General features: G+C 50.5%; 7 protein-coding genes and 1 long non-coding RNA gene across 10 annotated transcripts; 4 read left to right on the top strand and 4 right to left on the bottom strand.

The window, feature by feature from the left end:
- The first annotated feature begins 3,630 nt into the window (after positions 1–3,630).
- Positions 3,631–12,014, top strand: SZRD1 (SUZ RNA binding domain containing 1). Its single transcript, XM_069946449.1, has 4 exons — positions 3,631–3,738; positions 7,651–7,700; positions 8,915–9,166; positions 9,911–12,014. Exons 1-4 carry the CDS (start codon positions 3,688–3,690, stop codon positions 10,011–10,013), a joined length of 456 nt encoding a protein of 151 aa, XP_069802550.1. The 5' UTR covers positions 3,631–3,687; the 3' UTR covers positions 10,014–12,014.
- Positions 12,015–26,536: 14,522 nt separating this feature from the next.
- On the top strand, positions 26,537–31,921 carry NECAP2 (NECAP endocytosis associated 2). Its single transcript, XM_069948227.1, has 8 exons — positions 26,537–26,680; positions 26,756–26,856; positions 28,046–28,150; positions 28,226–28,307; positions 28,517–28,625; positions 30,246–30,384; positions 30,476–30,563; positions 30,649–31,921. Exons 1-8 carry the CDS (start codon positions 26,589–26,591, stop codon positions 30,689–30,691), a joined length of 759 nt encoding a protein of 252 aa, XP_069804328.1. The 5' UTR covers positions 26,537–26,588; the 3' UTR covers positions 30,692–31,921.
- A 10,217-nt stretch (positions 31,922–42,138) lies between these two features.
- CROCC (ciliary rootlet coiled-coil, rootletin) lies at positions 42,139–94,248 on the top strand. 2 transcript variants are annotated; one of them, XM_069947385.1, is made up of 37 exons: positions 42,139–42,444; positions 48,251–48,377; positions 50,124–50,272; positions 59,003–59,194; positions 59,293–59,376; positions 59,543–59,640; positions 66,300–66,465; positions 66,604–66,710; positions 66,985–67,212; positions 67,326–67,410; positions 67,962–68,066; positions 68,277–68,525; positions 68,862–69,061; positions 70,017–70,199; positions 71,043–71,187; positions 71,380–71,526; positions 72,689–72,919; positions 75,153–75,346; positions 77,208–77,335; positions 78,409–78,578; positions 82,509–82,688; positions 82,772–82,906; positions 82,985–83,128; positions 83,426–83,664; positions 85,781–85,940; positions 86,110–86,277; positions 86,354–86,738; positions 86,820–87,022; positions 87,841–87,961; positions 88,730–88,893; positions 89,809–90,024; positions 91,148–91,372; positions 91,461–91,610; positions 91,689–91,889; positions 92,144–92,275; positions 93,119–93,298; positions 93,384–94,248. In XM_069947385.1, the coding sequence occupies exons 3-37, from the start codon at positions 50,138–50,140 to the stop codon at positions 93,465–93,467; spliced, it is 5,934 nt and encodes a 1,977-aa protein (XP_069803486.1). In that variant the 5' UTR covers positions 42,139–42,444; positions 48,251–48,377; positions 50,124–50,137; the 3' UTR covers positions 93,468–94,248. The 2 variants fall into 2 exon arrangements, with proteins under 2 accessions (XP_069803486.1, XP_069803485.1); XM_069947384.1 differs by lacking the exon at positions 42,139–42,444 and adding an exon at positions 46,486–46,684.
- A 3,932-nt stretch (positions 94,249–98,180) lies between these two features.
- MFAP2 (microfibril associated protein 2) lies at positions 98,181–119,571 on the bottom strand. Its single transcript, XM_069946809.1, has 12 exons — positions 119,563–119,571; positions 119,008–119,117; positions 117,846–117,939; positions 114,893–115,009; positions 105,955–106,012; positions 104,731–104,781; positions 103,345–103,371; positions 102,730–102,885; positions 102,612–102,650; positions 100,812–100,899; positions 100,647–100,720; positions 98,181–98,743 (listed from the first exon to the last, which is right to left on the bottom strand). Exons 1-12 carry the CDS (start codon positions 119,569–119,571, stop codon positions 98,640–98,642), a joined length of 927 nt encoding a protein of 308 aa, XP_069802910.1. The 3' UTR covers positions 98,181–98,639.
- ATP13A2 (ATPase cation transporting 13A2) lies at positions 118,424–159,285 on the bottom strand. Of its 2 annotated transcripts, none has more exons than XM_069949059.1 (29): positions 159,106–159,285; positions 132,258–132,334; positions 131,996–132,163; positions 131,852–131,910; positions 131,599–131,716; positions 130,426–130,505; positions 130,261–130,338; positions 129,792–129,861; positions 129,551–129,685; positions 129,369–129,435; positions 128,892–129,023; positions 128,268–128,435; positions 127,974–128,084; positions 127,833–127,879; positions 127,545–127,733; positions 127,186–127,392; positions 126,705–126,809; positions 126,363–126,516; positions 126,160–126,280; positions 125,588–125,712; positions 125,353–125,513; positions 125,123–125,233; positions 122,683–122,762; positions 121,945–122,097; positions 121,496–121,592; positions 121,165–121,388; positions 120,906–121,057; positions 120,498–120,670; positions 118,424–120,383 (listed from the first exon to the last, which is right to left on the bottom strand). In XM_069949059.1, the coding sequence occupies exons 1-29, from the start codon at positions 159,113–159,115 to the stop codon at positions 120,222–120,224; spliced, it is 3,534 nt and encodes a 1,177-aa protein (XP_069805160.1). In that variant the 5' UTR covers positions 159,116–159,285; the 3' UTR covers positions 118,424–120,221. The 2 variants fall into 2 exon arrangements, with proteins under 2 accessions (XP_069805160.1, XP_069805161.1); XM_069949060.1 differs by lacking the exon at positions 159,106–159,285 and adding an exon at positions 137,863–137,932.
- Positions 159,286–174,200: 14,915 nt separating this feature from the next.
- On the bottom strand, positions 174,201–191,423 carry SDHB (succinate dehydrogenase complex iron sulfur subunit B). Its single transcript, XM_069947135.1, has 8 exons — positions 191,253–191,423; positions 184,937–185,076; positions 176,604–176,689; positions 176,392–176,528; positions 176,152–176,268; positions 175,648–175,749; positions 174,888–175,010; positions 174,201–174,490 (listed from the first exon to the last, which is right to left on the bottom strand). The coding sequence occupies exons 1-8, from the start codon at positions 191,316–191,318 to the stop codon at positions 174,413–174,415; spliced, it is 849 nt and encodes a 282-aa protein (XP_069803236.1). The 5' UTR covers positions 191,319–191,423; the 3' UTR covers positions 174,201–174,412.
- Positions 191,424–191,582: 159 nt separating this feature from the next.
- On the top strand, positions 191,583–196,717 carry LOC138770155 (uncharacterized). Its single transcript, XR_011359413.1, has 3 exons — positions 191,583–191,657; positions 192,857–193,096; positions 196,577–196,717. It is a non-coding gene; the product is annotated as an uncharacterized lncRNA (long non-coding RNA).
- On the bottom strand, positions 193,553–215,916 carry PADI2 (peptidyl arginine deiminase 2). The gene is made up of 16 exons (XM_069949117.1): positions 215,821–215,916; positions 205,825–206,008; positions 205,149–205,218; positions 203,880–203,941; positions 203,208–203,325; positions 203,006–203,131; positions 201,508–201,671; positions 200,822–200,925; positions 200,403–200,514; positions 200,214–200,321; positions 198,864–199,015; positions 198,185–198,329; positions 196,528–196,621; positions 196,362–196,438; positions 194,719–194,844; positions 193,553–194,633 (listed from the first exon to the last, which is right to left on the bottom strand). The coding sequence occupies exons 1-16, from the start codon at positions 215,913–215,915 to the stop codon at positions 194,397–194,399; spliced, it is 1,974 nt and encodes a 657-aa protein (XP_069805218.1). The 5' UTR covers position 215,916; the 3' UTR covers positions 193,553–194,396.
- Positions 215,917–288,358: the final 72,442 nt, after the last annotated feature.

The following is a 288,358-nucleotide window of genomic DNA, read 5'->3' on the forward strand; positions in this document are numbered from 1 at the left end:
ACTACAACGCTCCTTATCACGCAAGGTCACTCAACCTGAACACATAAATAGCTCCATACAAACTACAGGTTACTGATAGTGCCAACACATCTACCTGCTTGTGCATATAACTACTATAATACTGCTCCTACATCCAAGAATATAAATACTATAATACTGCCCCCTATATACAGGAATATAACTACTATAATACTGTCCCCTATATACAGGAATATAACTACTATAATACTGTCTTTTATACAGGAATATAACTACTATAATTCTGCTCCTATATACAAGAATGTAACTACCATAATACTGCTCCTATATACAGGAATATAACTACTATAATACTGTCCCCTATATACAATAATATGACTACTATAATACTGCCCCCTATATACAGGAATATAACTACTATAATACTGCCCCCTATATACAGGAATATAACTACTATAATACTGCTCCTATATACAAGAATATAACTGCTATAATACTGTTCCCTATATACAGGAATATAACTACTATAATACTGCTCCTATATACAGGGATATAACTACTATAATACTGCCCCTATATACAGGAATATAACTACAATAATACTGCTCCTATATACAAGAATGTAACTACTATAATACTGCCTCCTATATACAAGAATATAACTACTATAATACTGCCCCCTATATACAGGAATATAACTACTATAATACTGCTCCTATATACAGGAATATAACTACTATAAGGCTGGGTTCACACTACGTATATTTCAGTCAGTATTGTGGTCCTCATATTGCAACCAAAACCAGGAGTGGATTAAAAACACAGAAAGGATCTGTTCACGCAATGGTGAAACTGAGTTGATGGCCGCCATTTAATGGCGTTATTTTAGAACAACGGCTGTTGTATGGAAATAATGGCAGTTATTTACTGTTATATGGCGGCCATCCACTCAATTTCAACATTGTGTGAACAGAGCCTTTCTGTGTTTTTAATCCACTCCTGGTTTTGGTTGCAATATGAGGACCACAATACTGACTGAAATATACGTAGTGTGAACCCAGCTTTATACTGCCTCCTATATACAGGAATATAACTACTATAATACTGCCCCCTATATACAGGAATATAACTACTATAATACTGCTCCTATATACAGGAATATAACTACTATAATACTGCTCCTATATACAGTGATATAACTACTATAATACTGCCCCCTATATACAAGAATATAACTACTATAATACTGCTCCTATATACAGGAATATAACTACTATAATACTGCTCCTATATACAAGAATATAACTACTATAATACTGCTCCTATATACAGGAATATAACTACTATAATACTGCTCCTATATACAGGAATATAACTACTATAATACCGCCCCCTATATACAGGAATATAACTACTATAATACTGCTCCTATATACAGGAATATAACTACTATAATACTGCTCCTATATACAAGAATATAACTACTATAATACTGCTCCTATATACAAGAATATAACTACTATAATACTGCTCCCTATATACAGGAATATAACTACTATAATACTGCTTCTATATACAGGGATATAACTATTATAATACTGCTTCTATATACAGGAATATAACTACTATAATACTGCTCCTATATACTGGGATAAAACTACTATAATACTGCCCCCTATATACAGGAATATAACTACTATAATACTGCTCCTATATACAGGAATATAACTACTATAATACTGCTCCCTATATACAGGAATATAACTACTATAATACTGCTCCTATATACTGGGATAAAACTACTATAATACTGCTCCTATATACAAGAATATAACTACTATAATACCATACCTCCCAACTGTCCCGGATTCCGCGGGACAGTCCCGTTTTCGGGGTGCTGTCCCACGGTCCCGGAACAGCACCCAGTGTCCCACATAGTAGCCAATGCCCCATATAGCGCCCCACATAGTAGCCAATCCCCCATTAGTGTGGCCCGACCAGAAAAACAATAAACCAGTAACTCACCTGTCCGCCGGTCCCAGCAACTCCTCTCCCGGCAGAGCGCGCACTCCCGTCATCCTCCGGGGCGGGCAGCGGAGTACAGAGTCACTGACTGTGCCGGAAGTGACCTGCAGCCTCCATCAGGAATTACTTCCCGTACAGTCAGTGACTCTGTACACCGCTGCCCGCCCCGGAGGATGACGGGAGTGCGCACTCTGCCGGGAGAGGAGCTGCTGGGACCGGCGGACAGGTGAGTTACTGGTTTATTGTTTTTTTGGTCGGGCCACACTAATGGGGGATTGGCTACTATGTGGGGCGCTATATGGGGGGATTGGCTACTATGTGGGGCACTATATGGGGGGATTGGCTACTATGTGGGCACTATATGGGGGCATTGGCTACTATGTGGGGCACTATATGGGGGGATTGGCTACTATGTGGGCACTATATGGGGGCATTGGCTACTATGTGGGGCACTATATGGGGGCATTGGCTACTATGTGGGGCACTATATGGGGGGATTGGCTACTATGTGGGCACTATATGGGGGCATTGGCTACTATGTGGGGCACTATATGGGGGCATTGGCTACTATGTGGGGCACTATATGGGGGGATTGGCTACTATGTGGGGCACTATATGGGGGGATTGGCTACTATGTGGGCACTATATGGGGGCATTGGCTACTATGTGGGGCACTATATGGGGGCATTGGCTACTATGTGGGGCACTATATGGGGGGATTGGCTACTATGTGGGCACTATATGGGGGCATTGGCTACTATGTGGGGCACTATATGGGGGCATTGGCTACTATGTGGGGCACTATATGGGGGCATTGGCTACTATGTGGGGCACTATATGAGGGGATTGGCTACTATGTGGGGCACTATATGGGGGGATTGGCTACTATATGGGGCACTATATGGGGGCATTGGCTACTATGTGGGGCACTATATGGGGACATTGAATACTATGTGGGGCACTATATGGGGGTATTGAATACTATGTGGGGCACTATATGGGGTATTGCATACTATGTGGGGCGCTATATGGGGGAATATGATACTATGTGGGGGCACTAAAATGGGAAATTGGATACTATGTGGGGCACTATATGGGGGACTGGATACTGTATAGGGCACTATTCAGTCAGCAGCATGTGGCGACTGTAGGGGCGTGGCTATGAAGGGTTGCTATGGGGGCATGGCTATGGAGGGTCACTATCGGGGCGTGGCTATGGAGGGTCGCTATGGGGGCGTGGCTATGGGGACCGCGGCGCACATGTCCCTCTTTGCTCTTTGCAAAAGTTGGGAGGTATGTAATACTGCCCCCTATATACAGGAATATAACTACTATAATACTGCTCCTGTATACAGGAATATAACTACTATATTAGTACACCTTTATATATATATATATATATATATATATATATATATAGGTATATAAATACTAGATTGCATTGCCAGCAGATATGCGGCCTGTTAGGTGATGTAGATATAATTATCAGTGAGATTTGTGGCTATAAATGTCTCCTGGGTGTATAAACATGGCGCCCAGCAGGCCTCATAGAAGGCGTAGTTTCTGGTCACGTGCAGCGTGCTGGGTATACGCTACGTCCGTCAGTGCGTGCCCGTTCTTGTGTGGCGCTTGCGCAGTAGAGCCCGGCGCTTGGCCTGATTTCCGGCGGCGGCTGAGCGGAAGATGGAAGAAGATGAGGTCGCGGAGAGCTGGGAGGATGCGGCCGATAGCGGGGTGAGGAGAGGCCGGGCGCGGCTGTGTGGTGCCGGGCAGGACGGGCGGCCTCCGGCAGGGCGCTGTATGGCCGGGTGACATCGGTGCGGTGTGTGGCGGGAGTTTGCGGGCTGAGGCTCGGTCATGGCCTGTGACCGCAGGGACCCGGGGGCTGTGGTGTTACGTCATACCGGGCCTGGGGGGCACAGCCTCGCTTCTGGGGAGCACTCCTGCACCACGTGGTCTGAGGGAGGAGCTTCTGGTTAAAGCCCCCCCCCCTTCTCCTGTCCCAGGACCCCCCTCACCTCCATGTCAGAGCAACAGGCCTGAGACCTCTGACACAGGAGACCCCCAAACTTCTCATCAGGCACCCCCTCCATGTCTATGGAGCCTCTGCAGGGAAATGTGGTGATGCCCCTGTACAGTATTACAGGAGATGAAGCCTCTCAGTATTGGGGTCTGCAGTGTGGTGATGCCCCCCGTACAGTATTACATGAGATGAAGCCTCTCAGTATTGGGGTCTGCAGGGAAATGTGGTGATGCCCCTGTACAGTATTACAGGAGATGAAGCTTCTCAGTATTGGGGTCTGCAGGGAAATGTGGTGATGCCCCTGTACAGTATTACAGGAGATGAAGCTTCTCAGTATTGGGGTCTGCAGGGAAATGTGGTGATGCCCCCATACAGTATTACATGAGATGAAGCTTCTCAGTATTGGGGTCTGCAGTGTGGAGATGCCCCCCATACAGTATTACATGAGATGAAGCTTCTCAGTATTGGGGTCTGCAGTGTGGAGATGCCCCCATACAGTATTACAGAAGATGAAGCTTCTCAGTATTGGGGTCTGCAGTGTGGTGATGCCCCCTGTACAGTATTACAGGAGATGAAGCCTCTCAGTATTGGGGTCTGCAGTGTGGTGATGCCCCCTGTACAGTATTACAGGAGATGAAGCCTCTCAGTATTGGGGTCTGCAGTGTGGTGATGCCCCCTGTACAGTATTACAGGAGATGAAGCCTCTCAGTATTGGGGTCTGCAGTGTGGGGATGCCCCCTGTACAGTATTACAGGAGATGAAGCCTCTCAGTATTGGGGTCTGCAGTGTGGGGATGCCCCCTGTACAGTATTACAGGAGATGAAGCTTCTCAGTATTGGGGTCTGCAGTGTGGTGATGCCCCCTGTACAGTATTACAGGAGATGAAGCCTCTCAGTATTGGGGTCTGCAGTGTGGTGATGCCCCCTGTACAGTATTACAGGAGATGAAGCTTCTCAGTATTGGGGTCTGCAGTGTGGGGATGCCCCCTGTACAGTATTACAGGAGATGAAGCTTCTCAGTATTGGGGTCTGCAGTGTGGGGATGCCCCCCGTACAGTATTACAGGAGATGAAGCCTCTCAGTATTGGGGTCTGCAGTGTGGGGATGCCCCCTGTACAGTATTACAGGAGATGAAGCTTCTCAGTATTGGGGTCTGCAGTGTGGGGATGCCCCCTGTACAGTATTACATGAGATGAAGCTTCTCAGTATTGGGGTCTGCAGTGTGGTGATTGCCTCCGTATAGTATTACATGAGATGAAGCTTCTCAGTATTGGGGTCTGCAGTGTGGTGATGCCCCCTGTACAGTATTACAGGAGATGAAGCTTCTCAGTATTGGGGTCTGCAGTGTGGTGATGCGCCCCGTACAGTATTACATGAGATGAAGCTTCTCTGCTTTCTGTATTGGGGTCTGCAGTGGAGCTCCGGCCCCTCACACACAGCAGTTGCTTCCTCTTAAAGGGGTTGTCCAGCACTTGGACAAAAACAAAAACATGGCCGCTTTCTTCAAGAAACAGGACCAATCTGGTCTCCAGGTCAGGTGGGGTTTTGCAGTTAAGCTCCATTAACTTCAATGGTACTGAGTTACAGAAACTGCACCCAACCTGGAGTCTCTGGAAGAAGAAAGCGGCCATGTTTATCTAACACTGGATAACCCCTTTGGCTTCTGGTGCACAGCTATAGTGTTGGTCAGGGTGTACGGCTATAGTGGTGGTGGATGGGGCTGTTGGTCGGTGTGCGGCTATAGTGGTGGATGGGGCTGTTGGTCGGTGTACGGCTATAGTGGTGGAAGGGGCTGTTGGTCAGGGTGTGCGGCTATAGTGGTGGATGGGGCTGTTGGTCAGGGTGTGCGGCTATAGTGGTGGATGGGGCTGTTGGTCAGGGTGTGCGGCTATAGCGGTGGATGCGGGTGTTGGTCAGGGTGTGCGGCTATAGAGGTGGATCCGGGTGTTGGTCAGGGTGTGCGGCTATAGTGGTGGATGGGGCTGTTGGTCAGGGTGTACGGCTATAGTGGTGGAAGGGGCTGTTGGTCAGGGTGTGCGGCTATAGCGGTGGATGCGGGTGTTGGTCAGGGTGTGCGGCTATAGTGGTGGATGGGGCTGTTGGTCAGGGTGTGCGGCTATAGCGGTGGATGCGGGTGTTGGTCAGGGTGTGCAGCTATAGCGGTGGATGGGGCTGTTGGTCAGGGTGTACGGCTATAGCGGTGGATGCGGGTGTTGGTCAGGGTGTGCGGCTATAGCGGTGGATGCGGGTGTTGGTCAGGGTGTGCGGCTATAGTGGTGGATGGGGCTGTTGGTCAGGGTGTGCGGCTATAGCGGTGGATACGGGTGTTGGTCAGGGTGTGCGGCTATAGCGGTGGATGCGGGTGTTGGTCAGGGTGTGCGGCTATAGTGGTGGATGGGGCTGTTGGTCGGTGTACGGCTATAGCGGTGGATGTGGCTGTTGGTCAGGGTGTGCGGCTATAGCGGTGGATGCGGGTGTTGGTCAGGGTGTGCGGCTATAGCGGTGGATGGGGCTGTTGGTCAGGGTGTGCGGCTATAGTGGTGGATGCGGGTGTTGGTCAGGGTGTGCGGCTATAGAGGTGGATGCGGGTGTTGGTCAGTGTACGGCTATAGCGGTGGATGGGGCTGTTGGTCAGGGTGTGCGGCTATAGCGGTGGATGCGGGTGTTGGTCAGGGTGTGCGGCTATAGCGGTGGATGCGGGTGTTGGTCAGGGTGTGCGGCTATAGCGGTGGATGCGGGTGTTGGTCAGGGTGTGCGGCTATAGTGGTGGATGCGGGTGTTGGTCAGGGTGTGCGGCTATAGTGGTGGATGGGGCTGTTGGTCAGGGTGTGCGGCTATAGCGGTGGATGCGGGTGTTGGTCAGGGTGTGCGGCCGTTGCTGCTTTTAGTGTACATCTGCCTATAAATAGTGTAATTCCCCGGTAGTCCGGCCTCCGGCCGCGGTTATTAATACCTCTACGTATAGAACACTGTACTTGGCAAATACTGAACTCCTGATCTGCAGCCAAGTTATGTGATCTGACACCCAACTCCTCTGCATACCTCGGCCCCTCTGACAACACTTCAGGGCTTCTTTATATGATGGACTATGCAGATGTGTAATGATGCTACACCTGATCGTGTCTCCCACTGGTGCAGCTTTGTGCCATCATTGCTTTCTGTTATCAGCCATATAAAGGCCCCCATACGCCTTCTACTTTTGTTTGCCATACCCGTTGCTTGCGACTGGATTGGAAGCTTGGTATAGGGTGTGTAGGATTTTCCCCACCGGACCCCTTGATAATCACTGCTAGACCTTTGTTTAGGGAGATATAAGCCACAGCCAGGGCGCTCTCGCTGCATCTTACCACTCCCCCCTCGGCCGAGCATTCCTATGTATGAGGAGGACAGGAGAGTACTGACAGCTGAACAATCATTCAGCAGCTAGTTAGTGAAGGTGTATGGGAGCTTTAGGCTATACAGGGAGAGTGTAGTGTACAATAGAGCATCGGCGAAATGTACAGAATCCTCCGAGCCATCATGCTGCCCTCTGTGGGGATTTATGGCCCTGCTATAAAGCTGCTGTTGTCTCTGGAGCGCCGGCCCCTACTTGTCTGCTCACTGCACTTTATTTTCTTATTGTAGGAAATAGATCGACGGTTAGAGAAGAAGCTGCGGATAACACAGAGGGAAAGGTAGGGTAACATCCTGTATTATACTTCAGAGCTGCGCTTACTATTCTGCTGGTGGGGTCACTGTGTAGGTACATTACTGATCCTGAGTTACAACCTGTATTATAGGGCTGGGCGGTATACCGTGAAAATACCGATACTGTCACTAGCGTCTGTTAACCGACCTCAACTTTGCCAGGACGGTATCTGGGGTATTTACACTATCTTCCTGTCTGAGCCCTGAGCTGCACAGGTGGAAGGACGTCTCATATGTGCTGTGTTTGCAGGGACGCCCAGACAGCACATAGGAGACTGGCACTTTGTGTCTGAACGCCCCTGCCACCCCCAAACCCCTGTCCGGTGTGTCAGAGCGGCCTGGCACAGTAAAACTGCCACCCGCCCGTCCCGGCGCCCCCCCCCCCCCCCGCCCCACCTGCCTCTCCCGGCGGGTCCCTAACCTGCCCGATGTGTCAAAGCGTCACAACAGTCACTGCCGGCACCCATGTCACGGCAGTCACTAAAACAGTCAGCAACCCATGTGAAAAACAGTCATTTTTCTGACCACAACCCTGGTCTTTTCTCAAACCAAAAAAAAACCACGGTTGTGGTCAGAAACATGGCTGTTTTTCACATGGATTGTGAAAAAAATCTACATGTTTTTTCTTTCAATTGGAGTGCTGCTACTTTTTGGACAAACAGAGAGAGGAGATAGATGGATAGTAAGTTGGAGAGGAGATTGAGTTACTGTCCTATTTTTAACTTTATTGAAACAAAATATCCCCAGTTTGGCATGGCCAAGTGGGTGTGGCATGTAAAAAGGGGTGTGGCTTACAAAGGGGTGTGTCATAATTATCGTTACCGCAGCTACATATGCGATAAACCGCGATATTGATTTAGGCCAATATCGCCCAGCCCTACTGTATTATACTCCAGAGCTGCACTCACTATTCTGCTGGTGAGGTCACTGTGTAGGTACATTACTGATCCTGAGTCACATCCTGTATTATACTCCAGAGCAGCACTCACTATTCTGCTGGTGTGGTCACTGTGTACATACATTACTGATCCTGAGTAACATCCTGTATTATACTCCAGAGCAGCACTCACTATTCTGCTGGTGAGGTCACTGTGTACATTCGATATAGAATAAGTAATGTGCCTCTGTCAGCAGAAGAGTGAATGCAGCTCTGGAGTATGTGATGCGACTCGGTAAGTTACAGTTTCTATTTTGTCTTCAGGAAATCAAAGTCTCCACCTAAGACGCCCATAGTTATTCAAGACGACTCCCTCCCGGCGGGGCCCCCCCCTCAAATCAGGATCCTGAAAAGGCCAACAAGTAACGGATTGTCAAGTAACCCCCATGCCAGTAGTCGGCCGACCGTGCCGGTGAAGTCTCTGGCGCAGAGGGAGGCTGAATACGCGGAGGCCAGGAAACGTATCCTCGGCAGCGCTAGTCCGGAGGAGGAACCAGAGAAGCCAATTGTAGACAGGTGAGTCATGCCAAGCAGCTAGGGCTGCAGCAGACTGTGCATTGTGTGCGGAGGACCTGGCGTGTCACACTGCCGCCCACCAGCTGCTGCAAAACTCCTCCCATCATGCCTGGACAGCTACAGCTTTAGGGGTTTTGCAACAGCTAGAGGGCCATGAGTTTGGAGGTTAGGAGGCCTCCTTATGGCTGCCCATGTCGATGTTCCTGAGGGGGGTTAGGAGGCCTCCTTATGGCTGCCCATGTCGATGTTCCTGAGGGGGGTTAGGAGGCCTCCTTATGGCTGCCCATGTCGATGTTCCTGAGGGGGGTTAGGAGGCCTCCTTATGGCTGCCCATGTCGATGTTCCTGAGGGGGGTTAGGAGGCCTCCTTATGGCTGCCTATGTCGATGTTCCTGAGGGGGGTTAGGAGGCCTCCTTATGGCTGCCCATGTCGATGTTCCTTAGGGAGGTTAGGAGGCCTCCTTACGGCTGCCCATGTCGATGTTCCTGAGGGGGGTTAGGAGGCCTCCTTATGGCTGCCCATGTCGATGTTCCTGAGGGGGGTTAGGAGGCCTCCTTATGGCTGCCCATGTCGATGTTCCTGAGGGGTTGTCATGGTGCTTGCTCCTACTCTACCTGCCATGTGTTTAGCCCCTGGGTGTCATGGCCGCTCCACCCTGAGATGGATGACTTCTTATTGGCAGTGTGTGATACATCCCTTCTTATCTTGGTACTGATAGCCCGTTCTTTTTCTGTTGTCTTGCAGACCTGCTCGAATCAACCAGTTGGAGGACGGCAGACCATCTAATAACGTTATCCGGCAGCCGCTGGGTCCTGACGGTTCACAGGGTTTTAAACAGCGCAGATAGATCTACCTGGAGTATAACGCCATGGGCTGCACCGGCCTGTCACACCAATGGACACGAGCAGAGGAAGTCTCCTCATTTACTTGCACTTTGATGACCTTTTGCTCCGCCCACTGTGACCTTAAACCCCGTGCACTGTGACCCCCTTCCGCCACCCCTGTAGCTCCGACCACTGTGATTGGCGCATTGCCACATGCTGCCCCAGGTCTTATCACAAGGGAGAGCATGTGCATGTGTAATGGATGGGTGGGGAGGGAGCAGGCAGAGTTGGGGGCGCTCTGTGCCTGCTACTGCCACTTCTATGGAAGTTACCGCCAGCAATAACGTTATCTGTCAGTCCCGTCTTTAGGGGGCGGCGGGTCTCATGTCCCCCCTTCTCATGAGTTTGAGTGCATGTCTGCCTCCTCTGGCTGCAGAGGACGTTCTCCTGGAGGATCGGTTCCCCTCCTCTTCCTCTCTTCGGGTGTAGTGTGCATGAGCGAGTTTTAATTGTTTCACAAAGAGATTATTTTACCAGAGAAAGTGAGTTTCTAGTATCATAGAGCCCGGCGCAGCAGCCGCCATCGCTGTCTGTTCTGTGAGGACGGTGGAAGGTCAGGGCTCAGGACAGAGGGTAATAATGCCTGTGCTGTCCCTAGGGCAAGGAGAAGAGCAGATGTTTGTGTTGTGGATGGGCCTGCTGCCGCTCCTCTCCATAGTGAGGTGGTATACCAGTCTGTATAATACGGGTGCAGCCATTATGTCAGGTTTTGTGCAGGTGATCATGTATGATGGGGGTGGAGGTGTCTGGGGTTAGGTGGCGCTCTCAACCAGGCAAAGCTTATAGACTCCAGTAAAGTGTGTGTTATCCTGAACATCACATGACTGCGCCGCCTGCTCCTCCAACCCTCTCAGCCTCCATGTTGTCTGGAGGACTCTGAATGTTCTGTGTGGAGGGATGAAATCTTCTTCCGGACGGCGGCACCGAGCGCGCTGCGTTCTCTCGCTGATCTTTCTACGTTTTAGGGGCGTTTGTTCTTTTTTGTAATCATTGGTTTATGTGTAATTTTCCCCTGAACGGCGGAGTGACGCTCCGGGTACCTGCGATGCCAACTTGTCCCGCCGGCTGCTGAGCACGGAAAAGAAGGGGGAGTCCAGAGACTAAGGTGCCTTATATAAGAGGAAGCTACTGACACATTCCCCTTCAACCTCACAAGGATCTTACCTTAAAATGGACCCGTCACCCGCCCCAACGCCAGCCCTGGGTAAACGTGCAGGATGGGACGTCCTCCACAGCCGCCCCACACGGGACGGGTCCATTTTTATTCCTATCGTTTTTTCTAGAAGTCTCCTGATCTGTGAATGTTTTAGTAGCTCTTTTATATAAGTCAGAGATTTGTAATAATGAATTCCGCTTCAGGAACGTTGTCGGCCTTAACCCAATAAACGAGAATGTAAAATGACTTGTCTTGTCATCTGCGTCTACAGTAACTGCTTCAGGTTCCTCACTAACATCAGGTCTTGTCCTCCAGTCACATCCAAAGCTGCATTCTACTGCTCCCCCATGTGGAGCGCCCCAGCTGTGGGGGGAGGTTGGGGGCCCGTGTGGAGTGCCCCCAGCTCTGGGGCGCTGGGCTTACTACATAGAGGTGGAGCAGAAGAATGTAAAGGCAGAATTGTGGCTGCTGCTCTGGATGTGACTGGAGTATGAGATCAGTCAGGATCCAGCAGATTCTCTGATATGTTGTGGCTGCAGGCTATGTACCAGTATCTGATCATTGTAGGGGGTGCTGACGTGATCCTGCCTGTAGTCGCGGTGGTCTGGGCGGCTCCTGCCATAAATATTCTCAGTGTTAGCGTCAGCGTCCGCCCTCCTGCGGGGTGGGGGAGCTGTTAGTCTGATCTCGCCGTTCCCGTGTTTCTGGAGGACAGTGCCGCCCCCTGGGTGGTGGTCATGTTTACAGAAGCCGGCAGATTATTTTCCCTGTTCTTTCTAATAAATGAGTGTTGTATGATTTACAAGAACGCACATCTTCTGGCCTCCATCTGTTGTGTTGGTTTCTTACTGATCGGGGAAGGGCTTTCTGGGAGCCCAGTGCCTAAGCCAGCTTTTTCCAACCTATGGCTCTTATGCTGCTGTATAACTACAACCTCCATCATGTCCTGGCAGATAAAGATTCAGGCAGTCTGGGAGATGTCGTTCTACAACAGCTGGTGAGCCACAGGTTGGGGGGGGGGGGTAGGGCTGTGTGGCTTTTTTTTTTTGTGTCGCCCCCAGTTGCAGTACAGGAACACTTTCTCCCTCAGACAGCTGACACTACCAGTATCTGCCATTTTATTGCACAACATCAGCCCCTTCTCTGACAAGGAGAAAGGTATCGGCGTGTGTGTCCTCCAGCATTCAGCATATTGGGGGGAGGAGGATAGGGGCTGAGCATGTGTGTCCTCTAGCATTCAGCATATTGGGAGGAGGAGGACATGGACTGAGCATGTGTGTCCTTTAGCATATTGGGAGGAGGACAAGGGCTGAGCATGTGTGTCCTCTAGCATTCAGCATATTGGGAGGAGGACATGGACTGAGCATGTGTGTCCTTCAGCATATTGGGAGGAGGACAGAGACTGAGCATGTGTGTCCTTCAGCATATTTTGAGGAGGACGACAAGGGCTGAGCATGTGTCCTCTAGCATTCAGCATATTGGGGGGAGGAGGACGGACTGAGCATGTGTGTCTTCCGGCATTCAGCATATTGGGGGGAGGAGGATAGGGGCTGAGCATGTGTGTCCTCTAGCATTCAGCATATTGGGAGGAGGAGGACATGGACTGAGCATGTGTGTCCTTTAGCATATTGGGAGGAGGACAAGGGCTGAGCATGTGTGTCCTCTAGCATTCAGCATATTGGGAGGAGGACATGGACTGAGCATGTGTGTCCTTCAGCATATTGGGAGGAGGACAGAGACTGAGCATGTGTGTCCTTGAGCATATTTTGAGGAGGACGACAAGGGCTGAGCATGTGTCCTCTAGCATTCAGCATATTGGGGGGAGGAGGACGGACTGAGCATGTGTGTCTTCCGGCATTCAGCATATTGGGAGGAGGAGGACAGGGGCTGAGCATGTGTCCTTTAGCATATTGGGAGGAAGAGGACAAGGGCTAAGCATGTGTGTCCTCTAGCATTTAGCATATTGGGAGGAGGACAGAGACTGAGCATGTGTGTCCTTCAGCATATGTTGAGGACGACGACAAGGGCTGAGCATGTGTCCTCTAGCATTCAGCATATTGGGAGGAGGAGGACAGGGGCTGAGCATGTGTGTCCTCTAGCATTTAGCATATTGGGAGGAGGACGACTGGGGCTGAGCATGTGTGTCCTCTAGCATTTAGCATATTGGGAGGAGGACTGGCTGAGCATGTGTGTCCTCTAGCATTCAGCATATTGGGGGGAGGAGGACAGGGGCTGAGCATGTGTGTCCTTCAGCATATTGGGGGGAGGAGGACAGGGGCTGAGCATGTGTGTCCTTCAGCATATTGGGAGGAGGACGACAGGGACTGAGCATGTGTGTCCTCCAGCATTCAGCATATTGGGAGGAGGAGGACGGGCTGAGCATGTGTGTCCTTCAACATATTGGGAGGAGGTGGTCAGGGACTGAGCATGTGTGTCCTCCAGTACTTTGTTTATGGACCTGCACATTGTTATACACTGCTCATCAGCTTCCACCATACTAATGTAAAAACAGGTCAGAGGGAATCTTCAGCTGCAATTCAGATTCCAAATGCTTGTCCGATCTATAGCTATTAGGTCAAGGAGATAGACATTACCTTACAAATATCCGTCTGTACTTCTCAAGTGCAAAGTGTAAAAGAGAGGTTTCCAGGCCCTGGAAGTGCTGAGGGCTGTAAAGTCTCCTCATTCTCCCTCCCATCCATATAATTGCTTGACTGACAGTCAAACAGGGTATGGCTTCCAGCTGTCAATCAAGTTGGAACTGGGGACGGGAGCAAGGAGACGCTTTGGAGCTTCTCACTCACTTTACATGAATAAAAGCATTTTCCTATGATCTGGAAGCACAGACAGATATGACAGGCATCATGTGTGTCTCCTGACCTAAGTGTCAGCAGCCTGGAGCCTGAGTTATTTCTGGCAGATTCACTTAAAATTAAAGAAAAAAAGGGGGGGGCAGGAGGGATGTCAACTTGGTGCTTTAAATCATAGAATGATGGGAGAGCCCCTTAAAATAACTTGGGTTTCTGCCAAGATCAGTAAAATTGCTGCTGATTGGGGTCCGGAAGCACTTTGGGGGGGGGGGGGGGGGGGGGGGGTTGTGCGGCCATGATAGGTGATAAGGCCAGTGATGACCTATGGCCCACTGGATGATGGATGAATGGACAGTGATGTGTCTGCATTAAACATCTTTCTAGGACTGTTAAGAAATGACTTTTTTAATTGGAGAAGTGACCCTCCAGCTGTTGCAAACTACAACTCCCAGCATGCTCTGACAACCTTAAAGGAAACCTGCCCCCAAGACAATACTATCTATCGGCATCATATAATAGAGCAGGAAGAGCTGAGCAGAATGATTGATATATAACTTTGTGGGAAAAGATTCAGTATAACTTGAGTGCAATCCCTGATCATCCTGTGATAAGGAGTCCAGTGGGCGGAGTCACTCAATGGACTCGACGACTCAGCATTGGAACATCAGAGATTTCAATGAATAAATTACCCTAAATAAGTTGCACTGAATCTTTTCCCACAATGATATATCTATCACTCGTCTCGGCTCCTTCTGCTCTATAACATGATGGTGATCACTTAGGAAGCGTTTTCATGGTGACAGGTTCCCTATAAATTATCTTCACATTCCCAGCATATGTGTGTGAATGGCTGGGCAGGATAATGTGGCTCCTTCTCTCTGATGGCCATCACACAGCTCGGGGGCAGCAGCCTATCACACACTCTGCCCCTGACAAACTCTCCAAGTCCAAGTGAGCTACATGACTTGGTCTCTCCAGGAATTGGATCTGGTTCTTTATAAGAATGAAGGTGGGTAAAGACCCTTGAACCTTTTGTCCACCAGGATTTAGCTCTAGATCCCCGTAACCTAATGGACCTGGTCATCCGTACTAGAGTCCATAGGTTGTATGTTTGCTGCTATTCTCCTGAGTCTGTACGTATGTCACCTATCTGCCATCTCATTGCCTGAACGCATGTAATGTTGGGGCATGGATCTGCATTGCTCAGTGTTCCCCGTCTCCTGTCTTGTGTGTCTATATTTATGTATATCCTGCTGTTTTATCACACTAGTTGGGAAGGGGTGACTGAAAATAATCTAAAATGTCTTAGGGTACTATAACACGGAGCGATAATCGCCTGTAACCGGCCGATTATTGCTCCGTGTAATAAACTCAATCGGCTGATCGTTGATACAGGTTCTGACCTATAATTGTTGGCCACCGACCGCGCATTGCAATGTGTAATAGCGGTGTGCAGCTGACGATATGGATAGGCAACATATACAGTTTAGCAAGGGCTGCAAGGACATCTGTAACAATGTCAATGCAGCCCTTGTTAAACGATTATTGGGCCGTGTAATAGGCCCAGTAAACAAGCGCCGATCTAGCAGATCGTCGCTCGTTTAGTTATCATCAGGCCATGTAATAAGACCCTTAGTGAGACTCCTGGAGGGGAGGTGCCCATATTTATGCCTAGGAGTGTAGAGAATAGATTGCTGTTCCATGTGAGCGGGTCCAGGAGAGGATGAGCTTGGTGTGTAAGAGAGGATACAGGAGAGGATGAGCCCTGTGTGTGTGAGGGGATCCAGGAGAGGATGAGCCTGGTGTGTAAGAGGGGATCCAGGAGAGGATGAGCCCGGTGTGTGAGAGGATCCTGGAGAGGGTGAGCCCGGTGTGTGTGAGGGGATCCAGGAGAGGATGAGCCCGGTGTGTGTGTGAGGGGATCCAGGAGAGGATGAGCCCGGTGTGTGTGAGGGGATCCAGGAGAGGGTGAGCCCGGTGTGTGTGAGAGGGGATCCAGGAGAGGGTGAGCCCGGTGTGTGTGAGAGGGGATCCAGGAGAGGGTGAGCCCGGTGTGTGTGAGAGGGGATCCAGGAGAGGGTGAGCCCGGTGTGTGTGAGAGGGGATCCAGGAGAGGGTGAGCCCGGTGTGTGTGAGAGGGGATCCAGGAGAGGGTGAGCCCGGTGTGTGTGAGAGGGGATCCAGGAGAGGGTGAGCCCGGTGTGTGTGAGAGGGGATCCAGGAGAGGGTGAGCCCGGTGTGTGTGAGAGGGGATCCAGGAGAGGGTGAGCCCGGTGTGTGTGAGAGGGGATCCAGGAGAGGGTGAGCCCGGTGTGTGTGAGAGGGGATCCAGGAGAGGGTGAGCCCGGTGTGTGTGAGAGGGGATCCAGGAGAGGGTGAGCCCGGTGTGTGTGAGAGGGGATCCAGGAGAGGGTGAGCCCGGTGTGTGTGAGAGGGGATCCAGGAGAGGGTGAGCCCGGTGTGTGTGAGAGGGGATCCAGGAGAGGGTGAGCCCGGTGTGTGTGAGAGGGGATCCAGGAGAGGGTGAGCCCGGTGTGTGTGAGAGGGGATCCAGGAGAGGGTGAGCCCGGTGTGTGTGAGAGGGGATCCAGGAGAGGGTGAGCCCGGTGTGTGTGAGAGGGGATCCAGGAGAGGGTGAGCCCGGTGTGTGTGAGAGGGGATCCAGGAGAGGGTGAGCCCGGTGTGTGTGAGAGGGGATCCAGGAGAGGGTGAGCCCGGTGTGTGTGAGAGGGGATCCAGGAGAGGGTGAGCCCGGTGTGTGTGAGAGGGGATCCAGGAGAGGGTGAGCCCGGTGTGTGTGAGAGGGGATCCAGGAGAGGGTGAGCCCGGTGTGTGTGAGAGGGGATCCAGGAGAGGGTGAGCCCGGTGTGTGTGAGAGGGGATCCAGGAGAGGGTGAGCCCGGTGTGTGTGAGAGGGGATCCAGGAGAGGGTGAGCCCGGTGTGTGTGAGAGGGGATCCAGGAGAGGGTGAGCCCGGTGTGTGTGAGAGGGGATCCAGGAGAGGGTGAGCCCGGTGTGTGTGAGAGGGGATCCAGGAGAGGGTGAGCCCGGTGTGTGTGAGAGGGGATCCAGGAGAGGGTGAGCCCGGTGTGTGTGAGGGGATCCAGGAGAGGGTGAGCCCGGTGTGTGTGAGAGGGGATCCAGGAGAGGGTGAGCCCGGTGTGTGTGAGAGGGGATCCAGGAGAGGGTGAGCCCGGTGTGTGTGAGAGGGGATCCAGGAGAGGGTGAGCCCGGTGTGTGTGAGAGGGGATCCAGGAGAGGGTGAGCCCGGTGTGTGTGAGAGGGGATCCAGGAGAGGGTGAGCCCGGTGTGTGTGAGGGGATCCAGGAGAGGGTGAGCCCGGTGTGTGTGTGAGGGGATCCAGGAGAGGGTGAGCCCGGTGTGTGTGAGAGGGGATCCAGGAGAGGGTGAGCCCGGTGTGTGTGAGAGGGGATCCAGGAGAGGGTGAGCCCGGTGTGTGTGAGAGGGGATCCAGGAGAGGGTGAGCCCGGTGTGTGTGAGGGGATCCAGGAGAGGGTGAGCCCGGTGTGCGTGAGGGGATCCAGGAGAGGGTGAGCCCGGTGTGCGTGAGGGGATCCAGGAGAGGGTGAGCCCGGTGTGTGTGTGAGGGGATCCAGGAGAGGGTGAGCCCGGTGTGTGTGTGAGGGGATCCAGGAGAGGATGAGCCCGGTGTGTGTGAGAGGGGATCCAGGAGAGGATGAGCCCGGTGTGTGTGAGAGGGGATCCAGGAGAGGGTGAGCCCGGTGTGTGTGAGGGGATCCAGGAGAGGGTGAGCCCGGTGTGTGTGAGGGGATCCAGGAGAGGATGAGCCCGGTGTGTGTGAGGGGATCCAGGAGAGGATGAGCCCGGTGTGTGTGTGAGGGGATCCAGGAGAGGATGAGCCCGGTGTGTGTGAGGGGATCCAGGAGAGGGTGAGCCTAGACTGTGTGGGGAGAAGACCCCAGGAGACCGGGGCAGCTGAGGGCAGGAGAATCTTGCATAGAGGGGAGTGAGATTCTTTCTCTCTCCTGTCAGACGACAGCCGGGCTCCAGTCACTGATCTCCATTCTTTGGTTATTTCAGGATACATTTATCCACAGGTTACAGAGTTACTGACAGATTTTGGGAGGGTTTGACTGCAGGGACCCCTGTCATTCTGAGTCTTTGTTTTGCACATACAGACCCCGTCTCCATTTATTATTAATGTAGCTGTCAGAGAGAGAGACCATCCTTTTCCCCATGTGATCTAGCACCGGTCCGTTCTCATTCTTTCCGATTTAAAGTTTACCTGTCCTCATAACTTTCAAAATCTTAATCAACAGCAGATATAAATGAAGTTTGTAATTTACATTCATTGTTGTTTTTTTTTTTTTCTTTAGTTATCATGGAAAACATGGCACAGTTTTCTTACTTTTTTTTTTTTTTTTTCTCCTCAAAAAGTCAGAAAACAGAAGGTCCTATGTTTCCCAGGTCATCTGAGCACTTACAGAGAAGCTAGTCATGTTATTGACTGACACATTGAGCCGTCACTCTCTGTACTGGCCGGAATTCCTGTGTTTAGTCTTGTCAGGAGATTGGACCTGGATATAGTAAGTATAGCTGTTATATAGCTGCCTTCAGGAGACTGGACCTGGATATAGTAAGTATAGCTGTTATATAGCTGCCTCCAGGAGACTGGACCTGGATACAGTAAGTACAGCTGTTATATAGCTGCCTCCAGGAGACTGGACCTGGATACAGTAAGTATAGCTGTTATATAGCTGCCCTCAGGAGACTGGACCTGGATACAGTAAGTATAGCTGTTATATAGCTGCCCTCAGGAGACTGGACCTGGATACAGTAAGTATAGCTGTTATATAGCTGCCTCCAGGAGACTGGACCTGGATACAGTAAGTACAGCTGTTATATAGCTGCCTCCAGGAGACTGGACCTGGATACAGTAAGTATAGCTGTTATATAGCTGCCCTCAGGAGACTGGACCTGGATACAGTAAGTATAGCTGCCTTCAGGAGACTGGACCTGGATACAGTAAGTATAGCTGTTATATAGCAGCCTCCAGGAGACTGGACCTGGATACAGTAAGTACAGCTGTTATATAGCTGCCTTCAGGAGACTGGACCTGGATACAGTAAATATAGCTGTTATATAGCTGCCTTCAGGAGACTGGACCTGGATACAGTAAGTATAGCTGTTATATAGCTGCCTTCAGGAGACTGGACCTTGATACAGTAAGTATAGCTGTTATATAGCCGCCTTCAGGAGACTGGACCTGGATACAGGAAGTATAGCTGTTATATAGCAGCCTTCAGGAGACTGGACCTGGATACAGTAAGTATAGCTGTTATATAGCTGCCTTCAGGAGACTGGACCTGGATACAGTAAGTATAGCTGTTATATAGCTGCCTTCAGGAGATTGGACCTGGATACAGTAAGTATAGCTGTTATATAGCTGCCTTCAGGAGACTGGACCCGGATACAGTAAGTATAGCTGCCTTCAGGAGACTGGACCTGGATACAGTAAGTATAGCCGTTATATAGCTGCCTTCAGGAGACTGGACCTGGATACAGTAAGTATAGCTATTATATAGCTGCCTTCAGGAGACTGGACCTGGATACAGTAAGTATAGCTGTTATATAGCTGCCTTCAGGAGACTGGACCTGGATATAGTAAGTATAGTGGTTATATAGCTGCCTTCAGGAGACTGGACCTGGATCCAGTAAGTATAGCTGCCTTCAGGAGACTGGACCTGGATACAATAAGTATAGCTGTTGTATAGCTGCCTCCAGGAGACTGGACCTGGATCCAGTAAGTATAGCTGCCTCCAGGAGACTGGACCTGGATCCAGTAAGTATAGCTGCCTCCAGGAGACTGGACCTGGATCCAGTAAGTATAGCTGCCTCCAGGAGACTGGACCTGGATCCAGTAAGTATAGCAAGTTTTTTTTTTTTAATCGAATTTACAATATTAAAAATCCAATCTATTCTAAAATTCTGGGCAAAGTAATCAAATTAATTTGATTAATCGCACAGCTCTACCCTATAGTAATAGGAGCATTTCATCTTCCCCTTGGAGGGTTCTTTTCTGTCTCGTCCTAATGTTTTTGTGTATGTCTTTACACTTATCTGTATTATAGCAATTTAAAAATGTTTACAATAGAGGTCCTCTACCCCACCCCTCCTCCTTCCCTGCTTTCCTCCCTTCCCTCTTCCCCTGTAAAAATGATTAGCTTTCTAGAAAAACCCTTTAATTTACCAGCATAAACTTCTGCACCAAGATTACTGGAAAGAGCCGAGTACTGTCAAGCACCGACAAATGACATACAGGACTGGGTGGTAGCATTCTGGAAAGGGACCTTATTTTCCATAACCAGCTAAATACACAACCAACCAGGAGCAGCCTGGCATTACCAGGATGGAAGGATCCATTTTAGGGATAGTCCGAACTGAGTTTGGTTCGGGTTGTATGAACCCGAACGCTCGGCATCAGATTACCGCTGCTCCGTGCAGCGGGTGGATACAGCGGGAGGACTGCCTGGAAAACTGGGTTACAGCCTATGGCTGTATCCCAGTTTTCCAGGCGGTCCTCCCGCTGTATCCACCCTCTCCACGGAGAGGGCAGACAGCGGAAGTCATTGCCGAGAGTTCGGGTTCGTACGAACCCGAACCGAACTCGGTTCGTACCATCCCTAATCCATTTACATAGGTACATCAAAAATCTCTCACCCTTTCTGCTTCTACCCAAGAAACCCATATTAGTCAACAGCCTCCCAGCCATTCAATGTGTAATGGTGGCACCGTGCCGCTGCTGAAGTTGATGGGAACTGGGCTTCAGTAACTCAGTGCCTTCATAACACGGTGAAAAGCCTGGGGCAGGTGAATCAAACAGCAGCCCTCCAGGCACTATTGGAGGTAGCCAAGCACTGTACTGATGTATACTAACAGTCTGTGGGACTACTGGAGGTGGCCAAGCACTGTACTGATGTATACCACCAGTCTGTGGGACTACTGGAGGTAGCCAAGCACTGTACTGTTGTATACTACCAGTCTGTGGGACTACTGGAGGTGGCCAAGCACTGTACTGATGTATACTACCAGTCTGTGGGACTACTGGAGGTGGCCAAGCACTGTACTGATGTATACTACCAGTCTGTGGGACTACTGGAGGTGGCCAAGCACTGTACTGATTTATACCACTAGTCTGTGGGACTACTGGAGGTGGCCAAGCACTGTACTGATGTATACTACCAGTCTGTGGGACTACTGGAGGTGGCCAAGCACTGTACTGATGTATACTACCAGTCTGTGGGACTACTGGAGGTGGCCAAGCACTGTACTGTTGTATACTACCAGTCTGTGGGACTACTGGAGGTGGCCAAGCACTGTACTGTTGTATACTACCAGTCTGTGGGACTACTGGAGGTGGCCAAGCACTGTACTGTTGTATACTACCAGTCTGTGGGACTACTGGAGGTGGCCAAGCACTGTACTGTTGTATACTACCAGTCTGTGGGACTACTGGAGGTGGCCAAACACTGTACTGTTGTATACTACCAGTCTGTGGGACTATTAGAGGTATCTAAGGGCTGCATTCTATCCTGTAGACTGTGAATGAATTGGCAGTGTGCATGCTCATCCACTTAAATGGGCAACATTTGCTCGTTTTAACAATTGTTGGCCGGGCCCTGTGATTTTACCACCACCACCAATGTAGTTATCACCTAAATACCACTTTAAATTCACATACTTGTAGCTGAAATGGGAATTAATGGGAACCAATCAGCACGATTGTGCTAATAAGGTACCATGCAGCACAGTATAGATCTAGATTACTGGAAAGCGCCGAGTACTGTCAAGCCCAGACAAATGACATACAGGACTGGGTGGTAGCAGTCTGGAAAGGGCCCTTATTTTCCATAACCAACTAAATACACAACCAACCAGGAGCAGCCTGGCATTACCAGGATGGAAGGATCCATTTAAATAGGTACATCAAAATCTCTCACCCTTTCTGCTTCTACCCAAGAAACCCATATTAGTCAACAGCCTCCCAGCCATTCAATGTGTAATGGTGGCACCGTGCCGCTGCTGAAATTGATGGGAACTGGGCTTCAGTAACTCAGTGCCTTCATAACACGATGAAAAGCCTGGGGCAGGTGAATCAAACAGAAGCCCTCCAGGCACTATTGGAGGTAGCCAAGCACTGTACTGTTGTATACTACCAGTCTGTGGGACTACTGGAGGTGGCCAAGCACTGTACTGATGTATACCACCAGTCTGTGGGACTACTGGAGGTAGCCAAGCACTGTACTGATGTATACTAACAGTCTGTGGGACTACTAGAGGTAGCCAAGCGCTTTTCTGATGTATACTACCAGTCTGTGGGACTACTGGAGGTGGCCAAGCACTGTACTGATGTATACTACCAGTCTGTGGGACTACTAGAGGTGGCCAAGCACTGTACTGATGTATACTACCAGTCTGTGGGACTACTGGAGGTGGCCAAGGACTGTACTGATGTATACTACCAGTCTGTGGGACTACTGGAGGTGGCCAAGCACTGTACTGATGTATACTACCAGTCTGTGGGACTACTAGAGGTGGCCAAGCACTGTACTGATGTATACTACCAGTCTGTGGGACTACTGGAGGTAGCCAAGGACTGTACTGATGTATACTACCAGTCTGTGGGACTACTGGAGGTGGCCAAGCACTGTACTGATGTATACTACCAGTCTGTGGGACTACTAGAGGTGGCCAAGCACTGTACTGATGTATACTACCAGTCTGTGGGACTACTGGAGGTGGCCAAGGACTGTACTGATGTATACTACCAGTCTGTGGGACTACTGGAGGTGGCCAAGCACTGTACTGATGTATACTACCAGTCTGTGGGACTACTAGAGGTGGCCAAGCACTGTACTGATGTATACTACCAGTCTGTGGGACTACTGGAGGTAGCCAAGGACTGTACTGATGTATACTACCAGTCTGTGGGACTACTGGAGGTGGCCAAGCACTGTACTGATGTATACTACCAGTCTGTGGGACTACTGGAGGTAGCCAAGGACTGTACTGATGTATACTACCAGTCTGTGGGACTACTGGAGGTGGCCAAGCACTGTACTGATGTATACTACCAGTACCAGTACTACAAAGCCTGTAACATCTGCACATCTTCCATAGACTGCACTACAAAGCCTGTAACATCTGCACATCTTCCACAGACTGCACTACAAAGCCTGTAACATCTGCACATCTTCCATAGACTGTACTACAAAGCTTATAACATCTGCACATCTTCCATAGACTGGACTACAAAGCTTATAACATCTGCACATCTTCCATAGACTGGACTACAAAGCCTGTAACATCTGCACATCTTCCACAGACTGTACTACAAAGCCTGTAACATCTGCACATCTTCCACAGACTGCACTACAAAGCTTATAACATCTGCACATCTTTTATAGACTGTACTACAAAGCTTATAACATCTGCACATCTTCCATAGACTGGACTACAAAGCCTGTAACATCTGCACATCTTCCATAGACTGGACTACAAAGCTTGGTGTCATCTGTAAAGATAGAAACATTGCTGTTAGCGCCGTCCTCAATATCAATAATAAACAAGTTAAACAGAAGGGGGCCCAGTACTGACCCTTGGGGTACACCTCTTATTACTGGGGACCATCCAGAGTAGGATTTGGAGTGCTTCCTGGAGGGATATTTGGCTAGTTCAGAGACTCTTAAAGGGGTAGTGCGGCGTTTAATATTTATTTACTAAATAACACACATCACAAAGTTATACAACTGTGTAATGTGTGTTATTTATGTGAATGGGCCCCTTCTCCTCCACCCCAGAAGTGTGGTGCGGTATACTTACGTATTCGCTGTCAACCCTAGCCGCCATCTTGGTTCGACAACATCATTTTCGGGAGGCCGGACGGACTGCTCCAGCCGTCCCCCTATGCTCAGCCAATCGTGGCCGAGCAGCTGATGACGTGGCAGAGGGGGGCTGGCCTGAGGGACGGCTGGAGCAGTCCAGCCAGCCTCCTGAAGATGACGTCATCGACCCAAGATGGCAGCCGGGGTCGACCGCCAATACGTAAGTATACCGCACCACACTTCCGGGGTGGGGGGAACACGGATTGTTATGCAATGTTCTGCAAGGATAGGGGTGCTGTGACTGTTATGCCATGTTCTGCAGGTATAGGGGCGCTAACTGTTATGCAATGTTCTGCAGGGATAGGGTCACTGACTGTTATGCAATGTTCTGCAGGGATAGGGTCGCTGACTGTTATGCACTGTTCTGCAGGGATAAAGGCGCTGTTATGCAATGTTCTGCAGGGATAGGGGTGCTGACTGTTATGCAATGTTCTGCAGGGATAGGGGCGCTGACTGTTATGCAATGTTCTGCAGGGATAGGGGCACTGACTGTGATGCAATGTTCTGCAGGGATAGGGTCGCTGACTGTTATGCACTGTTCTGCAGGGATAAAGGCGCTGTTATGCAATGTTCTGCAGGGATAGGGGTGCTGACTGTTATGCAATGTTCTGCAGGGATAGGGGCGCTGACTGTTATGCAATGTTCTGCAGGGATAGGGGCACTGACTGTGATGCAATGTTCTGCTGGGATAGGGGCGCTGTGACTGTTATGCAATGTTCTGCTGGGATAGGGGCGCTGTGACTGTTATGCTATGTTCTGCAGGGATAGGGGCGCTGTGACTGTTATGCTGCAGTGTCCCAGAACAGTATTTATTTGTCACTTTGTCTCTGCACCTTTATTGTAGCCAGTTCTGTTCTGGAAAGCTATGGTCCACTACAAACTGTGTGTATTGTGTCACCCCTCTCAGTATTCAGGTCTGCTATTCTATTAATTTCTTGTATGCATATTCAGTTATCAGTGCCTAATGGTATTATGTCGCCCCCCCCCCCCCCAGTGTTCAAGTATGGTACTTCTCATGTATATTTCACTGTATATGCCTAATGGTGTGATGATGCAATGGCTGGATGTCACATGACTGCCCCTGCTTCCATGGTAACTCCAATGGCCATCGAGCTTTGGCTGGGGAATACCATGTGACTTCCTCTCTGCCTCAGTCTTGTCTCCCACCTTCAGGGGGATAGGTTGTGTGTTGCTGCTGCTCCTGTGTCACAAGGCCGCAGCCCTGCGGTATCTGCTGCAGCATTACCAGAAGTGTTCCTGGCTGTGTTCTATTCTCAAGATTCTCATCTATTCTCCAGATCTGGGTTCCGTTCTTCAGTCATTCCTCTCATCATCTTCTCTAATCATCAGCAGCAAGTATTCATCTCAGTTCCATTCCACCCAGCATCTTATCCTCAGTATCACTACTACTCCCATCATTCAGCACGCTACTCTCACAGCCTATTGCAGCATCACCCATTACTCTGCCTTATCCAAGTCTGCCTTATTCCCGGTTGCATCTGGAGAGACAGTTGCTACTAGTTACCACCGTTACAATAAATACACAACTACCGATGTTTCTGAACCTTGGCATTGGTGTGTTCATTGGTGCCCTGACTAAGGACAACGAGGAATCGCATGCCCAGTATTCCCGCATGGTCAGGAGCCCGGTTTCCAGCTGTGATCCCTCGTGCCAAAACCGTGACAACCCTCTAGCTAGCAGCTGCCCGGTTCCTGCCCGCAACAACATCCTCTCAGCGGAGTGGCCCCTAGGGGCCCGGGCATTGCAATGCAATGTTCTGCAGGGATAGGGGCGCTGACTTATGCAATGTTCTGCAGGGATAGGGGCGCTTATTTATGCAATGTTCTGCAGGGATAGGGGCGCTGACTGTTATGGTGCGTTTACACAGACAGATTTATCTGACAGATTTTTGAAGCCAAAGCTAGGAATGAATTTGAAAAAGGAGAAATCTCAGTCTTTCCTTTATGACCTGTTCCCTGTTTATAGTCTGTTCCTGCTTTTGGCTTCAAAGATCTGTCAGATAAATCTGTCTGTGTAAACGCATCATTATGCAATGTTCTGCAGGGATAGGGGCGCTGACTGTTATGCAATGTTCTGCAGGGATAGGGGCGCTGACTGTTATGCAATGTTCTGCAGGGATAGGGGCGCTGACTGTTATGCAATGTTCTGCAGGGATAGGGAGCCGGCTGAGGAGCCAATTACAAGCGACTGGCTTTGTTATTACGGTAAATTCGCTCCCCGCTAGTTATAAGCTACAGCAGTCTCGGCCCTTCCCTTTCAGTAGATGAGCGGCTGGTCCCCAGGACTGGAGAGGAGCAGGTCCTGAGTCCCACTGTGCGCTCACCTCCCGGGGGTCGTAGCCCACTGCACCGAGACCCCAAAGGGGCAGCTACTCCTCTAGCTGCCCGGCTCCTCTGTGCTGACAGGAAAGCCCGGGAACACAGAGGATTGACCACAGCTCCGCCCACACAAGAGGCTGGTCACGTGATGTTATGGAGGGTAAGCTCTGGCGATGTCACGTGCTTACAGTACCTACAGTGCCCGCAAGGGGCAATCTCCAGCGTCTGGTATGAGGTCTCTATGAAGGGCGCTCTGTGCTCTCCACTCACCATAGAGTGAGAGGCGGAAGTCCGGGGTGTAGTAAGATGGCCGACAGTGATTACGAGTCGGTGCTCTGTGTGAAGCCGGAAGTTCACGTTTACCGGATCCCACCCCGATCTTCCAACCGGGGATACAGGTAAGAGAGGCGGCAGTGATGGCGGGGGAGGCCGGGGGTTCCGGGACTCGGGTAACTGCTTTCTCCTCTCTACAGGGCGGCGGAATGGCAGCTGGACCAACCTGCCTGGAGCGGCCGCCTCCGTATCACGGCCCGGGGGAACATGGCGTATATCAAGCTGGAGGACAGGACCTCAGGTAAGGAGCCGGACGCGGAAGCCGCAGGAAAAACGCACCTGAAGGGGTCTAATAATAATATCCCCCCCCCCCCCCCCCGGAATGATACATTATATGAGCCCTGATACTGGTAGAGATGGTAGATATCCCAATCTCCGGGTCACCGGTGCCTCCTCCCTCCCCCGGTGAATGGCCGTGCACTCCTCCCTATCCCCGGCGACCGGCCGTGCACTCCTCCCTATCCCCGGCGACCGGCCGTGCACTCCTCCCTATCCCCGGCGACCGGCCGTGCACTCCTCCCTATCCCCGGCGACCGGCCGTGCACTCCTCCCTATCCCCGGCGACCGGCCGCGCACTCCTCCCTATCCCCGGCGACCGGCCGTGCACTCCTCCCTATCCCCGGTGAATGGCCGTGCACTCCTCCCTATCCCCGGCGACCGGCCGTGCACTCCTCCCTATCCCCGGCGACCGGCCGTGCACTCCTCCCTATCCCCGGTGAATGGCCGTGCACTCCTCCCTATCCCCGGCGACCGGCCGTGCACTCCTCCCTATCCCCGGTGAATGGCCGTGCACTCCTCCCTATCCCCGGCGACCGGCTGCGCACTCCTCCCTATCCCCGGCGACCGGCCGCGCACTCCTCCCTATCCCCGGCGACCGGCCGCGCACTCCTCCCTATCCCCGGCGACCGGCCGCGCACTCCTCCCTATCCCCGGCGACCGGCCGCGCACTCCTCCCTATCCCCGGCGACCGGCCGCGCACTCCTCCCTATCCCCGGCGACCGGCCGCGCACTCCTCCCTATCCCCGGCGACCGGCCGCGCACTCCTCCCTATCCCCGGCGACCGGCCGTGCACTCCTCCCTATCCCCGGCGACCGGCCGTGCCCTCCTCCCTCCCCCGGTGAATGGCCGTGCCCTCCTCCCTATCCCTGGCGACCGGCCGTGCCCTCCTCCCTATCCCCGGCGACCGGCCGTGCCCTCCTCCCTATCCCCGGCGACCGGCCGTGCCCTCCTCCCTATCCCCGGCGACCGGCCGTGCCCACCTCCCTATCCCCGGCGACCGGCCGTGCCCTCCTCCCTATCCCCGGCGACCGGCCGTGCCCTCCTCCCTATCCCCGGCGACCGGCCGTGCCCTCCTCCCTATCCCCGGCGACCGGCCGTGCACTCCTCCTCCTGCCACCCCCTGTCTCTCACCCCCGCCCTCAATCTTACAGGGGAGCTCTTCGCTCAGGCCCCGGTGGAACAGTTTCCGGGAATCGCTGTGGAGAGCGTTGTTGATTCCAGTCGTTACTTTGTGATCTGCATTGAGGATGGGAATGGTAAGTGTCCGCTGGGGGTGGTTGTTCTGTTACGTGATTCTCTTCCTCCAGAGTGACTTCTCTCTCCCTCATCAGGGCGGCGGGCGTTCATTGGTGTGGGCTTCGCTGACCGTGGGGATGCGTTTGACTTTAATGTGGCTCTACAGGATCACTTCAAGTAAGTGTAGAGAGGAGTGACAGTCCAGCAATGGTATACAGCACCCCTGCAGGGTAATGGGACAGTCCAGCAATGGTATACAGCACCACTGCAGGTTACTGTAATAACATGACCTTCCTCCTGATCTCTGTCTGTGTGTCTGTCTGTCTCTCCTGACCTCTTGCTCTCTCGCTCCTCCTCCTGACCTTTTCTGTCTCTTACATCTCCAGGTGGGTGAAGCAGCAGTCAGAGTTTGCAAAACAAGCTCAGAACCCGGATTCAGGACCGAAGCTGGACTTGGGCTTCAAGGAGGGACAGACGATCAAGATCAACATAGCCGTATGTTTTAAAGAGCCCTGACCTAGCATCTGTGTAATAACCTTAGAAAAGTGGAGTAACTTATCACCCATTCTCATAGACGATGAGTAGTGCGGTACATGCCTGCTCAGGGCCCCCATTATAGGTATTGGTGGGGTTCCCAGCTGTGAGGCCCCCATTATAGCTATTGGTGGGGTTCCCAGCTGTGAGGCCCCCATTATAGCTATTGGTGGGGTTCCCAGCTGTGAGGCCCCCATTATAGGTATTGGTGGGGTTCCCAGCTGTGAGGCCCCCATTATAGGTATTGGTGGGGTTCCCAGCTGTGAGGCCCCCATTATAGCTATTGGTGGGGTTCCCAGCTGTGAGGCCCCCATTATAGCTATTGGTGGGGTTCCCAGCTGTGAGGCCCCCATTATAGGTATTGGTGGGGTCCCCAGCTGTGAGGCCCCCATTATAGGCATTGGTGGGGTTCCCAGCTGTGAGGCCCCCATTATAGGTATTGGTGGGGTTCCCAGCTGTGAGGCCCCCATTATAGGTATTGGTGGGGTCCCCAGCTGTGAGGTCCCCATTATAGCTATTGGTGGGGTTCCCAGCTGTGAGGCCCCCATTATAGGTATTGGTGGGGTTCCCAGCTGTGAGGCCCCCATTATAGGTATTGGTGGGGTTCCCAGCTGTGAGGCCCCCATTATAGGCATTGGTGAGGTCCCCAGCTGTGAGGTCCCCATTATAGGCATTAGTGAGGTCCCCAGCTGTGAGGCCCCCATTATAGGTATTGGTGGGGTCCCCAGCTGTGTGGCCCCCATTATAGGTATTGGTGGGGTCCCCAGCTGTGTGGCCCCCATTATAGGTATTGGTGGGGTCCCCAGCTGTGTGGCCCCCATTATAGGTATTGGTGAGGTCCCCAGCTGTGAGGTCCCCATTATAGGCATTGGTGAGGTCCCCAGCTGTGAGGCCCCCATTATAGGTATTGGTGGGGTCCCCAGCTGTGTGGCCCCCATTATAGGTATTGGTGGGTTCCCCAGCTGTGAGGTCCCCATGGGTAATTAATGACTTTTCTGGAATAATCCCAAGGTGTGCAGCAAACCTGTATATCCAAGTGTATGGTGGGAGCAGGAGCTGGGGGCTATATGGTGGTAATAATGGAAACAGATCACTGATCCCAGGGAGACCAGCCAAAGATAACAGTGCTGGCTGCTGCGTAAAGCGCTCAATGCAGTGATATCCTAGGTCCATTGCTCCCTGGGAAACATGAATATGCAAAATAAGAGCCTGTGGAACCTCATTTAAGAGTCTCGAAACAAGGACTAGCCAGATATTCCTTCCTGAGATCAGCGATCTGTTTTCCTTATGGCATTGCTTCATCCTAGCCAGAATCCTGCTCCACACTGATGAGGGGCGACATCCCAAAACAGCTGTCTGTGGATGGATACCTGGCCTTGGTTCTTCCCTTGTCATTACATTGACTTATAGGCCACTTAATATGGTGGTTTCTTTACAGGAGCCCCCCCTTGGCTGGGTCTTTCCCGGAGGGATATCTGGCTAGTCCTGTGTTATGAGACTCCACAGGCTCTCTAGTATTGGGACACAGTTGGTCATCTCCTTCTTGGTGCCTGCTCTGACGCTTGTCTCTTCTTATTTCAGAATATGAAGAAAAAAGATGGTGCTCCTGCAGCTGCAAAACCACGTCCTCTGAGCTCTGGGCCCAGCCTGCTGCCCCCACCCCCTGGAAGCAGACCGACCCCTCACCAGGGCCCCCCGCAGCCGTCCGCCGCCGCCTCAGGTACTCCCATCATTGTGGTGTCTGCCTTCCTGGCTATCATGTATGTGGGATCATGCTGAGTGTTTGCTCACTCTCGCCTCTCCCGGTACAGGCTTACTCTTGGATATTGGGAGTTTTTCTTCCACCGGAGAACCAGCAGCTTCTACAGACGCCTGGGGAGATTTCACAAAGGCCTCTGGGTGAGTTGGGGTCACAGTCTAGGGGGCGCTGTACTTATTCCCTCTCCCTTATATAACGGGCCGCTCTCTAATCTTCTCCTCACAGCTCAGTGTCGGCTCAGCCGAGCTCCGGGTGGGTGCAGTTCTGATGGGTGATCTCTGACCTCTGAGCACAGGGGTCTTTATCTGATGGATGAGAGCAGCAGTAGAGAATCCTGGATTTTCTGGACAAAACATTTGGGGGCCCCGCAGCTCCTGATGATGCGTCTCTGGACCTTGTGATGACGTCTGATAAAGGGGGGAAGTTTTCTGTTCACTCCTTGAGTTGGGGTCCCCCACAAGTGCTGCGTCTTCTCTGCTCGGATATTGGGGTTTCCTGCTGCTGGGATCAGATCACGTGGACTTTACTGGATGAATGTGTCCACAGCGGGGGGCTTGCCCCTCTCTTATAACTGGGAGCTCCCCTGCCTTCCCGTCTTCTGGATCACCTGATGAACCCTGAAGACTGTTTACGAAGAAATGGCGCAGCTCTGGATACATTACAACGCAAAACACTTTATATTCAGATGAGTCCATCCCAGAGGGGCGGCCGGGCGGCCAGTGAGGAGACAGGGGAGTCCTGACTGGAGGGCGACACCAAGAATTGCTCCTCCTGACATTATACTTCAGCCCCCCCAGATCCTACATCATGGCTCCTCCCTGGTAATGGCGGCCATATTGGTAATCTCTTTATTAGGATCCTGACGGATGGACAGATCTACTCAGTTGCACCCTTTCACCTAAGTGCCTCATGCCCCCCCCCCCTGCCTTTCTGACCATACCTGAATGTAGACCCCTCCCCCCACCATACACTCCATTACACTTGTATATACTATCACTCAGAGATTCTGGTGCAATGAAAATATCCAAAGATTTTAGGTGATCTTCTACGCTGCTTTATATAGCGCTGTGTGCATAGCGGGGGGGAGCATTGCCTCGTAGTGATATTCCCAGACAGGAGGATGAAAGTCTCAGGCTTTTCTGTGCTCCTGTCTGGGAAATTACGTTATCACCTCCAGAGCTGCACTCAGAATTCTGCTGTCATATGGTGTCTTATACTCCCAGCGCTGCCCCCTGCTGGGTGGGATGTAATTGCTGCACACATCTCCCACAAGGCCGTGCAGCAGGTGTGGGGTCCTCCCCTCTGCTGTACGTAACATTCCCATCTTGTACATGGACCATTAACCCCGCAGCTTCCTTTGCTTCTCTACAGTCATCAATGTTCTCGGCTTTTCTAATAATCGGGGATTTTCTGGTTTTACTGTTTTTTTTTTTTTTTTTTTTTTTTTTTTTTTGTCTTTAATATTTGTGAAATTTTATCAAGATTTTATGAAGTGGAATAAAGTTTTATTTCAGTAACTAAAAGAAGCGTTGCCATCCTTCATTCCTGTTCGATTAACCCAGTGGATGCCAAACTGCAGCTCCCATCATGCCCCGGGCGTAATAGTGACACTACAATATAAGAGCCGTGGCTGTCAGTGTATGATGGTGACACTACAATATAAGAGCCGTGGCTGTCCGTGTATGATGGTGACGCTACAATATAAGAGCCGTGGCTGTCCGTGTATGATGGTGACGCTGCAATATAAGAGCCGTGGCTGTCCGTGTATGATGGTGACACTACAATATAAGAGCCGTGGCTGTCCGTGTATGATGGTGACACTGCAATATAAGCCGTGGCTGTCCGTGTATGATGGTGAAGCTATAATATAAGAGCAGTGGCTGTCAGTGTATGATGGTGACACAACAATATAAGAGCCTTGGCTGTCGGTGTATGATGGTGAAGCTACAATATAAGAGCCGTGGCTGTCAGTGTATGATGGTGACACTACAATATAAGAGCCGTGGCTGTCGGTGTATGATGGTGACACTACAATATAAGAGCCGTGGCTGTCCGTGTATGATGGTGAAGCTACAATATAAGAGCCGTGGCTGTCCGTGTATGATGGTGACACTACAATATAAGAGCCGTGGCTGTCCGTGTATGATGGTGACACTACAATATAAGAGCCGTGGCTGTCCGTGTATGATGGTGACGCTGCAATATAAGAGCCGTGGCTGTCCATGTATGATGGTGACACTACAATATAAGAGCCGGGGCTGTCTGTGTATGATGGTGACGCTGCAATATAAGAGCCGTGGCTGTCCGTGTATGATGGTGACGCTGCAATATAAGAGCCGTGGCTGTCCGTGTATGATGGTGAAGCTACAATATAAGAGCCGTGGCTGTCCGTGTATGATGGTGACGCTGCAATATAAGAGCCGTGGCTGTCCGTGTATGATGGTGACGCTGCAATATAAGAGCCGTGGCTGTCCGTGTATGATGGTGACGCTACAATATAAGAGCCGTGGCTGTCCGTGTATGATGGTGACACTGCAATATAAGAGCCGTGGCTGTCCGTGTATGATGGTGAAGCTACAATATAAGAGCTGTGGCTGTCCGTGTATGATGGTGACGCTGCAATATAAGAGCCGTGGCTGTCCGTGTATGATGGTGACATTACAATATAAGAGCCGGGGCTGTCTGTGTATGATGGTGACGCTGCAATATAAGAGCCGTGGCTGTCCGTGTATGATGGTGACACTACAATATAAGAGCTGTGGCTGTCCGTGTATGATGGTGACGCTGCAATATAAGAGCTGTGGCTGTCCGTGTATGATGGTGACGCTGCAATATAAGAGCCGTGGCTGTCCGTGTATGATGGTGACGCTACAATATAAGAGCCGGGGCTGTCCGTGTATGATGGTGACACTACAATATAAGAGCCGTGGCTGTCTGTGTATGATGGTGACGCTGCAATATAAGAGCCGTGGCTGTCCGTGTATGATGGTGAAGCTACAATATAAGAGCCGGGGCTGTCTGTGTATGATGGTGACGCTGCAATATAAGAGCCGTGGCTGTCTGTGTATGATGGTGACGCTGCAATATAAGAGCCGTGGCTGTCCGTGTATGATGGTGAAGCTACAATATAAGAGCTGTGGCTGTCAGTGTATGATGGGAGCTGACCTGCTGTAGTCGTTCAGTTCATGAACCAGGCTGCCCAGGATGAATAGATTTTTCTGCATGTAAGGCAGCACTGCAGAGCTATGAATCATGGGACATATACCAGCGACTAGCATAAAGCGTGGAGTACGCTGACCATCTCCCTAGTTACTCTGGAGCGTCTGGTTTTTCACCATTCTTCACATAAATGCAGGCGTCTTCGTTGTTTGGTGCCCATTGAGATTTCTGTTCTCTGTAACCCTTGTACCGCCGCACTCATACCGGGGTCTTACTGAGAGAGTCCAGCGCTCCTCTTACAGTATGTCAGGCTTTATGGTTGAGGATTTTTGGAAAGCTGAATGCAGCTGGCCGGATCGTCGTCCTTCAGATTCCCCACCCCCGTGCACGCCTGACTTATCTGGATTTGAGAGACTCCTTTAGTGGCAGCCTATCTCTAACACCTGCATCATGGCCGTCTCATGCCATGGACGGCTGGCTGACATGATGGATGGCCATCCTAGTGCACATGTCTATGCATCCTGCTGACCTGTTTTATATGATGTGGCAGACATGGGGGTTTTCAGCCATATTGGTTGCTATTCTATTACAGCAATGATTTCCTACTGCTCCCTTCATTTCCTTTGAATCTTTGGCTTTGTAGAGAGAGGCAGCAGGGTCTCATCCAGCCGCTGGTAGTGGTTTCCGTCCAGGGGAATGTATTGGAGTGGTGGTAGTTCACACTGTGCAGTTTTTATGCAGTTTTTTTTATTCAGAGTGCAGTTTTTAGAGCAGGGATTTCACCCATATTCATAGCTCGGGCAGGGTTCAGACTTTTACTGCATTTTGTCTGTTTCTCCAAAAGTAAAGTAATGAAGCGTCTTTACTGTGATGTAATAACGGCGCCGTTTGTCTGTAGTTTTTAAAAAGTCACAGAAAATAGTGCATGTGAACACAGTCACGGGGGAGGTGTCATATACAGTGGTGCCTTGGATTACGAACATAATTCGTTTCTGGATGGCGCTTGTAATCCAAATCCACTCTTATGCCAAAGAAAAATTTCCCATAAGAAATCATAGAAATGCAGACAATTGGTTCCACACCACAAAAATAATGATTTATTATTCTGAATAACATGTAAAACAGATGAAACAAACATTCAGAAACAGCAGAATCTGTGATATTATAAGTTACTGTAGAGTATTGGAGAGGATGGGAAACACAAGGGAGGACAGAGACTGCAGGGAGCATGAAGGAATGAGCAGGACAGATGTGGGCACATACATGCAGCGCTCTCTGTCTGGGGAGAGAGGGGTTACAGCTATGGAGAGATTACCTCTACAGTCCTGTCCCCTGATGCAAGCCCCAGCCTGAAGTGGATCTGCTATGATTTGGAAGGTGAGGGACACTTCCTGGGTCAGAGTACAGGGCTGTAGACTCCGCTATGCAGACCCTGCCCCTCCCCCACTCCCCCTCCCACCCAGTACAGGGAGCTCTTACACCAAAGCAATGCTCTTACACCAAGTCACAATTTTGAAAAACTGTGAGATCTTAAACCAAAACGCTCTAAAACCAAGGTACCACTGTATATCCTGATTCCACAGAGACCGCAGCAGCAGCATACAGAACACTTCCTCTCACACATTCAAGGCAATCTCCAGTGACATTTTTCTTTCAAATTAACTGGTGTCAGAAAGTTATACAGATTTGTAATTTACCCTTATTAAAAAAATCTCATCTTCCAGTAGTTATCAGCTGCTGTATGTCCTGCAGGAAGTGATGTATTCTTTCCAGTCTGACACAGTGCTCTCTGCTGCCACCTCTGTCCATGTCAGGAACTGTCCAAAGCAGGAGAGGTTTTCTATGGGGCTTTGCTGCTGCTCTGGACAGTTCCTGACATAGAGAGAGGTGGCAGCAGAGAGCACTGTGTCAGACTAGAGAGAATACACCACTTCCTGCAGGACGTACAGCAGCTGAAAAGTACTGGGAGATTTAAGATTATTATGTAGAGGTTATTTACAAATCTATATAACTTTCTGACACCAGTTAATTTGAAATATATATAATTTTTGGGGGGCGGAGTACCCCTTAAACCCCTAGACGACCTAGGACGTATGGGTACACCCTGGCCGCCTGTCACCAGACGACCCGAGGCACACCTGTTTGTCCGAAGTTGTTGATGTGCTATGAAGCGTGCTCCAGAGTGGACCGTGCTTCATAGAAGGTGGGGGCCGGCTACAGTCAGTAGCCGGGCCCTCACCGTAATGACAGGCCACAGCAATCAGGAGCTGCTCCTGTCACTTACCAATCGGGACACTGCGGGGTTTCTGATTGCTGTGTAGGACCACCGGAGGTCTCTTACCTTCCTCCGTGAGGTCCGATAGGCGCTCTGCTTATTCAGTCTGCCAGACTCAATGAGCAGAGCGCCTATAACACTGATCAATGCTATGCCTATGGCATAGCAGTGATCATTGTATGAAATCTATTGATTGCAGGTATAAGTCCCCCAGGGGGACTTAAAATGTGTTAAAAAAAAAAAGTCCATCCCCCAATAAGTTAGTCACCCCCCTATCCCATTATATAAATAAAACATATAAAAAGAGATCATGGCGCAAAAAATGACACCACATACAGCCCCGTAGGACGTTAAAAGCGTCACAATAGGCCCATTTTATTAATAATGCAAAAAAAAAAAAAAAAAGGATTTAATAAAATATATAACATTAGAGAATCTGTGTGACCTGCATGTGGATGTGTTCGGGCTGACCTATAGAATAATGGTATCATGTCGCTTTTACCGTATAGTGCATTACGTAGACACAGGGACCCCCCTAAACGTTACTATATTGCATTCTTTTTTCTAATTTCACCAATTATATCTTCCTAAATAATATATTTGGGGTTCCATCATACATGTTATGGTAAAATAAAGGACGCCATAACAAAGTACAACTATTCCTGTAAAAAAACAACAACCCCCACATGGCCCTGTAGATAGAAAACTAAAAGTGCTAGAGCTCTTAGAAGGGGAGGAGGAAAAAACGAAACACAAAAATTAAAATTGGCGCTGCCCACTGGGTCATTTTGGGCTTGGCGCTCAAAGGGTTAAACACTGTGTTTTTTGTGAGTCAGGCTGTTGATCACATGACCCAGTTACAGTAATATATGCTGCAGCTGTGACTAGATGGCACTGTATGACTAGTGATGCTGAGTGCATGATATGGACAATAAAAAAAAGTTCATTCCGTAACTAAGTGCCCCTCCTTAAAGGACATTTCAAAGTCTTGTATGTAAGCATTTAAAGGGGTGTTTCATTCTTACCTCACCTGGTTCTAGTTGTTAGATATATTTGCAGATACAATTAGTTACCTGGTCTCCTGCTGCTCTTTCCCTCCCATTGTTAACAACTCATTGTCCTGGTTACTTAGTGGTCTGTCTGTTGTGTATATAGAGAGGTAGTGTAAATTACTATAGCTATAGATACACTAGCTAGCAGAGCAGAGTGGTGGTCTGTAACCTAGACAACGTGAGGGAAGGTAAAGGTTTCCACACAATAATGTGAATGGACTCCCTAAAAGTATAACTATATTAGTAGAGATGGGAAGACCCCTTTAAGCGTCTTGTGTTCGGTGTGGCCAGCTGGCACTGGTTTTTTTCATCCTGCCATGCCACCTCTATTGTATTTTTTATTTTTTTTTGTAAGCATCAGACACTTCCTTTAATAAAGTTTGGTCTTATGTTAGATGCTGCACCACCCGCTTCCCGGGGTTCCTCCATTAGTTAGTGAGCCCCTCGGGGTCCCTCCATCTGCTGGTGAGCCCCCTGGGGATCCTCCATTATGCCCCTATTCCACGGGCCGTCTAGTGGAGCAAACGAGCGCTCTCAGCGCTCGTTTGCTCCTCGTTCCCCGCTCGCTGCTGCCGCTATTCAACGCGGCTGCAGCGAGCGGGTGAGTGCGGGAGGGGGCGGCGGGGGGCTGTCCGGGTGATTGCTGATCGTCCGGGCAGCTCATAGGATATAGCAGCGTCTGCTGCTGATGCTCCTATTCAACGGAGCGCCGGCAGCAGATCGTTGCTGTATCAGTCGCTTGTTTTTCAACATGTTGAAAAACAAGCGACTGCAACGATCAGCCAACGATGTCGGCTGATCGTTGCACTCTATTCCACGGGACGATTATGGTCCGTAGCGGCCGATAATTGTTCCGTGGAATAGGGCCTTTAGTTAGTGAGCCCCCCGGGGTCCCTCCATCAGCTGTTGAGCCCCCCGGGGTGTGTCCATTAGCTGGGAAGCCCCCGGGTGTGTTTCCTTCAGCGGGTGAGCCCCCCCCCCGGGTCCCTCCATTAGTTAGTGAGCCCCCCGGGGTCCCTCCATTAGTTAGTGAGCCCCCCGGGGTCCCTCCATTAGTTAGTGAGCCCCCCGGGGTCCCTCCATTAGTTAGTGAGCCCCCTGGGGTCCCTCCATTAGTTAGTGAGCCCCCCCGGGGTCCCTCCATTAGTTAGTGAGCCCCCCGGGGTCCCTCCATTAGTTAGTGAGCCCCCCGGGGTCCCTCCATTAGTTAGTGAGCCCCCCGGGGTCCCTCCATTAGTTAGTGAGCCCCCCGGGGTCCCTCCATCAGCTGTTGAGCCCCCCGGGGTGTGTTTCCTTCAGCGGGTGAGCCCCCCCCCCCCGGGTCCCTCCATCAGCTGTTGAGCCCCCCGGGGTGTGTCCATTAGCTGGGAAGCCCCCGGGTGTGTTTCCTTCAGCGGGTGAGCCCCCCCGGGTCCCTCCATTAGTTAGTGAGCCCCCCGGGGTCCCTCCATCAGCTGTTGAGCCCCCAGGCCCGGGGCTTCCATCCTGCGAGTTGAGCAGTTGTCGCTCAGGTGTAATGGAGACAATGTGGCTGGGACTGGTTCTCTGCAGGAAGCCGAGAGTCCCTTGAATTGATGAGGTTCTCCCCTGACAACCTCCGCCGCCCTGTCAAACACACGCAGGTTGTGTTTACCAGCCACACAGGGCTGTATGATAATAAGCTTAGATGGCCAGATTACTGTTCCCTGGCTGGGCTTCACTACCTGGTAACCAGAACAAAAGCCCTTTAATTCATTGTGTGAGGGGCGGGGAGGAGGGCACCTGCGTCCACAGAAAGTGACCCGACTGACAGAAGCCTCGGAGGAGCCGGATTCCTGCACACAGGTGAGTGGCGGCTTCTGCTTATAGGGGGGCACTTACTTTCCTACATCCCATAGATGCTTTACTACCTCAGCATATTAGTCACTATTATAAAGTATAGGCAGAAAGAAATCAGCGATCGACACCCTGAAAACGGACACATGTCCGTCTATTACCCTGCGGTGTGGATCCAGAGGAAGGAATACAACCCCCAGCAGATAGAAGACAACTCTTCTCATTCCTCTCCCACTTTAATCTAAGGATCCCTGTAATAGTTATTACACTCCAGTAATACGTCCGCACCCCTCCTGATCTTATGGAGTGAGTTCACCATGACATCTTCCTCTGGCAGAGAGCTCCATAGTCTACTTGCTCGTACAGTAAAGAATCTATAAAGAGCGCCATAGTCTACCTGCTCTTACAGTAAAGAATCTAAGGAGAATTATATGGTCTACCTGCTCTTACAGTAAAGAATCTATAGAGAGCTCCATAGTGTCACTGCTCTTACAGTAAAGAATATAGAGTTCCATAGTCTATCTGCTCTTACAGTAAAGAATCTATAGAGAATTCCATGGTCTACCTGCTCCTACAGTAAAGAATCTATACAGAGCTCCATGGTGTCATTGCTCTTGCAGTAAAAAAAAAAAAAATCTAGACTGCTCCATAGTGTCCCTGCTCTTAGAGTAAAGAATCTATAGAGGGCTCCATGGTGTTACTACTCTTATAGTAAATCTACACAGAGCTCCATAGGGTGGTATTACACGGGCCGATGGGGGCCCGATAATACCTGTAAACGAACAGCGATCTGCTAGATCGTCGCTCGTTTACTGGGCCTATTACACGGCTGATAATAGTTTAACAAGGGCTGCAGGGACATTGTTACCGATGTCCTTGTAGCCCTTGTTTAAACTACATACATTACCTATCCAGGCTGCAGGGCTGCTCCTGCGTTCCACTTCTCCACAGGTCCCGCGCGCTCTAGCTTCAGAGTGGCCTGTCAGCTGACAGGCCGCTCAGCCAATCACAGGCCGGGACCGATGCGGCCTGTGATTAGCTGGGCAGCCTGTCAGCTGACAGGCCGCTCTGAAGCTAGAGCGCGCGGGACCTGTGGAGAAGCGGACCGCAGGAGCAGCCCTGGAGCGTGGATAGGTAATGTATATCGTCAGTCGCTGGCCGCGCACCGCTATTACACGTAGCGGTGAGCGGTCGGCGCCCGACGAAAATAGGTCAGAACCTATATCAACGATCAGCCGATGATCGTTGTCATCGGCTGATCGTTTAATTTAATACATGGAGCGATAATCGGCCGAATCGGGCCGATTATCGTTCCGTGTAATAGTACCCATAGTGTCACTGTTCTTACAGTAAAGAATCTACAGGGAGCTCCATAGTCTTGCTGCTCTTACAGTAAAGAATCTACAGAGCTCCATAGTCTTGCTGCTCTTACAGTAAAGAATCTAGAGAGCTCCATAGTCTTGCTGCTCTTACAGTAAAGACTCTACAGAGAGCTCCATAGTCTTGCTGCTCTTACAGTAAAGAATCTACAGAGAGCTCCATAGTCTTGCTGCTCTTACAGTAAAGAATATACAGAGAGCTCCATAGTCTTGCTGCTCTTACAGTAAAGAATCTACCGAGAGCTCCATAGTCATGCTGCTCTTAAAGTAAAGAATCCTCTTCTGTGTTGGAAGTAGAAACCTTCCTCCAGCTAGAGGATACAGTGTAGATAGATCACGGAGGAGATCTCTGATCTGTTATACATAGTTGTCGGGTCGCCCTTGCAGCAATCTGTTTTCTAAGTTAAAACAGTGAATTTAGAAGTTATCTGGGACCTGTAGTCCACCCCTTCCTATTATTTCAGTTGTTGCCTTTGCACTCACTCATCTCTGCTATGCCGGAGACCGCAGTGTGAGGAGGACTGTATAATGGTGTCCATGCACACGGTAATACTCTACCAGGAGATGGGAATGTCAGCTGCCCTGGTAGGTCTTACACCTTACGGTGACTTGGTGTAAAGCTGTGAAACTTTGGGCATGCTGGGGGTTGTAGTTTTGCCACAGGTTAGGACTGCTGGCATGGAGCAGTGTGGTGGTGTCTTGGGTGGGCATGCTGGGAGTTGTAGTTTTTCACAGCTTGGAGGCTGCTAGTATGGAGCAGGGCGGTGGTCTCTCAGACGGTATGCTGGGAGTTGTAGTTTTGCCGCAGGTTGGGGACTGCTGGTATGAAGCAGGGCGGTGGTATGGAGCAGGGCGGTTGTCGCTCAGACGACATGCTGGGAGTTGTAGTTTTGCCGCAGGTTGGGGACAGCTGGTATAGAGCAGAGTGGTGGTATGGAGCAGGGCGGTTGTCTCTCAGATGGGCATGCTGGGAGTTGTAGTTTTTCACAGCTTGGAGGCTGCTAGTATGGAGCAGGGCGGTGGTCTCTCAGACGGCATGCTGGGAGTTGTAGTTTTGCCGCAGGTTGGGGACTGCTGGTATAGAGCAGGGTGGTGGTATGGAGCAGGGCGGTGGTCTCTCGGACCCCATCCCCCAGTCTGTGGCTTCATCGCCTTCTCTCCGCATTGTGGCTTATTTGTTGAATAGAATTGCAGAGATCATCCTCTCTCCATCACTGCTGGGACTTGTGGTTCCTCTATGGCTATGGCAGGTTTTGCTGTGACCCCTGGATGTGTAGCTCCTCCGGGGTGACGTGCGGCAGGACGCTGTGCTGGATTTAAGGATCTTTTCATTCTGTGCCAGAACAAACAGAAAGAACATGATGGGGCGGGGGGTCAGATACAACCGCTCTGAGGACACCACATCCCGCACACTGTCTGACTGTAATGTGGTGCGGGAAGGGTTACTGAGGAGTCCTGGATGGGATTAGGTGCCGCACCCTCTGCAGTGGTCGCTCCTGGGAACATATGGGAGAGAGGGGTATAAGGAGAGTACTTGGCCCAGAGGCTTACACTCTAATGGCTGCTGGGGTCCGGCATATGTTGGAACCCATTCACACCTGCATAGGAACAGAAGAGGTGCGGGAGATGTATCACACAGGGGAGCAACAACCAAACACATTACAGCTAAAGAGGCCTCTCAAAATGATTGCTGCGGGTGACGTCTCGTCTGCGCGGTTGCCGTGGGTGACGTCTCGTCTGCGCGGTTGCCGTGGGTGACGTCTCGTCTGAGCGGTTGCCGTGGGTGACGTCTTGTCTGAGCGGTTGCCGTGGGTGACGTCTCGTCTGCGCGGTTGCCGAGGGTGACGTCTCGTCTGCGCGGTTGCCGTGGGTGACGTCTCGTCTGCGCGGTTGCCGTAGGTGACGTCTCGTCTGCGCGGTTGCCGTGGGTGAGGTTCATCTGCGCGGTTGCCGTGGGTGATGGCTAGTCTGCGCGGTTGCTGAGGGTGACGTCTCGTCTGCGCGGTTGCCGTGGGTGAGGTTCATCTGCGCGGTTGCCGTGGGTGACGGCTCCTCTGTGGAGGGTGCAGTAAATCTCTTGTAGTGTGACAGTAAGCTGTAGCAGGCGGGAACCCTCCTGTAGTCCGGCAGATCCACCGCTGATAGTCCGGGCTCCCCAGGACAGCGCCTGTCAGCCTCCTCCTCCATCCTCAGGCGGCCGCCTCTCCTCCATCGGGGCGGGCTCAGGCCTCATCCAATCCCCGGGCTCTCCTGGAGGCGGCTGCCGGGCAGCATGTGAGGCTGGCGGCGGCCACAGGGCGGGAACCCCGGATAACGGAATGGAGAGAGCGGAGCCGGGGAGGTGAGAGGCCGCGGCCCGGGGAGCTCAACCTCAGTACCACAAACTGTGAGAATCCCCGCACCCCCTAAGCAGCTGTCCCTGCAGGACCCCGCCATGTCTGACCCCCTGACCCCGCCATGTCTGACCCCCTGACCCCGGATGTGATCTCCTGCAGGAGAGGACAGGATGCCCCCCCCAGTGACAGGATGCCCCCCCCCCCCCCCGTGACAGCCCCTGCACCCCAAGAGTCACCTCACAGCCCCCCAAACCTCCCATGGGGGCTGTCCCATCATCCATCAGTAGGGGACCCCCAGAGGGCGCTGTCCCATAATCCAGCAGTAGGGGACCCCCAGAGGGGGCTGTCCCATCATCCAGCAGTAGGGGGCGTCTTATAGGGTGCTGTCCCATCATCCAGCAGTAGGGGACCCCCAGAGGGTGCTGTCCCATCATCCAGCAGTAGGGGACCCCCCAGAGGGTGCTGTCCCATCATCCAGCAGTAGGGGACCCCCATAGGGTGCTGTCCCATCATCCAGCAGTAGGGGACCCCCATAGGGGGCTGTCCCATCATCCAGCAGTAGGGGACCCCCAGAGGGTGCTGTCCCATCATCCAGCAGTAGGGGGCGTCTTATAGGGTGCTGTCCCATCATCCAGCAGTAGGGGACCCCCCAGAGGGTGCTGTCCCATCATCCATCAGTAGGGGACCCCCAGAGGGTGCTGTCCAATCATCCATCAGTAGGGGACCCCTATAGGGTGCTGTCCCATCATCCAGCAGTAGGGGGCGTCTTATAGGGTGCTGTCCCATCATCCAGCAGTAGGGGACCCCCAGGGGGCGCTGTCCCATCATCCAGCAGTAGGGGACCCCCAGAGGGCGCTGTCCCATCATCCAGCAGTAGGGGGACCCCCAGAGGGCGCTGTCCCATCATCCAGCAGTAGGGGACCCCCAGGGGGCGCTGTCCCATCATCCAGCAGTAGGGGACCCCCAGAGGGCGCTGTCCCATCATCCAGCAGTAGGGGACCCCCAGAGGGCGCTGTCCCATCATCCAGCAGTAGGGGGACCCCCAGAGGGCGCTGTCCCATCATCCAGCAGTAGGGGACCCCCAGAGGGTGCTGTCCAATCATCCATCAATAGGGGACCCCCAGAGGGTGCTGTCCCATCATCCAGCAGTAGGGGACCCCCAGAGGGCGCTGTCCCATCATCCATCAGTAGGGGACCCCCAGAGGGCGCTGTCCCATCATCCATCAGTAGGGGACCCCCAGAGGGCGCTGTCCCATCATCCATCAGTAGGGGACCCCCAGAGGGCGCTGTCCCATCATCCAGCAGTAGGGGACCCCCAGAGGGGGCTGTCCGATCATCCATCAGTAGGGGACCCCCAGAGGGTGCTGTCCCATCATCCAGCAGTAGGGGACCACCAGAGGGCGCTGTCCCATCATCCAGCAGTAGGGGACCCCCAGAGGGCGCTGTCCCATCATCCATCAGTAGGGGGCTCCCTATAGGGTGCTGTCCCATCATCCATCAGTAGGGGGCTCCCTATAGGGTGCTGTCCCATCATCCATCAGTAGGGGACCCCCCATAGGAGGCTGTCCCATCATCCATCAGTAGGGGACCCCCATAGGGTGCTGTCCCATCATCCATCAGTAGGGGACCCCCATAGGGTGCTGTCCCATCAGTAGGGGACCCCCCATAGGGTGCTGTCCCATCATCCATCAGTAGGGGACCCCCAGAGGGTAACTCATTTAGCTGCTCTGTAATCGTTTGTACAGATAACGGTCCTGGGGATGATGAGGTTGATGGTCCTGTTGCTCAACACATTTCCCCTGATGAGTGATCACTCTCTCCTGGGGGGGGGGGGCACATTTCCCCTGATGAGCGATCGCTCTCTCCTGGGGGGGCACATTTCCCCTGATGAGTGATCGCTCTCTCCTGGGGGGGCACATTTCCCCTGATGAGTGATCGCTCTCTCCTGGGGGGGCACATTTCCTGGAGGGGGGGGGCGCATTTCCCCTGATGAGCGATCACTATCACCTTGGGGGGCACATTTCCTGGAGGGGGGGGGGGGGCGGGCGCATTTCCCCTGATGAGCGATCACTCCTGGGGGGGCACATTTCCCCTGATGAGTGATCACTCTCTCCTGGGGGGGCACATTTCCCCTGATGAGTGATCACTCTCTCCTGGGGGGGCACATTTCCCCTGATGAATGATCACTCTCTCCTGGGGGGGGCACATTTCCCCTGATGAACGATCACTCTCTCTTGGGGGGCACATTTCCCCTGATGAACGATCACTCTCTCCTGGGGGGGCACATTTCCCCTGATGAGTGATCACTCTCTCCTGGGGGGGCACATTTCCCCTGATGAGCGATCACTCTCTCCTGGGGGGGCACATTTCCCCTGATGAATGATCACTCTCTCCTGGGGGGGCACATTTCCCCTGATGAGTGATCACTCTCTCCTGGGGGGGGGGCACATTTCCCCTGATGAGCAATCGCTCTCTCCTGGGGGGGCACATTTCCCCTGATGAGCGATCACTCTCTCCTGGGGGGGCACATTTCCCCTGATGAGTGATCGCTCTCTCCTGGGGGGGCACATTTCCCCTGATGAGAGATCACTATCACCTTGGGGGGCACATTTCCTGGAGGGGGCGCATTTCCCCTGATGAGCGATCACTATCACCTTGGGGGGCACATTTCCTGGAGGGGGGGGGGGCACATTTCCCCTGATGAGTGATCGCTCTCTCCTGGGGGGGCACATTTCCCCTGATGAGTGATCACTCTCTCCTGGGGGGGCAAAATTCCCCTAAAGAATGATCACTCTCTCCTGGGGGGGCACATTTCCCCTGATGAGTGATCACTCTCTCCTGGGGGGGCACATTTCCTGGACGGGGGGGGGGGGGGTGCATTTCCCCTGATAAACGATCACTATCACCTTGGGGGGCACATTTCCCATGATAAGCGATCACTCTCTCCTGGAGGGGGCGCATTTCCCCTGATGAGCGATCACTATAACCTTGGGGGGCACATTTCCTGGGGGGGGGCGCATTTCCCCTGATGAGCGATCACTCTCTCCTGGGGGGGCACATTTCCTCTGATGAATGATCACTCACTCCTGGGGGGGCACATTTCCCCTGATGAGCGATCACTCTCTCCTGGGGGGGCACATTTCCCCTGATGAGTGATTGCTTTCTCCTGGGGGGGCACATATCCTGGCGGGGGGGCGCATTTCCCCTGATGAGCGATCACTATCACCTTGGGGGGAACATTTCCCATGATAAGCGATCACTCTCTCCTGGAGGGGGCACATTTCCCCTGATGAGTGATCGCTCTCTCTTGGGGGAGAACATTTCCTGGGGGGGGGGGGGGGGGCGCATTTCCCCTGATGAGTGATCGCTCTCTCTTGGGGGGACACATTTCCTGGGGGGGGGGGGGGGGCACATTTCCCCTGATGAGTGATCGCTCTCTCCTGGTGGGACACATTTCCTGGGGGGGGGGGCACATTTCCCCTGATGAGTGATCGCTCTCTCCTGGTGGGACACATTTCCTGGGGGGGGGGGGCACATTTCCCCTGATGAGTGATCGCTCTCTCTTGGGGGGGCACATTTCCTGGGGGGGGGGGGGCACATTTCCTGGAGGGGGCACATTTCCCCTGATGAGTGATCGCTCTCTCTTGGGGGGGCACATTTCCTGGGGGGGGGGGGCACATTTCCCCTGATGAGTGATCGCTCTCTCTTGGGGGGGCACATTTCCTGGGGGGGGGGGCACATTTCCCCTGATGAGTGGTGTCACAGCCTCGTGTACATCTGCCGCCCCTTGTAGATACTGTACATGTGACCCAGGATGTTTGTGGTTTCCATGGCTACAGGCACTTGTTGGTAACAATGTTTCCCGCCTGTATGGCGTAGATCCCATCCGCAGGGTCCTAGCTCCTGCCTGCCATCCCCTGTGGTGTCTCCATTCATTGTGCCCTTTGTCTGTGGGTGGCGGGCTCTAGGGCCTGAGAGTGGCCGTCCTCACAATCACAGCACTTTGCTGTCTGCTCTGGAGGATGAGCCAGTAAGGGCCTAAGGAGATTTAATGTTAATCTGAGAGTCAGGGGGGCAGGGGCTGTGCTGCCCATGGGGTCCCGCTGCCATGTTACTAGGAGTGTGCGGCTGCTGACAGGTTCAGTCTGGTGAGGCTCCTTAAGAGTTGTGGCATCGATGAGTGCAGCTCTGGAGGAGACGGAGACCCCGGACTCCAGTGAGCCGAGGCTGGAGGTTGTGATAGAGGTCGGTGCCCGCAGTGTGTACGCAGCTCCCTGCAGTCTTTATGTCTCTTCTATGCCCTCACCTGAGGTGCCCTGTGCTGTATTTGGGGGGGCAGTGGGCTTTAAGGGGTGGCATTGTGCTGTGTATGGGGTGCCCAGTGCTGTATATGGGGGGCAGTGGGCTTTCAGGGGTGGCATTGTGCTGTATATGGGGTGACCTGTGCTGTATATGGGGGGCAGTGGGCTTTAAGGGGTGGCATTGTGCTGTATATGGGGTGACCTGTGCTGTATATGGGGGACAGTGGGCTTTAAGGGGTGGCACTGTGCTGTATATGGGGGGGGGGGTGCCCAGTGCTGTATATGGGGTGCCCAGTGCTGTATATGGGGTCCCCTGTGCTGTATATGGGGTACCCTGTGCTGTATTTGGGGGCAGTGGGCTTTAAGGGGTGGCATTATGCTGTATATGGGGTGACCTGTGCTGTATATGGGGGACAGTGGGCTTTAAGGGCTGGCACTGTGCTGTATATGGGGGGGTGGCACTGTGCTGTATATGGGGTGTCCAGTGTTGTATATGGGGTCCCCTGTGCTTTATATGGGGGGGGGGGTGCAGTTTGCTGTATATGTGGTGCCCTGTGCTGTATATGGGGTGGCTCTGTGCTGTATATGGGGGTGGGGGGGTGGCACTGTGCTGTATGTGGGGGGTCCAGTGTTGTATATGGGGTGCCCTGTGCTGTATATGGGGTGTCCAGTGTTGTATATGGGGTCCCCTGTGCTGTATATGGGGTGCCCTGTGCTGTATATGGGGTCCCCTGTGCTTTATATGGGGGGGGGGGGGTGTTGCACTTTGCTGTATATGGGGTGCCCTCTGCTGCCTGTATATGGGGGGTGGCACTGTGCTCTATATGGGAGGGTGGCACTGTGCTGTATATGGGGTGCACTGTGCTATCAGGGGTGGCAATGTGCTGTATATGGGCTGCACTGGGGTGCACTGTGCTGTATATAAGGTGCCCTGTTCTGTCAGGGGTGGCAGTGTGCTGTATATGGGGTGCCCTGTGCTGTATATGGGGTGCACTGTGCTGTATATGGGGTGCCCTGTGCTGTCAGGGGTGGCAGTGTGCCTGTATATGGGCTGCACTGTGCCTGTATATGGGGTGCCCTGTGCTGTATATGGGCTGCACTGTGCCTGTATATGGGGTGCCCTGTGCTGTATATGGGTTGCACTGTGCTGTATATGGGCTGCACTGTGCCTGTATATGGGGTGCCCTGTGCTGTATATGGGTTGCACTGTGCTGTATATGGGCTGCCCTGTGCTGTATATGGGTTGCACTGTGCTGTATATGGGGGTGGCACTGTGCTGTCGGGGTGGCACTGTGTCTGTATATGGGGTGCACTGTGCTGTTGGGGGTGGCACTGTGCTGTATATGGGGGTGGCCCTGTGCTGTCGGGGTGGCATTGTGTTGTAGATGGGGGGGCAGCGGGCTGTAGATGGGGGGTCTGTTATATGGCTGCTGGGTGTATTGTGAGACCCCAGTTTGGTGGTATTTGGAGGTCCTCCACCCGTCACTTACCTCCTCCTTCTTCTCTGTAGGCGCTCTCTGCCCAGGTGCTCGGATCCCCAGAAGATAAGACTCTTACTCTTCGTGGTAACTCTGCCCGTCTGCCGGCTTGTATCCGAGAGATTGTTACCAGGAACCTGAGCCCGCCACCCAGCCCTAGTGAGTGCCCTGTGCCCACCATCACTTGACTCTGTACCCCCGAGTTTGCTTTATGCCCCTTTACACCCCCTAACTTGTCTCTGTGTGTCTCCTGTATTTCCGCACTTGTCTCTGTGCCTTCTGTACTCCCTGCACTTCAACACCACCAATTGGCTTTGTACCCCCATCTGATTCCCTTCTATCCCCAACTTTGCTTTGTGTCCCCTGTACCCCTTACTAATTGTCTCTGTGTCCCCCGTACCTCTTCCTAATTGTCTCTGTGTCCCCTGTACCCCTTACTAATTGTCTCTGTGTCCCCCGTACCTCTTCCTAATTGTCTGTGTCCCCCGTCCCTCTTCCTAATTGTCTCTGTGTCCCCCGTACCTGTTCCTAATTGTTTGTGTCCCCCGTACCTCTTCCTAATTGTCTGTGTCCCCCGTACCTCTTCCTAATTGTCTGTGTCCCCCGTCCCTCTTCCTAATTGTCTGTGTCCCCCGTACCTGTTCCTAATTGTCTGTGTCCCCCGTCCCTCTTCCTAATTGTCTCTGTGTCCCCCGTCCCTCTTCCTAATTGTCTGTGTCCCCCGTCCCTCTTCCTAATTGTCTGTGTCCCCCGTCCCTCTTCCTAATTGTCTGTGTCCCCCGTCCCTCTTCCTAATTGTCTGTGTCCCCCGTCCCTCTTCCTAATTGTCTGTGTCCCCCGTCCCTCTTCCTAATTGTCTGTGTCCCTCTTCCTAATTGTCTGTGTCCCCCGTCCCTCTTCCTAATTGTCTGTGTCCCTCTTCCTAATTGTCTGTGTCCCCCGTCCCTCTTCCTAATTGTCTGTGTCCCCCGTACCCCTTCCTAATTGTCTGTGTTCCCCCGTACCTGTTCCTAATTGTTTGTGTCCCCCGTACCTCTTCCTAATTGTCTGTGTCCCCCGTACCCCTTCCTAATTGTCTGTGTTCCCCGTACCTGTTCCTAATTGTCTGTGTCCCCCGTACCTGTTCCTAATTGTCTGTGTCCCCCGTCCCTCTTCCTAATTGTCTGTGTCCCTCTTCCTAATTGTCTGTGTCCCCCGTCCCTCTTCCTAATTGTCTGTGTCCCCCGTACCCCTTCCTAATTGTCTGTGTTCCCCGTACCTGTTCCTAATTGTCTGTGTCCCCCGTACCTGTTCCTAATTGTCTGTGTCCCCCGTCCCTCTTCCTAATTGTCTGTGTCCCTCTTCCTAATTGTCTGTGTCCCCCGTCCCTCTTCCTAATTGTCTGTGTCCCCCGTACCCCTTCCTAATTGTCTGTGTTCCCCGTACCTGTTCCTAATTGTTTGTGTCCCCCGTACCTCTTCCTAATTGTCTGTGTCCCCCGTCCCTCTTCCTAATTGTTTGTGTTCCCCGTACCCCTTCCTAATTGTCTGTGTCCCCCGTCCCTCTTCCTAATTGTTTGTGTCCCCCGTACCTCTTCCTAATTGTCTGTGTCCCCCGTCCCTCTTCCTAATTGTCTGTGTCCCCCTTCCCCCAACCTCTTGGCTCTGTACTGAGCTGAAAACCCAATTCTTTCCTTGTTTTCTTTCTCTGATGTGTCGGAGGATTAGATAAGGTGGAGTGTCCCTTTAGCTGGCGCTCCACCTCTGGGGTAGTTGTGCTAGTTAGTGTCAGTGTCATTTCCTCTTTTGCCTGCAGATGTCGCTGTTGTTAACCGCTTGTATAGTAAGAGCGCCCTCTAGAGGCTGCAGGATGGGACAGCACCGTCACCTCCTCTGTATTCTCTCTCATGGCTCTTCTTCTTCTCAGGCCTGGCTGCAGACATGTCCTCCCTGATTTCTCTACAAGAGGAGAACCGCATCCTGCAACAAGAGCTGTCGCGGGTGGAGGACCTGCTGGCGCAGAGTCGGGCCGAGAGAGATGAGTTGGCCATTAAGTATAACGCTATTAGTGAGAGGGTAAGAAGGAACCTGATCAGTACTAACCAATGGCTGCAGGCTATGGCTGGCCTCTCTGGGGATCAGTTCTGCCCTCTACTGTCAGATTGCAGGGAGTGCAGCACAGATCCTGAGCCGGGGTGCAAGCTCTGCTGGGAGGGCTGAACTACTGACTCTGAGGGCCCTCTACTGTACAGAGGAAAGGTGGCCGCACACACTCCCCCCAGTGCCACTACTCTGAGAGGAGATAAGCCACTGCCAGAGGAGTCCAAAGGGGAAGGGGGGACAGAGGAATCCGGAGGAGGGGAGATAAGTCTGAGGGAGGGGACAGAGGAGTCTGAGGGAGGGGGACAGAGGAGTCTGAGGGAGGGGACAGAGGAATCCGGAGGAGGGGAGATAAGTCTAAGGGAGGGGACAGAGGAGTCTGAGGGAGGGGACAGAGGAGTCTGAGGGAGGGGACAGAGGAGTCTGAGGGAGGGGGACAGAGGAGTCTGAGGGAGGGGACAGAGGAATCCGGAGGAGGGGAGATAAGTCTAAGGGAGGGGACAGAGGAGTCTGAGGGAGGGGACAGAGGAGTCTGAGGGAGGGGACAGAGGAGTCTGAGGGAGGGGACAGAGGAGTCTGAGGGAGGGGAGATTAGTCTGAGAGAGGGGACAGAGGAGTCTGAGGGAGGGGACAGAGGAGTCTGAGGGAGGGGACAGAGGAGTCTGAGGGAGGGGACAGAGGAGTCTGAGGGAGGGGACAGAGGAGTCTGAGGGAGGGGACAGAGGAATCCGGAGGAGGGGAGAGAGGTCTGAGGGAGGGGAGATTAGTCTGAGGGAGGGGACAGAGGAGTCTGAGGGAGGGGGACAGAGGAGTCTGAGGGAGGGGGACAGAGGAGTCTGAGGGAGGGGGACAGAGGAGTCTGAGGGAGGGGACAGAGGAATCCGGAGCAGGGGAGATTAGTCTGAGAGAGGGGACAGAGGAGTCTGAGGGAGGGGACAGAGGAGTCTGGAGAAGGGGACAGAGGAGTCTGCAGTATACGGGCTGTGCACAGACTGTATACTGCAAACAGGACCTCTGAGCTCACAGCGTCATAATGAGGCCAATGTACATCCACAGCCCCTTCACTCAGCAGGTGTCACCCCCACTCACTACTCTCATATTGATGGCCCATCCCATGTGCAAGAAGTCCTAAAAACCTCCATTAAGTGTATGTACAGCTGGTATAACCTGGGTATACACTGTATATAGTGATATGGAGCATGCTGGTATAACCTGGGGATCTCCTGTATAAAATGATATATGTACAGCTGGTATAACCTGAAGATCCCTTGTATATAATTATATATGTACAGCTGGTATAACCTGGGGATCTACTGTGTATAATTATATATGTACAGCTGGTATAACCTGCGTATCTCCTGTATATAATTATATATGTAGAGCTGGTATAACCTAGGTATATACTATATATAATTATATATGTACTGCTGGTATAACTTGGGTATATACTGTATATAATTATATATGTACAGCTGGTATAACCTAGGTATATACTATATATAATTATATATGTACTGCTGGTATAACTGGGGTATATACTGTATATAATTATATATGTACAGCTGGTATAACCTGGGTATATACTGTATATAATTATATATGTACAGCTGGTATAACCTGGGTATACACTGTATATAGTGATATGGAGCATGCTGGTATAACCTGGGGATCTCCTGTATAAAATGATATATGTACAGCTGGTATAACCTGAAGATCCCTTGTATATAATTATATATGTACAGCTGGTATAACCTGGGGATCTACTGTGTATAATTATATATGTACAGCTGGTATAACCTGCGTATCTCCTGTATATAATTATATATGTAGAGCTGGTATAACTTGGGTATATACTGTATATAATTATATATGTACAGCTGGTATAACCTAGGTATATACTATATATAATTATATATGTACTGCTGGTATAACTGGGGTATATACTGTATATAATTATATATGCACAGCTGGTATAACCTGGGGATCCCCTGTATATAATTATATATATACAGCTGGTATAACCTGGGGATCTCCTGTATATAATTATATATGTACAGCTGGTATAACCTGGGTATGCACCGTATATAATTATATATGTACAGCTGGTATAACCTGGGAATGTACTGTATATAATTATATATTTACAGCTGGTATAACCTGTGTATATACTGTATATAATTATATATGTACAGCTGGTATAACCTGGGTATATACTGTATATAATTATATATGCACAGCTGGTATAACCTGGGTATATACTGTATATAATTATATATGTACAGCTGGTATAACCTGGGGATCTCCTGTATATTATTATATATGTACAGCTGGTATAACCTGGGGATCTCCTGTATAAAGTTATATATGTACAGCTGGTATAACCTAGGTATATACTGTATATAATTATATATGTACAGCTGGTATAACCTGGGTATATACTGTATATAATTATATATTTACAGCTGGTATAACCTGGGTATATACTGTATATAATGATATATGTACAGCTGGTATAACCTGGGAATCCTCTGTATATAATTATATATGTACAGCTGGTATAACCTGGGGATATACTCACAGGCAGAAAGACGCCCTATCATGTCTCACTTTACCTCAACCACCTGGTATTATAAGATGTCGGCTGCCGGCACCCAGGATCCATTCTTCTGTACTCTATATTCTTATGATAAATAGCACCATATATCTACTATCTATATTCTATGTATAAGTGGAGTAAGGTTTAGTTATTATTGTCGGCCTTGTTTTATTAGCTATTTATATTCATAAACTTATACTGCTACTGATACTTTTCTTCTATACCAATGTTATATTATGTGAAAACTCAATAAAATGTTTGAACTATAACCTGGGTATATACTGTATATAATTATATATGTACAGCCGGTATAACCTGGTATAACTTGGCTATATACTGTATATATAATTATGTACAGCTGGTATATACTGTATATAAAGATATATGTGCAGCTGATATAACCTGGGTATACACTGTATATAATTATATATGTACAGCTAATATAACCTGGGTATACACTGTATATAATTATATATGTACAGGTGGTATAACCTGGGTATCTCCTGTATATAATTATATATGTACAGCTGGTATAACCTGGGGATCTCCTGTATGTAGTGATAAGTAGCATGCTGGTATAACCTGGGTATCCTCTGTATATAAGTGTTCTCCAGTCCTTGTATAGGCAGTCTTCTGATCTCCTCTGTTCCATTCCTTAGTTGGCGTCTTGTCCGGGCAGGCGGTGGGCACTGATGGGCAGTCGGCAGGCTCTGACTTGCCCGCGGTCGCTTATTTTCTCAGTGGTGCATTCATAAACGTCATTGTGCTGTCCTCTGTTCCCACCGGAGCCCGGACCCCCGCAGTAAATGTCTTATCCATGGTGACGGCCTGTGTGAGGAGCGGGGATGGCACCTCCGTACAGCCAGGCCCCCGCACACCCCCTCTCGTCTCCTCAGTCTCTGCTGGGATCAGTAAATTACTTGGGATCGGTTTCAGATCTGATTCAGTGGATCCTGCTTTCGGATTTGGATACAGACTCTGTGGCGCCCCCTATTATCCTGTGGTTTCTATATTACATAATATATACACCAGTCTAGTTATGATGACATCAGCACTCACCCATTATAGTCCTATAATACATGCCTGAGCCTTCCTTCAGGTGTGTGAGAGGTTCTGCAGCAGCTGCGTGATATGAAGGTCACCGTCTCCTCAATCTGATCACTTACAGCAGGGGGCGCTCTATTCTCAATAACGGGTTTCCAGCTCATGTCCCATCATGCTTGTCAGCTATAGCTTTGGCTGTCCAGGAATGATGGGGATTGTAGTTTTGGAAGAGCTGGACACCCCTGTTATTTAGAATAGTGCGCCCCCTGCTGGAAGTGCTGGTAACCTGTATACTCCTGTCACCTACAGATGTACATGTAGAGTGTAATATAAACCCCAGTGGTGTCCATGTCCGGCCTTCTTGGCTGCAGAGCTTACAGTTGCTGCTCCCGGTGGTAGGGCCTGTGGCCCCTGCATCCTCCCTCATCCCGGCATTGACCACTGAGTTGTTTATCACTTTTGGTGACTGCTGCCGGGGAGACAGGATACGGTGTCTATTCAGTGAGAATAGCCATGGCTGCAGGGTGCGACCAGGAGTACTGTACAAGGGGGAGGTGTCAGCACTGCGACGGACAGATGTGTAAGAGTGCAGACAATGCTCTGTGAGCTACACACGGTAGCAGTGCAGATGGCTCCTCTACAGACTCTGGGTTGGTACCAAAACCTCCACTGTATGAACAGGACAATATCAGGGAAGTATTGTACACAGGACTATTCCAATTCACTGACAGCAAGCAGAGTTCTCAGGCTGAGACCCCGACAGAAGTCTAAAGGATTGGTTTTATTTTTATGCTGGTTGTGTGGACCTCAGGGCTATGCTGGTTGTGTGGACCTCAGGGCTATGCTGGTTGTGTGGACCTCAGGGCTATGCTGGTGGTGTGGACCTGGTACCTCAGGGCTATGCTGGTGGTGTGGACCTCGTACCTCAGGGCTATGCTGGTGGTGTGGACCTCGTACCTTAGGGCTATGTTGGTGGTGTGGACCTGGTACCTCAGGGCTATGCTGGTGGTGTGGACCTCGTACCTTAGGGCTATGCTGGTGATGTGGACCTCGTACCTCAGGGCTATGCTGGCTGTGTGGACCTCGTACCTCAGGGCTATGCTGGTGGTGTGGACCCCAGGGCTATGCTGATTTTATGGACTTTGTACCTCAGGGTTCTGCTGGTGGTGTGGACCTCAGGGCTATGCTGGTTGTTTGTACCTTGTACCTCAGGGATATGCTGGTTGTGTGGACCTCAGGGCTATGCCGGTTGTGTGGACCTTGTGCATTAGGGCTATGCTGGTGGTATGGACCTCACTTAACCTCCTCCCTGTACTCATTATTGTGCACTGAATTATTTCTGCGTCCTCCGCAGCCTCCTGCATTATACCGCCATCCGTCTCGTAGGTAGCAGCGTTCAGTTGTCGGCGGGGAATCACACGTTTTCCTCATTCATAATCTCATTATCCTTGTCTCTCTCCATGCTGAAAGTGAATTGGAGGGAAGGCGGCAAGTGCTGGGGGTATAAGGAGGACGGTGCTGCAGGGGCTCGCTCTGCTCTTTGTTAGAATGGAGGAGGAGGAGGCCGCTGGAGCCTTTGTCAGGAGAAGAGTCGTCCGGGCGAGTATCCTGATGTGTGAGCCGTGTGACTGAGGGGAGATGTGGGAGAGGAGGCGGCCATAGAAAGCGACCGCTCCTTAGTGAGCGAGATCCTGAGAGTGTACCAGGGATGCGACATTAACCACTTCACAGCCGCTCCACACTGTGTATAGTAAGTCTGGGTTCACACTGTGTTTTTGCAATCCATTTTTTTTAATCCATTTTTTGCAAAAAACGGATGCATCTGTGTGCATCCGTTTTGATCCGTTTTTCCATTGACTTCCATTGTAAAAAAAAAACAAAACGGATCCGTTTTTTTTAGGGACACAAAAACGTAGCTGACACTATTTTTGTGTCCGTTAAAAAAAACGGATCCGTTTTGATCCGTTTTTTTTTACAATGGAAGTCAATGGAAAAACAGATCAAAACGGTTGCACACAAATGCATGTTTTTCATCCGTTTTTAAAAAAAAAACGGATGAAAAGAACGGATTGCAAAAACGCAGTGTGAACCTAGCCTGTATACAGTACATGGAGGGGTTATGGAGGGTGCAGACCCTGTGAGGTGACTGCTGGAGGTAGTGCGGGGAGAGGGCGTATGCTGGAGGGAGTGTGGGAAGAGGGGGGTGTATGCTGGAGGGAGTGCGGGGAGAGGGGGGTGTATGCTGGAGAGAGTGCGGGGAGAGGGGGGCGTATGCTGGAGAGAGTGTGAGGAGAGGGGAGTATATACTGGAGAGAGTGCTAAGAGAGGGCATATGCTAGAGGGCTGTATGCTGGAGGGAGTGCGGGGAGAGGGCGTATGCTGGAGGGAGTGCAGGGAGAGGGGGGCGTATGCTGGAGGGAGTGCAGGGAGAGGGGGGCGTATGCTGGAGGGAGTGCGGGGAGAGGGGGGCGTATGCTGGAGGGAGTGCGGGGAGAGGGGGGCGTATGCTGGAGGGAGTGCGGGGAGAGGGGGGTGTATGCTGGAGGGAGTGCGGGGAGAGGGGGGCGTATGCTGGAGGAAGTGCGGGGAGAGGGTGTATGCTGGAGAGAGTTTGGGAAGAGGGCGTATGCTGGAGGGAGTGTGGGGAGAGGGGGGCATATGCTGGAGGGAGTGCGGGGAAAGGGCGTATGCTGGAGTCAGTGCAGGGAGAGGGCGTATGCTGAGGGAGTGCAGGGAGAGGGCGTATGCTGGAGGGAGTGTGGGAAGAGGGGGGTGAATGCTGAAGGGAATGCTAGGAGAAGGCGTATGCTAGAGGGAGTGTGGGGAGAGGGTGTATGCTGGAGGGAGTGCAGGGAGAGGCTGTATGCTGGAGGGAGTGCGGGGAGCGGGTGGCGTATGCTGGAGGGAGTGCGGGGAGAAGGCGTATGCTGGAAGGAGTGCGGAGAGAGGGCGTATGCTGGAGGGAGTGCGGAGAGAGGGCGTATGCTGGAGGGAGTGCGGGGAGAGGGCGTATGCTGGAGGGAGTGCAGGGAGAGGGCGTATGCTGGAGGGAGTGCGGGGAGAGGGCGTTTGCTGGAGGGAGTGCGGGGAGAGGGCGTATGCTGGAGGGAGTGCGGGGAGAGGGCGTATGCTGGAGGGAGTGCGGGGAGAAGGCGTATGCTCGAGGGAGTGCGGGGAGAGGGCGTATGCTGGAGGGAGCGCAGGGAGAGGGCGTATGCTGGAGGGAGTGCGGGGAGAGGGCGCATGCTGGAGGGAGTGCGGGGAGAGGGGGGCGTATGCTGGAGGGAGTGCTGGGAGAGGGCGTATGCTGGAGTGAGTGCTGGGAGAGGGCGTATGCTGGAGGGAGTGCTGGGAGAGGATATACAAGGAAGCTCCGGGGTCTTCTGATATCGGGGGCAGCTACATTATGTTTCTCTGTCTGCTGCAGCTAGAAGATTGCCTTCGTCGCAGGGGTCTGGATCCAGTCACGAACGCAGATGTGTGTACACATTATGGTGTTCTGGCACTTCAATCTCCATGTATATGGTGGGATGTATGTATATAACACGTGGTGAGCGGGTGTATATCACACACGGTGGGGTGTATGTATATGACACATTGTGCGGTGTATGGATATTATACATGGGGGTGCAAGTATATCACACGCGGGGCAGTGTTTGTATATAATACATGGTGCAGTGTATGGATATCACATGTGGTGGGGTGTATGTATATCACACACGGTGGGGTGTATGTATATCACACATGGTCGTGGGTGTATGTATATTACACGTGGTGCAGTGTATGTATATCACACGCGGTGCGGTGTATGTATATCACACGAAATGGCGGTGTATGTATATCACACGTGATGGGGTGTCTGTATATGACACGGGGGGTGTATGTATATTACACATGGTGGGGGTGTATGTATATTACACGTAGTGGGGTGTATGTGTATCACACGTGGGGGGGTCTATGTATGTCACACGTAGGGGGGTGTATGTATATGACACGCGGTGGGGTGTCTGTATATCACACGTGGGTGGTGTATGTATATTACACGTGGTGGGGTGTATGTATATGACACGTGGGGGTGTATGTATATGACACGTGGTGGGGTGTCTGTATATCACACGTGGGGGGTGTATGTATATGACACGCGGTGGGGTGTCTGTATATCACACGTGGGGGGTGTATGTATATGACACGCGGTGGGGTGTCTGTATATCACACGTGGGGGGTGTATGTATATGACACGCGGTGGGGTGTCTGTATATCACACGTGGGGGGTGTATGTATATGACACGCGGTGGGGTGTCTGTATATCACACGTGGGTAGTGTATTTATATTACACGTGATGGGGTGTCTGTATATGACACGGGGGGTGTATGTATAATACACATGGTGGGGGTGTATGTGTATCACACGTGGGGGGGTCTATGTATGTCACACGTAGGGGGGTGTATGTATATGACACGCGGTGGGGTGTCTGTATATCACACGTGGGGGGTGTATGTATATGACACGCGGTGGGGTGTCTGTATATCACTCGTGGGGGGTGTATGTATATTGCATGTGGTGGGGTGTATGTATATCACACGCGGTGTGGTGTATGTATATGACACGTGGGGGGTGTATGTATACCACACATGAGGGGGTGTAATGTGTCATGTGTCCGCTGACTCCGCCTCTGTCTGTCACCGTACCAGCTGGACCAGCCCCTATGCTGGCTGTGGGAGGAGCCTGAAGGAGCGGCAGCCGATGCTGTAGACTGGAGTGAGCAGAGCGAGGTGTGTGGTCCGCAGCACGTGTCATTGGGTCAGGGGGGCAGAGTTACATCCAATAATCCCACCCCTCAGCTGAGATGTATGACAGTCCCTGGATCATGTGATGTATAGGATAATGTATGTTAGATAGCTTGCTGTTCCTGCAGGGGGCGCTCACACAGTAACAGGACAGTCCTGGTCTACAGCTGTGTAATAATAATTGCCGCCATAACTGGCAGCGCTCCGGAGCCTTCTCTGCTGTACATCTGTGTAGTCTCCGGTCTGTGATAACTCAGCGTGTCCTCTCTGTCCGGCAGCTGGAGCAGACCCTGCGGCTGGAGACCGGTGAGCGGGAGAGAGATTCCCTGGAGACGCGAAGCCTGGCGCAGCAGAATGTGGAGCTGCGGCGGCGGCTGGAGGAGGAGCAGGCCGCGTACAAGCGTAAGCTGCAGGCCTATCAGGAGGGACAGCAGCGCCAGGCGCAACTCGTACAGAAGCTGCAGGCCAAGGTGAATGAGCGACTGCACTGAGGGCACTGAAGGCAGCTGGTGGTGAGAACAATCAGTCAGTGATGCTGATCTCTTTTGTCCTCTCATCCCTCTGGCAGGTCCTGCAGTACAAGAAGCGGTGCGGAGAGGTGGAGCAGCAGCTTCTGGAACGTTCCACCGAGCTGGAGCAGGAACGTCTCAGTGTGAGTAATGATGGTGGAGACACGTGCTGTGCTCCAGGATCTCTGCTTGCTGCCGGTGAATGGGAACATTTCTGCCTCTAGTGATGTCTTCACACAGTATACAATGAATCTGTGTGACCCATCTCCGTATGTCGCTGTGTGACACGACTCCTCTCTATCATCACAGAGCCGCCTGGAGATGACCGACTCGCGGCTGCGTCAGGAGGAGGAGAGCAGCAATGAGCTGGAGAACTCTCTGATCCGACTGGAGGAGGAACAACAGAGGTACGAGGAGAGCCGACCACCACCTAGAGTCCTGCCATTATAGAACCGGGGCTGATAACAGAGAGCAGTAGTCTGAGCACATAGAATCCTGTCATACAACTATTATATGGGGGGGGGGCTGATAACAGAGAGCAGTAGTCTGAGCACGTAGAATACCGTCATACAGCTATTATAGGGGGGGGGCTGATAACAGAGAGCAGTAGCCTGAGCACATAGAATACCGTCATACAGCTATTATAGGGGGGGGGAGGTGATAACAGAGAGCAGTAGTCTGAGCACATAGAACCCTGTCATACAGCTATTATAGGGGGGGGGCTGATAACAGAGAGCAGTAGTCTGAGCACATAGAATACCTTCATACAGCTATTATAGGGGGGGGGGGGAGGTGATAACAGAGAGCAGTAGTCTGAGCACATAGAACCCTGTCATACAGCTATTATAGTGGGGGGGCTGATAATAGAGAGCAGTAGCCTGAGCACATAGAATCCTGTCATACAGCTATTATAGGGGGGGGGCTGATAACAGAGAGCAGTAGTCTGAGCACATAGAATCCTGTCATACAGCTATTATATGTGGGGGGGCTGATAACAGAGAGCAGTAGTCTGAGCACATAGAATCCTGTCATACAGCTATTATAGGGGGGGGGGGGGCTGATAACAGAGAGCAGTAGTCTGAGCACATAGAATCCTGTCATACAGCTATTATAGGGGGGGGGGCTGATAACAGAGAGCAGTAGTCTGAGCACATAGAATACTGTCATACAGCTATTATAGGGGGGGCTGATAACAGAGATCAGTAGTCTGGGCACATAGAATCCTGTCATACAGCTATTATAGGGGGGGGGGGCTGATAACAGAGATCAGTAGTCTGAGCACATAGAATCCTGTCATACAGCTATTATAGGGGGGGGGGAGGTGATAACAGAGAGCAGTAGTCTGAGCACATAGAATCCTGTCATACAGCTATTATAGGGGGGGGGGGCTGATAACAGAGAGCAGTAGTCTGAGCACATAGAATCCTGTCATACAGCTATTATAGGGGGGGGGGCTGATAACAGAGAGCAGTAGTCTGAGCACATAGAATACCGTCATACAGCTATTATAGGGGGGGGGGGGAGGTGATAACAGAGAGCAGTAGTCTGAGCACATAGAACCCTGTCATACAGCTATTATAGTGGGGGGGCTGATAATAGAGAGCAGTAGCCTGAGCACATAGAATCCTGTCATACAGCTATTATAGGGGGGGGGGCTGATAACAGAGAGCAGTAGTCTGAGCACATAGAATCCTGTCATACAGCTATTATATGTGGGGGGGCTGATAACAGAGAGCAGTAGTCTGAGCACATAGAATCCTGTCATACAGCTATTATAGGGGGGGGGGGCTGATAACAGAGAGCAGTAGTCTGAGCACATAGAATCCTGTCATACAGCTATTATAGGGGGGGGGGGGCTGATAACAGAGAGCAGTAGTCTGAGCACATAGAATACTGTCATACAGCTATTATAGGGGGGGCTGATAACAGAGATCAGTAGTCTGGGCACATAGAATCCTGTCATACAGCTATTATAGGGGGGGGGAGGTGATAACAGAGAGCAGTAGTCTGAGCACATAGAATCCCTGTCATACAGCTATTATAGGGGGGGGGGCTGATAACAGAGAGCAGTAGTCTGAGCACATAGAATACCGTCATACAGCTATTATAGGGGGGGGGGGGGCTGATAACAGAGAGCAGTAGTCTGAGCACATAGAATCCTGTCATACAGCTATTATAGGGGGGGGGGCTGATAACAGAGAGCAGTAGTCTGAGCACATAGAATCCTGTCATACAGCTATTATAGGGGGGGCTGATAGCAGAGAGCAGTAGTCTGAGCACATAGAATCCTGTCATACAGCTATTATAGGGGGGGGGGAGGTGATAACAGAGAGCAGTAGTCTGAGCACATAGAATACTGTCATACAGCTATTATAGGGGGGGCTGATAACAGAGATCAGTAGTCTGGGCACATAGAATCCTGTCATACAGCTATTATAGGGGGGGGGAGGTGATAACAGAGAGCAGTAGTCTGAGCACATAGAATCCTGTCATACAGCTATTATAGGGGGGGGGGCTGATAACAGAGAGCAGTAGTCTGAGCACATAGAATACCGTCATACAGCTATTATAGGGGGGGGGGGGCTTGATAACAGAGAGCAGTAGTCTGAGCACATAGAATCCTGTCATACAGCTATTATAGGGGGGGGGGCTGATAACAGAGAGCAGTAGTCTGAGCACATAGAATCCTGTCATACAGCTATTATAGGGGGGGCTGATAGCAGAGAGCAGTAGTCTGAGCACATAGAATCCTGTCATACAGCTATTATAGGGGGGGGGGAGGTGATAACAGAGAGCAGTAGTCTGAGCACATAGAATCCTGTCATACAGCTATTATAGGAGGGGGGGGTGATAACAGAGAGCAGTAGTCTGAGCACATAGAATCCTGTCATACAGCTATTATAGGAGGGGGGGGGTGATAACAGAGAGCAGTAGTCTGAGCACATAGAAGACCGTCATACAGCTATTATAGGGGGGGGCTGATAACAGAGAGCAGTAGTCTGAGCACATAGAATCCTGTCATACAGCTATTATAGGGGGGGGGGGGCTGATAACAGAGAGCAGTAGTCTGAGCACATAGAATCCTGTCATACAGCTATTATATGGGGGGGGGGAGGTGATAACATAGAGCAGTAGTCTGAGCACATAGAATCCTGTCATACAGCTATTATATGTGGGGGGGGGGCTGATAACAGAGAGCAGTAGTCTGAGCACATAGAATCCTGTCATACAGCTATTATAGGGGGGGGGCTGATAACAGAGAGCAGTAGTTTGAGCACATAGAATACTGTCATACAGCTATTATAGGGGGGGGCTGATAACAGAGAGCAGTAGTCTGAGCACATAGAATACTGTCATACAGCTATTATAGGGGGGGGGCTGATAACAGAGAGCAGTAGTCTGAGCACATAGAATCCTGTCATACAGCTATTATAGGGGGGGGCTGATAACAGAGAGCAGTAGTCTGAGCACATAGAATCCTGTCATACAGCTATTATAGGGGGGGGGGCTGATAACAGAGAGCAGTAGTCTGAGCACATAGAATCCTGTCATACAGCTATTATAGGGGGGGGGGAGGTGATAACAGAGAGCAGTAGCCTGAGCACATAGAATACCGTCATACAGCTATTATAGGGGGGGGCTGATAACAGAGAGCAGTAGTCTGAGCACATAGAATCCTGTCATACAGCTATTATAGTGGGGGAGGTGATAACAGAGCAGTAGTCTGAGCACATAGAATCCTGTCATACGGCTATTATAGGGGGGGCTGATAACAGAGAGCAGTAGTCTGAGCACATAGAATCCTGTCATACAGCTGATATAGGGGGGGGCTGATAACAGAGAGCAGTAGTCTGAGCACATAAAATCCTGTCATACAGCTATTATAGGGGGGGGGGGGCTGATAACAGAGAGCAGTAGTCTGAGCACATAGAACCCTGTCATACAGCTAGTATAGGGGGGGGGGGAAGGTGATAACAGAGAGCAGTAGTCTGAGCATATAGAATCCTGTCATACAGCTATTATATGGGGGGGGCTGATAACAGAGAGCAGTAGTCTGAGCACATAGAATCCTGTCATACAGCTATTTATATGGGGGGGGCTGATAACAGAGAGCAGTAGTCTGAGCACATAGAATCCTGTCATACAGCTATTATAGGGGGGGGCTGATAACAGAGAGCAGTAGTCTGAGCACATAGAAGACCGTCATACAGCTATTATAGGGGGGGGGCTGATAACAGAGAGCAGTAGTCTGAGCACATAGAATCCTGTCATACAGCTATTATAGGGGGGGGGAGGTGATAACAGAGAGCAGTAGTCTGAGCACATAGAATACTGTCATACAGCTATTATAGGGGGGGGGAGGTGATAACAGAGAGCAGTAGTCTGAGCACATAGAATCCTGTCATACAGCTATTATAGGGGGGGGGGGCTGATAACAGAGAGCAGTAGTCTGAGCACATAGAAGACCGTCATACAGCTATTATAGGGGGGGGGCTGATAACAGAGAGCAGTAGTCTGAGCACATAGAAGACCGTCATACAGCTATTATAGGGGGGGGGCTGATAACAGAGAGCAGTAGTCTGAGCACATAGAATCCTGTCATTACAGCTATTATAGGGGGGGGGGGAGGTGATAACAGAGAGCAGTAGTCTGAGCACATAGAATACTGTCATACAGCTATTATAGGGGGGGGGAGGTGATAACAGAGAGCAGTAGTCTGAGCACATAGAATCCTGTCATACAGCTATTATAGGGGGGGGGGAGGTGATAACAGAGAGCAGTAGTCTGAGCACATAGAATCCTGTCATACAGCTATTATATGTGGGGGGGGGGCTGATAACAGAGAGCAGTAGTCTGAGCACATAGAATCCTGTCATACAGCTATTATAGGGGGGGGGGCTGATAACAGAGAGCAGTAGTCTGAGCACATAGAATACTGTCATACAGCTATTATAGGGGGGGGCTGATAACAGAGAGCAGTAGTCTGAGCACATAGAAGACCGTCATACAGCTATTATAGGGGGGGGGGGGCTGATAACAGAGAGCAGTAGTCTGAGCACATAGAATCCTGTCATACAGCTATTATAGGGGGGGGGGGAGGTGATAACAGAGAGCAGTAGTCTGAGCACATAGAACCCTGTCATACAGCTATTATAGGAGGGGGGGGGTGATAACAGAGAGCAGTAGTCTGAGCACATAGAATCCTGTCATACAGCTATTATATGTGGGGGGGGGGCTGATAACAGAGAGCAGTAGTCTGAGCACATAGAATCCTGTCATACAGCTATTATAGGGGGGGGGGGCTGATAACAGAGAGCAGTAGTCTGAGCACATAGAATCCTGTCATACAGCGATTATAGGGGGGGGGCTGATAACAGAGAGCAGTAGTCTGAGCACATAGAATCCTGTCATACAGCTATTATAGGGGGGGCTGATAACAGAGAGCAGTAGTCTGAGCACATAGAATCCTGTCATACAGCTATTATAGGGGGGGGGGCTGATAACAGAGAGCAGTAGTCTGAGCACATAGAATCCTGTCATACAGCTATTATAGGGGGGGGGAGGTGATAACAGAGAGCAGTAGTCTGAGCACATAGAATCCTTTCATACAGCTATTATATGGGGGGGGGCTGATAACAGAGAGCAGTAGTCTGAGCACATAGAATCCTGTCATACAGCTATTATAGGGGGGGGGGCTGATAACAGAGAGCAGTAGTCTGAGCACATAGAATCCTGTCATACAGCTATTATAGGGGGGGGGGGCTGATAACAGAGAGCAGTAGCCTGAGCACATAAAATCCTGTCATACAGCTATTATAGGGGGGGGGCTGATAACAGAGAGCAGTAGTCTGAGCACATAGAATCCTGTCATACAGCTATTATAGGGGGGGGGGCTGATAACAGAGAGCAGTAGCCTGAGCACATAAAATCCTGTCATACAGCTATTATATGGGGGGGGGGCTGATAACAGAGAGCAGTAGTCTGAGCACATAGAATCCTGTCATACAGCTATTATAGGGGGGGGGGGGGGCTGATAACAGAGAGCAGTAGTCTGAGCACATAGAATCCTGTCATACAGCTATTATAGGGGGGGGGGAGGTGATAACAGAGAGCAGTAGTCTGAGCACATAGAACCCTGTCATACAGCTATTATAGGGGGGGGGCTGATAACAGAGAGCAGTAGTCTGAGCACATAGAATCCTGTCATACAGCTATTATAGGGGGGGGGGCTGATAACAGAGAGCAGTAGTCTGAGCACATAGAATCCTGTCATACAGCTATTATAGGGGGGGGGGCTGATAACAGAGAGCAGTAGTCTGAGCACATAGAATCCTGTCATACAGCTATTATAGGGGGGGGGGGAAGGTGATAACAGAGAGCAGTAGTCTGAGCACATAGAATCCTGTCATACAGCTATTATAGGGGGGGGGGAGGTGATAACAGAGAGCAGTAGTCTGAGCACATAGAATCCTGTCATACAGCTATTATAGGGGGGGGGGGGTGATAACAGAGAGCAGTAGTCTGAGCACATAGAATCCTGTCATACAGCTATTATAGGGGGGGGGGCTGATAACAGAGAGCAGTAGTCTGAGCACATAGAATCCTGTCATACAGCTATTATAGGAGGGGGGGGGGTGATAACAGAGAGCAGTAGTCTGAGCACATAGAATCCTGTCATACAGCTATTATAGGGGGGGGGCTGATAACAGAGAGCAGTAGTCTGAGCACATAGAATCCCGTCATACAGCTATTATAGGAGGGGGGGAGGTGATAACAGAGAGCAGTAGTCTGAGCACATAGAATCCTGTCATACAGCTATTATAGGGGGGGGGGGCTGATAACAGAGAGCAGTAGTCTGAGCACATAGAATCCTGTCATACAGCTATTATAGGGGGGGGGCTGATAACAGAGAGCAGTAGTCTGAGCACATAGAATCCTGTCATACAGCTATTATGGGGGGGGGGGCTGATAGCAGAGAGCAGTAGTCTGAGCACATAGACGGCAGCTGTGACCCCATAGATCAGGATATTTCCATTAGTTTGGCTCTTTCCCTCCTCGATGACAGAAGCGCCAGCCTGACCCAGGTGAATGTCATGCTGAGGGAGCAGCTGGATCAGGCCAACGCAGCCAACCAGGCGCTGAGCGAGGATCTGCGCAAGCTGACGGCCGACTGGACCAGGGCCCGGGATGAGCTGGAACAGAGAGAGAGCGAGTGGAGGCGCGAGGAGGAGGTGAGGCTGGCCCACCCCCTGATTGTACAGGAGACCCCACCCAGAACCATCCAGGGCCCAGAGGTGAACGCCCCACACTGTCCAGCGGCCATTGGATTGAATCCTCTCTTCCATTTTTCTGTTTGTCGCCCCCTGCAGTCCTTTAACGCATACTTCAGCAATGAGCACAGTCGCCTGTTGTCACTGTGGAGACAGGTGGTCGGCTTCAGGAGACACTTCAGTGAGATGAAGACCATGACGGAGAGGTGGGTGTCCGGTGGGCGGATCACCAGTGTTAAGGTCCCTGTACACTTTATACTTTTGTCGGTGCAAGGTACATGGTGCTGTACCTACCGACTACACACAGATAGAGGACAGGCGTGATAAAAAAAAAAAAATTAGTTTCTGACTGTCCCCTTTGTTCTGGGAGAAATAAGCTGCAGCCAGAGCTCTCTGGCCAGGGCTTAACCCTCCATCCCTTGGCCATCAGTCATTAAAGGTGTATGGGTGTCCTCTCATGTGACCGCCTTCTCTCTGCAGGGACCTGTCAGTGATGCAGAAGGAGCTGTCCCAGTCCTGCCGCTGTCTGCACGCCTCCTGTCTGAATGTGAGCAGCTCCCTCCGCCTGGCCGAGAACAGCGGTGTGGTGGCCGTGGAGAGACAAGCGCTGCAGATCGCCCAACTGGATGAGCAGCTAAAGGACAAGGTGCGGGAAATGATCCAGCTACAAGCGGCTTATGATGCTGAGAAAGCAGAGCTGAGCGCAAGGTAAGTGACCTCACCGCAGTCCTGAGCATGGGGTCACAGACGCCCCCTCTGTGCCAGCCTGGGCGCCAGCTGCCATGGTATCTCTGTCTGATGGCATCCTATTCATCTTACAGAACAGCAGAGCTGAGTAAGTCAATAGAGCGGCTGCAGAGTGAGAACATGGACAAGGAGCTGCAGATCAGACAACTACAGGAACAGGTAAGGGGGCCACACAGGGAATTGGGGGGGCCACACAGGGAATGGGGGAGCCACACAGGGAATCGGGGAGTCACACAGGGAATCGGGGGAGGGAATCGGGGAGCCACACAGGGAATCGGGGAGTCACACAGGGAATCGGGGAGTCACACAGGGAATCGGGGGAGGGAATCGGGGAGCCACACAGGGAATCGGGGAGCCACACAGGGAATCGGGGGAGGGAATCGAGGAGCCACACAGGGAATCGGGAGCCATCAGTGAGAGGAATAGGATCCACTACTGACCATGACTATGGGTCATATACTTCAGTCACATAACAATCTGCTGGTTTCCTCTTAGTGTCCATGATCCCACATCTCACAGCTGCCCCCTACTGGTTCACTATATAGCACATGCGGTACTGCAGTGCATTGTTGGATATGTCGCCTCCATAGTAGTGTACGGAGCTCCCTTGCTCCATTTTGGAGGTGGAGAGGTTCGATACTCATCAGTGAGTGGTTGCATCGGGCAGGGGGTGGTCGCAGGATGTCACTGTGTCTCTTTGCTTCTTGCAGGAGAAGAGTCGGATGGAGGAGCGGGTGACACTTGTAGGAGAAGAGATGGAAGCTTTGAAGTCGGAGAGAGAGATTCTGCAGGAGACCCTGCGAGAGCTGACACAGGTGTGAGATGTGGCCAGGGGTCTGTAATGATAGGGCGAGACTGGGGGTCTGTAATGATGGGGCCGGTGGTCTGTAGTGACGGGGCCGGGCCGGGGGTCTGTAATAATAGGGCAAAGCTGGGGGTCTTTAATGATGGGGCCGGTGGTCTGTACTGAGCAGTGTGACTGTGCGTTTGGACCCTTTAATACATATCACTACTGTCTCCTCTAGGCCGTCCTCAGTGATGCAGACAGTGGTCTTCAGCTCTCCACCAGTGATAAGACGTTTGAGCTTGCAGACAGTGAGGGTCCGGGGCTCAGCCTGAGGGGTCTCTCTAGCAGCCTGCGAACATCCTCTCCCATCCGCCGTCCCTCTCCACACCGCAGCTCCTCCCCGAGACGTAGCCTGTCTCCAGCCTTCCGCGACTCTGCGCTCTCCGCTGTGCACTCTGCTCTACAGAGAAGACAGCTACAGGTTCAGGTACGTTGTTGTGTACCTGTGGTGCTGCATTTGTTTCGTGTACCTGAGGTGCTGCAGTAGTGGCGTGTACCTGCGGTGCTGCAGTTGTAGCGTGTACCTGAGGTGCTGCAGTAGTGGCGTGTACCTGCGGTGCTGCAGTTGTAGCGTGTACTTGCGGTGCTGCAGTTGTGGCGTGTACCTGCGGTGCTGCAGTTGTGGCGTGTACCTGCGGTGCTGCAGCTGTGACGTGTATATGCTGCGCCGCAGTTGTCCTGTGTGCATGCGGTGCTGCAGTTGTGACGTGTACATGCGGTGCTGCAATTTTGCTGTAACACTGAGTGATTGGATTATTTGCAGGAGCTGCGGGGGAGGCTGGAGGCCGGACAAGAGACTGTGGGCACGCTGCGCAAACAGCTCAGTGACAGCGAGAATGACCGCAGGGTCCTGGAGCAGAAAATAAATCAACTGCAGCAAGATCTGGACACATCCTCTATGACCAAAGATGATGCGGATCTGACAATCTCCAGACTACGCGGCAGCCTAGAACAGCTTAACAGGTGAGACGGCCGCGGAGATCAACCCACAACCCACTATGTGTCTGCCATAGATGATCCCTGTGCTGCTTTCCTATATATCTGTAATAGATGGTCCCTGCGCTGCTCTCCTATATGTCTGTAATAGATGGTCCCTGTGCTGCTCTCCTATATGTCTGTAATAGATGGTCCCTGCGCTGCTCTCCTATATGTCTGTAATAGATGATCCCTGTGCTGCTCTCCTATATGTCTGTAATAGATGGTCCCTGTGCTGCTCTCCTATATGTCTGTAATAGATGGTCCCTGCGCTGCTCTCCTATATGTCTGTAATAGATGGTCCCTGTGCTGCTCTCCTATATGTCTGTAATAGATGGTCCCTGTGCTGCTCTCCTATATGTCTGTAATAGATGATCCCTGTGCTGCTCTCCTATATGTCTGTAATAGATGGTCCCTGTGCTGCTCTCCTATATGTCTGTAATAGATGGTCCCTGTGCTGCTCTCCTATATGTCTGTAATAGATGGTCCCTGTGCTGCTCTCCTATATGTCTGTAATAGATGGTCCCTGTGCTGCTCTCCTATATATCTGTAATAGATGATCCCTGTGCTGCTCTCCTATATGTCTGTAATAGATGGTCCCTGTGCTGCTCTCCTATATGTCTGTAATAGATGGTCCCTGCGCTGCTCTCCTATATGTCTGTAATAGATGATCCCTGTGCTGCTCTCCTATATGTCTGTAATAGATGGTCCCTGTGCTGCTCTCCTATATGTCTGTAATAGATGGTCCCTGCGCTGCTCTCCTATATGTCTGATGTCTCTGTGTTCTGCAGTGATACACAATGCTCTATATATGTCATAGATGGTCCCTGTGCTGCTCTCCTCTTCATGTCTCTCTGTGTTCTGCAGTGATACACAATGCTCTATATATGTCATAGATGGTCCCTGTGCTGCTCTCCTCTTCATGTCTCTCTGTGTTCTGCAGTGAACGGGCCTCCCTGGAGCGCAACATCCAGAGTCTGCAGGATCAGCTGGAGACGCAACGTCAAGAGGCTGAAAAACTGCAGCTGGCGAACAGCGACCTACAGCGTCAGAGAGACATCCTACAGGAGGAAAAGGAGGACTTGTGTCAGGACCGTGACCGAGCCCAGCGAGAGGTGGACAGGGGGTGAGTGGGGGATGGACAGGAAGGGAGTACCTACCGGCTCCAGGGTGTCTGCAAACAATCCACCCTCACTTTCTTTCTTTTTTTTTCCCCACAATATTTTATTGTACTTTTTCAGAATAATATACAATAAAGTGTGAATAAAAGATGCAATTACAATGCATAGCATCCAGAAGGATTGATGAAGACAGTAATGATAATGAATAAAATGATGGCAAAACTTCACATTTGTAAAGAAGCATTACAGTTGTAAAACAAGTAAAATATGACATTTCAAGAAAAAAAATGAAGGGAAGGAATAAAAAAAAAAGTGGATCCACTAATAAACAGTTTAGCCTAGTAAATATGGTAATGATGTTATTAAGTTAAACTAGACTGACCAAGCAGCAGTATAGAAAGGTAGGCGAGATGAGTGGCGTTTTTTTTGTTTTTTTTTATGTTTAGCATGAAATCTTCAGTGGACAAAATGAATTAGGAGAAATATATATTTTAATCCCACTGTCGTCTATAGTTATAATTATGATAATTTATCATGACATCTTCAGTGACATGACTTATCATGACATCGTCATCATATATATATATCCCTATATATCATCAGATCTGCTTAAATGAATATTAGTGAGTGGCATCACATATACTGGAGCGATACTTTGAGCACAGCGTATGGGTGCAATAGGCCTAGACACCATAAATAAATCCCCCAGACTGTTTGCAGACCGGGGCCACACACAGCAGAGCCCCTGGAGCATCTTAGTGTCCCGTAGCTGGAGGTGGCTGCAGACAGATAGGGGTGAGAGGGTGGTGGGAGCGTGAGCACTGACAACAAGTAATCCTGATCTTCAGGCACAAGAGCCAGGAGCAGCTGGAGGTGAAGCTGTCCGCCCTCAGGAAGGAGCTGGTGCTGGTGAAGGAGTCCCTGCATCAGTCCATGCTGGAGAAGGAGGTGTCAGACGCAGAGAAGACAGACATCTCCCAGGCGCTGTCCAAGGTAAGATCCAGCAGCATGTAATGCCTAATCTCGGGACGGATCCATAGAGAGGTCACCGACTGATCTCCATGTATCAGTACTATTTCCATCCTGAGACTTTGGATACGTAGATAAGAGACATCACTCACTGCTTCAGTATTGTAGGTTCTGAAAAGTATGTGACCCCCCACTCTTTCCCCCATAACCTTCCAGGCTGAAATCAACCGGGCAGAGCTGGAGCTGGCCCTGAACAGACAGAGGACGGAGGAGGCTTCTCTACGAGACGCTTTATCTAAGATGAGCGCACTGAACGAGAGTCTGGCCCAGGACAAGACGGAGCTCAACAAAGTCATTGCTCAGGTACGTGGCCGCAGTGGCCTTCATGGTGCTATATAGTGAGGTGATGGGATGCAGAGACCTTAAAACTGCTGAACCTACAATAATGCATCACACCAGGAGAGCCATGCAGGGGTCTGACAGTGTGGGGGGGCACCCAGCATCATAAAGCATCACACCAGCAGTGCCATTTAAGGGTCTGACAATGTGGGGGGCACCCAGCATCATAAAGCATTACACCAGGAGAGCCATGCAGGGGTTGACAGTGTGGGGGGGCACCCAGCATCATAAAGCATCACACCAGTAGTGCCATGTAAGGGTCTGACAATGTGGGGGGCACCCAGCATCATAAAGCATCACACCAGGAGAGCCATGCAGGGGTCCGACAGTGTGGGGGGCACCCAGCATCATAAAGCATCACACCAGGAGAGCCATGCAGGGGTCAGACCGTGTATGGGGCACCCAGCATCATCATAAAGCATCACACCAGGAGAGCCATGCAGGGGTCCAACAGTGTGGGGGGTACCCAGCATCATCATAAAGCATCACACCAGGAGAGCCATGCAGGGGTCCAACAGTGTGGGGGGTACCCAGCATCATCATAGAGCATCACACCAGGAGAGCCATGCAGGGGTCTGACAGTGTGGGGGGGCACCCGGCATCATCATAAAGCATCACACCAGGAGAGCCATGCAGGGGTCTGACAGTGTGGGGGGGGGGTACCCAGCATCATCATAGAGCATCACACCAGGAGAGCCATGCAGGGGTCCAACAGTGTGGGGGGTACCCAGCATCATCATAGAGCATCACACCAGGAGAGCCATGCAGGGGTCTGACAGTGTGGGGGGGGGGGGCACCCGGCATCATCATAAAGCATCACACCAGGGGAGCCATGCAGGGGTCCAACAGTGTGGGGGGTACCCAGCATCATCATAGAGCATCACACCAGGAGAGCCATGCAGGGGTCTGACAGTGTGGGGGGGGGGGGGGGGGGGGGGGCACCCGGCATCATCATAAAGCATCACACCAGGGGAGCCATGCAGGGATCTGAGGGGTTGGAGGGAAGAGCTGAAGTGCTGAGACTTGTGGGGATTTGGAGGCCATTCTTACAGGGATGTGGTAAAGCCACAGAGGGGTCAGGAAGCTGCAAGTGATGGACGTCTATTTACTGTATTCATTTTCTCAGCTGGAGCAGGAGCGGTCCTCCCTACAGGGACAGAAACATGAGGTGGAGCAGGAGAAGGCCTCCATCAGGGATGAGCTGGTCCGCCTGGAGCAGGAGAAGCTGGAGCTGGACACCGAGCGCTTTGGGCTGGATAATTCCCTGCAAGCCATGGAGCAGAGCCGGGAGAAACTACTGCTGGAGCTCCAGTCCCTGCACAAGGAGAAGGCCCATCTACAGGAACAGCTGGGGCAGGTGAGAGCAGGACATTGTGGGTAATCTGCATACAGATAGATAGAGGCTGTGTAGGGAGGATTGTGGGTAGGCTGTGTACAGAGAGATAGGGACCAGGAGGATTGTAGGTAGGCTGAGTACAGAGAGAGACCAGGAGGATTGTGGGTAGGCTAAGTACAGAGAGATAGGGACCAGGATGATTGTGGGTAGGCTAAGTACAGAGAGATAGGGACCAGGAGGATTGTGGGTAGGCTACATACAGAGAGATAGGGACTAGGAGGATTGTGGGTAGGCTACATACAGAGAGATAGAGGCCAGGGGGATTGTGGGTAGGCTGAGTACAGAGAGATAGAGACCAGGAGGATTGTGGGTAGGCTGAGTACAGAGAGATAGAGACCAGGAGGATTGTGGGTAGGCTGCATACAGAGAGATAGAGGCCAGGGGGATTGTGGGTAGGCTGCATACAGAGAGATAGAGGCCAGGGGGATTGTGGGTAGGCTGAGTACAGCGAGATAGAGACCAGGAGGATTGTGGGTAGGCTGCGTACAGAGAGATAGGGACCAGGAGGATTGTGGGTAGGCTGCGTACAGAGAGATGGAGACCAGAGGAGGATTGTGGGTAGGCTGCATACAGAGAGATAGGGACCAGGAGGATTGTGGGTAGGCTGCGTACAGAGAGATGGAGACCAGAGGAGGATTGTGGGTAGGCTGCATACAGAGAGATAGAGGCAAGGAGGATTGTGGGTAGGCTGCATACAGAGAGATAGAGACCAGGAGGATTGTGGGTAGGCTAAGTACAGAGAGATAGAGACCAGGAGGATTGTGGGTAGGCTGCATACAGAGAGATAGGGACCAGGAGGATTGTGGGTAGGCTGAGTACAGAGAGATAGAGACCAGGAGGATTGTGGGTAGGCTGCATACAGAGAGATAGAGGCAAGGAGGATTGTGGGTAGGCTGCATACAGAGAGATAGAGGCAAGGAGGATTGTGGGTAGGCTGCATACAGAGAGATAGAGGCAAGGAGGATTGTGGGTAGGCTGAGTACAGAGAGATAGAGACCAGGAGGATTGTGGGTAGGCTGCGTACAGAGAGATGGGGAACAGGAGGATTGTGGGTAGGCTGAGTACAGAGAGATAGAGACCAGGAGGATTGTGGGTAGGCTGCATACAGAGATATAGCGACCAGGAGGATTGTGGGTAGGCTGAGTACAGAGAGATAGAGACCAGAGGGATTGTGGGTAGGCTGAGTACAGAGAGAGACCAGGAGGATTGTGGGTAGGCTGTGTACAGAGAGATGGGGAACAGGAGGATTGTGGGTAGGCTGTGTACAGAGAGATGGGGAACAGGAGGATTGTGGGTAGGCTGCATACAGAGATATAGCGACCAGGAGGATTGTGGGTAGGCTGCATACAGAGAGATAGAGACCAGGAGGATTGTGGGTAGGCTGCATACAGAGAGATAGAGGCAAGGAGGATTGTGGGTAGGCTGAGTACAGAGAGATAGAGACCAGGAGGATTGTGGGTAGGCTGCGTACAGAGAGATGGGGACCAGGAGGATTGTGGGTAGGCTGAGTACAGAGAGATAGAGACCAGGAGGATTGTGGGTAGGCTGCATACAGAGATATAGCGACCAGGAGGATTGTGGGTAGGCTGAGTACAGAGAGATAGAGACCAGGAGGATTGTGGGTAGGCTGTGTATAGAGAGATAGGGACCAGGAGGATTGTGGGTAGGCTGAGTACAGAGAGATAGAGACCAGGAGGATTGTGGGTAGGCTGTGTACAGAGAGATAGCAACCAGGAGGATTGTGGGTAGGCTGCGTACAGAGAGATAGGGACCAGGAGGATTGTGGGTAGGCTGCGTACAGAGAGATGGGGACCAGGAGGATTGTGGGTAGGCTGCGTACAGAGAGATAGGGACCAGGAGGATTGTGGGTAGGCTGCGTACAGAGAGATAGCGACCAGGAGGATTGTGGGTAGGCTGAGTACAGAGAGATGGGGACCAGGAGGATTGTGGGTAGGCTGCGTACAGAGAGATAGCGACCAGGAGGATTGTGGGTAGGCTGAGTACAGAGAGATGGGGACCAGGAGGATTGTGGGTAGGCTGTGTACAGAGAGATAGCGACCAGGAGGATTGTGGGTAGGCTGAGTAGATAAGATTGGATGGCAGGTGTTTGCTGAGATGGATTGTGGGTAGGTGGAGGGCAGGTCCAGCTTGGTACAATGTAGAGATGACATGGAGGCGGCTTCTTTTCCGCTAGGTGACCCGTCAGAGGAACGCCCTGAGCGAGGACCTGGTGCAGAGCCGCAAGGAGGTGGAGCAACAGAGCGAGAGTCTGCTCCGCGCCTCCAGAGAGAAGGAAACCCTAATGAAAGACAAGGGAAGCCTGGTGGTCCAGCTGACGGCCTGTGAGAGAGAGAACCGGGCGCAGTCTGAGGAGATAGCCGCACTCAGGTATACAAGACCCGTAGTGTCACACTGTGTCATAGTGCCATAGTGTCACACTGTATCATAGTGCCATAGTGTCACACAGTATCATAGTACCATAGTGTCACACAGTATCATAGTGCCATAGTGTCACACAGTATCATAGTGCCATAGTGTCACACAGTATCATAGTGTCACACAGTATCATAGTGTCACACAGTATCATAGTGCCATAGTGTCACACAGTATCATAGTGTCACACAGTATCATAGTGTCACACAGTATCATAGTGTCATAGTGTCACACAGTATCATAGTGCCATAGTGTCACACAGTATCATAGTGCCATAGTGTCACACAGTATCATAGTGCCATAGTGTCACACAGTATCATAGTGCCATAGTGTCACACAGTATCATAGTGTCACACAGTATCATAGTGTCACACAGTATCATAGTGCCATAGTGTCACACAGTATCATAGTGTCACACAGTATCATAGTGTCACACAGTATCATAGTGTCACACAGTATCATAGTGCCATAGTGTCACACAGTATCATAGTGCCATAGTGTCACACAGTATCATAGTGCCATAGTGTCACACAGTATCATAGTGTCACACAGTATCATAGTGCCATAGTGTCACACAGTATCATAGTGCCATAGTGTCACACAGTATCATAGTGCCATAGTGTCACACAGTATCATAGTGCCATAGTGTCACACAGTATCATAGTGCCATAGTGTCACACAGTATCATAGTGCCATAGTGTCACACAGTATCATAGTGTCACACAGTATCATAGTGTCACACAGTATCATAGTGCCATAGTGTCACACAGTATCATAGTGCCATAGTGTCACACAGTATCATAGTGCCATAGTGTCACACAGTATCATAGTGTCACACAGTATCATAGTGCCATAGTGTCACACAGTATCATAGTGCCATAGTATCACACAGTATCATAGTGCCATAGTGTCACACAGTATCATAGTGCCATAGTGTCACACAGTATCATAGTGCCATAGTGGCCCATAGTGTCATAGTGGCCCATAGTGTTGCACAGTATCATAGTGGCCCATAGTGTTGCACAGTATCATAGTGGCCCATAGTGTTGCACAGTATCATAGTGGCCCATAGTGTCATAGTGGCCCATAGTGTTGCACAGTATCATAGTGGCCCATAGTGTTGCACAGTATCATAGTGGCCCATAGTGTCATAGTGGCCCATAGTGTTGCACAGTATCATAGTGTCAGTGTGTCATAGTGGCCCATAGTGTCGTACAGTAGCATAGTGGCCCATAATGTCATAGTGGTCCATAGTGTTGCACAGTATCATAGTGGGCCATAGTGTCATAGTATCCCATAGTGTTGCACAGTATAGTGGCCCATAGTGTTGCACAGTATCATAGTGGGCCATAGTGTCATAGTATCCCATAGTGTTGCACAGTATAGTGGCCCATAGTGTTGCACAGTATCATAGTGGCCCATAGTGTCATAGTGGACCATAGTGTCATAGTATCCCATAGTGTTGCACAGTATCATAGTGGCCCATAGTGTTGCACAGTATCATAGTGGCCCATAGTGTCATAGTGGACCATAGTGTTGCACAGTATCCCCCATGATGCTAATGTGCAGTGATCCGGACCGTGTACCCAACCCCCGGTGCCATCACTGCTGTCTCATAGCTCATGCTGCCTGTAATAATATATCAGCCTATAGAGGGCAGCATTACTGGGATCCAGCTGGCTGCATGTATCTAAGCAGCAAACTAAACACACAGGTAGCAACACAAGCCACTCCGAGACCGACTCCAAAAAACCCAGAAGCTTCATGGGAGAGGCCGGCGGCAATGTGGGGCCCCAATCCCTGTCTGTCTCTACAGGTCAGAGAAAGAGGCGCTGGAGACGGCCCTGTATGAGATCCAGCAACAGCTCGCCCACACCACAAACCGCAAGGAGCAGCTGGAGGGAGAAGCCCAGAACCTACGGCTGGCCAAGGAGGCATTACAAGGTAGAGACCTGGAGTATATAGGGAGCAGTATACAGCACAGGAGACATTACATGGTAGAGACCTGGAGTATATAGGGAGCAGTATACAGCACTGGAGCAGGCATTACATGGTAGAGACCTAGAGTATATAGGGAGCAGTATACAGCACAGGAGGAGGCATTACATGGTAGAGACCTGGAGTATATAGGGAGCAGTATACAGCACTGGAGCAGACATTACAAGGTAGAGACCTGGAGTATATAGGGAGCAGTATACAGCACAGGAGCAGGCATTACATGTATAGACCTGGAGCTGGAGTATATAGGGAGCAGTATACAGCACAGGAGCAGACATTACATTGTAGAGATCTAGAGTATATAGGGAGCAGTATACAGCACAGGAGACATTACATGGTAGAGACCTGGAGTATATAGGGAGCAGTATACAGCACAGGAGCAGACATTACAAGGTAGAGACCTGGAGTATATAGGGAGCAGTATACAGCACAGGAGCAGGCATTACATGGTAGAGACCTAGAGTATATAGGGAGCAGTATACAGCACAGGAGGAGGCATTACATGGTAGAGACCTAGAGTATATAGGGAGCAGTATACAGCACAGGAGGAGGCATTACATGGTAGAGACCTAGAGTATATAGGGAGCAGTATACAGCACAGGAAACATTACATGGTAGAGATCTGGAGTATATAGGGAGCAGTATACAGCACAGGAGCAGACATTACAAGGTAGAGACCTGGAGTATATAGGGAGCAGTATACAGCACAGGAAACATTACATGGTAGAGACCTGGAGTATATAGGGAGCAGTGTACAGCACAGGAGCAGGCATTACATGTATAGACCTGGAGCTGGAGTATATAGGGAGCAGTATACAGCACAGGAGCAGACATTACATGTATAGACCTGGAGCTGGAGTATATAGAGAGCAGTATACAGTAGAGGAGGAGGTATGGTCCTGTATAGGAGGTGTTACCACTATATATACTATAATGCTGTGCAGTAACCCCTTCCTGGCTGGGAGGTTAGCAGGAGACCCCTATCTCGGGTGCTGATACCCTCTTGTCTGGTCTTGTAGCGGAGGTCGGTTCTGTGCGGAGGCAGATGGAGGCCGAGCTCATGAAACTAGAGCGGGATAAGGAGGCTGCCAACCAACAACTCATCCATGTAGAGAAGGAAGCGCAGATCACCCTGAAGAGCGAGCAGAAAGCGCATGAAGAAGATGTGGAGCGGCTGCTGCAGGAGAAGGTGGGTAACCGGACCCCCAACCCGGGACTCCAGACCCCCACTACCTGGCGTCTCTACTCCTGGGCTACTACAGGCCCCAGCAGGCTGTCTATTGTCCCTATATATCAGAGTGATGTGTATGATGGATAGGTGTGAGGGATGTGTATGATGGATAGGGGTGAGTGATGTGTATGATGGATAGGGGTGAGTGATGTGTATGATGGATAGGTGTGAGGGATGTGTATGATAGGTGTGAGGGATGTGTATGATGGATAGGTGTGAGGGATGTGTATGATGGATCGGTGTGAGGGATGTGTATGATGGATAGGGGTGAGTGATGTGTATGATGGATAGGTGTGAGGGATGTGTATGATGGATAGGGGTGAGTGATGTGTATGATGGATAGGTGTGAGGGATGTGTATGATGGATCGGTGTGAGTGATGTGTATGATGGATAGGTGTGAGGGATGTGTATGATGGATAGGTGTGAGGGATGTGTATGATAGGTGTGAGGGATGTGTATGATGGATAGGTGTGAGGGATGTGTATGATGGATAGGTGTGAGGGATGTGTATGATGGATAGGTGTGAGGGATGTGTATGATAGGTGTAAGGGATGTGTATGATGGATAGGTGTGAGGGATGTGTATGATGGATAGGTGTGAGTGATGTGTATGATGGATAGGTGTGAGTGATGTGTATGATGGATCGGTGTGAGTGATATGTATGATGGATAGGTGTGAGTGATATGTATGATGGATCGGTGTGAGTGATGTGTATGATGGATAGGTGTGAGGGATGTGTATGATAGGTGTGAGGGATGTGTATGATGGATAGGTGTGAGTGATGTGTATGATAGGTGTGAGGGATGTGTATGATGGATAGGTGTGAGGGATGTGTATGATGGATAGGTGTGAGTGATGTGTATGATGGATAGGTGTGAGGGATGTGTATGATGGATAGGGGTGAGTGATGTGTATGATGGATAGGTGTGAGTGATGTGTATGATGGATAGGTGTGAGTGATGTGTATGATGGATAGGTGTGAGGGATGTGTATGATGGATAGGTGTGAGGGATGTGTATGATGGATAGGTGTGAGTGATGTGTATGATGGATAGGTGTGGGGGATGTGTATGATGGATAGGTGTGAGTGATGTGTATGATGGATAGGTGTGAGGGATGTGTATGATGGATAGATGTGAGGGATGTGTATGATGGATAGATGTGAGGGATGTGTATGATAGGTGTGAGGGATGTGTATGATGGATAGGTGTGAGGGATGTGTATGATGGATAGGTGTGAGGGATGTGTATGATGGATAGGTGTGAGTGATGTGTATGATGGATAGGTGTGAGGGATGTGTATGATGGATAGGTGTGAGGGATGTGTATGATAGGTGTGAGGGATGTGTATGATGGATAGGTGTGAGTGATGTGTATGATAGGTGTGAGGGATGTGTATGATGGATAGGTGTGAGGGATGTGTATGATGGATAGGTGTGAGTGATGTGTATGATGGATAGGTGTGAGGGATGTGTATGATGGATAGGGGTGAGTGATGTGTATGATGGATAGGTGTGAGTGATGTGTATGATGGATAGGTGTGAGTGATGTGTATGATGGATAGGTGTGAGGGATGTGTATGATGGATAGGTGTGAGGGATGTGTATGATGGATAGGTGTGAGTGATGTGTATGATGGATAGGTGTGGGGGATGTGTATGATGGATAGGTGTGAGTGATGTGTATGATGGATAGGTGTGAGTGATGTGTATGATGGATAGGTGTGAGTGATGTGTATGATGGATCGGTGTGAGTGATATGTATGATGGATAGGTGTGAGTGATATGTATGATGGATCGGTGTGAGTGATGTGTATGATGGATAGGTGTGAGGGATGTGTATGATAGGTGTGAGGGATGTGTATGATGGATAGGTGTGAGTGATGTGTATGATAGGTGTGAGGGATGTGTATGATGGATAGGTGTGAGGGATGTGTATGATGGATAGGTGTGAGTGATGTGTATGATGGATAGGTGTGAGGGATGTGTATGATGGATAGGGGTGAGTGATGTGTATGATGGATAGGTGTGAGTGATGTGTATGATAGGTGTGAGGGATGTGTATGATGGATAGGTGTGAGGGGTGTGTATGATGGATAGGTGTGAAGGATGTGTATGATGGATCGGTGTGAGTGATGTGTATGATGGATAGGTGTGAGGGATGTGTATGATAGGTGTGAGGGATGTGTATGATGGATAGGTGTGAGTGATGTGTATGATAGGTGTGAGGAATGTGTATGATGGATAGGTGTGAGGGATGTGTATGATGGATAGGTGTGAGTGATGTGTATGATGGATAGGTGTGAGGGATGTGTATGATGGATAGGGGTGAGTGATGTGTATGATGGATAGGTGTGAGTGATGTGTATGATAGGTGTGAGGGATGTGTATGATGGATAGGTGTGAGGGATGTGTATGATGGATAGGTGTGAGGGATGTGTATGATGGATAGGTGTGAGTGATGTGTATGATGGATAGGTGTGAGTGATGTGTATGATGGATAGGGGTGAGTGATGTGTATGATGGATAGGTGTGAGTGATGTGTATGATAGGTGTGAGGGATGTGTATGATGGATAGGTGTGAGGGATGTGTATGATGGATAGGTGTGAGTGATGTGTATGATGGATAGGTGTGAGTGATGTGTATGATGGATAGGTGTGAGTGATGTGTATGATAGGTGTGAGGGATGTGTATGATGGATAGGTGTGAGTGATGTGTATGATGGATAGGTGTGGGGGATGTGTATGATGGATAGGTGTGAGTGATGTGTATGATGGATAGGTGTGAGGGATGTGTATGATGGATAGGTGTGAGGGATGTGTATGATGGATAGGTGTGAGGGATGTGTATGATGGATAGGTGTGAGTGATGTGTATGATGGATAGGTGTGAGGGATGTGTATGATGGATAGGTGTGAGGGATGTGTATGATGGATAGGTGTGAGTGATGTGTATGATGGATAGGTGTGAGGGATGTGTATGATGGATAGGTGTGAGGGATGTGTATGATGGATAGGTGTGAGGGATGTGTATGATGGATAGGTGTGAGGGATGTGTATGATGGATAGGTGTGAGGGATGTGTATGATAGGTGTGAGGGATGTGTATGATAGGTGTGAGGGATGTGTATGATGGATAGGTGTGAGGGATGTGTATGATGGATCGGTGTGAGTGATGTGTATGATGGATAGGTGTGAGGGGTGTGTATGATGGATAGGTGTGAGGGATGTGTATGATAGGTGTGAGGGGTGTGTATGATGGATAGGTGTGAGGGGTGTGTATGATGGATAGGTGTGAAGGATGTGTATGATGGATCGGTGTGAGTGATGTGTATGATGGATAGGTGTGAGGGGTGTGTATGATGGATAGGTGTGAGGGATGTGTATGATAGGTGTGAGGGGTGTGTATGATGGATAGGTGTGAGGGATGTGTATGATGGATAGGTGTGAGGGATGTGTATGATGGATAGGTGTGAGGGATGTGTATGATAGGTGTGAGGGATGTGTATGATGGATAGGTGTGAGGGATGTGTATGATGGATCGGTGTGAGTGATGTGTATGATGGATAGGTGTGAGGGGTGTGTATGATGGATAGGTGTGAGGGATGTGTATGATAGGTGTGAGGGGTGTGTATGATGGATAGGTGTGAGGGGTGTGTATGATGGATAGGTGTGAAGGATGTGTATGATGGATAGATGTGAGTGATATGTATGATAGGTGTGAGTGATGTGTATGATGGATAGGTGTGAGGGATGTGTATGATGGATAGGTGTGAGTGATATGTATGATAGGTGTGAGGGATGTGTATGATGGATAGGTGTGAGGGATGTGTATGATGGATAGGTGTGAGTGATATGTATGATAGGTGTGAGTAATGTTTTCCGTGTTGCAGGAGGCCGTCCGCCTGGAGCTGCAGTCAGAGAAGGAGGAGCTTCTCCGTCAGCTGACACAGGAGCGGGAGGAGCTTCTGGCGCGGTATGAGATGGAGCGGGAGGAGCTGAGTGAGGAGATCACCGCCCTGCAGCAGGAGAGGGACGACAGCTTGTTACAGGCGGAGAGCGAGAAGCAGCAGGTGACCCCCGCACCCAGTGATGGCGGAGCCCCCGGTGTGAGGTGATGTCATCATCCTGAGCGTCTCTTCTCCTTATGTCGCAGGCCTTATCCCTGAAGGAATCCGAGAAGGCCTGTCTGAGCGAGAAGCTGAGCAACGCACACAGTACACTGACCGCCATCACTCTGGAGATGGAGCGACACAAGCGGGAGAGCCAGACCAGGCAGGAGCAGGACCGGGTGAGTGTGTCCCCCCATAACCCAGAGAACTGAGGGGCCGCCCATGACATCAGCGCTGACCCCCGTGTTATTCCCCAGAATACCATCCTCTCCCTGAACCTTGACCTCAAGACTCTCCGGGTGCAGTACGAGGAATCGCTGGCGTCTCATGATCGAGAGCTCAAGAGTCTCCAAGAGCAGATCCGGGATGTGGGGAAGCAGCGGGAGTCAGCGCTCCGGGAGGTGAGGGATCTCCGCCATCTTACTGACCCCCCCAGCAGGTCACACGGATGAGGAAAAGACCTTGCTGAGGGTTTGTTCCAGTGTATCAGAGTAGACAGGCCTCTATATGTGAGTCATCCAGGGACATGGCAGCTGCACCTTCTGTCTTGTTTAGTAGGTTTTCAGCCTGACTGGAATTAAAAGGGTTTTTCAGGATTAGAAAAAGCACAGCTACTAGTGGAAACAGCGCCACCCCTGTGAGCGCCACTCCCTTTAATGTGGCGAGTCCTGACTAGCGCCATCTCTGGTCACTCATAGGTAGAGGAGCTGAAGACTCATCTGTGTGTAGTGGAGGACGCCAGGGACGCGGTGCGGCGGGAGCTGATTGAAGCGCATCGGCGTGTGCGGGAGAGTCAGGAGGCAGCGGAGGTTCATAAGAAGGAAGCCCTGGACCTGCGGCGAATGCTGAGCGATGAGTCCAAAGAGAAGGAAGCCGTGCAGAAATCCAACGAGGAGCTAAGGGGAGCGGTGCGGCGGGCCGAGAGCGAGCGGATCAGGTACCGAACCATCCCGCACCATGTCATGTGACTGCCGAGATGCCAACTGTACCGAGGATGTCCCCACACAACACTGCAGCCCAGCCACACTTTACTCCACTATATATCCCATACACTATGGGGGAGATTTATCAAACATGGTGTAAAGTGAAACTGGCTCAGTTGCCCCTAGCAACCAATCAGATTCCACCTTTCATTTTCCAAAGAGTCTGTGAGGAATGAAAGGTGCATTCTGATTGGTTACTAGGGACAACTGGGCCAATTCTACTTTACACCAGTTTGATCTCCCTCTTTATATACCGTCATACACTATATATAATGTCATACACTATACATCACGTCATACACTATATATAATGTCATACACTATACATCACGTCATACACTATATATAATGTCATACACTATATATCACATCATGCATTATATATACCGTCATACACTAAATATCAGATCATGCATCATATATACCATCATGCACTATATATAACATCATACAGTATATATCACATCATACACTATACTATACATCACATCATACACTATACACTACACTCCAGGCTCCTCACCTGCCCTTATCCCGGGCTCACCTGCCCTTATCCCAGGGCTCCTCGCCCGCCCTTATCCCGGGCCCCTCGCCCGCCCTTATCCCGGGCTCCTCGCCCGCCCTTATCCCGGGCTCCTCGCCCGCCCTTATCCCGGGCCCCTCGCCCGCCCTTATCCCGGGCTCCTCACCCGCCCTTATCCCGGGCTCCTCGTCCGCCCTTATCCCAGGCTCCTAACTTGCACTTATCCCAGGCTCCTCGTCCGCCCCTTATCCCGGGCTCTTCGTCCGCCCTTATCCCAGGGCTCCTCGTCCGCCCTTATCCCGGGCTCCTCGTCCGCCCTTATCCTGGGCTCCTCGCCCGCCCTTATCCCAGGCTCCTAACTTGCCCTTATCCCAGGGCTCCTCGCCCGCCCTTATCCCGGGCTCCTTGTCCGCCCTTATCCCAGGCTCCTCGCCCGCCCTTATTCCGGGCTCCTCGTCCGCCCTTATCCCGGGCTCCTGGCCTGCCCTTATTCCAGGGCTCCTCGTCCGCCCTTATCCCAGGCTCCTAACTTGCACTTATCCCAGGCTCCTCGTCCGCCCTTATCCCGGGCTCCTCGTCCGCCCTTATCCCGGGCTCCTCGTCCGCCCTTATCCCAGGCTCCTAACTTGCCCTTATCCCAGGGCTCCTCGCCCGCCCTTATCCCGGGCTCCTCGTCCGCCCTTATCCCAGGCTCCTAACTTGCACTTATCCCAGGCTCCTCGTCCGCCCTTATCCCAGGCTCCTAACTTGCCCTTATCCCAGGGCTCCTCGCCCGCCCTTATCCCAGGCTCCTAACTTGCACTTATCCCGGGCTCTTCGTCCGCCCTTATCCCAGGGCTCCTCGTCCGCCCTTATCCCGGGCTCCTCGTCCGCCCTTATCCTGGGCTCCTCGCCCGCCCTTATCCCAGGCTCCTAACTTGCCCTTATCCCAGGGCTCCTCGCCCGCCCTTATCCCGGGCTCCTTGTCCGCCCTTATCCCAGGCTCCTCGCCCGCCCTTATTCCGGGCTCCTCGTCCGCCCTTATCCCGGGCTCCTGGCCTGCCCTTATTCCAGGGCTCCTCGTCCGCCCTTATCCCAGGCTCCTAACTTGCCCTTATCCCAGGGCTCCTCGCCCGCCCTTATCCCGGGCTCCTTGTCCGCCCTTATCCCAGGCTCCTCGCCCGCCCTTATTCCGGGCTCCTCGTCCGCCCTTATCCCGGGCTCCTGGCCTGCCCTTATTCCGGGCTCCTCGTCCGCCCTTATCCCGGGCTCCTGGCCTGCCCTTATTCCAGGGCTCCTCGTCCGCCCTTATCCCAGGCTCCTAACTTGCACTTATCCCAGGCTCCTCGTCCGCCCTTATCCCGGGCTCCTCGTCCGCCCTTATTCCAGGGCTCCTCGTCCGCCCTTATCCCAGGCTCCTCGTCCGCCCTTATCCCGGGCTCCTCGTCCGCCCTTATCCCGGGCTCCTCGTCCGCCCTTATCCCAGGCTCCTAACTTGCCCTTATCCCAGGGCTCCTCGCCCGCCGTTATCCCAGGGCTCCTCACCTGCTCTTACTCTTCGTCTGCAGCTTGAAGCGCGGTAATGAAGAGAAGGAGCAGCGGCTCTCGGTCTTGGAGGAGTCTCGAGCAGCTTCAGAGAAGGAGGCAGTGGATCTGCGCAGCAATCTGAGGGAGGTGGAGCGGTCACGTCTGGAGGCGCGGAGGGAACTGCAGGATCTCCGCAGACAGGTAAGCGGGACTGGGCTGTGTGCTTGGTGGAGATGGGTGAGGGGCAGTGTAGTGACCCCCACAAGCTTTCTTATAGTACATAGCAGGAGAGGTACTACATATCCCAGCATTCAGTACCAGGATCTCATGGTCAGCACCCGATCTCACATCTTGGATCCTTTTTTTCCAGCTGAAGATCCTGGATGATGAGGGAGTGAAGCGCAGCCGGGATCTGGCTGAGGTGCAGGCGCGTCTGTCTCTGTGTGAACAGCGGGAAGAAGAGGCCCGAAAAGATGGCTTCTCCTTGAAACAGAAGCTCCTGGAGACTGAGAGTGGCCGGGAAGCTGCCAGGAAAGAGGTTAGTGCGCCCCTGTGGTGTGCGATGATGCGATGACGGGCGGCCATAGTGGTACTGACGTCTCCTTCCCCCACAGCTCAGTGCCCTCCAGAGGAAGCTCTCTGAGATGGAGACCGACTTCAGCCTCCGGGAGAAGGAGCTTCAGGGCAACCTGGAGGAGGCGCGAGGCAATGAGAAGAAGCTTCTGGATAACACCCGCAACCTGGAGATCAAACTGCTGGCGTCTCAGGAGGAGGCAACCCAGCTGAGCCTGAAACTGAGCGCCAGCGAGGGCCGCGTGCACGGACTGGAGGCCGAACTGTCCCGGCTGGAGGCGCTGAAGAGGGAGCTGGAGTTCAAGCTAAGCAGCGTCCACTCCGCCCTGAGAAGAACACTGGGGATTGGCCGCGCCGGACGTACACCAAGTCCAGCAGTACGAGGGCGCAGTGGCTCCCCCAAGAGGACGTTCTCGCCTCTGAAGGGTAAGTCTTAGTATACATATAACTCTGAGACGTGATCTCACAGCGAGGTTCCCCGCACATCACAGTCTCTTCTTCTCTTAGGCTTCGACAACACTTACACCACCACCACTGATGGACGTGGCAGCCCCATCCCCCGCACAGGAAGTCCAGAGCGCAGCAAGACCCCAGAAAGGGCGACGTCTCCCACACGCGGGGAGCAGCTGACTGCAGACATTGACCCAGAGGTGATTCGAGCCGCCCTGCGAGATTTCCTCCAGGAGCTGCGAGACACTCAGCGAGAAAGGGTGAGTGGTGGAGGGGGGTGGTCTCCAGATGATTGACATGTAAGGGGCTCTAAGGACGGGCACATGTGACCAGCCGACCACTAACCAGATGATTGACATGTGAGCAGCCGGGCCACTAACCAGATGATTGACATGTGACCAGCCGGGCCACTAACCAGATGATTGACGTGTGAGGGGCTCTGAGGACAGACACGGGACCAGCCGGGCCACTAACCAGATGATTGACGTGTGAGGGGCTCTGAGGACAGACACGGGACCAGCCGGGCCACTAACCAGATGATTGACGTGTGAGGGGCTCTGAGGACAGACACAGGACCAGCCGGGCCACTAACCAGATGATTGACGTGTGAGGGGCTCTGAGGACAGACACAGGACCAGCCGGGCCACTAACCAGATGATTGACATGTGACCAGCCGGGCCACTAACCAGATGATTGACATGTGACCAGCCGGGCCACTAACCAGATGATTGACATGTGAGCAGCCGAGCCACTAACAGATGATTGACATGTGACCAGCCGGGCCACTAACCAGATGATTGACATGTGACCAGCCGGGCCACTAACCAGATGATTGACGTGTGAGGGGCTCTGAGGACAGACACGGGACTAGCCGGGCCACTAACCAGATGATTGACAAGTGACCAGCTGGGCCACTAACCAGATGATTAACATGTGATGGACTTTGAGGACGGGCACATGTGACCAGCCGGGGCCAATAACCAGATGATTGACATGTGATGGGTGTGGTCAGTTCTGCTCTTCCTCATCTGATTGGTGTTTGGGGTTATAAGATGTTCTGTTCTCCCCTTTGTCATAGGACGATCTCCGCACACAGGTGGGGGCCGCGTCCCGCCATCTGGTGGAGATGGAGGCCGAGAAGGACGGTGCAACCACCCGGGTCCAGCAGCTGCAGAAATTGCTGGCAGAGACCGAGGAGGGTGAGAAGACTCAGGAATCGAGTTTTGGGGGGCAGTGCTGTAATATAAAGTGGGAACTATAGGGGGGGTGCAGGGGGTTGGTTGTGGTGGGGGGTAGGGGCGGCAGCGCTGTAATGTATAGGGTTATTACCTATAGGGGGGCTGTAGGGGGCAGGTTGAGGGGGGCAGGGCTGTAATGTATAGTGTTACCTATAGGGGGTTTGCAGGGGGTGAGGGGAGGGGGCAGGGCTGTAATGTATAGTGTTACCTATAGGGGGTTTGCAGGGGGTGAGGGGAGGGGGCAGGGCTGTAATGTATAGTGTTACCTATAGGGGGTTTGGTGGGGGTGAGGGGAGGGGGCAGGGCTGTAATGTATAGTGTTACCTATTAGGGGGTTTGGTGGGGGTGAGGGGAGGGGGCAGGGCTGTAATGTATAGTGTTACCTATAGGGGGTTTGCTGGGGGTGAGGGGAGGGGGCAGGGCTGTAATGTATAGTGTTCCCTATAGGGGGTTTGCTGGGGGTGAGGGGAGGGGGCAGGGCTGTAATGTATAGTGTTACCTATAGGGGGTTTGCTGGGGGTGAGGGGAGGGGGCAGGGCTGTAATGTATAGTGTTACCTATAGGGGGTTTGGTGAGGGGAGGGGGCAGGGCTGTAATGTATAGTGTTACCTTTAGGGGGTTTGCAGGGGTGAGGGGGGCAGCGCTGTAATGTATAATGTTGCTTCTAGAGGGCCTGTAGGGGGCGATGTTACCCCTATCCTTCTGACATGTCTCTCTTTACCCATATAGTGAAGCGCAGCGCAGACGGGAAGCTAAGCTCAGTGCAGACCGCACTCATCCTGCAGGAGGAAACACTGCGACGTTATGACAGGGAGCGCAAGATGGCGCTAGAGAAAGCTGCGAGCCTGGAGCGGAGCCTGCAGGCAGCGGAGAGTGAGCACAGGGCGGCTCAGGTATGGTATATAAGAGATGATATGTGTATGATATCAGTGCGCGTCTTCCATGACTGCTCACACCATGTGATCATCCTGCAGCCAGCACTAGTACAGCTCAATAGATCTGTGTTCACTGAGCGCTCCCTAATGGCTGCTGCAGCATGTGCCATGTGGAGGGAAGCGGGGTGTGCACTGAGCGCCCCCTAATATTGGCTGCAGCATGTGCCATGTGGAGGGAAGCGGGGTGTGCACTGAGCGCCCCCTAATGGCGGCTGCAGCATGTGCCATGTGGAGGGAAGCGGGGTGTGCACTGAGCGCCCCCTAATGGCGGCTGCAGCATGTGCCATGTGGAGGGAAGCGGGTGTGCACTGAGCGCCCCCTAATGGCGGCTGCAGCATGTGCTGGTAAGCGGGGTGTGCACTGAGCGCCCCCTAATGGAGGCTGCGGCATGTGCTGGTAAGCTGGGTGTGCACTGAGCGCCCCCTAATGGCGGCTGCAGAATGTGTTGGTAAGCACGGTGTGCACTGAGCGCCCCCTAATGGCAGCTGCAGCATGTGGAGGGAAGCGCGGTGTGCACTGAGCGCCCCCGAATGGAGGCTGCGGCATGTGCTGGTAAGCTGGGTGTGCACTGAGCGCCCCCTAATGGCGGCTGCAGCATGTGCTGGTAAGCGGGGTGTGCACTGAGCGCCCCCTAATGGCGGCTGCAGCATGCGCCATGTGGAGGGAAGCGCGGTGTGCACTGAGCGTCCCCTAATGGCTGCTGCAGCATGTGCTGGTAAGCGGGGTGTGCATGTCGCATTATATTCTAAAATATTACAGACGGGCCCCCTCCTCCTCCTTTCTTCATAGACAGAACAGGCATTGTGGGTGTCATGGCTGACAGCGGGCTTCGGGTGCAGATTTGTTTACTGCGTCTTTTCATTTTTGCATCAGGAGAAAGTCAATAAGATGAAAGCGAATGAAGCGAAACTAGACAGCGACAAACGGCGACTGAAGGAAGTGCTGGACGCTGCTGAGAACCGTAACACCAAACTGGAGCTGTCCCGGAGAGGACTGGAGGGAGAACTGCAGAGGGGGCGACTGGTGCTGGCCGACCGAGAGGCTGAGATGCAGGACCTGCAGCAGAGGGTAGAAGGCCTGCAGAGACAGGTGAGCAGCGCAGGTGTAGCAGAGCTGAGCGGATCACCACTAAGCTTGTGTGTCCTGCAAATAAAACCTATAGAACCATAAGGGAGGGTCCTGACACATTGTCCGTGAGTCAGTTCATGCATGGAAGATGTGCAGCGGAACAGAATCAAGCAGCTCTTTATGATGATCAGTGTAAATCTTTGCTTTACAGGAGTGACACAGGGACGGCCGTACACAGGGGAATCTATTAACAGGGGCGGCCGTACACAGAGGCGTCTATGCCAGTACAGCAGCACCAAGATTTCAACTGATTTGGAGCTATCAGTATCATAATAAATCATCAGCTCTGCATTCTGTTCCGCAGCACACCTTCCATGCATGGACCATAATCACAGAACATGTGCCCCCTAAGGCTACAATGTCAGCAGAATACCTACCAAATAGTGAGCGCAGCTCTGGAGTATAATACAGGATGTAACTCAGGATCAGTAATGTATGTACACAGTGACCCCACCAGCAGAATAGTGAGTGCAGCTCTGGAGTATAATACAGGATGTAACTCAGGATCAGTAATGTAATGTATGTACACAGTGACCCCACCAGCAGAATAGTGACTGCAGCCCTGGAGTATAATACAGGATGTAACTCAGGATAAGTAATGTATGCACACAGTGACCCCACCAGCAGAATAGTGAGTGCAGCTCTGGAGTATAATACAGGATGTAACTCAGGATCAGTAATGTAATGTATGTACACAGTGACCCCACCAGCAGAATAGTGAGTGCAGCTCTGGAGTATAATACAGGATGTAACTCAGGATCAGTAATGTAATGTATGTACACAGTGACCCCACCAGCAGAATAGTGAGTGCAGCTCTGGAGTATAATACAGGATGTAACTCAGGATCAGTAATGTAATGTATGTACACAGTGACCCCACCAGCAGAATAGTGAGTACAGCTCTGGAGTATAATACAGGATGTAACTCAGGATCAGTAATGTAATGTATGTACACAGTGACCTCACCAGCAGAATAGTGAGTGCAGCTCTGGGGTATAATACAGGATGTAACTCAGGATCAGTAAATTGTTTCTAATTGTGCATATGGAGTACATGTTCCATTGACAATCCTGTTCCGCGCTCAGTTGTCGGACAGTGAGATGAAGGTGGCGTCACTGCAGTTATGTGTAGACCGTCTTAACACAACGCTGGGGAAGGTCCAGGACAGCGAGAACTCATTGAAGGAGAAAGTTCAGAGCTTGTCCAGCGCTTTGTCCGAGAGTAACTCCAGCAGCTGCTCCTCCCAGGAGAAGATGGGACAACTGCAGAAGCTGCTGACCTCCAGCGAGCATGAGAGACGCATCCTGCAGGTCAGTGCTGGTGTCCCCTGCAGAGCATTGCTCCTCTGAGCACCATGTAAGTTACCTGAGACTGTGCTAATGTTTGTTCCTTCACCAGGAGCGCCTGGAGGCGGCGCGGCTTGCTGTGGCGGAAGGAAAGAAGCAGAGTGCGGGGTTAATCGAGCAGATCCAGGAGCTGCGGGATGAAGTGGCGGAGGGAGAGCTGCACCGCGTGGAGCTGGAGGGTCAGACCCAACAACTGCAGGAGGTCCATAACCAGTGATGCTAAGATCTCCCAGAATTATATTATCACATTGTATATGAACCCCCTTCTCTACTCTCACAGCTTCTGCGTCAGCGTCAGGAATGTGAGGGGGTCTCCCTCCGTAACCTCCACAAGCTGCAGGAGGAGAGAGACGTCCTCCAGGAACGGCTGGCCGGCATGCAGCGTGCTGTGGCTCAGCTAGAGGGGGAGAAGCGGGAGATGGAGCGGTCGTCCCTGCGCCTCGAGAAGGATAAGAACGCCCTGAAGAAAACACTGGACAAGGTGAGGGCAGTAACAGGGAGTCACCTGTACCCCGACATTACACAGACTGCTCCCAGAGAGATCATCATCCACATCAATCGCTACATCCTACCTGTGGGCACTGATGTGGATTTGTCTGTCTCAGTAGTGCAGCCTTTGGCTTTGTTGGGTCGGCCTCCATTAAGTAGTTGTCCTCTCTCTCTAGAGGACATGGTGTAGTTGAGATGTAGTAGTGTCACACTAAATAGGCTTTGGCCTCACTGCTCTTCCTACAGGTGGAGCGGGAGAAGCTGAGGACAACGGAGGACACTCTGCGGCTGTCTGCTGAGCGGGGTCGCCTGGATCGATCACTGACTACAGTGGAGCAGGAGCTGGCGGAGGCCCAGAGGCAGGTGCAGGCGCTGGAGGTAGGAGACACTCTCTACTGACTAGAGCGTTCTGAGGCCGAGTCCCAGTGCAGGCTGTTTGGGCTCAGTCTTCCTATTGGTTGGTTCATGTCATTCTTTCTCCCCTCCCCCGCTGTCCCGTGAAGGCGCAGTTATACAGGGTTAGGCGCATGATCACATTGATTCTGGTGAGTGAGGCCTAGAAGTCAGGAACTATGGAGCTAAGGCGATCCCTGCCCCCATATCCCCATCGTCATCATCCACCTCTCATCTCCTGTCCTGACTCATGGATGGGTCTTCTGCGCTTATTCCCGGCTTCCTGCATGTGCCCTCCTCCTCCACCATCACATCCCCTGCTCTCCATAACACTGAGTAAGGCCCTGTTCACACTTCAGTATTCCATCAGGATTTTTCCTTCATTGATCAGGAGTGGATAGAAGATCTATGCTTAAAAATAGTGAATGAGGTCAATTGTGTAAACCTCACTGCCCCATGATCCTGTTGTGTGCACCCATCACACCCAGAGCAGCAGTCATAATTCTGCTGACCATTCCCACAGTGCATTAGATTCTGCAGGGTCTGGTGTAAAAGCTACGTCTCCCAGAATGCAACACAGCAGGACCTGCCCTGTATAGATGCAAGAGCAGCATCTGTCAGACCTTGCTGTTTGACATCTGAGAGCAGAACTATGATTGCGGCTCTGGCTGTGACTGGAGTGACGGTAAGTGACTGACAGGGTTACTCAGGGTTATGTGGATCCTTTACCTGCTGCTTCTCCATCCACATAGAGCAGATCCGTCCATCGATTGCAGGCAGTAGCCTCCAGTATAAGATCCAATCCCATCCCCCGCTCTTTCCTCTCAGGCTCAGATCGCAGACATGGAGCAGACACATTCACAGAGTTTGATGGAGACGGCTGCACGACACCGTCAGGAGCTGCAGCAGGAGATCGAGAGACTGCGGAGCGCACAGACCCAGGCGGAGCGCACACTGGATGCCAGGGAGAGAGCGCACCGCCAGAGGATCAGGGGCCTGGAGGAGCAGGTAAGGCCTAAAATACTCAGGGGGACTACATCTCCCAGCAGACACAGTCAGTCATCCCCACCATCTGCTCTCTCTCCATCCACAGATCTCCACCCTGAAGGAACAACTGCAGCAGGAGCTGCGCCGGTGCCAGTCTCACTACTCTGCCCCACTGCTCTCAGGGAAGTAAGCTGGTGCCCTCCGCTGCGCACACTTCTGGTGCTGTAACTCTTGACCAAGACCCCTTGACCCTTTTTTTCTACTTCTGATCAGAGCACTGACAGCGAGGACCCGGAGGATGAGAGTTCTCCTTCCTCACCGCACTCTGAATGTATTTTATATAACTGTGAATTAGTCTGTAGGGGGCAGCGACACGACGGACACAGGAGCGAGGACCGGTCAATTCACCGCATCGGACACATCGGACGTCTCCCCATGAAACGCAGGGACAGATTTGTTTCAGAGAAAAACAATATCTATTTTATAAAAAGCACAAAAATGAGACAAAAGAACAAAACGTTTCCTGTTTTCTATAAACTAAATGTGAACTCCGCCCAAGACGTCATCATCCCCCGCCGCGGGCCGAGGCCTCCAACGTCTGCTGTATCAGTCGCCACATTACCGATCCGCTGTCCCCTCCACCGTCCGGTGACATCATTCCGTCCAGTCATCGTCACACTACAGACGCCCCGTGTTTCAGGGTTTGGTGCCTTCACACTTTTATATTAATATTTTACTGACCTCAGGGAACAAGACGTCAAGCGAACAGGAAACGCGGAGGAGTCACCGACTGCAGCCAATCAGATTCCAGCACAACTGATAGCAGTGATCTGATTGGCTGCTGTGGTGAACGCCTCCTCTTCCTGTCTCTCGTGATATCAGCGCTGAGGACGACGTCACCTATCTGTGGGGTTTATACACTTCGTGCCACTGTGATTATTACTGTGATTTTACAGAAAATAATAAAAGATTATAATGAAAAAATAATCTGATTTCTGTATGTTATAAAGTAGGGAGTCACAGCCCCGTCTCCTGTGTGACATCACTGATATGATGACATGAGACCCACACTCATTATACTAGAGGAACAGCTATTCCTCTATTACTGCTGACACCAGCCTGTATATCACGTGTATAGAGAGGTAGTCACAGCCACGCCCCCTGTATATCCCGTGTATAGAGAGGTAGTCACAACCCCGCCCCCTGTATATCCCGTGTATAGAGGTAGTCACAGCCCTGCCCCATGTATATCCCGTGTATAGAGAGGTAGTCACAGCCCCGCCCCCTGTATATCCCGTGTAGAGAGGTAGTCACAGCCCCGCCCCCTGTATATCCCGTGTATAGAGAGGTAGTCACAGCCCCGCCCCCTGTATATCTCCCATGTATCGAGAGGTAGTCATAGCCCCGCCCCCTGTATATCCCGTGTATAGAGGTAGTCACAACCCCGCCCCCTGTATATCCCGTGTATAGAGGTAGTCACAGCCCTGCCCCATGTATATCCCGTGTATAGAGAGGTAGTCACAGCCCCGCCCCCTGTATATCCCGTGTATAGAGGTAGTCACAGCCCCGCCCCCTGTATATCCCGTGTATAGAGGTAGTCACAGCCCCGCCCCCTGTATATCTCCCATGTATCGAGAGGTAGTCATAGCCCCGCCCCCTGTATATCTCCCATGTATAGAGGTAGTCACAGCCCTGCCCCATGTATATCCCGTGTATAGAGGTAGTCACAGCCCTGCCCCATGTATATCCCGTGTATAGAGAGGTAGTCACAGCCCCGCCCCCTGTATATCATGTGTATAGAGGTAGTCACAGCCCCACCCACTGTATATCCCGTGTATAGAGAGGTAGTCACAGCCCTGCCCCATGTATAGAGAGGTAGTCACAGCCCCGCCCCCTGTATATCCCGTGTATAGAGGTAGTCACAGCGCCCCTGGATGACATCACTGATATAATTCTGAACTTTAGGATATATGGGGGAGATTTATGACGCTGTCTTGAAGTGAGTCTGTTTTGCCCATAGCAACCAATCACAGCTCATCTTTCACTTCTCACATTGAGCTGTGATTGGTTGCTATGGGCAACAGGGAGAATCTTACTTTAAGGGTGGGTTCACACTACGGAATTCTCGCAGACAATGTCCGCGGAATTCCGCCAGCACGGGCACACGCTTTTCCGCCGGCCCCATAGACACCATTCTATGGGCCGACGTATTCCGCTATCCGCTAAAAGAAGTGACATGACACTTCTTTCAGCGTATAGCGGAATACGCCGGCCCATAGAATGGTGTCTATGGGGCCGGCGGAAAGGCGCCCAGATGTGCGGGCGGACAGCTGACGGAATTCCACGGACATTGTCCGCGAGAATTTCGTAGTGTGAACCCGCCCTAAGACAGTAATTACAGCGGCCTCTTCCTGTCCTGTGAGCGGTTTTCTATCTGGTATAATACACACATTGGTGGGGAGAGACCTCCCTTATGCCACCCTTCCCCCGCTCCCATTCAGATTCATGCCCCCCAGTCGCCCCCCCATTCAGATTCGTCCCCTCCCAGCCCCCATCTCCTCCCCCCTTTCAGATTAGTCTTCTCCCTTTCAGATTTGTCCCCCCCAGTCTTCTCCCATTCAGATTCGTCACCCCCCCCAGTCTCCCCCCATTCAGATTCATCCCCCCTTTCAGATTAGTCTTCTCCCATTCAGATTTGTCCCCTCCCAGCTCCCATCTCCCCCCCCATTCAGATTTGTCCCCCCAGTCTTCTCCCATTCAGATTCGTCCCCTCCCAGCCCCCATCTCCCCCCCATTCAGATTCGTCCCAAGTCTTCTCCCATTTAGATTTGTCCCCCCCCTCCCAGTCTTCTCCCATTCAGATTCGTCCCCTCCCAGCCCCCATCTCCCCCCCATTCAGATTCGTCCCCCCCTATGCTTCTCCCATTCAGATTCTTCTCTCCCAGTCTTCTCCCATTCAGATTCGTCCCCCCCCCAGTCTTCTCCCATTCAGATTCGTCCCCCCCTATGCTTCTCCCATTCAGATTCTTCTCTCCCAGTCTTCTCCCATTCAGATTCGTCCCCCCCCAGTCTTCTCCCATTCAGATTCGTCCCCTCCCAGCCCCCATCCCCCCCCCCCATTCAGATTCGTCCCCTCCAGTCTTCTCCCATTCAGATTCTTCTCTCCCAGTCTTCTCCCATTCAGATTGGTCCCCCCCCATCTTCTCCCATTCAGATTCGTCCCCTCCCAGCCCCCATTTCCCCCCCATTCAGATTCGTCCCCCAGTCTTCTCCCATTCAGATTCGTCCCCTCCCAGCCCCCATCTCCCCCCATTCAGATTTGTCCCCCCCAGTCTTTTCCCATTTAGATTCGTTCCCCCCCAGTCTTCTCCCATTCAGATTCGTCCCCTCCCAGCCCCCATCTTCCCCCATTCAGATTTGTCCCCTCCCAGCCCCCATCTCCCCCCTTTCAGATTCGTCCCCCCCCATCTTCCCCCTTTCAGATTTGTCTTCCCCCTTTCAGATTCAGCCCCCCATCTCCCCCTTTCAGATTCGTCCAGCCCCCCATCTCCCCCCTTTCAGATTCGTCCCCCCCCAGCCCCCCATCTTTCCCCTTTCAGATTTGTCCCCCCGTCTTCTCCCATTCAGATTAGTCAGCCCACCATCTCCCCCCTTTAAGATTTGTCCCCCCCAGCCCCCCATCTCCCCCCTTTCAGATTTGTCCCCCGTCTTCTCCCATTCAGATTTGTCCCCTCCCAGCCCCCATCTCCCCCCCCCCATTCAGATTTGTCCCCTCCCAGGCCCATCTCCCCCCCATTCAGATTTGTCCCCTCCCAGCCCCCATCCCCCCCCCATTCAGATTTGTCCCCTCCCAGGCCCATCTCCCCCCCCCGCCCATTCAGATTTTTCCCCTCCCAGCCCCCATCTCCCCCCTTTCAGATTCGTCCCCCCGTCTTCTCCCATTCAGATTAGTCAGCCCACCATCTCCCCCCTTTAAGATTTGTCCCCCCCAACTCCCCCCTTTCAGATTTGTCCCCCGTCTTCTCCCATTCAGATTTGTCCCCTCCCAGCCCCCATCTCCCCCCCATTCAGATTTGTCCCCTCCCAGGCCTATCTTCCCCCCCCCCCCCATTCAGATTTGTCCCCTCCCAGCCCCCATCTCCCCCCCATTCAGATTTGTCCCCCGTCTTCTCCCATTCAGACTCATCCAGCCCCCCATCTCCCTCCTTTCAGATTTGTCTCCCCCCTTTCAGATTCATCCCCCCCAGACCCCCATCTCCCCCTTTCAGATTCGTCCAGCCCCCCATCTCAGATTCAGCCCCCCATCTCCCCCTTTCAGATTCTTCCCCCGTCTTCTCCCATTCAGATTCGTCAGCCCCCCATCTCCCCCCTTTCAGATTTGTCCCCCCCTCTTCTCCCATTCAGATTCGTCCCCCACATCTCCCCCCTTTCAGATTCATCCCCCACATTTCCCCCTTTCAGATTCGTCAGCCCCCCATCTCCCCCCTTTCAGATTTGTCCCCCCCTCTTCTCCCATTCAGATTCGTCCCCCACATCTCCCCCCTTTCAGATTCATCCCCCACATTTTCCCCTTTCAGATTGGTCCCCCTTTCATATCCTTCCCCCTGTCTTCTCCCATTCATTCGTCCAGCACCCCGTCTCCCCCTTTAAGATTTGTCCCCCCCCAATCTTCTCCCATTCAGATTCGTCCCTCCCCCCAATCTTCTCCCATTCAGATTCGTCCCCCCCAATCTTCTCCCATTCAGATTCGTCCCCCCCCAGCCCCCCATCTTCCCCCTTTAAGATTCGTCCCCCCCAATCTTCTCCCATTCAGATTCGTCCCCCCCCAGCCCCCCATCTTCCCCCTTTAAGATTCGTCCCCCCCAATCTTCTCCCATTCAGATTCGTTCCCATAGTCATTGGGTAAAATTCTGCACTTTATTTCTCTTTTATACAAAACACATTACAAAAAGTTTGGTCCCCACATCCCATTGTGTAAAGCGGATCAGGATCAGAGGCTCCAGCAGGGAGGAGTGAGGGGGGAGGGGAGATCGTACAGTACTCAATGACAGGCTGATCCGCTGCCGCTCCTGGTGACTGGCCACTAGGTAACCGGAGCCGCAGACCCCTCCACTGCCAGAGAAACCAGTCCCGAGCAGAGTCGGTGGGAATATGGTGGAGCAGTGCAGTGCGCTGGGCAGAATATCATATGGCGAGAGCCCACAGTGCCCCGGCCAGGGCACATACAATATAATACAGTAAAATATAGGGGGATATAATACTAGCACCTCCCACCCCATCCAGTAATCACACTGACTGCGGCTGAGGGCTCGGGGCGCCCCCTGGTGGCGGGCTGCTTCTTCACTTGGGGGTGAATCCTCTTCTAACAGCCTCCACAGCTCCTGGTGCACTGAGCTCCCACCGAGTGACACAGCCCGCTGGACGCCACCACCCCACAGCGGGGGAACTTGTCCCTACACAGGTCAGCTGAGGGGAGAAGAGAGAGAGGTGAGTGATCCAAGATGGCCGACACTTGGACATAGTGCAACAACAGCACCACATATAATGTGTGTATGAAGTGACTGTCTATACAATGGACAGATGATGGATTATTAATGGGGTAAGAGGGTCAGAAGACCCAAAATGGTCAGCAGGGAGGGAGAAGCCGAGTGTGAATGGTCGCCTGACACCTTTCACCTGTTGTTTCCCAGGATTTCAGGCATTGTGGCCGCACCAGTCACCTATGTCTGTATGTGCCACAGATGTCACCTGTGGGGTTCCCCTTTAGTGTATGACCACACACTGCAACATATCCACATCAATATATCATGTGAGTTGTGATACGGAGTCAGCGCTGTGGATTTGGGGGCAGATTGAATATTCTAGAAACATAAAAGCAATGTATTTCAGTTCTGCAGTCACAGACTCTGATCTGCGGCACCTGCAGTAAGGTCACTGGGGAAAATCTGCAGTGACCGGCCGGGAGTGGGTGACATCCACAATAAATCTGTAGTGACCAGCTGGGTGTGGGTGACATCTACAATAAATCTGCGGTAACCGGCCGGGTGTGGGTGACATCTACAATAAATCTGTAGTAACCGGCCGGGAGTGGGTGACATCCACAATAAATCTGCAGTGACCGGCCGGGAGTGGGTGACATCCACAATAAATCTGTAGTAACCGGCCGGATGTGGGTGACATCTACAACAAATCTGCAGTGACCGGCAGGTTGGGGGACATCTACAATAAATTTGCACTGACCGGCCGGGTGTGGGTGACATCTACAATAAATGTGCAGTGACCGGCCGGGAGTGGGGGACATCTACAATAAATCTGCAGTGACCGGCCGGGAGTGGGGGACATCTACAATAAATCTGCAGTGACCGGCCGGGTGTGGGTGACATCTACAATAAATGTGCAGTGACCGGCCGGGTGTGGGTGACATCTACAATAAATGTGCAGTGACCGGCCGGATGTGGGTGACATCTACAATAAATGTGCAGTGACCGGCCGGGTGTGGATGACATCTACAATAAATGTGCAGTGACCGGCCGGGTGTGGGTGACATCTACAATAAATCTGCAGTGACCGGCCGGGTGTGGGTGACATCTACAATAAATGTGCAGTGACCGGCTGGGTGTGGGTGACATTACAATAAATGTGCAGTGACCGGCCGGATGTGGGTGACATTACAATAAATGTGCAGTGACCGGCCGGATGTGGGTGACATCTACAATAAATCTGCAGTGACCGGCCGGGTGTGGGTGACATTACAATAAATGTGCAGTGACCGGCCGGATGTGGGTGACATCTACAATAAATGTGCAGTGACCGGCTGGATGTGGGTGACATCTACAATAAATGTGCAGTGACCGGCCGGGTGTGGGTGACATCTACAATAAATGTGCAGTGACCGGCTGGATGTGGGTGACATCTACAATAAATGTGCAGTGACCGGCCGGGTGTGGGTGACATTACAATAAATGTGCAGTGACCGGCCGGGTGTGGGTGACATCTACAATAAATCTGTAGTGACGGGTGGGTTGAGTGACATCCACAATAAATCTGCAGTGACCGGCCGGGTGTGGGTAACATCCACAATAAATCTGTAGTGACCGGCTGGGTGTGGGTGACATCTACAATAAATCTGCAGTGACCGTCCGGGTGTGGGTGACATCTACAATAAATCTGCAGTGACCGTCCGGGTGTGGGTGACATCTACAATAAATCTGGAGTGACCGGCGGGATGTGGGTGACATTCACATTGCCGCTGCTGTGAATCCACCATGTGGCGGCACCCAGCTTGTTGGTGTAACTGTATATGTGGAGGGGCACATGGTGGATGGTGGGGGGTGCCCATTAACCCTCCTATCACTGCTGTCACTCTCACCTCTCAGGAGCTCCTCGTGGGCGCACACGGTGCGGACACAGATCTCTTTGTTAATCACGTACATGCGCCGGAGGCTGAAAACACAAGAGACAAGAGGACAAAGAGTCACTGACCGCCACCAAGCGATGCCATGAGCCCGCCCGCCGACACCCTGGCCTCACCTACCTGTGTATACAGATCCCATTGATGCACTGCTTACAGGGTTTGTGGACAGAGTAGAGCCGGGTGCAGGGATACTGCTCTTCACGACAATCTAAAGGAACACAAATCTACTCAGCACGGAGCGCAGCAAAGCTTTATATTCATCACCTCCAAAAGATCTGTATGATCATCATTATCCTTCTATAACAACGCTCTGCAGACCTTTGAGCGGTCACTGTCGTTTCACACACTTCCCTCCATATGATCGCCCGTGTGATCTGTCACATGTATGTACATCACTTCCTTTCCACAGAAAATTGCTCTAAAGTCTTGGCCACTAAGTGTCTTGCCCCGTCCACCACCTGTACCTGGGAAATCTGTCTCTAGTAACAGCTAGATCAGGACAGAAGACAGTACATGCTAAGCCCCTCCCCCTCCATTTCCTATGTGCAGAAGAGAGGGGGCCTGGGTTGGGTGCCTGTCTGCCTGCCAAAGACGATCCACACTGTTCCTCAAAGGTAAATCAAGGCTTGCCTCACCTCTGTGACTACTTATAAAGCTCAGGACAACTGCCACTGGTGTAAATGAAAGTGTACAGACTACTGTACATCCACAGTGCTGCAGCATCATCGCCCCTCCCTTTAGCTTCTCAACAGCTGAGGCGCATGTTACTGGTGAGGCGCATGTTACTGGTGGGGCGCATGTTACTGGTGAGGCACAGGGTCCCTGTCTGTACTGGCATCAGCACACAGCAGGGGCTCCAGGCAAGGAGTACACTGATATTGGCAGCCCTGCATTATCACTGTAGGCTCTGTACTGACAGTATGTAAAGGACCTGCGATTATTGCATAATCATGGTCACATGACCGTGATTTCCCAGGTCCTTAACCTAGGGGTCAGTGTGACTGAAGATGAAGCACAGGGGAGATGCTTAAGAAGAGAAAAGACTCCCTTCTGGGTAATGTATTACCAGGGAGACAATCCTGTCCCGGGGCTGTGAATAGGGAAGTGGTGGGGAAGGAAGGAGGATGTGGTAAGGAGGGGAAACTTAAAATTGCAAGATAGGTAAGAGAGGAATGGGGATGGGAACATGACCCTTACGCTGTGGTGCTGGTTTCCGACAGGCTGAGCAGTACGTGTTTCTGCAGTGCTATGTTAATTTAATACAGGTGGAGCAGTATGTATTGCTGTGGTATTGGATTACTACAGGTGGACCATTATGGCTGCAGTGTGGTGTTGGTTAGTTTACTATAGGATTATTGCTTCACTGCAGTGTTGGTTATCTACAGGTGAAGCAGTATGTATTCTACACTGCAGGTGGAACAGTATGTATTGCTGTGGTGTTGGGTTACTACAGGTGGAGAAGCATTATGGCTGCACTGTAGGTTGAGCAGTATATATTTCTGCACTGCAGGTGGAGCAGTATGTATTGCTGTGGTGTTGGGCTACTACAGGTGGAGCAGCTTTATGGCTGCACTGTAGGTTGAGCAGTATATATTTCTGCACTGCAGGTGGAGCAGTATGTATTGCTGTGGTGTTGGGTTACTATGCAATGTGGTTCTGTTTATCGCTGGTAGAGAGTTGATTACTTTGTCACTGTGGTGCTGATTTGGGATATTATGTGCACTACATGGCAGTATTTGATGCTGCACAGTACTATGTGTTTGTTGGAGAGGCCCCAGCATGAACATGGAGTGTCTGCTTAGGCCCTGGCAGTAGAAGTAGAGAAGCCCTGGTGTAAATCCCCAATGCCAGCCTAATAAATCTAGCAGCTGCCTTAAATACTGGGCAGACTATAGATGGAGCGATCCACGTGACACTTACCCAGGGGTCCGGGTTCTGTCGGTTCAGTCTGATAAGTATCTGAAAGTAAAGACAAACAGCTCAGCGTCTGCAGAGTCCCCAGCCATATGCCACCCGGAAGGTTCCATGGACGTCTTACCGAAGGTGGGCACCGGGATGATCTCCTGCTGGGTTTGCTGCTGCTGCTGAGGGACAAACTCAAACTGGTCCAGAATCTGCTGATCATCCGGTTGGGTCAGGACATGGAATCCGGTCTGGACGTGCTGATTCGGCTGCTGCTGCCCCACCGACTGATCTGCGGGAAATCCAGAAGATCTCAGAGTAAGGAGGGGAGAACATGGAGGTCTGATCTCTGGATCCATCAGGAACCTGCAGCCTATTACAGTACAGGAGCTGCTCCCAGTCTGAAGGCTGTATTCAGCCCACTATCACACGCGGCGGCAGCGAGCAGGTGAGTCCGGGGGAGGGGGCCGCGGGGGAGGTGCGGGGGTGATCGCTAGATCTTACAGGTAGCCCACCATAGTAGATAGCAGCGGTCCGCTGCCTCCTATTCCACGGGGTGACGGCAGCAGATCGCTGCTATACCAATCAATATGGTGAAAGACAAACGACTGCAACGATGAGCCGATCATTGCCTTCTATTACACGGGCCGAATATGGCCGATCATGGTTCCGTGTAATAGGGCCCTAACATCTCCCATCTGCACATTCTATACACACAGTATACAGGATCAGCTGATCAGGTGACACTTACCATCATAGTCGTAGTAATAAGGAGCCTCTGGAAAAGACAAACAGAGAAGAGATATATGAGAAGCAGCAAAGGATTCAGCCGGCGCTCGCTGACCAGTCACCCAATGGGAGGTCGCCATCTCTGCTGAGGGTTCGTTACAATGTTTCATATTACAGATCCCTATAGATTATCATATACTATTACAGATCCCTATAGATTATAGTATATTATTACAGATCCCTATAGATTATAGCAGACCCCTAGAGATCATATTACAGATCCCTATAGACTATAGTATATTATTACAGATCCCTATAGATTATCATACATTATTACAGATCCCTATAGATTATAGTATATTATTACAGATCCCTAGAGATTATCATATTACAGATCCCTAGAGATTATAGTATATTATTACAGATCCCTAGAGATCATATTACAGATCCCTATAGATTATAGTATATTATTACAGATCCCTATAGATTATAGTATATTATTACAGATCCCTATAGATTATAGTATATTATTACAGATCCCTAGAGATCATATTACAGATCCCTATAGATTATAGTATATTATTACAGATCCCTATAGATTATAGTATATTATTACAGATCCCTAGAGATCATATTACAGATCCCTATAGATTATAGTATATTATTACAGATCCCTATAGATTATCATATTACAGATCCCTATAGATTATAGTATATTATTACAGATCCCTATAGATTATCATATATTACAGATCCCTATAGATTACTGTATAACAGATCCCTATAGATTATCATATATTATTATTATTACAGATCCCTAGAGATTATCATATTACAGATCCCTTTAGATTATAGTATATTATTATAGATTTCTATGGATTATCATATACTATTACAGATCCCTATAGATTATCATATTACAGATCCCTATAGATTACTGTATTACAGATCCCTATAGATTATCATATATTTTGACATATTCTATAGATTATCGGTCACAGCAGATTCCTATAGATTATTGTATATTAGGACAGATCCCTATAGATTATCCTATATGATAACAGATCGTTATAGATCACTTTATAGATCATTACAGATCACTATAGGTCTCTATGATGCTGTCCGAGGACTAGATGGCGGTTCTCAGTCATGTGAATGGGGTCGTCTTGTGGGGCACAACTATGGCTGATGGAGTCATGTGACACGGTGCTTCCTGTACTTGTCACCGAAGAGATATTTGAGTTGCTGTGAAGGACGTCACACGCGGTCCCTATATGTGACTATATGGGGGGCACAGCCCTGTTGGGGTCCCTGTGACGAATCTCCTGACATGAATTCACAGGAGGATACAGTGGATTACAGGGAATTCTGGGAGAGAAGACAGAGATGCCGCCATGTTCACTCTCACCTGTGGGGCCGTCGTACTGGGGGATGACATCAAATTGCTGCGCCAAAACTCCTGCAAATGCAATGAACAGCAGCTTAGTGTGTATCTATGGGCCACATGGATAAGGTAAAGGGGCCACTGGATCTACAGGCCCCCCACCACAGTAACAATCAGAGGGCAGAGCCCCCCAAACTTCTCTACACAATCATGTACTCATCTCTATGATCAGAGAGAGAACGGTGTGGTCATACAGTTACAGCTGCACAGTCCTCTCTATCCCCTCCGTGCACTCATCTCTATGTACAGAGAACTGTGTGGTCATACAGATACAGCTGCACAGTCCTCTCTATCCCCTCCCTGCACTCATCTCTATGGTCAGAGAGAGAACTGTGTGGTCATACAGTTACAGCTGCACAGTCCTCTCTATCACCTTCCTACATTCCTCTCTATGATTAGAGAGAGAACTGTGGGGTCATACAGTTACAGCTGCACAGTCCTCTCTATCCCCTCCCTGCACTCATCTCTTTATACAGAGAACTGTGGGGTCGTACAGTTACAGCTACACAGTCCTCTCTATCCTCTCCCTGCACTCATCTCTTTATACAGAGAACTGTGTGGTCATACAGTTACAGCTGCACAGTCCTCTCTATCCCCTCCCTGCACTTATCTCTATGATCACAGAGAGAACTGTGTGGTCATACAGTTACAGCTGCACAGTCCTCTCTATCACCTTCCTACATTCCTCTCTATGATCAGAGAGAGAACGGTGTGGTCATACAGTTACAGCTGCACAGTCCTCTCTATCCCCTCCATGCACTCATCTCTATGTACAGAGAACTGTGTGGTCATACAGTTACAGCTGCACAGTCCTCTCTATCCCCTCCCTGCACTCATCTCTATGTACAGAGAACTGTGTGGTCATACAGTTACAGCTGCACAGTCCTCTCTATCCCCTCCATGCACTCATCTCTATGTACAGAGAACTGTGTGGTCATACAGCTGCACAGTCCTCTATATCCTATCCCCGCACTCATCTCTATGACTCTATGATCATAGAGAGCACATATGGTCATAGTTACAGCTGCACAGTCCTCTCTATCCCCTCCATGCACTCATCTCTATGATCACAGAGAGCACATATGGTCATAGTTACAGCTGCACAGTCCTCTCTATCCCCTCCATGCACTCATCTCTATGATCACAGAGAGCACATATGGTCATACAGTGAGAGAGGGCAGCACTTACCCTGTACACAGAGGATGAGGAGACACGTGGCGCGCATGGCTGCGGGAAGTTTTCTTGTCTGCAATAAAGAACCACAGTCTGGATTAACAAGGACTCTCAGAGGGAGCCGGAGGCCCTGGATCCGCACTCACCACATACAGCCACCATGTCAGCACCAGACCCACCCTCAGTGTCAGGTTGGGATTTCCACGGATTCCTGCTACACCAGGAGGGATCAGGGTACAGCCCTGCCAAGCCTATCCCCTCCACTATAGAACTACAACTCCCAGCATGACCATGAGGGGGCGCTCACACTGACTGGCAGATAATTGGGGTGGGGGGCTATAGCCGGAGTCCGTCACACTGTACCCGCCCCCCTCCCCATCATTACTCCACAGCCGCCATCAGATTCTTATTCCTCCAGTCTGATCAAAGCTTCAGGAAATCTTCACCGACAAGATTTCTAGAGAGAAGCCGGGCACCGTGCCCGAGGGCAGAGGGGTCGGTCACAGCCGATCAGTGCGCACGGCTGCACCTGCCACCCCCACCGCCAAAGACTGGAAGGACGCAACGCAATCATCGTTAGGAAGCTAGATGACGTGCGAAGAATCGGAGACCAACGCAGCACCCCATCACTCCGATTAGGAACCAGTGATGGCAGGTGTGTGCCTGGGCCGTATACCCGTGTGGTACATCTCTAGTATATACATACAGCAGGTGTGTGCCAGGGCCGTATACCTGTGCAGTACATCTCCAGTATATACATACAGCAGGTGTGTGCCTGGGCCGTATACCCGTGTGGTACATCTCTAGTATATACATACAGCAGGTGTGTGTCCGGGCCATATACCTGTATGGTACATCTCCAGTATATACATACAGCAGGTGTGTGCCCGGGCCGTATACCCGTGTGGTACATCTCCAGTATATACATACAGCAGGTGTGTGCCCGGGCCGTATACCTGTGCAGTACATCTCCAGTATATACAGACAGCAGGTGTGTGCCTGGGCCGTATACCCGTGTGGTACATCTCCAGTATATACATACAGCAGGTGTGTGCCCGGGCCGTATACCTGTGCAGTACATCTCCAGTATATACATACAGCAGGTGTGTGCCAGGGCCGTATACCTGTGCAGTACATCTCCAGTATATACAGACAGCAGGTGTGTGCCTGGGCCGTATACCCATGTGGTACATCTCCAGTATATACATACAGCAGGTGACTGCCCGGGGGGTATACCCGTGTGGTACATCTCCAGTATATACATACAGCAGGTGACTGCCCGGGCCGTATACCTGTGCAGTACATCTCCAGTATATACATACAGCAGGTGTGTGCCCGGGCCGTATACCTGTGCAGTACATCTCCAGTATATACATACAGCAGGTGTGTGCCAGGGCCGTATACCCATGTGGTACATCTCCAGTATATACATACAGCAGGTGTGTGCCTAGGCCGTATACCCATGTGGTACATCTCCAGTATATACATACAGCAGGTGACTGCCCGGGCCGTATACCTGTGCAGTACATAGCCAGTATATACATACAGCTGCAGATGACTGCCCGGGCCATATACCTGTACAGCACATCTCTAGTATATACATACAGCAGGTGACTGCCCGGGCCGTATACCTGTGCAGTACATCTCCAGTATATACATACAGCAGGTGTGTGCCAGGGCCGTATACCTGTGCAGTACATCTCCAGTATATACATACAGCAGGTGTGTGCCCGGGCCGTATACCTGTGCAGTACATCTCCAGTATATACATACAGCAGGTGTGTGCCAGGGCCGTATACCCTTGTGGTACATCTCCAGTATATACATACAGCAGGTGTGTGCCATGGCCGTATACCCTTGTGGTTTATCTCCAGTATATACATACAGCAGGTGTGTGCCCGGGCCATATACATGTGCAGTACATCTCCAGTATATACATACAGCAGGTGTGTGCCCGGGCCGTATACCTGTGCAGTACATCTCCAGTATATACATACAGCAGGTGTGTGCCAGGGCCGTATACCCTTGTGGTACATCTCCAGTATATACATACAGCAGGTGTGTGCCCGGGCCATATACCTGTATGGTACATCTCCAGTATATACATACAGCAGGTGTGTGCCCAGGCTGTATACCTGTGTGGTACATCTCAAGTATATACAGACAGCAGGTGTGTGCCAGGGCCGTATACCCTTGTGGTACATTTCCAGTATATACATACAGCAGGTGTGTGCCCGGGCCGTATACCTGTGCAGTACATCTCCAGTATATACATACAGCAGGTGTGTGCCAGGGCCGTATACCCTTGTGGTACATCTCCAGTATATACATACAGCAGGTGTGTGCCCGGGCCGTATACCTGTGCAGTACATCTCCAGTATATACATACAGCAGGTGTGTGCCCGGGCCGTATACCTGTGCAGTACATCTCCAGTATATACATACAGCAGGTGTGTGCCAGGGCCGTATACCCTTGTGGTACATCTCCAGTATATACATACAGCAGGTGTGTGCCCGGGCCGTATACCTGTGCAGTACATCTCCAGTATATACATACAGCAGGTGTGTGCCCGGGCCATATACCTGTATGGTACATCTCCAGTATATACATACAGCAGGTGTGTGCCCAGGCTGTATACCTGTGCGGTACCTAGCCAGTATATACATACAGCAGGTGTGTGCCAGGGCCGTATACCCTTGTGGTACATCTCCAGTATATACATACAGCAGGTGTGTGCCCGGGCCGTATAACTGTATGGTACATCTCCAGTATATACATACAGCAGGTGTCTGCCCAGGCTGTATACCTGTGCGGTACCTAGCCAGTATATACATACAGAAGGTGTGTGCCCGGGCTGTATACCTGTGTAATGCACTATAGGGGAAGGTAATATTTGCCCGCAGAGGAGCTGACAATCTAACCTCCGCCACAGCAGACATAACATTGTCCTGTGTCAGGAATGTTATTATCCTGGAGAGAAGCCAAATCCTGCCGCTGCCCCCGCAACAAAGCGAGTCCAGACAAGACCCCCGAGCCCATCACATCCAGTCATTGGTGAGACATGAGGCATCCAGAGCTACAGACCGACCACAGCTGAGACATGAGGCATCCAAAGCTACAGACCAACCACAGGACCACAGCCGAGATATGAGGCATCCGGAGCTACAGACCAACCACAGGACCACAGCCGAGATATGAGGCATCTGGAGCTACAGACCGACCACAGGACCACAGCCGAGATATGAGGTATCCAGAGCTACAGACCAACCACAGGACCACAGCCAAGATATGAGGCATCCGGAGCTACAGACCAACCACAGGACCACAGCCAAGATATGAGGCATCCGGAGCTACAGACCAACCACAGGACCACAGCCGAGACATGAGGCATCCGGAGCTATAGACCAACCACAGGACCACAGCAGACATGAAGAATTTGGAGCTACAGACCAACCACAGCCTTGACATGAGGCATCTAGGGCTACAGAGCGACCACAGGACCACAGCCGAGACATGAGGCATCTAGGGCTACAGAGCGACCACAGGAGACATGAGGCATCTGGAGCTACAGACCGACCACAGGAGACATGAGGCATCCGGAGATACAAACCAACCACAGGACCACAGCCGAGATATGAGGCATCCGGAGATACAAACCAACCTCAGGAGACATGAGGCATCTGGAGCTACAGACCAACCACAGCTGAAACATGAGGCATACAGAGCTACAGACCAACCACAGGAGACATGAGGCATCCAGAGCTATAGACCAACCACAGCCGAGACATGAGGCATACAGAGCTACAGACCAACCACAGCTGAAACATGAGGCATCCGGAGCTACCGACTACAGGACCACAGCCGAGACATGAGGCATCCGGAGCTACAGACCGCCCACAGGAGACATGAGGCATCCTGAGCTATAGACCAACCACAGCCGAGACATGAGGCATACAGAGCTACAGACCAACCACAGCTGAAACATGAGGCATCCGGAGCTACCGACTACAGGACCACAGCCGAGACATGAGGCATCCGGAGCTACAGACTGACCACAGCCTAAACATGAAGCATTCAAAGCTACAGACTGACCACAGGACCACAGCCGACATGAGGCATCCGGAGCTACAGACCAACCACAGGAGACATGAGGCATCCGGAGCTACAGACCGACCACAGGACCACAGCAGACATGAGGCATCCGGAGCTACAGACCAACCACAGCAAAGACATGAGGCATCCGGAGCTACAGACCAACCACAGCAAAGACATGAGGCATCCGGAGCTACAGACCAACCACAGGACCACAGCAGACATGAGGCATCCGGAGCTACAGACCAACCACAGGACCACAGCAGACATGAGGCATCCGGAGCTACAGACCAACCACAGGACCACAGCAGACATGAGGCATCCGGAGCTACAGACCGACCACAGGAGAAATGAAGCATCCGGAGCTATAGACCAACCACTGCCGAGATATGAGACATCCAGAGCGACCACAGGACCACAGCCGAGACATGAGGCATCTGGAGCTACAGACTGACCACAGCAGACATGATGCATCCGGAGCTACAGACCAACCACAGCAGACATGAGGCATCCGGAGCTACAGACCGACCACAGCAAAGACATGAGGCATCCGGACCTACAGACCGACCACAGCAGACATGAGGCATCCGGAGCTACAGACCGACCACAGGAGACATTAGGCATCCGGAGCTACAGACCGACCACAGGAGACATGAGGCATCCGGAGCTACAGACCGACCACAGAAGACATGAAGCATCCGGAGCTATAGACCAACCACTGCCGAGATATAAAGACATCCAGAGCGACCACAGGACCACAGCCGAGACATGAGGCATCTGGAGCTACAGACTGACCACAGCCAAGACATGAGGCATCCGGAGCTATAGACCAACCACAGGACCACAGCAGACATGAGGCATCTGGAGCTATAGACCAACCACTGCCGAGACTTGAGGCATCTAGGGCTACAGAGCGACCACAGGACCACAGCAGACATGAGGCATCTAGGGCTACAGAGCGACCACAGGACCACAGCAGACATGAGGCATCCGTAGCTACAGAGCGACCACAGGACCACAGCAGACATGAGGCATCCGTAGCTACAGAGCGACCACAGGACCACAGCAGACATGAGGCATCTGTAGCTACAGAGCGACCACAGGACCACAGCAGACATGAGGCATCCGGAGCTACAGAGCGACCACAGGACCACAGCAGACATGAGGCATCCGGAGCTACAGACCAACCACAGGACCACAGCAAAGACATGAGGCATCCGGAGCTACAGACCAACCACAGGACCACAGCAGACATGAGGCATCTAGGGCTACAGACCAACCACAGGACCACAGCAGACATGAGGCATCCGGAGCTACAGAGCGACCACAGGACCACAGCAGACATGAGGCATCCGGAGCTACAGATCAACCACAGGACCACATCAGACATGAGGCATCTAGGGCTACAGACCAACCACAGGACCACAGCAGACATGAGGCATCCGGAGCTATGGACCAACCACAGGACCACAGCAGACATGAGGCATCTAGGGCTACAGAGCGACCACAGGACCACAGCAGACATGAGGCATCCGGAGCTACAGATCAACCACTGCCGAGACTTGAGGCATCTGGAGCAGGTAACCGGTCTGAACACCGCAGTCACATGTTGGGCCCTGGTTGGCTCTGAGCTCTCCCTGACATTATGGATGTCTCGTACGGTTCCCCCCAGGAGGTGAGGGGCCGTGCTGGCACATTGTCACTCGCAGGTAGACGCTCCACTCATCACATTTTCCACTTTTTGCTGCCAGGCCCGGAGGTCTCAGGTTTATTTCCCTGGCTGCGAGGTCTACATGCCAAGCACTGCCAACAAACAAGAGACGCCACCTGCCCCCCGGAAAAGATGGCGGCTCTCACCACAAAGGGACCTTATTTATTTTATTATTTTTTTACAATTCTGTATTTTCCAACAATTGTCTAACATATAATAAAGGTGATTTTAACCCAAAGTCCTTCCTCCATATCCGCAAGGCAGGAATCCGGCTGCAAAGAGTGATGGAAGGAAAGAAATCCTGCTATGGTGCCGCACAATAACCATGAGGACAGCGACGCAATCTGAGCTAATGGCCACAGAGTGACCAAAGAGGCCGGCCAGCCCCCGACCACTCACACACACAGCCCCTCCTGGGACCCAGACATGTGGCTCTACAGCTGCTTATATACGGCTACCACCAAATGCCCGGACACAGCGGGAGCCTCAGCTTGGGAACACTACCAAACCTTCCTAGAGATGATGGGAGTTGGAGAGCCACATGCCGGGGAATGATGGGAGTTGTAGTTTTGTAGGTTGGAGAGTCACATGTCAGGGAATGATGGGAGTTGTAGTTCTGCAGGTTAGAGAGCCACATGCCAGGGAATGATGGGAGTTGTAGTTCAGCAGAACAAAGAGCCGCATGCTGGGCAATGATGGGAGATCCACATGTTGGAGAATGATGGGAGTTGGAGTTTTGTTGTTTGAAAAGCTACATGTCAGTGAATGATGGAAGTTGTAGTTGTGTAGTTCGAACAGCCACATGTTGGGGACTGATGGAAGTTGTAGTTGTGTAGGATGGGGAGCCACAAGTTAGTGAATGATAGGAGTTGTGGTTGTGTAGGTTAGAGAGCCACATGTCGGTGAATGATGGAAGTTGTAGTTGTGTAGGTTAGAGAGCCACATGCCAGGGGATGATGGGAGTTGTAGTTCTGTACGATGAAGAGCCACATGACAGTGACTGATAGGAGTTGTAGTTCTATAGGTTAAAGAGACACATGCCGGGCAATGATGGGAGTTGTGGTTGTTTAAGTTAAGTCACATGCAAGGGAATAATGGGAGTTGTAGCTGTTTAGGTTGGAGAGCAACATGTTGGAGAATGATGGGAGCTGTAGTTGTGTAGGATGGAGAGCCACACAGCAGTGAATGATGGGAGCTGTAGCTGTGTTGGAGAGCCACATGCTGGGGAATAATGGGAGTTGTAGTTGTGTAGGTTAGAGAGCCACATGCTGGGGAATGATGGGAGTTGTAGTTTTGTGGGTTGGAGCGCTGGCTGTTATGAGTCTCTGGCTGTTGATAAACTACAACTCCCATCATGACCTTAGCTGGAAACACTTCTAAGGGGTCAAGGGGTATCATGTGATCCCTGCTGGTTCCCCACCATTGTTATCGCTGCCTCTAGCCTCCGGCCATTGTATTTGAGTAGTTGTACATGAGGTGGCAAGTGAAACAACATGTGAGCAAACAAAATGATTCTCAGCAGACCCCCGGAGACCCCGCATGTGACCCCAGTGACAGGTGTCCAGGCGCAGGCAGGAAGGAGCTGGGTGTTTATAGGGCTTGCTGGAAATAATTGTCAGCTCTTGGGTTAACACTTTCACACTCACTCTATACAGAGGTGTCAGGACCCCTGTTGAAAATACACCAAATGGGCTGGTGAGACCCCCATAGTGCCAGGACTGGTCAGCTGCTGATGAGACCCCCATAGTGCCAGGACTGGTCAGCTGATGAAGAGACCCCCATAGTGCCAGGACTGGTCAGCTGCTGATGAGACCCCCATAGTGCCAGGACTGGTCAGCTGCTGATGAGACCCCCATAGTGCCAGGACTGGTCAGCTGCTGGTGAGACCCCCATAGTGCCAGGACTGGTCAGCTGCTGATGAGACCCCCATAGTGCCAGGACTGGTCAGCTGCTGGTGAGATCCCCATAGTGCCAGGACTGGTCAGCTGCTGATGAGACCCCCATAGTGTAAGGACTGGTCAGCTGCTGATGAGACCCCCATAGTGTAAGGACTGGTCAGCTGCTGATGAGACCCCCATAGTGTAAGGACTGGTCAGCTGATGAAGAGACCCCCATAGTGCCAGGACTGGTCAGCTGCTGATGAGACCCCCATAGTGTTAGGACTGGTCAGCTGCTGGTGAGACCCCCATAGTGCCAGGACTGGTCAGCTGCTGATGAGACCCCCATAGTGCCAGGACTGGTCAGCTGCTGATGAGACCCCCATAGTGCCAGGACTGGTCAGCTGCTGATGAGACCCCCATAGTGTAAGGACTGGTCAGCTTCTGGTGAGACCCCCATAGTACCAGGTGAGGTCCAGCTGTGGAAGTGATCGGCCCCCCAGCCCCGTCTCCCCTCTGGATACAGGACGCCTTTGTTCCCTGCATTTTGTGGTTCATACAGGATGGAAACATCTGGGATTCATCAGCAAAACCCCCCTCTAGCCCACCCCATCCAAAATGCAGCCAGCCCTCCCCTCTCACCCCCCAGGGGCCACTCCCAGCCCCCACCCCCTAAATCCCTTTATACATTTCCAGCTGTGAACAAGGGGACAAAGGCAAAAACTCAGACAAAGTTTAGAAATTGGCTGCAAACCAGGAAGACAAATTACATGGGCCGTCGGGTCCTGGGAGGGGGGGGGCCGGGGCCCCCATAACAGTATGACCCCCACACAGTATGACCCTGTGCTCCGGGGCCACAGGGGAGCCATGTCATCTAGGGGGGGCTCTATAGGGAAGAAATGGGGGGGGGGGGGGGGTCCCATAAATGTCCCCCCTGTAAATGAACCATTTGCCCCCCAGACATTAACCCTTCATCACCCGCCGCTGTCAGGCAACCACAGACATTATGGGGGAACCCTGCTCCCCAGAGGTACCAGCCTGTCACTCTGTGGGGTTACCCATGATGCACTGGGGGGGATCCCTCAGAATCATCATTCATCTTATCATTGTGAATAATTATGCAGATTAGGAGGAGGGGCCCAAATGTAACAGAAATCTATCAATTATCTATGAATCAATGAAGAGGAAATGAATGAGCCCCCAGCCGGCCAGAGCGGAGGCCACAGCACAGCAGCACATGTGGGGGTCCGGGCCGGGGGCTCAGGGGCTTACCAGGGCTGCAGCTCCGGCTGTCTCTTCTCTCCTGCACTCTCTTGCTGTCTTCTCTCTATCTGAGGCTCTCACAAGGGGACAAATCCCTAAATCCAACCTCAGCCGCTCCGCAGGGTCCTAAAGAAACAGGTTACAGCTCCAGCAGCAGCTCCTGACTCCCTCTGTGCTGCAGAAGCGGGGTTAACCCTCCAGCTGCCAACAAAACATCGCCCTGTCCTCTATACTGACTGATACATAGTTATATTATCTGCAGAGTATTACACCCCTGCACTCTATACAGATCATCGCCCTGTCCTCTCTACTGACTGATACATAGTTATATTATCTGCAGAGTATTGCACCCCTGCACTCTATACAGAACATTGCTCTGTCCTCTCTACTGACTGATACATAGTTATATTATCTGCAGAGTATTGCACCCCTGCACTCTATACAGAACATTGCTCTGTCCTCTCTACAGATACATAGTTATATTATTTGCAGAGTATTACACCCGACCTCTCTGCAGAACATTGTTCTGTTATCTCTACCTGACGGATACCTAGTGATATATCCTGCAGATTATTACACCAATGATCTCCCTACAGATTCGCAGATCGCTGTCTTCTCTACCCGAGTTATATTGTCTGCAGATTATTACACCCCTGACCTCTCTGCAGTACATCGCTGTCCTCTCTACCTCCTGACAGATAGTTATATTATCTGCAGAGTATTACACCTGACTTTTTTTTACAAATCTGCAGAACATCACTCTGTCCTCGCTGACAGATACATAGTGATATATCCTGCAGATTATTACACCCCTGACCTCTGCAGAACATTGCACCATCTGATGAGCTACACATCTGCTCCCTCATGTTTCACCTCTTCTTCACTTGTAGAGGAGTCTCCCCCATCTTCCGTCCCGTCACCCCATGAACCCTTCATACGTCACTGGTTACAGCAAGAGGGGCCTGGAGTTTATAACATTATAATAAACACCTCAGCCCTGTGTGGGGGGGGGGGGGGGCGCCCCTCGGCTCCAGGACGCTGTGTCCACAATAAGAGTTCTGGATCATCATGTAATTGCTGTTTACAAGATACAAACACATCAGAGGAGCAGATGCTGCGATCCCCGGGGGCCATTACACTGGGGGTCCCAGGATCTGACCCGGACGTCAGCATAAATACAGCAATGTGCAGGATCAGGGAGACCGGCCTCATAGGAGATCAACGACAGGGGCGCAGATCTGCTCATTTTTGCCCTCATTCCCTATCACTGTAACCCCCAACGTCACTGTAACCCCCAACATCACTGTACCCCCGTCACTGTAACCCCCAACATTACTATACCCCCCCATCTGTTATTGTACCTCCAAGTCAATGTACCCCCAACGTCACTGCACCCCCTTCTGTGGGATTGCTAAAGTATGACCATGTCTCTGAGGACACTCTGTAACCTGGTGACATGGGACACACTGTAATATATTTTTTTTATATCTATCCCCTCCCATTCACTGTACCTGCCATGTCACTGTACCTCCTCCCCCTTCACTGTACTTCCTCCCCGTCACTGTACCTGCCATGTCACTGTATCTCCTCCCAGTCACTGTACCTGCCATGTCACTGTACCTCCTCCCCAGTCACTGTACCTGCCATGTCACTGTATCTCCTCCCTGTCACTGTACCTGCCATGTCACTGTACCTCCTCCCCAGTCACTGTACCTGCCATGTCACTGTATCTCCTCCCTGTCACTGTACCTGCCATGTCACTGTACCTCCTCCCAGTCACTGTACCTGCCATGTCACTGTACCTGCCATGTCACTGTATCTCCTCCCAGTCACTGTACCTGCCATGTCACTGTACCTCCTCCCAGTCACTGTACCTGCCATGTCACTGTACCTACCATGTCACTGTACCTGCCATGTCACTGTACCTCCTCCCCGTCACTGTACCTACCATGTCACTGTACCTCCTCCCCCGTCACTATACCTCCTCCCCCGTCACTGTACCTCCTCCCCGTCACTGTACCTACCATGTCACTGTACCTACCATGTCACTGTATCTCCTCCCTGTCACTGTACCTGACATGTCACTGTACCTCCTCCCCGTCACTGTACCTGCCATGTCACTGTATCTCCTCCCCGTCACTGTACCCCCTCCCCGTCACTGAACCCCTTACAGCACTGTTCCCACCATGCCACCTTTACTTTCTGCGAGGTCATAAGGGTGTAGTAAAAGAAGCGCAAACACATAAATGTTGGCAAAAAAAAACAAACAAACAAAAAACAGGTGCCATGGTTTGGTGGACCTCAGTTTGTAAATCTGGGCCAATAAGTACTGCTGCTTAATGTCTCACCTCTAATTACATCATATTATATCAATGATGTCATCCAGGGGGCGGGGTTGTGACTATCTCTTTATGCACGTGATATACAGGGAGTCGGAGCTGTGAATACCTCTCTATACACAGGATATACAGGGGACGGGGCTGTGACTACCTCTCTATAAACGATATACAGGGGGTGGGGCTGTGACTACCTCTTTACACATGATATACAGAGGGCGGAGCTGTGACTACCTCTATATACATGATATACAGGGGGCGGGGCTGTGACTACTCTATACACATGATATACAGGGGGCAGGGCTGTGACTACCTCTCTATACACAAGATATACAGGGGGCGGAGCTGTAACTACCTCTCTATACACATTATATACAGGGGGCGGGGCTGTGACTACCTCTCTATACACAGGATATAAAGGGGACGGGGCTGTGAATACCCCTCTATACACAGGATATACAGGGGGCGGGGCTGTGACTACCTCTATACACATGATATACAGGGGGCGGGGCTGTGACTACCTCCCTATACACGATATACAGGGAGCGGGGCTGTCATATTCCAGCTGTTACTGGCCCCTATGTCTGTGAGCTGAGGAGCTTACACTCAGGGCTGGAATCCATCACTGTGGCCGCTCTACGTGTCTGGACGCGTCTTATGGCTGCAGGATTCCAGAGCGGTGACTTCTGAGACATCTCCGGGATCATGAGGCTGAGATCACTGCGAAGGAGAAGACAGGTGAGAGATGCGGGAGATGTAAGGGGGCACCAGGGGGCGGGGACATCATAATGCAGCCCCTGTATTCAGGACGCAGCCTGCAGTGTAAAGCAGGGAGACCGCTCCCCACACAGCCAGGTTACTAAGTATGACGGATGAGATACAGTGTATCACATAGTTACAGAAATGGATACGTCTGGATGTTACCATGGTAACCTGTTCCGAGAAGAGGCAACCAGAGAAGTCTGACTGTAAGTGACATCACCTGCTCCGGGCTATAACCTCAGATACAAGAATATAAGTGCACCCCCCCACACACACACAGCTGCTGCAGCACGCCGACAGCCTGACCCGCTAAAGACTGGGGAACACCCATGTAAAAGAGGAAAGATGGCGGCGGGAGGGTCTGATCACCAGGACGGCGCCTTCTATCACCTCATCCGAGGAATGACGGAAACCATCATAGACATCCACACAGAGACGGAGCCGGAGGGTAGAAAAGGCGCCTTTATTGGCGGCCGGAGCCGCGCACAATATTCCATCCTCAAAAATAAATTCTCATATAATCTATTAAATAATCGCTATTTGGTTTGTAGGAAAAAGGCCACAAAAGTGATAAAAGTGACAACGTCTACGAGACCACGTCCCATCAATGGGGGAAGGGACAGAATAATCCTTCAGTCATGGAGTCTGGGGGTACAACACGGCACCAGGGAGGCAGTAATGAGAGCAGCATCGGCAGTCACGTGTCCCAGTGTCTCCTCCCATGTAGGAGTGTGGCCACACCCACCAGACCCTGCAGCAATCACAGTCACATGTCCCAGTGTCTCCTCCCATGTAGGAGTGTGGCCACACCCACCGGACCCTGCAGCAATCATCATCACATGTCCCAGTGTCTCCTCCCATGTAGGAGTGTGGCCACACCCACCGGACCCTGCAGCAATCATCATCACATGTCCCAGTGTCTCCTCCCATGTAGGAGTGTAGCCACACCCACCGGACCCTGTAGCAATCACCGTCACATGTCCCAGTGTCTCCTCCCATGTAGGAGTGTGGCCACACCCACCGGACCCTGCAGCAATCACAGACACAGTGAAGCAGATAAAGTAAAATAAACTCTCATCCACAATCTGCAGAAGATCTGCGCTGTGCGTTTCCACCCTACGGCCCAGATTTACTAACTGCAATTGCACAATTAAATAACAGACTAGACAGGCCTCATATGCTTCTGATTCACCCAAAAGCCTGACACACTGTGACGGATCTGCTGCTGCTGCTTGTCCTAAGGAGTAAGCGACTTTAGTAAATCTGGACCCTTGTGTCAGTGATCTGGGTTTTGCTGCGGATCCAAGGAAAACACTGTAGATGGACGTCCGTACTATCTGCTGCAGTTTCCCGTGCGGCCATCTTTCCCTTAACCTTCCTCTGCAGCACATCGGGGGCTATAGGTGACCCCCAACCTTCCCTGAGCCTGTAACATAGCGCCACCTAGTGCTGCACAGCCAGAAGTACAAGTAATACCCAGATAACTCCACAGTAATCGGCACTCTAACATCTGACAGACGGACGCCAGACTTCCTGAACAGATGGTATAGCAGTAACTGATGGTGACGGAGCTGCGCTCACCACATCCATCACGTTAGGATGACGCCGGCCACTGGCTCTCGGCCATCGTCTTATTTTCACAGTTTACACCAACAGAACATTTATAAAAACAAATTAAAACATTAAGAAAGAGAAAATTCATAAAGGAGATGAGTGACCGGGGTGACTAAGGTACATTGTCTTTTTGGCAAGAACAAACCCCCATGTGGTAAAATCCGCACCAGCCAAGGATATATAAGAGGCGGCCACTGTACGGGGGGCACACAGACACTAAACTACCAGGGCTTCAGCTCAGGAGACGCAGAACGGTGGAGCCTCCAGTGTGATGAGCTGCATCGCTGTCCTAGGAGATCATCTGCAGAACGTACATATCCCTGAGGGAGGGGGGGGGGGACACATGTAATCCCCGGAGGTGAGAACCATTCCTGAGAATCAGCAGGCGACAGACCAATATACAGGAGGGGTCTAGAGCACAGGGGCTGGTGAGATGACTGGTCCTGTACTCTTGTATCCACTAGAAGAATGTGTGAGGCGTCCACCTGTCGCTGCGGATCTGGAGTGGGATGTCCGGGCACAGGAGATATGACAAGGCATGGCGGTGTTATTGTCTCACTCCAGGATTGGAGACTCCCAGCAGTCACCCCTGTAACAGGTTCACAGAACGTCCTCCCCGATTCCTGCTACCTGAAGTGCTTGGGGCGGCTGGGGTACAGAGTCTGGTTCACGGGGGGCCAGGACGGCTGCCCCTGAAGCTGCTGCTCCAGCTGCTTGTAAACTTTTTTAGATTCTTTATTTTTCCGTAGTTTCCGCAAGCAGCCCAAGTATCCATGGTCCAGGGCGGTCTGGAAGAAAAAGGGCCCCCTATCAGTGGTGGTGGTGGAGGCCTCCGTACACCCGGCACCCTGTATCACCATCCTCTACCTCACGGCCGCTTACTGCCCCCCAGCATCACTCACCTCCACAATGAAAGCAGCAATGAAGTTCACCGCTACAATTCCAATTAACACAAACTTAAAGTTGAAGTCGCTGATGACTTTGAGGTTGAGGATCGACACCATAAACTTCAGGGGGTAAATAGTGATCCAGAGCATCATGGCGAGCAGCAGGAGGAGAGCGATGAGGAACACAACTGAGGGGGGAAACATCACAGGTCAGAGAGGTATGACTGCCATCACAGCCTAGCCCAGAGGATTGTGGGAACACAATGCCGACCACCAGACTGGTCACCGGGGCAGATCATGTACATAACCTTACTTATACATAGTGAGAAGTAGGATAGTCTGGGTCAGTCGGTGGCTATCCTTCACCTTGTGGATTATACAGGTTACTGGGGGCAGCCCTGGGTTTAGTACAAAGTTACTCACTGTTGGTGTACAGTGGCTTCCGGAAAGGATATCCCTTAGAGACAACTACGCAGAGAATCAGGTACTGAAATCCGGACACACAGAAGATGGCCGTGTTCTCGTAGTTTGGCAGGTTTTGTGGCAATGAGCTGGTGGTGTTCACAGGGACAAACCTGCAGGAAGACAATCCGCATTCTGATAAGCTACCACTAGATGGCAGCATAGGAGCCTGAATATGCCCCCCATGACCAGACTGTGGGAGTAACGCTCCCATACTGACCATGGCTGCGACTCCGTGAGGAAATAAGACAGCAGCTGGACTACAAGAATCAGACAGGTCTGAACAACGAGGCTTCCCAGAACTGGGATACTGATCAACGTGCCCAGCGGCCGTCTTAACCCCAGCTCATTGGCCGGCCCGGTCCTGCCCATCAACACAGCCACAGTGGTGGTGATCACCAGGTCAATCAGGAGGAACTGGAAGTCGCCCAGATTGGTGTCCACCTGTAAGAGAGAGCAGAACATAGGACCCCGGCCCCCATGGACAGACTGTGGCCCCCAACCCACTCCCTCCCCCCTGACACTGAATGTATACCAGCCAGATCACTCACAGTATACAGGAGCAGCACGGTGATGAACTGGGTCAGGCTGTACATGGCCATGTACTTAAACACCTGAAAGGAGGTCTCCAGCGAGCAGCGTCCCTCCCTGCAAGACACAAACAGCATGAGCGCCACCGATAAGACAAGATCATTTGCCCCAGGCCCCTCCCACATAATGAAGCTCCTCCCCTCAGAGCTTCTCTGCTCTTCCACCTTCTCACTGCTACTTGATTATATTACAGTATGGACAGAAGATTATAATCTCTCCTTGACTTCCTGCGGAGCTTCTGCTTACACACAGCAGCCAAGCAGAACAAGCCGAGCTGCAGCGTCAAGCATGGAGGAGAGACTGAGCAGGAGTCGGAGGTCAGACTTCAAGAGACTTAAAGCTGGAGTCACTGATTATGGCTGTGCCCCCTGGAGTAAAGGGAGGGAAACCCCGATACATAGAGACTGACCGGATGACGATGGGGACGCACTCAATGTTGTACAGTCTGGATGTAAATGGAGAAGCGACTGAGGCTTCAGCATCTGACAGAGAGATCCCAACATCTGCAGCTTTCAAGGCCCCGCAGTCATTGGCTCCGTCACCGCACATCCCCACACAGTAGCTGCGGAGAACAAGGTCAGGATCACATAGGGGAAGCCATAGGTGCTCACATCCCCTCCACCCTATAGGGATCAAAGGCAAGAAGGTTCCTATGGTGGAGACCACATCACGTCCCACAGAGTAACAGGTCCCACTAACCGGCCCAGAGAGATGCCAGCACATCATCCATTCACAGACAGGTAGCAGAGACACTCACCCATCTTTATTCCATATTCAGGCAGTACACGTGGAGTAGACAAGCTCACAGGCTCCAGCTGTTTCACAGACGCAGCGAGCTTGTTCTCAGGTGTGACATGCAGAACAGCTGGAGCCTGTTCTCATCCACTCCACGTGTATTGCCTAAATATGGGATAAAGATGGGCGAGTGCCTCTGCTACCTGTCTGTGAATGGATACTGCTGACGACATGGTCTATAGGTGTAGCATTGGCACTGGGTCACGTGAATGTCTGAGAGCGAGTCGGTGCGAGTCATGAGGTTACACCGGTTATAGCTATAGGACAGAAAGTAATCGAGGAAGTGGAAGCAATGGCAGCGGAGGTAGCGGTGTATGTGGGGAGACACCACCATCTAGTTCCAGTCACTCACTGCAGATCCTGGAAATCGCGCACCAGCTCTGTCTTCTGGTCCGGTGACATCCGGGCAAAAACAGCAGCGTGAATGAGAATCTGAGGATCGAGAGATGAAAAAGATGAGACGTGCAATAACAACGCTTATAGCGGTACAGCTACATAACCTGACACACCGTATACTGTACAATAACAACGCTTATAGCGGTACAGCTACATAACCTGACACACCGTATACTGTACAACAACAACGCTTATAGCGGTACAGCTACATAACCTGACACCGTATACTGTACAATAAGAACGCTTATAGCGGTACAGCTACATAACCTGACACCGTATACTGTACAATAACAACGCTTATACCAGTACAGCTACATAACCTGACACACCGTATACTGTACAATAACAACGCTTATACCAGTACAGCTACACAACCTAACACACCATATACTGTACAATAAGAACGCTTATAGCGGTACAGCTACATAACCTTACACACCGTATACTGTACAATAACGCTTATAGCGGTACAGCTACATAACCTGACACACCGTATACTGTACAATAACAACGCTTATAGCGGTACAGCTACATAACCTTACACACCGTATACTGTACAATAACGCTTATAGCGGTACAGCTACATAACCTGACACACCGTATACTGTACAATAACAACACATAGCGGTACAGCTACATACCCTGACACACCGTATACTGTACAATAACAACACATAGCGGTACAGCTACATACCCTGACACACCGTATACTGTACAATAACGCTTATACCAGTACAGCTACACAACCTGACACACCGTATACTGTACAATAACGCTTATAGCGGTACAGCTACATAACCTGACACACCGTATACTGTACAATAACAACGCTTATAACGGTACAGCTACATAACCTGACACACCGTATACTGTACAATAACGCTTATACCAGTACAGCTACATAACCTGACACACCGTATACTGTACAATAACGCTTATACCAGTACAGCTACACAACCTAACACACCGTATACTGTACAATAACAACGCTTATACCAGTACAGCTACATAACCTGACACACCGTATACCCTGCAATAACTACGCCTATAACGGTACAGCTACATAACCTGACACACCGTATACTGTACAATAACGCTTATACCAGTACAGCTACATAACCTGACACACCGTATACTGTACAATAACAACGCTTATAACAATACAGCTACATAACCTGACACACCGTATACTGTACAATAACAACGCTTATAACGGTACAGCTATATAACCTGACACACCGTATACTGTACAATAACAACGCTTATAACGGTACAGCTACATAACCTGACACACCGTATACTGTACAATAACAACGCTTATACCAGTACAGCTACACAACCTAACACACCATATACTGTACAATAACAACGCTTATACACCAGTACAGCTACATAACCTGACACACCGTATACCCTGCAATAACTACGCCTATAACGGTACAGCTACGTAACCTGACACACCGCATATCGTGCAATGCAGCGGGATGCCAGGGGAGCGTCTCTGATCTGACACAGATGTGTCTGGAAGCTGCAGAAGCAACTATCTAAGGTAGACACACCGGACCAGTGCTCCCCAACCTGTCCCTGTCCAGCTACTGAGGGACTACACCTCCAGCATGCCCTGATAACATAAGCAGAGCATGCTGGGAGGTATAGTTCTGCCACAGGGTGGAGATCACTGCTCAGTGTAATGGGGTCAGGGCATGCTGGGAGTTGTAGTTCTGCAACAGCTGGATGGTCACAGGGTGAAGATCACTGCTCTGTGTAATGAGCAATACGGTCAGGACATGCTGGGGGTTCTGCCACAGGTTGATGGTCACAGGTTGGGAATTACTGCTCCGTGTAGTGAGTAATGCAGTCAGGGCATGCTGGGAGATGTAGTTCTGCCAGAGTTAAGGAAGCGATGTCCACCCTGTGACTAACTGTGGAAGAACTACAACTCCCAGCATGCCTTGACCACATCACTCATTACAAAGAGCAGAAATCCCCAACCTGTGACTATCCAGCTGTGGCAGAACTACAACTTGCAGCATGCCCTGACTGCATCACTCATTACACAGAGCAGTGATCTCCACTCTGTGGCCGTCCAGCTGCAGCATAACTACAACTCCCAGCATGCCCTGACGGCATTACTTATTACATAGAGAAGTGATCTCCACCCTGTGTCTATCCATGTAATGAGTAATGCAGTCAGGACATGCTGGGAGTTTTAGTTCTACCACAGCTGGATAGTCACAGGGTGCAAATCACTGCTCTGATTAATGTGGTCAGGGCATGCTGGGAGTTGTAGTTCTACCACAGCTGCATAGTCACAGGTTGGGGACTTCTGTGTTTGGGTAAGGTTTTGCTTTGTATACTGCTCATCAGATATAGAGAAGCACAATCCACCATCTTACCTTGGGCTTGAGATCAGGGAAGTAGTCAGACAGGGCTGCAAAGGATTTTCCATTCATTGCAAAACAATAAGGCCCCCTGTCCAGGAAGACTCCGCCATGCTGGTACAGTCCCTGCATTAAGAAGGAGAAGTTGATGAGGATGACGGCTCCTGTGGCGGCCCGGTGTGAGGGTCCCCTCATCCCCCCTGGGCTCTGCCGCATGTTCAAGCTCTATAAAGAAGACAATTTACCTCTCTGGTCTCTTCCCCTAGCGTCGCCTCTGCCGAGATGAACTTCAGGGTGGCCGAGCTATTATACGTGGGGGGAGACGCATTCACAAAGAAAATCCTCTCGGCGGGCTCCACCAGGTGACAGCTTCTTGCGACATTCACGGCCGTCAGCATGTTATCCCCTACAGAATGGAGACAAGGGTGAGACATCCGCCATGCTGACAGGTCACGAGAGTGAGTGCGGCCAGACACTCACCCGTCACCATGACCGTCCGTATATTGGCTCTCCTCAGCGAGTAAATGACCGGCGCAGTCTCTGGTTTAAGGACGTTCTTCATCACCAGGAACCCAGAGAAAATTAGATCACATTCTGCCGAGTCTCTGCAAGATATGGGAGGGAGAAGATGTCAGCTATGGATCCTGACTATAGAGAAGCCGGCACCGTATGTAGAGGAGCCAGCGGGCACCATCACAGATCGCCTCATCCCATTACAGAGACTTTGGCTGCACAACGGGTTGCGTGACCCCAGATTGCTGCGTTGGCTGATAGAAGAGAAGAGAATGGAACCATTCTGAGGACTACACGTTACCACAACCAGAAACCCATCCTGGGCGGATCTCAGGCAACTTGTGGGCCACAACACAAAACACATTCACATCCACTAGCTGCAACGTAGCAAAAGGCAACAGCGCAACACGTCACACCTAGGCTGCAAAGCCTGAGCCTTCCGATATGTAAATCCGGAGCAGGATGAAGGGATCGATCACACATGGGACTTGCTCACTCTATAGACTGTGACCAATAGATCAGTAACTCCAGACGCTGACCTGGTGATGGACTGCGCCTCCTCAAACGTCCACACTGACTGGAGAGGTTTATGAGCGAACCCCAGCACCCGGTATCCATCCTGCGTGTACTGCCGCAGCATCGCCGTGAAGTCGGGGGGCACTGGTGTAATACAAACAATACAGCGAGGATGAGACACGGCGCCCATGCCAGGAGAGGTGACCACTCGGTCCGGACAGCTCACCTGTGTCTGCTCTGCACAGACTGGCCACCATCTCCGGGGCTCCCTTCATATACAGCTCAGGCTGGTGGTCGGGGAGTTTGGCTATAACGCTCATCCTCTGAAGACCAGAGGAAAAGGGGAACCTCTGCAGGACCCCCACAGGCACCTCATGTTTCTGGGGAAGAGACAAAGGCATTGTCAGCCGCAGGGACAGTAAAACAGGTGACCATAACTGTAATGCACAGGATGGACTCCAGGGGGCGCTTAATGAGAAGAAACCTCACATTTAACCCATCACAGGCCAGATGAGTGTTCCAGCCACTGCACGCTGGGCTATAAAGTAACTATGAAAATTGCATTTACCGGCCCGTGCGGCTGCTCCTCCAGGCTCGGAGGCTTCATCACGGACAGAACTTTAGTCCCAAATACGTCCTCTGTTTGTGAATTAACATTTCCGTCTTCCAGGATCTGAAAGCGATAAATAAGAAAGTCACAAAACGATTTATAAAGTTATCTAAAAAAATACAAACCCACTCAGTGGAGGACCGGCTGCCGAGACCTCCAGCAACTGCTACAATGAGCCAGAGAAGAGTTCAGCTAAACGCTTCTCTCCTCTCGCTCCATAGACTTACTATAGAACCAGTCCTCAGCAGTGAGGAGAGAGAAGTGATCAGCCGAGTGCTTCTCCTGGTTACCTCTACAAATTGTCTCTACAACACAGCAAACATATTTATAAGCGACGATAACGCAGAAGACAGGACATCAGCTATAAATCAGAGGAAACGTTGGCAGCACAATAACAATACTGATAGTCAGGAGGCGGCGGGCACCCCAGGACCCTCACCCAGCCTGTGGACTCCACCATCTTCAGATCCATCTGGTCACCGATGGGATGTCCATTGAGAAGGGTGATGGAGTGGCAGGCGGCCAGTGCATATAACAAGTGTCCATCGGGCAGTGATCGGGCATCATGGACGATGGGCAGGAAGTTGAAGCCCTCCAAGGGAACGACTCCCCACACATCCAGGCCTTCCTCTGTCAGTGTTCCTGTCTGGAAGCACAAGAGGACGGCTCTCATACCAGCAATATAGAGGTAGTAACACAGCATAGACCCAGGTACCAGATGTGGCATCACCCTGGCACAGCAGACTTCTCACCAGGCACCACGTCTATGAAGGTGCCAGTATGAGGGAACCCACCTACCTTATCGAAGCACACCATCTTTATCTTGCCACTGACGTTGATGCGCGGAGGACTGATGCAGAATATTCCTTTCTTCTTCAGCCGGTTCTGGGCATAAATAGTGCCCACCGTCATAGCGGCCGGGAGAGCAGGCGGCACAATGATAGTGATGACATCGAGGGCTCTTATAATGATCTGAGATACGGCATCCTGGTCAGGAGACAAGCGGGGGGGGGGGGGGGGGGGGGGGGAATCAGCGTCACATGTCAGGGGGGTGGGCAGCAGGCAGCGGGTATAGAGAACACCTACCTTATACAGGATGTGCATGACCGTGCTGTAGATGGTCCCGACCACGGCTGTAAGAGAGGAGAAGCCGTTACATCCCCAATAACAGGAAGGAGGACGTGCAGCCGGCACAACCACACAGGAGAACGGCCGCCAAACCCTTACCGAATACAGCCAGGACCAGGATGAACTTCAGAGAGTCCCGGTAGAACTTAAAGAAGATGGGTTTAGGGTGCAGGATGGAGCTGATGAGGTTTCCCTTCGCAGTGCAAAAACCTGAAAGCATGAAGAGCAAGAGTATATCGTAACTCAGGATCAGTAATGTATGTACACAGTGACCTCACCAGCAGAATAGTGAGTGCAGCTCTGGGGTATAATACAGGATGTAACTCAGGATCAGTAATGTAATGTATGTACACAGTGACTGCACTTATCAGGCTCCTTCTGATCATGTGATACCTGTCTTTATGACAACAGCGATGACTTCCTTGTCCAGGTAGCTCTTGGCCTGTATGATTTGGGTTCCACAGAACAGGGTGTGGCGGCGATGGGCGTCTGTGGAATAAACAGTGTCGGCTGCAGAGGGGTCATCAGGTAACGGGGTCTTCATTTCTGGAACACTTTCACCTAAAAGTTACAAGAAACTTTGTATGAATTATAGAGAAGTCATGTGACCAACCCAGGGTCGTAATGCTGTATATAGAGGTGGATTATAATACATGTCTGTATGGGTGATCCCAGGCTCTGCTGTGCAGCCTTCCCTCCCCTGAGTCTGCAGTACACTATAGAGGAAGAGGGGATGGTCTGCAGGTAGTGTATGTGGGGAGGGGGGGCAGAGAGGCTAGCCTGCGGTGGGGAAGGGGGCAGAGAGGTTAGCCTGAGGTGGGGAGGGGGGCAGAGGCTAGCATAATGTGAGGCTAATAAAGTGATTCTATGGCGCTGGGGCTCACACCGGTGAAAGGGCAGGGAGCGTCACCTCCTAACACACGGTTACAGCAGACAGCAGGGACAATGGCGCCTCCGAGTAACCAAGAGCCCGGAGTGCACAAAGTCAACCACTGGCCGTATGTGACATCCACTCACCGGTCAGCATGCTCTCGTTAACCATACACTCCCCCGACAGCAGGGCAGCATCACACGGCAATAATAACCCCTCCGGGGGCAGGAGGATGCAATCCCCAGGAACAAGGTCCGGAGAGTCCAATAGCAGCTCCTCTGAAATAACAGACAGTGGGAGGATGAGGAGTATAAGGAGGATGATGAAGAGGAGGAGGAAGATAGATGTCAGGTCAAGACAGCAATGATGCACCGTGTCACAGGGGGTAGGGGTTTCCTGGCTCGATATAGTATACAGGGGTAGGGGTTTCCTGGCTCTGTATAGTACACAGGGGTAGGGGTTACCTGGCTCTGTATAGTATACAGGGGTAGGGGAGGTTCAGTATATGGTGTAGTATGGGATCATTAGATCTCAGTATTGCGCTCCTCTTCTGTGTCGATCACTGTATCCCACAGCCACATTTGGAGGTGTTAGGTCAGACACTATCAGGGATCTGCCCTCACCTCCGGTTGATCTCCGCACCATCACGCTCACTGACATCTTCACCATATTGCGCAGGGTGACACTTTGCTGTGGAGAAAAACAGAAGCAATGCATTGTGGGAGCATCCACAGTATAGACCCTGCAGGGATAAGATGGCGTCCATCGCTGGGTGATGTCAGGGGACGGCGGTTACACATCTTACCTTCCGGGTCTCATAGAGGGAGAGGGCGATGGAGATGATGGATATGAGGAAGATACAGGTGGCGTAGTAATAATACTGCTCACAGATCCAGAGGACTATGCTGAAGACTTGGAAGATGTAGAAGGGATTCAGGACCTGTCAGGAGAGGCAACAATTGCTGATCAGAAGGACCGGCACCAGTCAGGACACAGAGATACAAGTTCCCTATCCAGGGGAGGCTCCAGCACCTGCAGTGACTCACCTCCTCCACTAGGAGCTGCCTGTACGACTTCACAGGGACATCAATCTCATTAGGACCATAAATCAACTTCCTGCAAGAAAACATGGAGGAAAATACTGAACAACAGGGACAAAGAGGACATACAGCACTTCCCTGTGGGGCCCCAGCCTCCTCTACAGTGTAGCCTCCCTGGGGGGCCCCAGCCTCCTCTACAGTGTAGCCTCCCTGGGGGGCCCCAGCCTCCTCTACAGTGTAGCCTCCCTGGGGGGCCCCAGCCTCCTCTACAGTGTAGCCTCCCTGGGGGGCCCCAGCCTCCTCTACAGTGTAGCCTCCCTGGGGGGCCCCAGCCTCCTCTACAGTGTAGCCTCCCTGGGGGGCCCCAGCCTCCTCTACAGTGTAGCCTCCCTGGGGGGCCCCAGCCTCCTCTACAGTGTAGCCTCCCTGGGGGGCCCCAGCCTCCTCTACAGTGTAGCCTCCGCCTGGGACTCACCGGTTATTGTGGTCCGATTGGCTCAGGCCAGACTTGTAGGCATGAACCTCGCCGCATGTCAATCCTTCATCCAGTGAACTGTGAGCAAAAACATTCCCTATAATCTCACACGTGACCAGCAGAGTTGTCATAGTAGTAGTAATGAAGAGCCTGGCATCACCTTACCTGACTCTCACAAAGTTCATGGACTGCTCCCTCCAGATGTAGCGCATCCCCTCGAAAAGAAAGTAACGCAGGATGTGAGGCTGCCGAAAGAAAACCAAGACCATACATCAGAGACTGTGCCAGCAGATCATATACAGAGATCAGAGACTGTGCCCGTCCTGTATATACAGAGATCAGAGACTGTGCCTGTCCTACATATACAGAGATCAGAGACTGTGCCTGTCCTACATATACAGAGATCACAGACTGTGCCTGTCCTACATATACAGAGATCAGAGACTGTGCCCATCCTGTATATACAGAGATCACAGACTGTGCCCGTCCTGCATATACAGAGATCACAGACTGTGCCCGTCCTGCATATACAGAGATCAGAGACTGTGCCCGTCCTGCATATACAGAGATCACAGACTGTGCCCGTCCTGCATATACAGAGATCAGAGACTGTGCCCGTCCTGCATATACAGAGATCACAGACTGTGCCCGTCCTGCATATACAGAGATCAGAGACTGTGCCTGTCCTACATATACAGAGATCAGAGACTGTGCCTGTCCTACATATACAGAGATCAGAGACTGTGCCCGTCCTGTATATACAGAGATCAGAGACTGTGCCAGCAGATCATATACAGAGATAAGAGACTGTGCCCGTCCTGTATATACAGAGATCAGAGACTGTGCCCGTCCTACATATACAGAGATCACAGACTGTGCCCGTCCTGCATATACAGAGATCACAGACTGTGCCTGTCCTACATATACAGAGATCAGAAACTGTGCCCGTCCTACATATACAGAGATCACAGACTGTGCCCGGTTTGCATATACAGAGATCAGAGACTGTGCCTGTCCTACATATACAGAGATCAGAGACTGTGCCCGTCCTGCATATACAGAGATCAGTGACTGTACCCGTGCTACATATACAGAGATCAGTGACTGTACCCGTGCTACATATACAGAGATCAGAGACTGTGCCCGTTCTACATATACAGAGAGATCAGAGACTGTGCCCGTCCTACATATACAGAGATCAGAGACTGTGCCCGTTCTACATATACAGAGAGATCAGAGACTGTGCCCGTCCTACATACACACAGAGATCAGAGACTGTCAGTACTAAGGATGATGATGATAACGATGATGAGGAGCAGGATGATGATGGTCTTTTACCTCCTCTTTGTGGTGCAGCTGAATCGTATCCTTAAACTCCTCCTCTTCCCCGACAGCCAGAGCCACGCTGCCCGCCGCTGCTGAAGCCCCCAGCCGCCCCATGTTGCTGACCTGCAGGCTGTGAACATGAAGAGCGTTAGAGACGCCATACATCATAGAAACCATAAAGAGGTGCCTCCAAACTTCAGCAGGTAACACCGAGGCATCCTGGGTGCCGCCATCTTGTCAGCCACTTTACATAGGTTGTTGTTACCTGGGATCTACGCCGTGCTCCTCCTGTACATCCACAATGAACATCTGCCCAAAGACATCCTAAAAAGAAGCACAGAGATGGCGGCGTTATCACCCGGGATCCATGTTGAATGGTCACCGGCCGGATCTGGGTGCAGACATTTACCTTAATAACCAGCGTGTCGGCTTCAGCCAGGGAGCAGCGGCGGTGGGTGACCAGGACGAAGAGCCGAGGCTTCCAATGGAAGATGATGAGGGGAATCCCCAGGGTGAGGACACACAGGAGGTAACAGAGAACCGTGCGCCATTTTACTCTGCGGTATCCCCAAAACTCCTGCAATAAGAGGAGAGATGAGGAGAGCGGCGCACACGTCACATGACATGAGGGTGCCACCGTCCTACAACACCAGCCGTCCTATCATACTCACCATACACGGCTTAGGCCTCAAGACTGGAAGCGTCCCGTAGTTGTTGTTTTGCTGCTTCTCCAGCAGCTGAGTATTATCTGCAAATACAGAGGCCAAATTAGGATCACCTGATCTATAGGAACAAATCCGCATATGATCCTAGATCATCTACAGGCAATCACAGGGACCGCAGATCATCTACAGGCAATCACAGGGACCGCAGATCATCTACAGGCAATCACAGGGACCGCAGATCATCTACAGGCAATCACAGGGACCGCAGATCATCTACAGGCAATCACAGGGACCGCAGATCATCTACAGGCAATCACAGGGACCGCAGATCATCTACAGGCAATCACAGGGACCGCAGATCATCTACAGGCAATCACAGGGATCGCAGATCATCTACAGGCAATCACAGGGATTGCAGTGCCACCGTCCTACAACACCCGCCGTCCTATCATACTCACCATACACGGCTTAGGCCGTTTCAGGGTCGCCCCCTTACGCATGAGTAAGGGGGCAACCCCGAAATGTTGCATCACGGCAGTAAGGAACGCCCACTCCGTTCTATGCACACCTGAAAGAGCCCAGAGCTACCATTGCAAACCAGCATGCGAATATATCAGAAAATAAAGTAAGAAAATGAACGACTAAACGTGAGTCTAATCCATTTTTTTTTGGATAAAATAAGAAGTTGAAAAGTTGTATCTGTTATGAAGTACGGTGCTCCGGTACATAATATATATATATATATATATATATATATATATATATATATATATATATATATATATATAATATATATACACATACACGTTGAGATACAGGCTTGTGGCAGCCTAAATGACCAAGAGCACACCGGTATCATATATAAGCCAATGAGAGAGACACGCTTGGGACATTGAACGTAGTTCACACAGACACTTTTTCTTTTGTTACATCTACAGGCAATCACCAGGATCCCAGATCATCTACAGGCAATCACAGGAATCCCAGATCATCTACAGGCAATCACCGGGATCCCAAATCATCTACAGGCAATCACAGGGACCGCAGATCATCTACAGGCAATCACAGGGATCCCAGATCATCTACAGGCAATCACAGGGACCGCAGATCATCTACAGGCAATCACAGGGATCCCAGATCATCTACAGGCAATCACCAGGATCCCAGATCATCTACAGGCAATCACAGGGATCCCAGATCATCTACAGGCAATCACCAGGATCCCAGATCATCTACAGGCAATCACAGGAATCCCAGATCATCTACAGGCAATCACCGGGATCCCAAATCATCTACAGGCAATCACAGGGACCGCAGATCATCTACAGGCAATCACAGGGACCGAAGATCATCTACAGGCAATCACAGGGACCGCAGATCATCTACAGGCAATCACAGGGATTGCAGATCGCAGATTGCAGTGCCACCGTCCTACAACACCCGCCGTCCTATCATACTCACCATACACGGCTTAGGCCGTTTCAGGGTCGCCCCCTTACGCATGAGTAAGGGGGCGACCCCGAAATGTTGCATCACGGCAGTAAGGAACGCCCACTCCGTTCTATGCACACCTGAAAGAGCCCAGAGCTACCATTGCAAACCAGCATGCGAATATATTAGAAAATAAAGTAAGAAAATGAACGACTAAACGTGAGTCTAATCCATTTTTTCTTGGATAAAATAAGAAGTTGAAAAGTTGTATCTGTTATGAAGTACGGTGCTCCGGTACATATATATATATTATATATATATATATATATATATATATATATATATATATATATATATATATATATATATATATATATATATATATATATATACACACACACACATACACGTTGAGATACAGGCTTGTGGCAGCCTAAATGACCAAGAGCACACCGGTATCATATATAAGCCAATAAGAGAGACACGCTTGGGACATTGAACGTAGTTCACACAGACACTTTTGCTTTTGTTACATCTACAGGCAATCACCAGGATCCCAGATCATCTACAGGCAATCACAGGAATCCCAGATCATCTACAGGCAATCACAGGGACCGCAGATCATCTACAGGCAATCACCGGGATCCCAGATCATCTACAGGCAATCACAGGGACCGCAGATCATCTACAGGCAATCACATGGATCCCAGATCATCTACAGGTAATCACAGGGATCCCAGATCATCTACAGGCAATCACCGGGATCCCAGATCATCTACAGGCAATCACAGGGACCGCAGATCATCTACAGGCAATCACAGGGACCGCAGATCATCTACAGGCAATCACAGGGACCGCAGATCATCTACAGGCAATCACAGGGACCGCAGATCATCTACAGGCAATCACAGGGACCGCAGATCATCTACAGGCAATCACAGGGACCGCAGATCATCTACAGGTAATCACAGGGACCGCAGATCATCTACTGGCAATCACCGGGATCCCAGATCATCTACAGGTAATCACAGGGATCCCAGATCATCTACAGGCAATCACAGGGATCACAGATCACCGCCTCCCGGGGTAAAGTCCAGGCAGAACACATAGTGAGCGAGATACAGGAGCATCCGATATATAGGGGACCGTCAGACGCCATGGAGCATGGGATGCTGGGAGTTGTAGTCAGGTGATGGTATGTACAGATCAGGTGACTCCTGCCATCAGCCACATCAAATATTTATCCCGTCTCCTAATCTACAAGTCCCAGCACCCCCTGCCTGCCATCAATCACCCAGCGGGGATTTACACCGCCATCTCAATACCTTACAGCACAGGGACGAGATGCACCAACACCGCCATCTCATTACCTTACAGCACCCCGCACAGGGACGAAACGTGGCAACACCGCCATCTCATTACCTAACAGCACAGGGAAGAAACGTGGCAACACCGCCATCTCATTACCTAACAGCACAGGGAAGAAACGTGGCAACACCGCCATCTCATTACCTAACAGCATCCTGCACAGGGACGAAACGTGGCAACACCGCCATCTCATTACCTAACAGCATCCCGCACAGGGACGAAACACGACAAAAACGCCATCTTATTACTTTACAGCACCCGACACAGGGACGAAGCGCGGCAACACGGCTGCAGTGTACAGGATACCAGCAACGTCCCTAAAAGACCAGGAAACCTTTACTTATCACCAACGTCATCAAAGAGACAAACATGGATATCAGCAGGGACTAATATACACCCACGTGTCCCAGGAGAGCGAGCGCAGCTCTGGAGTATAATATAGGACCAGGTATGTACACAGTGACCCCACCAGCAGAATAGTGAGTGCAGCTCTGGAGTATAATACAGGATGTAACTCAGGATCAGTAATGTAATGTACTGTACACAGTGACCCCACCAGCAGAATAGTGAGTGCAGCTCTGGGGTATAATACAGGATGTAACTCAGGATCAGTAATGTAATGTATGTACACAGTGACCCCACCAGCAGGATAGTGAGTGCAGCTCTGGGGTATAATACAGGATGTAACTCAGGATCAGTAATGTAATGTATGTACACAGTGACCCCACCAGCAGGATAGTGAGTGCAGCTCTGGGGTATAACACAGGATGTAACTCAGGATCAGTAATGTATGTACACAGTGACCCCACCAGCAGAATAGTGAGTGCAGCTCTGGGGTATAACACAGGATGTAACTCAGGATCAGTAGAGAACCAAGAGTTGATCCATCACAACTAGGATTACAGGGATTTCCTGGACACCATCTCCAGGTTACACGATGACTTGCAGTAACGTACGCCCACTGGTCCCTATACTGACCCTCTGGTCAGATCACGGCCATTGTTACGGTATTAGATCCAGGGAGCACACTGTTGTTTCCCTCCTCATGGATTACTGACCCCTCAGGCGGGGTGGGGGGAGCTGACAACAGAAGATTGCTGTCAGGCAGGATTGGTTGCACACCCCAGGGGTCGCTGTCACTATATGGCAGGTGTCAGTACATCAGAGCTGGGCCGGAGACCTCCAGATGACTGATGGGGTACAGGACAATGATGCTTGGAGCGTCCCAGGGTTTCCCACCATGGCTGCCATGCTAGGACGTGCCCCAGATCACAGTCCTCTCAGTAACATAAACCAACCCAATACACCTCGGTCATAAAGCACATTCCTGCCGGAGGCCATTGTGACGCTGCAAAGCCCGCATGCCAAGCAGCAGCCACTGCCAGCACAGGACATGGACAGGATCCACTGTGACTGCCCCACAAACTACACAGACCTATAGACGGGCTGGGCTCAGCAGCATCTATACCTTATTGTGGACTGCAGCACATATCTGTACCCCAGCAACAAACCACAGTCCTCGTATGCGGGTCACAAATGGAGTACCCACCTACTGACCCCACTACAGACCCACCTACCGACCCCACTACAGACCACCAAATACAGACCCACCTACCGACCCCCAAATACAGACCCACAAATCGACCCCAATAAAGACCCCCAAATACAGACCCACCTTCCAACCCCCAAATACAGACCCACCTTCCGACCCCACTACAGACCCCCAAATACAGACCCACCTTTCGACCCCACTAGAGACCCACCTTCCGACCCCACTACAGACCCACCTTCTGACCCCACTACAGACCCCACAATACAGACCCACCAACCAACCCCACTACAGACCCCCAATTACAGACCCACCTACCGACCCCACTACAGACCCACCTTCCGAACCCACTACAGACCCCCAAATACAGACCCACCTGCCGACCCCACTACAGACCACCAAATACAGACCCACCAATCGACCCCACTATAGACCTACCTACCGACCCCACTACAGAGCCCCGAATACAGACCTACCTACCGACCCCACTACAGAACCCCAAATACAGAGCCACCAACCCCACTACAGACCACCAAATACAGACCCACCTTCCGACCCCACTACAGACCCCCAATTACAGACCCACCTACCGACCCCACTACAGACCCACCTTCCGAACCCACTACAGACCCCCAAATACAGACCCACCTGCCGACCCCACTACAGACCACCAAATACAGACCCACCAATCGACCCCACTATAGACCTACCTACCGACCCCACTACAGAGCCCCGAATACAGACCTACCTACCGACCCCACTACAGAACCCCAAATACAGAGCCACCAACCCCACTACAGACCACCAAATACAGACCCACCTTCCGACCCCACTACAGACCCCACAATACAGACCCACCAACCAACCCCACTACAGACCCCCAAATACAGACCCACCTGCCGACCCCACTACAGACCACCAAATACAGACCCACCAATCGACCCCACTACAGACCACCAAATACAGACCCACCAATCGACCCCACTACAGAGCCCCGAATACAGACCTACCTACCGACCCCACTACAGAACCCCAAATACAGACCCCACAATACAGACCCACCTACCAACCCCCAAATACAGAGCCACCAACCCCACTACAGACCACCAAATACAGAGCCACCTACCAACCCCACTACAGACCCCCAAATACAGACCCACCTACCAACATCACTACAATCCCACCTACAAGGTCCTGGGCCGTATATGTTACATCAGCCCCCGGTGACATTATACGCATTGCGGCTGCCCATTCACCACCCACCTGAGCGTCAGCTGCCGATCACCCAGGTCGAGGGGAATAAGACGACTCCACCTGCGCTGTCCAGGTTCTGAGTAACAGGTGTGACAACAGTGACAACCTGTATGTACAAGGAATGTGCCCGACCACACCTACCACACAAACAGCCACATGGCAGCCGGGGAAAGCCGATCGACCGCCTCCAGAACTGGTTTTTCCATCTGAACTGAGAAGTAAAGCCAGATACAAGAGCGATCGAAGGAGGAAGTAACCTAACGACTATGTCATATTTCTATATACTGTATACACAAGTGGTTACCCCTATAATACAGGCTCCTATAGAATGTAACCACTACTGCTCCTATATACAGGAATATAACTACTATAATACTGCTCCCTATATACAAGAATATAACTACTATAATGCTTCAGGAAGATACAGGTGCCGGCACTGTCTGAATACTGCTCAATCAGTAGCTGTGCGCTGGAGTCGGATTAAGGGCTAATAAACTGCACTGGTAAGTAGCCGCGGTGCTCGAACAGAGACAAGGGCAGTACGGTGTATAAAATAGAAAATAAGTCCAAGCACTCACCGGATGAAGGGATCTCTTTGTGCGTTTATTCAAGACATCACAGGGAGGGAGCGGTGGCAAGGGTGCGGGAGCGTGTAGCAGACAACTGTTTCGCGCCTCAGCGCTTTGTCAAGTCTAGAGATCCCTTCATCCGGTGAGTGCTTGGACTTATTTTCTATTTTATACACCATAACTACTATAATACTGCTCCTATATACAATAATATAACTACTATAATACTGCTCCTATATACAGGAATATAACTACTATAATACTGCTCCCTATATACAAGACTAAATACTGCTCCTATATACAGGAATATAACTACTATAATACTGCTCCTATATACAGGAATATACTACTATAATACTGCTCCTATATACAGGGATATAACTACTATAATACTGCCCCCTATATACAATAATATAACTACTATAATACTGCTCCTATATACAGGAATATAACTACTATAACACACGAACTGGAGAGAATGGAACGGCTGCACATCCCATCTATGGCTGATACTAATGCCGCTAGGCCTATATTAAAAATCAACACCAGAGTGTCTGTATATGAATTGATCAAGCCATATTGCCCCGTGTACCACGTGCAGGTCCTCTGGTCCACACGGGTCCCTACGCTAACTCCACACCGTGACGGTCAGCGACCGCCAACCCCGCAAAGCGTGCACGTACAGGGAAGGGAGGCCATGGAACGGCCCTGCAACCCCAATGTCACAGGACCAGACCCAAAAAGCCCCACCAAAACCCGGCCAGCACCACCGGCGGGGAAGGCTGCCCCCAAACAACACAAGTATGGATATGGTATTACACTTACCATTGCTGCTCTCACAGAATGGGGAAGACATAGGGTCCAGACATGTGAGCACAGGCATATCCTGCTAATTTTGGTCATGTGGGTCTTATAAAGGAGTGCTAGCTGTTCAGAGAGGGAGAACTGTAAAACACAAACTGGAGAGAATGGAACCGCTGCACATCCCATCTATGGCTGATACTAATGCCGCTAGGCCTATATTAAAAATCAACACCAGAGTGTCTGTATATGAATTGAAAAAGCCATATTGCCCCGTGTACCACCGCGCAGGTCCTCTGGTCCACACGGGTCCCTACCCTTTATAAGACCCACATGACCAAAATTAGCAGGATATGTCTGTGCTCACATGTCTGGACCCTATGTCTTCCCCATTCTGTGAGAGCAGTAATGGTAAGTGTAATACCATATCCATACTTGTGTCGTTTGGGGGCAGCCTTCCCCGCCGGTGGTGCTGGCTGGGTTTTGGTGGGGCTTTTTGGGTCTGGTCCTGTGACATTGGGGTTGCAGGGCTGTTCCATGGCCTCCCTTCCCTGTATGTGCACGCTTTGCGGGGTTGGCGGTCGCTGACCGACACGGTGTGGAGGTAGCGTAGGGACCCGTGTGGACCAGAGGACCTGCGCGGTGGTACACGGGGCAATATGGCTTGATCAATTCATATACAGACACTCTGGTGTTGATTTTTAATATAGGCCTAGCGGCATTAGTATCAGCCATAGATGGGATGTGCAGCCGTTCCTTTCTCTCCAGTTTCCGTGTTTTACAGTTCTCCCTCTCTGAACAGCTCGCACTCCTTTATAAGACCCACATGACCAAAATTAGCAGGATATGCCTGTGCTCACATGTCTGGACCTTATGTCTTCCCCATTCTGTGAGAGCAGTAATGGTAAGTGTAATACCATATCCATACTTGTGTCGTTTGGGGGCAGCCTTCCCCGCCGATGGTGCTGGCTGGGTTTTGGTGGGGCTTTTTGGGTCTGGTCCTGTGACATTGGGGTTGCAGGGCCGTTCCATGGCCTCCCTTCCCTGCATGTGCACGCTTTGCGGGGTTGGCGGTCACTGACCGACACGGTGTGGAGTTAGCGTAGGGACCCGTGTGGACCAGAGGACCTGCGCGGTGGTACACGGGGCAATATGGCTTGATCAATTCATATACAGACACTCTGGTGTTGATTTTTAATATAGGCCTAGCGGCATTAGTATCAGCCGTAGATGGGATGTGCAGCCGTTCCTTTTTCTCCAGTTTCCATAACTACTATAATACTGCTCCTACATACAATAATATAACTACTATAATACTGCTCCCTATATACAGGAATATACTACTATAATACTGCCCCTATATACAAGAATATAACTACTATAATACTGCTCCTATATACAGGAATATAACTACTATAATACTGCTCCTATATACAGGAATATAACTACTATAATACTGCTCCCTATATACAGAAATATAACTACTATAATACTGCTCCTATATACAGAAATATAACTACTATAATACTGCTCCCTATATACAGAAATATAACTACTATAATACTGCTCCTATACACAGGAACATAACTACTATAATACTGCTCCTATATACAGGAATATAACTACTATAATACTGCTCCTATATACAGGAATATAACTACTATAAGGCTGGGTTCACACTATGTATATTTGAGGCTGTATTTGTGAGGCTGTATAGCAACCAAAACCAGGAGTGGATTGAAAACACAGAAAGGCTCTGTTCACATAATGTTGTAATTGAGTGGATGGCCGTCATTTAATGGCAAATTTTTGCTGTTATTTTAAAACAACGGCTGTTATATTGAAATAATGGCAGTTATTTACCGTTATATGACGGCCATCCACTCAATTTCAACATTGTGTGAACAGAGCCTTTCTGTGTTTTCAATCCACTCCTGGTTTTGGTTGCTATGAGGACCTGACTTGAGGACCAAATACTGCCTGAAGTATACAGTGTGTGAACCCAGCCTAATACTGTAACAGGAGAAATAACAGCACTCACCGATCAGCGTCTTCAAAACTTTTATTGCATAACACGGATTGCAGGGAGGGGATGGTGTATCAGTGGAGGTGCAGGTGCATCACCTGGGACCTCCCAGGTGATGCGCCTCCACCTCCACTGATCCACCATCCCTTCCCTGCAATCCGTGTTATGTAATAAAAGTTTTGAAGACGCTGATCGGTGAGTGCTGTTATTTCTCCTGTTAAAGTATACTACATCTACCTTTTCGTCTAAGCACCCCATTGTCTTCATCTACATCCAATACACGCCTTTATATTCATCTATTAGGGGACTGTTTTGGCAGCAGTGCGGGCTAGCTATACCTGCTTTACACTATAACTACTATAATGCTGCTCCTATATACAGGGATATAACTACTATAATACTGCCCCCTATATACAGGAATATACTACTATAATACTGCTCCTATATACAGTAATATAACTACTATAATACTGCTCCTATATACAGGAATATAACTACTATAATACGGCTCCTATATACAGGAATATAACTACTATAATACTGCCCCCAATATACAGGAATATAACTACTATAATACTGCCCCCAATATACAGGGATATAACTACTATAATACTGCCCCCTATATACAGGAATATAACTACTATACTACTTCTCCTATATACAGGAATATAACTACTATAATACTGCTCCTATATACAGGAATATAACTACTATAATACTGCCCCTATATACAGGAATATAACTACTATAATACTGCTCCTATATACATGAATATAACTACTATAATACTGCCCCTATATACAGGAATATAACTACTATAATACTGCTCCTATATACAGGGATATAACTACTATAATACTGCCCCCAATATACAGGGATATAACTACTATAATACTGCTCCCTATATACAGGAATATAACTACTATAATACTGCTCCTATATACAGGAATATAACTACTATAATACTGCCCCTATATACAGGGATATAACTACTATAATACTGCCCCCTATATACAGGGATATAACTACTATAATACTGCTCCTATTTACAGGAATATACTACTATAATACTGCTCCCTATATACAGGAATATAACTACTATAATACTGCCCCCTATATACAGGAATATAACTACTATAATACTGCCTCTATATACAGGAATATACTACTATAATACTGCTCCTATATACAGGAATATACTACTATAATACTGCTCCTATATACAAGAATATACTACTATAATACTTCTCCCTATATACAGGAATATAACTACTATAATACTGCTCCTATATACAGGAATATAACTACTATAATACTTCTCCCTATATACAGGAATATAACTACTATAATACTGCTCCTATATACAGGAATATACTACTATAATACTGCTCCTATATACAAGAATATAACTACTATAATACTGCTCCTATATACAGGGATATAACTACTATAATACCGCCCCCTATATACAGGAATATAACTACTATAATACTGCCCCTATATACAGGAATATAACTACTATAATACGAACTGGAGAGAATGGAACAGCTGCACATCCCATCTATGGCTGATACTAATGCCGCTAGGCCTATATTAAAAATCAACACCAGAGTGTCTGTATATGAATTGATCAAGCCATATTGCCCCGTGTACCACCGCGCAGGTCCTCTGGTCCACACGGGTCCCTACGCTAACTCCACACCGTGTCGGTCAGCGACCGCCAACCCCGCAAAGCGTGCACGTGCAGGGAAGGGAGGCCATGGAACGGCCCTGCAACCCCCGTTCCCTGGCTGTGCACGCCCGCGGGGTTGGTGGCCACTGACTGGCACGGTGTGGACTTAGTGTAGGGACCCATGTGTATCAGATACCGGCACGAGGTACATGGGGCAGTATGGCTTGATCAATTCATACACTAAATTCTGATGTCTGTGTTTTTTATTTAGCCTAGGGGCACTAGTATCAGCCATAGGTGTGAGGTGCAGCACTCTGTTTCTTCCCAATAACTACTATAATACTGCTCCTATATACAGGAATATAACTACTATAATACTGCTCCTATATACAGGAATATAACTACTATAATACTGCTCCTATATACAGGAATATAACTACTATAATACTGCTCCTATATACAGGAACATAACTACTATAATACTACTCCTATATACAGGAATATAACTACTATAATACTGCTCCTATATACAGGAATATAACTACTATAATACTGCCCCAATATACAGGGATATAACTACTATAATACTGCTCCTATATACAGGGATATAACTACTATAATACTGCTCCTATATACAGGGATATAACTACTATAATACTGCTCCTATATACAGGGATATAACTACTATAATACTGCTCCTATATACAGGAATATAACTACTATAATACTGCTCCCTATATACAGGAATATAACTACTATAATGCTGCCCCCTATATACAGGAATATAACTACTATAATACTGCTCTTATATACAGGGATATAACTACTATAATACTGCTCCTATATACAGGAATATACTACTATAATACTGCTCTTATATACAGGGATATAACTACTATAATACTGCTCCTATATACAGGAATATAACTACTATAATACTGCCCCCCTATATACAGGAATATAACTACTATAATACTGCTCCCATATACAGGAATATAACTACTATAATACTGCTCCTATATAAAGGAATATACTACTATAATACTGCCCCCTATATACAGGAATATAACTACTATAATGTGGCTCAGGGAAGAAACAGAGTGCTGCACATCACACCTATGGCTGACTTGTGCTGCTTGGGGGCGACCTTCTCCGCCGGCGGTGCTGGCCGGGTTCTGGTGTGGTGTTTTTGGGTCTGGTCCTGTGGCATGGGGGTCGCAGGGCCGTCCCATGGCCCCCGTTCCCTGGCTGTGCACGCCTGCGGGGTTGGTGGCCACTGACTGGCACGGTGTGGACTTAGTGTAGGGACCCATGTGTATCAGATACCGGCACGAGGTACATGGGGCAGTATGGCTTGATCAATTCATACACAAAATTCTGATGTGTTTTTTATTTAGCCTAGGGGCACTAGTATCAGCCATAGGTGTGAGGTGCAGCACTCTGTTTCTTCCCTGAACCGCATAACTACTATAATACTGCTCCTATATACAGGAATATACTACTATAATACTGCTCCTAGGTAGCACAGTATGGTGCGGTGCAGGTGGAGGTGATGTCCTATTGGAGTATATAGTATACATACTCCATGTCGTGCAGTACAACGTGTTTTTTAAGCTGAAGGGTTTAGGGCAGAGAACTGGTTGTCCATGTTTTGCTGATTCCTGTGCAGGGAGGGTGTCAGCCATAGGTGCATTATCTGGGACTATCACTCCCATCAGATCATCTCCAGCAGGAGGACAGTAGTTTTCCAGGCTGTCACCATCCCGCAGCGGTGCTGTCCGGAGCAGTTTCTGTTTCTACGTCTCATGACTGGTTGCGGATTCTCCATCTGGTGGGATAAGATTAGTGTGGGGTGCAGAGGGTTAATGGCTGCTGCTATGTCTATGAATGAGAAGATGATGACCGCTGGGGGTGAGGACTCCGCCTGTTTAAAGGGACAGTGACTCCATTCTACCAGGCGGCATGTGTGCGCTCCTGCAATGTAAACACTCTTCTCTCCTTCACCTGAACATAGGCCACACGTTTCGATAAAACTACAACTCCCAGCATGCCCTGACCACAGGTGTAATGATACCACGAGGTATGTATGGTCATGCCCCGCCCACTGCGCTGTAAATCCGCCATATCACCAGACCCAGAGAGGTCTCTACACTCTGCCATGACACGTGAGCCGCGCTGCTAGGAGGCCGGGAACATCCTGCCTGATAAGGACTGCCACCAGCTGCCAGCGACAGGTGCAAGGCAGCCACAACTACACCTGCAAGTCTGCTCAACACAATCTATTACTCTCTGTTATCAGCCATGTCAGGCTGGGGGGAGGGGGAGGTGACTGTAGGACAGGTATATACAATCTATTACTCTCTGGTATCAGCCATGTCAGGGGGGGGGGGGGGGGGGTTGAAGGTGACTGTAGGACAGGTATATACAATCTATTGCTCTCTGTTATCAGCCATGTCAGGCTGGGGGGAGGTGACTGTAGGACCGGTATATACAATCTATTACTCTCTGTTATCAGCCATGTCAGGCTGGGGGGGGGGGGGGGGACTGTAGGACAGGTATATACAATCTATTACTCTCTGGTATCAGCCATGTCAGGCTGGGGGGAGGTGACTGTAGGACCGGTATATACAATCTATTACTCTCTGTTATCAGCCATGTCAGGCTGGGGGGGGGGGGGGGGGGGGGGGAGACTGTAGGACAGGTATATACAATCTATTACTCTCTGGTATCAGCCATGTCAGGCTGGGGGGGGAGGTGACTGTAGGACAGGTATATACAATCTATTACTCTCTGGTATCAGCCATATGTCAGGCTGTGGGGGGGGGGGGGGAGGTGACTGTAGGACAGGTATATACAATCTATTACTCTCTGGTATCAGCCATGTCAGGGGGGGGGGTTGAAGGTGACTGTAGGACAGGTATATACAATCTATTGCTCTCTGTTATCAGCCATGTCAAGCTGGGGGGAGGTGACTGTAGGACCGGTATATACAATCTATTACTCTCTGTTATCAGCCATGTCAGGCTGGGGGGGGGGGGGGTGGTTGTAGGACAGGTATATACAATCTATTACTCTCTGGTATCAGCCATGTCAGGCTGGGGGGGGGGAAGTGACTGTAGGACAGGTATATACAATCTATTACTCTCTGGTATCAGCCATGTCAGGCTTGGGGGGGGGGGGGAGGTGACTGTAGGACAGGTATATACAATCTATTACTCTCTGGTATCAGCCATGTCAGGCTGGGGGGGGGTGACTGTAGGACAGGTATATACAATCTATTACTCTCTGGTATCAGCCATGTCAGGCTTGGGGGGGGGGGGGGGGGGAGGTGACTGTAGGACAGGTATATACAATCTATTACTCTCTGGTATCAGCCATGTCAGGCTGGGGGGGTGACTGTAGGACAGGTATATACAATCTATTACTCTCTGGTATCAGCCATGTCAGGCTGGGGGGGGGGGGAGGTGACTGTAGGACATGTATATACAATCTATTACTCTCTGGTATCAGCCATGTCAGGCTGGGGGGGGGGGGTGACTGGAATGGTCAGTAATGGTATAAGTGACATGAAGTGAAGGATCCTTCCATCTCCCAGGATCCCTGTATGTCCTCGGGTATCACTGTATGGGGTTACTGACCCTTTAATCTGCCTCTCTACCTGCAGAGAAGCAGTGTGACGCAATGTCGCCTCCCCGGGCAGCCTGGCGGATATCATCACACGGGGGAGCGAGAACTGTGAGAAGAGAAAAAGGATTGGGGGCTGCAGGGGGCGCTCACACACCATTACCAGGCTCCTCCTGAGAGAAAGGCTCCACTATAGCACTGACACCGCACTCGTGCACCAGGAGGCTCAGGATGAACAGAGTTATAGGTAGAGAAGCACTGCAGATGACCCCCACTGGCATCACACAGGACATTTACGACAGATAAGGGTCCGGCACTATCTGCTGCTATGAAAGCTGCCAGTGCCCCCAGCAGAGAACATTCATATAGCACCAACATATACTGCAGCGTCACACAGAGGATGAGACAAATAAGGAAGAAAAAACCTACAGAAAGGGGATGACACAGGAGACACACTGGTCATGTGACCACGCCGCCTCCACCACACTGGTCATGTGACCAGCCAAAGAGCTAAAATCTGTATAAGAGATATAACTGGCCCGAAGGACAATACACTGCACCGCCGATGCACGCGGCTGGGGTGGGGACCCCCAAATCAGACAGTCTACAAACAACCACCCTTGGAGATCCCACAACAATCCCCGTTGGGCCCTATTGAACAAATTAGCCCCAAACAACGGACGGTCCCTGATAACAGCAAATACCCCCACTCCATGGGCCCCCCAGTACCCCAAAACCAAAGACTGAAATCTCCTGCTCTGCCGTGCCCCCAGCTGGTGCAGTCCTGGTCAGGGCTATGGAGTCGGAGCTAGCTTTGGCTGGAGTCGGAGTTGGAAAAAAAATGTAACGACTCCGACTTCAGCTTTAAAAAATGTAGAATTGAATTCTATTCAATTTACATAAGGGTGGTCGGGGAATATATCAGTAATAGGACACTGGCCCTATTACATAAGGGTGGTCGGGGAATATATCAGTAATAGGACACTGGCCCTATTACATAAGGGTGGTCGGGGAATATATCAGTAATAGGACACTGGCCCTATTACATAAGGGTGGTCGGGGAATATATCAGTAATAGGACACTGGCCCTATTACATAAGGGTGGTCGGGGAATATATCAGTAATAGGACACTGGCCCTATTACATAAGGGTGGTCGGGGAATATATCAGTAATAGGACACTGGCCCTATTACATAAGGGTGGTCGGGGAATATATCAGTAATAGGACACTGGCCCTATTACATAAGGGTGGTCGGGGAATATATCAGTAATAGGACACTGGACCTATTACATAAGGGTGGTCGGGGAATATATCAGTAATAGGACACTGGCCCTATTACATAAGGGTGGTCGGGGAATATATCAGTAATAGGACACTGGACCTATTACACAAGGGTGGTCGGGGAATATATCAGTAATAGGACACTGTCCCTATTACACAAGGGTGGTCGGGGAATATATCAGTAATAGGACACTGTCCCTATTACACAAGGGTGGTCGGGGAATATATCAGTAATAGGACACTGGCCCTATTACATAAGGGTGGTCGGGGAATATATCAGTAATAGGACACTGGCCCTATTACATAAGGGTGGTCGGGGAATATATCAGTAATAGGACACTGGCCCTATTACATAAGGGTGGTCGGGGAATATATCAGTAATAGGACACTGGCCCTATTACACAAGGGTGGTCGGGGAATATATGAGTAATAGGACACTGGCCCTATTACACAAGGGTGGTCGGGGAATATATCAGTAATAGGACACTGGCCCTATTACACAAGGGTGGTCGGGGAATATATCAGTAATAGGGCACTGGCCCTATTAGATAAGGGTGGTCGGGGAATATATCAGTAATAGGACACTGGCCCTATTAGATAAGGGTGGTCGGGGAATATATCAGTAATAGGACACTGGCCCTATTACATAAGGGTGGTCGGGGAATATATCAGTAATAGGACACTGGCCCTATTAGATAAGGGTGGTCGGGGAATATATCAGTAATAGGACACTGGCCCCTATTACATAAGGGTGGTCGGGGAATATATCAGTAATAGGACACTAGCCCTATTAGATAAGGGTGGTCGGGGAATATATCAGTAATAGGACACTGGCCCTATTACATAAGGGTGGTCGGGGAATATATCAGTAATAGGGCACTGGCCCTATTAGATAAGGGTGGTCGGGGAATATATCAGTAATAGGACACTGGGCCTATTACATAAGGGTGGTCGGGGAATATATCAGTAATAGGACACTGGCCCTATTACATAAGGGTGGTCGGGGAATATATCAGTAATAGGACACTGGCCCTATTACATAAGGGTGGTCGGGGAATATATCAGTAATAGGACACTGGCCCTATTACATAAGGGTGGTCGGGGAATATATCAGTAATAGGACACTGGACCTATTACATAAGGGTGGTCGGGGAATATATCAGTAATAGGACACTGGCCCTATTACATAAGGGTGGTCGGGGAATATATCAGTAATAGGACACTGGACCTATTACACAAGGGTGGTCGGGGAATATATCAGTAATAGGACACTGGCCCTATTACACAAGGGTGGTCGGGGAATATATCAGTAATAGGACACTGTCCCTATTACACAAGGGTGGTCGGGGAATATATCAGTAATAGGACACTGGCCCTATTACATAAGGGTGGTCGGGGAATATATCAGTAATAGGACACTGGCCCTATTACATAAGGGTGGTCGGGGAATATATCAGTAATAGGACACTGGCCCTATTACATAAGGGTGGTCGGGGAATATATCAGTAATAGGACACTGGCCCTATTACACAAGGGTGGTCGGGGAATATATGAGTAATAGGACACTGGCCCTATTACACAAGGGTGGTCGGGGAATATATCAGTAATAGGACACTGGCCCTATTACACAAGGGTGGTCGGGGAATATATCAGTAATAGGGCACTGGCCCTATTAGATAAGGGTGGTCGGGGAATATATCAGTAATAGGACACTGGCCCTATTAGATAAGGGTGGTCGGGGAATATATCAGTAATAGGACACTAGCCCTATTACATAAGGGTGGTCGGGGAATATATCAGTAATAGGACACTGGCCCTATTAGATAAGGGTGGTCGGGGAATATATCAGTAATAGGACACTGGCCCTATTACATAAGGGTGGTCGGGGAATATATCAGTAATAGGACACTAGCCCTATTAGATAAGGGTGGTCGGGGAATATATCAGTAATAGGACACTGGCCCTATTACATAAGGGTGGTCGGGGAATATATCAGTAATAGGGCACTGGCCCTATTAGATAAGGGTGGTCGGGGAATATATCAGTAATAGGACACTGGGCCTATTACATAAGGGTGGTCGGGGAATATATCAGTAATAGGACACTGGCCCTATTACATAAGGGTGGTCGGGGAATATATCAGTAATAGGACAATGGGCCTATTACATAAGGGTGGTCGGGGAATATATCAGTAATAGGACACTGGGCCTATTACATAAGGGTGGTCGGGGAATATATCAGTAATAGGACACTGGCCCTATTACATAAGGGTGGTCGGGGAATATATCAGTAATAGGACACTGGGCCTATTACATAAGGGTGGTCGGGGAATATATCAGTAATAGGACACTGGGCCTATTACATAGGGGGTCATGGAAAAGTTGTCGGTCACTATTTGGCAGTTTGTTTCTGAGCTGGAAGAGTCCATTGTGTGGGGGGAGATTTGTGCTGGATGACTGTATATGAGCAGCAGTGTAATATGAAGATATTCTGTGTAAGGGCAGTTTTTGAGCGAATGGGAGAGCGCGCGCCTGTCTGCTGCCGCCACTATGTGTGACCCCTCTCTATATCACTATGTGTGACCCCTCTCTATATCACTATGTGTGACCCCTCTCTATATCACTATGTGTGACCCCTCTCTATATCACTATGTGTGACCCCTCTCTATATCACTATGTGTGACCCCTCTCTATATCACTATGTGTGACCCCTCTATATCACTATGTGTGACCCCTCTCTATATCACTATGTGTGACCCCTCTCTATATCACTATGTGTGACCCCTCTCTATATCACTATGTGTGACCCCTCTCTATATCACTATGTGTGACCCCTCTCTATATCACTATGTGTGACCCCTCTCTATATCACTATGTGTGACCCCTCTATATCACTATGTGTGACCCCTCTCTATATCACTATGTGTGACCCCTCTCTATATCACTATGTGTGACCCCTCTCTATATCACTATGTGTGACCCCTCTCTATATCACTATGTGTGACCCCTCTCTATATCGCTATGTGTGACCCCTCTCTATATCGCTATGTGTGACCCCTCTCTATATCGCTATGTGTGACCCCTCTCTATATCGCTATGTGTGACCCCTCTCTATATCGCTATGTGTGACCCCTCTCTATATCGCTATGTGTGACCCCTCTCTATATCGCTATGTGTGACCCCTCTCTATATCGCTATGTGTGACCCCTCTCTATATCGCTATGTGTGACCCCTCTATATCGCTATGTGTGACCCTCTCTATATCGCTATGTGTGACCCCTCTCTATATCGCTATGTGTGACCCCTCTCTATATCGCTATGTGTGACCCCTCTCTATATCGCTATGTGTGACCCCTCTATATCGCTATGTGTGACCCCTCTCTATATCGCTATGTGTGACCCCTCTCTATATCGCTATGTGTGACCCCTCTATATCACTATGTGTGACCCCTCTCTATATCACTATGTGTGACCCCCCTCTATATCACTATGTGTGACCCCCCTCTATATCACTATGTGTGACCCCTCTCTATATCCCTATGTGTGACCCCTCTCTATCACTATATGTGACCCCCTCTCTATATCACTATGTGTGACCTCTCTATATCACTATATGTGACCTCTCTATATCACTATATGTGACCTCTCTATATCACTATATGTGACCTCTCTATATCACTATATGTGACCTCTCTATATCACTATATGTGACCTCTCTATATCACTATATGTGACCTCTCTATATCACTATATGTGACCTCTCTATATCACTATATGTGACCTCTCTATATCACTATATGTGACCTCTCTATATCACTATATGTGACCTCTCTATATCACTATATGTGACCTCTCTCTATCACTATGTGTGACCCCTCTCTATCACTATGTGTGACCCCTCTCTATATCACTATGTGTGACCCCTCTCTATATCACTATGTGTGACCCCTCTCTATATCACTATGTGTGACCCCTCTCTATCACTATGTGTGACCCCTCTCTATCACTATGTGTGACCCCCTCTCTATATCACTATGTGTGACCCCTCTCTATATCACTGTGTGTGACCCCCTGTATATCACTATGTGTGACCCCTCTCTATCACTATGTGTGACCTCTCTATATCACTATGTGTGACCCCCTCTCTATATCACTATGTGTGACCCCTCTCTATATCACTATGTGTGACCCCCTGTATATCACTATGTGTGACCCCTCTATATTACAGGGATCTGGCAGTGTTACCAGTGTTTCTGTGTGTGATGAAGATTAGTTAGAAACATAGACTGTCAGCAGGAAAAGACCACCTGCTCCATCTAGTTGTGAGTTGTTCAGGACATGGAGGCTGGAGACTGGCTGCATCCACTGCACACACAGGGGAAGCTGCTTTATATGTTTCCTTTATTCCCTCAGAAGTCGCCCCAGGATCATGTAGGACATTAGGGAGAAGCTGCCGAGCCAGTGTGATAGAGAACTCCCCTGGTATATGACCGGCCATTTATCAAGGAGCAGGAGTCGGTCCTGATAACATTCAGGAGTCGGAGTTGGAGTCTGAGCTGCGGCTTACCGACTCCACAGCCCTGGTCCTGGTGACGACTATAAATCCCGCCCCCTTGGAGGCTGTTGTTTATGGCAACCAATCACATTGTTGCTTTCAGGTTCCTTTAATAACCTCTGTGGTTGCTAGGGGCAACTGATCTCAGTATAGTATCAGTATAGTTGTTAGGGGCGACTGATCTCAGTATAGTTGCTAGGGGCGACTGATCTCAGTATAGTGTCAGTATAGTTGCTGGGGGCGACTGATCTCAGTATAGTGTCAGTATAGTTGCTGGGGGCGACTGATCTCAGTATAGTGTCAGTATAGTTGCTAGGGGCGACTGATCTCAGTATAGTGTCAGTATAGTTGCTGGGGGCGACTGATCTCAGTATAGTGTCAGTATAGTTGGTAGGGGCGACTGATCTCAGTATAGTGTCAGTATAGTTGCTAGGGGCGACTGATCTCAGTATAGTGTCAGTATAGTTGGTAGGGGCGACTGATCTCAGTATAGTGTCAGTATAGTTGCTGGGGGCGACTGATCTCAGTATAGTGTCAGTATAGTTGCTGGGGGCGACTGATCTCAGTATAGTGTCAGTATAGTTGGTAGGGGCGACTGATCTCAGTATAGTGTCAGTATAGTTGCTAGGTGCGACTGATCTCAGCAGGGCACATGTGACCCGTGACCCCGCTCCACATGTATGCGACCCCACACGGATCCTTACAGGACGCAGCCGCTGACTCAGGACGTGTCACAACAAGGAACTTTCCTCAAACTCCGGGTTTCCCCTTCTAAGTAATGGCTGAAGTGACGCTGGGAGGGAACCATGGGGACAGAGGGTGGAGGCATCTATATACGGGTGCTGTATACCCCACACTGCAGATGGGGGCAGAGGGTGAATGCATCTATATACGGGTGCTGTATACCCCACACCACAGATGGGGGCAGAGGGTGAATGCATCTATATACGGGTGCTGTATACCCCACACCACAGATGGGGGCAGAGGGGGGAGGCATCTATATACGGGTGCTATATACCCCACACTGCAGATGGGGGCAGAGGGTGGAGCAATCTATATACCGTACACAGCACATGGGGGCAGAGGGTGGAGGCATCTATATACGGGTGCTATATACCCCACACTGCAGATGGGGGCAGAGGGTGGAGCAATCTATATACCGTACACAGCACATGGGGGCAGAGGGTGGAGGCATCTATATACGGGTGCTATATACCCCACACTGCAGATGGGGGCAGAGGGTGGAGCAATCTATATACCGTACACAGCACATGGGGGCAGAGGGTGGAGGCATCTATATACGGGTGTTATATACCCCACGTTCTGACTGCCGCTGGGGCATGCTGTACCCGGCCTCAGGATCAAGCACACAGGATTCATTGTTATATTTCTATAAAGGATCTGGTAACACGGCCGTCAGCGATGAGATGATGGGAGAAATGCAGCACCGGGTGACAGGCGTGACCAAGAGAGCGTGAGGATACGGGGGGGGGAGTATCGCTCCTCATCAGCCATCACAGGCGCACGGCAAATAAATCACCATGCCAACCATAATGGGCACAACTAACACCGCAACTCTACCTGCACCCGCCATATTTACTTCCCAGGACCGAGGGGAGCAATAATACCCTCACCAGTAACACCCTCACCAGTAATACCCTCATCAGTAACACCAGTAATACCCTCACCAGTCCCCACACCAGTAACACCATCACCAGTCCCAACACCAGCAATACCCTCACACCAGTAATACCCTCACCAGTGCTCACACCAGTATTACCCTCACCAGTCCTCCCACCAGTAATACTAGTGTGAGCACTGGTGAGGGTATTACTGATGGGAGGACTGGTGAGGGTAATACTGGTGTGAGCACTGGTGAGGGTATTACTGGTGTTACTGGTGTGAGGACTGGTGAGGGTAATACTGGTGTGAGCACTGGTGAGGGTATTACTGGTGTTACTGGTGTGAGGACTGGTGAGGGTATTACTGGTGTTACTAGTGTGAGCACTGGTGAGGGTAATACTGGTGTGAGGACTGGTGAGGGTATTACTGGTGTGAGGACTGGTGAGGGTATTACTGGTGTGAGGACTGGTGAGGGTAATACTGGTGTTACTGGTGTGAGGACTGGTGAGGGCAATACTGGTGTTACTGGTGTGGGGACTGGTGAGGGTAATACTGGTGTTACTGGTGTGAGGACTGGTGAGGGTATTACTGGTGTTACTAGTGTGAGCACTGGTGAGGGTATTACTGGTGTGGGGACTGATGAGGGTATTACTGGTGTGGGGACTGATGAGGGTAATACTGGTGTTACTGGTGTGGGGACTGGTGAGGGTAATACTGGTGTTACTGGTGTGGGGACTGGTGAGGGTAATACTGGTGTTACTAGTGTGAGCACTGGTGAGGGTAACACCAGTATTACCCTCACCAGTCCTCACACCAGTAGCCAGTATTACCCTCACCAGTCCCCACACCAGTAACACCAGTATTACCCTCACTAGTCCCCACACCAGTAACACCAGTATTGCCCTCACCAGTCCCCACACCAGTAACACCAGTAATACCCTCACCAGTCCTCACACCAGTAATACCCTCACCAGTAACACCAGTAATACCCTCACCAGTCCTCACACTAGTAACAACAGTAATACCCTCACCAGTGCTCACACTAGTAACACCAGTAATACCCTCACCAGTGCTCACACTAGTAACAACAGTAATACCCTCACTAGTCCTCACACCAGTAACACCAGTAATACCCTCACCAGTGCTCACACCAGTATTACCCTCACCAGTCCCCACACCAGTATTACCCTTACCAGTCCCCACACCAGTAACACCAGTATTACCCTCACTAGTCCCCACACCAGTAACACCAGTATTACCCTCACCAGTCCCCACACCAGTAACACCAGTATTACCCTCACTAGTCCCCACACCAGTAACACCAGTATTACCCTCACTAGTCCCCACACCAGTAACACCAGTATTACCCTCACTAGTCCCCACACCAGTAACACCAGTATTACCCTCACCAGTCCTCACACCAGTAATACCCTCACCAGTAACACCAGTAACACCAGTAATACCCTCACTAGTCCTTCCACCAGTAACACCCTCACCAGTCCCCACACCAGTAACACCCTCACCAGTCCCCACACCAGTAACACCAGTAATACCCTCACTAGTCCTTCCACCAGTAACACCCTCACCAGTCCCCACACCAGTATTACCCTCACCAGTCCCCACACCAGTAGTACCCTCACCAGTCCCCACACCAGTAGTACCCTCACCAGTCCCCACACCAGTAGTACCCTCACCAGTCCCCACACCAGTAACACCAGTAGTACCCTCACCAGTCCCCACACCAGTAACACCCTTACCAGTCCCCACACCAGTATTACCCTCACCAGTCCCCACACCAGTATTACCCTCACCAGTCCCCACACCAGTAACACCCTCACCAGTCCCCACACCAGTAATACCCTCACTAGTCCTCCCACCAGTAACACCCTCACCAGTCCCCACACCAGTAACACCAGTAGTACCCTCACCAGTCCCCACACCAGTAGTACCCTCACCAGTCCCCACACCAGTAACACCAGTAGTACCCTTACCAGTCCCCACACCAGTAACACCAGTAATACCCTCACCAGTCCCCACAGCAGTAATACCCTCACCAGTCCCCACAGCAGTAATACCCTCACCAGTCCCCACAGCAGTAATACCCTCACCAGTCCCCACACCAGTAACCAGTAATACCCTCACCAGTGCTCACACCAGTAATACCCTCACCAGTAACACCAGTAATACCCTCACCAGTCCCCACAGCAGTATTACCCTCACCAGTCCCCACACCAGTAACCAGTAATACCCTCACCAGTGCTCACACCAGTAATACCCTCACCAGTCCTCACACCAGTAGCCAGTATTACCCTCACTAGTCCCCACACCAGTAACACCAGTATTGCCCTCACCAGTCCCCACACCAGTAACACCAGTAATACCCTCACCAGTCCTCACACCAGTAATACCCTCACCAGTAACACCAGTAATACCCTCACCAGTAACACCAGTAACACCAGTAATACCCTCACCAGTCCTCACACTAGTAACAACAGTAATACCCTCACCAGTGCTCACACTAGTAACAACAGTAATACCCTCACCAGTCCTCACACCAGTAACACCAGTAATACCCTCACCAGTGCTCACACCAGTAACACCAGTAATACCCTCACCAGTGCTCACACTAGTAACAACAGTAATACCCTCACCAGTCCTCACACCAGTAACACCAGTAATACCCTCACCAGTGCTCACACCAGTATTACCCTCACCAGTCCCCACACCAGTATTACCCTTACCAGTCCCCACACCAGTAACACCAGTATTACCCTCACTAGTCCCCACACCAGTAACACCAGTATTACCCTCACCAGTCCCCACACCAGTAACACCAGTATTACCCTCACTAGTCCCCACACCAGTAACACCAGTATTACCCTCACTAGTCCCCACACCAGTAACACCAGTATTACCCTCACTAGTCCCCACACCAGTAACACCAGTATTACCCTCACCAGTCCCCACACCAGTAACACCCTCACCAGTCCCCACACCAGTAACACCAGTAATACCCTCACTAGTCCTTCCACCAGTAACACCCTCACCAGTCCCCACACCAGTATTACCCTCACCAGTCCCCACACCAGTAGTACCCTCACCAGTCCCCACACCAGTAACACCAGTAGTACCCTCACCAGTCCCCACACCAGTAACACCCTTACCAGTCCCCACACCAGTATTACCCTCACCAGTCCCCACACCAGTATTACCCTCACCAGTCCCCACACCAGTAACACCCTCACCAGTAATACCCTCACTAGTCCTCCCACCAGTAACACCCTCACCAGTCCCCACACCAGTAACACCAGTAGTACCCTCACCAGTCCCCACACCAGTAGTACCCTCACCAGTCCCCACACCAGTAACACCAGTAATACCCTCACCAGTCCCCACAGCAGTAATACCCTCACCAGTCCCCACAGCAGTAATACCCTCACCAGTCCCCACACCAGTAACCAGTAATACCCTCACCAGTGCTCACACCAGTAATACCCTCACCAGTAACACCAGTAATACCCTCACCAGTCCCCACAGCAGTATTACCCTCACCAGTCCCCACACCAGTAACCAGTAATACCCTCACCAGTGCTCACACCAGTAATACCCTCACCAGTAACACCAGTAATACCCTCACCAGTAACACCAGTAATACTCTCACCAGTAACACCAGTAATACTCTCACCAGTGCTCACACCAGTAACACCAGTAATACCCTCACCAGTGCTCACACCAGTATTACCCTCACCAGTAACACCAGTAATACCCTCACCAGTGCTCACACCAGTAATACCCTCACCAGTGCTCACACCAGTAATACCCTCACCAGTAACACCAGTAATACCCTCACCAGTGCTCACACCAGTAACACCCTCACCAGTCCTCACACCAGTATTACCCTCACCAGTCCTCACACCAGTAACACCAGTAATACCCTCACCAGTAACACCAGTAATACCCTCACCAGTAACACCAGTAATACCCTCACCAGTCCTCACACCAGTAAAACCAGCAATACCCTCACCAGTCCTCACACCAGTAAGACCAGTAATACCCTTACCAGTCCCCACACCAGTAACACCAGTAATACCCTCACCAGTCCCCACAGCAGTAACCAGTAATACCCTCACCAGTGCTCACACCAGTAATACCCTCACCAGTAACACCAGTAATACCCTCAACAGTCCCCACAGCAGTATTACCCTCACCAGTCCCCACACCAGTAACACCCTCACCAGTAACACCAGTATTACCCTCACCAGTCCCCACACCAGTAACACCCTCACCAGTAACACCAGTAATACCCTCACCAGTGCTCACACCAGTAATACCCTCACCAGTAACACCAGTAATACCCTCACCAGTGCTCACACCAGTAACACCAGTAATACCCTCACCAGTCCTCACACCAGTAACACCCTCACCAGTCCTCACACCAGTATTACCCTCACCAGTCCTCACACCAGTAACACCAGTAATACCCTCACCAGTAACACCAGTAATACCCTCACCAGTCCCCACACCAGTAACACCAGTAATACCCTCACCAGTCCTCACACCAGTAACACCCTCACCAGTCCTCACACCAGTAACACCAGTAATACCCTCACCAGTCCTCACACCAGTAATACCCTCACCAGTAACACCAGTAATACCCTCACCAGTCCTCACACCAGTAACACCAGTAATACCCTCACCAGTCCCCACACCAGTAATACCCTCACCAGTAACACCAGTAACACCAGTAACACCCTCACCAGTAACACCAGTATTACCCTCACCAGTGCTCACACCAGTATTACCCTCACCAGTCCCCACACCAGTAACACCAGTATTACCCTCACTAGTCCCCACACCAGTAATACCCTCACCAGTGCTCACACCAGTAACACCAGTAATACCCTCACCAGTGCTCACACCAGTAACACCAGTAATACCCTCACACCAGTCCTCACACCAGTAACACCAGTATTACTCTATTCCCCACACCAGTAACACCAGTATGCCCCCTGCCCTCTCCGCAGTCCGGTGCCCACCACCACTATCCGCACACACCGTCTTCCCCCCGTGCAGTGCACTGCCCGTATCTCCCGGTTCTCACCCGCCTCCATGCTGCTGTCGCCCGTTCTCCGCTGTCATCTCTCTGCCGGCCGCCGGCACCGGAGCTGAGCGCGGGGCATGCCGGGAGTTGTAGTTTCCTCCTTCTACCAGCAGCGGCTCCTCCTCCCTCCTCATCACAGCCGGCCGCTCCGCTCCACACCGGAGACTCCACACTGCGGGAACCGGGAGGGGCGTGGTCTATAGTATCCAATCACTACACGGCTTTCATTCTCAATCCCACTCTGAAAAACTGCGAGCAGGGATGTGATTGGCTGCTGGAGTGCACGTGACTGCTGGGAGCCTATAAAGAGAGGCTGCAGTGCTGAGACCCCTGTCCTGGGGTGTGAGGGGCTCTGCCCCAGTGGTGTAGGTGGAGCCCTCCTTTAAAAGAGGCTGTGTGCCCTCAAAAACTATGTACACGGGGCATAAATGTAAAAATAATAAGTTACAGCGCCCCAGACACTGCTGAACCAATCCCGGCCATAACCGTGCCCGCCACAGCCTGCCATTGGCTTTAGTGTGACAGACGGAAGGAGAGAAGGGGGGCAGGACGAGGCTGAAGTTGGTTTCTTATTCGGCCAGTTTCTTATTCAGAGGATTTTTCTTTTTCCTGTTTTAGCTATTATTCTTACAGAAAATGTATAATATTCATACCCTACCGTAAGTGAGGGGCCCTGAGAGGACTGGTGATAAAAATGGCCAAAAGGACCCAAGGTTGGCATAAAAAAGGGCATCAAATTAAAAACACAAAATTATGATTTAAAAATAAAATTGACTTTGGGCCACTGATTTCACACTGATAATACACAGAGAGGGATGCCTCGCATCACATCCAAGAGAGTCCAGCCTGGCCCAAAGTGGTTCTGGGTATAAAAACTGGCATCAAAGTTGGCAGATTGGCATTTTTCCCAATTTGAATAAGTAACAGGTATTTTCAAAGGGTTAAATGAGTTTGGGCCACTGATCTCACACTGATAATACACAGAGAGGGATGCCCCGCATCATACCCAAGAGAGTCCAGCCTGGCCCAAAGTGGTTCTTGGTATAAAAACTGGCATCAAAGTGGTCAGATTGGCATTTTTTCCTAATTTGAATAAGTAACAGCTGTTTTCAAAGGGTTAAATGAGTTTGGGCCACTGATCTCACACTACGTACACACAGATAGGCATGCCCCGCATCACATCCAAGAGAGTCCAGCCTGGCCCAAAGTGGTTCTGGGTATAAAAACTGGCATCAAAGTTGGCAGATTGGCATTTTTCCCAATTTGAATAAGTAACAGCTATTTTCAAAGGGTTAAATGAGTTTGGGCCACTGATCTCACACTACGTACACACAGATAGGCATGCCCTGCATCATACCCAAGAGAGTCCAGCCTGGCCCAAAGTGGTTCTGGGTATAAAAACTGGCATCAAAGTGGGCAGATAGCCATTTTTCATGATTTGAATAAGTAACAGCTATTTTCAAAGGGTTAAATGAGTTTGGGCCACTGATCTCACACTGATATTACACAGAGAGGGATGCCCCGCATCACAACCAAGAGAGTCCAGCCTGGCCCAAAGTGGTTCTGGGTATAAAAACTGGCATCAAAGTGGGCACATAGGCATTTTTCATGATTTGAATAAGTAACAGCTATTTTCAAAGGGTTAAATGAGTTTGGGCCACTGATCTCACAATACATGCACACAGATAGGCATGTCCCGCATCACATCCAAGAGAGTCCAGCCTGGCCCAAAGTGGTTCTGGGTATAAAAACTGGCATCAAAGTGGGCACATAGCAATTTTTCATGATTTGAATAAGTAACAGCTATTTTCAAAGGGTTAAATGAGTTTGGGCCACGGATCTCACATTGATATTGCACAGAGAGGGATGCCCCGCATCAGATCCAAGAGAGTCCAGCCTGGCCCAAAGTGGTTCTTGGTATAAAAACTGGCATCAAAGTGGGCAGATTGGCATTTTTTCCTAATTTGAATAAGTAACAGCTGTTTTCAAAGGGTTAAATGAGTTTGGGCCACTGATCTCACACTGATATTACACAGAGAGGGATGCCCCGCATCACAACCAAGAGAGTCCAGCCTGGCCCAAAGTGGTTCTGGGTATAAAAACTGGCATCAAAGTGGGCACATAGCCATTTTTCATGATTTGAATAAGTAACAGCTGTTTTCAAAGGGTTAAATGAGTTTGGGCCACTGATCTCACATTGATATTACACAGAGAGGGATGCCCCGCATCACATCCAAGAGAGTCCAGCCTGGCCCAAAGTGGTTCTGGGTATAAAAACTGGCATCAAAGTGGGCACATAGGCATTTTTCATGATTTGAATAAGTAACAGCTATTTTCAAAGGGTTAAATGAGTTTGGGCCACTGATCTCACACTACGTACACACAGATAGGCATGTCCCGCATCACATCCAAGAGAGTCCAGCCTGGCCCAAAGTGGTTCTGGGTATAAAAACTGGCATCAAAGTGGGCACATAGCCATTTTTCATGATTTGAATAAGTAACAGCTATTTTCAAAGGGTTAAATGAGTTTGGGCCACTGATCTCACACTGATAATACACAGATAGGGATGCCCCGCATCACATCCAAGAGAGTCCAGCCTGGCCCAAAGTGGTTCTGGGTATTTTGTGAATAAATGTTTAGCGCCGCACTATCCCTTTAAGCAAACAGGGCTAAAGTACTCAGGAGGCATTTGTCAGCATAACAGGATCCCAGAATTAGCTGTCCCATCTCTTCTTATTAAACATTTCTCGGCTAACCCTGAATACATTTCTATAATAACAATACCTGCAGCAATGTTTTCTGCTGACAGGTCTGCTTTAGGCTATGTTAGGCCTCATTCACACATCCATAGTTCAGCCAGTGAATACGGACCTGTGATGGTGGACCGCACTATGAATGTGCAGTAAGAGTGCTACGCAGTTTACGGAGCACTATGTAGAAGACAATGATTCGTGCCGCAAATGCAAGTCCGCACTATAATCTATCCTTTATTTTTTTGTACCGCGGGACGTGGACCTGAACACTTGTACAGATGTGTGAACAGGGCCATTGAAATATATCTGTCCTATGTGTTGCCTGCAATGTCAGGGTCCCCTTGTAGCCATATAGGACCCCTTTGTAGCCAGTAAGACCGCCCTTGTAGCCAGCAGATTACGGGAGCATTGATGTCCCTGTACCCAGTGGGATTAGCAGATGCATGCTGCAATACTAATGATCACACTGCACACGTGTAGGAAGGCCGTTCTGGGTACGAGAGATGGCTTTGCCCCTAAGTGCTGACGTCACCATACCCAAGAAGATGAAAGGAAGTAGGACATCACTGTAAGGGTACTATTACAGCAACAGATCTGATGACAGATTATCTGCCAAAGATTTGAAGCCAAACCCAGGAATGGATTTGAAAAGAGGAGAAATCCAGTTTTTCCTTTATGACCTGTTCTCTGTTTATAGTCTGCTCCTGGGTTTGGCTTCAAATCTTTGGCAGATAATCTGTCGTCAGATCTGTTGGTGTAATAGTACCCTAAGAAAGGTTGCATCATGTGACTGGACCAGCAATCTCCGAGTAAAGCCAACAAGGAATATATAAGTTCTTTAGTTAAGGGTTAATTTTGGTTCTTTTTTTTTCAATTTTTCCAGGAATACCCCTTTAGGCTATGTTTAAACAAAGTAAAAATAAGGGCAAATAATGACCATTATTAAAGGGGAACTGTCAGCCAGTTAGATTAATCTAAACTGCTGATAGCTCCTTATTGCACCAAAAACACCATGGATAAAGGCGTGTTTTACCTTAATCCTCATTACCGTTTCAGTAAAGTTTGGCATTTGCTCCAAAGTCTGGTAAGGACCCACAGGGCATCCCTCTCTGTGTATTATCAGTGTGATGCGGGGCATCCCTCTCTGTGTATTATCAGTGTGAGATCAGTGGCCCAAACTCATTTAACCCTTTGAAAACAGCTGTTACTTATTCAAATCATGAAAAATGGCTATGTGCCCACTTTGATGCCAGTTTTTATACCCAGAACACTTTGGGCCAGGCTGGACTCTGTTGGATGTGATGCGGGGGATCCCTCTCTGTGTATTATCAGTGTGAGATCAGTGGCCCAAACTCATTTAACCCTTTGAAAACACCTGTTATTCAAAATAGGACAAAAATGCCCATCTGCCCACTTTGATGCCAGTTTTTATACCCAGAACCACTTTGGGCCAGGCTGGACTCTCTTGGATGTGATGCGGGGGATCCCTCTCTGTGTAATATCAGTGTGAGATCAGTGGCCCAAACTCATTTAACCCTTTGAAAACAGCTGTTACTTATTCAAATTAGGAAAAAATGCCAATCTGCCCACTTTGATGCCAGTTTTATACCCAGAACCACTTTGGGCCAGGCTGGACTCTGTTGGATGTGATGCGGGGCATCCCTCTCTGTGTATTATCAGTGTGATGCGGGGCATCCCTCTCTGTGTATTATCAGTGTGAGATCAGTGGCCCAAACTCATTTAACCCTTTGAAAACACCTGTTACTTATTCAAAATAGGACAAAAATGCCCATCTGCCCACTTTGATGCCAGTTTTTATACCCAGAACCACTTTGGGCCAGGCTGGACTCTCTTGGATGTGATGCAGGGCATCCCTCTCTGTGTAATATCAGTGTGAGATCAGTGGCCCAAAGTCAATTTTATTTTTAAATAATAATTTTGTGGTTTTACTTTCATGCCCATTTTTATGCCAACCGTGGGGTCTTTTTTGCCATTTTTATCACCAGTCCTCTCAGGGCCCCTCACTTACCGTAGGGTATGAATATTATACATTTTCTGTAAGAATAATAGCTAAAACAGGAAAAAGAAAAATCCTCTGAATAAGAAACTGCCGAATAAGAAACCAACTTCAGCCCCGAATAAGAAACCAACTTCAGCCTCGTGGGGGCAGGCGGGTATATACCCTGAGCCCATATACACCCGGCCCAGAATGGCAGCCTGGTGCCCCTGGGTGTGTATAGACATGGACGCCCATTGGTGTACAGCCTGGTGGCGGGCGGCCGCCGTGCTGTCACTTGTGCTACTACGGAATGGCAGACTGGGCGGCCCACTGGGCAAGCTTGTCCGGTCCGCTGGATTGTTAGTCCGGGCCTGGTAGTAATAATGCGTCGTGGATAGCGGCAGCTCTCTCCACAGCACTTCACATAGTTTGTCCGTCTTGGTCGTGTAAGGTCGTATTCTCACATAGCTGGTAACACGGCCGGGGCCGAACTGACGCCCCCATGTGGTCATCAATCGTCATGTAGTGGTATCAATTGTATGTGTGGCATCCATAATCGCCCCGTAGCCCTATGCTAACTGCCGCCCCCCTGTGGCTGGGGGTATCTACTGCCACTGTGGATGAGGGTCTCTCTCCTGGCCCTGAGGCTGGGGGTCTCTCTCCTGGCCCTGTAGTTAGGGGTCTGTCTCCTGGCCCTGAGGCTGGGGGTATCTACTGCCACTGTGGCTGGGGGTATCTTTACTGCCACTGTGGCTGGGGGTCTCACTCCTGGCCCTGTGACTGGGGGTCTCACTCCTCGCCCTGTGGCCGGGGGTCTCTCTCCTGTCCCTGTGACTTGGGGTCTCCTTCCTGGCCCTGTGACTTGGGGTCTCCTTCCTGGCCCTGTGGCTGGGGGTCTGTCTCCTGGCCCTGTGGCTGGGGGTCTGTCTCCTGGCCCTGTGACTGGGGGTCTGTCTCCTGGCCCTGTGGCTGGGGGTCTGTCTCCTGGCCCTGTGGCTGGGGGTCTGTCTCCTGGTCCTGTGGCTGGGGGTCTGTCTCCTGACCCTGAGGCTGGGGGTCTCTCTCCTGGCCCTGTGGCTGGGGGTCTGTCTCCTGACCCTGAGGCTGGGGGTCTCTCTCCTGGCCCTGTGGCTGGGGGTCTGTCTCCTGGCCCTGTGGATAGCGGTCTCTCTCCTGGCCCTGTGGATGGGGTTATCCCTACTGCCACTGTGGGGTCTCTCTCCTGTCCCTGTAGTTAGGGGTCTCTCTCCTGGCCCTTTGGGTGTGGGTCTCTCTCCTGGCCCTGTGGGTGGGGTCTCTCTCCTGTCCCTGTAGTTAGGGGTCTCTCTCCTGGCCCTTTGGGTGGGGGTCTCTCTCTCCTGGCCCTGTGGGTGGGGGTCTCTCTCCTGGCCCTGTGGGTGGGGTCTCTCCCTCACCCTGTGGATAAGGGAGAGAAAAAGAAGAAAGCGGGCACCGGCGCCTCGTGTGATACCTCAATACACCAAGGATAAGGATTATGTGAGAAGGTGCTCACCTGGACGCCACTTGGGCTTTGTGCATATCACCCCTCAACAGGGTACAAATCCGAATCCAGGGTCTTGTTAGGTGACAGTCCACTGTATAGGGGCCTACTACCTCTAGGGACTGCTAAGCTGACTGTACCAAAGGATACTCCCAAAATAATGGGGCCCGTGGAGAGAATAAGTGAATGAAATAAAAAGGAATTAAGGTACTCACGGTCAGCGCTGTCCACATAGAGAAGTGGCCGAAAGCTTAAATAAATGAATTTAATATAGTGAAAAATATATTTAATATAGCACAAATATTTGTGCTATATTAAATATATTTTTCACTATATTAAATTCATTTATTTAAGCTTTCGGCCACTTCTCTATGTGGACAGCGCTGACCGTGAGTACCTTAATTCCTTTTTATTTCATTCACTCACCCTGTGGCTGGGGGTCTGTCTCCTGTCCCTGAGGCTGGGGGTCTCTCTCCTGGCCCTGTGACTGGGGGTCTCCTTCCTGGCCCTGTGACTGGGGGTCTCCTTCCTGGCCCTGTGACTGTGGCCCTGTCTCCTGGCCCTGTGGCTGGGGGTCTGTCTCCTGGCCCTGTGGCTGGGGGTCTGTCTCCTGGCCCTGTGGCTGGGGGTCTCTCTCCTGGCCCTGTGGCTGGGGGTCTGTCTCCTGGCCCTGTGGCTGGGGGTCTGTCTCCTGGCCCTGTGGCTGGGGTTCTGTCTCCTGGCCCTGTGGCTGGGGGTCTGTCTCCTGGCCCTGTGGCTGGGGGTCTCTCTCCTGGCCCTGTGGCTGGGGGTCTGTCTCCTGGCCCTGTGGCTGGGGTTCTGTCTCCTGGCCCTGTGGCTGGGGGTCTGTCTCCTGGCCCTGTGGCTGGGGGTCTGTCTCCTGACCCTGTGGCTGGGGGTCTCCTTCCTGGCCCTGTGGCTGGGGGTCTCTGCCCTGTCCCTGAGGCTAGGGTTCTGTCTCCTGGCCCTGTGGCTGGGGATCTCTCTCCTGGCCCTGTGGCTGGGGGTCTCTCTCCTGTCCCTGTGGCTGGGGGTCTGTCTCCTGGCCCTGTGACTGGGGGTCTCCTTCCTGGCCCTGTGGCTGGGGGTCTGTCTCCTGGCCCTGTGGCTGGGGGTCTGTCTCCTGGCCCTGAGGCTGGGGGTCTCTCTCCTGGCCCTGTGGCTGGGGGTCTGTCTCCTGGCCCTGTGGCTGGGGGTCTGTCTCCTGGCCCTGAGGCTGGGGGGTCTCTCTCCTGGCCCTGTGGCTGGGGGTCTGTCTCCTGGCCCTGTGGCTGGGGGTCTGTCTACTGGCCCTGAGGCTGGGGGTCTGTCTCCTGGCCCTGTGACTGGGGGTCTGTCTACTGGCCCTGAGGCTGGGGATCTCTCTCCTGGCCCTGTGGCTGGGGGTCTGTCTCCTGGCCCTGTGGCTGGGGGTCTCCTTCCTGGCCCTGTGGCTGGGGGTCTCCTTCCTGGCCCTGTGGCTGGGGGTCTGTCTCCTGGCCCTGTGACTGGGGCTGGGGTCTCCTTCCTGGCCCTGTGACTGGGGGTCTCCTTCCTGGCCCTGTGACTGTGGCCCTGTCTCCTGGCCCTGTGGCTGGGGGTCTGTCTCCTGGCCCTGTGGCTGGGGGTCTGTCTCCTGGCCCTGTGGCTGGGGGTCTCTCTCCTGGCCCTGTGGCTGGGGGTCTGTCTCCTGGCCCTGTGGCTGGGGGTCTGTCTCCTGGCCCTGTGGCTGGGGTTCTGTCTCCTGGCCCTGTGGCTGGGGGTCTGTCTCCTGGCCCTGTGGCTGGGGGTCTCTCTCCTGGCCCTGTGGCTGGGGGTCTGTCTCCTGGCCCTGTGGCTGGGGTTCTGTCTCCTGGCCCTGTGGCTGGGGTCTGTCTCCTGGCCCTGTGGCTGGGGGTCTGTCTCCTGACCCTGTGGCTGGGGGTCTCCTTCCTGGCCCTGTGGCTGGGGGTCTCTGCCCTGTCCCTGAGGCTAGGGTTCTGTCTCCTGGCCCTGTGGCTGGGGATCTCTCTCCTGGCCCTGTGGCTGGGGGTCTCTCTCCTGTCCCTGTGGCTGGGGGTCTGTCTCCTGGCCCTGTGACTGGGGGTCTCCGTCCTGGCCCTGTGGCTGGGGGTCTGTCTCCTGGCCCTGTGGCTGGGGGTCTGTCTCCTGGCCCTGAGGCTGGGGGTCTCTCTCCTGGCCCTGTGGCTGGGGGTCTGTCTCCTGGCCCTGTGGCTGGGGGTCTGTCTCCTGGCCCTGAGGCTGGGGGGTCTCTCTCCTGGCCCTGTGGCTGGGGGTCTGTCTCCTGGCCCTGTGACTGGGGGTCTGTCTCCTGGCCCTGTGACTGGGGGTCTGTCTACTGGCCCTGAGGCTGGGGATCTCTCTCCTGGCCCTGTGGCTGGGGGTCTGTCTCCTGGCCCTGTGGCTGGGGGTCTCCTTCCTGGCCCTGTGGCTGGGGGTCTCCTTCCTGGCCCTGTGGCTGGGGGTCTGTCTCCTGGCCCTGTGACTGGGGGTCTCCTTCCTGGCCCTGTGGCTGGGGGTCTGTCTCCTGGCCTTGTGGCTGGGGGTCTGTCTCCTGGCCCTGAGGCTGGGGGTCTCTCTCCTGGCCCTGTGGCTGGGGGTCTGTCTCCTGGCCCTGTGGCTGGTGGTCTGTCTCCTGGCCCTGTGGCTGGTGGTCTGTCTCCTGGCCCTGAGGCTGGGGGGTCTCTCTCCTGGCCCTGTGGCTGGGGGTCTGTCTCCTGGCCCTGTGGCTGGGGGTCTGTCTACTGGCCCTGAGGCTGGGGGTCTGTCTCCTGGCCCTGTGACTGGGGGTCTGTCTCCTGGCCCTATGGCTGGGGGTCTGTCTACTGGCCCTGAGGCTGGGGATCTCTCTCCTGGCCCTGTGGCTGGGGGTCTGTCTCCTGGCCCTGTGGCTGGGGGTCTCCTTCCTGGCCCTGTGGCTGGGGGTCTGTCTCCTGGCCCTGTGGCTGGGGGTCTGTCTCCTGGCCCTGTGGCTGGGGGTCCGTCTCCTGGCCCTGAGGCTGGGGTCTCTCTCCTGGACCTGTGGCTGGGGGTCTCTCTCCTGGCCCTGAGGCTGGGGGTCTCTCTCCTGGCCCTGTGGCTGGGGGTCTGTCTCCTGGCCCTCCTGGCCCTGTGACTGGGGGTCTCTCTCCTGACCCTGAGGCTGGGGGTCTTTCTCCTGGCCCTGTGGCTGAGGGTCTCTGCCCTGGCCCTGAGGCTGGGGGTCTCTCTCCTGGCCCTGTGGCTGGGGGTCTGTCTCCTGGTCCTGTGGCTGGGGGTCTCTCTCCTGGCCCTGTGACTGGGGGTCTGTCTCCTGGCCCTGTGGCTGGGGGTCTGTCTCCTGGCCCTGTGGCTGGGGGTCTGTCTCCTGGCCCTGTGGCTGGGGGTCTGTCTCCTGGCCCTGTGACTGGGGGTCTGTCTCCTGGCCCTGTGGCTGGGGGTCTGTCTCCTGGCCCTGTGACTGGGGGTCTGTCTCCTGGCCCTGTGGCTGGGGGTCTCTCTCCTGGCCCTGTGGCTGGGGGTCTGTCTCCTGGCCCTGTGGCTGGGGGTCTGTCTCCTGGCCCTGTGACTGGGGGTCTGTCTCCTGGCCCTGTGACTGGGGGTCTGTCTCCTGGCCCTGTGACTGGGGGTCTCTGCCCTGGCCCTGTGGCTCTCTCCTGGATATCAGTTTAGTAGACATGGACCTGCAGTCAGCGGATCTCATGTCACATGAGGAAGCGTTTGTTATAAGTGACTCCATCTCTCAGCTCGCTTCCTCTTTTTGAGGCCAGGATCTCACTGTCCGGAGATAACAGCGCGGAAACTCCCAGTGTGAACAGGGTGAAGGCCAACGAGATACAGCGTCTATACAGATCCTGCTACAAACAAGGCGATACTACCTGCTGAGCTTCTGTATCTAAGCCTATGGTGTGATACAGTCTGCTGAGCTTCTGTATCTAAGCCTATGGTGTGATACAGTCTGCTGAGCTGCTGTATCTAAGCCTATGGTGTGAAATTGTCTTCTCAGCTGCTGTATCTGAGCCTATGGTGTGATACAGTCTGCTGAGCTTCTGTATCTAAGCCTATGGTGTGATACAGTCTGCTGAGCTGCTGTATCTAAGCCTATAGTGTGATACGGTCTGCTGAGCTGCTGTATCTAAGCCTATGGTGTGATACTGTCTGCTGAGCTGCTGTATCTAAGCCTATGGTGTGATATTGTCTTCTCAGCTGCTGTATCTAAGCCTATGGTGTGATATTTTCTTGTCAGCTGCTGTATCTGAGCCTATGGTGTGATACAGTCTGCTGAGCTTCTGTATCTAAGCCTATGGTGTGATACTGTCTGCTGAGCTGCTGTATCTGAGCCTATGGTGTGATACAGTCTCCTGAGCTTCTGTATTTAAGCCTATGGTGTGATACAGTCTGCTGAGCTTCTGTATCTAAGCCTATGGTGTGATACAGTCTGCTGAGCTTCTGTATCTAAGCCTATGGTGTGATACAGTCTGCCTGCGCTCTCGCTCAGCTCGCTGACCTGTCAGTAATGTGGTTATTCCTGTCACACAGCTCAGAGTCCCTGAGGTATACATGGCGCTCCTCCCTCACTTTACTATAACCAGTACTGGCACACATCACCCCTAACCACTGTGCCCACAGGGGGCTGATACCACATATACCCTCCCTGTGTACAAACACTGTGCCCACACCCACAGGGCATGCCCACCACCCATACCCTCCCTGTGTACAGCTGCTGTGCCCACACCCACAGGGGACTGATACCACCCATACCCTCCCTATATACAGCTGCTGTGCCCACACCCACAGGGGATGCCCACCACCCATACCCTCCCTATATACAGCTGCTGTGCCCACACCCACAGGGGATGCCCACCACCCATACCCTCCCTATATACAGCTGCTGTGCCCACACTCACAGGGGACTGATACCACCCATACCCTCCCTGTGTATAACCGCTGTGCCCACACCCACAGGGGATGTCCACCACCCATACCCTCCCTGTGTGCAGCCGCTGTGCCCACACCCACAGGGGATGCCCACCACCCATACCCTCCCTGTGTACAGCTGCTGTGCCCACACCCACAGGGGATGCCCACCACCCATACCCTCCCTGTGTATAACCGCTGTGCCCACACCCACAGGGGACTGATACCATCCATACCCTCCCTGTGTACAGCTTCTGTGCCCACACCCACAGGGGACTGATACCACCCATACCCTCCCTATATACAGCTGCTGTGCCCACACCCACAGGGGACTGATACCACCCATACCCTCCCTATATACAGCTGCTGTGCCCACACCCACAGGGGATGCCCACCACCCATACCCTCCCTGTGTGCAGCCGCTGTGCCCACACCCACAGGGGACGCCCACCGCCCATACCCTTCGTGTACAGCTGCTGTGCCCACACTCACAGGGGACTGATACCGCCCATACCCTCCCTGGGTACAGCCGCTGTGCCCACACCCACAGGGGACGCCCACCGCCCATACCTTCCCTGTGTGCAGCCGCTGTGCCCACACCCACAGGGGACGCCCACCGCCCATACCCTACCTGTGTATAGCTGCTGTGCCCACAGCCACAGGGGACGCCCACACCTTCCCTGTGTATAGCTGCTGTGCCCACACCCACAGAGGACATCCACCGCCTATGCCCTACCTGTGTATAGCTGCTGTGCCCACAGGGCAAGCCCACCGCCCATACCCTCCCTGTGTACAGCTGCTGTGCCCACACTCACAGGGGACTGATACCACCCATACCCTTCCTGTGTACAGCTTCTGTACCCACACACCACCCATACCCATCACAGGGCTATGGTGTCCAGGGCTCAGACATCACAGGGCTATGGGGTCCGAGGCCCAGGGGGACACATCACAGGGCTATGGGGTCCGAGGCCCAGGGGGACACATCACAGGGCTATGGGGTCCGAGGCCCAGGGGGACACATCACAGGGCTATGGGGTCCGAGGCCCAGGGGGACACATCACAGGGCTATGGGGTCCGAGGCCCAGGGGGACACATCACAGGGCTATGGGTCCGGGCCCCGGGGAGGAGGGGGGGGGGGAGAGACACAACCCAGGGCTATGGGGTCTGGGCCCCAGGGGGACACATCACAGAGCTATGGGGTCTGGGCCCTGGGGGGGACATATCACAGGGCTATGGGGTCCGAGCCCCAGGGGAGACACATCACAAGGCTATAGGGTCCAGGGGGAGGGGAGGACACACATCCCAGGGCTATGGGGTCCAGGCCCCAGGGAGAAGGGGGGGGCACAACCCAGGGCTATGGGGTCTGGGCTCCAGGGGGACACATCACAGGGCTTTGGGGTCCGAGCCCCAGGGGAGACACATCACAAGGCTATAGGGTCCAGGGGGAGGGGACACACATCCCAGGGCTATGGGGTCTGGGCCCCAGAGAAGACACATCACAAGGCTATGGGGTCCGGGTCCCAGGGGGACACATCACAGGGCTATGGGGTCCGGGCCCCGGGGAGGAGGGGGACACAACCCAGGGCTATGGAGTCCGGGCCCCAGGGGGACACATCACAGGGCTATGGGGTCCGGGCCCTGGGCAGACAAATTCCAGGGCTATGGGGTCTGGTACCCAGGGGGACATAAGGAAGGGAGAGTTAATGTTATAGCTGATGGGTGAACATAGCAGTGTCAGCTTCCACGAGCAGTGTCTGCAGCAGCAGGTTACATGGGGATGAGTGCTGCTCCTGCAGTCAGTAAGAGGCACTGAGAGCGGTGAAGTGCGCTCAAGTGCTTAATAACAGGCGGTGGCGGCAGCACTTCACCCTGCTGCTTGTATCACTCCAGCTCCTCCGCCCGGGTCAGGACATGTCATGTGTGTTATATGGCGGCTCTGGGGACCCCTGGACGCTATACAGATGCAGGAGTGTTAGCTGCAGTATCCCAGAATGCCCCATCCTCTCCTACCGCCTGCAGCTACCAGAAGCTTCCATAGCCCTGTTCCCACCATGGTGCAGAGCGGTGACAGCCCCTGGGAGTGGTGCTGTCTCTGGAAGAAGTCAGACATGTTTTTGTAGCACTGGATAAACCCTTTAACTCACCAGCAATATTCCTGCAGTGCCAACTGCTGTATCCCAGCACCTAATTATGCTGAGCCATTGACCATGATGGCAGCTGGGTCATGTGATCCCAGTCATCGGACTACCCATTCATTGCATGCTTCATCGATCCAATCCCCCCACCACAAAGCCCTTATTCCCATTATATTCCCTCATTTATAGAGTGCTGCTGAAGATATTGCTGTCCTATGTACTGGACCAGGAGAGTAGTGATATAGTAGGATTGTCCATACATCGATTAGCTGTAGTTATAAAACCACCCAGGCTGGTAGGCCTGCCTCTAATAACCTGCTGCCAGATCAAAGGCAGCTTCAAACTACTCGCTCCTAGACTCTTGTGTATCCCTCCCTATGAGATGCAGCTTCACCTTATTTGTTCCTAGACTCCCATGTCTTCCTAAGAGATGCCGCTGAACACTGCTTGTTCCTAGATCTATGTATTCCAGAGATGCAGCTTAGCACTGCTCACTCCTGGACTCCTGTGTATCCCTATGAGATGCAGCTTCACCCTGGTTGTTCCTAGACCGTGTACCTCTATGAGATGCAGCTTCACCCAGGTTGCTCCTAGAATCCTAAAATGCAGCTTCACACTGTTCACTTCTAGACTGCTATGTCTTCCTATGAAATGCAGCGTCACACAGCTCGCATCTAGACTTCTGTGTCTCCCTATAAGATGCAGCTTCTCACTGTTTGGCATAGACGGCCCAGTGGATTCCCAACAGATGCAGCTTCACACTGCTCTCAGACATCTCCATCAGCTCTCCTGGGAAGCTGCACATATACCGGCCTCACAGTACAGACTGTAGGAGATCAGGACGTTTTATAGTAAGGACACACATTCTGGTTTACTGCTTCATCATCTGCTGCCCTTACCTAGGAATCAGCAAAGTGCTGTGTAATAAGACTCTGCCCCCTCTAGGGGCAGGACAGGGCATAGCAGGTGAACCAGCCAATCATTGCAGAGCAGCAGGAACTGGCACTTTGCAGCACAGCACTGCTTTATGGCACCATAGAAGATTCATTTCCTCCTTCACAGTCACACAACAGGTAGTTGGTGGGGGGAGGGCATCTCTGTCCATCACAGCATCTTCAATATAGATCAGACAGACTGCAGCTCCGGCGGTCAGAGTGGTGTGATAGGAGACACAGAGGTGGGTGCAGGGACCCCGTCCAGGTCACACACAGAGGTGGGTGCAGGGACCCCGTCCAGGTCACACACAGAGGTGGGTGCAGGGACCCCGTCCAGGTCACACACAGAGGTGGGTGCAGGGACCCCGTCCAGGTCACACACAGAGGTGGGTGCAGGGACCCCGTCCAGGTCACACACAGAGGTGGGTGCAGGGACCCCGTCCAGGTCACACACAGAGGTGGGTGCAGGGACCCCGTCCAGGTCACACACAGAGGTGGGTGCAGGGACCCCGTCCAGGTCACACACAGAGGTGGGTGCAGGGACCCCGTCCAGGTCACACACAGAGGTGGGTGCAGGGACCTCGTCCAGGTCACACACAGAGGTGGGTGCAGGGACCCCGTCCAGGTCACACACAGAGGTGGGTGCAGGGACCCCGTCCAGGTCACACACAGAGGTGGGTGCAGGGACCCCGACCAGGTCACACACAGAGGTGGGTGCAGGGACCCCGACCAGGTCACACACAGAGGTGAGGTCAGTGCTGATCTGGGGATGCAATACTACCACCCCTCTATCTTACCTGAAGAGGCCGGGGGTACAGCCGCCAGCTCTCTCATCCCCGCTGCTATACCCTGCATTCACTCTGCACAGATACACAGCTCAGTTTTGGGAGCAGTTTAGAATTTAAAGGATTTTTAATAATTAGATGAATATACTGACAGATATAGTCATTCACTTCACTCCCTTAAAGCGAAACACATTAAGAAGCAGCAAAAATGTCCTGCAGATTCCCGACGGCGTGGTGGGTGGAGCTCAGGAACAGCGCGGGCCGGGAGCTCTGTACGAGGAGGGGACTGTTGTGCGTGGAGTCCTAGCGAGCGAGCTGTATTATGCCTGGGCCACCTTCTCCTTGTAGGTCGCCATCATTTTCTTTATTTCAGCTATGGCTTTTCCGGGGTTCAGGCCCTAGAACAAGAAGGACTGTGTCAGATGTGATACAGGACAGGTGACCAACAGCGAGAGGGTCTGCAGGGACTGATGCCATGCGGAATGGTACAAAACCGAAACAACGAGCCTGCTGGACAGCCCTCCAGAGCAGCAATCAGAATTCTGTCTGCTCAAAGGATCGTGAAATCCAATCCACCCACTCTCCGATAGACGCTGAACCCCTTTTATATATAGTGGACGGAGCCTGGGCCCACATGACGTGACCAATGCTCAACGTCTTACACTCCAAGAGAAGTGAAACTCCAGCTACTTCCTTGGTTGCCACATTGGAATGAAATTGCTGTACAATGTGTAAAAACGAGACTGTCTGCGGCACTCAGTGTATGACTTCCTGTGAGAGCTGAGGGTCTGTTACCTTGGGACACGTCCTCGTGCAGTTCATGATGGTGTGGCAGCGGTACAGGGAGAAGGGGTCCTGCAGTTTGGCTAACCGTTCCTCTGTGTAGTCATCTCTGGAGTCGATCATCCAGCGATAAGCCTGAAATCCGGAATAATATCAACAATGACCATCATCCCGTTATTTATTCCACAGCGCTGTACAAGGCGCATAGCACAATCCCGTATGATACAGAGAACAGGGACAGATACTGCGGGTGGAAGAATTTATGCAACAAATCTGAACGGCCCTGCCACCCCCTGCCCAGATCCGGCAAGGCCCACTGCCCCCTGCCCAAACCTGAACGGGCCTGCCGCCGCCCCAATCCCAACGGGCCCTCCGCCGCCGCCCCCTGCCCCAATCCCAACGGGCCCTCCGCCGCCGCCCCCTGCCCCAATCCCAACGGGCCCTCCGCCGCCGCCCCCTGCCCCAATCCCAACGGGCCCTCCGCCGCCGCCCCCTGCCCCAATCCCAACGGGCCCTCCGCCGCCGCCCCCTGCCCCAATCCCAACGGGCCCGGCGCCACCCCCTGCCCCAATCCTAAGGGGTCCACCGCCGCCCCCTGCCCCAATCCTAAGGGGTCCACTGCCGCCCCCTGCCCCAATCTCACCACTGGACTTTAAAACTGAACTTTAAAAAAAAAAAAAAAAAAAAAAAAGAAAAAAAAGGAATGGAAATGAGGAGATGAGCTGCGTTCTGATCCGAACCCTTTTTAGGACTGTTTATGAGGACATCTTACCTGCATGAGGACTGCCGGGCCCAGGTACTTGTCACCATTCCACCAATAACTGGGACAACTTGTGCTACAGCAAGCACAGAGGATGCACTCATAGAGCCCGTCCTGTACACAAGAGAGGAGGAGGAGGAGGAGAAGAAGTTATTACCACCACAACAAGGGGGCCATTCACTGCAGAAGGGTAACATGCAGCCAGAGGACACCTCACCGGTAATACAGGTATAGTGGGATCCCACTGACAGAATAGTGAGTGCAGCTCTGGAGTATAACACAGGATGTAACTCAGGATCAGTACAGGATTAGTAATGTATGTACACAGTGAGCCCACCAGCAGAATAGTGAGTGCAGCTCTGGAGTATAGCACAGGCTATGTTCCCCCATCAGTGTAGGGGGGCTAATTTTGGGACCTCAATTATATATTCTATTCAAATAACTAGACAAAAAATCCTGTAAAACAATGGAACCCATGAAAGCGAGGGCTGCAGCGCACCTCACCCCATAACTCACCAGCTTGTCTCGGTCCTCGATGGACTGATAATATTGCTCCTTCCCCTGTTTGGACTCATCCTTTTTCTTCAGGTAGGGCTCTATGGATTTATACTGAGCATAGAAGTTACTCAAATCCTGGAGAAGAAAGAAATGATAATGCTGCAGTCAGGTGAAAAGATGCACAGGCTCCATATGAGTGAGCGGATGGCGCCCTCTGCCTGCACACACTGCTCACTGCAGTCTAACTTCAGCACTTACAGGCACCAGATCCTTCACCACATACATGTGAGGGAGAGGGTAGATTTTGGTGACTTTACTCAGGTTAGTGTCAATCTTTATGGTGCACGCCAGTGTATTCCCACCATTAATATTCATGGCACAGGAGCCACAGATACCTGGAGAATAGAACTGGATGAGTCAAGGGGCATAAACAGCGCCTAACAATGTCACAAGAGCCGCAGCGCACTTACCCTCACGGCACGACCTGCGGAAAGTCAAGGTAGGGTCAATCTCATTCTTGATCTTGATGAGCGCATCGAGAACCATAGGACCACAGCTGAAGGAGAAGAACAGCACAGAAGGATGAGAAGGGGAAGAAACCAGGTGTCCTCTACAGCAGTACTTCTCAAACTTTTTTTTACTGGAGCCTCACCCAACAGACCAAGGCAATGCCTGGGCCTCACCAGACTGACCAAGAGGGTGCCTGGGCCTCACCAGACTGACCAAGAGGGTGCCTGGGCCTCACCAGACTGACCAAGAGGGTGCCTGGGCCTCACCAGACTGACCAAGAGGGTGCCTGGGCCTCACCAGACTGACCAAGAGGGTGCCTGGGCCTCACTATCTGTGGTGAAAATCCATTTAAATGCTGAAAATAATGCTAGGGCCGTCCTTCACCCGTCTCCTAGGCTCTATATACTAATAAATTAACCCCTTAACGACATCGGGCGTAAACTTACGCCCTCGCGCCCTGGTACTTGGCGCATCAGGGCGTAAATTTACGCCCGATGTTTCCCCGATCGCTGCGTGTTCACACACAGCGGTCGGGGAAGATGGCCTGCTATAAATCATAGCAGGCCATCTTAGCTTCACGGCACGGGGGGTGGTTAACACCCCCCGTGCTTACGATCGCTGCTATAGGCTGATCAATTCAGATCAGCCAATAGCGGCGATCGGAACCTTTCCGGGTCATCGGCGACCCGATGACCCGGAAAAAAATGGCGGTCGGTGCTGTCCGAGGACGGCACCGACCGCCATTACTGTAAAAAGTAATGGTGATCGCCGTGCCACCGGCCCGATCGCCGTGAACGGCCGGCCGGCCGTTCACGGCGATCGGGCCGGTGGCACGGCGATCAGAGTCCCACAAAATAGTAAATACCTGCCCTGGACCCCTCAGCTAGGTAGCCGAGGGGTCCAGAGCAGGTATTTGTACATTACTCACCTGTCCCGGGCTCCTGATCGGCGTCTTCCGGGTTCGCGGCGTTCTCGTCTTCGTTCGGGTCTTCGGCTTCTTCCGTGACGTCACGTTCGGCTTCTCTCGGCTATTTTCGGCTCCAGCGTCGGCTCTTTCCGTATTTTGCGCTCTGCTGCCCCCTAGCGGCTGATATGTGTAATACACTTATCAGCAGCTACAGGGATATTCAGAATGTAGAATTTTTTTTTTTTTTTTTTTCAAATTTTTTTTTTTTCTATTTTCCGCACCCTATCGCCGCTGAGTGTTGATCAGCATCGCACGAAAGTGCGCTGCTAATCAGCAACTCCTCCTTTTTGGCGTAGGGTGTTTTTTTTCTATATCCTACTGCCACGGTCTGCTTATAAGTGCCGCACATAAGTGCGGCATTTAGCAGCAACTCCTTTGTTGGCGTAGGTTTTTTTTTTATACTTACTGTAAAAAAACACGTAAAAAACACTACATTACACCACACTACATTGAATAAAGTTTGACACTACACCACTATATACCCCATATACCAATCCCCGTATAAAGACGGCCCCCAGGGTGTTTTCGGCGTCAGAGGGATACGTTATTATTGCCTCCGACACCGAAACAGCCAGTGAGGATGAATGGGGGGATCCTTCTTTCCTCCATTCATCCTCATCATCCTGTGACGTGTCTGGGGGGTAGCATAGCGTACGCTGCCCCCCAGACACATCTTTTCCGCCAGTACCGTCCCAATAAGAGATGACGGTATGGTGTGAAATTCTACAAACTGTGTGAGCGTACCTCTGGGTACACTTACAGATCCAGGGTACGTGCACACTGCGGAATGGCGAAGGATAACCCTTTGTGCATTCCGCAGCTGGCACCCACCGGCGGACTGATGCGGGCGCATGTCTCCACCCGTGTCATAGACTCCATTCTATGCACGGGCGGAATCCGTCGTCCATCCAAAGAATGAACACATTGGACGGAGAGCGGAATCCGCCCGTGCATAGAATGGAGTCTATGACACGTGTGGAGACGTGCGCCTGCATCAGTCCGCCGGTGGGTGCCAGCTGCGGAATGCACGAAGGGTTATCTGTTGCGATTCCGCAGTGTGCACGTACCCTTAGAGTGTATGTAGGAAGGGACACCCGAATCTAGCCCCCAGATGCCCCCTTCCCCCCCATCCTTGGAGTTAGTGGGGACATCGTCCGGGAACTGATCTTCCCACTGCTGGATAAAGGTTACCACCTGTACGGGGATAACTCTTATACCAGCACCCCCTCTTCTGGTCCCTCGCTGCCCGAGCTACTGTAGCTTGCGGCACGATCCGAACATATCAGAAGTAGTAATAGAGCCCTAATATTTAGCAGCCATGGAGCGGACCCAGCGCTTCTGGATATGAAGGACCCGTATCGCACCAGGACAACATTTTCCAGGTGACGTCCCCCACACTGGAGAAAGGGAGACCCCAGAAGAAGTGGAGAGTGTGGCGTAACAGGGGGATCAGGAAGGACACCATTTCCAGTGTGACACCTATCCTGATCCCCCCGGCCTCTGCATACTGGATCGCTTCAAGGCGCACCACACGTCACTGGGGTTCTACATTATCTAAATTCTGTCCCTTATTCCTATTTCAGGGGTCACGTTGATCCAGGGATTATTCTAATCGCCATTATGGAGTCGGGAAGGAATTTTTCCCCTGTGATGAGGCTACTGTCGTCTGCCTTACGAGGGTTTTTTTTTTTGCCTTCCTCTGGATCAACACAGGTGGAATTTGATGGACACCTGTCATTTTCAACCTTATAAACTAATAATTGGCCTAATACCCCCAAATAAATTAGAATTGTCCCTTTTCCCCAGCTAAATAGGTATGGCCGCCATTCCCATTAGAGGATGCCATGATGCAATTACAAAGCCTCTGTGCGGCCAGGACAGTAGAAACCCCCCACAAGTGACCCCATTCTGGAAACTACACCCCATAAGGAATCTAACAAGGGGGGCAGCGGGGATATGGCCCCCTGGTGACGGCCACATTTGGGACGTGAAAATGAAAAAAATTGTATTTTTTATTTTCTCGGCACATGTTCTACGTAAGTGCCCGTCACCAGTGGGGTCCATATGCTCACTGCACCCCTTGTTAGATTCCTTATGGGGTGTAGTTTCCAGAATGGGGTCACTTGTCGGGGGTTTCTACTGTCCTGGCAGCACAGGAGCTTTGTAATTGCGACATGGCCTCCATCCTCCATTCCAGCCTCTAAATGGCGCTCTGTCCCTTTGGTGACTTGCCCTGTGCCCATATGGCACATTATGCCCACATGTGGGGTATTTTCGTACTCAGGGGACACTACCCTACACGTTTTGTGTTCATTTTCTTTTTTAACCCCTTGTGGAAATGGAAAAAAATCAAGGCTAGACCAACATTTAGTGTAATTTTTGTAAAATTTTTACTCTAAATCATTAATCTTGTCATGTTTTTTCATTTTCACAAGGGGTTAAAAGATAAAAAAAAACATTTAATGTGTAGAGCAATTTCCCCTGAGTACGGAAATACCCCACATGTGGACATAAAGCGCCATGCGGGTGCAGGGTAAGCCTCCAAAGGGAAGAAGCGCCATTTGGTTTTTGAAGGCTGGATTTGGATGGAATGGATTTCGAGGGGCCATGTTGCATTCAAAAGGCCCCTGTGTTGCCAAGACAGTTGAAACCCCCCACAAGTGACCCCATTATGGAAACTACACCCCTCAAGGAATGTAACAAGGGGTGTAGTGAGCATATGGACCCCACTGGTGACGGGCACAAATGTGGAACAATGTGGCGTGAAAATGAAATATTACATTTTTTACACTATAATGTTGGTTTAGCCTTGAATTTATCATTTTCACAAGGGGTTAAAAGAGAAAAAAAACACACAATATGTGTAGAGCAATTTCCCCCGAGTCCGTAAATACCCCACATGTGGACATAAAGCGCCATGTGGGCGCAGGGCAAGCCTCCGAAGGGAAGGAGCGCCATTTGGATTTTGGAGGTTGGATTTGGCTAGAATGGATGATGAACGCCATGTCGCATTTACAGAGCCCTCGTGCTGCCAAAACACTGGAAACCCCCCACAAGTGACCCCATTCTGGAAACTACACCCCTCAAGGAATCTAACAAGGCGTGCAGTGAGGATATGGACCCCTTGATGACGGGCACATTTGTGCCATGAAAGTGAAAAAATGAAATTTTTCCCTTTCACGTCACATTGTTCCACATTTGTGCCCGTCACCAGTGGGGTCCATATGCTCACTGCACCCCTTGTTAGATTCCTTGAGGGGTGTAGTTTCCTGAATGGAATCACTTGTGGGGGGTTTCCAGTGTCTTGGCAGCACGAGGGCTCTGTAAATGCGACATGGCCCTTGAAATCCTTTTCAGTGAAATTCAGCTTCCAAAAGCCAATTGGCGCTCCTTCCCTTTGGAGGCTCGTCCTGCGCCCCCTTGGCACTCTATCGCCACATGTGGGGTATTTCTGTACTCGGGAGAAACTGCGCTACACATTTTTTGTCTTTTTTTGCCTCTTATCCCTTTAAGAAAATGAAAAATTGAAGGCTAGAACAACGTTTTAGTGTAAAAAATAAATTTTTCTTTTTTCACGCCATATTGTTCGGAAAATCTGTGAAGCACCTGTGGGGTCCAGATGCTCACCGCACCCCTTGTTACATTCCTTGAGGGGTGTAGTTTTCTAAATGGTGTCACTTTAGGGGTGTTTTTTAGGTTTTGGCACCCCAGAGCCTCTGCCAACCTGAAGTGGTACAGTCAAAAATGACCAAATATAACGGAGGCGTTGAAATTCACTAGGCGCTCCCTTATATCTGAGGCTTGTGGTTGCGTCAAATAGCGCAATAGGGCCACATATGGGGTATTTCTATAAACTGCAGAAACGGGGCAATAATTATTGGGGTGCATTTCTCTGGTAATAGGTTTATAATTATGAAAAATATTGGATTACAATAAAATCTCTGCACAGAAAATTAAAATTTTCAAATTCCTTACACACTTAGCTTTTATTTCTGTGACTCCCCTAAAGGGTTAAAACACTTTCTGGATATGCTTTTGCAGAGTTTGGGGGGTGCAGTTTCTGAAATGGGGTGCTTTGTGGGGCTTTCTAACATACAGGCCCCTCAAATACACTTTAAACCTGAACAGGTCCCTAAAAATATCTGATTTTGAAATTTTACTGAAAATTTGGAAATTTGCTGCTAATGTTTTAAGCTTCCTATCGTCTAAAAAAAATGAAAAATAGTTTAATAAATGCCGCCAACATAAAGTAGACATGTTGCTAATGCTATTTAATATATAATTTATGTGGTATAACCACTTTCTGTATACGCAAAAAAGTTTCAAAGTTGGAAAAATGCATTTTTTCACATTATTTGGTTTTTTTTCATAAAGATTTGTTATGAGTATCGACTCCAATTTACCAGAAATGTAAAGTACAATATGTCACGAGAAAACAATCCCAGAATCAGCCGGATAGGTAAAAGCATCCCGAAGTTATTAATGACTAAAGTGACACTGGTCATATTCATAAAATTTGTCTCTGTCATTAAGGCCATTTCAGGCTCTGTCCTTAAGGGGTTAAGTACAAAATAAATTATTATTGTTGCTAAAATGGTGATTTTTGCAAACAGCAAAAGGACTGTGCACATTATAGTTACTTTGTAAAAACTGGCTCCTCAGCTGGGCCTCACCAACAACTAGGGGGCGCCTCACAGTTTGAGAAGCACGGCTCTACATTACAGTAAGGGCCCTATAATGAACATGGTCATTCTTGGAGAGGAGAGGCGCAAGAGAAATCTCATCAAGGAAACAGGACAGGGAGATTTTCAAGTGGAATCTGTTGTGCAGACTCTGCTTGTAAATTCAGCCTCTTTTACTCAGTATCCAAGGCCCCGAGTGTTTCTTTCAGACATTGATTGCAGATCAGTCATCTGTTGGCAGATAGTGACTGACAGCTGAGCGAGCAGGAGGCCGGGCATCAGAGACACTGACTGACAGCTGAGCAAGCAGGAGGTCGGGCAGCAAAGACACTGACTGACAGGTAAGCAAGCAGGAGGCAGACAGCAGAGACACTGACAGCTGAGCGAGCAGGAGGCCGGGCAGCAGAGACACTGACTGACAGCTGAGCAAGCAGGAGGCCGGGCAGCAGAGACAGAGACACTGACAGCTGAGCGAGCAGGAGGCAGACAGCAGAGACACTGACAGCTGAGCGAGCAGGAGGCAGACAGCAGAGACACTGACAGCTGAGCGAGCAGGAGGCAGACAGCAGAGACACTGACAGCTGAGCGAGCAGGAGGCTGGGCAGCAGAGACACTGACTGACAGGTAAGCAAGAAGGAGGCCAGGCAGCAGAGACTCTGACTGACAGCTGAGCAAGCAGGAGGTCGGGCAGCAGAGACAGAGACACTGACAGCTAAGCGAGCAGGAGACTAGGCAGCAGAGACACTGACAGCTGAGCCAGCAGGAGGCCGGGCATCAGAGACACTGACTCACAGCTGAGCAAGCAGGAGGTCGGGCAGCAGAGACATTGACTGACAGGTAAGCAAGAAGGAGGCCAGGCAGCAGAGACATTGACTGACAGCTGAGCAAGCAGGAGGCCGGGCAGCAGAGACAGAGACACTGACAGCTAAGCGAGCAGGAGACTAGGCAGCAGAGACACTGACAGCTGAGCCAGCAGGAGGCCGGGCATCAGAGACACTGACTGACAGCTGAGCAAGCAGGAGGCAGAGAGCAGAGACACTGCCTAACAGCTAAGCGAGCAGGAGGTCGGGCAGCAGAGACACTGACTGACAGGTAAGCAAGCAGGAGGCCGGGCAGCAGAGACAATGACTGACAGCTGAGCGAGCAGGAGGCCGGGCAGCAGAGACACTGACTGACAGCTGAGCAAGCAGGAGGCCGGGCAGCAGAGACACTGACTGACAGCTGAGCGAGCAGGAGGTCGGGCAGCAGAGACACTGACTGACAGGTAAGCAAGCAGGAGGCCAGGCAGCAGAGGCACTGACTGACAGCTGAGCAAGCAGGAGGCCGGGCAGCAGAGACAGAGACACTGACAGCTGAGCGAGCAGGAGGCTGGGCAGAGACGACACTCACTGACAGCTGAGCGAGCAGAAGACCGGGCAGCAGAGACACTGACTGACTGAAGTATTTCTTGGTGGTCTCTCCTCTCAAAAATGCATGTTGGTGGACAGTTCCATATGGGTCCCCCCAAGAGCTAAAAAATTAAATGCCCCCAAACCTAGCTGGTCTTACTCACCAAGTCCCCCTGAGTATTTAGAGCAGTCTCCCGTCTTCCTGAGATAGTTTTTGTATAAAAGCTGTCTATATCCAACATGGCGCCGGCCAGGAAACTACATTTCCCAGCATGCAGTGCTTCGCGCTGCTTGCTAGGACCTGTAGTTCTCCAGAAGCTCTGTGACCTGATATATAGTGATGTGGACAGATCGCAGTTAGCTGGGACCTGTAGTTCTACAGAATTTTTGTGACCTAATATACTGTCTAGAACTACAGGTCCCAGCAAGCTGCTATCCATCCACATCACAGTATATGAGGTCACAGATGTGGATGGATAGCCGATTTACGGGGGTCGGCCGGGACAGGGCAGACATGGGGGTTAGGGGTGGACGGGGGGTGGGGGTTGTCGGGGTGCCGCTGTTGGCAGTCTCAGTGTCTGGGCGAGTTCCGGGGGGGAACTCTCACTGTCCTTCCTCCCTTCAGTGTGCTGGGTTAGAAGCGCTAACCCGGCCCATTGAAGAGATGGAGGACACGTGATGCAGTCTCGGAGTGTCGGGGCCAGGAGCAGGGAGCGTGTCGGGTTGGACTGAGGTTTGAGGATTCTATGCATTGCATGGGGGTGAATGCAAAACTGTGCAGAATCCATAATAACTTTATATTGGAAAGATGGAAAGCTACGGGTGGGCAACGTATTAATGCAAAAATAATTTGGGGGGGAATACCCCTTTAATGGTTGTGGTGCCCCATATCCCCGCCTACATCAGTGGTTTTTCTTTTTTTAAGGGAAGAGACCACCAAGAAATCCTTTGTACGGTAACACATGAAATGTCCAGAATATAAGCTTAAAAACTGCTGTGAAAATGGAAAGGAGACAACAATATCACTTTGAAGGGGATCTCCAAGTTACCCCCTAGTAACAGTATAGGATATAAAAAGCGGATCTGTGGGGATCCAACCGCTGAGACTCCTAGGAAAAGCCCCCCCCCAAATATATGGGAAATACGGCAGTGCTCCATTCCTTCTCCATTCGGCATCCGTACATAGATGCTAGCCCTGTAACAACCATTATATATCACATACAAGGCTCAGGTTAGTCGAGGATTAGTGAACTCACGTGTTTAGGTCAATGTCGTAGGTCTGCATGCGGGGCTTATCCCCGGGCTTGTCAGGGTCCCATCTGTAGATTGCAAATTTCTTAATGCGGGCTGCAGCTTGGGAGGCGGGTGCAGCAGCAGTCTGAGCTCCTCGGGAGATCTGCAAGAATCAGAAGAAGATATTCAGCTGCCAGAAGCAGAGAGAGTACAGCAGCCACATACTCCAGGGAACCAGGTGACTAGTGAAGGTCTAGAACAGGGATGGGGAAACTGCCGCAAAACTACAACTCCTATCATGCAAAGCTAAAGCTTCAGCTGTTCAGGCATGATGGGAATTGTATTTCTGCAACAGCTGGAGGGCAGCAGGCTCCCCATCCCTGGCCTAGAAGTTTAGTGATGGCACCGGACATAGTGCTCAGTAACTAAAGAGAAGAAGGACCGTCCCCTGAGGTCAGATAGACAGGAGATAGAGCGGTCAGGGTGACATCAATGACATGACCCTGTGGTCAGAAGCTGCTGGGTGCACAGTATAAGCTGTATACTGCTATATACCTGATAACATAAGGGTAACATGGCTGCAGCTTAGGTCTGTATTACACCGGTGTATATATAGTCAGTGATGGCACTGTAGAGCTGGGAGGGTATAACAGGGGGGTACTGCTCTATGGGGATAAGCCCTTACCATCACCATCATGTGATCACAGATCTGTACATCCCCCCAGTCACATGACCGGACCGGGGAATATCAGCGAAAAAAATCTACCATCACGAGACCGCACAGGAATCATCCGCTGTGGTCACAGAACAGAGATCTACAGAAACCAGCACAAAGAGACTACTGTCTGCAGAGCATCGCTCCAATGTGCAGAGGCTCCTGTCTGCAGAGCATCGCTCCACACACAGCATCACACCAGTGTATAGAGACTACTATCTGCAGCGCATTGCTCCACACACAGCATCACCCCGGTGTATAGAGGCTCCTGTCTGCAGAGTATCTCCCCAATGTACAGAGGCTCCTAACTGCAGAGCATGCAGTCGCTGAGTGGGTAGTTCCTGTGGGGCTGTGATGATTCAGGAGGCGGACACTGACAGATAGCTGATACATCTGGGCCTATGGCTGACCCCTCTCTCTATATCACTATGTGTGACCCCCCTCTCTATATCACTATGTGTGACCCCCCTCTCTATCTCGCTGTATGTGACCCCCTCTCTATAATCGCTGTGTGTGACCCCTCTCTATATCACTATGTGTGACCCCCTCTCTATATCACTATGTGTGACCCCTCTCTCTATATCACTATGTGTGACCCCCTCTCTATATCACTATGTGTGACCCCCTCTCTATATCACTATGTGTGACCCCTCTCTATATCACTATGTGTGACCCCTCTATATCACTATGTGTGACCTCTCTATCACTATGTGTGACCTCTCTATATCACTATGTGTGACCCCCTCTCTATATCACTATGTGTGACCCCCTCTCTATATCACTATGTGTGACCCCTCTCTATATCACTATGTGTGACCCCTCTCTATATCACTATGTGTGACCCCTCTCTATATCACTATGTGTGACCCCTCTCTATATCACTATGTGTGACCCCTCTCTATATCACTATGTGTGACCCCTCTCTATATCACTATGTGTGACCCCTCTCTATATCACTATGTGTGACCCCTCTCTATATCACTATGTGTGACCCCTCTCTATATCACTATGTGTGACCCCTCTCTATATCACTATGTGTGACCCCCTCTCTATATCACTATGTGTGACCCCCTCTCTATATCACTATGTGTGACCCCCTCTCTATATCACTATGTGTGACCCCTCTCTATATCACTATGTGTGACCCCCTCTCTATATCACTATGTGTGACCCCCTCTCTATATCACTATGTGTGACCCCCTCTCTATATCACTATGTGTGACCCCTCTCTATATCACTATGTGTGACCCCTCTCTATATCACTATGTGTGACCCCTCTCTATATCACTATGTGTGACCCCCTCTCTATATCACTATGTGTGACCCCTCTCTATATCACTATGTGTGACCCCTCTCTATATCACTATGTGTGACCCCCTCTCTATATCACTATGTGTGACCCCCTCTCTCTATATCACTATGTGTGACCCCTCTCTATCACTATGTGTGACCCCCTCTCTATATCACTATGTGTGACCCCCTCTCTATATCACTATGTGTGACCCCTCTCTATATCACTATGTGTGACCCCTCTCTATCACTATGTGTGACCTCTCTATATCACTATATGTGACCCCTCTATATTACAGGGATCTGGCAGTGTTACCAGTGTTTCTGTGTGTGATGAAGATTAGTTAGAAACATAGAAGATTGTCAGCAGGAAAAGATCACCTGCTCCATCTAGTCTAGTTCTGAGTAGTTCAGGACATGGAGGCTGGAGACTGGCTGCATCCACTGCACACACAGGAGAAGCTGCTGTATATACCGTATTCCTTTATTCCCTCAGAAGTCGCCCCAGGATCATGTAGGACATTAGGGAGAAGCTGCTGAGCCAGTGTGATAGATATCTCCCCTGGTATATGACCGGCCATTTATCAAGGAGCAGGAGTTGGTCCTGATAACATTCAGGAGTCGGAGTTGGAGCTGCAGCTTACAGACTTCATAGCATCTCCCCAGTGTATAGAGACTACTGTCTGCAGACCATCGCTCCTCACATAGCATCTCCCCAGTGTATAGAGGCTTCTGCCTGCAGAGCATCGCTCTACACACAGCCAGCATCCCCCCCTCCAGTGTACAGGGGCTCTACTGCTCTCTATAGAAGACTCTGGCTGCTAGGAGCTCCCATGGGGACAGCACTGGACTTCTGAGTAGTAATTGTGCAAAGTTCTGCAGATCCGTCTCCTGCTGCTTATTCTATAGTCTTCCTATAGAGGGCGATGTGGCCCTTATATATATCCATCTATATACTGTGTGACCTCTCCGACACCTTCTATATACAGGTCCTCTCACCCTGGTGTCGGGATGTATACTGAGCGGTTCCATAGCCGGAGCAGATTATATATAACGGCGGAGGGGAATACTGGGTGTTTCCATAGCTGGGAGTAGCAGGAGGGTATTACTGAGTGGGGAGAGATGAGGACGCGGCCACGGACCCCCAGCCGCCAGAGGACGCGCCCACGGACCCCCAGAGGACGCGCCCACGGACCCCCAGAGGACGCGCCCACGGACCCCCAGAGGACGCGCCCACGGACCCCCAGAGGACGCGCCCACGGACCCCCAGAGGACGCGCCCACGGACCCCCAGAGGACGCGCCCACGGACCCCCAGAGGACGCGCCCACGGACCCCCAGAGGACGCGCCCACGGACCGCCAGAGGACGCGCCCACGGACCCCCAGCCGCCAGAGGACGCGCCCACGGACCCCCAGCCGCCAGAGGACGCGCCCACGGACCCCCAGCCGCCAGAGGACGCGCCCACGGACCCCCAGCCGCCAGAGGACGCGCCCACGGACCCCCAGCCGCCAGAGGACGCGCCCACGGACCCCCAGCCGCCAGAGGACGCGCCCACGGACCCCCAGCCGCCAGAGGACGCGCCCACGGACCCCCAGCCGCCAGAGGACGCGCCCACGGACCCCCAGCCGCCAGAGGACGCGCCCACGGACCCCCAGCCGCCAGAGGACGCGCCCACGGACCCCCAGCCGCCAGAGGACGCGCCCACGGACCCCCAGCCGCCAGAGGACGCGCCCACGGACCCCCAGCCGCCAGAGGACGCGCCCACGGACCCCCAGCCGCCAGAGGACGCGCCCACGGACCCCCAGCCGCCAGAGGACGCGCCCACGGACCCCCAGCCGCCAGAGGACGCGCCCACGGACCCCCAGCCGCCAGAGGACGCGCCCACGGACCCCCAGCCGCCAGAGGACGCGCCCACGGACCCCCAGCCGCCAGAGGACGCGCCCACGGACCCCCAGCCGCCAGAGGACGCGCCCACGGACCCCCAGCCGCCAGAGGACGCGCCCACGGACCCCCAGCCGCCAGAGGACGCGCCCACGGACCCCCAGCCGCCAGAGGACGCGCCCACGGACCCCCAGCCGCCAGAGGACGCGCCCACGGACCCCCAGCCGCCAGAGGACGCGCCCACGGACCCCCAGCCGCCAGAGGACGCGCCCACGGACCCCCAGCCGCCAGAGGACGCGCCCACGGACCCCCAACCGCCAGAGGACGCGCCCACGGACCCCCAACCGCCAGAGGACGCGCCCACGGACCCCCAGCCGCCAGAGGACGCGCCCACGGACCGCCAGAGGACGCGCCCACGGACCCCCAGCCGCCAGAGGACGCGCCCACGGACCCCCAGCCGCCAGAGGACGCGCCCACGGACCCCCAGCCGCCAGAGGACGCGCCCACGGACCCCCAGAGGACGCGGCCACGGACCCCCAGCCATCCCCTCCTTAACCTGCAGTTGCCCCTCACTCTGTGTGTGGCCCCTGGGCGGCAGACCCCATTACACCAGGGGTTGGTGGTGGGTGTCTGTCATGTGATTTTAGTTTCCTAAAGAGACATAGAATACCGGGAATAAGTTAGCAGTTAGTGACAGCTATACCGTACACCGACTCAGCCGGCATGAAGCCGGACATGGCTACTAGTTACAGTGATCATAGCGTGAATACATCTACTGTACTCATAGAGACATTGTAGCCTGGAGCACTGTATCTACATACTGTAACCCCAGATGCGGCCTCCAATACTAACTTATATGATACAGTGTCTCTAATAGTGATTTATCACACAATCTTTATGCCATTATATCAATCACAAAGAGCATCAACTTATGCAATCACTGTATTTGTTGAGACCTCAGAGCTTACGCTGCGTATTTACTGCTGCGATACGCAGCAGATTAGATCTAAATAACTGAACACAGCATCAAATCTGCTGCGCATCTGCTGTGTGTGTTTGTAAAAATCACACTTTATCGCACACAATATTTAAAATAAATTAATAAAATTCTTAAGTGTGCCTTCACACGTACCGTATCGCTGCCTTTTTAGGTTACAAACCCACTTGCCGGATCTGCAGCGAGTCTCCTTGCTGCGTTTTTGCAGGGAGACTCGCTGCAGATCCCGGCCCTATACTTTCAATAGCAGAGAAACTCGCAGCAGGGATGTACATCCCTGCTGCGATTTTGTCTGCAGCCCGCCCCATTAACCCCCCGGCCGCCGGACATTATACATTACCCGGTCCCCATTCCTGCTTGCTTTGGGGCTCCCGGTGTCTTCACGGCCCGCCCGGCCAATCAGTGCGCTGCGGCGGGGCAGCGCACTGATTGGCCAGGCGGAACGTGTCGGGAGCCGCTGAAGCAAGCAGGAGCGGGGATCAGGTAATGTATATCGCCCCCAGCCCCCGGCCGCACGATCGCCCCCAGCCCTGCAGCCCCCGACCGCATGATCGCCCCCAGCCCCCGGCCGCACGATCGCCCCCAGCCCCACGATCGCCCCGCAGCCCCTAGCTGCACGATCGCCCCGCAGCCCCCGGCCGCACGATTGCCTGCAGCCCCGGCCGCCCCCAGCGGGCGATCGTGCGGCCGGGGGCTGCGGGCGATCATGTGGCCGGGGGCTGCGGGGCTGGGGGCGATCGTGCGGCCGGGGGCTGGGGGCGATCATGCGGTCGGGGGCTGCAGGGCTGGGGGCGATCGTGCGGCCGGGGGCTGGGGGCGATATACATTACCTGATCCCGGCTCCTGCTTGCTTCAGCGGCTCCCGGCACGTTCCGCCTGGCCAATCAGTGCGCTGCCCCGCCGCAGCGCACTGATTGGCCGGGCGGGCCGTGAAGACACCGGGAGCCCCGAAGCAAGCAGGAACGGGGACCGGGTAATGTATAATGTCCGGCGGCCGGGGGGTTAATGGGGCGGGCTGCAGACAAAATCGCAGCAGGGATGTACAGTTTCTCTGCTAATGAAAGTATAGGGCCGGGATCTGCAGCGAGTCTCCCTGCAAAAACGCAGCACGGAGACTCGCTGCAAATCCGGCAAGTGGGTTTGTAACCTTAGTGCAACTTTTACATGCAAGTTTTGATTTTTACATGATTTTCATGTGAAAATCAAAACTCGCATGTTAAAATCGCACCAAACACGCAGCGATAAAAACGCAGCAGAGTTAAATACGCAGCGATACGGTACGTGTGAAGCTACCCTTATACATAGCGTGAAGACCAGGGGCAGTACAGCACACACAGCCCCTGCACCGGCTGCGGAGGACAACAAGGAGCCGAGCGCCGGTGACCGGGTCTACAGCGCTCTACACCGCCCCCTCCCCCCGTTTATACCGCCGCGGCCCGTGACCACCGGCTCTCACCTGCAGGGCTCCCGCCGTCCGCAGAACAGACCCGCTACGTCTCAAGGATAACACGACCGCCGCCATTTCTCTTCCGCTATCCTACGCTCCTCCAAACTCCCATCACACCGCGCGGTGAGGACCAAAATACCATAGAGACGAAAACAAAGGCCCCTGTGAAAGGCTGAGAGCGCGTACAGAGCGCCCGCCCCCTCTAGCTCCGTCACCTATAGTACTGGAGGCCGCTCTGTCTCTGCTGCTTTGTCTCGGTGGTGTGTTGGATAACCTCTGTGGTTGCCATGGGGATAGGCGGGCGCTGTTTGGCGATTGGTCAGCCATCAGTGGAGTGGCAGCGATGTTATCCAATCAGAAGATCATAAGGAGTATAAAAGCTCGTGCCACGAAAGCGCTGCTCAGCCTAAACAGGTGCTTGATGAGAGAAGGTCGGGGAGAGCGGCCTAATGTTAGACTGTATGTGTGAGAGGGATACAAAAATACACAGTGTGGGCCTCAGTAATGAATTCCTGCAGGCTGACTACCCAAACAGTCCAAGGTGTCCAGGAGGAGGGGCCTGATGGGGCTGGGGAGTCCAGTGCACTCCTTACAGCGCCCTCATGTGGCCCCTTCTCTGGCTGTGTGGGGACTATATACAGATGTGGTGGACTTCTCAGCAGGCAGTGCCCATGTTTGTGCATGGCTGGGTCTTGCCTGGGTGCGCTGCCCTTTTGGTCTGGAGGTTTTGTGTGGCCATCTGGTTCCTCACCTCATGCTACCTGGGCTCTGTGTCTGAGAGGCCCACCATGATTTACGGCTCCCTCATGGCCGTCTGGATGGAAACCAAGTGACGCTACACCCCACCTGAAGACAGAACTCCTACACAACTGAGAAGTCGGGGTTTCCATGGAAACATTTCGCGCTCCAATGGGTTCTGTGCAGGTCATCATCTTATAGAGCTCTTACTGTGAGCCAGGGCTGTGGTATGTTTCCATGGTGCGTTGGGCATCAGCTTTGCTGCACATGGACGTTTCCATGTTAGTACCGTGATGGGTACTCGCTCAGCAAAGTGCGTCCATCAATCGGCTGCCTCCTGGGATGGGCGGCATTGTGGGGGCTGTGTGCGTTAGGTCATAGTGTAGGGCCTGTAGCCTTGTGCTTCATAGTAAACGTGGTACTGCATGTATGTTACCAATGACTGCCAATAAAGTTTTTTTCAACTGAGATAAAAAGGCATGTGCTAGACTGCAGTGATGCGCACTTTTGTTGTGCCATGCTGCCCCTTGGGGCACATGATGGGGCACATGGACTCTGATATGGATGTCTAAATTGTGAAGCTTTTGTGGGGTTTTTGTTAAACGTTGCACATGACATACGAGGATAATTCACTGTATAAACCCCGGTATAAAGACCCGGAGGGGTCATGCTGCACTTTGTTGTTCTACCTTTGGATTTTAGTCGGATATAATAAAGCTGAATGTTTTACTACTCTGCTGGTTATTTGTTCAGAGCTGGATCCTATATAGTCCGGCGAGTCAGGGTCCCGAGGGTCAGACACCTGCAGTCTAACACTTAGACCCCATCCACTCGCTTACTTTATTACATCTTTGACTGGGTTCTTTTTGTTGCAGGAATAGGCAGTAGAGGAAGGAGGAGGCTGAAAATAACGCAAAGGCTGACAGAACGGACCATCGCGAGGCCCCCGGCTGAAGGCTGCCCTATTGGAGAGGCCCCCGGCTGAAGGCTGCCCTACTGGAGAGGCCCCCGGCTGAAGGCTGCCCTACTGGAGAGGCCCCCGGCTGAAGGCTGCCCTACTGGAGAGGCCCCCGGCTGAAGGCTGCCCTACTGGAGAGGCCCCGTGATTCTGCCAGGTCAGAGGGCTTAAGGGGGTCTAAAGGTGCTGGCACTACCTGATTGCTGGTCCAGCGAGGTTCTCTGTCTGTGTCCTTGATGTCCAAGTGGATCAGGGTAGGGGAGCCTTCTGCCCTCCAGCTGTTGTAGCCCTTGGCTGTCCAGGCATGAAGGGAATTGTAGTTTTGCAACAGCTGCAGGGCCAAAGGTTCCCCATCGCTGATGTAGCTGATGCCCTTTCTTCTACTGAGACACTACAAGTGACTAGTTTATCCCTTAGGACACAACAGGCCCCAAAGTCCGGCACATGATGCAGGGCATCTGATGTCTGTCATGTGACTGATTCAGCACTGCCATTATTTTCCTATCCAGATGCTGGGTGTTGTAGTGCCATATTAATATTCTTCATTACCCCCAATAAAACAACAAATGCGTTTTATTCCACAGATTTTATTATTGTGGTTAGTAATACACGAGATGGAAGATTCACGGTATAAGGGCCATGAAATGAGTGTGGGTGTCTATATGATGGGGATGTCTTATACCGTAGCTCAGACCAGACAGGTATGGTGGGTCACAGTGATCTGGTCTTCAGGGGTGCTCTTCACTTATCTGGTTGTACCATATAAATGTTGTGCATTCATAAATACGTCACATGGTTATAAATGTCCGTCTCAAAGTGGCGCAGTGCGTTCGTGACTATGGCGCTTGTGTCCCCCTCTCTGTGTCTATGACACAACTGCATAGGAATAGTGGTGGGTTGATGTCTAACAAGTCAGACTGCTGGTTCTGGAAGAGCTGGGTGAATGCTTCCGCCCTGGGGAAGATGTCCAGGATACGGGAGGAACAGAACACATCAGAAATATGAAGCCGTATGGAATAATAGATTAGTAAAAAAAATTATATATAGTAAGTGTTGCTTCCCAGTACAGGCAACGGTGTGAGTCCCAACACGACAGGTAAAGGACACCAAAACTAGAAACTCCAGGCGTATATAGATAAGTGACCATCAAGTATAGCAGGGGGTGATCTGTGCCCATCACTCCCATCATCCTTGGGGAGGCTGGTATATAGCAATCACCTCTGGCCTTAATTCATATATAAAAGACCAACAGGAAGGTCATGTAATCTGGTCTATAATCACTTATAGTGAGTGCGCTGTGAGAAGACGCTGTATCAGGTGGCACTTGACATAAGTAACAATAACTAAAACCAAAGGAAACGGCCCCAAATATGTAACACTAAAACATATGAGAGGAGGCAGCTGGGGCACAGGGGGCAACGGCCAAGGATGAGGAGGTGCCAGGCCACGTCCAGGCACTAAGGCTCTTCCATCTCCCACCACTTGATTGTGAATGGCTTCCGGCGGACATTGGTGCCGCAGTGCACCTCACCCAGTTGCTTGTGGTATGAGGTGACTTCCTCGATGAACGTGCACCTCAGTTCTAAAGGCTTGAGCTGCTCAATGACGTAATCCTCCAAACAGCAGGTCGTCTTAATTACAGGCCCACAGGGCTTGGGAATTCCCAGCTCTTTACCGAGAACAACCATATTAACCTGGTGGGGACACAAAGATAAGACACAAGAGACTCGGAACATTCTGGAATTCTTGATGGTTGTCCGTACCCATCCTTGTACTCACCATGTTTGGGAAGAAGGCCACAGCCTGGCCCTGCTGCAGCTTGAATAGCGCAGGTATATCGATGATGTCCTCTTCCGTCAGGCCAAGTTCTTTCTTCAGGATATCCCGATTCCAGTCAATACAGTGCTGTAAGAGGATCAGCGGCGTTATCGTCTGAGCTCACGTGATTTAGACAACCCCATGGTCTGCTTACACATGTCCTTATGTACCCACCTTCAGCCCCCCTACATGCTGCCGATGTATATAAGATACAAGGCCCGCAGCTGCTTCTATGGCACACTAACAGTGACATTTCTGTGTTATACAATGAATAATCACAGCATTAGGAACTCCTACTCCATCATGGATACATTCCACCTTATTGGGCAATCAAATACGGATTCCAGAAGATGGCACCCATCCTCCATACTGAGCAGGGGAAGAGCTCGCTGTCCATTCCGGCATATCCCAAACGTGTTTAATCGGGATACAGTCCAGAGAGTTTAGAGTCATTGTGTTCCACATCCCCTGCCTAGTGACATGGAGCACGGTCCCGGTGGAAGATGGCAGAATGGTTGGGGAAGAGCTGAATGTGGATACAGATGGTCAGGTAGCAGGTCCCTATATTGTTCACCATTCAGTGGCTGTGGTATAATGACCAATGGCATTTCTGGAAACTGTTCCTCAGACCACAGGCCTAGTGCACCCACAGCATACAGCTTTGTGCTGTTTATGCCAGGTACAGACCCAGCCATCCATTTGGTTCAGCATGAAATGGGACTTAGCCCTCCAACCTTCTGCCATGTGTCCAGAAGCCATTAAAGGGGTACTCCGGCAAAAATCTCTTTCAAAACAACTGGTTGCAGAAAGTTATATACATTTGTAATATACTTCTATTCTTGTCGTCTCTCCAGTCTTCCAGTACTGTCAGCTGCTTTATGTGCTGCAGGAAGTTGTTTATTCTCTCGAGTGTGACAGTGCTCTCTGCTGCCACCTCTGTCCATGTAAGGAACTGTCCAGAGCAGGAGAGGTTTTCTATGGGGATTTGCTGCGGGAGATGCAGGGTACACGGCGTGATTGTTGTGGCACTTTGTCTTGTCCACTGCGGTATGTCATTTCTGAGATACTGAATATGCCATGTGACATTCACCTCCTGTGACCTGCTACTGCCTGATCGTCTGCTGGATTGCTGCCATAGTTTCTTCAGTCTGGATGCCGTGGTTTGGGAACAGCTAAGTGCGGTGGTTCCAGATATACTTGCACCCCCCATCAGCCTCAATATTCTGCCCACAGTCACCACGTTTACCAATGGCTGGCAGAAGAGAGGTCACAACATGGTCACCATATGGCATTGTGTGACTGGTCACATGTCAGGCCTCAGCTGTTCCTAATGCAGTGATTGTTCAGTGTATAGTATAGATTTGTAGACAAGTCACATGATACTGCAGGTATGCGTCAACCTGGACCGACCCCATATTACTCATACATACGTAGCACAGTTACAGAGTGACGCCGTATAGTCATGAATACGGCGCTCGTGTCCTCTGACTGTGACAATTACACAGGAATCCTGCACTACGTATTCACAACTAGTCAGACCTGATTGGGGAAAGGCCAGGTGACCGTCCTGAAGAAGACAAGTCCCAGTGACAGCCTGAGCTCACCTGCACATAGTTATTCTCATGTACAATGGTCTCTGTGGAGAGGACCTTGGCCACAGTCAGTCGCTTGGTTTCTAATGCTGCAGAAGGAACGTGAGAATAATGGTGAATGTAAGTGTAATAAGCACAATAGCAACGCTCTGCAGGACAGGGCCACGCAGCTACTCACCCTGGAAGATAGAGACGTCTCCATGACCTTCCTGCTTCTTTTCTTGTAGGATTCTGAAGCAGGTGGCCGGACTTGCCAGGAGCAGACGGAAGCCCTGACACAAGAGAAGAGGCAGAAAATAGTCAGCTACTAGTATTCACATGGTACAGTCATAACTGTGGCGCTGTACAGTCAGTCCTGGTCAGTAGCATGCACGATCTACAGATTTATACAGAGTCACAGGGGTAAGCATGCACCATGGTATTCCATGCTCCACATGGTATGGACTCTCGGGGCGTTAATGCTTATGCACGTTAAAGTTATTTATTTATTTTTTTTATACTGTGACCCAAAGTGTACGACCTGTTCTGTGATTCCATGGTAGCTGCATTGTATATCCTGATAATGCCGCCGGTCTGTATGGTGAATGTGGTGGTCATTACATCAGACCCCCAGCAGGTGGCAGCAGCAGCACACTACTAGATGCAGCCTTTCTATGTGGTGGTCATTACATCAGACCCCCAGCAGGTGGCAGCAGCAGCACACTACTAGATGAAGCCTATGTGGTGGTCACTACATTAGACTCCCAGCAGGTGGCAGCAGCAGCACACTACTAGGTGTCATCGGTCTGTGTAGTGAATGTGGTAGTCATTACATCAGACCCCCAGCAGGTGGCAGCAGCAGCACACTACTAGATGCCATTACCTGTGGAGGAGAGACTAGACCAGGGGCCAAACTCAAATACATACTGGGCCAAAATGAAAGAATTGCTCGAAGTTATGGGCCAGCCGTAATATTTATACCAGCGTGCGTGTGTGGAGTTCATGGTGCTGTGCATTATGATAAAGTCAAGTCTAGAATGGGAAGGTAGAGGGCAGGGTGAAGGAAAGCATCCACCTCACTGCTGCATGTACCACTATCCTATAGGGACGACTGGACTGAGGCCTAGTATGGTGGCTCCTCTATGGCAGGAAGCATTCAGGTACATACAGCAGTGACACGGACTCCAGTGGGGAATTAACTGTACCATGGGCTCCAGGCTATTCACAGAACTTCCCACCATGCCATATCTATAGTTCACATTAGGTACTGCACTTTTATAACACCTCCTACCCATCCATAGTACCCAAAGTGGTGGTAATGCCCCCTTGTGTAGCCCATGCGGTATTAGTTTTCCTAATAGAACCCCTAATAATACTGCCCTATGAAGTAGTTGCCCCCACAAGTTAGGTGAGGAGATGGCACTCGCTCAGCACATGTAAGCGATACCAATGGCAGCCACATCGCCTCCTCTCCTGCCGCCCCTTAGTAACTTTCTCCTGATTGTGCTGCCGCACCTGCCATGGATAGATTAGCTCTACATTGGCGGCTTTGTCTCCTCACGGTCACTGCCTGCAGCCTCGTACATTATAATATGGGCGGTCCGGGTGGCTGTTCACATCACCCATATTATAATCTGCTGTGCAGTCCTGCAGGCCAAAGTGTGACCGTCTAAGAATGCAGCAGATTTATCCATAGCACAGGCTGTTTCATCCGGTGTAGCTGTGGCCTGTCTAGTCTAACCAACTAGTTACTTTATGCCAGAATCTGGGCATGATTGCTAGGAACCAATAAGCAATCCACCTGATATATATATTATAACATTACAATCTATAATAAGGTAAAATGCAGACGGCACCTTCTGATCCGGCGCCGGCACAAAGGTCATGAATTCATCCACATGGCCCACAAGCAGCCAATCGGTGAAGAGCTCAATGGGTGGCTGCACCCTCTGGGCGTACAGAAAGTCCCGCACCACTTTGGTCATTCTTCTGCCAGATGAGCTGTGGAGAGAGGAGAGTGAGGACGCACACCGGGAGTGAGCCATGACAGGCTTTGGAATAAGGTGGCGCTATAGAAAAGAGGCCCCCAGCTGCTGCAAAACTACAACTCCCATCATGCCTGGACAGCCAAAGGTTCCCCACCCCTGCTTTACAGGATGGTCCCAGACAGACCCCCAACCATTGCTGGGATCCTGTAAAGCAGATCTGCAGTGGCAGCAGGTTGCATCATATCCAATCTGGTGTCTATGATCACATGAGCTGTGTGCGTGTCCCCCGCCACCTCTGGCAGATGGTATTCTTGAGTTACAGAGGTGAGCGCAGCGAGGTGCTCTCAAAGATAACTCTGTCAGCTCAGCAAAGCGGCAGCAAGGTGTTTACTGCCACTCGTGTGACAGCTGAGGAGCTATAATTACAGGGGATGTGACCCGGGGGCCACCACCCCACCAGAGGGCCCCCCTCATATTACAGCAGGCAAGGGATCAGCCGCCAGGGCTGCAGATCCATCCATCTCACTGCCTGTCTGACAACTCTTACGTAGGGAAACTGCTCCCGATCAGAATCCGCCCCAGAGGGTACTTCTTGCCTCCAGCAGTCACCGGGGGGCTCACTTCTAGGTTTCCAAAGGAGTCCAGGCTTGTGACCTCCGAGGAAGCTGCGTGTTTTGTTACATAGCCAAAATCTGGTCCCTGGAAATACAAGGAGAAGATAAGTCCAGGAACAGAAGAGGCCCCTGGCGGACCCGACACCACACATAAGGGCCAGTAAGATGAGCCCAAGCCGGGGGATAACACAATAACAATCCATCACACGCAATATGGCAGCTGCTAAGCCCACCGTTCTGGGGGGGGGGGGGGGTCCTGGCCCCGGACCCAGAAGACTTTCCATTACAGCTTAATCGACTAACGTCGCCCATTAAATTGTAGGACAACCTATAAAATGCCCGGGAAGGGTGCCCAGAAACCCCGGCTGGCACAGGAGGGCGACACCTGACCCACATGGCTTATATACCACGTCTATAAAGCCGGATGCAGCAGAGACGCTGAGCACAAAAGAGAATACAGTACTAATATATATTATTTATATATAATATATATAATACTGAGCAGCCGCCAGCAGGGAGCAATAACAGCCAACCGCATAAGAAGGGTTAATTACATTTATTTCCTGCTGCACAGATGGGCTGTGATGTCACCGCTGATCTCTAGTGATGGATAGGCTGTATTCTCAGTGATGTCACTGATCTCTAGTGATGGATAGGCTGTATTCTCAGTGATGTCACCGCTGATCCCTAGTGATGGATAGGCTATATTCTCAGTGATGTCACCGCTGATCCCTAGTGATGGATAGGCTGTATTCTCAGTGATGTCACTGATCTCTAGTGATGGATAGGCTGTATTCTCAGTGATGTCACTGATCTCTAGTGATGGATAGGCTGTATTCTCAGTGATGTCACCGCTGATCCCTAGTGATGGATAGGCTGTATTCTCAGTGATGTCACCGCTGATCCCTAGTGATGGATAGGCTGTATTCTCAGTGATGTCACTGATCTCTAGTGATGGATAGGCTGTATTCTCAGTGATGTCACTGATCTCTAGTGATGGATAGGCTGTATTCTCAGTGATGTCACCGCTGATCCCTAGTGATGGATAGGCTGTATTCTCAGTGATGTCACCGCTGATCCCTAGTGATGGATAGGCTGTATTCTCAGTGATGTCACCGCTGATCCCTAGTGATGGATAGGCTGTATTCTCAGTGATGTCACTATCTCTAGTGATGGATAGGCTGTATTCTCAGTGATGTCACTATCTCTAGTGATGGATAGGCTGTATTCTCAGTGATGTCATGGCTGCTTTAGTAAATAAGTAGACCTCACATTAAACTCACCAACAATTCACGAACAGGAAAATCCTTCATTGCTCCATCTCTGGGAGAATCCAGCACGACCGGGAAGCTTTTATGTGGAGCGTGAATGTATCCGAATTCTATCTCATCCTACAGGTAAAAGCAATCTATCAGCATCCTGCGAATACACAGGTCACATGACCCTGTAGTGTAAGGATAACACACACTGACCTGCATCCAGCGATCCCCGCGGTTCACATACTCGAAGCAGACCTTGATCTGATAGTTTCCGTCCTTCACCAGACTCTGCATCGCCTTCTGGAACATGAAATTGTCCTTTACACTGCAGGAAGAAAGCGGGCACGATATGGGGCGTCTTAATCCTTTAGCCAACACTACACGTCAGCCATAAAGGAGTACCCCGAGAGGAGGAGCTTTTCTTCACTATGGCCGGGAAGTGCTGGATGACAGCAACAACGTCCACCTACCTCTCCGGTTTCGATGCGGAATGGAAGCGGATGGGGAACCGGAGCTGTGTCATGCACCCAGAGCTGGAACCGGGGAGGTAAGTGGACGTTGTTGTTTTATCCATCCCCTTCCCAAGCCCTTCTGCCCGGAGAACCGCTTTAATGAAACATTTGGCTTCTTACCTGCAGATGTAAACCTCAATGGGCTCCAAGGTGTTGGGTGTAATAATAAGCGGGGCGATACGGAACATCACCACATCTGTGAATATGGGGGTTTCCGGGATTCCCTGCATGACAAAGCAGAACAGGGGAAGGATATCTGCTCATTGTAAGACACTGGGATACACCTCTATCTGGTGGAGGACTCCTAGCGCTGCTCATCCTGAGCCTTCTAGTTCATGAACCAACATAGAGGACAGCGGGGAAACTGGGGTTAAATGTTCCTGTACCGTTCGGGGTCTGCAGAAAGCTGAATGAGCCCTCTTGAGGTGGTCAGCAGTGATTTATTTAGTCAGGATCACCCTTCCCTTGTCCCTGGCAGCGGCTCAGACTGATTATACTGTTAGCACCATCAGAAACGGGAGCGAAACCTAAGCCAAGGATCGCAACACGAAACCCAAAACCAGATCCGGTTACTGGACATGAGCCGCCCCTGTCAGGCTACTATTTATGGAGGTGAGCAAGACGGGAGTCCTCCGCCTCACACGGGGAGACCTCCGCCTCACAGGGGAGCCCTAAGCCTTCTAGCTCTCCCAGGCCCCTGAATGACACATCTGCTTAGATATCTAACCATCCTAGACACCATTAGCACTCAGGACAGCTGGGTCCCACCCTGCGGACACAGTAATGGCAGCCCTATTAGGCGTTACCTCCACCTGCTTCTCCAGCAGACTGGCCTTGATGGTCACCAGTCCATTAAATCCCTCATCCGGGAAGCGCAGTCCCTCCACAAAGAACTCCATGTCACCGGTCCCCTTGTAGCGCGCCTTGTAGAAGAGCTTGTCTTTGCCCAGGACATGAATGTAGGCTTTCTCTGTAAGGAGAGGGCAGAGGAGGCAGACAGGGTCAGTTCTGGGAGAGGGCAGAGGAGGCAGAAGGGGTCACTTCTGGGAGGGGGCAGAGGAGGCAGACAGGGTCAGTTCTGGGAGAGGGCAGAAGGGGTCACTTCTGGGAGGGGGCAGAGAAGGCAGACTGGGTCACTTCTGGGAGAGGGGGCAGACAGGGTCACTTCTAGGAGAGGGCAGAGGAGGCAGACGGGGTCACTTCTAGGAGAGGGGGCAGACAGGGTCACTTCTAGGAGAGGGGGCAGACAGGGTCACTTCTAGGAGAGGGGGCAGACAGGGTCACTTCTAGGAGAGGGCAGAGGAGGCAGATGGGGTCACTTCCAGCAAAGGGAGCAGACTGGGTCACTTCTAGGAGAGGAGGCAGACAGGGTGATGTGACGCTGGCAGGGCTTCTTCCATACAGCTCCAGTCTCTCTCCTGCCCTTGATACAATGTATCGGTCTGGGATTCTCTGGCCTGGATACATTGTAGCAGTAACGGGTCAGGATGGTTACATATAAGCGGAGGAGACCTGGTGGGTATAAGGTGCGGGGACTCCGCGTCTCTATTATCGGCCTGTCACAACTTCTCTCATTCACAATGTGCTAATAGTCCATTAATGCGGCTTTAATGACAAGTGTGAGGACACTAATATAGATTCCTGGGCGGCCGGACTTCTCTGGTTACCCGCCAGGCAGCCTCTTGTTGTACTGGGATCGGATGTCCACAGCCCCATTAATGATGCCCTGCAGCCTCTCGGGGGGGATCAGGTTCGAGAGCTCGGGATTTCTGGAGATTCCACTTCACGAGGATCACAGATTTGTCATTGTTAATTGGGTTCTTAAGAGTTCAGGGCAAAGGGGCTCATAACTGCAACCGGCCGAGCTCAAGACTCTGGCGGCCGTATATAGGGGCTGCCGTCACCTCTCAGCTCTATTCCCCAGTTTATACCGCCATATAATGTGATGGAGGGTCAATAGGAGATGAATAACGCATCACAACTTATACTCTCAGCCACATCCAGAGCTGCATTCACAGTTCTGCTCTGTTCCATTACAGTGCATACAGCCAGGGATGCTTTTGCTTTAGATCCCATCATGTACTGTGGTGTACTCACTACAACTCCCACCATATGTAATGTAAGCAGGGGGCAGCAGTCCTGTAGCAGAATTATCGCTGCAGCTCTGGAGGTGGCTGGAGTACAGAATACATGTCTTACATCTGTATTAATGTCCTATAGGATTCGTACTGCTCTGCTCTGCATCGTTTCCTTGGTTATGCCGGATTACATGAGTTTATTTTGGGGTGCGAGCAGGGAACTCACCATACAGATAGAAGACCCCCAGGTTTGGGGCGTCAGTAGCGGAGATATACAGCATCAGGTTGTATCCTGCAGGGAGTTTCTCGGGCCCCTTTATCCGGAGGACCATCTTAGACATGTCCAAAAGATCTGTGGGGGGACACAGGGACCAGGTTAGTGCTGCCCCCTCCGCTGTACATGGAGCGGCCCCTGTACCGTCACTCACCTGCCTTGGACAGAACATACTTATCTCCTCCATCCACTGTGCGGGAGAACATACTGTCCTTATCACAGTTCACCAGCAAGATGGCGCCCTGACCGTCCGGGCCCCAGCTCCATGAAGCCTAAAGGGAGGGAAGATAATGTTATAATTAGTGGTCCAGTACTGATATAACCTCCAGCTGGTATCACTGCTCCTCTTATAACGCTCCAGCACTGATATAACCTTCTATTACATCATATGTGACTGATATCAGCTGCTCCTCTTATAACGCTCCAGTACTGATATAACCAGAGACATTACATCATATGTGACTGATATCAGCCGCTCCTCTTATAACGCTCCAGTACTGATATAACCAGAGACATTACATCATATGTGACTGATATCAGCCGCTCCTCTTATAACGCTCCAGCACTGATATAACCTCCTATTACATCATATGTGACTGATATCAGCCGCTCCTCTTATAACGCTCCAGCACTGATATAACCTCCAGACATTATATTATATGTGACTGATATCAGCCGCTCCTCTTATATATAACGCTCCAGTACTGATATAGCCTCCTATTACATCATATGTGACTGATATCAGCCGCTCCTCTTATAACGCTCCAGCACTGATATAACCTGCAGATATTACAGCTCTCTCCTCCATGTATCACATACCACTTACCTTGTGCGGGTTGTTAATTTCTACTTCTCCGTCCCGATCTGCATCGACATCCAGAGATATCTCTGAGAAGAAAGAGGCAAAAAGTTACGGAGACTGTGAGATCCCAGTAATCTGCCCTATGTGGCGGTAATATCTTACTATATGGCAGCAGTCCCCCAGAGACTGTGAGATCCCTGTAATCTGCCCTATGTGGCGGTAATATCTTACTATATGGCAGCAGTACTCCAGAGACTGTGAGATCCCTGTAATCCGGCCATATGTGGCAGTAATATCTTACTATATGGCAGCAGTCCTCCAGAGACCATGAGATCCCTGTAATCTGCCATATGTGGCGGTAATATCTTACTATATGGCAGCAGTCCTCCAGAGACCGTGAGATCCCAGTAATCCCGCCCTATGTGACGGTAATATCTTACTATATGGCAGCAGTCCTCCAGAGACCGTGAGATCCCTGTAATCTGCCATATGTGGCGGTAATATCTTACTATATGGCAGCAGTCCTCCAGAGACCATGAGATCCCTGTAATCTATCATATGTGGCGGTAATATCTTACTATATGGCAGCAGTCCTCCAGCTATTGTGAATCTCCCATGATGCACTGATAGACCACAGGGCATGATGGGAGATCACCTGAAGAGCGCTGCCGCAGCAGGCTCTCACCCTTGTGGACATTTCTGTGTCCGTCTGATAATCCGGAATGTATCCGGCGCCCATCAGCAGGGGATTCATTCTATTTATATCACTATCCTCTCCCATAGGAGCTCTGCACCCCCGACAATGGAGGGCCGTGAAATCCGCAGTATGTGCAACCTGAACTCATCCCAAATGTCACAGCAATAAATGTGGCCGTCCTCGCAGCGCGCTCCTGTCCTGATGTAACTCACACGGCTGTCCTAACAGGATTTATGAGGACACATACCTGCTCTCTGGTTCCTCCCCCCACCAGGCCCGACATCTTGGGGTTACACAGTATTATACACCCTCTAAATGGTGACTTCCCCTTTAAGTCCCTGGATGCCGGGACAGGTAATAGGACCAGTAATTTATAGCTCACAGGAAACCGCGGCCACCAGGACATTCCCGGCGTAGATGACCTATGACCTCACTTTAAATGGACAACCGCCTGCTGATGGCGATATCGTGTGGAATCACTTCCACTGCCGCTACTGGATCACATGATCAAACATGGTGTCCAGGAGCAACTCGGGCAACTATGGCGGCACAGACCTGTCACATTATTGGCCAATGATTAAGAGATAGAGACATACCGATCCCGGTCAGGTAGATTCCAGCTTTATCCACAGGAGTGTCCCCCTTCCCATAGTAAGAAATGGTCACCTGCAGAGAGAAGCACAAGACCAGAATATAGTGACCTCACCAGCAGAATAGTGAGTGCAGCTCTGGGGTATAATACAGGATGTAACTCAGGATCAGTAATGTAATGTATGTACACAGTGACCTCACCAGCAGAATAGTGAGTGCAGCTCTGGGGTATAATACAGGATGTAACTCAGGATATAGTAGTGTAGTGTATATAGTAGTGTACATAGGTTTGTATATAGTAGTGTATATAGTTTATTATGTTTAGCTAAAATTGTTTATACTGTGTGTGTATATATTGTATATAGGTATATGGGTTGTCGGTGTGGAGGGATGAGTGTGGGGATGGACCGGTGGTTTATGTTATGGTTTCATTTTGTTTTGCTAATTTTTCTGTTTTTATTGTTTTGTTCTGGTTAGATATGGTATATGGTGCGTTATTTCTGTATTTATTTATTGTTATGTTTAAAATTTTAATAAGGGAAATACAGGATGTAACTCAGGATCAGTAATATGTACAAAGTGACTCCACTGTTTCTGTAGATCACATATATATTATATGTATGTAGATTGGGTGCTCCTGCCCCATCACTGGCAGTATATAGTATACGCTGTAGGACCCACCTTGCCATCATTGGTCTCGGCGCTGGGTTCTGTCATCCGGAACACCACCAGCGTCCTCTTGGACATGGGCCATAGCGTCTCCCCTTTGACCACCTTCTGTTGGGAGGCATCGCTGTAGAGAACTTCAGTCTCTATATTAGGGGAGCTGCGGAGGCTGAACCACTTGCACTCGGGTGGGGACCCTCTGTAGAGAAGAGAGACGTCCTGTAAGAGGTGACATATAAGGGCCCCCCTACCCATAGTCCTCTGCTGCAGTAGTTACAACTTTCAACAAAGAGGACATTGGGGGGGGGAGGTGTCAATCATGGCGTCCGAGCTTCTAGGATACATAACAATGGTGTTCTAGTTTCTAGTATACAAACAAACATCTCCCATCATGCTCTGACACTGTCTGGAGACCACATCCTGGGAGCATGGAGGGGATTTATGGTGCCGTCTCATGCTGTGTTCAGGCATTTACTTACATTGATATCTGCTGCGGATCCTGTACGTGTGAACACCCCCTTAGGCAACTTATAGCCCGGCGCCACTTTATGGGCTTGAAAATAATTCACACACATTTTGTCACTTAGACCCCCCCCCCTTTAAATGTCTCCTATAATCATAAGAGCAGGGTCTTTTCTGGATCTCTGCTTGCCGTCAGTGAATGTTGTTCTCAGGATACACTGCAGGTAGTACCTGGGTCCATTCCCTGACAGCAAGTGGATCTGTTAAGCGGAGAATGTTTTTTTTTTTACACTGATCATTTCTTATATCCTAGGGGAATATCCTCCGCACCCATCCCCCCCCCTCATTGCGCACCCCCCATCCTACAGAACAGCTGCAGGTTCCAGGGTTTTGGAGAAAGCGATAAACCATATTTGCAGATTAACAGTGACACGGAGATTGACACATTGAGTTCACGCGGCGGTGGCGTCCAGCACTGAACCGGATCCCTGCACTTCATCCCCGGCTAAATAAGGAAGAGCCCTAATAATGTTGTCTCATAAATCTGTCACTCAGGCCGCCCCATGGCATATAGCAGCGCTCATCCCTGGGAACCCGACCCCAGACCGAGGATTGGATTGCCAACATGGCCTCCACTACGATTCATCTTCTGCTTTCATAGAATCCTGAAGAGAGCGCTGACCATATACAGGGAACTGATCCTACAAGGTCAAAGCCACACAGGCGGCCATATTGTACATCACCCTAGAAATACCATTTTTACCAGACGGGGACGACTCTTCTATGTACGTTGTATGGACGTTGTTCTATGTACTGGGGGCTTCACACCTCCCTCACACCCAGGACACGTTCACATTACGCCCAAATCTTGCTGTGATCTGTAAGAGGGCGTCAGGAACCTGTAAGTTCCATCTCACAACTTCTAAGATTTCTCAGCTGGGCCGGAGAGGAATGCGCCAGCCAGCACGGACGACGGCCGCGGCTCGGGTGACATGGGGAACGAGCTGTAATAAATGACACCGCGGGGCTAGGGCCAGAGCTCGTAAATACTCCATTCACTAGGACATAGGAGTAAAATTATCCCCGAGCTCCAGATGGAGATCTCACTGTTAACCCAGTTATGGTACAAAGTTCTATCATCATCGCCATCGCTGCCGCCCGCTGCCCTCCTCCCTCGAGATCATTGACAGAATATCCATGATGTTGAGGCTGGCCGCCACTGGCGTCATCTTGGATCAGCATCTGTCATGGCAGCCGCTGGAAGAGTCAGGATGACGTCTCCACATTTCAACCGTGTCTTCTGGAGAACAACCTTAATGAGATCCATGTGTATCAGTGACGGGCAGAAGCCATACAACCACCAAGCCGGACCCCCTAAACCCACCTCATCCTCCCACTGAAGTCTCCAGCTCACACAGAGCAATACCATTACACGTGATTGAGGCAGTCACCGCTTCAGCCATTAGGCTAACATCCACAGCTTAGGCCCAATGGTCTGTAACTGGTGCAGAACTACAACTCCCAGCATGACCTGGCAGCTGCATAGGGAGATCAACCAAAACACCACAGAGACACCATCACGTGTCTCGACGTTAGTGTATTCTAGAACATTGCCCCCTGGGAAATCAAATATGCCAAAGTAAACTGCAGAGACACCACCACATGTCTCGTCGTCAGTGAACTAGCCCGACCTTCCCTCCGGGAAGGAACAATCAAACCAAGGAATGTCTCCAATCAAGCAAGGTATCCATCCACAGACAGCTGTTTTGGGGCATTTGCCCCTCATCAGTGTGGAGTAGGATTCTGGCTAGTGGAGCAATGCCTAGTAAGTGGTGTTTCTGCAGTGTTTTGGTTGATCTCCTTTTGCATGTACTTACTAGTCATTGCTCCCACTAGCCAGAATCCTACTCCACACTGATGAGGGGCAAATACCCCCAAACAGCTGTCTGTGGATGGATACCTTGCTTGGGTGGTTTCCTTGATTGGAGACATTCCTTGGCTTTGTTGTTCCTTCCCGGAGGAAGGTCTGGCTAGTTCACTGACGTTGATACGTGATGGTGTCTCTGCAGTGTTCTTTTGCATATCTGGCAGCTGCATACACCTGATGAGACACAGGTTGCAGCCGCTGATGACCCATTTGTGGGCACTGCCAGGCAGCGCCAGTGTTAGTAGGAGTTATGGCTGGGTAAACCCCAAAAACCTATTCAGCTGTATTGTATGTAGAGTACACGAGACACCATCAAAAAGCATCCAAGCTCGAGCAAAGTCATTTATGGTTATCAAGGACATCCAGCTAACTTTGTGTGCATCCCCCTACAACCAAATGGCTATCCCTCTCCAACTGTCCACCCTCCCACTCAGGCATCCCTCTCCAAACAGGAGGCATCTTACATGGGCCACCCTCTCCACCAAGGTGTTTCCCCCATCCCTCTCAGGCCTCCACCTTAAGCTGGCCAGTCATCCGTCTCCAAGAAGGTGGCCATCTCTCCTGGGCATCCTGCTTCAACTGGGACATCCCTCTCCATCTTGACAACCACCTCAGTTGGTTATCCCACTTGAACTGGATGGCCATCCCACTCAGTCATCTTTCTTCAATTGAACGGGGCATCCCTATCAGGCCATGTTTCTCCAACCAGACAGGTATTCTATATGCGCCACCCCTCTTTGTGTCCAACCTCCCTTGTCATACAGCCAGTAAGGGGTCTACAAACAACCGTGTAACTATTGCTCTGCAATGTGGACCTTATAGAGTGTTCCTCCATCAGTGGAGTTGACATCTCCCTAAAGGACAGACTACCTGCCCCTCCAAAGGAGAGGGGACGCCCCCCTTTAACACCTCTGCTGATCCCCGGATCTTCAGTCCCTGGACTCCGCACTAAATAAACATTGATGAATTGCTGATTTGGCCGCAGAGAACGCACTTATCGGTAATCCCTACAAATCCTGAGAAGGTCTGAGTGCTTCTCCGAATATCCCTGCCCAGGTGCTGAGAGCCATCGCTCCGCAGAGATTACCCACTCACAGCTGCTGCCCGCCGGGCCTGTGCCAGGGGGTGGATCACTATGGGGGGTGCACATTAACACTCCCTGCACCAGGACCAGGAAGGATAGACTCTGCAGACACTACAGTCTATTACCCGCTGCCATACTAGCTTGTTATATGATCAGGGAGGGTCTCTGCACCCGGATTATGAGGAACGTTTTCTGACTTTGCAATAAATCTTTTGACCTGAAGACCACACCCACCTCTGGTAAGCCACTCCCACTTCACAGAATACCCAGCATTGGAGCCGCACATTTCATTTAGAGATGCTTCTATATACTGGCGATCCGCAACTACTGTTACTAGGAGGCGGATCTTGTGGTTTCGTGTGAAGATGATGAAACGTCCAGGCCGTTATATGTGTCATTTCTGCTGAAGGAAGAGCGACAGGCGATCCCTGTGAGGAAGCAACATCATTGTGCATCACCCAGCTTTCTAAACTCCTGAACGGCAAAATAAGCTGAGACGTGTACACCCACTGCACACCTAGCAGTCTGGGAAAGCTGGGTGACCGCACAATGGGAGGGAGAAGGATATGACGATGAAACGTCTCCAGTGAGGAGGATATGTGCTGCACCAGGATATAGCCGGAGCGTAATAACTTATAATGTCACTCAACCCCCTAACACACACACACAGGTGCAGAGACGTCTGGTTAACTCCTCACACTCCCCATGTCTACAAGGGAACACAGAAGTCATGGTGTCACCAGGTTCCTGGGGATCTCCTCTGTGCTGGGGGTAATATGGGCGTTAGGGTTCTATAAGACTATGCAATTTTTTATGATTAACGATAAACAATTGTAAACAAACGCTTTTGGGAGCGACCTGAAATCGTTCACCAGAAAACACAACACGATAGTGGTTATTGTGATCGTCTACTTAGATCCCAGGAAAAGAACAAATCGTGTGAATGATCAGCGAAGGAATAGCCGTGATTTTATGGTCAGCCTAAAAGATGCAAAATACAACACACAAACGCCTTCTCGATCGGCGCCGGCATACACGCGGAAAGATTATCGGAAAAATTGGAATATAACGATTTTTTGCACAATAATCGCCCAGTGCAATAGGGGCCTTATACAGTAATTGTACAAGGAAGGGATGGGAAGAAGTGACGTTCTATTACCAGATTGTCTCCTTGTCAAAGGACTTTTCTTTCTTTTTTACAATTGAGAACAGGATCATTATTATACCAGATAATAGAGAGCAGGGTGTTTATTATACCAGATAATAGAGAGCAGGGTGATTATTATACCAGATAATAGAGAGCAGGGTGATTATTATACCAGATAATAGAGAGCAGGGTGATTATTATACCAGATAATAGTGAGCAGGGTGATTATTATACCAGATAATAGAGAGCAGGGTGATTATTATACCAGATATTAGAGAGCAGGGTGATTATTATACCAGATAATAGAGAGCAGGGTGATTATTATACCAGATAATAGAGAGCAGGGTGATTATTATACCAGATAATAGAGAGCAGGGTGATTATTATACCAGATAATAGAGAGCAGGGTGATTATTATACCAGATAATAGAGAGCAGGGTGATTATTATACCAGATATTAGAGAGCAGGGTGATTATTATACCAGATAATAGAGAGCAGGGTGATTATTATACCAGATAATAGAGAGCAGGGTGATTATTATACCGGATAATAGAGAGCAGGGTGATTATTATACCGGATAATAGAGAGCAGGGTGATTATTATACCAGATATTAGAGAGCAGGGTGATTATTATACCAGATAATAGAGAGCAGGGTGATTATTATACCAGATATTAGAGAGCAGGGTGATTATTATACCGGATAATAGAGAGCAGGGTGATTATTATACCGGATAATAGAGAGCAGGGTGATTATTATACCAGATATTAGAGAGCAGGGTGATTATTATACCAGATATTAGAGAGCAGGGTGATTATTATACCAGATAATAGAGAGCAGGGTGATTATTATACTAGATATGAGAGCAGGGTGATTATTATACCAGATAATAGAGAGCAGGGTGATTATTATACTAGATATGAGAGCAGGGTGATTATTATACCAGATAATAGAGAGCAGGGTGATTATTATACTAGATATGAGAGCAGGGTGATTATTATACCAGATATTAGAGAGCAGGGTGATTATTAAACCAGATAATAGAGAGCAGGGTGATTATTATACTAGATATGAGAGCAGGGTGATTATTATACCAGATAATAGAGAGCAGGGTGATTATTATACTAGATATGAGAGCAGGGTGATTATTATACCAGATATTAGAGAGCAGGGTGATTATTCTACCAGATAATAGTGAGCAGGGTGATTATTATACCAGATAATAGAGAGAGCAGGGTGATTATTATACCAGATATTAGAGAGCAGGGTGATTATTATACCAGATAATAGAGAGCAGGGTGATTATTATACCGGATAATAGTGAGCAGGGTGATTATTATACCAGATATTAGAGAGCAGGGTGATTATTATACCTTATAATAATAGAGAGCAAGGTGATTATTATACCAGATATTAGAGAGCAGGGTGATTATTATACCAGATAGAGAGCAGGGTGATTATTATACCAGATATTAGAGAGCAGGGTGATAATTATACCAGATATTAGAGAGCAGGGTGATTATTATACCAGATATTAGAGAGCAGGGTGATTATTATACCAGATATTAGAGAGCAGGGTGATTATTATACCTTATAATAATAGAGAGCAGGGTGATTATTATACCAGATATTAGAGAGCAGGGTGATTATTATACCGGATAATAGAGAGCAGGGTGATTATTATACCAGATAATAGAGAGCAGGGTGATTATTATACCAGATATTAGAGAGCAGGGTGATTATTATACCAGATATTAGAGAGCAGGGTGATTATTATACCAGATATTAGAGAGCAGGGTGATTATTATACCAGATATTAGAGAGCAGGATGATTATTATACCTTATAATAATAGAGAGCAGGGTGATTATTATACCAGATATTAGAGAGCAGGGTGATTATTATACCAGATAGAGAGCAGGGTGATTATTATACCAGATATTAGAGAGCAGGGTGATTATTATACCAGATATTAGAGAGCAGGGTGATTATTATACCAGATATTAGAGAGCAGGGTGATTATTATACCAGATAATAGAGAGCAGGGTGATTATTATACCGGATAATAGTCACTCAGTGACTAAGGACAGATTATGTAGTAGATGTTCCTGCAGTCCTATGTAATACCAAAGATAATGTAGTAGATGTGTTCTGCAGTCCTATGTAACACCACAGATAACACAGTGATATCTGAGTACAGATAATGTAGTAGATGTCACCTGCAGTCCTATGTAACAGCACGAATAACACAGTGATATCTCTGAGTACAGATAATGTAGTAGCTGTCACCTGCAGTCCTATGTAACACCAAATAACATAGTGATATCTCTGAGTACAGATAATGTAGTAGATGTCACCTGCAGCCCTATGTAAGAGCACAGATAACACAGTGATATCTCTGAGTACAGATAATGTAGTAGATGTCACCTGCAGTCCTATGTAAGAGCACAGATAGCAGTGATATCTCTGAGTACAGATAATGGAGCAGATGTCCCTGCAGCCCTATGTAACACCACAGATAACACAGTGATATCTCTGAGTACAGATAATGTAGTAAATGTGACCTGCAGTCCTATGTAACACCACAGATAACACAGTGATATCTCTGAGTACAGATAATGTAGTAGTCACCTGCAGTCCTATGTAACAGCACAGATAACAGTGATATCCCTCTGAGTACAGATAATGTAGTACCTGACACCTGCAGTCCTATGTAACACCACAGATAACACAGTGATATCTCTGAGTACAGATAATGTAGTAAATGTGACCTGCAGTCCTATGTAACACCACAGATAACACAGTGATATCTCTGAGTACAGATAATGTAGTAGTCACCTGCAGTCCTATGTAACAGCACAGATAACACAGTGATATCTCTGAGTACAGATAATGTAGTAGATGTCACCTGCAGTCCTATGTAACACCACAGATAACACTGTGATATCTCTGAGTACAGATAATGTAGTAGTCACCTGCAGTCCTATGTAACAGCACAGATAACACAGTGATATCTCTGAGTACACATAATGTAGTAAATGTGACCTGCAGTCCTATGTAACACCACAGATAACACAGTGATATCTCTGAGTACAGATAATGTAGTAGTCACCTGCAGTCCTATGTAACACCACAGATAACACAGTGATATCTCTGAGTACAGATAATGTAGTAGTCACCTGCAGTCCTATGTAACAGCACAGATAACACAGTGATATCTCTGAGTACAGATAATGTAGTAGATGTCCCTGCAGTCCTATGTAAGAGCACAGATAACAGTGATATCTCTGAGTACAGATAATGCAGCAGATGTCCCTGCAGTCCTATGTAAGAGCACAGATAACACAATATCTCTGAGTACAGATAATGTAGTAGTCACCTGCAGTCCTATGTAACAGCACAGATAACACAGTGATATCTCTCTAAGTACAGATAATGTAGTAGATGTGACCTGCAGTCCTATGTAACAGCGCAGATATATGATATCTCAGTACAGATAATGTAGTAGACGTCACCTGCAGTCCTATGTAACAGCACAGATAACACAGTGATATCTCTGAGTACAGATAATGTAGTAGATGTCACCTGCAGTCCTATGTAAGAGCACAGATAACAGTAATCTCTGAGTACAGATAATGTAGTAGTCACCTGCAGTCCTATGTAACACCACAGATAACACAGTGATATCTCTGAGAACAGATAATGTAGTAGTCACCTGCAGTCCTATGCAACAGCACAGATAACACAGTGATATCTCTCAGTACAGATAATGTAGTAGACGTTACCTGCAGTCCTATGTAACAGCACAGATAACACAGTGATATCTCTGAGTACAGATAATGTAGTAGTCACCTGCAGTCCTATGTAAGAGCACAGATAACACAGTGATATTTCTGAGTACAGATAATGTAGTAGCTGTCACCTGCAGTCCTATGTAAGAGCACAGATAACACAGTGATATCTCTGAGTACAGATAATGTAGTAGCTGTCACCTGCAGTCCTATGTAACAGCACAGATAACACAGTGATATCTCTGAGTACAGATAATGTAGTAGTCACCTGCAGTCCTATGTAACACCACAGATAACACAGTGATATCTCTGAGTTCAGATAATGTAGTAGCTGTCACCTGCAGTCCTATGTAAGAGCACAGATAACACAGTGATATCTCTGAGTACAGATAATGTAGTAGATGTCCCTGCAGTCCTATGTAACACCACAGATAACACAGTGATATCTCTGAGTACAGATAATGTAGTAGTCACCTGCAGTCCTATGTAACACCACAGATAACACAGTGATATCTCTGAGTTCAGATAATGTAGTAATGTCACCCGCAGTCCTATGTAACACCACAGATAACACAGTGATATCTCTGAGTACAGATAATGTAGTAGCTGTCACCTGCAGTCCTATGTAAGAGCACAGATAACACAGTGATATCTCTGAGTACAGATAATGTAGTAGATGTCACCTGCAGTCCTATGTAAGAGCACAGATAACACAGTGATATCTCTGAGTACAGATAATGCAGCAGATGTCCCTGCAGTCCTATGTAACATCACAGATAACAGTGATATCTCTGAGTACAGATAATGTAGTAGTCACCTGCAGTCCTATGTAACACCACAGATAACACAGTGATATCTCTGAGTTCAGATAATGTAGTAATGTCACCCGCAGTCCTATGTAACACCACAGATAACACAGTGATATCTCTGAGTACAGATAATGTAGTAGCTGTCACCTGCAGTCCTATGTAAGAGCACAGATAACACAGTGATATCTCTGAGTACAGATAATGTAGTAGCTGTCACCTGCAGTCCTATGTAAGAGCACAGATAACACAGTGATATCTCTGAGTACAGATAATGTAGTAGATGTCCCTGCAGTCCTATGTAACACCACAGATAACACAGTGATATCTCTGAGTACAGATAATGTAGTAGTCACCTGCAGTCCTATGTAACACCACAGATAACACAGTGATATCTCTGAGTTCAGATAATGTAGTAATGTCACCCGCAGTCCTATGTAACACCACAGATAACACAGTGATATCTCTGAGTACAGATAATGTAGTAGCTGTCACCTGCAGTCCTATGTAAGAGCACAGATAACACAGTGATATCTCTGAGTACAGATAATGTAGTAGATGTCACCTGCAGTCCTATGTAAGAGCACAGATAACACAGTGATATCTCTGAGTACAGATAATGCAGCAGATGTCCCTGCAGTCCTATGTAACATCACAGATAACACAGTGATCTCTCTGAGTACAGATAATGTAGTAGTCACCTGCAGTCCTATGTAAGAGCACAGATAACAGTGATCTCTCTGAGTACAGATAATGCAGCAGATGTCCCTGCAGTCCTATGTAAGAGCAGCTCACCCGATGACATGCACGCCCAGGCCGCTGCCCAGCACACACACCGCCTCCAGCCGCTGCCCCCTCTCCAGCCGCACCGTCCTGTACTCTTCTCCCATCCTCGCGATCTCCACCTGCTGCAGGTGACACGCGCCGCTCTAGTCATCCCTGCCCGGCCGGAGCCCCGCCCCCTGAGCATCACTGGCCGCCCGCCTGTCAGTCATCTTGGAGGGGCGGAGCCACCGTCAGGAGTGGGAACCCTGCACCCTAATCCCTCAGATAAGTATAGAAACTCCCAGTAAGGAGAAAACTGAGGCCGGAGCAAGAACAATGCAGCATAGCATGTGATGCTAGGAAAAGATAGCCTGCCTGTAATATCCCATCATATAATACACCTGCCTGTAATATCCCATCATATAATACACCTGCCTGTAATATCCCATCATATAATACACCTGCCTGTAATATCCCATCATATAATACTCCTAACTGTAATATCTCATCATATAATACACCTGCCTGTAATATCCCATCATATAATACACCTGCCTGTAATATCCCATCATATAATACACCTGCCTGTAATATCCCATCATATAATACTCCTAACTGTAATATCTCATCATATAATACTCCTAACTGTAGTATCCCATCATCTAATACACCAGACTGTAATATCCCATCATATAATACACCTGCCTGTAATATCCCATCATATAATACACCTGCCTGTAATATCCCATCATATAATACACCCAGACTGTAATATCCCATCATATAATACACCTACCTGTAATATCCCATCATATAATACTCCTAACTGTAATATCCCATCATATAATACACCCAGACTGTAATATCCCATCATATAATACACCTGACTGTAATATCCCATCATATAATACTCCTAACTGTAATATCCCATCATATAATACACCTGCCTGTAATATCTCATCATATAATACACCCAGACTGTAATATCCCATCATATAATACACCTGACTGTAATATCCCATCATATAATACTCCTAACTGTAATATCCCATCATATAATACACCTGCCTGTAATATCTCATCATATAATACTCCTAACTGTAATATCCCATCATATAATACACCTGACTGTAATATCCCATCATATAATACTCCTAACTGTAATATCCCATCATATAATACACCTGCCTGTAATATCCCATCATATAATACACCCAGACTGTAATATCCCATCATATAATACACCTGACTGTAATATCCCATCATATAATACTCCTAACTGTAATATCCCATCATATAATACACCTGCCTGTAATATCTCATCATATAATACTCCTAACTGTAATATCCCATCATATAATACACCTGACTGTAATATCCCATCATATAATACTCCTAACTGTAATATCCCATCATATAATACACCTGCCTGTAATATCCCATCATATAATACTCCTAACTGTAATATCCCATCATATAATACTCCTAACTGTAATATCCCATCATATAATACACCTGACTGTAATATCCCATCATATAATACACCCAGACTGTAATATCTCATCATATAATACACCTACCTGTAATATCCAATCATATAATACACCTGCCTGTAATATCTCATCATATAATACTCCTAACTGTAATATCCCATCATATAATACATCTGCCTGTAATATCTCATCATATAATACTCCTAACTGTAGTATCCCATCATATAATACACCTGAGTGTAATATCCCATCATATAATACACCCAGACTGTAATATCTCATCATATAATACACCCAGACTGTAATATCCCATCATATAATACACCTGCCTGTAATATCCCATCATATAATACACCTAACTGTAATATCCCATCATATAATACTCCTAACTGTAATATCCCATCATATAATACTCCTAACTGTAATATCTCATCATATAATACACCCAGACTGTAATATCCCATCATATAATACACCTGCCTGTAATATCCCATCATATAATACACCCAGACTGTAATATCCCATCATATAATACACCTGCCATTAATATCCCATCATATAATACACCTGCCTGTAATATCCCATCATATAATACACCTGACTGTAATATCCCATCATATAATACTCCTAACTGTAATATCCAATCATATAATACACCTGACTGTAATATCCAATCATATAATACACCTGACTGTAATATCCAATCATATAATACACCCAGACTGTAATATCCCATGATATAATACACCTGACTGTAATATCCCATCATATAATACACCTGACTGTAATATCCAATCATATAATACACCTACCTGTAATATCCAATCATATAATACACCTGACTGTAATATCCCATCATATAATACACCTACTTGTAATATCCAATCATATAATACACCCAGACTGTAATATCCAATCATATAATACACCTGACTGTAATATCCCATCATATAATACACCTGCCTGAAATATACCATCGTATAATACACCAAGACTGTAATACATTCAGGGCCGGGACAAAGGGTAGGCGATGGCCTAGGGCGCCCTCTCCTGCTGAATTACAGGGGGCGCAATTTTCACCTCTTTTAAAAATCCCCCCACCTGACCTCACCCGCGGCAGCATCCCTTTTCTGTTCTGCCCTACAGTTGTTGAAGGCTCCAGCCCCGCTGCGGCAGGCACCTGCTCTCCTCCTCTCTTCTGCTTGTTTTCAGAAGATAAGCTTCTGACCAATGTCACATGATGTCCAGAGACAGATGCCCCAACCCCCGCCCCCCTCCCGACAGAGACAGATGAGGAGTTTGATCCTCCACTACTACTGCTTTGTGGGTGAGTATATGTATGTATCTGTGTATGCTAATGGAGTGTGTGAGTGTGTGTCTTAGTGCTCATGTGTGGCTGAGGTAGAACTACAACTCCCAAAATGCACCTGTGTGGCTAAGGTAGAACTACAACTCCCAGCCTGCTCCTGTGTGGCTGTGGTAGAACTACAAGTTCCAGCATGATCCTGTATGGCTATGGTAATACTACAGCTCCCAGCATGCTCCTGTGTGGCTGTGGTAGAACTACAAGTTCCAGCATGATCCTGTATGGCTATGGTAATACTACAGCTCCCAGCATGCTCCTGTGTGGCTGTGTGTGTGCCTGGAATAGCCCTCTAATATCAGATTCCAACTTTCCCTTTTAAAAAAAAAAATAAAAAGCAGACAACTGTTTGCCATGGTAACTGCCCGGCTGCTCCTCTGGCCAAGGTCTGATAAATCCCCCAGATGGTGATGTAATAATCATACACTGTAAGGCTATGTTCACACACAGTATATTTCAGTCAGTATTGTGGTCCTCATATTGCAACCAAACCCAGGAGTGGATTGATAACACAGAAAGGCTATGATCACACAATGGTGAAATTGAGTGGATGGCCGCCATTTAATGGCAAATATTTGCTGTTATTTAACCCCTTAAGGTCAATGGCAATTTTCGTTTTTGCGCTTTTGCTTTTTCCACTTTATGTTTAAAAGTCCATAGCACTTGCATTTTTTCACCTAGAGACCCACATGAGCCCTTTTTTTTTGCGACACCAATTGTACTTTGCAATGACAGGCTTTATTTTTCCATAAAATATGCTGCGAAACGGGAAAAAAATCATTTGCGCTGTCAAACCCTACGCGTATCGTCACATCACGTGACTTTGCGAAGTCACGTGATGTGACGATACGCATAGGGTTTGCAGTCCGGAGCCCCATCTCAGAGCCCTGGGTGATATATATCGGTATATAGATTCCATCCCTCCTTTTTTTGCAGCTACTGGCTCTCAAATACTTCAGGGTGCAATAGCATATAGTCACTTTATGGATGCTTTCATGATTTTTTTCTTTCACTTTTTCATTGATTTATTTATATTATTTATGTGAGCATTTGCACTTTCATACAGGTTGTTATTTGGAGACACCCAGACATGTATATTGGATGTAGCTGGTGACTTTAACATACAGGGACTGTAGTTACCATTGTGTTGGGGCTCCGATGGGAGCGACATGTATATATTCATGCGTTTTCCATGTGATGGTTTACCCTTATGTGGTTTTTAAGTGTTTTTAAACGTGTGTCCATTTTTCTTTGTGTTTTTGATATATTTGTGACAATAAAGATGTGATTATTAACGATTAGATTTGTCATACGTTTGTGGGTGCGCCATCTTTTGTTTCCTCCTTTTTTTCTGTGTATGTTTGTTCTATAGTTGGAACGTAGGCAGCATCCCGCATATACCCATATAGCAGCTCCCACCTTTTCTCTTTATAAAGGGGTTAAAAACAACGGCTGTTGTATTGAAATAAGGTCAGTTCTTTACCGGTAAATGGCGGCCATCCACTCAATTTCACCATTGTCTAAACAGAGCCTTTCTGTGTTTTCAATCCACTCCTGGTTTTGGTTGTAATATGAGGACCACAATACTGACAACACTGAGGAGATTTGTGACGCTGTCCATAGCAACCAATCACAGCCTAGCTTTCACTTCTCATATTGTTCTGAGCTGTGATTGGTTTCTATGGGAAACACAGAGAATCCTACTATAAGATGGCGCCAAAACCTTCCTTGGACTTTACTTGTTCTGTGAATATGGGCCGCGCACAGAAGATGTGTAACTGAGTGGATTTGCAAACCTCCCGGCATTATGTATCTTTATACAGCTCGGTGGCTTTGTCAGTACAGTACCATGAATATTTAAAGGGGTACTCCAGTGAAACTGATATCAGGAAGTGTTATTTTGCTGGAGTACCCCTTTAAACACGTGTGGTGATTTCAGCATCATTATGATACATGATGCCAGGAGGTTTGTGAATCCAGTCAGTTGTACATCTTCCATGTATTCCCGGAATGTGTAAATTCGCCCTAAGGCTCTAAAGATGATGGACCCTGAAGGTCCCCAGAACGGCCCTCATCATCAGCCTCCTTCAGTGCTGCTAAAGGAGGAGGAGACATTCTCTGTAGCACCATGGACAACTCCTCAGTGGCTATGGGGCACAGATGGGAGGGATGGGGAGCCTGCGGCCCTCCAGCTGATGCCTGGACAGACATGATGGATATTGTAGATTTGCATCAGTCTGAGAGCTGAAGGTTCCTCATCAGTGCTTTAAAGCTGTGAAGAAACGGCTACAAGTGGCTGATCAGCCAATCTTCCTAAAGTGTAGGCATTGATGGCCGCCAGACAGAACATTAGACAGATCCATTTCTGGACTCTTGGTACCAGGAGAGGAGTGTCCTCCATGTCTCATTGTAACGTGTCCTCTATGTCTCCTTGTAGTGTGTCCCCTATGTCTGGTTGTAGCGTATCCTCCATGTCTGGGTGTGGTGTTTCCTCCATGTCTGGTTCTAGTGTGTCCTCCGTGTCTGGTTGTAGTGTGTCCTCTATGTCTGGGTGTAGAGTGTCCTCTATGTCTGGGTGTAGTGTGTCCTCCATGTCTGGTTGTAGAGTGTCCTCTATGTCTGGGTTTAAAGTGTCCTCCATGTCTGGATGTAGAGTGTTCTCCAAGTTATGGTGTAGCGTGTCCTCCATGCCTGGGTGTAGTGTGTCCTCCATGTCTGGGTGTAGTGTGTCCTCCATGTCTGGGTGTAACTTGTCCTCCATGTCTGGGTGTAGCTTGTCCTCCATGTCTGGTTGTAGAGTGTCCTCCATGTCTGGTTGTAGAGTGTCCTCCATGTCTGGTTTTAATGTGTCCTCCATGTCTGGATGTAGAGTGTTCTCCAAGTTATGGTGTAGCGTGTCCTCCATGCCTGGGTGTAGCGTGTCCTCCATGTCTGGTTGTAGAGTGTCCTCCATGTCTGGTTGTAGAGTGTCCTCCATTTCTGGGTGTAGCATGTCCTCCATGTCTGGTTGTAGAGTGTCCTCCATGTCTGGTTGTAGACTGTCCTCCATTTCTGGTTGTAGCGTGTCCTCCATTTCTGGTTGTAGTGTGTCCTCCATGTCTGGGTGTAGCATGTCCTCCATGTCTGGTTGTAGAGCGTCCTTCATGTCTGGGTGTAGAGTGTCCTCCATGTCTGGTTGTAGCATGTCCTCCATTACTGGTTGTAGTGTGTCCTCCATGTCTGGGTGTAGTGTGTCCTCCATGTCTGGGTGTAGCTTGTCCTCCATGTCTGGGTGTAGCTTGTCCTCCATGTCTGGTTGTAGAGTGTCCTCCATGTCTGGTTGTAGAGTGTCCTCCATGTCTGGATGTAGAGTGTTCTCCAAGTTATGGTGTAGCGTGTCCTCCATGCCTGGGTGTAGCGTGTCCTCCATGTCTGGTTGTAGAGTGTCCTCCATGTCTGGTTGTAGAGTGTCCTCCATGTCTGCTTGTAGAGTGTCCTCCATTTCTGGGTGTAGCATGTCCTCCATGTCTGGTTGTAGAGTGTCCTCCATGTCTGGTTGTAGAGTGTCCTCCATTTCTGGTTGTAGCGTGTCCTCCATTTCTGGTTGTAGCGTGTCCTCCATTTCTGGTTGTAGTGTGTCCTCCATGTCTGGGTGTAGCATGTCCTCCATGTCTGGTTGTAGAGCGTCCTTCATGTCTGGGTGTAGAGTGTCCTCCATGTCTGGTTGTAGCATGTCCTCCATTACTGGTTGTAGTGTGTCCTCCATGTCTGGGTGTAGAGTGTCCTCCATGTCTGGGTGTAGCATGTCCTCCATGTCTGGGTGTAGAGTGTCCTCCATGTCTGGGTGTAGAGTGTCCTCCATGTCTGGTTGTAGCATGTCCTCCATGTCTGGGTGTAGCTTGTCCTCCATGTCTGGGTGTAGCTTGTCCTCCATGTCTGGTTGTAGAGTGTCCTCCATGTCTGGTTGTAGAGTGTCCTCCATGTCTGGTTGTAATGTGTCCTCCATGTCTGGATGTAGAGTGTTCTCCAAGTTATGGTGTAGCGTGTCCTCCATGCCTGGGTGTAGCGTGTCCTCCATGTCTGGTTGTAGAGTGTCCTCCATGTCTGGTTGTAGAGTGTCCTCCATGTCTGCTTGTAGAGTGTCCTCCATTTCTGGGTGTAGCGTGTCCTCCATGTCTGGTTGTAGAGTGTCCTCCATGTCTGGTTGTAGAGTGTCCTCCATTTCTGGTTGTAGCATGTCCTCCATTTCTGGTTGTAGCGTGTCCTCCATTTCTGGTTGTAGTGTGTCCTCCATGTCTGGGTGTAGCATGTCCTCCATGTCTGGTTGTAGAGCGTCCTTCATGTCTGGGTGTAGAGTGTCCTCCATGTCTGGTTGTAGCATGTCCTCCATTACTGGTTGTAGTGTGTCCTCCATGTCTGGGTGTAGAGTGTCCTCCATGTCTGGGTGTAGCATGTCCTCCATGTCTGGGTGTAGAGTGTCCTCCATGTCTGGGTGTAGCATGTCCTCCATGTCTGGTTGTAGAGCGTCCTTCATGTCTGGGTGTAGTGTGTTCTCTATGTCTGGTTGTAGAGAGTCCTCCATGTCTGGGTGTAGAGTGTCCTCCATTTCTGGTTGTAGCATGTCCTCCATGTCTGGGTGTAGAGTGTCCTCCATGTCTGGGTGTAGCATGTCCTCCATGTCTGGGTATAGCATGTCCTCCATGTCTGGGTGTAGCATGTTCTCCATGTCTGGGTGTAGAGTGTCCTCCATGTCTGGGTGTAGCATGTCCTCCATGTCTGGGTGTAGCGTGTCCTCCATGTCTGGGTGTAGCATGTCCTCCATGTCTGGGTGTAGAGTGTCCTCCATGTCTGGGTGTAGAGTGTCCTCCATGTCTGGATGTAGAGTGTCCTCCATGTCTGGGTGTAGAGTGTCCTCCATGTCTGGGTGTAGAGTGTCCTCCATGTCTGGGTGTAGAGTGTCCTCCATGTCTGGGTGTAGAGTGTCCTCCATGTCTGGGTGTAGAGTGTCCTCCATGTCTGGGTGTAGAGTGTCCTCCATGTCTGGGTGTAGAGTGTCCTCCATGTCTGGGTGTAGCATGTTCTCCATGTCTGGGTGTAGCATGTTCTCCATGTCTGGGTGTAGAGTGTCCTCCATGTCTGGGTGTAGAGTGTCCTCCATGTCTGGGTGTAGCATGTTCTCCATGTCTGGTTGTAGTGTGTCCTCCATGTCTGGGTGTAGAGTGTCCTCCATGTCTGGGTGTAGCGTGTCCTCCATGTCTGGGTGTAGAGTGTCCTCCATGTCTGGGTGTAGCATGTCCTCCATGTCTGGGTGTAGCATGTCCTCCATGTCTGGTTGTAGAGTGTCCTCCATGTCTGGTTGTAGAGTGTCCTCCATTTCTGGTTGTAGCGTGTCCTCCATTTCTGGTTGTAGCGTGTCCTCCATTTCTGGTTGTAGTGTGTCCTCCATGTCTGGGTGTAGCATGTCCTCCATGTCTGGTTGTAGAGCGTCCTCCATGTCTGGGTGTAGAGTGTCCTCCATGTCTGGTTGTAGCATGTCCTCCATTACTGGTTGTAGCGTGTCCTCCATGTGTGGGTGTAGAGTGTCCTCCATGTCTGGGTGTAGCATGTCCTCCATGTCTGGGTGTAGAGTGTCCTCCATGTCTGGGTGTAGCATGTCCTCCATGTCTGGTTGTAGAGCGTCCTTCATGTCTGGGTGTAGTGTGTTCTCTATGTCTGGTTGTAGAGAGTCCTCCATGTCTGGGTGTAGAGTGTCCTCCATTTCTGGTTGTAGCATGTCCTCCATGTCTGGGTGTAGAGTGTCCTCCATGTCTGGGTGTAGCATGTCCTCCATGTCTGGGTATAGCATGTCCTCCATGTCTGGGTGTAGCATGTTCTCCATGTCTGGGTGTAGAGTGTCCTCCATGTCTGGGTGTAGCGTGTCCTCCATGTCTGGGTGTAGCGTGTCCTCCATGTCTGGGTGTAGCATGTCCTCCATGTCTGGGTGTAGAGTGTCCTCCATGTCTGGGTGTAGAGTGTCCTCCATGTCTGGGTGTAGAGTGTCCTCCATGTCTGGGTGTAGAGTGTCCTCCATGTCTGGGTGTAGAGTGTCCTCCATGTCTGGGTGTAGCATGTCCTCCATGTCTGGGTGTAGCATGTCCACCATGTCTGGGTGTAGAGTGTCCTCCATGTCTGGGTGTAGCATGTCCTCCATGTCTGGGTGTAGCATGTCCTCCATGCCTGGGTGTAGTGTGTTCTCTATGTCTGGTTGTAGAGAGTCCTCCATGTCTGGTTGTAGCGTTATGGAGTAATGGAGGGCAGAGATGACTTCCTCACACAATCTTCTTTGTTCTAGTCCAGATTTCTAAGGTTCCAGGCAGCTCGCTGCAGTCTGTGCTCATGGGGATGAGACTTTCTCGATTTAAAGATCTTTGTGGTGAGGAAGTTTCCAAACACGCCCTCGGAAAGCTGTAATAATACCCAAAACCACGACCCTGTGGGGCCAAGAGGATGACTGCAGATTTAGATGAAAAGGTTCTTCATGGTGACGGCATCTACCACAAAATGGGGATCTGTCGGCCTCTGATGTGCTCCAGTCACCAGGACACCATCCTTCTGCACTCCATCAGTAGACAAGAGACTCTCCTGTTCTTGTAGACTCTTCTTGCACGTGACAGCCCACAAACAAGCGCCGATCGGCGAGTTCATGGACTGTTTGAGAATGAGAATGTGGGATTCAGGCAAAAAAACAATCTTGTTGCTTGTTACACATAGCGGAACTTTGCTGAACACCAGGAAGGACAGAGCAGCACCAGGAGCAGCAGAGCAGCACCAGGAACTGCACAGCAGCACCAAGAACTGCAGAGCAGCACCAGGAAGGACAGAGCAGAACCAGGAACAGCAGAGCAGCACCAGGAACTGCACAGCAGCACCAAGAACTGCAGAGCAGCACCAGGAAGGACAGAGCAGAACCAGGAACAGCAGAGCAGCACCAGGAACTGCGGAGCAGCACCAGGAACAGCAGAGCAGCTCCAGGAACTACAGAGCAGGACCAGAAAGGACAGAGCTGCACCAGGAACTGCAGAGCAGACCCGGAAACTGCAGAGCAGCGCCACAAACGACAGAGCAGCACCAGGGGGAACAGAGGAGCACCAGGAACTACAGAGGAGCACCAGGAACTACAGAGCAGCACCAGGGAGGACAGGGCAGCACCAGGAACTGTAGAGCAGGACCAGGAAGGACAGAGCAGGACCAGAAACTGCAGAGCAGCACCAAAAACTGCAGAGCATCACTAGAAACTGCAGAGCAGGAGTGGGAAGGACAGAGCAGCACCAGAAACTGCAGAGCAGCACCACAAACTACAGAGCAGCCCCAGGGAGGACAGAGCAGCTCCAGGTACTGCATATCAGGACCAGGAAAAGCAGAGTAGCACCAGGAACTGCATATCAGGACCAGGAACTGCAGAACAGCACCAGGAACTGCAGAACAGCACCAGGAACTGCAGAGCGGCATCGGAAACTACAGAGCGGCAGCAAGAAGGATAGAGCAGCACCAGGAACTACAGAGAAGCACCGGGAGCTACAGAGCAGCGCCTGCAGCTGTAGATGCCAGTGATGCCCCCAGTGGCAGTAATGCTGTAGATGAGTAAATTAGAGTCATTTTTCTAAGGCTGCATCCAAAACTCTTCCTACATGCAATGGCCAATGGCTCGATGTTGCTGAGAGTATCGGCCACACCGTGCGGGCATTGGCCATGCATGCAGGACTAGTTTTCGATGATGTGCTGTATTCACATACAGGAGAAGAGAGATTAAAGCAGAACACCCCCTGCTGCTTCAGTATCTGTGGGAGCTGACAGCAGGAGGCCTGGTGATAACTATTGTCTTATCATCTAGGTCCTAGACAAGAATCCGGGGATCCATTATCCTTGTACAAGGAAACACTTATCTCTGACATGCTGGACACTACTGCAGGGAGTTTGGATTACAATTAGTGTTTATCGAACTGCGCAAGAAAAGTTAAGTTCGAGTCGAACATCTCAATTTTCTCGAACTGAACCAAACATTTTACTGTTCGTTACTGTACTGTTAGCGTTCGAGTGCCTTTCTGCCAGCCAATCAGTGCAGAGCACATAGAAGTGTCAGAAACATCATTGCTGAGGTGTAGGGGTCTCATTGGCTGCTAAAATCACAAGACCATCTCATATAAAACTCACTGTGATGTGTTCTGGACGCCATTTTCAGCTCATTCACTGTGCTGGATAGAGTGTATTCTCAGTGTCTCATTGTTTCCCTGCATTCTGCGATTAGAGAGATAGGTAGGGAGATTACTGAGATAGGTAGGGAGATTAGTGAGATTACTGAGATAGGTAGGGAGATTACTGAGATAGGTAGTGAGATTAGTGAGATTACTGAGATAGGTAGGGAGATTACTGAGATAGGTAGTGATATTAGTGAGATTACTGAGATAGGTAGGGAGATTAGTGAGATTACTGAGATAGGTAGTGAGATTACTGAGATAGGTAGTGATATTAGTGAGATTACTGAGATAGGTAGGGAGATTAGTGAGATTACTGAGATAGGTAGTGAGATTACTGAGATAGGTAGGGAGATTAGTGAGATCACTGAGATAGGTAGTGAGATTAGTGAGATTACTGAGATAGGTAGTGATATTAGTGAGATTACTGAGATAGGTAGTGAGATTACTGAGATAGGTAGGGAGATTAGTGAGATCACTGAGATAGGTAGTGAGATTACTGAGATAGGTAGGGAGATTAGTGAGATCACTGAGATAGGTAGTGAGATTACTGAGATAGGTAGGGAGATTAGTGAGATTACTGAGATAGGTAGTGAGATTAGTGAGATTACTGAGATAGGTAGTGATATTAGTGAGATTACTGAGATAGGTAGTGATATTAGTGAGATTACTGAGATAGGTAGTGATATTAGTGAGATTACTGAGATAGGTAGGGAGATTAGTGAGATCACTGAGATAGGTAGTGAGATTACTGAGATAGGTAGGGAGATTAGTGAGATTACTGAGATAGGTAGTGAGATTAGTGAGATTACTGAGATAGGTAGTGAGATTAGTGAGATTACTGAGATAGGTAGTGATATTAGTGAGATTACTGAGATAGGTAGTGATATTAGTGAGATTACTGAGATAGGTAGTGATATTAGTGAGATTACTGAGATAGGTAGGGAGATTAGTGAGATTACTGAGATAGGTAGTGATATTAGTGAGATTAGTGAGATTACTGAGATAGGTAGTGAGATTACTGAGATAGGTAGTGAGATTAGTGAGATTACTGAGATAGGTAGTGATATTAGTGAGATTACTGAGATAGGTAGTGATATTAGTGAGATAGGTAGGGAGATTAGTGAGATTAGTGGGGTGTTTAGCAAGGTTAGATTAGCATTTTTGCAACAAGCATTTTCCTGTCCATAGACACCATTGCAGTCACAGCAATACTTAGCTTTGGTATTGCAGGCTGTATATTGGATTTGCCAATTTATACATAGTGCCAAAAAGTATCAGCTGACATACGTTCTCAGTCCGATAGTCTGGAATATCAGTCCTGTAGTCTTTAATATCAGTCTGATAGTCTGGAATATCAGTCCTGTAGTCTTTAATATCAGTCCTTTAGTCTGGAATATCAGTCCTGTAGTCTGGAATATCAGTCCTGTAGTCTGGAATATCAGTCCAGTAGTCTGAAATATCAGTCCTTTAGTCTGGTATATTTGTCCGGTAGTCTATAATATCAGTCCAATAGTCTGGAATATGAGTCCTTTAATCTGTAATATCAGTCTGATAGTCTGTAATATCAATTCTGTAGTCTGTAATATCAGTCCGATAGTCTGGAATATGAGTCCTGTAGTCTGGAACATCAGTCCGATAGTCTGGAATATCAGTCCTGTAGTCTGGAATATTAGTCCTGTAGTCTGTAATATCAGTCCGATAGTCTGGAATATCAGTCCGATAGTCTGGAATATGAGTCCTGTAGTCTGGAACATCAGTCCGATAGTCTGGAATATCAGTCCGATAGTCTGGAATATCAGTCCTGTAGTCTGGAATATTAGTCCTGTAGTCTGGAATATCAGTCCTGTAGTCTGGAATATCAGTCCAATGGTCTGAAATATGACTCCTGTAGTCTGTCATATCAGTCTGATAGTGTGGAATATGAGTCCTGTAGTCTGGAATATCAATCATGTAGTATTTGATATCAGTCTGATAGTCTGGAATATGATAGTCTGTTAGATGAACCAATCTTTGGTAAGGAGGAGTTGGTGGTCAAATTTTCCCTGAGAGTGTAAAAACCCCATTTTGGTCAGTTTACATTGCTAAATAATTTTATTTTTTAAATCAAATCAAATTTCAGGCTGTATGTTGTTCCATGTTTCCAGTTTACTCTTCTGGATGATAATTACAGTTTCTCCTACTACATATAGGTGTCAAAATTAACCTAAACATCTCCCATTGACTTTAATGGGGTTCGACTTCGAACCAAACTTCACTACTGTTCAAGGTTCGACTCGAACTCAAACATTTTACTGTTTGATCATCACTAATTACAATCCCCATCATCCTTCCTTAGATGAGTGTCAGCAGCAGATTATACTTCGTCATCCCCTCTTGTGGATGAATATAGATCCGGCAGGATGACACGATGTATACATATATATATATAGTACAGGGGCTGTAGACGCTGAATCATCTCTTCACTCAGTGACTCCACACGGCTGAGCACATCACTATACAGCGTCTGCTGTGGGCTCCACAGTGTATACAGCAGCCGGGGGAGAGCATGGGGTAAAGAAGCCTACAGGGATGGCTGGATAATGAGATTAGTAGTCCTTGGAGCGGGCGGCATGGGGTATAGAGGCCTACAGGGATGGCTGGATGATGGAAGTAGTAATCCTCGGGTGCCACTGTCTGGTCACAATCACTGGGGTTCTTCCACCAGACCGGCCTTTGGCAGGCATAGTGATGAGGGGGCTGCACCTTATGATGGTGGTAGTAGTCCCCTGGTTGATTCCATTGTAGTATCTCCTGGCTGGTGTAAGGTGGGGGGTCTCTGATGGTGAGGTCCAGATAAAAGGCAGGAGACTCCGATAACTTGATATGGGGTACACCGAGCTATGGGTGCACAGGTCCAGTACTGCAATTGCCAGCTGCGGGGTGCACAAGTCCAGTACTGCAATTCCCAGCTGTGGGGTGCACAAGTCCAGTACTGCAATTCCCAGCTGTGGGGTGCACAAGTCCAGTACTGCAATTCCCAGCTGCGGGGTGCACAAGTCCAGTACTGCAATTCCCAGCTGCGGGGTGCACAAGTCCAGTACTGCAATTCCCAGCTGCGGGGTGCACAAGTCCAGTACTGCAATTCCCAGCTGCGGGGTGCGGGTTTGCAGAAATATACAGCACTTTAGCCTGAGAGCTAAGCCTGCACCTAGGCCTGGTCCAGGGCTGTGAGGTCCTTGACTACATCTCCTTTCTGGCTTCTCCTGTCTCCAGAGATACAATGTGAGGTCCTAGCGGGACAACAAATATACAGACACTGAACTGGCAGGGGATGATGGGAATGATGAGAAGCCATCAGACATCAAGGCATAGAAGGCTCGGTGTATGGGGGCTTAGTGGCCCCATTGTCCTGCTTTCTGGCGCTGCGCGGGGTGTAGTGTAGGCCTCGGGAATGCATTGTGTCAGGACGCTGATAATGCGCCTTTTGTTTGTCCAGTTTTGAATGCATTGAGGTCAGTCACGCAGTCAGGGGATCAGCGACAGATCTGCTTGTTATCAGACGTCCGAGAAGAAAAAAGCCTACAGCATCTGTAATAAAGCAACGGGGATTTATCCACACATCAGGGTACAGGGGCAACGTCTCAAGCATGCTTGACAAAGACCCTGGGTATGGGTCGAAACAATGCACCTGTACCCTGATGTGCGTATAAATTCACGTTGCTTTATTACGGATGCTGTAGGAATTTTTCTTCTTGAGTATACAGTGTGATGTCATCAAATATACAGTGTGATGTCACTTTAAACAGTGTGACCTCACCATATACATCATGATGGCACCTCATAATATTTCCCTCATATCACAGTGTAATGTCATGTGACCTCATTATAAACAGTGTGATATCATGTGATCTCATTCTATAGAGTGAGATGTCATGTGACCTCATTCTATTGAGTGAGATGTCATGTGACCTCATTCTATAGAGTTTGATGTCAGTAGACACAGTGTGACCTCATCATATCACAGCCATCATGCTGTCATGGGGGGGGGGGGGGTAGTATATACATAGTGTATGGTATATAGCTGATGTCCCCCATTGTTCAGGACTGTCAGTCTCTGCTCCTTAGAGAACAATCGTTGCTCAGTGCGGAGAGTCCAGGCAGCGACGTCTCGGGGACAGGAGAGGGGGGAGCGGGTGAGAACTGATGAGTGACCTGTCATGATGGATCAACACCAAGCATCCAGGCGCCCATAAATCTAAGCCAACAGGAACTATAGTGACATCTGATGCAAGACTCATACAGGGGACACGGGGACAGGGGCTCATCGGCCTCAATCTGGAGATCGCCTTAAAGGGACACTCCACATTCTCTACCCCCCCCCCCCCCCCCCAAATATAGTCTTCACTTAATTATATTGAAGAAATTTCCTAATATATTATATTCCTAGCAGCAACACCTCAGCTTGTGTGTAATGGCAGCCAGCAGAATAGTGAGTGCAGCTCTGGAGGATGAGACATGATGTAAGCAGAATAGTGAGTGCAGCTCTGGAGGATGAGACATGATGTTAGCAGAATAGTGAGTGCAGCTCTGGAGGATGAGACATGATGTAAGCAGAATAGTGAGTGCAGCTCTGGAGGATGAGACATGATGTAAGCAGAATAGTGAGTGCAGCTCTGGAGGATGAGACATGATGTAACAGCAGAATTGTGAGTGCAGCTCTGGAGGATAAGACAGGATGTAACAGCAGAATAGTGAGTGCAGCTCTGGATGATGAGACAGGATGTAACAGCAGAATAGTGAGTGCAGCTCTGGAGGATAAGATATAAGGTAACAGCAGAATAGTGAGTGCAGCTCTGGAGGATAAGACATGATGTAACAGTAGAATAGTGAGTGCAGCTCTGGAAAATAAGACATGATGTAACAGTAGAATAGTGAGTGCAGCTCTGGAAGATAAGACTTGATGTAACAGTAGAATAGTGAGTGCAGCTCTGGAGGATAAGACATGATGTAACAGCAGAATAGTGAGTGCAGCTCTGGAGGATAAGACATGATGTAACAGCAGAATTGTGAGTGCAGCTCTGGAGGATAAGACATGATGTAACAGCAGAATTGTGAGTGCAGCTCTGGAGGATAAGACAGGATGTAAGAGCAGAATAGTGAGTGCAGCTCTGGATGATGGGACACGATGTAACAGCATAATAGTGAGTGCAGCTCTGGATGATGAGACATGATGTAACAGCAGAATAGTGAGTGCAGCTCTGGAGGATGAGACATGATGTAACAGCAGAATAGTGAGTGCAGCTCTGGAGGATAAGACATGATGTAACAGCAGAATAGTGAGTGCAGCTCTGGAGGATAAGACTCAATGTAAGAGCAGAATAGTGAGTGCAGCTCTGGAGGATAAGACAGGATGTAACAGCAGAATAGTGAGTGCAGCTCTGGAGGATAAGACTCAATGTAAGAGCAGAATAGTGAGTGCAGCTCTGGAGGATAAGACATGATGTAACAGCCGGGCGTGGCACATGTCCTAATAACATACAATATGGAGATATGTCCACCATAACTGCCCCGGCACGTGCTGGATGCTGCCCTGTCTTTATCATACGGCTGTGCGGGGCTTCTGAGGCTTCCAGGCCCCCCCATACATGATTCCAGGCGTGAGGGTCCCGGAGAATCCGGAGAACGGCCACTAGGATTATAGGGATCAGTCAGGAAGAGAAGGCCCCATGTAACCCAATATAGTGTTATATTTATGGGGCGATCTGTCCCTCACATGACGCCGCTCATCCCCTATACATGACACTATGTATTGTACATCTGAGAGAATGAGGTATACGCTCCGGAATAGACTGTGGGGCTTTGTGCCGCCCGGGGGGCCATGTCCTCACGTCTGTTTATAACGTTTTATCTCATCGCCAAGCAGCGGCAGTATACGACGATTGTCACCCAGCTCTCCCAGACTCCGGGTGGAGCAGGATATATTTCTGCCATTCAGGAGGCAGGAGCAGTGATGGCGGCCATATTGGGTGTCACCACATTACCTGATAGTGATGATATAGTTACATCAAGGGGTTATTACAGGATATCGGCTTCTTCATGGAAACCTGCGCCGATCACATGACCCATAAATAAACCCTACGCAGCAGGTGGTGGATGGGACTTTCTGCACCCCCGAGGGATAGAATTATAATACCAGTCACCATTGGGTCCTCTGCGTCTAATCTAATGTATCTGATGGGGGAGGGGGTCTCAGGCCTCCACGACCTTGTCCGTACCCGAAGGACGACTGATCCCTGGAGCCGGCCAATAACCGCCATGTCTGCGCCAATCACCAACACGTTACCTTATATATAGTACAGCGGCATGATGGGGGGTGCAGTGCTGAGCGCCAGGAGCCGCCATGTTACCTTATATATAATACAGCGGCATGATGGGGGGTGCAGTGCTGAGCGCCAGGAGCCGCCATGTTACCTTATATATAATACAGCGGCATGATGGGGGGTGTAGTGCTGAGCGCCAGGAGCCGCCATGTTACCTTATATATAATACAGCGGCATGATGGGGGATGTAGTGCTGAGCGCCAGGAGCCGCCATGTTACCTTATATATAATACAGCGGCATGATGGGGGATGTAGTGCCAGGAGCCGCCATGTTACCTTATATATAGTACAGCGGCATGATGGGGGGTGCAGTGCTGAGCGCCAGGAGCCGCCATGTTACCTTATATATAATACAGCGGCATGATGGGGGGTGTAGTGCTGAGGCTCTATAAATACAGATGCTGTGCAGGGTATCACACATGGTGGGATTAGATACAGCAGTGCAGAAGACAGTATCACACATGATGGGATTAGATACAGCAGTGCAGAAGACAGTATCACACATGATGGGATTAGATACAGCAGTGCAGAAGACAGTATCACACATGATGGGATTAGATACAGCAGTGCAGAAGCCAGTATCACACTTGATGGGATTAGATACAGTGGCTCAGCAGACGGTATCACACACAATGGGCTTAGATACAGTGGCTCAGCAGACGGTATCACACATGATGGGTTTAGATACAGTGGCTCAGCAGACAGTATCACACATGATGGGCTTAGATACCGTGGCTCAGCAGACGGTATCACACATGATGCTGTAGTTATAGTGGCGCTCGGTGTTATATACTGATCCTGGAGATGACAGATGACTGATATGATGCACATTGTATCCCGTCTTTTCATTCATGGGGTATAATCTGGTAATGGCCGCTGCATGTGAACAGGTGACCCGCAGCTGACGGCCATCTATTACCCTGCTGGCGCTGTGCCACGTCTGTGCTGTCCACGCAGAAGGAGACTATCGGATACCGAGGAGACTTTCCCGCTATAATTAAAGGCTTCCCAGGAAATATAAGTCCTGGAATCGCCATCTGTACAACGCAATAACGTCTTCTATATGGAGGGTGAACTGATCAGGCTCTCTATGGGACGGCTGAAATATAGCTGGGCTGTTATGGGTTATGGATCTGTCACTAAGTAGATGAGAGCAGCATAAACTAGTGACAGAAATGCTGGACAGATCAGTGTATTACTTCCATCATTCTGTTCAGCCGTTCTCCTAATATGCAGGAGAATAGGATTCTTGCCGCACCCCTCCCTCCGCCCTCCAGCTGCTGAGTGACAGATGACTGCCTATACACAGCATGGATAGATAACTGCCAATCAGCAGCTGGTGGGCGGAGTTTACTGCTTCTCATGAATATCCAGGTCTACTGAGCCCACGCACATAATGGAGGGGACTACTTATTGTCCATGTTATTCAGGAGGAGATCTCTGGATCAGCTGCAGGGAATAATGTAAGTGATGCATCATCCTGCTCAGCTTCTCTGTCACTAGTTTATACTACCCTGAGATAGGACACCCACCATAATCCTACTCACAGAGTCTCTTTAAAGTGTATCTGTCATCATAGAAAAACTTTTGACATGTCATAGAGACATCATAGAGATGTGAAAAGTTTTGATTGGTCTGGGTCTGAGTGTTTACACCCTTACCGATCAGAAGAACGAGCCGGTAGAAGACTCTACTCCAGTTCGGTCCGCTCCCCACTCTATGTCAGTGAGTCAAGCTCCATAGACTTACATAAGGAGCCTTACGCATCATGTGACACAAAGTCGGGAATGGACCGTGCTCATCGCAACGGTACAGGTGTGAATGCTCAGACACGGACTGATTAACGCTTTACCACATCTCTGTGACATGTCAAAAGTTATTCATTATGACATATACACTTTAAAGGGATTACAGTCCAATGAGACTAGACTTTACTGACGTGGATCTTCACAGTTCTGCTGCTGTCGTTTAGAAAAAAACATCGTACTCTGCAGATGTGTCACACGATACCGGGAGGAATTGATGCAGGAGCACAATCACCATTGTGGAAGCCGATCAGTACCATATCCGACCAGAGGCCTAATAGAGAATGGCAATGCCAGGGGGCCCTGGAGCAGATTCTCCACCCCTGGACATGAAGGTTGTAGAACGTATACTTGCAGCATGGACTGGAGAAGTGACTTGCTTGTATCAGGTTCAAGGCCCTGAGGAGAAATCTTGTCTCTTTGCATGAAGGGAAAATCCTTTCCTTTAAATTAACCTTTAGAGATGAAAAACTTCAGAATGAGGTGGAGCTCAGAGACAATAGAACTTGTCCTGGAGCCATCTCTCTATTTGCTTGTCTCTCCCTGGATACACTGCTACACAGGATACTGACTAATCTGACCATCATGAGCTGAGCTAGCTAGTTTTAGGTTCATCCCAGGGGGGCATGGCTAGGGACTGCTCTCTTTGCTTGAGAAAATCATGTGACCAAAGCATCTTACTTTCATACATGTCACCACTGGTTGCAGTAAGGACTCAGGAGTCGTGTTAACCCTTGCAGTGATAATATACTTCAGTGTAGGCTGCTATGCAATGTGACAAATATAATACAGTATATGCACAGAATAAACAATACCCAAACAGTGTGAAGTGCTAAACAGGGGATTCCTCAGCCACACGACAACCTTATATGTGAAGCAGCTGAGATACAGGTACCAGGACACTGCAGGACCATCTCAAAGGTTTGCTGACACTTATATACTGCATGCGGTTTTCCCATCTCTAAGGCACACACGTGGAACTCCATTCATTACGGACAATTTCCCTTCGCCGCCGCGTGTCCCTTCTGTAATAGATCCTAGCCACCTCCTCACAGATGTATATATATCTATATATTAAAGCAGATCAGGCCTCCCCACTTACAGAAATAGCAGAATCTCATAATCATACACGGCGGTCATCACCGCTGCCAAACGCACACAAGTCACGTCCGTAAATCCCCTGACAGATGTGGAATCCCCCTCACGTCAACAGGCACATATCCCCCTCATTACCGGGAGAAGCAGCTCTGACATCCCTGGTGCGGCCAGCTGGCTGCATCTTATTTTGGACACCGCATTACCACCGCCACCACCACCACAACACAGCGAGCAACAGAATAATGGAACAATCGCCTATAGCAATCGATCCCACTCCAGCAACATAAGGGAAATTACTGCTAATCCACATTCTGGACACCATGAGGTCTGTGCGGAATCTGTGTACAACGAGTGACGTTACAGAGATCAGTGCTGTATAAAATACGGAATACAGAGATATAGCAGGTCCACAATGAAGTGGAGTGTTATACCTGCGCCTTTAGTTCCAGACTGCAGTACCACTACCAGACACCAGGTGGCAGTATAGAACATCCTAGGCTTCTACACCGTACTGTGCAGTGTAGTTTAGGCATTTAAAGGGCCATACCAGCCAAAATTCAGGTAACCTTACATCACTGAGCCACCAACATGGGCAAATAACGTAAAATGTTCCATATGTGAGAATTTCAATAAATAAAGTTTTGATTTTGAGAGAAAATATTTTCCTGCTTCATCTCTGCTGGTGAAGATACCAAAGGGCAATAGTCTGCAGGCAGCAGTGCACCTCTCCTACTTATTGCATGTGAATGGAAGCAAAATGTCTTCTCACAGCAACAACAGACAAGTATCCTCCACCCTGCCGAACTGTCACTGACCGCCCTGACCTCGCTGAGGCTTCTGGGTGATTGGAGGACAGAAGGAAAGAGGATTATTATAGAATCACTGACCCCCATAGTAGTGATCACTGGGGCCTAGTACACAGCCTGCCTATTGTCTTATACACGGGCATCTGTACATAGCCGCAACCATCACCATATACCCTCCCAAGAGTATACAAAGTATCCTGTACTGATCCTGAGTTACATCCTGTATTTCTTTTATTAAAACTTTAAACATAACAATAAATAAATACAGAAATAACGCACCATATCTGACCAGAACAAAACAATAGAAAAATGAAACCATAACATAAACCACCGGTCCATCCCCGCACTCATTCCTCCACACAGACAACCTATATACACCCATATACCTATATACAATATATACACCCATATACCTATATACAATATATACACAATATAAACTATTTAGCTAAACATATTAATAAGCTATATACACTACTATATACAAATCTATATATACTACTATATACTATACACCTATAAACACACCTATATACAATACACCACTATATACTATACACCTATATACACTACTATATACAATACACTTCTGTATACTATACACCTATATAAATAACTAAATGTGAACCCCCTGGCCCAGTTGCATTGTGCACAACCTAATACCACAGACACAATTCTACTCAACCCAACACCAACTAAACAAGACATCATTACACAAATAAACTAAAACTAAACAAGACACAATACAAAATAATAAACCTACAACTAAACAATACATTTAATATTTTTAATAATATATATTTTTTTTTTTGGCCCTGAGCTGGTCCCGCATCCCATGCCCCCAGTACATGATCACGGACGTCCATGAACCAGCCCAGGATTTTATATATATATATATATATATATATATATATATATATATATATATATATATAAAGTCCCAACAAAGTCCCACAGAAGCCCCCTCCCCCCTTTTACCCACCACCCAACCTATCACTAAACCCGAACCCCAGGTGCAAACAAAACATATATATTATTTACAGTATATACAATTTATACAAACATACAAAGACAATCACAATACAAAAATATCTAACATACTAAACCCAACAATAATGAGACTTCTCAGCCCCACACACAGCCCGAAAGCCCAAGATCAGCGCCTGCAAGCCCCATACTCCAGTATCTCTACAGCACAAAACAAAAGACTACGGTGCCAGCATCAGCCGCCACCAGGAGAGGAGACGCAGGCTAAGGAACCTTATAGGCAGAGCCCCTCCAAAGACAAGAGGCCCTACCAGCCCCCAGCCTCTCGTACTCCAGAGAGCGCACCTTCACTAGGTCACCGAGTGTGCCCCTAACCACCTCATCCACAGGGGGCGCTGTGCCCCTAACCACCTCATCCACAGGGGGCGCTGTGCCCCTAACCACCTCATCCACAGGGGGCGCTGTGCCCCTAACCACCTCATCCACAGGGGGCGCTGTGCCCCTAACCACCTCATCCACAGGGAGGATTTTACGCTTGCACAGCCCTCAAGAGTGGGCCCCCCTCTTCCCTTTCGGCACATGGTATAATGTACTGAATTTGCCCCCACACTGTATTAAGAGCCCCAATACATACAGTAGTTACCTTATAACACTATTTCCACCATACAGTGATTACATATTACATGAAAACTGCACTGAACAAAACAAAGATATCGCCAATGATACCATTACATAATACCGTCACACCATGACCCCTAACACTACAACCCTATAACAGAGTGCAGTTACATCCAGTGACTCACCGGGGGCGTCTTCTCCGATCAGAGTCTGTCACCTTTTCTTTTTCTCTTCATCCAGCCTGGGCCACCTTGAAGTCTTCTCCTGGCTGTGAATCTTCTCTCCAGAATCTGCCAGAGAAATATTTTAGGCTCCAACACATACAGTAGTTAGGTCCCCTGTACCCCTATATAGTAGTTACACCCCTCCGTACTCCTATATAGTTACACCCTCTGGCCTCCAAAGTTTTAAGGTGTCCTTGTAGTATATAGACCCTTGTGTGCTCCTCCAGTTATATACAGCCCTCCTGTCTGCCCCCCCATTAGTATATAGACCCCCCCCCGTGTGCTCCCCTCAGTAGATTATAGCCCCCTGTGTGCTCTCCCCAGTAGTATATAGACCCCCCGTGTGCTACCCCAGTAGATTATAGCCCCCCTGTGTGCTCTCCCCCAGTAGTATATAGCCCCCCTGTGCGCTCTCCCCCAGTAGTATATAGCCCCCCTGTGCGCTCTCCCCCAGTAGTATATAGCCCCCCTGTGCGCTATGCCCAGTAGTATATAGCCCCCCGTGCACTCCCCAGTAGTATATAGCCCCCTGTGCGCTCCCCAGTAGTCTATAGCCCCTTTGTGCACTCCCCCAGAAGTATACAGCCCCCTGTGCGCTCTTCCCAGTAGTATATAGCCCCCCTGTCCGCTCTCCCCAGTAGTATATAGCCACCCTGTGCGCTTGCCCCAGTAGTATATAGCCCCCCTGTGTGCTATCCCCAGTAGTATATAGCCCCCCCGTGCACTCCCCAGTAGTATAAAGCCCCCCTGTGCGCTCCCCAGTAGTAAATAGCCCCCATGTGCTCTCTCCAACAGTATATAACCCCCTGTGCTCTCCCCAACAGTATATAGCCCCCATGTGCTCTCCCCAACAGTATATAACCCCCCTGTGCTCTCCCCAATAGTATATAGCCCCCATGTGCTCTCCCCAACAGTATATAGCCCCCCCGCTCTCCTTAATATTATATACCCCCCCTGTGCTCTCCCCAATAGTATATAGCCCCCATGTGCTCTCCCCAACAGTATATAGCCCCCCTGTGCTCTCCCCAATAGTATATAGCCCCCCCCGTGCTCTCCTTAATAGTATATAGTCCCCCCCTGTGCTCTCACCAACAGTATATAGCCCGCTGTGCTCTCCCCAACAGTATATAGCCCCCATGTGCTCTCCCCAACAGTATATAGCCCCATGTGCTCTCCCCAACAGTATATACCCCCCCTGTGCTCTCCCCAACAGTATATAGCCCCCTGTGCTCTCCCCAATAGTATATAGCCTCCATGTGCTCTCCCCAACAGTATATAGCCTCCATGTGCTCTCCCCAACAGTATATAGCCCCCCTGTGCTCTCCCCAACAGTATATAGCCCCCTGTGCTCTCCCCAATAGTATATAGCCCCCATGTGCTCTCCCCAACAGTATATAGCCTCCATGTGCTCTCCCCAACAGTATATAGCCCCCCTGTGCTCTCCCCAATAGTATATAGCCCCCATGTGCTCTCCCCAACAGTATATAACCCCCCCCTGTGCTCTCCCCAATAGTATATAGCCCCCATGTGCTCTCCTTAACAGTATATAGCCCCCCTGTGCTCTCCCCAATAGTATATAGCCCCCCCCTGTGCTCTCCCCAACAGTATATACCCCCCTGGGCTCTCCCCAACAGTATATAGCCCCCCTGTGCCCTCCCCAATAGTATATAGCTCCCCCCCCCTGTGCTCTCCCCAACAGTATATAGCCCCCTGTGCTCTCCCCAATAGTATATAGCCCCCCCCCCCTGTGCTCTCCCCAACAGTATATACCCCCCTGGGCTCTCCCCAACAGTATATAGCCCCCCTGTGCCCTCCCCAATAGTATATAGCCCCCTTGCTGTGTGCAACCCCCCCTGTTCGTTCCCGCTCTCCCTCCCATATAACATAAAAATAAAAATCAGTTATACTCACCCAGGTCCTCGCGTTCCTCTTCTCTTCCCTCTTGTGGCCGCACTCCCCTTACCCTCGCGCCGACGCTCCCGTGGCGTGACGTCGGGCGCCAGAGGGAGAGTGCGGCCTCTTGTGACCCCAGCAAGTGCGGCCACAAGAGTGACTGACAGGGAGGGAGCCAATGGCGCTCTCTCTCTCTGTCAGTACCGCTGCTCCTGCTGAAGCGCAGCAGCGGGCAGAGGGGCGCAGCGGAGGGGGGCAGCGGCGGGCGAAGGGGCCCTGCAGGGGGCGCCATGGATGGGTAAGTAGATTACCCATCCATGGCGCTCCACCCTGACAGGCTGGTGGCCGGAGCCCTGTGCGACCGCATTGGTCGCACATAGCAACGGCCGGCCTGCTCAGGGTGGGCCCCTTTAACCAGTGGGCCCGATGCACGTGCACCATGTGCCCTCTGGTTAAAGCGGCCCTGTCCCTGACTAGGAATAAAGTGCTCCGGTCCCAGCCACCAAGGTTTCTGAATGCTCCATAGGCCCATTCCGCATAGGAGAGACGGGCCAACCTGGGCCACCCGATGGAAGCGCCCACCCTGTTGTAAACCTCTGTATTAAAGGGACAATGAAGCAGAAAATGCTCCATGCTTTCCAGCATGCCTCCACACTCCTCCCGGGGACATCCCCGATCCTCAGAGCTCCTGCACACTCCTCCCGGGGACATCCCCGATCCTCAGAGCTCCTGCACACTCCTCCCGGGGACATCCCCGATCCTCAGAGCTCCTGCACTTCAGATTGTCCCTCACATACAGTTTCCCATGGAAGCAGCGCCAAGCCAAGTCCCAAAACTTCAAGGGGATCCTGATGGATTCAATAGGCCCAAACCAACCTCCAGATCCCGGCTTGGGCAATCCTTGAGCGCCAGCGGTTTTTGGAAATGGGATGATAGGACCCTATTGTCAAGGAATTTCCTCGACAGAGTCCTAATCTCCCACATCCCCAAACCCCACCGACGAATGACCTTCAGAACCAGGGTAGCATAAGCCGGAAGATGCCCGTGTGGTGTGCGGAGATCCTTCACTTGCCCTCCTGTCTCCCATTCCTGGAAGAAAGGCCGAAACCATCCCCTACAGGAGAATACCCACGGAGGAGCCCTCTCTTTCCAGAGGTTTGCAATGTTGGTCTTAAGAAAGGTATTCACCAGGAACACCACGGGGTTGACCATACACAACCCCCCTTGTCTCCTCGTACGGTAAGTAATGACCATCCACAACCCCCTTGTCTCCTCGTACGGTAAGTAATGACCATACACAACCCCCCTTGTCTCCTCGTACGGTAAGTAATGACCATACACAACCCCCCTTGTCTCCTCGTACGGTAAGTAATGACCATCCACAACCCCCTTGTCTCCTCGTACGGTAAGTAATGACCATACACAACCCCCCTTGTCTCCTCGTACGGTAAGTAATGACCATCCACAACCCCCTTGTCTCCTCGTACGGTAAGTAATGACCATACACAACCCCCTTGTCTCCTCGTACGGTAAGTAATGACCATACACAACCCCCCTTGTCTCCTCGTACGGTAAGTAACCTCCCTCTTGACTAGGTTCAGTCTATTCCCCCATAACAGTTGGAAGAACACACTGTAGACCCGAGTCCAGAGCGGTTCTGGCAAAATGCAAACACTGCCCAGATATATCAGCAAAGGGAGCAGGAATCTTTTGATCAGGTTAACCCTTTCCCTGAGGGTCAAAGACCAACCCTTCCACTGATCCACCTTCTGAGCGGCGATCTTAAGCCTGCTGTCCCAGTTTTGTTTGGGGTAATCCTCTTGGCCGAATTCGATGCCGAGGACTTTTGCAAACTCCTGGGGCTCTGGAAGGGTGTCCGGGAGATCAAATCCAGGATCTCCACCTCCCAGCCAGAGACTCTCACACTTATCCTGGTTGATCTTGGACCCAGATGCCTCGGAGTAGCGCTCCACCTCTGACATCACACACTGCACCTCCTCTTGCGAGGAGACGAATATGGTGACATCATCGGCGTACGCTACCACCCTCAGAGTGGAATCCGGCACCGCAAGGTCCATTCTCACCCCTGCCAACGGTCCACAATCAATCCTCCTAAGGAATGGATCCTGAGTTACATCTTGTATTATACCCCAGAGCTGCACTCACTATTCTGCTGGTGGAATCACTGTGTACATACATTACATTACTGATCCTGTACTGATCCTGAGTTCCATCCTGTATTATACTCCAGAGCTGCGCTGACTATTCTGCTGGTGGGGTTACTGTGTACATACATTACTGATCCTGAGTTCCATCCTGTATTATACTCCAGAGCTGCACTCACTATTCTAGTGGTGGAATCACTGTGTACATACATTACATTACTGATCCTGTACTGATCCTGAGTTCCATCCTGTATTATACTCCAGAGCTGCACTCACTATTCTGCTGGTGAGATCACTGTGTACATACATTACATTACTGATCCTGAGTTACATCCTGTATTATACCCCGGAGCTGCACTCACTATTCTGCTGGTGGGGTCACTGTGTACATACATTACATTACTTATCCTGAGTTACATCCTGTATTATACTCCAGAGCTGCGCTCACTATTCTGCTGGGGGTGACTGTGCAGGGTTGGGGTCTCTGAGGATATTGGTTGACACTGATGAATGTTCCTGGATGTCGGTGTGAGGGGTTTTGCATCTGGTGTATCTGGGTTTGGGCGGCTGATCCCTGTAATGTGAGGAGGGTCTCGGGATCTTTGGGGCGTGCTCAGGGATACTATCAGGGAGGGAGAGGAGCGCTGCTGCCCGAAATTCCTGCTCTCACTTTTATCTTGTCCTTAGAGGGCTTCAGGAGGATAACAAGGTGCCAGGACGTTCCCCCCGCTCCCTCTGCGTCTCGGATAACGTGTCTGTTTACAAAACCTTCAACACTCAGAATGTCAAGGAGAGCGAGTGGTGATCGAGGGACACAAAGGGCGGCATCACATGGGGGCACAGAGGGCAGGATCACATAGGGGGCACAGAGGGCGGCATCACATGGGGGCACAGAGGACGGCATCACATGGGGGCACAGAGGGCAGGATCACATAGGGGCACAGAGGGCAGGATCACATAGGGGGCACAGAGGGTGGCATCACATGGGGGCATAGAGGACGGCATCACATGGGGGTCACAGAGGGTGGCATCACATTAGGGGCACAGAGGGCGGCATCACATGGGGGTCACAGAGGGTGGCATCACATTGGGGGCACAGAGGGTGGCATCACATGAGAGGCACAGGGGGCAGCATCACATGAGAGGCACAGAGAGCGGCATCACATGGGGGTCACAGAGGGTGGAATGAACTGGGAACTACCCTCCGCCTTCATTAACACCACACCCTAGATTATCACTGCCTATGATGGGGCAGTAGCATCACACTTGGGCCATTAAAGGGATATTCCCATCTCAGTTAGTTACAATCATTTACCTTGTCTCCTTCTCCAGGTGAGTATAAGTGTTTGTTTTATTGTGTTATATACTATATGGGAGGGGGAGCACACAGGGGTCTGTTTAACTGGGGGAGCGAACATCGGGGGTCTATATAAATGGGTGGAGCACACAGGGGGGATATATAACAGGGGGAGCACACAGGGGGGCTACAGACTACTGGAGCTTCACAAAGGGGTCTATATACTACTGGGGTCAGCACACAGGGGGTCTATATACTACTTGGAGCAGCAGAATGGGGTCTATATACAACTTGGAGAGCACACAGGGGGGCTATATACTACTGGGGGAGCACACAGGGGTCTATATACTACTGGTGGGGTACACAGAGGGTCTACATACTACTGGGGGAACATACAGGGGGTCTATATACTACTTGTGAGGCACACAGGTGGTCTATATATAACTGGGGGAGCACACAGGGGTCTGTATACAACTGGGGCAGCACACAAGGGGTCTATATAATACTGGTGGGGCACACAGGGGGGTCTATATACTACTGGGGGAACCACACAGGGGGTTTATATACTACTGGAGGAGCACACAGGGGTCTATATCCAAGTGGGGGAGCACACAGGAGGTCTATATCCAAGTGGGGGAGCACACAGGGGGCTAAATACCCCTGAGGGAGCACACAGGGGGCTATATACTAGTGGGGGAGCACACAGGGGGCCTATTTACAACTGGGGCAGCACACAGGGGTCTATATACAACTGGGGCAGCACACAAGGGGTCTATATAATACTGGTGGGGCACACAGGGGGTCTATATACTACTGGGGGAACCACACAGGGGGTTTATATACTACTGGAGGAGCACACAGGAGTCTATATCCAAGTGGGGGAGCACACAGGAGGTCTATATCCAAGTGGGGGAGCACACAGGGGGGCTAAATACCCCTGAGGGAGCACACAGGGGGCCTATATACAACTGGGGCAGCACACAGGGGGTCTATATACAACTGGGGCAGCACACAGGAGGTCTATATACTTCTGGGGGAGCACACGGGGGGCTATAGGTAACTGGGGGAACACACAGGGGTCTATATACTACTGGGGGAAGCAAACAAGGGGTATATACTACTGGGGGCAGGACACAAGGGGTATATACTATTGGGGGCAGCACACAAGGAGTATATATTACTGGCAGTAGCGCACAAGGGGTATATACTACTGGGGGAAACACACAGCGGTCTATTGTTTTTGAAGGCGTGTCAAGGGGGGGCCCCAGACATGCCAAGACCGCCCCTGTATATATATATATATATATATATATACATACATACATACATACACATATATGTATACGATATCTATATACATCTACATTATATTTATATATACACCAGCCAGACCACTGCTTTTAGAGCAGAGCGGTGGTTGGTAACCTAGACAACTAGCTTGCAAACTATAATAGCTGAGATTGGAACAGCCCTTTAAAGGGGTTGTTCACAAAAAATGTTTTCTTTTAAATCAACTGGTGTCAGAAAGTGGCAGTGATTTGTAATTTACTTCTATTAAAAAATCTCCAGTCTTCCTGTACTTATCAGCTGCTGAATGTCCTACAGGAAGTGGTGTATTCTCTCCAGTCTGACACAGTGCTCTTGTGATGGTCTAGTGTTGTGCTTGCTGGCTGTCCCTAATAGTAGGTAACCTCCTGGAGTGTTTTGGGTCACTTGGGCACTTGTCACTGTGGTCTAAAGTGGTAGCAGACCAACTCCGGGTTGTTGGTACGGGGAGATAACCCAAGTATAAGATGGTGTGTAGTTGCAGGTGCTAACAGAGCAGACTCCTAGAGTCCTGTGCGTTTTAGTAAAAAATCTAATACTTTACTGAGCTCTGCCAGAACAAGTGTAGAGATAGAACAGGTAAGAAGATCCTCGTACTCATACTGGTTCTGAACCGCCTTATGCCCCCTAGTTACAGGATACCCATCCTAGGTGAGTAATACGATCCCTAGTCGTCGGTTATCTGTGTGTAGCAGATTTCCAAGGTTTCCAGTTGTCCTGGACTGCGCAGTAAGATACGTAGACCTTTTCACTGTAGCTTTGTCCTCTTGCTTCAGGTAACTGCCCTGCAATTTTTTTCAGAGAGGTTTCTGGCGTGGGCAAGGTGTTTCTTGGGTTTCTTCACTCCTCTTTGTAGAGTTTTGCACTGCAAAGTTATCTTAGTGCTTAGTAGGAGAACTTTGTAACTCAGTAGTGTCTCACATATCTGTCCACTTGGACTTCCAACCTCTAACTCCCACCAAGAACTAACTCCTCCTACAGGGGCTGAACAAAACCCTCCTGTGACTCTTGGGGCTAAGTGTGTGTGAGAGAGAAGAAGACATAGGACAGAAGAGAACTAGCACCTGAGATTGGTCAGCACATAACATGTGGTACAAAACAATTAACTCTTTCACTCCTTCAGCTGTGCGAGTTAAGTAGAAACAGTAGTGACACCTAGTGGGGAAAATCTCCAACTTGTAAGAACCTGAGGGATGACTTACTAAGGTGCCATAGACAGCACCAGTGGTGGGACACCACAAACTCCCCCACTTGAAACAAGCTGACCACGGCGTAGTACCTAGAGAAGGTCACGAGAGAAAGTGAGTACAGTATGGATTAAATAAGGCAACATAGTATAAATATAAATAAATATATATATATATCACAGTATAAATGACTTTTGCCAACTGCAGAAGGCAATGGTGAGATCGATCATAGTGCAATAGAACTTGTAAATTGGAACTGGTCATCAAAAGTCTCTGAGAGCAACATATATACAAAGCAGAAGTCCATTAGTCCATGACTTATATCAATCAAACTAACTAACCTATATACACTAATCGAGGGGAGGTAAACAGTTTGAGGGGCCTAAATCGAGGCGCAATTAATCAAAATCCAGTTCTCTGTATCGCTCAGGTGGGTATCCCTTGTTGGACCTGGAGGATCTTCCTCTGGAGCACTTCTTCTTGGGGGATCCCAGAGTCAGGTTGGGGATTGTCCTCCGGTACATAGAGATACTGTATGTGGGGTGATCTGGTCTTCTTGGTGGACCATAGGAAACCTCTATTGAAGTAGGAACAGCAGTGGGTCCGTAAGGCAGGTACAGAGGTTCTGCATTGAGAAGTACTTGACTGCAGTACATTCTGGGACAGATGGTCGTGAAGGCAGCGATGCACATTTATGGGTGCCCTTCAGTTCTCTGAATCTGGAATATGCCGCCAGTGGCGTGGGGAATGGCCATAACAACATAAGGTTCTTCTTCCCACAAAGAATCAAGTTTCCCAGAACGATGGCCGTCTTTTAGCCAGGCGTGGTCCCCCATTTTCAGAGGTTGAGCGTTAGCACGCCTGCTATACTCTTCTTCTTGGCGGCGGTGAGCTTCTTTCATCCTATTGCCCACTATTTCTTGTGCTTCTTGGATTCTACGCTGGTGCTCCTGTACCCATTCAGTTTGTGGCAGCGGGTTAAGGGAGTCTGGTACATGGATGCCTATGGCCCAGTCTTTAGGCCTTGTTGCCCAAACATGAAGTAGAACGGGGTATAGCCCGTAGAGCAGTGGGTAGTGTTGTTGTAAATTTCCATCAGTTCTACAAGATGTTCTGGCCATTCACCTTGCTTTGAGATGGCTGCAGTCCTGAGCATGTTGATGACCACTTGGTTCATCAGTTCACACAGTCCATTACCTTGTGGGTGATATGCTGTGGTTCTGAGCTTTTTGCATTCGTGGTACTGACAGAGCTCTTGAAAGAGTTGGGATTCAAAATCCGGACCTTGGTCTGAGAGAATGGCATCTGGACGGCTGTAGTGTTTGATATAATGATGGTACAGCATGGTAGCAGTGGTCATGGCGGTCAAGTCTTTTACAGGGACAACCACTGCCCACTTACTATAGTGGTCAATCATGGTAAGGGCATAACTGTAGCCTGATCTTGTGGGAGCCAGCTTCACATGGTCTAAGGCCACAAGCTCATTTGGCCTGGAAGTACAGATGGGATGCAGCAGTGCCTCTCTGTAAGAACAGGTGTTTCCTTAGGTGCCAGAGTTCATGCAGCTCAATGTCAGGGTGAGCTTTGCGTAGCCTGAGGGGTACCTTGCCAGTGACCAAGAAATCTTGTAGTTCCCCACAGGAACATGGCTCTTCGCCTGGAGCATCTTCCACTGAGAGAGGTCTTGGTAAGGATCAGTCTTGGGACCCTCTTTAACTTCTTTGGCGACCATCACGTCTTGATGGGCAAACCGATCATAGAAGGGTGGCATCTCAACTTCTTTCTATTGGTTTTTGAAGGGTGGTTCCTCACCATTTTGTAGGTGGGATAACACATCCGCATTCACGTTGGCCTTAAGGCAGAGGCTACTGCTCCCCCGGGTGTACACAGTGAGGTGGGGGATACACAGCCGCCATGAGGCAGAGGCTACTGCTCCCCCGGGATGTACACAGTGAGGTGGAGGGATACACAGTGGCCATGAGGCAGAGGCTACTGCTCCCCCGGGATGTACACAGTGAGGTGGGGGGGGATACACAGCCGCCATGAGGCAGAGGCTACTGCTCCCCCGGGATGTACACAGTGAGGTGAGGTTATACAGCCGCCATAAGGCAGAGGCTACTGCTCCCCCGGGTGTACACAGTGAGGTGAGGTTATACAGCCGCCATAAGGCAGAGGCTACTGCTCCCCCGGGTGTACACAGTGAGGTGGAGGGATACACAGCCGCCATGAGGCAGAGGCTACTGCTCCCCCGGGATGTACACAGTGAGGTGGAGGGATACACAGCCGCCATGAGGCAGAGGCTACTGCTCCCCCGGGATGTACACAGTGAGGTGGAGGGATACACAGTGGCCATGAGGCAGAGGCTACTGCTCCCCCGGGATGTACACAGTGAGGTGGGGGGATACACAGCCGCCATGAGGCAGGGGCTACTGCTCCCCCGGGATGTACACAGTGAGGTGAGGTTATACAGCCGCCATAAGGCAGAGGCTACTGCTTCCCCGGGTGTACTCAGTGAGGTGGGGGGGGGGGGGGGATACACAGCCGCCATGAGGCAGAGGCTACTGAGCCTCGGGGTGTACGCAGTGAGGTGGGGGGATACACAGCCGCCATGAGGCAGAGGCTACTGCTCCCCCGGGTGTACACAGTGAGGTGAGGTTATACAGCCGCCATAAGGCAGAGGCTACTGCTCCCCCGGGATGTACACAGTGAGGTGAGATAATACAGCCGCCATAAGGCAGAGGCCACTGCACCCCCGGGATGTACACAGTGAGGTGGGGGGATACACAGCCGCCATGAGGCAGAGGCCACTGCTCCCCCGGGATGTACACAGTGAGGTGGGGGGGATACACAGCCGCCATGAGGCAGAGGCTACTGCTCCCCCGGGGTGTACACAGTGAGGTGGGGGGTTACACAGCCGCCATGAGGCAGAGGCTACTGCCCCCCGGGGTGTACACAGTGAGGTGGGGGGATACACAGCCGCCATGAGGCAGAGGCTACTGCTCCCCTGGGTGTACACAGTGAGGTGGGGGGATACACAGCCGCCATGAGGCAGAGGCCACTGCCCCCCGGGGTGTACACAGTGAGGTGGGGGGGATACACAGCCGCCATGAGGCAGAGGCCACTGCCCCCCGGGGTGTACACAGTGAGGTGGAGGGGTTACACAGCCCCCTGTTCCCTCACTTCTCCTGGCTTCTCACCATTACCCTCCTCCAAAGGCTTCAATACATGTAATGGTGTCTGCCATCTACTGGCGACAGGGGAACATTACAGGGGAGATGTCTACCTCCCACCAGCAGGTGGCAGACACCATCACATAAAAACAAACAAACGAATTTACCTGGTGCTGTACAGAAGAGCTAGAGAAAGCTGGCTGCTGACTGGATCCCTCCTGTCCTGCTGTGTCCTCCCCATCTGCAGAAATCCAACAGAGATGGTAACTGTGTCACAGTGTGTATATATATATACAGTATATATACAGTATATGTGTGTGTGCGTGCACACTGTGGGGGACATGTATGAAGAGGCATAAATGGGGCAAATCGGTGTAAAAATATTCACAAACAGTATTTTTGCTAATATTTTTTCGCATCTGCCCCATCTGCGCCACCCTCGCCAGTGGGGGGGGGGGGGGGGGGGGGGGAGGGGGCGTTATGGGGTGTGTGGCTGCACGCAGAGGGGGAGCAGCCTCTGCGTGTGCCGCATTTAACATTTTTACATGGAAAAATTATACTGAAACCCAGGGCCGGATTAAAGGGGTTATCCAGCGCTACAAAAACATGGCCACTTTTCCCCCTACTGTTGTCTCCAGTTCAGGTGCAGATTGCAATTAAGCTCCATTTACTGCAATGGAACTGAGTTTCAAAACCCCACCCAAACTAGAGACAACAGTAGGGGGAAAGTGGCCATGTTTTTGTAGCGCTGGATAACCCCTTTAAGGTTGGGGGAGGCCCCGGGCGTCAATTTTGTTGGTCGCCCCTCATCCCCAAACAAACAAAAACTAATTTTAAGTGATCTCTACAGATGGCTGCTTACTGTTGAGGACTTAGCATGTACCCCTCCTCGCTCCTGGCTGTATGGCTCAGCATCCTCCTCTGTTGTGCTTGTGATGGTCACTTGAGGAAGATGCCGGGCCTAGAGACAGGAGTGGGGAGGGGTGAGTATGAGGGTGCGTTCTCACATTGTTATTGTGTTAAGGCAATGTGAGAATCTGCTCTTATCCACTACAGCTAGCATATGCAGTTGTGAATCCATCCCCCTCCAGAAGCATTAGAGCAGGTTTCTTCTGGAGGGGGACGGGTTCAGCCACATCCAGGAGAAGCAGGTGAGGGAGCTCTGATCTCCGGGGCCTCCTGTGTGGCAGAGCGGCGCACATCTTCTTCTGCTGGCCGTGCGATGACATCATTTCATCGCGTGCAGCCTGCAGGAGAAAATCTGCACGCTCCGCCAGGGACATGGATGCGGGGCACTAATCGTCCCACCCGACCCCCATCAGCCCCATGGCCCCCACGCACCCACCACCGGTTGGGCTCTGCTGGGGGTTGCTGTAGATCACAACAGATCCACCAGCCTGAACTTGGAAATCTGCTTCCGGGTTCAGGCTGGTGGGGGCCCCAAGTGGTGAAGGCCCCGGGGCACGTGCCCCGGGTGCCCTCCTTGTAATCTGGCCCCGCTGAAACCTATGCCAGCTCTGAGCTGGCGTAGGTTTCAGTATTTTCGCACGGACAGGCTCCGTGCAATCAGGATTTATGTAGAGGCAATGCGCCTCTATATAAATCCTCTGAGCTCCGGAGCTGCGTGCACAGTGTATAAGTGTGTGTATGTGTGTGCACAGTGTATAAGTGTGTATATGTGTGCAGAGTGTGTGTATGTGTGTGCACAGTGTATAAGTGTGTGTGTATCTGTGTGCACAGTGTGTGTATGTATCTGTGTGCACAGTGTATAAGTTTGTGTATGTGTGTGCACAGTGTATATATGTGTGTATGTGTGTGGACAGTGTATAAGTGTGTGTATGTGTGTGTGCGCAGTGACAGCATATAGAACTTTCCTTTGTTTCCTGTGTCCATGTTTTTATTTTAATTAAAGTAAAACTATCATTCCTACTGTATACCTGCCTATAGATTAATAAAAAAAAACCAGAAGGTGCAATAGCAATCCACAGGTGCAAGGGCTTACCGTATATACTCCTCCCAGTGTACACACGATAAACACATGCTGTCACGTTGGTGACATGGTACACTCTGTTTGATCAAATAGTTTGCTAAGATCCTCACTTTTTAATATTTAATGGGCAGGTGTTTATCATGTGTACACTGGGAGGAGTATATACGGTAAGCCCTTGCATCTGTGGGTTACTTTTGCACCTTCTGGGGTTTTTTTGTCCGTTCTTAAGCCACAAGCAGCGTCCAACCTGCAGAACAGAGTCATAGATGTGCTGCCAATTTTTTCCTTTTTTTCTGCCCGTAGATTACGATACTACTATATACCTGCCTGTAGATTATTATGATACTACTATATACCTGCCTGTAGATTATTGTGAGACTACTATATACATGCCTGTAGATTATGATACTACTATACACCTGCCTGTAGATTATGATACTACTATATACCTGCCTGTAGATTATTATGATACTACTATATACCTGCCTGTAGATTACGATACTAATATAAACCTGCCTGTAGATTATGATACTACTATATACCTGCCTGTAGATTATTATATTACTATATACCTGCCTGTAGATTATTATATTACTATATACCTGCCTGTAGATTATGATACTACTATATACCTGCCTGTAGATTATTATATTACTATATACCTGCCTGTAGATTACGATACTACTATATACCTGCCTGTAGATTATTATGATACTACTATATACCTGCCTGTAGATTATTATGATACTACTATATACCTGCCTGTAGATTATTATGATACTACTATATACCTGCCTGTAGATTATGATACTACTATATACCCGAGTGTAGATTATTATACTACTATATACCTGCCTGTAGATTATTATACTACTATATACCTGCCTGTAGATTATTATACTACTATATACCTGCCTGTAGATTATGATACTACTATATACCTGCCTGTAGATTATGATACTACTATATACCTGCCTGTAGATTATTATGATACTACTATATACCTGCCTGTAGATTATTATGATACTACTATATACCTGCCTGTAGATTATGATACTACTATATACCCGAGTGTAGATTATTATACTACTATATACCTGCCTGTAGATTATTATACTACTATATACCTGCCTGTAGATTATTATACTACTATATACCTGCCTGTAGATTATGATACTACTATATACCTGCCTGTAGATTATGATACTATATACCTGCCTGTAGATTATGATACTACTATATACCTGCCTGTAGATTATTATGATACTACTATATACCTGCCTGTAGATTATTATGATACTACTATATACCTGCCTGTAGATTATGATACTACTATATACCTGCCTGTAGATTATGATACTACTATATACCTGCCTGTAGATTATACTGCTATATACCTGCCTGTAGATTATGATACTATATACCTGCCTGTAGATTATGATACTACTATATACCTGCCTGTAGATTATACTACTATATACCTGCCTGTAGATTATACTACTATATACCTGCCTGTAGATTATGATACTACTATATACCTGCCTGTAGATTATACTACTATATACCTGTCTGTAGATTATGATACTACTATATACCTGCCTGTAGATTATTATATTACTATATACCGGCCTGTAGATTATGATACTACTATATACCTGCCTGTAGATTACAATACTACTATATACCTGCCTGTAGATTATTATGATACTACTATATACCTGCCTGTAGATTATTGTGAGACTACTATATACCTGCCTGTAGATTATACTACTATATACCTGCCTGTAGATTATGATACTACTATATACCTGCCTGTAGATTATACTACTATATACCTGTCTGTAGATTATGATACTACTATATACCTGCCTGTAGATTATTATATTACTATATACCGGCCTGTAGATTATGTTACTACTATATACCTGCCTGTAGATTACGATACTACTATATACCTGCCTGTAGATTATTATGATACTACTATATACCTGCCTGTAGATTATGAGACTACTATATACCTGCCTGTAGATTATTATGATACTACTATATACCTGCCAGTAGATTATTATGATACTACTATATACCTGCCTGTAGATTATTATGATACTACTATATACCTGCCTGTAGATTATGATACTACTATATATCTGCCTATAGATTATGATACTACTATATACCTGCCTGTAGATTATACTATATACCTGCCTGTAGATTATGATACTACTATATACCTGCCTGTAGATTATTATGATACTACTATATACCTGCCTGTAGATTATGATACTACTATATACCTGCCTGTAGATAATGATACTACTATATACCTGCCTGTAGATTATGATACTACTATATACCTGCCTGTAGATTATGATACTACTATATACCTGCCTGTAGATTATTATGATACTACTATATACCTGCCTGTAGATTATGATACTACTATATACCTGCCTGTAGATAATGATACTACTATATACCTGCCTGTAGATTATATTGCTATATACCTGCCTGTAGATAATGATACTACTATATACCTGCCTGTAGATTATGATACTATATACCTGCCTGTAGATTATGATACTACTATATACCTGCCTGTAGATTATGATACTATATACCTGCCTGTAGATAATGATACTACTATATACCTGCCTGTAGATTATGATACTACTATATACCTGCCTGTAGATTATGATACTACTATATACCTGCCTGTAGATTACTATGATACTACTATATACCTGCCTGTAGATTATTATGATACTACTATATACCTGCCTGTAGATTATTGTGAGACTACTATATACCTGCCTGTAGATTATACTACTATATACCTGCCTGTAGATTATACTACTATATACCTGCCTGTAGATTATGATACTATATACCTGCCTGTAGATTATGATACTACTATATACCTGCCTGTAGATTATGATACTACTATATACCTGCCTGTAGATTATACTGCTATATACCTGTGGCAGGCTATTACAGGAGCTTTGGTTTGTGTTATTCTATTGTTATTGCTGTATATATAGTATAATCTTCCTGACACCTGTCTATTATTGTAGTAATTACTCCCAGGAGTTGTCTGTACATGGCTGAGCTCCCGGCTACAGGAGGAGGTGGTGGGGGAGGGCGGGGCCATTGCTGTAGTATATAGGGATGGGTTATTATAGATAGAAGACTCCATGTTCATATCATAGATCAGTGGTCTCCGCCCTGTCACTCTCCAACTAGTCAGAAATAGCCGGGCATGCTGGGAGTTGTAGTTACTCAACAGCTGGAAACTACTGTCATAGAGAAAGGTCAGTCAAACCTGTGGAGCAGCAGATAGATAAGAAGTCCTCCCAGCAGCACAGAGTATTACAGGAGAGGGGTGTGCAGACCTGGGGGGGGGACGGGGACAGCTGGTAGGAGCAGCACAGAGTATTACAGGGGAGGGGTGTGCAGACCTGGGGGGGGGGGGCACAGCTGGTAGAAGCAGCACAGAGTATTACAGGAGAGGAGTGTGCAGACCTGGGGGGGAGGGGGTACAGCTGGTAGGAGCAGCACAGAGTATTACAGGAGAGGAGTGTGCAGACCTGGGGGGGAGGGGGTACAGCTGGTAGGAGCAGCACAGAGTATTACAGGAGAGGGGTGTGCAGACCTGGGGGGGGGGACGGGGACAGCTGGTAGGAGCAGCACAGAGTATTACAGGGGAGGGGTGTGCAGACCTGGGGGGGGGGAGGGGGCACAGCTGGTAGGAGCAGCACAGAGTATTACAGGAGAGGAGTGTGCAGACCTGGGGGGGAGGGGGTACAGCTGGTAGGAGCAGCACAGAGTATTATAGGAGAGGGGTGTGCAGACCTGGGGGGGGGGGGGGGACAGCTGGTAGGAGCAGCACAGAGTATTACAGGAGAGGGGTGTGCAGACCTGGGAGGGGGGGGGGGAGGGGGGCACAGCTGGTAGGAGCAGCACAGAGTATTACAGGAGTGGGGTGTGCAGACCTGGGGGGGAGGGGGCACAGCTGGTAGGAGCAGCACAGAGTATTACAGGAGAGGGGTGTGCAGACCTGGGGGGGAGGGGGGCACAGCTGGTAGGAGCAGCACAGAGTATTACAGGAGTGGGGTGTGCAGACCTGGGGGGGAGGGGGCACAGCTGGTAGGAGCAGCACAGAGTATTACAGGAGAGGGGTGTGCAGACCTGGGGGGGGAGGGGGGCACAGCTGGTAGGAGCAGCACAGAGTATTACAGGAGAGGGGTGTGCAGACCTGGGGGGGAGGGGGCACAGCTGGTAGGAGCAGCACAGAGTATTACAGGAGAGGGGTGTGCAGACCTGGGGGGGGGACGGGGACAGCTGGTAGGAGCAGCACAGAGTATTACAGGGGAGGGGTGTGCAGACCTGGGGGGGCGGGGCACAGCTGGTAGGAGCAGCACAGAGTATTACAGGAGAGGAGTGTGCAGACCTGGGAGGGGGGGGGGGGCACAGCTGGTAGGAGCAGCACAGAGTATTACAGGAGTGGGGTGTGCAGACCTGGGGGGGGGGGGGGGGGGGACAGCTGGTAGGAGCAGCACAGAGTATTACAGGAGAGGAGTGTGCAGACCTGGGAGGGGGGGGAGGGGGGCACAGCTGGTAGGAGCAGCACAGAGTATTACAGGAGTGGGGTGTGCAGACCTGGGGGGGAGGGGGCACAGCTGGTAGGAGCAGCACAGAGTATTACAGGAGAGGGGTGTGCAGACCTGGGGAAGGGGGGGGGGGGGAGGGCACAGCTGGTAGGAGCAGCACAGAGTATTACAGGGGAGGGGTGTGCAGACCTGGGGGGGAGGGGGTACAGCTGGTAGGAGCAGCACAGAGTATTATAGGAGAGGGGTGTGCAGACCTGGGGGGGAGGGGGCACAGCTGGTAGGAGCAGCACAGAGTATTACAGGAGAGGAGTGTGCAGACCTGGGGAGGGGGGGGGGCACAGCTGGTAGAAGCAGCACAGAGTATTACAGGAGAGGAGTGTGCAGACCTGGGGAAGGGGGGGGGCACAGCTGGTAGGAGCAGCACAGAGTATTACAGGAGAGGAGTGTGCAGACCTGGGGAAGGGGGGGGGGCACAGCTGGTAGGAGCAGCACAGAGTATTACAGGGGAGGGGTGTGCAGACCTGGGGGGGAGGGGGTACAGCTGGTAGGAGCAGCACAGAGTATTATAGGAGAGGGGTGTGCAGACCTGGGGGGGAGGGGGCACAGCTGGTAGGAGCAGCACAGAGTATTACAGGAGAGGAGTGTGCAGACCTGGGGAGGGGGGGGGGCACAGCTGGTAGGAGCAGCACAGAGTATTACAGGAGAGGAGTGTGCAGACCTGGGGAAGGGGGGGGGCACAGCTGGTAGGAGCAGCACAGAGTATTACAGGAGAGGAGTGTGCAGACCTGGGGAGGGGGGGGGCACAGCTGGTAGGAGCAGCACAGAGTATTACAGGAGAGGAGTGTGCAGACCTGGGGAGGGGGGGCACAGCTGGTAGGAGCAGCACAGAGTATTACAGGAGAGGAGTGTGCAGACCTGGGGAGGGGGGGGGGGCACAGCTGGTAGGAGCAGCACAGAGTATTACAGGAGAGGAGTGTGCAGACCTGGGGGGGGGGCACAGCTGGTAGGAGCAGCACAGAGTATTACAGGAGAGGGGTGTGCAGACCTGGGGGGGGCACAGCTGGTAGGAGCAGCACAGAGTATTACAGGAGAGGAGTGTGCAGACCTGGGGGGGGGCACAGCTGGTAGGAGCAGCACAGAGTATTACAGGAGAGGAGTGTGCAGACCTGGGGGGGGCACAGCTGGTAGGAGCAGCACAGAGTATTACAGGAGAGGGGTGTGCAGCCCTGGGAGGGGGGAGGGGGGCACAGCTGGTAGGAGCAGCACAGAGTATTACAGGGGAGGGGTGTGCAGACCTGGGGGGGCACAGCTGGTAGAAGCAGCACAGAGTATTACAGGGGAGGGGTGTGCAGACCTGGGGGGGGGGCACAGCTGGTAGGAGCAGCACAGAGTATTACAGGAGAGGGGTGTGCAGACCTGGGGGGGGGGAGGGGGGCACAGCTGGTAGGAGCAGCACAGAGTATTACAGGGGAGGGGTGTGCAGACCTGGGAGGGGGGGGACAGCTGGTAGAAGCAGCACAGAGTATTACAGGAGAGGGGTGTGGTCTCCACCCTGTCACTCTCCAACTAGTCAGAAATAGCCGGGCATGCTGGGAGTTGTAGTTACTCAACAGCTGGAAACTACTGTCATAGAGAAAGGTCAGTCAAACCTGTGGAGCAGCAGATAGATAAGAAGTCCTCCCAGCAGCACAGAGTATTACAGGAGAGGGGTGTGCAGACCTGGGGGATCAGGGGGGCACAGCTGGTAGGAGCAGCACAGAGTATTACAGGAGAGGGGTGTGCAGACCTGGGGGGGGGGGGCACAGCTGGTAGAAGCAGCACAGAGTATTACAGGAGAGGGGTGTGCAGACCTGGGGGAGGGGCACAGCTGGTAGAAGCAGCACAGAGTATTACAGGAGAGGGGTGTGCAGACCTGGGGGGGGGGGGCACAGCTGGTAGGAGCAGCACAGAGTATTACAGGAGAGGGGTGTGCAGACCTGGGGGGGGGGGCACAGCTGGTAGGAGCAGCACAGCACAGGTGCCGGGCCCGCTGCTGCTCCTGTCACATCATTAGTGCTGTCATTGGTTAATCCTCCTCTCTCAGCAGCACAGAGTATTACAGGTCTGCGGGGGGTTGTGCACAGTATTATAGCTGACACACTGTAAGGCACAGCACAGGTGCCCAGCCGCCCGGGCCGCTGCCGCTCCTGTCACATCATTAGCGCTGTCATTAGTTAATCCTCGTCTCTCGGTGGCGGCTGCTGCCACATGTCTGAGTGACGGATGATGAGGGTTGTAATTAGTCGCTGTCAGTCAGACACTTCCTGGGTGGTGGATCAGGTGACTCCAGGCTATGGGGCTGCTCTAGCACCCGTCATCCTTGTCCCCAGCTTTCCCAGGCTCCTGATCGGTTCCTATGACATGTAACCCCTGGGTGACCCTGCTGACCTATTCCTGTCCTGTGTACTATCTGAAGTGAATCACTGCCCAAAGGAATATGCTAAAACTTAACGTTTATTTATTAATTAATAAAATACTGATCATCAAATGTGAGGGGTGATACAAAAACAACCATCACCAAAAACTCAAAAAAAAACAAATGAATAAAGAAAAAAGGCACACACAATTTAGTGCACCAACAGTCCAGATTCGTTTATGCCAGTGATATTCCTGGACTTACATATCCACGTACCTACGTGATATAGGAAACAGAAAGACACAATGGATGGGGGTCCCTGTCCTATTTAAGATGATACCAGTGACTCGGGGCAATTATTGATGGACGTGTGGGGCGTCTAGGGTGGGGGTGTCTACCTGGCCCTCTCTCTGGTGTCCTATTCTGTGCCTGCCCTAGGCAGAGTTATCGTCCTGAGAAGGACGGCCGCGGATCCTGCCCTTACTCCTGTAAGTACCTCTATACTAGTGTGGCTGACTGTCTCACTGAAAGTCCCTAGACTGACTAAATCCACTAATGACAGGGTGTATACACAAATATGTATTGGATATATAACCACGGTCCCGGAAGAGACAAGATGTCACAGTGAGGAGTATCCCAGTAGGTACTATAAGGGAGAGGGAGTACTCTGGTACGTATGGACAGCTACTAAATGATACATATTCCACAGTACATGTTACTACAACGGTATACCTGTTATTGTCACCAAAATGATAAAGCACATGCACAATAAATTACTACAGAGCGGCAGTGCGGTCTCAACGCGTTTCTTACACCCCCATAAATCATCAGGAGACCAAGTCGGGGGTCTTGATGCAAGACATCTGTACTCAGGATAGACGTGATGCCATGATGAGCGCTGACAGCGCTCCTCATACACTTCTCATACACAGCACGGTGGGTTAGGCCGGTGTCTCCATACACAGTGCGGTGGGTTAGGCCGGTGTCTCCTCATACACACTGCGTTGGGTTAGGCCGGTGTCTCCATACACAGTGCGGTGGGTTAGGCCGGTGTCTCCATACACAGTGCGGTGGGTTAGGCTGGCGTCTCCATACACAGTGCGGTGGGTTAGGCCGGTGTCTCCTCATACACAGTGCGGTGGGTTAGGCCGGTGTCTCCTCATACACAGTGCGGTGGGTTAGGCCGGTGTCTCCTCATACACAGTGCGGTGGGTTAGGCTGGCGTCTCCATACACAGTGCGGTGGGTTAGGCCGGTGTCTCCTCATACAGAGTGCGGTGGGTTAGGCCGGCGTCTCCATACACACTGAGTTGGGTTAGGCCGGTGTCTCCATACACAGTGCGGTGGGTTAGGCCGGTGTCTCCATACACAGTGCGGTGGGTTAGGCCGGCGTCTCCATACACAGCGCGGTGGGTTAGGCCGGCGTCTCCTCATACACAGCACGGTGGGTTAGGCCGGTGTCTCCTCATACACAGTGCGGTAGGTTAGGCCGGTGTCTCCTCATACACAGTGCGGTGGGTTAGGCCGGCGTCTCCTCATACACAGTGCGGTGGGTTAGGTCGGCGTCTCCTCATACACAGTGCGGTGGGTTAGGCCGGCGTCTCCTCATACACAGTGCGGTGGGTTAGGCCGGTGTCTCCTCATACACAGTGCGGTGGGCAGGGCCGCCAACAGGGCATTACTGGCAGTACAAGTGTATGGGGCCCGGCCTATGGGGGGGCCCGGGTCTCCCACACACTTCACTTTGTGAGAAGCCTGTTATACAGACAGTGCAGGGAGGGGGGCCAGCTACTGCAGATGCAAGGGGCCCCTTCTACTTAACTAAAATCATTAGGCCCTCCTCCCCTCTGCACTGTCTGTGGACCGGGCTGCAGAATCCCCCCCTCCCTCCACAATGGACCGGCCCCCTCCTCAGCAGCTCCCAGACTCCTGCGGAGCTGGTGACTTCCGGCCTGTGTGCTCTCCCAGGTGACAGGAAGATGCAGCGGGCCCCCTCTCCTCTCTCCTGCCTCCCCCTCCCTCCCAGCTGTGATGTCTGTTCCCTCCAGTATACAGCTCTGCAGTCAGGGCAAAGGAGGAGGGGCTGCAGGCTGCTGACTGGGAGCAGAGACTTCACTAGTGACCCCCCTGGGGCCTCAAGGATAAAAAGTAAGTGTGTATGTGTGTGTGAGAGAGAGTGTGAGAGAGAGTGTGTAGTGTGTTTCACTGATAATCCATATTTGAGCTATAGACGTGTCACTGATATCTGTATCTGAGCTATAGACGTGTCACTGATATCTGTATCTGAGCTATAGACGTGTCACTGATATCTGTATCTGAGCTATAGACGTGTCACTGATATCTGTATCTGAGCTATAGACGTGTCACTGATATCTGTATCTGAGCTATAGACGTGTCACTTTGTGTGGCTTTAAATAGCCAAACGTATGTCCTGAGTTGAAGATTTTTTGGATTAATGCCTTTGGTAAGTTGGGGGCCCAGACAAGTTGGCAGTATGGGGCCCTGGAATTCCTGATGGCGGCCCTGGCGGTGGGTTAGGCCGGTGTCTCCTCATACACAGTGCGGTGGGTTAGGCCGGTGTCTCCTCATACACAGTGCGGTGGGTTAGGCCGGTGTCTCCTCATACACAGTGGTTGGGTTAGGCCGGTGTCTCCTCATACACAGTGCGGTGGGTTAGGCCGGCATCTCCATACACAGTGCGGTGGGTTAGGCCGAAGTCTCCCCCATATACAGTGCGGTGGGTTAGGCCGGCGTCTCCTCATACACAGTGCGGTGGGTTAGGCCGGTGTCTCCTCATACACAGTGCGGTGGGTTAGGCTGGCGTCTCCATACACAGTGAGGTGGGTTAGGCCGGGGTCTCCTCATACACAGTGCGGTGGGTTAGGCTGGTGTCTCCTCATACACAGTGCGGTGGGTTAGGCCGGTGTCTCCTCATACACAGTGCGGTGGGTTAGGCCGGTGTCTCCATACACAGTGCGGTGGGTTAGGACGGTGTCTCCTCATACACACTGCGTTGGGTTAGGCCAGTGTCTCCATACACAGTGCGGTGGGTTAGGCCGGCGTCTCCATACACAGTGAGGTGGGTTAGGCCGGGGTCTCCTCATACACAGCGCGGTGGGTTAGGCCGGTGTCTCCTCATACACAGTGCGGTGGGTTAGGCCGGCGTCTCCTCATACACAGCGCGGTGGGTTAGGCCGGCGTCTCCTCATACACAGTGCGGTGGGTTAGGCCGGTGTCTCCTCATACACAGTGCGGTGGGTTAGGCCGGGGTCTCCTCATACACAGCGTGGTGGGTTAGGCCGGTGTCTCCTCATACACAGTGCGGTGGGTTAGGCCGGCGTCTCCTCATACACAGTGCGGTGGGTTAGGCCGGGGTCTCCTCATACACAGTGCGGTGGGTTAGGCCGGTGTCTCCTCATACACAGTGCGGTGGGTTAGGCCGGGGTCTCCTCATACACAGCGCGGTGGGTTAGGCCGGTGTCTCCTCATACACAGTGCGGTGGGTTAGGCCGGCGTCTCCTCATACACAGCGCGGTGGGTTAGGCCGGTGTCTTCCCATACACAGCGCGGTGGGTTAGGCCGGGGTCTCCTCATACACAGCGCGGTGGGTTAGGCCGGTGTCTTCCCATACACAGCGCGGTGGGTTAGGCCGGCGTCTCCTCATACACAGTGCGGTGGGTTAGGCCGGTGTCTCCTCATACACAGTGCGGTGGGTTAGGCCGGTGTTATGGCGGTGACATTCCGGACCCTCCATACATCGCTGTGTGGATCAGATGCTTCGGGGTCCTTGTGATATTCGATCTCCAGCACATTCCTGGTATCGTATGGGAAGTATTTATACGGGGGGCCGGTGCAGCTTTGAGGGGCCCCGGCTTTGAAGTTCTGTAGTCACCGGGAAATACCTGGAGATATGGAGACGCTGGGAACACAGAATCCGGGATTAGAATAGACTCACAGATGTCACCCTGTCATTCATACCTCCCAGCAGGGTGACAACCGCACATATCACCTCACTCTCCACAGTCAGCCGCCTCTGTGTCCACCATCCCCACTCCTACCTGTCACCCAGCTTTCCCAGGCATCTCCCAACGATTGGCAGCTGATATAAAACCAGAGAGAGGAGTGGGGAAAGTGGAATGATAACCAATCCTGTAGCTGTATTGGCGGCCATATTGGCCATTACCCAGCTTTCCTGGAGACGAGGTCATGGAGTTACACACAGGATAACTGTAGCTCAGACCAGCATGATGGGGGCCACAAGGCCGCATGTTGTCCCTGAGTAGTTGTCATAGGACGCCCCCAGAAATCGCTGCTATAAATACATCCCGGCCCTAACACCGGCTCTTATCACTTCATTATCAGGGCGAGCCGTGGGCTGTCAGCGGCGGTGATGATGGACGCCCGGCCCCAGCTGCTCCGCTCTATGTCTGAGTAATTACCCGACAGGTTTTGGCGCAGGACGAGCCGTGACATCAGCGACTAATGACAAGCCTCAGATTCCCAGGAATCCGGCTGCCGGGCCACGGGGGCTCAGGGTCCTGTGGTCACTTTGCTTTTTCCGGATCAGTAGATTAAAGCGGAGTTTATGGATGGATATCAGGAATTCCTGCATGCACACACGGCCCGCCTGCTCATACATGGCTTCTTACCGCAGCCCGGATTGTGTGTCTTCAGTTGTTAATAATGGTGTCGCCACATTTCTGATGCCGGCTCGGTGTCATAGAGAATGCCTGCTGGAAGCCTCAGGAACAGCCTGCGCCCTTCTCCCCATCACCCTGATGACATTAGAAACTGCACTGATGTGAACAGAACCTTACTGAGAGTCATGCTGCTTTGTCTCCATCTGCTGGTAAATTGGTGGAACTGCAGTATCTGAAGATTAGTGACGACCAGGCCGCAGACAAGGACCCTGACTGACAGGTTTCACCTCCCTGCCCCTGTGTGTAGCACATATACCATTGTGTATCTCAGCTCCCTGCCCCTGTGTGTAGCACATATACCATTGTGTATCTCAGCTCCCTGCCCCTGTGTGTAGCACATATACCATTGTGTATCTCAGCTCCCTGCCCCTGTGTGTAGCACATATACCATTGTGTATCTCAGCTCCCTGCCCCAGTGTGTAGCACATATACCATTGTGTATCTCAGCTCCCTGCCCCTGGGTGTAGCACATATACCATTGTGTATCTCAGCTCCCTGCCCCAGTGTGTAGCACATATACCATTGTGTATCTCAGCTCCCTGGGCCCAGTGTGTAGCACATATACCATTGTGTATCTCAGCTCCCTGCCCCTGTGTGTAGCACATATACCATTGTGTATCTCAGCTCCCTGCCCCTGTGTGTAGCACATATACCATTGTGTATCTCAGCTCCCTGCCCCTGTGTGTAGCACATATACCATTGTGTATCTCAGCTCCCTGCCCCAGTGTGTAGCACATATACCATTGTGTATCTCAGCTCCCTGCCCCTGGGTGTAGCACATATACCATTGTGTATCTCAGCTCCCTGCCCCAGTGTGTAGCACATATACCATTGTGTATCTCAGCTCCCTGGGCCCAGTGTGTAGCACATATACCATTGTGTATCTCAGCTCCCTGCCCCTGTGTGTAGCACATATACCATTGTGTATCTCAGCTCTCTGCCCCTGTGTGTAGCACATATACCATTGTGTATCTCAGCTCCCTGCCCCTGTGTGTAGCACATATACCATTGTGTATCTCAGCTCCCTGCCCCTGTGTGTAGCACATATACCATTGTGTATCTCAGCTCCCTGCCCCAGTGTGTAGCACATATACCATTGTGTATCTCAGCTCCCTGGGCCCAGTGTGTAGCACATATACCATTGTGTATCTCAGCTCTCTGCCCCTGTGTGTAGCACATATACCATTGTGTATCTCAGCTCCCTGCCCCTGTGTGTAGCACATATACCATTGTGTATCTCAGCTCCCTGGGCCCAGTGTGTAGCACATATACCATTGTGTATCTCAGCTCTCTGCCCCTGTGTGTAGCACATATACCATTGTGTATCTCAGCTCCCTGCCCCTGTGTGTAGCACATATACCATTGTGTATCTCAGCTCTCTGCCCCTGTGTGTAGCACATATACCATTGTGTATCTCAGCTCTCTGCCCCTGTGTGTAGCACATATACCATTGTGTATCTCAGCTCCCTGCCCCTGTGTGTGTAGCACATATACCATTGTGTATCTCAGCTCCCTGCCCCTGTGTGTAGCACATATACCATTGTGTATCTCAGCTCTCTGCCCCTGTGTGTAGCACATATACCATTGTGTATCTCAGCTCTCTGCCCCTGTGTGTAGCACATATACCATTGTGTATCTCAGCTCCCTGCCCCTGTGTGTAGCACATATACCATTGTGTATCTCAGCTCTCTGCCCCTGTGTGTAGCACATATACCATTGTGTATCTCAGCTCCCTGCCCCTGTGTGTAGCACATATACCATTGTGTATCTCAGCTCTCTGCCCCTGTGTGTAGCACATATACCATTGTGTATCTCAGCTCCCTGGGCCCAGTGTGTAGCACATATACCATTGTGTATCTCAGCTCCCTGCCCCTGTGTGTAGCACATATACCATTGTGTATCTCAGCTCCCTGGGCCCAGTGTGTAGCACATATATCATTGTGTATCTCAGCTTTCTGCCCCTGTGTGTAGCACATATACCATTGTGTATCTCAGCTCTCTGCCCCTGTGTGTAGCACATATACCATTGTGTATCTCAGCTCCCTGTGAGATACCTGGTGATAAGTATCTGAGCTCTGATGGGTGCAGCACCTTGTCATCTCTGGTATAATCTCCTCACATCCCCATAGTGAGAACAATGGCCGATATATCAGAGTGTGCACAATACAGGCCACACCCTCTTCTCAGCCCTCTGATGTCATACAGGGGGCGGGGCTGTGACTCCCTCTCTATACACATGATATACAGGGGGCGGGGCTGTGACTACCTCTCTATACACAGGATATACAGGGGGCAATGGCTGTGACTCCCTCTCTATACACATGATATACAGGGGGCGGGGCTGTGACTCCCTCTCTATACACATGATATACAGGGGGCGGGGCTGTGACTCCCTGTAACCGGTTGCTTTTGATAATAGTCTGAGAAGGCCATAACCACACAGAATTATAGAAAAATAAGAGATTTATTACAGAAAACAATACTTAGCTGCAGTTACAGATGGTACAGATGCATAGATGTTCCTTCCACAATGAAATGGGGAGCCCCATTGTATATTATGGACTAATATACACCCATTTTGCTCGATGACAGGGTGCTGGGCACCTTCCATCCATGGTCCCAGCTGAGGCTGACTAGAAGCTACATACCCCCGATCTTTATAGTAAGTTTGGGTGGGGGGTGATGGGCTTCCAGAAATGTCTATGTAGACCACTGATGACCATGAATGGAAGTTTCCCAGGCTTTGTACATGTTTATCAAGCAAAATGTGGTGGTTCAATTTCAGCTACATGCATTTGGGCAATAACAACAACTGTGTCCTCCAATGTTGACACTACTGGGGAGGTTTATGGCCGAACAGTTGACATAACAATACATCTACCTATTCCCATGCACATAGCTAAATACAAACCAATCCCACTTACACAGCCAGCTAAGATAGATAGATAGATAGATAGATAGATAGATAGATAGATAGATAGGAGATAGATAGGAGATAGATAGATAGATAGATAGATAGATAGATAGATAGATAGGAGATAGATAGATAGATAGATAGATAGGAGATAGATAGATAGATAGGAGATAGATAGATAGATAGGAGATAGATAGATAGATAGGAGATAGATAGGAGATAGATAGATAGATAGATAGATAGATAGGAGATAGATAGATAGGAGATAGATAGATAGATAGGAGATAGATAGATAGATAGATAGATAGATAGATAGGAGATAGATAGATAGATAGATAGGAGATAGATAGATAGATAGGAGATAGATAGATAGATAGGAGATAGATAGATAGGAGATAGATAGGAGATAGATAGATAGATAGATAGATAGGAGATAGATAGATAGATAGATAGATAGATAGATAGATACAAATAATACATCAAAACACTACATTCCTTCCTATCACATGAATAAGACACTTTAACAATCTTAAATAAACCCATCCGGTTACACTCCACCCCTTGTCTTATTGATGTGATTTAAGGAAGTTACAAAACATTATTTGTGATGTCATAGATTTGGTATCATCCTCATTTGAACATGTAATTATTCACATACTATTTCCTTCATTTTATACTTCACCTCCTGTTTCTAAACCTTTGTGTAATAAACTAAACGTGAGACCATGACAAGTACATATCAGTAATGACACTTCCCACCCCTTGGTCCATAATGGACATGAGGTTGCTGTAGGACAAATAGTGTATTTCACTATTTCTTATTTGTCTATCACAGAAATTACCCCGTCACTGACTGAACTAAAAACCCAAACTGGAAAAGACTGGTGTGCTGGATTATCAGTCATAGCATTGAAAAAATGTCTCTTTAGTTGTTAAAAGTCTCTTTTGTTACAGTCTTTGCAAGTTGATTGGTCTGTCTCAGTCCTTCCCCCTCCTCTCTCTCAGGTCAGGGGGGTTGCAGATATGGCTGGAGGAGCAGACTCTAGAGCCCCTTTCTGTGGCAGTGCTGTGCCGGGTGAGGGTCATCTTTCTCCATCATCTTGGCACCTCGGCAGACAGTCATCTCAGGTTGTCGCCTCTTCAGGCTCCTCTGCTCTCCACTTTGCTGAAGATGGAGTTAGAGACAGACCATAGCAGATAACAAACATTCAAGCTGTATGGGGTGGGCTCAGCAACTCAGTCTCAGTCACACAAGAGCAGAATATCATGACTTGCAGAGTCCTTGATGGCTCTTGTATCTCTTTATAGTGTTTGTTCTTCACCACCCCTTCATTACATGAATGAAACAACAGTAACAAATGTCACACTCTAATTTTGTCAATCCAACACCTTCCTCTAGTAACATTGCCCAGTCAGCACCTGAGGATTTCTGTTATAGAACAAACAAGACAAACACACATTGTCCTCCTATATGTCTCTAGTCATTCTACCCTTATTGCTAAATACTCTAAGGCTCATATTTCAGGTATCTCATCCATATCAATAAAAGTATATACTTCTGTTATAGCAAGAGGGAGTATAAAACATGTCAACTTTCTTTTACCATCTGTCCAATTTGATTCAATTAAGTACATCACATTTTAGATCATATCATATATACATTTTCATTAAATCATGTGGGGTGTTCATCTTTAACCATCCATACATACAGGTAATACAAATATACATGCAGCTCATAGAATTATCTAAATAGATCACTCTATTGCTTTCAGCTGAGTTCAAAATCGCTGCGCAAACGTTTAGATACATATAACATACGGCAGTACAGACAAACAATAGACATACATGGGCCCATTCACAACAGTCTCACAGGAAGCCCAAAGTCACTTCCAAAAAAACAAAACAAAAACAAAAAAGAGTTCTTATCAACTCTAACTGGAGCTCCAAACAAAAACCAAAAACCTAAATGCGCATTTTTATTCAGTCTAATGTCTCACTGAACTACAATCCCCAGTATACCCAAACAACACATGTGGATAGCACTACAAAAAAGAACATTAAGTTTTACTCTGGCCAGGACTCAACAGGTGATACCAAACCTGGCTTCTCTGCTAGAATGGCCACTTACTCCTGCAAACAAACAAATCATTAGTTGTAATTAGGGGAAGAAAAACATAAGTAGGAGGTGTCTCTTTACTTCTTTTCTTCTCTCAACAGCTGCAGAATACAAAACAATAAGGAAAACACAACATGTACACAATACAAAAGTACTGACATTTGGCCAATTTGTTACCACATGGATTTAAATTAATGTTAAAGCATATCCATTACATCACAGGTTATACACATACTATATATAGCAATACTCCAGGAACCTGCAGATAAAACACAGACATATTAGTTATATCATATATTAAATAATCCCATGAAGTCCTCATGTTCCATCAGACTAACCTTTATCTGACTGGTCCACATACAGAAAATACAAACACTAAAACAATGGACAGAGGACAACACTTTGTACAGAGATTAAGTCTATAAATCTCACCACCAGATAGCCATCAACTTTCCTTCAAATGACAGAGTCCCCAACTGGTATCATTCTAGCCAATATATTCATGATCTTCATTAGTTTCAAATGTGAATATCTAGTAATATTAGACTTGTTGTCAAAACTCCAACTCCATGCTACTACTATAAGCCATAGATCAGCTTCAGGGGCTGAACACAGACTGTTACCTGACAAGCTGCTGCTCACTCTGCTCTCCTAAATACAGAGATAGAAAAACTTTTCTGCAGTGCAAATACACATGCAACGTCACATACGGACCATTACAACACAAATACACATGCAACGTCATATACGGACCATTACAACACAAATATACAAGCCGTCATTTAAGGCTGGAAGTTACGCTTTTCACTATCACACTGTTACCTTCTACACATTCGTTGTTCCAATACCGGTAATACAATAACATCCATTCTTACCGGCCAATAACACTCAACTTCTACTCATCCTCTTAGCACACACATTACTACAGGTTTCACATCTCTCTAACTCTTAACATGAGTTACTTCAGACCTATAGACCAACACACTGTGACCGCTCATTGGCCAAAACCTGGTGAGGAGCCTGCTCCCACCCTACAATCTCCACATCCATGAAGCCCACTTGCCTCACTTCTTTTTCTTGTATGTCTCTCTCAATTCGCGCCAGCAGACAGATCCATCCCACATCTGCTGCGGTCTTCTGCCATTCAAGAGACATAACAAGGCACCACCAGCCGACTGGGGTCTGTCAGCTGAAATGGTGTCACCACCTCGAGTGCTGGGTGCACAGGGTCGCGAACTACACACCCACCAGGGGACTGGACTCGCTTTGTCATCTACCCCACAACTACACATCTCAGCTAACACATACATTATACTTCTATTATATAGTTATAGCAATTCCTGGACTATTATCCCACTTCTGACACCATTATGTAACCGGTTGCTTTTGATAATAGTCTGAGAAGGCCATAACCACACAGAATTATAGAAAAATAAGAGATTTATTACAGAAAACAATACTTAGCTGCAGTTACAGATGGTACAGATGCATAGATGTTCCTTCCACAATGAAATGGGGAGCCCCATTGTATATTATGGACTAATATACACCCATCTCGCTCGATGACAGGGTGCTGGGCACCTTCCATCCATGGTCCCAGCTGAGGCTGACTAGAAGCTACATACCCCCGATCTTTATAGTAAGTTTGGGTGGGGGGTGATGGGCTTCCAGAAATGTCTGTGTAGACCACTGATGACCATGAATGGAAGTTTCCCAGGCTTTGTACATGTTTATCAAGCAAAATGTGGTGGTTCAATTTCAGCTACATGCATTTGGGCAATAACAACAACTGTGTCCTCCAATGGTGACACTACTGGGGAGGTTTATGGCCGAACAGTTGACATAACAATACATCTACCTATTCCCATGCACATAGCTAAATACAAACCAATCCCACTTACACAGCCAGCTAAGATAGATAGATAGATAGATAGATAGATAGATAGATAGATACAAATAAGACATCAAAACACTACATTCCTTCCTATCACATGAATAAGACACTTTAACAATCTTAAATAAACCCATCCGGTTACACTCCCTCTCTATACACATGATATACAGGGGGCGGGGCTGTGACTCCCTCTATATACACATGATATACAGGGGGCGGGGCTGTGACTCCCTCTATATACACATGATATACAGGGGGCGGGGCTGTGACTACCTCTCTATACACATGATATACAGAGGGCGGGGCTGTGACTCCCTCTCTATACACATGATATACAGGGGGCGGGGCTGTGACTACCACTATACACAGGATATACAGGGGGCGGGGCTGTGACTACCTCTCTATACACAGTATATACAGGGCGCGGGGCTGTGACTACCACTATACACAGGATATACAGGGGGCGGGGCTGTGACTCCCTCTCTATACACAGGATATACAGTTGGCGGGGCTGTGACTACCTCTCTATACACAGGATATACAGGGGGCGGGGCTGTGACTACCTCTATATACATGATATACAGGGGGCGGGGCTGTGACTACCTCTAAGCACATGATATACAGGGGGCGGGGCTTTGACTACCTCTCGATAAACATGATATACAGGGGGCGGGGCTGTGACTAACTCTATACACATGATATACAGGGGGCGGGGCTGTGACTACCTCTCTATACACATGACATTCAGGGGGTGGGGCTGTGACTACCTCTATACACATGATATACAGGGGGCGGGGCTGTGACTACCTCTATACACAGGATATGCAGGGGGCGGGGCTGTGACTACCTCTCTATACACTGGATATACAGGGGGCGGGGCTGTGACTACCTCTCTATACACATGATATACAGGGGGCGGGGCTGTGACTACCTCTCTATACACAGGCCATGGGGGACACCGCCAGGGATATAGAAATCCTCCCAAATATCAGCATTATCAGCAATGTCAAGAAGAACATCAGCCCCCCCCCCCGCCCCCGGCAGCTGCTCAGGGATACAAGGTATCTAATCCGCCTTTTATCTTTCTAATCTCATTAATATTTATCACAGTCTCTGATTGGCTGCAAAATGTAGAGCAGGGAGCGGCCGACAGCATGACCTCAGCCCGGGGGGCAGTTGTACTGTGCACTTCATGTATGCAGAATAAGAGGTTGTACTGTGCACTTCATGTATGCAGAATAAGAGGTTGTACTGTGCACTTCATGTATGCAGAATAAGTTGTACTGTGCACTTCATGTATGCAGAATAAGTTGTACTGTGCACTTCATGTATGCAGAATACGAGGTTGTACTGTGCACTCTTCATGTATGCAGAATATGAGGTTGTACTGTGCACTCTTCATGTATGCAGAATAAGTTGTACTGTGCACTTCATGTATGCAGAATAAGTTGTACTGTGCACTTCATGTATGCAGAATACGAGGTTGTACTGTGCACTCTTCATGTATGCAGAATATGAGGTTGTACTGTGCACTCTTCATGTATACAGAATACGAGGTTGTACTGTGCACTCTTCATGTATACAGAATACGAGGTTGTACTGTGCACTCTTCATGTATACAGAATACGAGGTTGTACTGTGCACTCTTCATGTATGCAGAATACGAGGTTGTACTGTGCACTCTTCATGTATGCAGAATACGAGGTTGTACTGTACACTTCATGTATGCAGAATAAGAGGTTGTACTGTGCACTCTTCATGTATGCAGAATAAGAGGTTGTACTGTGCACTCTTCATGTATGCAGAATAAGTTGTACTGTGCACTTCATGTATGCAGAATACGAGGTTGTACTGTGCACTCTTCATGTATGCAGAATACGAGGTTGTACTGTGCACTCTTCATGTATGCAGAATATGAGGTTGTACTGTGCACTCTTCATGTATACAGAATACGAGGTTGTACTGTGCACTCTACATGTATACAGAATACGAGGTTGTACTGTGCACTCTTCATGTATACAGAATACGAGGTTGTACTGTGCACTCTTCATGTATACAGAATACAAGGTTGTACTGTGCACTCTTCATGTATACAGAATACGAGGTTGTACTGTGCCCTGTCTGTACATGTAGGAGCGCCCCGGTGAGGGATGCGGCCTGCGGTGTGGCTGCAGGTTCGGTCATGTTGGCGGTGTGTCCTGTGAGGTGTGATGGGATTCGGTGTGATACATCTGCTGCTGCTGCCGCCATTATTATCCCTCCTGGGACTCTGCTGACTATTATTATTATTTATAATGCTGAGCGCCCTATTACAGTGTCCTGCGGGGAGTGTGGCCGCCATAACAGTATCCCGGCCCTCGCACAGTCCTCCTGGGTGTTGACCTCAGTATTGGATGTGTTCAGCCTCTAGCTTATATCCTGGACTCCTCTAACTTATGTCCTGGACTCCTCTAGCTTATATCCTGGACTCCTCTAACTTATATCCTGGACTCCTCTAACTTATGTCCTGGACTCCTCTAGCTTATATCCTGGACTCCTTTAGCTTATATCCTGGACTCCTCTAGCTTATGTCCTGGATCCTCTAGCTTATATCCTGGACTACTGTAGCTTATATCCTGGACTCCTCTAGCTTTTGCCTGGACTCCTCTAGCTTTTGCCTGGACTCCTCTAGCTTTTATCCTGGACTCCTCTAGCTTATATCCTGGACTCCTCTATCATATATCCTGGACTTCTCTAGCTTATATCCTGGACTCCTCTAGCTTATGTCCTAGATTCCTCTAAAATATATCCTGGACTCCTCTAGCTTATGTCCTGGACTCCTCTAGCTTATATCCTGGACTCCTCTATCATATATCCTGGACTCCTCTAGCTTATATCCTGGACTCCTCTAGCTTATGTCCTAGATTCCTCTATCATATATCCTGGACTCCTCTAGCTTATGTCCTGGACTCCTCTAGCTTATATCCTGGACTCCTCTAGCTTATGTCCTAGACTCTTCTATCATATATCCTGGACTTCTCTAGCTTATATCCTGGACTCCTCTATCATATATCCTGGACTCCTCTAGCTTATGTCCTGGACTCCTCTAGCTTATATCCTGGACTCCTCTAGCTTATGTCCTAGACTCTTCTATCATATATCCTGGACTTCTCTAGCTTATATCCTGGACTCCTCTATCATATATCCTGGACTCCTCTAGCTTATGTCCTGGACTCCTCTAGCTTATGTCCTGGACTCCTCTAGCTTATATCCTGGACTCCTCTAGCTTATGTCCTAGACTCTTCTATCATATATCCTGGACTTCTCCAGTTTATATCCTGGACTCCTCTAGCTTATGTCCTGGACTCCTCTATCATATATCCTGGACTCCTCTAGCTTTTGCCTGGACTCCTCTAGCTTTTATCCTGGACTCCTCTAGCTTATATCCTGGACTCCTCTATCATATATCCTGGACTCCTCTAGCTTATATGTTATGTCATAACGCCAGTGACGGTTGGGCACACAGGTATGGCGGCACGCCTGCTGTTATTTTAGAGGGCCGGTTACACCTTGTTCCCCTGTGGTCATTGAACAGTGAAAAGTTTCAGCAGTGAGGCCTCCTATCCATGTAACTGTGTGATGGACCCTACTAGTACTACAACTCCCAGCATGCCCGGCTGTGTTATCATATCATTATATATAGAAGAGGATTCTTTACAGTTACAGCAGTGAGGCCTCCTATCCATGTGACTGTGTGATGGACCCTACATAATACTACAACTCCCAGCATGTCCGGGTGTGGTATCCTATCATTATATATAGAAGAGGATTCTTTACAGTTACAGCAGTGATGCCTCCTATCCATGTAACTGTGTGATAGACCCTACATAATACTACAACTCCCAGCATGTCCGGCTGTGTTATATTAATATATATATTATATCATTATATATACCATCCGGATGGAACGTGGCTGCAGGAATGTGACCCTTATATGTAGATTATATACACGGCAGCATTCTCCGAGCGGGCGCATGATATTGTAACTACTCATGATGAAGATCCAGCGATACCTGCCGGGTGACACCGGCTATAATAATCACCGGATATAATAACCACTGAGCCACAAGGTCATCAGGGCCAGAGACCCAGAGACTACCAGGCTCCGCTGCAGTGCATTGTGGAAGATGTAGTGCTACAGCCCTGTACATCCCACAGTGCTGTGTGTGCGCCTGCGTGGCAGCAGAATTGTGAATGCAGCTCTGGGTGGGAGTGGAAGACAGGAGGATGCAGCTCTGGGTGGGAGTGGAGGACTCCTGTCTCATTAGTAAAGGCTGTGGGTGATGAGGAGGCTGTGGGTAATGAACAGAAGGCTGTGGGTGATGAAGAGGAGGCTGTGGGTGATGAAGAGGAGGCTGTGGGTGATGAAGAGGCTGTGGGTGATGAACAGAAGGCTGTGGGTGATGAAGAGGAGGCTGTGGGTGATGAAGAGGAGGCTGTGGGTGATGAAGAGGCTGTGGGTGATGAGGAGGCTGTGGGTGATGAGGCTGTAGGTGATGAGGAGGCTGTGGGTGATGAAGAGGCTGTGGGTGATAAACAGGAGGCTGTGGGTGATAAACAGGAGGCTGTGGGTGATGAACAGGAGGCTGTGGGTGATGAAGAAGCTGTGGATGATGAGGCTGTGGGTGATGAGGCTGTGGGTGATGAACAAGAGGCTGTGGGTGATGAGGCTGTGGGTAATGAACAGGAGGCTGTGGGTGATGAAGAGGCTGTGGATGATGAAGAGGCTGTGGATGATGAAGCTGTGGGTGATGAGGAGGCTGTGGGTGATGAGGAGGCTGCGGGTGATGAACAGGAGGCTGTGGGTGATGAACAGGAGGCTGTGGGTGATGAGGAGGCTGCGGGTGATGAGGAGGCTGCGGGTGATGAACAGGAGGCTGTGGGTGATGAGGAGGCTGTGGGTGATGTGGAGGTTGTAAATTGTACGGAGGCTATGAGTGATTGGGATATAGAAGACTGTGGGCGCCTGTGAGGCAATGTAGAGGCTGATGATGTGGAAGCTGTAGAGGCTGTGTGGATACTCACCTGCCTAGATCTCCCTCTGCCCCGGCCTTCCCTTACTTAATATCCAGCAGTGATGCTTCCGGCTCCCTGTACCATATTCACAGGCCCCGCCTCCCTGTACCATAATTACAGGCCCCGCCTCCCTGTACCATATTCACAGGCCCCACCTCCCTGTACCATATTCACAGGCCCCGCCTCCCTGTACCATAATTACAGGCCCTGACTCTCTGTACCATATTCACAGGCCCCGCCTCCCTGTACCATATTCACAGACCCCGCCCCCTGTACCAGATTCATGAGGTGTACAGCCATGAGAGGGCCCGGGAGGAAGAGGAATACAGCCATGAGAGGACCCGGGAGGAAGAGGTGTACAGCCATGAGAGGGCTCTGGAGGAAGAGGTGTACAGCCATGAGAGGGCCCTGGAGGAAGAGGTGTACAGCCATGAGAGAGCCCTGGAGGAAGAGGTGTACAGCCATGAGAGGGCTCTGGAGGAAGAGGTGTACAGCCATGAGAGGGCTCTGGAGGAAGAGGTGTACAGCCATGAGAGGGCCCTGGAGGAAGAGGTGTACAGCCCTGAGAGGGCTCTGGAGGAAGAGGTGTACAGCCATGAGAGGGCCCGGGAGGAAGAGGTGTACAGCCATGAGAGGGCCCTGGAGGAAGAGGTGTACAGCCATGAGAGGGCTCTGGAGGAAGAGGTGTACAGCCATGAAAGGACCCGGGAGGAAGAGGTGTACAGCCATGAAAGGACCCGGGAGGAAGAGGTGTACAGCCATGAAAGGACCCGGGAGGAAGAGGTGTACAGCCATGAGAGGGCTCTGGAGGAAGAGGTGTACAGCCATGAGAGGGCCGGGAAGGAAGAGGTGTACAGCCATGAGAGGGCCCTGCAGGAAGAGGTGTACAGCCATGAGAGGGCCCTGCAGGAAGAGGTGTACAGCCATGAGAGGGCTCTGGAGGAAGAGGTGTACAGCCATGAGAGGGCCGGGGAGGAAGAGGTGTACAGCCATGAGAGGATCCGGGAGGAAGAGGTGTACAGCCATGAGAGGGCTCTGGAGGAAGAGGTGTACAGCCATGAGAGGGCCCTGGAGGAAGAGGTGTACAGTCATGAGAGGACCCTGGAGGAAGAGGTGTACAGCCATGAGAGGGCCCTGGAGGAAGAGGTGTACAGCCATGAGAGGGCTCTGGAGGAAGAGGTGTACAGCCATGAGAGGACCCTGAAGGATAAGGTGCTAACCCATGAGAGGTCTCTGAAGAAAGAGGCGTGACACCATGAAAACGCCCTGGAAGATAAGGTGTGACACCATGAGGGGCCCCATGGCAGCAGTGGGCTGGACCCTGGTCATAGACAGCATGAATGTCCTCAGAGTCTCATCCTGAGTGACCACAGCCAAGGGCTTGTAATACACACATCATGGTGACTGCAGCCCCCTGAGTTACCCCGGCCCCAGTAGCGGTCTTTGGCACCAAGCACCCCAAGCAATCGCTTGGGGCCCCCAACATCCAGGGGGGCCCCCACGCCCCGCTCTTCTCTTGTGCTCAAGACCGCTAGACAGGGCCGCTGCCCCGCTCGCTGCTGTGATCTGAACTGTAACTATGAGCACTCGTAATGAGCGCTCACAGTTACATGCAGCAGCAGCACTGACAGGGCGGGAGCCATTGGCTCCCTTCCTGTCAGTCACTCTTGTGGCCGCGGGATATGGCCGCTCTGTCCTTGTGGTGCCGGTGCTCCAGTGACATCACTGGAGCATCGGCGCCAGGACAAGGGGAGCGCGGCCTCTTGTGACCGCAGGGAAAACCCTTGCGGTCACAAGAGTGGAGAGAAGAAGACGCTCCCGGATCCAGGTGAATATAAGTGTTTGTTTTATTGTGTTATATACTATATGGGAGGGGGAGCACACAGGGGTCTGTGTAACTGTGGGAGCGCACAGCGGGGGTCTATATAAATAGGGGGAGCACACAGTGGGGCTATATAACGGGGAAGACACAGGAGGGCTATATATAACTGGGGGAGCACACAGGGGGGCTATAGACTACTGGGGCTTCACAGAGGGGTCTATATACTACTTGGGTCAGCACACAGGGGGTCTATATACTACTTGGGGCAGCAGAATGGGGTCTATATACAACTGGGGGAGCACACAGAAGGTCTATATCCAAGTGGGGGAGCACACAGGAGGGCTATATACTACTGGGGTAGCACACAGGGGGTCTATATACTACTGGGGTAGCACACAGGGGTCTATATACTACTGGTGGGGCCCTGCAGGAAGAGGTGTACAGCCATGAGAGGGCTCTGGAGGAAGAGGTGTACAGCCATGAGAGGGCTCTGGAGGAAGAGGAGTACAGCCATGAGAGGACCCGGGAGGAAGAGGTGTACAGCCATGAGAGGGCTCTGGAGGAAGAGGTGTACAGCCATGAGAGGGCCGGGGAGGAAGAGGTGTACAGCCATGAGAGGACCCGGGAGGAAGAGGTATACAGCCATGAGAGGGCTCTGGAGGAAGAGGTGTACAGCCATGAGAGGACCCGGGAGGAAGAGGTGTACAGCCATGAGAGGGCTCTGGAGGAAGAGGAGTACAGCCACCAGAGGGCCCTTGAGGAAGAGGTGTACAGCCATGAGAGGGCTCTGGAGGAAGAGGTGTACAGCCATGAGAGGGCTCTGGAGGAAGAGGTGTACAGCCATGAGAGGACCCGGGAGGAAGAGGTGTACAGCCATGAGAGGGCTCTGGAGGAAGAGGTGTACAGCCATGAGAGGGCTATATACTACTGGGGTAGCACACAGGGGGTCTATATACTACTGGGGTAGAACACAGGGGTCTATATACTACTGGTGGGGCACACAGGGGGTCTATATACTACTGGGGGAACACACAGGGGGTCTATATACTACTGGTGGGGCACACAGGGGGTCTATATACTATTGGTGGGGCACACAGGGGGTCTATATACTGCTGAGGCAGAACACAGAGGGTGTATATACTACTGGTGGGGCACACAGGGGGTCTGTATACTACTGGGGGCAGCACACAGGGGGTCTATATATAACTGGGGGAGCACACAGGGGGTCTATATATAACTGGGGCAGCACACAAGGGGTCTATATACTGCTGGAGGAGCACACAGTGGTCTATATACTACTGGGGGAGCACACAGGGATCTATGTAATACTGGTGGAGCACACAGGGGGTCTATATACTGCTGAGGCAGCACACAGGGGGTCTATATATAACTGGGGGGCACACAGGGGGTCTATATTTTACTGGAGGACCACACAGAGGTCTATATACTACTGGCAGGGCACACAGGGGGTCTATATACTACTGGGGGAACACACAGAGGGTGTATATACTACTGGTGGGGCACACAGGGCAGGGCCGTCTTTCCCATTGGGCAGGGTAGGCGGCTGCCGGGGGCCTATGACTCATGGGGGGCCCCAGTGGCAGTCGCCTGCCCTGCAGAAAGAGAAAGACCAGGGGCGGGCTGGGCCGGGGGACATGTGCCCCCCGGGCCGGTCTTCCTCACCGAGTGGTGCAGTAGTTGAGACTGAGAGAATAGCGCAGCCGCCCACCGCGCTATTCCCTTAGTCTCTTCCGGGCCTTAGTGATCCCCAGGAGCCGCAGACGTCTGCAGGCACCTACATCAGGTCCCCAGCGGTGACGTCACTTCCCTGACGCGCCGCTGAGGACCTGAGAGCGGAGAGAGGAGCCGCCGTGCTGCAGCAGCAGGGAGAAGCTGCTGCAGACTGAAGATCCGGCCCGAGGAGAGGTGAGTTGTATTTTGAGATGCACAGTTGGGCTATTTTATATGGGAGGATGCACGGGGGGGGGGGGGGGCTATTCTTCATGGGAGGATGCATGGGGGGGCTATTCTATAAGGGGGGGATGCACGGGGGGGCTATTTTATATGGGAGGATGCAGGGGGGGCTATTCATGGGAGGATGCACAGGGGGGCTATTCTATAAGGGGAGGATGCAGGGGGGCTATTCTACATAGGGGGATGCACAGGGGGGCTATTCTATAAGGGGAGATATACAGGGGGCTATTCTACATAGGGGGGTGCATGGGGGGCTATTCTATAAGGGGGGTATTCTATATGGGGGGATGCACAGGGGGGCTATTCTACATAGGGGAATACACAGGGGGCTATTCTATATGGGGGGATGCACAGGGGGGCTATTCTATATGAGGGATGCACAGGGGGGCTATTCTATATGGGGGGATGCACAGGGGGGCTATTCTATATGGGGGGATGCACAGGGGGGCTATTCTATATGGGGGATGCACAGGGGGGCTATTCTATATGAGGGATGCACAGGGGGGCTATTCTATATGGGGGGATGCACAGGGGGGCTATTCTATATGGGGGGATGCACAGGGGGGCTATTCTATATGGGGGATGCACAGGGGGGCTATTCTATATGGGGGGATGCACAGGGGGGCTATTCTATATGGGGGGATGCACAGGGGGGCTATTCTATATGGGGGATGCACAGGGGGCTATTCTATATGGGGGGATGCACAGGGGGGCTATTCTATATGGGGGGATGCACAGGGGGCTATTCTATATGGGGGGATGCACAGGGGGGCTATTCTATATGGGGGGATGCACAGGGGGGCTATTCTTTTTTTCATATTTAAAGTTTTATTTATTTTTATATGAGAATAACAAACAAAGGACGTTGAGTCCTCATCAAAACATAAAACAACATAAAAAGGAGAATAATGACAAGGCGTTATCCATACAGTACAACATACGGTCAAGGGACCCAGCTGCTAGGTGACAAGACTGCTCGCCAAATATATCTACTCCTGCAGGACATATCCAGCGCTATGGCCACTTACATTGGCCCTGACCTGTCATAAGCAATAATAGTAGAAATGATGGACGCCCTAAGTGTGCAGCAGGATCTCATGACCGCAGCCACTCGTAGATTACATGTTCTTACGAAAAACGACTTAAAGAAAGGCCTGTCATGAGCAGGTAGACATATATTGAGCCTAGTAACAGAACAAGACAAGGACAAAGAGACAAAATGGAGGGAGGGAGGGGATACTCTACATCATCTAAATAGTATGTGGTCACAGCAACATATGATATGGAAGATAAGGAAGATCACTCGGCTGCGCCTACTATTAAGGCTGTGAGGTTGGGTAGCGAGGGGGGAAGGCACTTCCCAGAGCGACGTTAAATATCCGCGTCCCTATATGAGTCTGAGGAACGGAAGAGCAACCATGAGCTCCAGGTGGCTGTATACTTCTTTACAGCTGTTGGGGTGACCGCAATAAGATTCTCCATGTCATGAATTTGGGCAATTTCAGCGTACCAATCATCTAGTGTAGGGGGTTCCGTGGTTCTCCACCGTCGGGGAAGTACTGTCTTTGCCGCCTGCAGGAGATGTCTGGCTAAGGACTTCTTAAATCGGGATTGGGCAGTGGGAAACATATACAGCAGCACCGCTTCCGGAGTGTTGGGAATAAGGATACCCGTGACAGCGTGTATAGTGCGTAGGATAGATGACCAGTACCCCCGCAGCCGTGAACAGGTATGCCAAATGTGTGTCATAGTTCCCTCAACTTCCTCACAACGCCAGCACACAGCAGGTACTGAGGGATACCACTTGTGGAGAAGGGCAGGAACACGATACCACCGGGAGATAATCTTATAACTGCTTTCTTGCGATTTACAAGCCAGTACTGCCTTGTGCGAAAGAAAAAAAGCCTTAGACCATTGTTGTGGTGTAAAGCTTTTCCCCAACTCCGACTCCCATGCAGAACAGAACGATGGTAGGTGTTGCGAGCCCGAGGACAGCAGCTGTTGGTATACCACAGAGATGATGTGCGGCGGGCAGGAAGGAGACACATACAGATGCTCAAAGTCTGTCAGTTCCTGGTGTAGGGAGTGTGTGCGTTTAGAGGAAGAGTAGAAGTGTTGTAGTTGAGCATATTCAAACGAATGTCGTGCAGTAGGTGAGGTAGTATCCAGGATCACTGGTAAGGGCAAGAGGGAACCCTGTTTGAGTACCTGATAGAAACGGAGGACCCGGTCCGCCGGAAGCCCTAAGAAAGAGGGAGAAAGGCCCGGTGGAAACTGTGGATTATGTGTTATGGGGGTCAGTGGTCCGAGCCTACGCAGCAAAGCACGGGAATTGCCTGCCCGGTGTAGAGAGGCCAATGTATGTTGCGTGACGTAGGACAAAGCAGTGACATCCCGTAAAGAGGGTGACCAGGTCCAAGGGAGGGTGGATAGGGGTCTAGGGCATTGCGCCTGCGCAAGTTGAACCCACAGCTTAGAGTGGGAATGATGGACCATGTCCAAAATACGGGCGTGGACACAGGCCAGATAGTATAAATGACAATCTGGCAGACCAACCCCGCCCGCATCCTTAGAGCGAGATAGGGTCTCCCGCCTAACCCTAGGACGACCTGCGGACCACACAAAAGAGGTGAAGCAACGTTGCACTCGTTTCCAAAATGAAATGGGGATGTACACGGGGATGGTCTGCAGTAGATACAAAAGCCGGGGCAGTAATGTCATTTTCAGGATGTTGATTCTCCCAAACCAAGAAAATTCCTTCTTGTTCCAGGCATCAAGATCCTTAATAAAACGTGCCAATAAGGGGAGGAAGTTTACCTCAAACAATTGGGAGAGGGCGGGGGGGATCCGAATGCCCAGATAGGTGATACCAGATTTAGGCCAAGCAAAAGGGAAATTGGACTGAATGGTGCTTGCCACTTTGGGGTCTAGGGACACGTTCAGGGCTTCAGACTTGGAGAAATTGATTTTAAAATTAGACCACACTCCAAATTGTTCCAGCCTAGCCATCAGGGCGGGGAGGGCAATATGAGGATTTGTGACGTATACGGGGAGGTCATCCGCAAAGGCGGAGCATTTATATTCCTGGTTCCCAATACGTATACCCGTGATGTCTGGGTCGGAACGAATAGAGGCTAGCAAATTTTCCATGATTAATGCATATAGGAGAGGGGATAACGGGCACCCCTGTCTGGTTCCATTAAAAATGGGAAAGGGGGTCGAAAGTGTACCATTCACTTTCAGTTGAGCCAAAGGGTTCTTATATAAAGCCATTATTTTAGCGAGGAAGGAGGGGCCTATTCCAATATGTTGCAGGGTTTGTGTCAGGGAGAGCCATGAGATCCTGTCAAACGCCTTCTCGGCATCTAGTGAGAGGATCATCAGGGGGATATGGCGTGATTGCGCATAGTGGATAATATCCAGAGTTTTGAGGGTATTATCACGGGTTTCTCTCCCTGGCACAAAGCCCACTTGGTCAGGGTGGATAAGAGAGGGCAAGTGGGGATTTAACCTATTGGCCAATAATTTCGAATACATTTTTAAGTCTACGTTTAATAGGGAGATCGGGCGATAGCTACTACAAAGCTGGGGGTCCTTACCCGGTTTAGGGTGACACGTGCATTGGTAGTATGAGGTGGGAAGGGAACAGAGTCTGATATCGAATTAAAAGCAGAGAGTAGGATAGGAGAAAGAGGTTCTGAGAGAGCCTTGTAGAACTGGGCAGTCAGGCCGTCGGGTCCTGGACTCTTCCCCCCGGGCAATTGTGAGATCACATAAGCTAGTTCGTGTGCAGCAAACGGCTCCTCCAAATCCTCTATGGTCTCAATGGGGAGACGCGTCGCAAGGGGTGGAGGGGAGAAGGGCCCAGGAGTCGCGGGCCGGGAGTTTGGAAGGTGATACAGGGCAGAATAATATGTGTGAAAAGTGGATGCTATATCTGAGCTAATGTGCTTAAGTTGGTGAGCGGAGTTCCTGATACAGCCAATGTGTAATTGTGCCATCCGATTCCTCAAGGCTCTGGCCAACATGCGCCCACATTTATTGCCGTATTCATAAAATCTACTGCGGCATGTTTGGAGAAGTCGTCCCCAAGATGCCTCAAGGAGACGTTTAACCTCCGAGCGGGCTATTTGTAAGTCCCGTAGTAGAGGTAGAGACAGGGCTCGCTTGTGGGCCAGTTCCAAAGAGGAAACCTTTGCAAGAGCTTTTTGCAGGGATGCAGCCTTCGCCTTTTTGAGCCTAGATCCGTGTTTTATAAGTACTCCCCTGAGCACACATTTAAGCGCCTCCCATTGAATGATAGGAGAGGTTGTGTCAGCAGAATGATCTGAGCGAAAATGGGTAATAGTTTGCTTCAGATCAGCCAAACACACCGTATCTAGAAGCAAAGACTCATTTAGACGCCATGACCATGTAGTCTTAGATAGAAAAGGTAGGGTGAGGGAGCAGAATACCGGGGCGTGATCAGACCATAGTATATTGCCTATGGAGGCGGCAGCCAGCCACGGCAATGCACTATGTTGGAGGAGAATGTGGTCAATGCGGCTGTATGTCCCATGTGGATTAGAAAAGAAGGTATAATCCCGGTCAGCCGAGTGCAATAGTCGCCAGACATCATATAGCTGTAATTGGAGTAAGGCTCTTTTGGCTTTTTTAATGGCAGCGTATGAAAAGCTAGCGCGGCCCGTAGAATTATCCAAGGATGGGTCTAGGGTGAAGTTAAGATCCCCGCAGAGGAGCACTGTCCCCCTGACCAAGGGGAGGGAAAGATCAATCAAGTTCATAAGAAAAGCAATTTGATCGTGGTTCGGGGCATAGGCGTTGATTATGGTAAAGACGTGGCCACTAATGGAGAGGGAAAGTATTAGGTATCGTGCTGCTGGATCAATAGTGCATGACAGGATCTGACACGACAGAGACTTATGAACAGCTATGGCCACACCTTTAGTTCTGGAATCGGGGTTGTTAGCGAAGAACCATTGTGTATAATGTCTATCCCGAATGGAGGGTGCGTGGCCTGATTTAAAGTGTGTCTCCTGCAGACAAAGTATGTGTACCTGTCGGCGGTGGAAATGGTGAAGAACCTGCGATCTTTTCTGGGGTGTGTTCAATCCCCTCGCGTTGTAGGATGCTATGTGTAAGTCTGCCATTCACAAAAGGCGCCGGCAGGCGCAGCCGAGAACTTCCAGGGAGTGACCGGAACTGCTACATGAAATGAGATAGAGAAAATTAGGGCAGGGGGGACATAGACAGACAAGGGCACACACAGATACAACAACAGCAGTAACAGCAAAACTGCAGCGTAAGCTTCAATAACTCTAAACTGAGTACTACCAAACCCGGAACCGCCCAGGCTGGGTTTCCCATCTATTGGGGGGAAGAGACAGCTAAGCATGTAGATGCAAAGACCCAAGGCTCCCTCACAGACCCAGATGGTGAAGTGCAAACAATTCCAAGGCATATATCGGCTAGTAAACATGTAAACTGATCTAACAGTAACGGGGATGGCAAGAAACCACTAAACACTAAATGCTGTCCATGACTCAGGGGAGATGGGCACGGGGGCCATCCTGGACAGGAGCGTGCGGAGAGGAGGCCGAGGTCTGACGTGGGCTGTTCCGTCTAGAGGCTCGGGGGCCCCCAGCTGGAGATGTGGAAGATCGAGGTGACAGTGGCCTCTTGGCATTCCTGGAAGAGGACAGCAGTGAGGGCCATTCAGGTACGGCGACGCCAGTAATGTTTAGGTCTTGTAGAAAACCCGGGATGTTCTCTGGTGCCCGCAGGGTAAGAACCCGGTTATTCCAGCGGACAATGAGGGCAAAGGGGAACCCCCAGCGAAAGGGGATATTGCGATCACGTAGGATGTCCAATACCGAGCGAAGAGCAGCCCTTTGGGCTAGAGTGTGACGGGAAAGGTCCTGTAAGATAAGCAGATGCACTCCTCTGTAGGTGACGCTACGTCGGCGTCGGGCTCTCGGAAGGATTTCCTCTTTAGTGGAGTAAAAATGAATGCGGCATATAACGTCTCTAGGCCTCTGGTCGTCACGGCTAGGGGGCCGCAGTGCCCTATGTGCTCTGTCTATCTCGATGTGCGTATTGGGCGGCTGCTCCAGGAGGTCATTAAAGATGGTGGATAGTACAGTAAATAGGTCGGAAGAAGGTACAGATTCCGGGAGTCCACGGATCCTGAGATTATTACGCCTGTTGCGATTCTCAATATCGTCCATGTGCTGTTGCAGGACAAATAGCTGGTCGGAATGCAATTGTACAGTGGATTGAAGAGCAGACAGGGTAGTGGAGGTAGTCTCTTGCGCAGTTTCCAGTACATCTACTTTGGATGAAACCGATGTGAGCTCAGCACGAAATTGCGCAAATTCATGTTTACATTCATCTAGCAACTGCTTGGCCAGAGTGGAAATGTCGGTTTTAGTAGGAAGAGACTGGATGAGAGCTCTGAGATCCGATAGGGACACTGGCCTGTCCTCATCCATTACTGCAGGGCGACCAGAAGTCAGTGGGAATGACAAGTCAGGAATTCCGGAGGGTGTAGGTTGGGAGCAGACCCTAAAGATAGGGGGGGTACCCTCAAGGGAGGGAGGTATATCTGGTAGCCTTCTAGGGGATAATACCCATGCAGTAGGTGAAACAGCAGTAGCCGGGGCATGTATGAGAGCAACTGTGTGGGTTACAGCAGCCGAGGCATGCGGGGGTGAGCTGCCCCAAGAGGAACCCGAGGACCATTGGGATGAGGAAGAAGCAGGGGAAAGTCCTCCTTGTGCAGGTGGGAGTAGAGGCAGGGGGCCCCCTAGCTGATTCCCAGCAGAGATTGGGGGTGCGAACCAGGGGCCGCTCTCAGCTGCACAGTCCCACGGTGGTGCCTGGGGGTTGAGGCCTGGGGCGGCACTTAGAGGCAAGGCCGCAGGAGGCCCGGTGTGGGGGTCGCCTTGTGAGCGCCGCGGAGGCAGCGCCACTAGTAGGGGGGCGGGCCCGCTGTGGGGGAAGGGGGTACCTGCCGGACACTCGGGTTGGTGTTCTCCCGCTGCTGTGGCTCTCCCGGCGTGTTCTGGAGGAGCTGCGCGCCATCCGGGATAACAGCAAGATGGCCGCCGGAGCACATGGCGGATCGGGTGTGCGGCCGGGAGGAGGTCGTGGCAGTCGTCTCCGGATCCTGTGAGGAGGTGCCGATGCCTGCGGGGACCACCGGTAGGTGTTGGCTCTTGGTGGCGACCACAGATGACCGGGTGCGGGCCGCTGTGGGGGGATCTGGCGCCTCGTCAGCATGGCGGCGGCCATGTTCTGTGTCTGGCAGCTCCGTCCCCTTAGCAGGCTCCAATGGCTCCGGGCGGGTGAAATATGTCCCAATATCCCCCTGGGGGGATGCAGTGCGGGTAGAAGAGTGTCCCCTGTTCTTTCTAGCCGTTTTCCCCATGGTTAAGGTGGCCGATGCCGGCAGATTAGGGTCTGGGTCTGGAGGAGCTCAGGCAGAAGCTTCCTCACACGGCCATGGCTGGTCACGCCCCCGGGGGCTATTCTATATGGGGGGATGACTTGATCTTGGGTGGGAGGGCCCAGTCCACAGCTGTGCCCAGGGGCCCATAGTTTTGTTAAGACGGCCCTGACACAGGGGGTCTATTTACTACTGGGGGCAGCACACAGGCGGTCTATATATAACAGGGAGCACACAGGGGGTCTATATATAACTGGGGCAGCACACAAGGGGTCTATATACTGCTGGAGCAGCACACAGTGGTCTATATACTACTGGGGGAGCACACAGGGATCTATATAATACTGGTGGAGCACACAGGGGGTCTATATACTACTGGGGGAACCACACAGGGGGTTTATATACTACTGGAGGAGCACACAGGGGTCTATATCCAAGTGCGGGAGCACACAGGAGGTCTATATCCTAGTGGGGGAGCACACAGGGGGTCTATATACTAGTGGGGGAGCACACAGGGGGTATATGCAACTGGGGGCAGCACACAGGGTATATACGACTGGGGGCAGCACACAGGGGGCTTATATACAACTGGGACAGCACACGGGGGGTCTATATACTTTTGGGGGAGCACACGGGGGGGGGGCTATATATAACTAGGGGAACACACAGGCGTCTATACACTACTGGGGGAAGCACACAAGGGGTATATACTACTGAGGGGAAGCACACAAGGGGTATATACTACTGGCGGCTGCGCACAAGGGTTATATACTACTGGGGGGCAGCACACAGTGGTCTATTGTTGTGGAGTGCGTGTTGAGGGAGGGGGCCCCAGAAATAACTTCGCTTGGGGCCCCAGAAATGCCAAGACCGCCCTTGCCCGGCCCCCGATAGTAATGATGACTCCCATACACCCGCCATTCACACTGTGGCCCCTGAGGGAGCAGCTGGGGCCCCGTTCTGTCATGTGCAGCTATGAACACTAAATATTTTCTGTAATTGCAGCCAATAATGGTGGAATGACGGCGACATCTTGTCATGACTCCTGGAATGTCCTGATTTATTACAGCCGGGTAGTCAGCGGGGTAATTACCGGCATTCCTGCCCCGCACCGCTCCCCGTGCCCGCACATAACCGGACTCAGGAGGCAGTGGGCTTAGATACACAGCTCAGCAGAGGGTATCACATATGAGAGGCTCAGCAGAGAGTGTCACACATAATAGGCTTAGATACATAGCTCAGCAGAGGCTACTACATATCAAAAGATTAGCAGACATAATCACATATGAGAAGCTTAGATACATGGCTCAGCAGGTAGTATCACAAACAAGAGGTTTAGATACACAGCTCAGCAGATCATTTCACAAATGAGAGGCTCAGCAGACAGTATCACATATTAAAGGGTTAGATACATGGCTCGGAATAGTCTCACATATGAGAGGCTTAGATACATTGCTCAGCAGATAGTATCACACATGATAAGCTTAGGTACAAGACTCAGCACACAGTAATACATATGATAGCCTTAGATACATGGCTTAACAGTCTGTATCACACATGATGGGTTTTGATAGAGCAACATAGTATATGCAAGCCCAAGAGACAGGATAACTCCTCATATGCTTAGATACACAGCACAGCAGCCAATATC

The sequence above is a fragment of the Dendropsophus ebraccatus genome, chromosome 12 (genome assembly GCF_027789765.1).
Source record: "Dendropsophus ebraccatus isolate aDenEbr1 chromosome 12, aDenEbr1.pat, whole genome shotgun sequence".
Classification (NCBI taxonomy): Eukaryota; Metazoa; Chordata; class Amphibia; order Anura; family Hylidae; genus Dendropsophus; species Dendropsophus ebraccatus.

Coding starts and splice junctions, on each gene's coding strand:
- NECAP2 (XM_069948227.1), top strand. CDS start 26,589: ATGGCCGACAGTGATTACGAGTCGGTGCTCTGTGTGAAGCCGGAAGTT. Junction 28,151..28,225: donor CTGCATTGAGGATGGGAATG/GTAAGTGTCCGC, acceptor CTCCCTCATCAG/GGCGGCGGGCGTTCATTGGT. Junction 30,564..30,648: donor GATTTCACAAAGGCCTCTGG/GTGAGTTGGGGT, acceptor TTCTCCTCACAG/CTCAGTGTCGGCTCAGCCGA.
- CROCC (XM_069947384.1), top strand. CDS start 46,616: ATGAGTGCAGCTCTGGAGGAGACGGAGACCCCGGACTCCAGTGAGCCG. Junction 67,213..67,325: donor AAAGCAGAGCTGAGCGCAAG/GTAAGTGACCTC, acceptor TTCATCTTACAG/AACAGCAGAGCTGAGTAAGT. Junction 92,276..93,118: donor GGCAGGTGCAGGCGCTGGAG/GTAGGAGACACT, acceptor CTTTCCTCTCAG/GCTCAGATCGCAGACATGGA.
- SZRD1 (XM_069946449.1), top strand. CDS start 3,688: ATGGAAGAAGATGAGGTCGCGGAGAGCTGGGAGGATGCGGCCGATAGC. Junction 7,701..8,914: donor CGGATAACACAGAGGGAAAG/GTAGGGTAACAT, acceptor TTTTGTCTTCAG/GAAATCAAAGTCTCCACCTA. Junction 9,167..9,910: donor GAGAAGCCAATTGTAGACAG/GTGAGTCATGCC, acceptor GTTGTCTTGCAG/ACCTGCTCGAATCAACCAGT.
- MFAP2 (XM_069946809.1), bottom strand. Junction 102,886..103,344: donor TTATTACTACGACTATGATG/GTAAGTGTCACC, acceptor GATTTCCCGCAG/ATCAGTCGGTGGGGCAGCAG. Junction 102,651..102,729: donor CATCCCGGTGCCCACCTTCG/GTAAGACGTCCA, acceptor CTTTACTTTCAG/ATACTTATCAGACTGAACCG.
- PADI2 (XM_069949117.1), bottom strand. CDS start 215,915: ATGGGAGAAGAGTACAGGACGGTGCGGCTGGAGAGGGGGCAGCGGCTG. Junction 205,219..205,824: donor CCGAGACCAATGATGGCAAG/GTGGGTCCTACA, acceptor TTCTCTCTGCAG/GTGACCATTTCTTACTATGG. Junction 196,439..196,527: donor AGACGTCTCTATCTTCCAGG/GTGAGTAGCTGC, acceptor TTCCTTCTGCAG/CATTAGAAACCAAGCGACTG.
- SDHB (XM_069947135.1), bottom strand. CDS start 191,318: ATGGCGGCGGTCGTGTTATCCTTGAGACGTAGCGGGTCTGTTCTGCGG. Junction 176,690..184,936: donor TACGACATTGACCTAAACAC/GTGAGTTCACTA, acceptor CTTCTCCTTCAG/CTGTGGTCCTATGGTTCTCG. Junction 176,529..176,603: donor CCGCAGGTCGTGCCGTGAGG/GTAAGTGCGCTG, acceptor TCTATTCTCCAG/GTATCTGTGGCTCCTGTGCC.
- ATP13A2 (XM_069949059.1), bottom strand. Junction 126,810..127,185: donor TGGTGGAGTCCACAGGCTGG/GTGAGGGTCCTG, acceptor TATCGCTTTCAG/ATCCTGGAAGACGGAAATGT. Junction 121,593..121,944: donor TGCGTCCCCATCGTCATCCG/GTCAGTCTCTAT, acceptor TGTGTCTTGCAG/GGAGGGACGCTGCTCGCTGG.